Genomic DNA, 288,358 nt, shown 5'->3' with positions numbered 1-288,358 from the left:
CCTTGGAATTTGCCTGGCCTTTAACTTTTCTTCATGCAAATAATATCAACTTGCTTTTGTAGAGCCCCCTCTTTACTTCTGTTTTAATATCAGAAATAGAGTATCAAAAATACCTTGCCTTGCTTTTTTGTTTTAGTCCATGGCTTAAATTAAAGCCTATCAGGCAAAAAAAAAAATTCTCCATAATTTTCTTCTAATATGTAATACTAACTTGAAATATTTTAAGCTTTTGGGGTGAGGAATGATGAGTTGTAGCAGACCAATTTTTCATCTCCCAGCGGCACTTCGTTTTCTTTTATATGTTTTTTTAAAAAAAGCTATTTAAAAGAACATAAGGACCAGTGAGTAGAAGCTTTACAGCGAGAAATCCAACTTTGAACTAGAGAGGAATTTCTTGAAAGTAATTGAATAGTTTGTCTTCTGAAACTGTGGATACTCCATTACTGGAGGATTTCAAAAAAAAAAAAAAGTTTGGATAAGCCATTTGTCTGGGAGGGTCAGGAAAGAATTTGGACTAGAAAACTCCCAAATCTATGATTCTATATGCTTCGTCTCTGAATGTCTGCATTTTAAATTTAAAGTTAATAAGGGCTTTAAAATTCTATTTATCCATTATCTATATCTATATATTCATCATCTCGCTCTCCTTCTCCCTCTCTCCCCCTCTCATCTATCATTATCTATCTATCATCTATCTATCTATCTATCTCATTATCTATCTATCATCTATCTATCTATCTATCTATCTATCTATCTATCTATCTATCTATCTAGTTATCTTTGACTCAAAATTTCTTTGTCTCAAGTTTTATTTCTCTTTGTTTCACATTTTTAATGGAGAGAAGGAAGAGCTCCCTGTATCCCATCAGTGGTGGGATTCAATTTTTTTTACTACCAGTTCTGTGGGCATGGCTTGGTGGGCGTGGCTTGGTGGGTGTGGCAGGGGAAGGATACTGTAAAATCTCATTCTGTTGTGGTCCGCCGGCAGCAGGTGAGGACAGCTGAAGTCTTGGAGAGTGAGGACTCGGATGAGGGGCCTGCGTGTGATGCAGGGATGGGGCCAGGACCATCAGGGAGTGGAGTGCTGCCTTCAGAGATGGTGGAGGCTGGCAGCAGTGATGAGGAGGCCCCCGAGGAGTCTGTGCCCAGCATGTGCGTGCACAGGGCTGCTTGAAGGAAAGAGCAGCTGCAACAGCACGGGCGACTCAGGAGTAAGGCTGCAAGGTAATGGCTCCTCCCTGAGAAGATAAAAGCCAGTTGAGAAACTGCAGTTCTTTGCAGAAGGCAAAGAAGTTTGATACTCGAGGCTGGTGGACGTTAGAATATCTGAGATGGTGTTTGGAGACTCTTTGATTTATTGTTTAGGAACTTTATCTGTTGTTCTTGGCAGCCCTGCAAAAACTTGGCAAGGCTCTTTCTTGTTGGAGCTAATTAGTTGGGAGCAGCCTTTTATCTGTGAAGAAACAGGATTCGTTAATGAAACAGTAAAAGGACATGCTGTTGCCTTTGTCTTGTGTTTACTCTCTTGGAACCAGGTTTGGGTCAGAACACATTCCCTCCCCACCCCACTAACCTGCTTTCCAGCTCTGTTCTCCTGTGCAGGGCAACAAAAGAAGACCCAGCCAATCAGCTGGGGCTCGGGAGGCAGAGAATAGATGGGGGCGGGGCCAGTCAGAGGTGGTATTCTCTGAACTACAGATTTATCGGGCGTATAACACGCACTTTTTCCCCCTGAAAATAGGGGCAATGATGTATGCGTGTTATACGCCGATATAATGTTAAGAAGCCTTCGTGAATGCTGCTGGGATCGGGGATCAAGGACACAAATGAAAGAAGGGGAGGGAGGAAGCAACCGAAGCCTGTCCTTCTCTCTGGGTCAGCTCTCTCAGTCGCTCTCTCGCTCCTCCACCAGCACAGGAAGAAACTGCTTCAAAGAAGCGGGGGCTTTTCCTGTCGCCTTTCTCCCCACCCCGTCCGCCCGCCCGCCCGCCCGCAGTGCTCCGCTTCTGCCTGCCTGCCTGCCTTCGTTAATGGTTGAATCGGAACAGCTTCGGCTGAGTAAAAGAGGTGAATAGTTATTATTCTCAGCCGAAGCTGCTCCCAAACAACCAGAAACTAAGGCAGGCAGGCAGGCAGGCAGAATGGGACACTGTGGATTGAAGCGCGCGCGTGGGGTGGGAGTGGGGGTGAAATTTCCTCTTAAAATGAAGATGCGTGTTATACGCCTGTGCGTGTATACGCCGATAAATACGGTACTCAAAATTTCTACTATCGGTTGTCCAGAACTAGTCAGAACCTGTTGAACACCACCTGTGTATCCCATGCCTCCATGCTAAACACGTAGAGGTTTGGACTATTGAAATTATTATCGTTGGTCACATAATCATTCTGGGTTCAGATTGGATTTGGCATTTTTTTTATCCACCTATCAAGGGAAGGAAAGAATGATAGAAAGAAAAAAAAAGATTTACATAACACAAACACATCATTAGATCAATCCCATGCTGGTCTATGAATTAAAAAAAATATATTCAGCAATTCTTCAACATATGCAATCTGGACCACAGAGAAATATATAGTGTTTAGAATGCTTCTTATAAAATGGATTGTTAGTTTCACTTTGAACACAATGTCTCTTAAAACTCCTAATATTGCAGTAATCTCTGAAACTCCGGCGACATCCAGCCCACATTGTTTTGTCAAGATAAACTTTAATTGTATATATTGCCACGTACTTATTCCATAAGCATCGTTTTCTGGACAATAGTGCAGAAGTGGTTTGTCCGGACCTTGTTTTGGACGTTTTTAAAATTTCCAAATCTAACGTAACTCTCAGTTTCCCAGAACCTAGGCCCAACCTATATAGGGCTTGTAATAACACCAAGGTTGTTTAGCATCTAAGCCAGGTGGATTCAGTCAAGAACTGTCATTTTGTAAGGCCACGTTTAGTGTATCTTAAACGACAAAATCCTGCCACCACAATGGCCCAAATGCCACAATCCTGAAGAAAACATCAGCTCTGTCTTCTCAGAATAAACAAAGGAAACACAGACAGTATTTTATCACCCAACTAAATAGATTAGGGGTCACCAACCTTTTGGATCTCAGGGACCACCAAGCTCATAATTTTAAATCCTGTGGACCAGAGACCCTGGGAAAATCCCCCCAAAAATCTGCAGGAAAATTCCCCACCCCGTTTTCCTGCTGATCAATCATTCTTTATTTGGGATCACAGGATACCGTCTCCAGCTCCGTTCTCAGGGGGAGGGAGAGAGAGAGACTTTTGGCTTCATGCAAGGAAAACAGCAGCAGTCTTTCTTTCTCTCCCCCAAACTCTGCCAGAAATGAGTCTTTGCCGGCGTAGTCTCTTGGAGCAGGAGGCCTTGCAGGGTCCCAAAGACTCATTTCTGGTGGAGTTTGGGGGAGAGAAAGGAAGACTTTTGCTGCTTTCCTTGTGTGCAGCCAAAAGCAGAAGCAGAAAGAAGCAGAAAGAAGCAGCCCAGTGGCCAGGCCAGGCATGTGGGGCTCATGGGGCAAATTGCTTGCATTGCAAACAACGTGAGTAAGTGAGGGGAGGGGGGAAAGGATCCTTTCCCCCCTCCCCTCACTACCTCGTGTTGTGTGCAATGCAAGCAACGCAAGCTTTGTGTTCCCGCACAGCCTGCATTAATTGCTTTGGGGGTGACATTTCTCTGAGGACCACCAAAATTTTCTCGTGGACCACCAGTAGTCCCCGGCCCACTGGTTGGCGACCACTGAAATAGATGGTCTCTGAAATGAAATTTATGATAGGATTAATGCAACCACAGTAAATCAGGCTAAGTCTTTGTTTACAAACCAGAGACTAAGTTAATGCTAAATATTAAAAACCAAACCAAATAATCCCCATTATAGTTTAATCTATCAGGCAGACTAATCACTATGTTCGCACAGCATATGGAGTATATATATTTTACTCAAACCACGACACAAAGTTGTCATGAATCTTGAGATTCTGTTTTATTTTGCTATGCAGCTAATATCTACTGCAAATCCAGCCTGCTTGATTAGTTTCCAGCTCTGTGTATTCCCCAGAACCCAGAAAAAAGATTAATTCATTAACTAGATTAAGTATATTGGATGAATGTGTGAATGCAACGCATTTAATCGATGCTTCCATTTCACGTTGCAAGAAAAACTGCTGAAAATGGAATTGGACATTTTCAAAGCTTGGCGTACCCTTTTATATTACTATGCTGAAGGTGCCTTCTTTCGTTTATTAGTAGTTTGGAGTTTGATTTCAATCTTATACATGCAAAGCTCTATAATAGCATATTATTAGAAGTAGTACCAGTATTAGTATTGGCATTATCATCTTTTTAAATTGATTAATAATATATCAGTGCCAATCAGCTATTAACAAACCAGTCATTAAAACAAAACCAGGCACGTGTACGATTTCTGCTTCGTTGAATCTCAGATGGAAATCTTAAAAAGATTTTATGTATGTTTGATAGTTTGACATGTTTTTCTTTTCCAAAGCTTGCATGCATATTCTGAGAGTAAGGATCTCTGTTGTAGCTGGGAGACAGCACAATCAGTAGTTCAGAAAAGCCATTCTTCCCAGATGCAAAAACTTGCAAATTACCCTTTTCAAAGGCCTGTAATCTTATTTACAAGCTCTAATTAGAAGACTTTGTTTGTCAAAAGCACCGAAGCCATATTTGGGGAGGGAATCTGGTTCATCAGCTTCAGAGGGATTAAAAGTGCTGTTTTATTTACATTAGCTATCAAACCAAATTCAAAAGGACTTTATTAAGTTTGTTTTAATGTCAAAACGAGTATGAAGTTAAAGTGAAACTGTGTCTGCCTTTTGGTGAAATTATCACGGCAAATTAAACATAGTTAAAAGCACGTGTACACACTCAACAAACAAATGAGTAGACAAGCACAAGAAAGTTCTGTTTATTTCAATAGTTGGGAAATTTAAAAGCAGGTTATCAATTATTATTAGGGTTTGGTTTGTAATTTATTCCCCACAACAGGGACGTTGTTAGCCAAACATTTTTTTAAAGGTACACTGATGTTGTGGCTCGGAGGTTTGAGCCTGCTTTGTCAGAGGTCGAGGACTTGGACAATGAGGAAGAGGAGGATTTGGCTCTGAGGTTTGAGCCTTCTTTGCTAGAGGACAAAGACTTGGACAATGAGGAAGAGGAGGATTTGGCTCTGAGGTTTGAGCCTGCTTTGTTAGAGGATTTGGAGTTGCCTTCCTCCCCAGGACTTTCCTCTTCGGCAAGACCTTCCTCCCTGATTGTGCCTCAGGTGTCGGCAGATAATCAGGAGAACGTATCAGAGTCTCTGACTGAAGATCAAGCCGAGGAATGCTGGCTTGATGCGAGGCAACGGCGCAGGAAAAAGTGCGAGTTGCAATGCAGAAAGAAAGGACAAATCAGAGACTGAGATGAGGGACTGACACGCCCCACAGGGAATAAAAGTGGGTGTGTTCGCTCTGAGAACTTGTTCGGGACAATGTGTTAATTTGTGAGAGAAGCTTCGGAAGATCCTGTGTGTGGTGACAGCTTGTGATTTATATTCCTGCTTTATTGTCGGACTTGGCAGACAGCTTGTGTGAGACTGCCAAGAACTTTCTTGGCTCAAGGAATTTAACCCTGTCATTACTGGACTTGTTTGCTTGTTTATATTCATTTGGAAATTTGGACTTCTCACCTCGTTTGCACAGGTGAGACATAACACACTGATATGGGTGCTCCTGAGCAGAAATAGCTGTGAAACTCCAGAAGTGAACATTGAATGAAAATGGTCTGACATTAGTATCCACTGAACTCAGCAGTGGGATCCTACCTGTTCCATTACTGGTTTGGTGATCGCGCACACAGTGCATGTGCATCTAAAGAGTGCGCACCTAATGCATGCGCACCAGGGGTGGGATCCAACAGGGTTAACTACCAGTTCAGTCATTTACGAGGTTTGGTGATTTACGATGTGCTTCCCTGCACTCTGCCAGTGCACGCCTGTAAATCATCATCAGCATGCTGCATGCACAGAAGCAGCCTTTCAAAAAGCCCTTTTTTCCTGCTTTTTTTAACTGCAGCTGTGCCTCGCACGGCAGCTGAAGTTGAAAAAATCAGGAAATAAAGGTCAGGTAAAAGCCCAGGTGGGCGGGTGGGCAAAAACATCAGCAGACATAGAACCGGTTCTATGTCTGCTGCTCTTCAGAGCTACCGGTTCAACAGAGGTGGACAGAACCGGTAGAAACCCACCCCTGGTGCGCACAGTTTTCCCCACACCAGCTGAGGCCTGCAGCACCAATCAACTGAGAGGATAAAGAAGAGAAAAATGCAGGGGCAAGTGGGATCATTGGAGGGTTTTTTTTTACTACCAGTTCGGCTGAACCGGTCCAAACCGGTAGCATACCCCTACTGACTGAACTACATTATACAAATGGCATATTTTTAAGATGTTAAGAGTTTTTCCTTCATCTAGCTAGCTTCCTTTCTTTACTAGCTGAGAGTTATATATTGTAGAAAGTTAGTACCCACCCTTCTCCTAGAAGAATGAAATATTCTAGGAAATATTACAAAGGCAGAATATTATATTTTCCCTAAAGGAGAAACATGTTTCTAAAGACATAAACTCAGAGCCTCAGCTCCCTACAAGGAGTCTCGTGCTCCTCTACAAGACAAAAGGCTGGGCCAGCTTATCTACAAAATAAAAAACCCTCACCTTCAGGGTGATAGGATTAGCCCTTCCTCAAGATCCATACCAGGACAAAGCCATTAAGCCATAATAGGAATTGCCCAACACCCTTTCAGAACACAGCCCTCTTCATTACATCATCACCCAGCAAGATTCAACCAAGCCTGGGACTCAAGACAACCTACAAAGTTACTCTTGCATGGCCCCATGGGAGTCTGACAACAATACATGCCCTTTCCACAAGAACAGAAAGCAAGTTCAAAGCCCAGGAGAGGGTATAAATCTCTCTTTCTCTCTCACCCATGTGCTCTTTTTTGCCCAGGACCTAAAACCATGTCGTCCTGTCCACCATTAAACCATCTTTTCAATCAGCCTCCATGTTTCCAGTGTTTTTCTCCCCGCTTGGAACTGAATCCCAGATGGACACTTCTTCCAACAATGTGTAGCATCAGGGGTGGGATTCTACCAGTTCATACCTATTCGCTAGAACCGGTTGTTAACATTCTAAGCAGTTCGGAGAACCGGTTGTTAGAAGAAATTACTGGCCTAATCCTTTAAGGAAGGCAGGAAGGAAACATTCTGGTGTTGCTTACAGAAACTGCCTCTCCGTTAACTCTTATTACATTCTTGGTAGGACTAGATTTCCTGTCTCTGGAACTTCTCTGGAGTTTTTTTTTCCTCCTTTGCTGGTACTTTGCTTGTGGGGACTGACCATTCAAAGTTACAATGGCACTGAAAAAAGTGACTTATGACCCTTTTTCACACTTATGACTGTTGCAGCATCCCCACGGTCACGATAGGCCATGCGAGGAGATGCATGCCTCAATGTGAGCAATGTTGAGTTGGCCCTGCCCAACCAGTCACATGACCACCAAGCCATGTCCACCCAGTCACATGACCACTACTTAAGCCACCAACTAAGCTACGCCCACAGAACCGGTTGTTAAAAAATTTGAATCCCACCCCTGTGTAGTATATATATTATCTATGTTGTATAGTAAGCACAAGGTACATCATTGTTTCACCCACAATTTTAAAAAGCATTGTTTTTAAAAAAGGCTCTTAGTTGATTAGTGAAAGCTAATGAATTGTATAGCTGGAGGTAAGAAAAAGGAATGTATTCTCTTTATCTATCTATCTATCTATCTATCTATCTATCTATCTATCTATCTATCTATCTATCTTTTCTTTTTATGACCCATTAATCCCTTATTCAGGGTGGAGTCAGGGTGACTGAATGGAACTGAGCATTTACTGACCAGTTTCCTTTCCTGATGCCTATGTGGAGTTCGCAGCAGATATTTTCTCTTTGCGTCCTATTAGAGAAACATTTTTCTCTGTCTAGGATTGAACCCTTAACTTTCCAAGTGGGAAGTGAACGTCTTCACCTCTCAGCCACCACGCTGCTTGGGCTGAGAGAGAGAGAGAGAGTGAGTCACCTGGTTTTTCATGCCTGATGTGGGACTAGAAGTCATGGTCTCCTTGTTTTTAGGTAAGCACCTTAACCAATACCCCGAACGGATTCCCTAATTTTTAACCTGCGCCATCTTGCATTGTCAATTATCAATCATTGTGCTAGTATAGCAGTAAAGATAAACTTGTTAGAGTTTTTAAGAAATGACTTAGCACAGAAGGGATCTATCTGTGTTTGTTGTTCAAACCAGGCCCCCTACTGAATATTTTGATCATCTCAGAAAACTGAGGTTTCATTGCATGAAATGGATGGAGTCAGTGGTGGGATTCAAATATTTTTGCCACCGGTTCTGTGGGTGTGGCTTGGTGGGCGTGACAGGGGAAGGATACTGTCAAATCTCCAGTCAGAGGTAATATTCACTGGTTCTCCGAACTACTCAAAATTTCCACTACCGGTTCTCCAGAACTGCTGAATACCACCTCTGGATGGAGTGAGTGAGGATATGTGAATGTATCTTGCGAGAAAAAAAGAGTTAAGAGTTTAGTGCTATAATAGTCACTATTTTCTCCTTCTGCTTCCACTTCACCATTTGATGTATATGTGACATAGCATTGTTAACTTTATATCAGATGGATTTTGTTATTACTAAGTATCTTTACATTTATTTATTTTTATAAATAAATTTTATTTATTTTACAATTAAAACAACCAACAACACATACACAAATGAAATAAAAGAAAAGAAAAAAAAGGAGAAGAAAATAGAAAGAAAAAATACATTTATTACCTCTCGTTAAAGCTATAATTATTAGCATCAAACCATTAGATGGCTTAGCTAGCATCATTAGGTTCATAACAGATATGCTTTTATGTCCTTGCTAGCCTTACTTGGTTCTTAGTATATTTGCATTTTCACAAAACAGCCACTAACACATTACACAACTTTTTGTTGTTATTGGCCTCTCTCAGTCACACGATAACATGAACGATTGCTTTTTTCATGGATTATATTCTCACTGGAAATTCATTATCTCACCACTGTCTCATTAATCAATATAATTAATTCAGTTCTGGACTGACTCACTTCCACGTACAGTTGGGCTCCACGTGTTTTGTTCTTCCTGTGTCTTGGAACAACAGAGAATGTAATCCCAAGGAAGTGCTAGAAATGCTCTGGCTGCCTCTTCTGCCTTTTCCATTGATGGGAGGAAACATAAAGATAAAAGAAAGCACTATCTTGGTTCACTGGTGTGTTGAAGGATGTTTAAAAGAGTATTTTAGTGGGGAGGTTTAACTTTAGCTTTGGAACAAGTTAGAGCAGTGGTCGCCAACCAGTGGGCCGGGGACCACTGGTGGTCCATGAGAAAATTTTGGTGGTCCGCAGAGAAATGTCACCCCCAAAGCAATTAATCCAGGCTGCACAGGAACACAAGGCTATCCGCCTACATCAGGGGTCTCCAACCTTGAGCCCTTGAAGCCTGGTGGACTTCGACTCCCAGAATTCCCCAGCCAGCTTTGCTGGCTGGGGAATTCTGGGAGTCGAAGTCCGCCAGGCTTCAAGGGCCCAAGGTTGGATACCCCTGGCCTACATGATCCAAGGGAACACAAGGCTTGCATCACTTTCATTGCTAACAACACGAGGTCGTGAGGGGAGGGGGAAAGGGCAGAGGGAAGGAACTTGCCCCACTCACCCCACACGCCTGGCCTGGCCACCGGGCTGCTTCTTTCTGCTTCTTTCTTCTTCTGCTTTTGGCTGCACGCAAGGAAAGCAGCAAAAGTCTTTATTTCTCTCCCCCAAACTCCACCAGAAATGAGTCTTTGGGAGCCTGCAAGGCATCCTGCTCCAAGAGGCTGCACCGATGTGATAAGTTTCACAAAGACTAATTTCTGGTGGAGTTTGGGGGAGAGAAAGAAAGACTTCTGCTGCTTCTGTTGCTTTCCTTGCATGAAGCCAAAAGTCTCTCTTTCTCCCCCCCTGAGAACGGAGCTGGAAACGGTATCCCATGATCCCAAATAAAGAATGATCAATTGGTAGAAAAACGGGGTGGGGAATTTTCCTGCAGACTTTTTGGGGGGATTTTCCCAGGGTCTCTGCTGCTTTCTGTAGAGACTTTGGGAAAACATCAACAAACCACTGTCAGTCAAAATTCATATTAGTGGTCCGCAGGATTTAAAATTATGAGTTTGGTGGTCCCTGAGGTCCAAAAGGTTAGACCCCACCCCACTCCAGGGGAAGGATTCTGTAAAATCCCCATTCCCTCCCCACCCCACTAACCTGCTTTCCAGCTCTGTTCTCCTATGTAGGGCAACCAAAGAAGCCTCAGCCAATCAGCTGGGACTTGGGAGGCAGAGAATAGATGGGGGCGGGGCCAGTCAGAGGTGGTATTTGCTGGTTCTCTGAACTACTCAAAATTTCCACTTCCGGTTCTCCAGAACTGGTCAGAACCTGCTGAATACCACCTCTGATGTTCATCCATTGTATTCGAAGAGGACCTAGACATCTAACAGGTTGTGGACTGTCCATGCTATGTCCGCAGGTGGCTGGCAAGGTCTATGTGGGCACGGAATGTTCTGCCACATGTCGGGCAGACATGTGTGGGCACCAACGTTGCAGCATTTGCAGCTCTGGCTTTGCGGAGTGCTCTCTTCTTTTGTGCTGTAGTTGTTCTTTTGTCTTCACACATCTGGCAGCCTTGGCGAATCAACATCTTTGTGATAATATGGCGTCAAAAGTGGATACAGTATTCTACGTGTGGTTTTACTAAGGCTTTATAAAGCGGTACTATTACTTCACATGATCTTGATTCTATCCCTTGCATTGGCTTTTTTGGCTGCGGCCACATACTGCTGACTCATATTTAAATGATTGTCCATTAGGATTCCAATATCCCTCTCACAATTACGGCTATTGAGCCAGGTTTCACCTAATCTGTACCTGTACATTGGCTTTTTCTTGCCTAACATAATGGGTCTGAATAATTTCTTGCATAACATGGGTCTCAAGTAGGATTATTTGAGTCTGGACATGTATGCCTCCAGTGTGAACTCTGGGATGAAATACGCAATAGAGAGAAAAAGCAAACAGAAAAAAATATGTAAGCCAAATTAAGGCATATCTTTGATGCACTGAGGAGTTTAATTCCTCTCCTGATAAAAATAACACAGGGACGAGCCTTTTCTTGGAAGCAACACTGAAATTTTTTGCCATTGTCTTTTTCCAGATTATTTGTTGACTTCCCAGACTGAATGGTTAGGATGGCTGGTAGTCTCCCACCCAAGATTTTACAGCATATGACACCAGGGGTGGGATCCGACAGAGTTAACTACTGGTTCAGTGATTTACGAGGTTCGGTGATTTACAATGTGCTTTCCTGCATGCTACGTGCGCGCCTGTAAATCGTCATCAGCCTGATGCCCGGACAGCTGAGCAATGCTGCGTGCCAAGAAGCAGCCTTTGAAAAAGCCTTCTTTTCCTGCTTTTTTAACTGCAGCTGTGCCTCACACGCCAGCTGAAGTTGAAAAATTAGGAAATAAAGGACAGGTAAGAGCCTGGGCCAGCAGGTGGGCAAAAACATCAGCAGACATAGAACCGATTCTATGTCTGCTGCTCTTCAGAGCTACCGGTTCTACAGAAGTGGACAGAACCAGTAGAAACCCACCCCTGTATGACACTGTTTAGTTTTTAAGTTGAACAGCCAAGATTAGCTAGGTGCTGTTGTATCACTAATCACCATTCTGTTTAATATTATTGAGCACTGGCTAGAGATTCCTAAACTGAGCAGCTGGCTGTTAGGGATTTGTTGGGTAATATCAATAGCACTTAGACTTATATACCACTTCACAGTGTTTTATAGCACTCTCTATGTGGTTTACAGAGTCCACATATTTTCTCCAATAATCTGGGTCCTCATTTTAATGACCTCGGAAGGATGGAAGCAGGGGTGGGATTCTACCGGTTCGGACTGGTTCTATAGAACTGGTTGTTATGATTCTGCACAATTCGGAGAACTGGCAAATTGTGCCCCTGACTGGCCCCGCCCCTCTCCATCCACCCCTCCCTTCCCTGCTCAGTCAGTCCTTATTGCACATGTGCAACATTGCACGCATGTCCAACATCACTGACTGTGTTCTTCCCTGCCCAGTCACTCCTTAAGGTATTTCATTTTTTCCCCTCCCGACTATCAGCTGTTCCTATGATCAGCTGTTCCAGGATTCCCCTCGCTGTCTTACTGCTTTGCCCAGGAAGCTTCCTTGAGGCCCAGGAAGGCAAAAAATGGAGGAGGGCACGTGCAGCACTCCCCCACAGCGCTCCGGTTTTTTTCTTCCTGAGCCCCCCAGGAGGCTTTCCTGAGGCCCAAAAGGCCAAAAAATGGGGGAGGGGGTTTGCTGCAAAAGAAAAAAGAAGCCACGCCCACCCAGTCACATGGCCATGCCCACCTAGCCATGACCACAGAACCGGTTGTTAAAAAAAATTGCATCCCACCCCTGGATGGGAGGCTGAATCAAACTTTGAGGTGGTCAGGATCAAACTCCTGGCAATGAGCAGAGTTAGCCTGCAACACTGTGTTCTAACCATCATGACACCAGGGCTCTGGATGAAGAGGGTTATCACTTCCCAGGGTTATTATTCACCAATTCCAAGTCCTCTCCGGTGTTGGTGTGCAAAAGCAACAAATAAGGTGCAATCCAAGAACAGCTGAAGTCTACTGTAGCTGACAAAGTATTACATTAGGCTGATCTGTGGACCCTCGGCATCTCCAGGGCCTTCTGGAGTTGACTCACTTGAGCACATAGGGGCTTCGTAGTCAAGGTGTGAAGAATGCTCTTCAAAGGCAGCAAAGCCAAACTCCTTGGTAACAAAACATTTAGCCACCACAGTAACAATAAACAGGCTTATTTGCTCAGGGAACACGAAGGAAGCATGTGCTGGAGTTCAAGCCTAGGATTATGTCATCTCTTTTAAACTCAAGGTGAAGCATGAGGTTTAAGGGCTTTCCTGGAATGCAATTAGGCTGAAGTGCCTCAAAATGGGCTCTTAGCCTCTGCGTGATTTGTCTGATCTCTTGATCTCCTTGAGGGATTTGGGAAGGGCCATTTCCCTCCTGCTAGTTCTAGGATTTCTGAGGTCCAGAAAGGGGGAACAAATCTGGCAATTCACTATTTCCAATGCTTCCACCACTTTCTCTTATTGATGATGATGATGATTAGTTTGTTGTATTGCATGTATGCTAAGAGCTTCTGGAGACAAATTCCTTGTGTGTCTATCACACTTGACCAATAAAGTATTTATTCTATTCTATTTTGTGCTATTCTGTTCTATTCTATTCTGTTGTATTCTGTTCTGTTCTACTCTACTCTATTATTTTATTCTATTCTATTGAATCCGATCCTATCCTAGTCGTTATTCCTCCTACTCTACTCTACTCTACTCTACTGTTCTATTCCATTCTATTCTATTCTATTCTATTCTATTCTATTCTATTCTATTCTATTCTATTCTATGCTATGCTATGCTATGCTATGCTATTCTATTCTATTCTATTCTATTCTATTCTATTCTATTCTATTCTATTCTATTCTATTCTATTCTATTCTATCCTAGTCTTTATTCTTCCTACTCTACTCTACTTTACTCTACTCTACCCTACTCTATTATTCTATTCTATTCCATCCAATCCTATCCTAGTTTTCATTCCTCCTACTTTACCCTACTCTACTCTACTCTACTCTACTTTACTTTACTCTTCTCTTCTCTTCTCTTCTCTTCTCTTCTCTTCTATTCTATTCTATTCTATTCTATTCTATTCTATTCCATTCCATTCCATTCCATTCCATTCCATTCCATTCTATCCTATCCTATCCTATCCTATCCTATCCTATCCTATCCTATCCTATCCTAGTCTTTATTCTTCCTACTCTACTCTACTCTACTTTACTCTACTCTACCCTACTCTATTATTCTATTCTATTCTATCCAATCCTATCCTAGTCCTCATTCCTCCTACTTTACTCTACTCTACTCTACTGTTCTATTCTATTCTATTCTATTCTATTCTATTCTATGCTATGCTATGCTATGCTATGCTATGCTATGCTATGCTATGCTATGCTATGCTATTCTATTCTATTCTATTCTATTCTATTCTATTCTATTCTATTCTATTCTATTCTATGCTATGCTATGCTATGCTATGCTATTCTATTCTATTCTATTCTATTCTATTCTATTCTATTCTATTCTATTCTATTCCATTCCATTCCATTCCATTCCATTCCATTCCATTCCATTCTATCCTATCCTATCCTATCCTATCCTATCCTATCCTATCCTAGTCTTTATTCTTCCTACTCTACTCTACTCTACTTTACTCTACTCTACCCTACTCTATTATTCTATTCTATTCTATCCAATCCTATCCTAGTCCTCATTCCTCCTACTTTACTCTACTCTACTCTACTCTTCTATTCCTTTCCATTCCTTTCCATTTCATTCTGTCCCATCCCATCCCATCCCATCTCATCCCATCCCATCCCATCCCATCCCATCCTATCCTATCCTATCCTATCCTATCCTATCCTAGTCTTTATTCTTCCTACTCTACTCTACCCTACTCTATTATTCTATTCTATTCCATCCAATCCTATCCTAGTTTTCATTCCTCCTACTCTTCTATTCTCTTCTATTCTATTCTATTCTATTCTATTCTATTCTATTCTATTCTATTCTATTCTATTCTATTCTATTCTATTCCATTCCATTCCATTCCATTCCATTCCATTCCATTCCATTCCATTCCATTCCATTCCATTCTTCAGACTTATGAGCTTGGGACTAGCAGAAAATACTTTGGGTATTCAAGAGTTAGACAATGGAAGGCAGCACCTAATTAGAAAGGGTGGGCGGGCTCTGGGGTGGAATCCGAGTGGACTCTGTGGTGATCTGAAATGTCATTTGAACTGCAGACAAAATTGAATAATAAACAGTAGCTCAACAGTAGCTCAACCTTACAATTTTTTTTTTCTTACATTGAGAAGGTTGAAAAACCAAATTTGAGGACTTGGAAATGGTGGGAGTACAACTTCTGTGCCTGTTGCTAGAACTGTAAAAGTGTTCTATGCTGGCATAGAGACGTCTCCGTCTCTCATTCCCGATTCCTATGACGCATTCTCCAACCTGTCATTCTGGCACTATTTCTCTGGAGATAACATTTGTTTCTTTGCCTGCTTTTATGATGATTCCCCCTGAAGCCTTTTCCGCTTCCACGTGCTGCTGGAGAAAGTTCCCCCCCCCCCCAGTCTCTGGAATTTTAACTGCTTGGTAGGAACTGTTTCTCTGATGAACATGACTGGAGGGACAGAACTGGAGACACACAGGAGGGACAAAAGAAAGTTGACTGCCGAGAAGAGATTAACACAATGGAAAAAAAAATGGTTCTAGTGTGATTGGGGGACAAGAAGGGAAGGAGAGAGAAATGTGGGGGGGGGGGAAAGCACTTAAAATATGAAGAAGCTGAATTCAAATATATTCAAGCACGTAGATTATTTATCTGAAATATTTTAATTGCACAGAAATGACTGGATTGGAAACAAACACAGCTGCCAAATACAATGCAGCGTATCCTAATGCAAATACAACACAAAATATATAAATACAGCAGCCAAAACAAATACACAGAGAAAAAAAAAAACAGAATTGCTTTCCAAAAGATCATAAATTCCTATAATCTTTTTCTAGCATTTTCTGCTTCTTCCACAGTTGGGATGTGTCTGCCTAGAGATCATGTATGAAATACCACAGATGCAGTAGCTTTTTCTGTCTCAGGGAGAAGGTTGCTGCCGGATACCAGTAGCCGTTCTCTTTCTAGAACTCAAAACTTAAATGGATGTTCAAGTACTCAAGAATAAAGATAATTTATTTTTTTTGTTTAACATACAGTCCATATCACACATGGACTAGCAATATACATTAACACTTCATTGAGTAGAGAATATGGAGTACTGTAGATAAAAGCAACCTTGGAAAGATAAACAGCATCTCATGAATCTGTTTCTCTATATTGTACTATCGAAAGATTTAAGTCCTAAGATTCCTTTTCTGATGGCCTGATTGTAGTCCGGTTCTGTTCTGACCCATGCCCTTTCCCAACAAATCAAACACAATCCAAAAGGAATAGAAACCTTTTAATGCTTCTGCAAAATAATTAGCTGTGATAAGCACAAGCTTTGCCAAACTGCGCAAGACGGCCAAAAGATAACAGACAAGAAATAATTTGCAATGCAAGAATCTTCAAATACAAACTCAGGACACTGGAATGTCCACGAGGCCGAGTTTCAAAATGTCTTTGCCTTCTGCAAAGAAGGTTCGCTTCACATCTGGCTTTTATCTTCTTGAAGGAGGGTCCATTACCTTGCAGCCTTACTCCTGTGTCACCCATGCTATTGAAGCAGTTCTATCCTGCGAGCAACCCTGCATGCACACGTACTTGGCACAGGCTCCTCGGGAACCTCTTCATTGCTGCTGCCACCCCCCACAATCTCTGAAGGCAGCAATCAACTCCGTAATGGTCTGGCCCCTCATCTGAGTCCTCGCTCTCCTCAGCCGTCCGCACCTGCTGCCAGCTAACCACAACAGGTTCTCATGCTGCCTTTCTGTTGGCGTCTGGTTTGTATCTACACGCTGTCCTGCTTGATGGAATGGGGACAACTTGCCATGGCCAACTCACCATGGATAATTCAATAATTTACTTATTTAAAATAATTTAAAACTGATTTAAATTTTTGTCATTCACATTTTATTGTGTTCCTCCCTTTTCCTCCTTTCTTTAATGATTCTGTTCCATCATTCCTTTGATGTTAGTGTAACTCTTGTCCCATGGAGAGTTGTCCTGCATCAAGATGGCAGTGGCGAATTGTCCCATGGTGAGTTGGCCATGGCAAGTTGGCGGTGGTGAGTTAGCCATGGCAAGTTGGCCATGGCGAGTTGGCCATGGCAATTCAGCCATGGTGAGTTGGCCATGGTGAGTTGGCCATGGTGAGTTGGCCATGGCAAGTCAGCCATGGTGAGTTGGCAATGGTGAGTTAGCCATGGAAAGTTGGCCATGGCAAGTCGGCCATGGTGAGTTGGCCATGGTGAGTTGGCCATGGTGAGTTGGCCATGGCAAGTCAGCCATGGTGAGTTGGCAATGGTGAGTTAGCCATGGAAAGTTGGCCATGGCAAGTCGGCCATGGTGAGTTAGCCATGGCAAGTTGGCCATGGTGAGTTGGCCATGGCAAGTTGGCCATGGCAAGTCAGCCATGGTGAGTTGGCAATGGTGAGTTGGCCATGGAAAGTTGGCCATGGCAAGTCGGCCATGGTGAGTTGGCCATGGTGAGTTGGCCATGGCAAGTTGGCTATGGTGAGTTGGCCATGGCAAGCTGTCCTAGGTACCCTGCCTGATGCATGGTCACCTTCCACCTTGCAAGCTCCAGCTTCTCCAGAACTGAAGTTCTGTTCTTTTATGATATCGGGCCTTTAAAGGGGAAAAAAAGCTGCAAATGACGCAGTTGTAGAACAAGCATGCTGGTCCAGATGTAGTATAAAAATTGAGCCTTGAAAATTTTCAGAGGCATCAAAAGCAGTGGTATTGCTACTAAGCATTCATAAAGAAACCTCATTGAAGTTTTACTCTTTCCTGGAAAAATTTTGAGGGTGTTAATGACTCTCTGGGAACTGACATTGCATGAACAAAAGGACTGATTCAGTACAAGCTGTTTCTCATGTTCATTTTGTAGAGGGGTGGGAGGAAAGCTGCCTTTTGCAAATAAATCATGTGAAGTTTTCCAATTGAAGCGAAGGAGGGACACTATCCAAAAATGCCCAATAGCACGCATACATGAAATGTAGTGTGCAGATGTGTTTGTATCTGTTGTATTGACACACACTGTGATCTCAACCTAATTGCAGATTTTTCTTGGAAACATTCTTGGGGGGATCCCAATATCTGGGAATGGGGTACCATTCGCAGAGTTTACAGGGGGAAAGAAGAGTCAACATTTTCCTCCCAATGTAATTCATTCTTTTCTGCTCTCTAAACTCCTTCCTGAGACATTAAAAAGGTATGCTTTTTAACAAAAACAGGGCATTTTGGAAAGAAGAAGGGATCCTGTCAGCCTGTGATCTCCCTACCTCTCCATCTCTGCTATCATGCTGTGAAAAGGTAGAAGCCACAGAATAACAGAGTTGGAAGGACCCTTAGAGGTCTTCTAGTCCAGTGGTCGCCAAACAGTGGGCTGGGGACCACTGATGGTCCATGAGAAAATTTTGGTGGTCCACAGAGAAATGTCACCCCCAAAGCAATTAATCCAGGCTGTGTAGGAACACAAGGCTGCGCTGCTCACATAACCCGCAGGAACACAAGGCTTGCATTGCTTGCATTGCGAACAACACGAGGTAGTGAGAGGAGGGTGGAAAGGGTGGAGGGTGAGAACTTGCCCCACTCACCCCACGTGCCTCTCATGGCCACCCGGCTGCTTCTTTCCGCTTCTTTCTTCTTCTGCTTTTGGGTGTATGTAAGGAAAGCAGCAAAAGTCTCCCTTTCTCTCCCCCAAACTCTGCCAGGAATGAATCTTTGGGACCCTGCAAGGCATCCTGCTCCAAGAGGCTGCGCCATTCTGACTTGAGCTGCTTCTGCTGCTTTCCTTGCATGAAGCCAAAAGTCTCTCTCCCTCCCTCCCCCTGAGAACAGAGCTGGAGACGGTATCCTGCGATCCCAAATAAAGAATGATCTATTGGTAGGAAAACGGAGTGGGGAATTTTTCTGCAGACTTTTTTGGGGATTTTCCCAGGGTCTCTGGTCTGGGGGATTTAAAATTATGAGTTTGGTAGTCCCTGAGCTCCAAAAGGTTGGCGACCCCTGTTCTAGTCCAACCCCCCCAAAAGGAGACCCTTTACTATTTCAGACAAATCATTGTCCAATCTCTTCTTAAAAACTTCAGTGTTGGAGCATTCACAACTTCTAGAGGCAATCTGATTAATTGTTCTAACTGTCAGGAAATTTCTCCTTAGTTTTACTTTTCTTCTTTCCTTCATTAGTTTCCATCCATTGTTTCTTGTCCTGCCTTCAAGTGTTTTGGAGAATAGCTGGACTCCCTCTTCTTTGTGGCAGCCCTTGAGATATTGGAACACTGCTATCATGTCTCCCCTAGTCCTTCTTTTCATCAAAGTAGACATATCCAATTCCTGCAACCATTATTTATGTTTTAGCCTCCAGTCCCCAATCATCTTTGTTTCTCTTCTCTGCACTCTTTCTAGAGTCTCAACATTTTTTGTACATTGTGGTGACCAAAACTGGATGCAGTATTCCAAGTGTAGCCTTACCAAGACATTATAAAGTAGTATTAGCACTTCTCATGATCTTGAGTCTATCCCTCTCTTAATGCAGCCTAGAACTGTGTTGGCTTTTTTGGCAGCTGCGGCACACAACTGGCTCATATTTAAATGGTTGTCCACTAGGACTCCATAGCCCAGACAGAGAATCCCTATTAGCTGAATCCAGCTGGCAGCTATATGATAGGTCCTTCCTGCAATGTAGCTTCAAATGTTTAAGTTTGCATTGCTGCCATGTTTTCTTTTAAAATTTTTAAGGCACTTTTCTGCCTGCAAACTTGAATCATCTTCCTTGCCTATTTTAAGTAAGCTTCTTCTTCTTCTTCTTCTTCTTCTTCTTCTTCTTCTTCTTCTTCTTCTTCTTCTTCTTCTTCTTCTTCTTCTTCTTCTTCTTCTTCTTCTTCTTCTTCTTCTTCTTCTTCTTCTTCTTCTTCTTCTTCTTCTTCTTCTTCTTCTTCTTCTTCTTCTTCTTCTTCTTCTTCTTCTTCTTCTTCTTCTTCTTTCTTCTTCTTCTTCTTCTTCTTCTCCTCCTCCTCCTCCTCCTCCTCCTCCTCCTCCTCCTCCTCCTCCTCCTCCTCCTCCTTCTGTGCAAACCCCCAGCAGCCCAGCCCTGCTCAGAACCATGTAGCTAAGCTCAAGGAAAAATTGCCAATGCAGGAAAAGAGAAGTTTTAGACACAATATGTTTCCTTGCTTGGCTCTGCTTGAAATTATGAACAATTATAGAATCGTAATTCATGCTGAATGGAATAGAACCATTAATAATATGATTGTGATTATAATATGATTATGATCATAATGTATAATGTTCATAATTATAGAAATTATGAACAATTATAGAATCGTAATTCATACTGAATAGAATCGTAATTATAGAATCAATTATAGAATCGTAATTCATACTGAAAACAAGCATTATCGATGGCTGAGATTCATATTCCTGTCTGGAATATGAACTTTATTGACATGCCTGGTAAAAATTAATTTTTAAAAAATCCAAACTGGTTATTAATGCCCTGGTTGAAGTTACATATTAAAAATACAATGTAACAGTAAATAAATAATGGCTGAAAACCCTTTATGTATTTACTTGGAATTAGGTTAAGTTAAGTGTATTTGTTATTTTATATTTTCAGCTACATTTGGTGCTGAGAGAAGTACACAGGATTGTGCTGTATGTTTTGTGAATGAAAAAATATTGTGAAGTAGACAATGATTTTTTTTCTTTTTTAAGGAAAAAAAAAATAACCTGCCTTTTAGCTAGAAAACAAAACAAAACACAGATCCCCCTAGACAGCTTCTCATTTTTCACGATGAGGGCCAAGAAATAAATGGAGGGGAAAAAAACCAAGTCTGTCAGTGACAAATTAACCTCTGTTTTTGAAAAACCTGAACATGTCTATATATTCAAATATCTGAGAAACAAAATTATCAAAGATGAGAGATACAGAAGAGTATACAAGAAAAACAGCTACTGACCTGAGGGGAAGACGGGAAAGTTGAGCCATGAAAAACAAATCCATGCTAATGTATTTGTAACTGATATGCTTGTTTAGCATGAACAGGCATAGTAAAAGCAAGCAGATGCAAATGTCGCAGCTAGGAAAACATGCATGAGTTACTGAACATAAAAGAAAACCAATAATGAAAGTTGAGGCTGAGGAGACACCTGGAAAGAGGAGATTATCAAATATATAAAGCACTTTCCACTTCCCTGTGGACTAATTCAAGGCATGATGCACAGAGAGAAGAGGTAATGGATATATCTATATAGAATATTGTTCATTGGCCAAGTGTGATTGGACAGACAAGGAATTTATCTCTGGTGGATAAGGTCTCAATGCACATACAATCAACAAAGTAATATAATCATAACATACTAAGAGGAGAAAGGAGTTCTCCGGTAGCTGCACAGAGTGAAAATGTTTTACCTTAACAAAATAGTTAAAATACCATCTTTGAACTGCAGAGAGATTGTGACTTTCAATATAAAGCAATATGGCAATCCATTTTCCATTCCACTACTGAATAAGGTATGTTCCATGTCATGCACCTCACTTAAAGTTACAAGAGGCTGTTGGCATTAATTGGAATTATTATAGAGTATTATAGAATATTAATTAATACTCTATTTTACTCTACTCTACTCTACTCTACTCTACTCTACCCTACCCTACCCTACCCTACCCTACCCTACCCTATTCTATTCTATTCTATTCTATTCTATTCTATTCTATTCTATTCTATTCTATAAAAGTAAAGTTTTAAAAGCTGAAGTCAGGCATATAACAGACAAATAAAAGATATCTTTAATTTTTTCTACAGCAAATCTCAGAGAAACAGTAAAACATCAAACAAGTTAGATAAAATCATATATTTATCCAGGTGATATAATAGATTGCCTGGACTGCAGCTTCCAAATCTTGACACTTTTTAAATTATATGCAGCGTCAGATGGAGATCGGATAACTGCAAGCTAGTAACCTGGTTTGCATTTGTCAGGTATATGAAGGAGGCCAGGGAAATGAATGCCCAAAATCAAAATTAGAAACAGGAACGTGTTCCTTTTTTGTAAAATGAGCTCTACATTTTCAAGAGACAATGGATGCTTTCAAGTGAAGTGCCCTGAACGTATCAATCAAAGGATATTAGGGGAGCGATTCTTTTATTTGCATGTGTGTCTGTGCATCTGTAGTGTTGGTGTGTAAAATGACAAAAGCCAAAAGAAGCTATCAAAAGACATTGGAAAGAAAAGTTAACGATACAGCATATGCTTAAAACTTTGCACTCTGTAAAAATTTTTTTGAAAGCATCAGCAGGAGAATCACAAAATTAAAGCCTCATGTAAAAGCCCTCCCCAAATCTAACTTTGGCACACAAATTCCATTAGGAAAGTCTGAGATGGTGTCATCATTAAAACATAACCACAATTGCAAAGCAAAGTGACTAGATCTCAACTTACATAGGAGAAATCCCTTTGAAGATACAGCTGCTTTATTTATTTTTTTCTCCCTGGTTTGAATCCATCTTTTCCAGCTGTAAAGAAAACCACAGAGCCTTGGAATCTGCTGGAGGATATATAAAAAAAAATACAATAATTCATTTCCCTTTATTCAACCTGACATTTCCACCCCCCCCCCCCCACCTGGGTCATCCATCTCACAAAACAGAAGGCAAGAATCGTATGTATTCACAAAATACATCAACAATACCAAGCTATCTTTCCTTGATTGTATTCAGAAATGTGTTAATTCAACAGACTTCTATGTGCAGCTAGTTTTCATGTTTAATGACTGTTCAGAGTAACAATGGCACTGAAAAAAAAGTTACTTAGGACCATTTTTCTCAGTTATAACCTTTCCAGCATCCTCACTGGCACCTCTGTAGGGTTTGCCAATTGCACAGTGACAGATAGGACAGCACTCCAGAGGGTTAACATCATTGCCCAAAAGATCATTGCCCAAAAGATCATTAGTTGCCCTCTCCCCTCTTTGGAAGAGCTTTATAGCTCCTGCTGCCTTAAGAAAGTTCAAAACATTCTCAAAGATCCATCTTGTCTTGGGCACCTTTTTTTTTTGAACTACCACCATCTGGCAGACGGTACAGGATAATAAAAACAAGGACAAATAGGCTGAAAAACAGCTTCTATCCCAGGGCAGTAGCTCTTTTGAATTCTGCTGTATAGTGCAATATTAATGCAATATCAGGGGTCTTCAATTCAATGTATAGAATGTGAAGAATGTGTGTTTGTGTTTTATTTTCATAGTCCTAATGTACCTTGAAGATGGTATTTAATTTCGTTGTACGAGGTGCAATGACAATAAACTAAACTTAATGATCAAGTGATCAAAATTCAGATGCTGGGCAACTGATTCCTATTTACAACCATTGTGGTCGTAAAGTCGAGGACTATCAGTATTTAAGTTTTGTGTGAGACAAAAAAAACACAAAAAAACAAGGAAGAAATACAACAAGCGATGTTATAGTTACAAAATTAGAGTATTTTTCAGCAGTTAAGTCCAACAGTTAAAGAAACTGTTCTTTCAGTAGAAAAGGACAACACAGCCACTGTTTCAGTCAGTCAGAGATAATGAATTTCTAACTCATTTTGGATGGTCTAACAACCATGTCCCTTTGACTGAGGGACACATACACACAAAGACACACAGCTTTAAAGAGCGTGTTTAAAGGGTTATTTAAATCATGGGAGAAAAAAAATAACACTAAAAAAAATGAGAACACAGCCTTCTCTCTCTGCTTTGTAGTTTCATGAAGCACAAGGGCAAAGATTTCATTTTGGGGGGAAAAGAAGGAAGATCACAAGGGATGGCTTTCACCACGCTGGTTTACATGATTGGGATTTTCAGGGTGTTCTTGAATGGGTAAGCTTTCTCCATTGTTTTAAAAAAAATTTTTAAAGGGTAGCAGTAAAGATTCCCACAGGTTCCGCTTGATTACTGATGACTTCGTGATCACAACTTGTATTTTCAGTTAGTGACAATCATGGGTTCTTTTTTTAAAAAAAACTCATATCCAATTAGACTCAGGGGTGCCACAAAACCACTGAACCCTGGACAAGTAGATTTTCAAATATCTCCCTGTAAGGGATGGGGGTGGCGGCGATGATCAATTTTGAAAAAAAAAAAAAGATACAGAAGTGAAATGTAAAACTTCTATCATCTCCATCCTTTATTCTATTCTACAGGAAGTCCTCGACCTTCAACCACAATTGAGCCCAAAATTCCTGTTGTGAAGTGAGACACTTGTGGTGTGAGTTTTGCCCCATTTCTTGCCTCAGTTGTTAAATTGTTAATTCATAATTCAGTTTTGGAAGAAAAATCCAGTTCCAAGCCGAAAGAGAGAAAAAAACAACAACTCTGGAAATAAAATTGAGGCTGGCTACAAGGAAAGAAGGTCTCTGTTTATTTGGTTTTTCCATAAACTTCAGTGACAGCAGCATGTTTCTGGAGTAGCTGACAAAATGGCTGAGTGAGTGGATGGATTTTTATAGGGTTCTGGGGTTTTGTGTTAGAGGTGCTCCAGGGGGTTGTGCAATGTAGCGAGCCTTGTGTCTTTTACTATTCTAATGTTGATGAGTTAATCCTATTATGTCCTAAAGGTCCTGTCCTGTCCTGTCCTGTCCTTAGAATTTGTGTGAGGGAATGTAAATTCCTAATCCCATCAACTCCAGCCTGGGGGAGCTTGTGGCTGAAACTGTTTTGTTTGTGAATAGGCTGGCCTGGATTTATCTAAATGGATACTGAATGGAATATTCCAGGTTTCTCAATAGATAAAAAAGTATCTCATTCATAAAACTTAACTGTTGGAGGGACTGTCCACTTATCCAATTCTGATAACAATGCAGCATCCCAGAGCCTTTTCAACTAGGTAGGGCATCTTCCACTGGGAAGGTCTTGGGTTACCAGCTTTTAGGCTCAAGTTGTGAGGATACAACCGGGAAGGAGGACGAGTCATATCTAGGTTTTGGTGTGGGGGTATCTTTATATGCAATTAAAAGGAAGATGACTCAATCAAGAGAAAGGATTAACACTTGAAGTCTTTGAAATGTGATTGGTGGGTCTTTTGATTTTCCGGGCCAATAGGGCTGATTCTTTTCTACTAGACAGGTTTAAGTAATTGATAAGTCTATCTTTGTACACATTTCCTGAATCCACATTGTAGTGTTTTCACTGCATTTAGAACCGTCTGGTGAAATGAAAAGTAAACAAGCACTTCTGTAAAGCAGTTGCTGTTCTCTGGCTGCTGGATAAATGCACAAATAATCATTTAAGAGGGGCATAACGTAAATCTTTCATGTGGTTCTGGATATTAGATTGAATAAAATAATAGCCTTCAGCGCAAATGTTCAGACAGATGAATCCACAGTCAAATCCAGTCTTCTCCAGATGAGCTGTGAAGAGTATCCATTGTTTGGGGGGATGATGCTTCTGTCGCTCGTTTGATAGGCTGGGCTTTAATTGAGAAGACGCTCCTTCTTCTCCACGGGACTCCTCCCTAGCGTCCCCAGTTTTTGCTCAGCCTTCGTGGACATAGGCAGCTTAATTTCCTTTCCCTTGGCCGGAATAGCAAAGGCTTCAAAAGGAGTCAACAAAAAGGTTTGCTTTTAACCTCTAAACAACTCCTTTAAGGCTTTTAGTTTCAATGAGTCCAGCAGCTCCCTACGATATATAACTCGAGCCAAGGGAGTTCACCGTAGCTTCAGATAATGATCTCTCGCCCCCAGGACGATAGGAGGTGATAACACCTCAGCTGCATGGCTAACAACTCACATTACGATCTTTTCAAGCTGAGCTGCTACGATCGCCGCTGCCGCTACAATCGCCGCCGCCCGCACCCGACCGGAGAGGCTCTATTTTAAAAGGATCCGAGGCTTTTTTCTCTCCCCTGGGAACACCGTCTGGGGTGGGGGCATCAGCGCCCATCTGCCCCACCATGCCTTTTTATTCAAGGGGAAACTCCGCAGTATCAACTCCCCACAAGGCGTGGAAGTGCTGTTGAGCCGATTTAACTCATTACGTGCCTAAAGAGATAACGGCTGGTGCCATTGCAGACTCACTAACCATGCGGTAGTGATCTTCATTTTATTTCTGGAACTGTAAGAGGCTTTTCTTTCCCCAAGCAGGGGTCTCCTTCCTGGAACCCAAGAGAAATCACCCTAATACATATGTGTGTGTATGGATAGATGGATAGATGGATGGATGGATGGATAGATAGATAGATAGATAGATAGATAGATAGATAGATATTCAGATATAATTATTCTATTTTGGACCCTTATTCATTAAGGAGGAAACTGTTGGCTTATGCCCTCACAGAATTAAACAGCAGCACCACAGCGAGCACCAAGGCCCGTGTCCACCTGTGCAGGAAGCTGTCGCAGGCCTACATCTTATTTCAACAATTCCTCCTTTCTAGGCCTATGAGGTGTTCCTAATTTGGCTAATTCGGAAATAATAATATTAATAACAAAATAATAATAACGATAATAATAATAGGAACAAGAATAAGAATTCAGTATTCTTACATAAGCTTATACAAAACTGGGGAGCATTGTTTTAGGGTTCCCTGGCCATTGCTGGTTCAGGACCCTGGGCGTGCCAACCGCCCAACATTTCAGCCTCATTAACAGAAAAATTTAATAAGCGATCACAATGGCAAGCGGCAGTAGCTCAAGAGCCATGTCAAATTCTCAAAACAAATTGAAGCAGTGTATCTCCTAAGCAGCAGAAAAAGACGCTAACAAGCGCCATAAGGTACTAGAAAAACTAGAAAAACACATGAAGAAGTTCATGTGGGAGGATGAAGAAAATTCTCAAATCTCATCTCCTCCAGGCCTACTTCGGCTCCAATCCCCGTCTGCAACCACCCCTGCAAACTAAGGATGGTTAGTACTTTGGATGAGGATTGGTCTAGATTGCAGGAAGGAAGGAAGGCAGAAAGACAGACAGACAGACAGTCAGTCAGTCAGTCAGTCAGACAGACAGACTCAATAACTGCCAGCTCACCTATTTGAATACACTCAAGCTTCCTTTGAAACAGATTTTATTGTTATTTCTTCTATCATCAAATGGGGTAGAACTCATTAAGCATAACAGGAAAAAGAAGCATGCAAATGATGTGTTATTTGTTATGGTTTACTCTCTGAAACTTTAGACAGCAAGACTGGAAATAAGGGAGCCAAATATCAAGGAGGTGAGTTTCAGACACCTATTGGAGGGGGAAAAACATTCCTAACAGCACACACTGTTTAGGGATGCCAGGATGACGTGGAAGTTTAAAAAAAATAACTAATGTATTTAATACAGATAGTCCTCAACTTACAACTGTGGAAACTAGTGGCCTTTTGTTTGCTGGAGGGGTCACTAAACACAGAGCACATTTTCTATCTGAAGAGCCTTCCTTTTAAAAGGAAGTTTTGATTTCTGGCATACTTTTACTTATTTTAGTTATTTAGTCTATGGCTGTGATGGCAAATCTACAGGTGGCATGCAGAGCCATTTATGTGGACACGCGAGCCCCAGCCAAGCTTACCTGCACTGTGCTTGTGCGTGCCTCCCAGCTGATTTTCAGCCCATTTGAGGCCATTTTCGCCCTCCCGGAGGCTCGAGGGAAGCCTTTGCAGCCTCAGGAGGCTGAAAAACAGGCCTTCTGGAAATACCGGAAGTGCCGAAACAGGCCCGTTTTCAGCCTCCCAAGGCTCCAGAGGCCTCCCTCGAACCTCCGGGAGGGTGAAAACGGCCTCTCCCAGCCCCCAGAGGCCCTCCAGAGGCTGAAAGCGGGCACTTCCGGTATTTCTGGAAGGCCCGTTTTTCGACCTCCCGGGCTGCAGAGGCTTCCTTCGAGCCTCCAGGAGGGCGAAAACAGCCTCAAACAGGCCGAAAATCAGCTGGGAGGCATGTGCATTCGCAGTGCAGGTAAAGAGGCTGTGCAGGGGTGTTGCCCATGAACTCACAGAGGGGGCGCATTGCATTGTGGGTGCCAGCGCGCACGCGCTTTCAGAACACCACAACATAAAGGTTTGCCATCATTGGCCTATGGCATCTACAGAGGTCATGCAATCACTGATATGCAACATTAATAAAACACTTTATACACACAAATATAAATATGTGTGTGTATACATACACACACACACGTCTGTGTGTGTGTGTGTGTGTGTTTTCTTATGTTTTCGCAGGTATTTATATATATATGGTATTTAGGTTTCTTTGGGTATTTTCCCACGTCTTAATATTTGTGCTTTTACTATAGCGACGTTTTGGCAGAATCTCATCTGCCAGAAATATATATATATATTTAGGCAATAAGAAAGAAACCTTTTACTTTCCCACTTCCAACGTAAGGTTTTTATCCCACCCAATAATAAATGCATAAATGCATTTGTAGTAATTTTACTGCAGCTGAAACGTATCACAGAAGTGCAACAACAGATGACCACAGTCTATTTGTTTTTGGAGCACAATGCCACAGGTGACATCTTAACAGAAACTATGTGAGAAAGGAAAGGTTAAACAAAGACGCGTTATTAGCCTTTATTCAACTGTTGACAGGACCTAACTATATTTGCATAGCTGGCTTTGCAAACCGCGACATCCAACAGTATCCTGTTGTCTTTAAGCCCTACCTGACTTATGCAAATATGATCCAGCACAAACTGATCTCAAGACAACATTATCCACAATGCTTATTGTTATTTCTCCTGCCCTAAACCCGGAGCTTCTTAAATGAGGATAACTGTAAGAAAGGGAATGGCTGAAAACAAACACAAGGAGGGTCACATTTGAGGGGGACATTTGCTCCACGAAACTGGGTGACCACAAGGTCACTTTGCCAGCTTAATCGGGCAGATTAATCTCCTCGTTTTCACGCAGTTACAGCTTTCTCTGCACAACCTGTTGGCTGAGAAAGTTAGCATACCTGTGCGATTTCCCCCTTAACTGGCTCAGCATACAGGAGTTGCAAGGCGGAGTAACTCTTCTATGGGGAGAGAAGCCAGGTGGCCAATTGGAGTGGGAAGAGAAGGGTTACCTTCTTGTCACAGGCATAACGCATGAATATGTAAACTAGGCCTCTAAATAAGTTTCTAGTAATGCCACCCCAGCTTAGTCCGGTAACAGAGGTGAGTATTCAGCAGGTTCTGACAGGTTCTGGAGAACCGGTAGTGGAAATTTTGAGTAGTTCAGAGAACCAGCAAATGCCACCTCTGGTTGGCCCCGCCCCATCTATTCTCCGCCTCCCAAGTCCCAGCTGATTGGCTGGGTCTTCTTTTGTTGCCCTGCACAGGAGAACGGAGCTGGAAAGCAGGTTAGTGGGGTGGGGAGGGAATGGAGATTTTGCAGTAACCTTCCCCTGCCACACCCACCAAGCCATGGCCACCAAGCCACACCACGGCCACTAAGCGACACCCACAGAACCTGTAGTAAAAAAAAATTGAATCCCACCACTGTCCGGTAGCCATACAAAACTTAGAGCGTTTACACATTTTGTAGACGTGAAAGAGAGCAAAGGGTTCCAAGAAACAATTGCATTAACAGAGCAGAATAACAAAGTTGGAAGGGAACTTGGAGGCCTAGTCCACCCACTGCTCCAACAGGAAACTCTATACCATTCCAGATAAATGGGTATCCAATCTCTTGTTAAAAACTTCCAGTGTTGGAGCATTCACAGCTTCTGGAGGCAAGTTGTTCCACGAGTTAATTGTTCTCACTGTCAGGAAATTTCTCCTTAGTTCTAGGTTGCTTCTCTCCTTGATTAGTTTCCATCCATTGCTTCTTGTCCTGCCCTCAGGTGCTTTGGAGAATAGCCTGACTCCCTCTTCTTTGGGGCAACCTATATCAGGAGCACAGCAATACAAGGCAGCTGTGGACTGCAGCATCCTGGCAGAATCCTGGATTTTGGCTGAACTCCCTCTGGATGCCTGGAGTGTTCCTCCCTGGCTACTAGCTCCAGTTTGTTATTACTTGGATCGATGCAGTCTTGGTTCTACAATCCAGGCTGAGCCCCATGGTTCGATCTGAGATTTCAGATTTGAAATTGCAATAAGTCATAGGAAGCAAGCTTGCTTGAGTCTGAAAAAGGTCAGAGGAAGTAAATTTGCTTTCCTGGGCATCAGTGGTGGTATTCAAACAATTTTACTACCAGTTCTGTGGACGTGGCTTGGTGGGTAAGGTATGGCTTGGTGGGTGTGGCAAGGAAAGGCTACTGTAAAATACCCATTTCCACCCCACTATCCTGCTTTCCAGCTCCGTTCTCCTGTGCAGGGCAACAAAAGAAGACCCAGCTGATCAGCTGGGACTTGGGAGGCAGAGAATAGATGGGGGCCCGTCAGAGGTGATATTTGCCGGTTCCTTGAACTACTCAAAGTTTCTGCTACCGGTTCTCTGGAACCTGTCAGAATTGGCTGAATGCCACCTGTGCTGGTCATATTCTGAAAGCTCAGACTGGCATGCAGGCTGAATGGGTAAATGAAATCCTTATTGATGCAGTGGTGCCCAGGATATCTGGAGGAGTGGAGAAAGGGGGTTGGGGCTTGATCAAGCAGAATGGAAATGAATTTTGGGAGCAATTTAGCTTTGCATGCAGAACGGAGAACGATGGCTTGTTACTTGTAAAGTACAACTAATGGCTTTTACTTGCAAAGCTGGATTTCTGCCAGAATTGGGTTTTGCTTGCCTGAATAAGCTGTCAGTGGGTCTGAGTTAGGATATGGCTGCGCTCTGAATGTAGAAGAAAATAATGCATGGGATTAAAGAAAGCAAAATCATGCTAATTGGATAGCTGCCACATTCACTACTACCACTATGGAGCAACACATGAATTTTATGCATGGGAGGCATCACAGAAATTCATATATTGTTTTGGAGTCCTTGGGTCACAAAATTTGAGAGGCTTGTCTTAAAACAATCCCTTCAGTAGCTCATGGTTGATGAGGTAAAATCAGTGGTGGGATTCAAATAATTTAACAACCGGTTCTCTGCAGGGATGGGATACAACAGGGTTAAATACCGGTTCGGGATTTACGAGCTTCCCTGTAGGCTGTGAGCTGCGTGCCTGTAAATCGTCATCAGCATGCTGTGTGCAGAGAAGCAGCCTTTGAAACAGCCCTTTTTTCTTGCTTTTCTAACTGCAGCTGTGCCTTGCAGGGCAGCTGAAGTTGAAAAAAATCAGGAAATAAAGGACAGGTAAGAGCCTGGGCGGGCAGGTGGGCAAAAACATCAGCAGACATAGAACCGGTTCTATGTCTGCTGCTCTTCAGAGCTACTGGTTCTACAGAGGTGGACAGAACTGGTAGAAACCCAACCCTGGTTCTCTGCCCTAATGCATTCTTCCAACATCCAGACTGCCAAACTGCTCAGAAAGTTAACAACAGGTTCTCCTGAAGTGGTGCAAACTGGCTGGATCCCATCAGTGGATAAAATGTTTCTCTCCTCAACAGTTTTAAAGACTGATCAATCATGTTCCTGTTAGAATTTGACTCTGAGGGAGAGGAGGAACAGCTGACAGGGAGTGGGAGTGTGGCTCCGGAGATTGTAGAGGAAACTGGAGAAGGGCACAGGCCAGCTGGGCATTCAGAGGAAGACCCAGGCCTACCCCCTCTTCATCCTAGGGCATGCAGGGTGGAGCAGATAAGGAAGTATTGCGAATGGAATGGTCTATGGGGGAGGAAAGGGCCTTGATCCCCTTCATGAGCTGCAGCTGTGAGGACTGTTTAAAAGGACAAACTGCACATGGACCAGTGCTGGAAGCAAAGTGTGAAAATATTTGTCTAGTTTGTCTAGTTTGTCCATTCTTATCTGAGTTCTGGTGTCCTTCCCAGTATGTGTATTTCAATATCTGTGGATATCTTCAAGCCCTTGTCTCATTAATTCTTCAGTGTGGTTTGTGTTGTGTTTTCTATTTATAATTTATATGTATTTTGAGTTTGCATGGAAGTTCTTCCTTTTCGCAACTGTTTGTGGGGGAGTTTTTTTCTCCAGGCAATGATAATTGAACCTTTGAAGCCAAGTTGAAGGAATTAAAGGGACTTCACCTGTTTTTGTGACTTGGTTGCTTTTGTATCCCACCCTTGGTCGTCACACTGATCCATACATGTTCTGCAATCTGAAATGTTGTGGACATTTCGAACAGGATATGCTTTCTCTTTCAATAATTCTAAGGTGGTAACCTCGAAAGAGAAATCAAGAATTGGCTTCCTTTTAACAGGATTTTGTTTACCTTCTCTGCTATTCATGCAGAGCCAAAGCAGGTTGATTACACATAGCATGATGGCACAGAACAAGCGCTCCTCTGCTCCACATCCGCGTCATATTAAAATAGTTTTCACTTTTTCTTCCGAGACATTTTATCCCAGTGCAGTCTTGGAACTTCTCAAAAACATCCAATCAAACCATAACCAGACCCAACACTTTTCACAGTAACCAGGTCCGGCCATATGCAGAGATATCTGCATATGGCAGATATCTCACATATATATTTCACATTATCCCAGTTTGTGAACCAGAACTGTATGATACAGATATGGCTCCTAATTCAGAAGGCAGTTGTATCAGCACCGAACAGCCTGTGTGTGTGTGTGTGTGTATACACACACACACACTTTTTCTCTGGTAATATTACACTACTAACTAGAGCATACATAACATTTGCTAGACCAGTACTCGAATACAGCTCATCAGTCTGGAGCCACCATTACGTATCTGATATTAGTTGAGAAAGTCCAGAAATATTTCACAAGAAGAGTTCTCCACTCCTCTACTCGTAGAATACCTTATGCCACCAGACTCGAAATTCTATACCTAGACAACCTAGAACTTCGCCGCCTTCGGTCCGCTCTAAGTATAGTACATAAAATCATACATTGCAACGTCCTACCTGTCAATGAATACTTCAGCTTCAACCATAACAATACAAGAGCAAACAATAGATACAAACTCAAGGTTAATCACACCAAACTTGAAATACGACTTCAGCAACAGAGTGGTCAATGTCTGGAATACTCTACCTGACTCTGTGGTTTCTTCCCCAAACCCTAAAAACTTTAACCTTAGACTTTCTACTATTGACTTCACCCCTTTCCTAAGAGGTCTGTGTGCATAAGCGCACCAATGTGCCTACCATCTCTGTCCTATTGTTTCTTTTATTTTTCTTATATGTATCCATGTATTCATAACTATGTTTTTACTTATACCTATTATCTTGTAAGCAACTGACAAACCAAATAAAATAAATAAATACACACACACACACACACACACACACACACACACACTAGTGGATACCCGTGCCTGGTTTTTGGAGAGGAAAATAAGGAGGAAAAATTTCTGCCTCTGCCTACCAGCATTCATCGGTATTCATCTGGCTAGCGTCCTGTCAGTGTGTGAGAGTTGAGGGCTGTTTGGAAACTGAAACAGTATTTGCTGTGTGAGCAAGAAGGAGACAGCAAGGAGCCTGGGCGTGGCTTAGCTCAACTGTTCTGTATTAAAGCTGGTTGCTGCTGTGAAACTGAAACTCCTCTCCTCTGCTTGTGTTTTGCATTTGGAAGAGATTTCTTTTCAGGTGGGGAGGGGGAGTAGAACTCCTTAGCATCAGAGCATGTTAATAATAATAATGCAGAAAATACTAATGCTCTGATGGTCAGTTCAAAAAATCCTTTCTTAGTGAGCACCTAGAAGCCAAGAGGAACATACATGCCAAATTTAAAGTTTGTAGGCTTTACGGTTCTGGAGATTTTGTGATGATGCATGAGTGATATTTCACGTTTAAATATAGAAAGTTATACATATATATTTAGAGAGCCATCCCAACTTCACTTCAGGATTCGTGCTCGTTGCTATGAAGTATCTTGCCTCAAAGGAGATTAAATGCTATGTATTAGGAATCCTTGTATATACAGCTGGGCCAGTGGTTTATCCTGCTTAGTGCTTTCTCAGCCATGCTGAATAGCACGTTGTAACATAGGCTGAGGGTTACAGTAAGCACAGATTGGGAATATCTGCTCTAACATTACAGGGAAAGAATCATTTTATTTATAAGCTTCCCTTGTTTTAGAGACTAGATAAATACCACATCATCATGCCTAGGATAACAGGCAGTCTGCAATTTGTACAGTTACCGTAGAAATAGGATACAGTCACAGTCCATTGAGAATTTATTTGACAAGGAAGGGGACAAAAAACAATGGGGAAAAGTTTGCTTTTCTCATATGGGTTACATTTAAATTTGACTTGGATTGATTATGTGGCCTGGCAACAGTGGTGGGATTCAATTTTTTTAAATTACTGGTTCTGTGGGCATGGCGTAGTTTGGTGGGCGTGGCAGGGGAAGGATACTGCAAATTCTTCATTCCTATCCTGCTCCAGGGGGAAGAATGTACTGCAAAATCCCCATTCCCTCCCCACCCCACTAACCAGCTTTCCAGCTCCGTTCTCCTGTGCAGCGCAACCAAAGAAGACCCAGCCGGTTCTGTGGGCGTGGCTTGGGACTCAGGAGGCAGAGAATAGATGGGGGCGGGGCCAGTCAGAGGTGGGTATTTGCCCAGTTCTCCGAACTCCTCAAAATTTCTGCTACCGGTTCTCCAGAACTGGTCAGAACCTGCTGAATACCCACCTCTGCCTGGCAGACATTTGTTTCTTCAGAGCTTTTGATTACCTTTTGGTTCATACGCTAATGGACATAATTCCTCAATATTCGTAATTTTATATAAAAAGAACCGTAAGCTTTTGTAAATTTGTCAGTAATTGGAATAACGTGCATTCAGTATGATATCACAATCATACAGTATTAAAGCAGCTTGCCTAGAGGAATAAAAAATGATGCTATTTCCTTCTATGCTGAGGCTGGCTTTAAATTGATGAGGTTTTCCCCTATTAGGTTGTTTTCCCCTTGTCTACTTGGCTTGCCTTCTTTGGAAAAAAAATATTTGGAGATTAAAATTACAGTATGGAATGAAAAAGAGGTAACCATTTGACCTAGCATTCATTATTTTCCTGTGTATTAAGAACGTAGAATTAGCAAATCTTCTTTGACAGATCAAAGTTTAAGGCAGGCCAGTCTAATAAACCTTACATTATGGAGGTTTTGCTGAAAAATGAATTTAGTTAAAACGCACATATGTCCGAATAAAGCAGTTTATTTAATATGTGCATAAAGCATGTTAATAATTTGAATAACAACAAGAAATGGTCACAGTCAGCAGTAGAAGATTGGTTTTTTAGGATTTTTCCCCTTTTTATGTGTGTGTGTGTGTGTGTGTGTGTGTGTGTGTGTGTGTGTCCTGTCTCATATTCTGAAAGTTTCCAAGGAAAAATGGAGCAGTGAGGGGCAGGTTTATGATATTTAGCTGAATGCAATTGCTAAAAGGCCTTCCAATAAAGTTTGAGAACTTTTCTGGATGACTATTTCATGAAGTTATCCTTTTGAGTATTTCTCTGCTGTTTTTTTCCCTCAGAAAGCTACTCTTTCCCTTCATCATTGAGACAAATATTTCTGGATACCAAACAGGCCAAGCTGCAGCAGGTTTATCAGGAAGCAAAGAGATGTAGAAACCAGCCCTGTGAAGAATTTTTAAAGGGATGAGCCCGTTTAAGCTACTTAAAGAGTAGGTTGATCAAGTAGAGATTTACAGATTTATCTAAAAGGGCGTGGGTAAGATTCATTGACTTGTTCTCTGTTTAAACTAAAGATAATGCACTGGGATGAAACCAAAGATGATTGAGGCAGGAGTCTTTATACCCCTCCTGGACAAATGGTTATCAAATCTTTTCTGAAAACTGCACCCACAACTTCTGCAGACAAGCTGTTCCACTGATTGATTGTTTTCCCTGAGGGGAAATTTCTCCTTAGTTCTAAGTTGCTTCTCTCCTGGATTAGTTTCCGCCCATTGCTTCTTGTCCTGCCCTCAGGTGCTTTGGAGAATAAATCAACCCCCTCTTCTTCCAAGTATTGGAAGACAGCTATCATGTTATCCCCCTAATCCACCTCTTTGTTAGACTAAAACATGCCTAAGCTCCTTTCATCCTGCGAGTTAGCTTCCAATCCCCTTATTATCTTTGTCACTCTTCTTTAAAAAAAAATTATAATAAATTTTATTGAATAACATTAAAAACAATTGAACACAGTGCGACTTTCTTGGCCATTATTGTGGCCATACAAGCTATAGTATAGAGATACACATAACAGTTAATTTCCTTTTTCCCTTATGTTATTAGTATAGTGCTAGCTGCATATTATTTCTATTTATATACATTTATGTACAATTATATACAATTATACACATATTTACAACCGTCTTTTATACTCACGCGTTTGTACCATCTCGTATTTGTCCATTGTATTCCATTCTCATTGGTTTACAAAACTTCACCTTTCATTCCTATACAGCGTCAACCCTTTCTTTCTTTTTCCTTGACTCTAGCCATTGATACATTTTACTCCAGACTTCATAATACTGTCTCATCCTTATCTTTGATTTCTAAAATTAGTCTGTCCATCTCTGCACAGACTAATATTTTCCTTATTATTTCAATTTCTGTAGGGGTATCTTCATTCTTCCAGTTTTGGGCATACACCAATCTCACAGCTGTTATTATATGTATCATTAAATATATTGTTCCTTTACTGTATTTCTCATTAATAATTCCCAGTAAGAACGTTTCTGGTCTGAACTCTACTTTCTGGTTAACCATCTCTTTTATCCAAACCTTTATTTTCCACCAGTCTTTTTTTTTTTTTGCTTTATACATTTCCACCACGTATGATAATACATCCCTATCTCTATGATATATTTCCAACAATGTGGTGATATACCTTTACTAATTTTGGCCAATCTAGTTGGAGGAAGATGCCATCTGTAAAACATTTTATATTGGTTCTCTTTACATGAAGTTGCCAATGTTAATTTTCTATTTCTTTCCCATAACTTTTGCCAATTGTCTAACTCAATATTATAACTGAATTTTTGAGCCCATTTTATCATTACTTCTTTGACTTGCTCCTCCTCCATTTTATATTCTAGTAGATAGTTGTATATTATTTTGATTGTTTTTCCCTCTGTTCCTAATAGTATCTTATCCAATGCCATCAATTCTCTGTCTTTGTCGCTCTTCTCAGCAATCTTTATAGGGTCTCAACATCTTTTTAATAGGGGGGGTGTGTGATCAGAACTGGATGTAGCATTCCAAGTTTGGCCTCACTAATGCAGTTTAGAGTGGTACTATCACTTCCTATGATCTTGATGCTATCCCTCTGCTGATGCAGCCTAGGACTTCATTGGCTTTTTTGTGGCAACTGCAACACACTGCTGACTCATACTTCGGTGATGATCCATTAGGACACCAAGATCCCTCTAAGTCCTCTAGGTCTAGGACACACTAGATCCAACAGTGATTGCCTTCTTCTCAGTACAGATTTATCAATGGGGCCTGGATGGCACAATTCAGTTGTATATTAACTAGTTCATACAGGATTCCATGACTTCAAGAAGCTTAACTGGACAGTTTCCAAAGAGCTTGTGCCAAATTTATAAGACAGTGATGTCTTTGTGGATTGGCAGACTCCTCCCCCCAACGCCTCTGGAAACAGCCTGCCATTCCTGTGGATATAAGACAGTTTTATGAATTCCGAATAGCAAACAGGACATCTAAAAATTAATTGTTTTTTTCCCTTCCAAACTATGGAAATAGAATGAACTGGATATTTGGAAACTACCTGGATCTTAGGAAATGGGACCAGAAAATACAAGAACACCAGGATTCTAACTAAGATGGATGCCCCTCTCACTTCTCCATATGTTTTCAACCATTTTCTAGTAAAATATTTTCTATGTTATTAAAAATGAACTGAATAGATTGGGAGAAAATGTTCTATGGTAAATGAAGCAAGCATGAGCAAGATTTATTCATATGATCCACTGAGCATCCAAAGATAATGGAAGTCAGGTTATGCCTCCTTGGTTAATTTGCTTTTAGAACCAAATAGATTTTCTGAGAATACAACTTAGTTGGATAATTAGAATACAAATGAGAATACAACATGGTTGGGTAATGAAACATCTGCAAGTAAACAACCAAGCTCAGAGAGCACCAAGGACTCCACAATACAACATTATGTTATGAAACATTATTTTTAACATGCTTTATGCTTGGTATATTTGTGTTATATTTCTTACAGTGATAAGCAGGAAGCCACCTTGGAGAATTGAGTCATGGAAATATGGATTGCAATATGGACGGCAATTCCACAGGAATCGAAGATATTGTAGCAAACAAAGCAATCTTGCATCAAATTATATAATATCATGCCTAATGAAGAAAAAGACTATTAATGGCTAATAATGCCTCCATTTGGATTTTAGAGCAATTTCATTTATATGACTTCCTGTTATCTTATTAAAAACATCTGCTGACAACTAAAGTTTTAATTTTGAAGGCACTTATTATAATGTAGTTCAATAGTACACCAGAAGTGGACAGAAGGTAGTCCCAGAACCGTTGGGCAATTTGAGGAACCACCCATGGATTTATGCTTCCTAAGTGTGAAACAAGAACAGCAACAAAAGTAGCTGATAACAATGAACATTTGGGGAGCAATTAATGATGAATATTTTGTGAAGAGCAAGTGAAATAAAGTCTTGTACTAATTATATGCTCTGGAGTGAGAATGTCAGAGGTGGTATTCAGCAGGTTCTGACCAGTTCTGGAGAACTGGTAGCAGAAATTTTGAGTAGTTCGGAGAACCAGCAAATACCACTTCTGACTGTCCCAGTCCCTATCTATTCTCCACCTCCCAAGTCCCAGTTGATTGGCTGGGTCTGTCTTTGTTGGCCTGCACAGGAGAACGGAGCTGGAAAGCAGGTTAGTGGGGTGGGAAGGGAATGGGGATTTTGCAGTAACCTTCCCCCAGGAGTGGGGAGGGAATGCAGATCTTGCAGTATCCTTCCGCTGCCATGCCCACCAAGCCACACCCACCAAGCCATACCACGCCCACAGAACTGGTAATAAAATTTTTGAATCCCACCACTGGAGAATGTGCTCATAAATCCATTGACCTAGAAACCATGAACCTCACAATGGGACAATTCAGCATGGCCAAGTCACTGAGGCCAGCTTGCCATTGGCAAGTCACTTGAGAACAACACAACATGACCAATCAGCTGAAGGACAACTCACTGTGGGCAGCTGGAGGGAGATCCGGGTGGACAGGCAAGTGAGCAGATCACAGAGCAGTGGTGGCGGCCAGGGGGCTTCCCACTGGAAGGCGAGCTGGGCAGGTGGGTGAAAGAAAGGGGGGCAAAATGCAGAACTATGATGGTTGCCAAGGGGAGGCTCTCATTTCCTATTGGCCCTCTAAATTCAGGTAGCATGAATGCTGGGAGCTGTAGTTTAATATCATCCAGAGGGTCATACTTTGGAAAGTCATGCATCTCATATGGAAATAAAAAAGTAACTTTGATTTTTGCCCAGCATCATGAATGCCATTAATGTAATCACACTCACAATATGTAAGGTACAAAAAGGAAATCAAATATGCCCTAGAGATAATGCACCTGTGTCCTATTGGCTCAAGTGATACATACATTATTCCATTTGTTAATTATTTCAGAGCACAAAATGGCAGTTGGTGTTGGCTTTAAAACTTGATCAAAATGGGTACTAAATATGTGGCAGTTATATGGATTTTAAGGGAAAATATTGCAAATTTGATCTGGATCTAGACTCAGTACATATAATGCGTACACTTAAACAATCCTCCGGTGTTTAAGGAGAGGCAACAGGTTCTGGTTTTTCATCACCTATTTTTTTCCAAAGCTGATGTGTAATGTCCTAAAATTCACTACAACCTCCGATATTCTTTGTTTGTCTTTTTTTTTTAAGCTTGTTTTTGTTTGTCTGGGGACAAACCTAGTTCAGTGAAATGATCAACAATATTTTGAAATGTGCGCAATCTACATAGTTGCAATGTCTCTTATCAGTGATACTGGAACAAATGAATATTTCTGTACAATATTTGTTACCGTTATTCTGAAACAGAACAACTTCATATATAAGAAATGGGCAGAAATAATGAAAAGGGGCAGCCAAAATATTAAATTGAAAAGAGCAAAGCATTATTCACCTAAATCTTTTTTCAGGATCTTCACAATTTTTAGTACCCAGCTAAACTATACTCACTATGCAGATTTCACTAGAACATTCTGATCTCCACATCATTTTTGAATAAGAAAAATGTGGTTCTTAAATTGATATCTGTTTTGAAAAGCCCACATTTCTCTAATCTGTGTCAGTTGAAGAATATACTTAATATAATTTTCTTCTTTGGAACATTTTTTTCTCCACTGGTCTATGGATAGATGTGCCAGACAGAAAGATATCAAGCCAAGGAGGCATCACAACTAGGCTTTACACAAAAGTCTGTTCATGGAAAGTTGTGACCTCAAAGATCCATGGCAAGAAGAGTGATTGGTGCTTGCTTTCTTGACAAGTAGTAAGTGGAAAAATTCACAAATCCAAGGGCTGTCGTAAATGCCATCTGGACAGAAGTCCTGGTCAGCATTGCTTCCAAAGTTGAAGAATGTATTTCAAAGAGGACAGCAATCTCTTAAGCCAACTTCATTTTCAACCAATTTCAGTGCTACAGACAAGGAGCTTAAGGCTGCCATTTGGAAAAGTCCCTAGTTTTACTTTCCTGGTTTTTTTTTATGCTAATAAATTCAGAATACCTTCCAAGAAAGTGTTTGCATTTATATGCTAATCTTAATCTCCCCCCCCCCCACCAACATATTAGAGAAAAATAGCACCTCCAATAATACTCAACAAATGTAATCTTTAGCCAGTGGTTGTTGTTTTTTTTTTTTTTTGGTAAATTTTATTTGAGTTTTCACAAAAAGAAAAGAAACACAATTAAAACATCTTTTTTGAAAGCAGCATAATCCCGGGTTACATTTCTTCGTACAGACACAAATTCAGGTTCATGCTCATTTTTATATTCTATTCTATATCTTATTACTATTTTACATTTTCTGCATAGCTTCTCCCCTCTTTTAATTTTCTCAATTTTATTTTAATTATCTCATCTCAATTCAAATCATTGTATTTATATTTTTTGTCTGTCCTGTTTCAATTATCTATTATCTTTTCTCATTAAACAAAATTTCTCCTGTAGTTACTGATTGGAGTATGACGCCTTTATATCTTTTCCCTAAAGTTGTAACATTCAATATAATACATAACTTCCATTCGGATTCTGCTTGGTACATTCTTAAAATACACACTGTATTCTTAAAAAAAGAAAAAAAATTATAAATGTATAATATAATTAAAACAACATTCCATTCCAATTCAATTCTATCATTAATATTAATATTCATTAAAGTCTTAACATCTTTAACATTACTTTTCAATTAAATATCATACTTCTATGGGAACAATTATAAGCTTTCCATAGTTAATTCCCCCCCTCTTCACTTATATTTTATAAAACATTAACTAATTAAAATGTTCCTGTTCCTTCCTAATTCAATTTTCCCATTTATTTTATTTCATTTACTTTATCCACAAACATTTCACTAAGTTACACTAACCATTCTATCCCTCATTCTAATCATATGTTGTTTCCAATTTTCTAAAGTTATTTCTATTTCAAATATAACAACACAATCTCATGTACCTTTACAGAATCCCCCTTTCAGTTAAATTTTCACCCATTATCTCTAAATAGGTCCTGTTTTTCTATATCTTGCTCCGGATCTTTGTGACTTCTTTTCCTTTCCTTCTTCCCTCTCTTCTTCTCCCTCCCCTTTTTACCCCTTTGTCTCTCTACCTCTACTTCCCTCTTCTGTATTCCCCTTTTCTGTTGCTTTCCAGTATTATACTTATTTTTCGAATTATTTTTCTTTTCTTTGGTTGTTTTTTTAGGTCTTAAATTCTCCATTCTCTTTCCCCCCTTTCCTTTTTCTTCCCCACATAGAGTTATTTGTTCATTAAAGATGGCTTCTTCTTTGTCCCAGTCTTCTTGTTTTGCAGTCTTTTCTTGTTGTTGCTCATAGTTCCAAATCTCCATTTCTAAGAATTGAAAAATGAAGCCAAAGGAACCCTTCCCTTCTTGTGCATCTTCTTTATACTTTTTAAGTTCCATTTTCAATTCATCCAAAAGTAATGCCATTGTAGAAATTTTTAAACAACCACCCGATTGATTTTAGTCATTCAAATATAATAGCCAAAAATCTAAAAATACCAAGTAATCCAAATACACACAAACTGCTTCTTTTTGCTCTTTCTTCTTTTTTCCACTTTCTCTTCCTGGGGTTACTATTTAGTTGCAAAGTTTCAGTTAAAATGTATCTTTTAGAAGTTCTATTGAAATTTTACTTTAGATTCTTTTAAAGTCCAGGCAGTCTCCTCCCTCTTCCAGATCCTGCCCTTATTCTTTTTCTCTCCCTTTCTGCTTATAGAAGAAAAGGTTTTTAATGTCCAGAAATCTTTATTGTCCCTTTGGCATTTAGTTATATTTTCAGCTTAATTGCCTATTGATGCCAAAGTGGATTTTTCCAATTTCTTATTCTTAATTGTCAATATAAGGAAGGAAAGAGAAGGAAAAAAAAGTCAAACCTTTCCCTTTTCACTTTCTTTCGCTGCTTCCGACTCTTCTTTGGGAGCGATGTTATTTCTTGTAAAATTTAAATTCCAGGGTACCTTAGTTATTGCTTTTTCAACTTAGCCCAGTCAGCCAAAACTTTCACTTCTTATCTTCCTCCTGCACATTCTTTTCCAGTTGAGTACTTCTTTGAGGTGGCCATTTCTGACCACCGCTCCTACCGCCTTTGGGAAAGAGAGTTTGACCAGCTGAGGAGGAGAGATGCAGCTCTCCTCGACCCTTCTGGCAGTCTTCCCCTTCTTCACCACCTCTACGGGGTGGTTTAGCCCCGAAACCAGCTCGGGGCGCTCCAGCAGCGAGCCCAGGCAGAAACCGTGCACGATCGCGGATTCCTGTCTGTCGCCGAAACCCTTCAAACCGGAAGTCCAATCTTTAGCCAGTGTTATTTTTCATTCTTCTGTCAGATGGAGAAATTGAGAAAGAGAAGCTATATTTCATTTAACAGGCATCTAGTGAACTCATGACCAAACAAGATTCCAGCTGGACTTGCTATTCAGAAGTGAGTTTATTTTTATTTAGAATAGAATAGAATAGAATAGAATAGAATAGAATAGAATAGAATAGAATAGAATAGAATAGAATAGAATAGAAACAATGGATGGAAACTAATAATACGTTTAGCTTTTTTTCACCTCCAGAAAAGATAAACATAACAAATTTATTTTAGAAATGACGTGATGGGATTTTAAAAAAGATGTTAACAAGCAAACCAATCAATTGGTTGATCTCCACGAAATCACTCTACATTGCATTTTAATTACTTATTTATTTGCTAAATTTATATCCTGCCTTTCCTCAGACTTCCACAGATAGCCGTCCTCCATTTTTTTCCCTCCCCACCAATTAGGATGAGGTAAATGGGTTGAGAGATAATCACTGGTCCAAAATCACCTAGTAAACTTCCAAGGTGAAGAGTAAATTTGAGCCTGTCTACCTAGTCCTAAACCAACAGCTTTAACAACAACAATGTCTTAACAACTTTAGTTTCCACTGAAAGGACTGGTCATGAAGTTCCATTAAAAAAAAAAAAAGGACAGCCTTGGTCAGGTAAATATCTTCTTGAGCTCAGAAGTAAGATGATCTACCCTCACTTAGTATTTGTGTAAGGATCTTTTTTATTCCTTACATCATTCAAAGTAAACTAAGATCAGATAAACCTGCTTGTCCTTTCCAAGAGGTTTCTTTTAAGAAACTGGTTTTTTCCAGGTAAGTCAAAAGGACGAAATAAGACCATTTATTTTCCCTGAAGCCTCTGGGGTACTGGAACTGGATACAAATTTCTTAAACCAAAACAAAAGACACAATTGGAAGAACAGGATGGTTCCCTTCTGTCTACCATTAGTAGCAATTGTCAACAACACCTTGGGGTTGATGCTATCAAGGAAGAGAAGGTGATAGGTTCAAAGAAATGACACCATCTTACCTTGCCCTAAGGAACAAAACCAAAATAATGTCCATCGGAACTTTATTTAATATGCGTTGTTTGACCTCCGTCTCTAAATTAGCACAGTGCACCTTCCTTTTAAACACATTGTGTAAGAGCAGTATCTGGTTATTGTAACTTTGGATAAAATGTCTTGCTCTGTTTCTAATTTATTCAAAATCCACAGCAGGTAGAAAGTCTCTGCCTGATATCAGAAAATGTCTCGGTGTTATTCAAAACTTGCTTTCTGTGAAGTTGTTCTTTGTGTTTATTGCTATGGCTGCATCACTGTAGATGGACAGACAGACAGGCAAACCTAACAATCATTTTAGCAGATCTAATATTTGTTCCTGGGAAAACACAAAGAAACGCAGACTGGAAGAAGGAGGAGTAGGAAAAAAAACCAAGTAGTATTTTACATCGTTAAAGTCTGGCTTTTTCTCTGATTAATGTCTATCCTGAGTTTACCGATTACTCAGACATGACTGAGTAAATTCACTGGCCCAGCCCTTACATAAATATATAGAATGACTCTAAAAATGGCTGATACGCCCTTTTGCAAGCTGCTTTTAAATTCCAGATTACTGCAAGAGAACATGGTGTATGTGAAATATAAAAGTTGAACATTTAATATCACCAAAGTCAGGAAATTAAAAAAGTGATGTTTTCCAGTGTTGATCCATTCCCTCTACCTAATAAATAAGCACAGCTAATATTTACAAGCACATAAAATATAAAAATGAACCTAGCAGCTGTTGAAAGAAGCATACTGCTAAATTTTCTTGCAGTAATCTGATTTTGCAGTGCTCTATCTTAAGAGTTTGTGTTGTTTTCCTGTGCACGATCACACAGAGTGTTCTTTTACTTTAAAGGAATAAACTCTCTGGTGCTGTCTGGTTTGATTGGACACAGGAATTAGACACATCAGGATTTCTTAAAATGTTTTTAAACTGCTTCTTGGGATAATTAAAAAAGCCATTCAGTGTGGATGTCACACATAAGCAAAAATACTTATCTCCTTTGAACCTTTCAGTCTTAGCCATGAACTGCAAATTATTTCTGCTACTTAACCAAACCAAGCAATATGAAAATCTGCGAGCCATTTTGATATTAGCGATAAACATTTTTTTTTTATCACCAATGTATTTTGGTTTCCTCTCCTTAGATATTAATGAAATCTCCGTTCAATGTAGAGATAAGCATTTTACAGTATATTTGCTTTTTATGAGATCCCAGAGAATCATACAATTCAAATCATATTCTTGAATTAAGCTATTTGTAAAGCAACCTACTGATGGGCTCGCTGGCTGCTAAAATAAAGCCAGGTCATAGCACACACTTGAAAGTAAATCAGGAAGACTGTAATAGTGGAGAATCCATCTGGCAAGAACAAAGAATGCTTATCCACAGGAAATATGCATGTGTAAAGCTTGTAACAATTCCGGGTAGTTAGAAAGCTGATAAAAGTAATGAGAGTTAGGCAATTTGCAGACCTCAGCTAAAAGTTAGGAATATAGATGGCCTGCAGCAAATAAAATGTGTAGTAGATAACTCCTGAGGCATTCATGAGCCAAGGCTTAGGAACAGGACAGCTAGAGACCAACAGAACAAATTGTAGAATTATTGCTACCAAGCAGCACAAACCAAATTTGTTATACAATACAGTGAAAAGAACTAGGTAGCATTAAATTGACTGAATTTGACCAAAAAAGTTGATATAACACATGATGGTTATCTAATGAATCAAAGAGTTCCAGATTCTGGCTAATAGATTTTGCCGTGTTTTCTCCCTCTAGAATATCATATGTGGAATTGACAATAACTTGACCCATATGAGTCTTTCACATTTAATGTAGTTTTTAATTTTATTTGACTTCATTCACATACATTTAGTTAATGAAATCGCATATGAATCATCTATGTGGTGGACCCATCATGTTAGCCTTATAACTTGTGGTGGGGCAGTGGTTAGAATGCAATAGTGCAGGCTACTTCTACTGACTGCTGGCTGCCAGCAGTTCGAGTCTCACTGGCTCAAGGTTGACTCAGCCTTCCATCTATCCGAGGTCGGTAAAATGAGGAGCCAGATTGTTGGGGGGCAATATACTGACTCACTTAGAGAGGGCTATAAAGCACTGTGAAGCAGTATATAAGACTAAGTGCTATTGCTATAACAGATATATTTTTTTATACTGAGAACCAGCAAATCCCACCTCTGACTGGCCCCGCCCCCATTTATTCTCTGCCTCCCAAGTCACAGCTGATTGGCTGGGTTTTCTTTGGTTGCCCTGCACAGGAGAACGGAGCTGGAAAGCAGGTTAGTGAGGTGGGGAGGGAATGGGGATTTTGCAGTATCCTTCCCCTGCCATGCCCACCAAGCCATGCACGCCACGCTATGCCCACCAAGCCACACCCACAGAACCAATAGTAAACCGGGGCCAGTCAGAAGTGGAATTTGCCGGTTCTCCGAACTACTTAAAATTTCTGCTACCGGTTCTCCAGAACTGGTCAGAACCTGCTGAATACCACCTCTGCTAAAGATGTTCGTTTATGAATAGTTTGGCCCAGTCTTTCTTTCTCTTTTTTTTAAATAGAGTTTAATTTGGGTTTTCACACATACAAAATACAAATAAAACATCTTTTTTTAAAATAGCATGGACCGGGTTGAACTTCTTTATACAGACACAAAACTCCATTTCATGCTCCTTTTTGTGTTCTGTTCCATGTCTTATACTATTCTACATTTTCTATATAGTTTTTCCCCTCTTTTAATTTTCTCAATTTTATTTTGATTATCTCATCTCAATTCAAATCATTAAATTTATACTTTTGTCTGTTCTGTTTCTATTTCATATTGTCTTTTCTCATTAAACAAATTTTCTCCTGTAGTTACTAACTGGAGTATGACACCTTTATATCTTTTAATTACATCCTTTCAACTCTTATTTAAACTTCAATATATACCTTAAGGTTATGACCTTCAATATAATACATAATACATAACTTCCAATCGAATTCTGTTCGGTACATTCTTATAATACACACTATATTCTTTAAAAAAAAAAGATTATAAATATATGTAATTATAAACCCTTATTCATTCCAATTCAGTTCGATCATTAATAATCATTAAAATCTTAACATCTTTAACACTTCTTTTCAATTAAATATCATACTTCCTTAAAGACACATATAATCTCCATAATTAATTTTCCCTTATTTCTCTTCACATATGTTTTGTAAATCATTAAATATTCATTTTGTTACATTTATTTATTGACAAGCGTTCCACTGAATTATGATAGCTATTTTATCAAACATTTTAATCACACATTGTTTCATATTTTCTAAAATTATTTCTGTTTCTAATATAACAATACTATCTTATGTACCTTTGCAGAATCCCTTTTTCCATTAAATTTCCACCCATTATCTCTAAATAGGCCCTGTTTCTCTATATTTTGTTTCTGTCCTTTATAACTTCTTTTCCTTCCTTTCTTCCCTCTCATCTTCTCCCTCCCCTTTTTACCCCCTTGTCTCTCTATTTCTAATTCTCTCTTCTGCATTTCCCTCTTCTGTTGCTTTCTGATTTTATACTTATTTTTCACTCTATTTTTTTTGGAGTTGTTTTTCCCAATCTTAAACTTTCCATTCTCTTTCCCCCCTTTCCTTTTTTCCCCCACCTAAGATTACTTGTTCATTAAAGATGGCTTCTTCTTTGTCGCAATCTTCTTGTTCTGCAGGCATTTCTTGTTGTTTCTCATAATTCCAAATCTCCATTTCTAAAAACTGAAATATGAAGCCAAAAGAACCTCTCCCTTTTTGTGCATCTTCTTTGTACTTTTTAAGTTCCATTTTCAGTTCTTCTAAAAGTGGAGCCATTTTAAACAGTTTTAAAGAACCACCCAATTGATTTTAGTCATTCAAATACAATAACCAAAAATCCAGAAATCATCAAGTAATCCAAATAGTTCCAAGTCATTTCTTCTTATTTCTTTTTCCACTTTCTCATCCTGGGGTTTTTGTTGCGATACTTCAGTTAAAATGTATCTTTTGGAAGTCTTGTTGAGATTTTGCTGTAAGTTTGTTTTAATTCCAGGCAGTCTCCTCCCTTCCAGATCCCGCTCTTTTATTGTTTTTCTCTCCTTTCCTGTTTTCAAAAGCTTTTGATTATCCAGAAATCTTTATTATTCCTTTGACTTTTTATTTTCAGCATTAAATGCCTATTAATGTCAAAGTGGATTTTTTTCCAATTTCTTGCTTAAGTCTCTTAGCTGTCAGCTGTTAGGAAAAGGAGAAAAAAAAACCCAAATCTTTTCCCTTTTCTCTCTCCTTCGCAGCTTAAAAATCTTCTTAGGGAACAATGTTATTGGTTTTTTTTAATGGTTTCAATTCCAGGGTACCTTATTTGTTGCTTTTGCTGTTTGACCCGGTCAACCAAAACTTTCTCTTCTTATCTTCCTCCTGCACATTGTTTTCCGGTCGAGTTCTTCTTTGTGGTGGCCATTTCTGACCACCGCTACAACCGCCTTCGGGAAAGGGAGTAATGGCCAGCTGGGGAGGAGAGATGTGGCTCTCCTCAACCTTACAGGCAGTCTCCCCCTTCTTCACCACCTCTACGGGGTGGCTTAGCCCCGAAACCAGCCGGCTCGGGGCACTCCAGCGGCAAGCACGGATCGAAGCCTCGCAGAAACGAGGCTTCGGTCTGTCACTGAAGAAGCTCAAACTGGAAGTCCTCAGGCCCAGTCTTTCTGAATGGATATCAAATCTCCATTCCAAAAGACCAGGGCTGCTTTAAGAACATGTTTCTCTATTTCTCCTTTGGGGAAATATTTCATCCTGCCTCTTTCTAATATTACAAATAAATAATTTTTTAATCTGGGGGTGGGGTGCTTCCTACAGTTGTTTTCAGATTGCAGGACAGCTTGCAAACAAACAAGCACACACAAGTTTGTGTAGTCATCAAAGCTAGTCTGATGCATCTTTCCAGCTGAATAACAGTAGTTTTTCTTTTTAAAATTTTTTTTTTAAATTAAAATTTTTATTTTAGAAAAAACATTTATTTGACATACATTTAAAACAGACAACACACACACACACACATATACACATATACACATATACACATACATACATACATACATACATACATGTATACATTTTATGGCATACATTGAGCAATGGTTAAATTGTTAGAATCACTGCCTTGTTACAATAACTCCTTCGTTCTTTTAATGTTTTAATTTCTCTATATAGTTTATGATTAAATGCACGTCTTCTGTCATTTCCATAACTTATCCAAATATCAAACATTACCTTTTCTTTAACCAGTCATACGAAATGTTCCATATTTCATAATAGTCACTATCTTGTTTATTTTTTAACAATTTGGTTAGGCTATCCATCTCAGCGCATTCATGTATTTTTTTTAATTACCATATCCTCTGAAGGAATGGAAGACAGTTTCCAGTTTTGTGCGTAGGTTATTCTGGCCGCAGTTATGATGTGCAAAATTAAATATTGATATTTTTTCTCCATGTTTAAATCTATCATACTTAGCAGAAAGATTTTGGGTTCGAGTTTTAAATTTTGTTTTGTTATATTTAAAATCCAATTTCTAATATTTCTCCAAAACTTCTGAGCACATGGGCAAGTCCACCACATGTGAAAATATGTTCCTTGTGCGTAGTTACATTTCCAACAGTTGGGTGGTAGGTTGGGGAACATCTTAGCCAGTCTCGCAGAAGGTAGGTGCCAGCGATGAACCATTTTATATAAGTTTTCTTTCTACGAGACTGACATGGTTAATTTGTAATTTGTTTGCCAGACGTGTTCCCACTTATCTGATTCAATACTATGACCCACGTTTTTAGCCCAAATTATCAAAGATTCTGTGACTGTTTCTTCTTTTAATTTGTAGTCCAAAAGATATTTATATGTTTTACTAATTGTTTTATTTTCCTCTCCTAGCCATATTTTATCTAATTCTTGTGGGGTCATATTAAAGCCAAATTGTTCTCTATCTTTTTTATAATGGGTTTGTATTTGTGCAAAGGGCCACCATGCTATCTCCTTTCCTTGAATTTGTATTTGGTTCCTATTTTTAAGCTCTCCAGTATCATATAATAAATCTTTATACCTGACAATATTTTCATAGTCCAATACATTTTGATGTGTGACTGCTTCCAATGTAGATAGCTACAGTGGAACCTTTGGGTAGTGGTTTTTTTAAATATTTCCCCAGATATTGAACAACACATTTCTTACATGGTGCCTTTGGAAATATGATTTCCATCCCATATGAAGGCGTGCCAGCCAAGTTGGAGATCAAAACCTTCTAATACTGATAACCTTCTATTTTCTAATTTAACCCAATCCTTAAGCCAGTTTACTATAGCAGCATCATAATATAATTCAAAATCTGGAAGGACAGATTTTTTTCTTTCCTTTTTTTCTTGGCATCCTGTAATAATTTATATTTCACTCTGGGTTTTTTCCTCTGCCATATAAATTTAGATATACATTTGTTTAATTCTACAAAAAAATTATTTTCCAACTTGACTGGCACTGTCTGAAACAAGAACAACAATTTTGGCAAAATATTCATTTTTACTATCGAAATACGTCCCAATAGCGATAACTGCAATTTGGCCCAATTATCTAAATCTTTAACTATTTGTGTTATTAACTTATCATAGTTATCTTTTTTAATCGACGAACATCTAGCAGTCTACCAGATCCCTAGGTATTTTACTTTATTTACCACCTGCATACCTAATTTATTTGCTAGTTCTTCCTTCTGCTCCTTTGTACAGTTTTTTGTTAACACTTTTGTGGTTTTTTCTTTTTGTTAATTTTTAACCCTGCTACCTTTCCGTATTCTTCTATTTCTCTTAGTAGTATAGGGCTCGCTTCTAAGGGTTCTTCTAATATAAATGCCATATCATCGGCGAATGCCTGGAGTTTATATTCTTCTTTTTTAATTTTTAGTCCTCTAATATCTTGTTTTTGTCTAATTTGTACTAAGAGAGTCTCTTCTGCCAATATATACAATAGAGGAGCTAGGGGGCAGCCTTGTCTTACTCCGTTAGTTATCTTTATGGTATCTGTATTTTCCCCTTGTATTAATATTTTTGTGGTTTGCATGCTATAAATTGCCTTAATAAATCCTATAAAATTTTCACCAAATTTCATGCCTATCAGTTGTTTAATAAGGAAGTTCCAATTCAGGTTGTCAAATGCCTTCTGGGCATCTAAAAATATCAATGCCATTGTCTTGGTTGAGTATACTTCGTAATATTCTAATATATCCATAATGGTTCTTGTATTTGTTTTTATTTGCCTATGGGAGAGGAAGCCATTCTGATCAGTGTACGATAGTTATTCAATAGCACTTAGCAATAGCAATAGTACTTGGAATAGAATAGAATAGAATAGAATAGAATAGAATAGAATAGAATGGAATGGAATGGAATGGAATAGAATATAGAATGGAATGGAATGGAATAGAATATAGAATGGAATGGAATAGAATATAGAATGGAATGGAATGGAATAGAATAGAATAGAATAGAATGGAATGGAATGGAATGGAATGGAATGGAATGGAATAGAATATAGAATGGAATGGAATGGAATGGAATGGAATAGAATATAGAATGGAATAGAATATAGAATGGAATGGAATGGAATAGAATAGAATATAGAATGGACTGGACTGGACTGGACTGGACTGGAATGGAATAGAATAGAATAGAATAGAATAGAATAGAATAGAATACACTCAAATAGAATGGAATAGAATAGAATAGAATAGAATAGAATAGAATGGAATGGAATGGAATGGAATGGAATGGAATGGAATGGAATAGAATATAGAATGGAATAGAATATAGAATGGAATAGAATATAGAATGGAATGGAATGGAATAGAATAGAATATAGAATGGACTGGACTGGACTGGACTGGACTGACTGGACTGGACTGGAATAGAATAGAATAGAATAGAATAGAATAGAATAGAATAGAATATAGAATGGAGTGGAATGGAATGGAATGGAATATGGAATGGAATGGAATGGAATAGAATATGGAATGGAATGGAATGGAATGGAATGGAATGGAATGGAATGGAATAGAATGGAATGGAATAGAATAGAACAGAACAGAACAGAACAGAATAGAACAGAACAGAATAGAATAGAATAGAATATAGAATGGAATGGAATGGAATGGAATAGAATAGAATAGAATAGAATAGAATAGAATAGAATAGAATAGAATAGGAATAGGAATAGGAATAGGAATAGGAATAGGAATAGAATTCTTTATTGGTCAAGTGTGATTGGACACACAAGGAATTTGTCTTGGTACAAATGCTCTCAGTGTACATAAAAAGAAAAGATACATTCATTAAGAGTCAAGAATCATCGGGTACAACACTTAATAATAGTCCTAGGGTAGAATAATTTATTAGACTTATATACCACTCCATAATGCTTTATAGCACTCTCTGGGCTTTACAGCATTCTCTGAGTGTTTTTTTTTTAAATCAATTGTTCTGTGATTGTCCCTTCTATTTGCTTTAATTGATATTAGAACAGTGATGTTACTTCCTTGCAGTTGCCGTTACCATTGTGATTTAACGAAGCAAGTTAAGCTACCAAAAATTGTTTTTTACTCTTTTTCCTTCTGCTTACGAGGCAGCCCCGTTTTTACTTTTGTCTTCAAATTCCAAGAGAGCTATCGTGCTGATTTCACACTTAAAGCAGAAACAAGGGCAAAAGAATAGACTTGAGAATATTTTTCCCCATTTTTCCATTAGTGGTTACATCAGTGTAAAAAACAAAACGCACCACTTTGCTGAAACTCATTGCGGTTTTTCTGCTTGCAGTGGAGATATCCTACAATTTTCCCACGGGGATAGGATAATCTGTTTTAAAGTTTTGCTGAATATATGCCCAAATTTTGCCTGCTATGCAGAGAGCCCAGTTAGGTAGCAGAATTTGGTCTACTTTGACTGTTTTTAAAAACCTAAGCAGATTAATACATGGAAGAGAGGTCACCAGAAAGAAAACAAAAACAGAATTCTACACTGTGTTGGAAAAAAACAAGTTCAGAAGAAGTCAAACTTCTGTTTTCTTACCAAGAAAACTATATCAAAATGTCCAGGAAGTTACTAGAAATCCAATCTGTTTGGAAATTTCCTGTTTAGAGAAGAACTAGTAATTAGCTTCATGTACTCGTCTACATGTGAATGCCTTAAAATTTAATAGACACTGATACAAAACTTAACTCCAATCAAATTTATTACGGTCATAGACCACCATAAGGAAAATAGGAGGCAAACAATGGATAACTTTGAAAAAGCTAAAAGATTTAAAAGCAAAACGTCTTCAAAAGAAAAATCAAGAAAGTCCAGTTGCCTCCTGAAAAAGCACCTTTTGCGACAACCATGACCTTGCATGACTGAGAATCTCTACAGACTTTTAGCTATACATTTTTGGGATGAACACCCTTGGAATCTTGCAGGAGTAGAAGTGGATTTCCAGAGGAAAAAAAATTTGCAGACTACAGTGATTCTGAGGATACAGATAAACCTCCAAGTGGCCTCAACAACCCTCTAAAAAGATGCAAATGACCAGCTGTCTGCAAGGATTATAAATCCTTCCATTCCCCACTATCCTATCAGAGCTGTAGAAGCTTCTTGGGTGAGAAGTGAAACGTCTTCAAAAGAAAAAGCAAATAAGTCCAGTTGCCTCCTGAAAAAGCACCTTTGGGACAACTATGACATGGATGACTGAGAATCGCTACAGACTTTTACATAAAAGCAAAAGTTACACAAGGTTAAAAAGCATAAAAATACATTTTAGTGTGTGTGTGTGTGTGTATAGATAGATAGATAGATAGATAGATAGATAGATAGATAGATAGATAGATGATAGATAGATAGATAGATAGATAGATAGATAGATAGATAGAAAGATAATCGATAGGTAGATATATAGATAGATATAGATACACACACACACAAAAAAAAAAACCACGGAAATTGAATGACATGTTAAATGTGGTTGGCAGGATTAAAGAACAAACCAAAGTATACAATATCATCAAGAGAGTAAAAGAACTGAAATGGAAATAAGCTGGTCACATAGCAAAGAGAACTGACAGCAGGTGGACCAAGGCAATCATAAAATGGATTCCACTTGATAAAAAGCCTCCACGAAAGAGACCTGAAACAAAATTGATCAATGACATTAGCAAATATTGTGGGCCCAATTGGCAAAAAAAAGCCTGATCATCAACTGATGGAACAGAAATTACCTTCATAAGTTGTGGGGGTTTCATCACTGGAAGCTTTCAAGAAGAGATTTGATTGCCATTTGTCAGAAATGGTGTAGTGTCTCCTGCTCGGGCGGGGGCTTGGACTAGGTGACCTACAAGGTCCCTTCCAACTCTGATAATCTGTCATCTTGTGTCTGTTTCTTTGCTTATAATTCAGCAAAACCATGAATCATAAGGGAACAGTTTTTGAATTGAGGGAGTTCCAAAGGGCTCGCTTGCAGAATCCTATGGAAGGGAAATGTGGGAAAATTGTGACCACCTCAATGCTGCCCTATCGCTGCCCCTTCAGCACCACCACAGTGCCATGGCTCAGCCTCATTCACATGATTGCAATTTCCTATGTTCCCTGCCAGCTTCTTGTGCATCAGTGAGAAAACCGGCAGGAACTGTAAACTCAGTTGTTCAACAAAGTTGGTGCTTGGGAGAAGTGGGCAGAGAGTGTTGTTGATGGGGAGGCCGGCAGAGAAGGTCACCAGTTGTTTGAGTAAGTCTCCTGCACCAGAGGTGGCATTCAGCAGGTTCTGACCAGTTCTGGAGAATCGGTAGCGCAAATTTTGAGTAGTTCAGAAAACCGACAAATACCATCTCTGACTGAAGATTTTACAGTATCCTTTCCCTGCCACGCCCACCAAGCCAGACCCACAGAACCGGTAGTAAAAAATTTGAATCCCATCACTGTCCTGCACCCACACATTCCTCTCTCACATGTGCTGGTGATGCAACAACCGCTTGAGCATCCTGGTGGTGGGATTCAAATTTTTTTACTTCCGCCCCAAGGACCGGCCCATAGATTTCCACTGCTCTCCTCTCCTCTGCTTTCTGCACATCTGTGCATCAGGCACTGGACACAGTTGTTCCTCCTCTTCCTCATCAGCCACCTCCAGACTTGGGGCCTGTTGACTCTCCATCTGATGGCTGACGGATGGCTCAGGCCCCGTCTCTCTCTCTCTCTCTCTGCCAGCTCCATTCCCTCTTCCCCCTCGGAGCTTTCAGGTTGCCCTGATGCTGACTCTGACTCCCACCCCTCCTCTTCCTCCTCCTCTGATTCGGCTGCTGGAGGTCACAACACAACCCACTCTACATCCCTACGTACTTTCCTCATCAGACAGGGCAGGCAGGAGTGCACTGAGTTACAAGAGAAGCAAGGAGCTATGGAAGAAGAACAGTGTCGGCCGGAGAGGAAGCATGGAGGTGCCACGTAGACTGGGGAGGGTATGAAGAGTTGTGCAGAAGTCAGCAAGGATGCGAAGAAGCCACAGCAAACATTAGGGAAAGTGCGGGGGTAGGGAAATATCTCTGCAACGAAGGCCCAGTGGATCACAGGTCATCTAATTATACCTGAAATTACTAGACAGGTAAACTCTCGACTAACAGCCACGACTGAGCCCAAAATTTATGAACAATATTTGTATTAACTTACACTTTCTGTTTAAATGGCTTACTTAACTTGGACATCACATTGGTGTTAATTACCTTGCTCTTCACGGCCTTAAGTGATCCTACTCACTTTACTGCTCACTATTTAACTCACTAACTTAACTCACTACCCCCATACTACCCTACTCAGAGCTTCATCGGTCAAGCTGGATGCCTGGCGTTTCTCAAATATAGTGGCTGTAAAGCCAGGGGACAAGCCCACCCAATTCTCCCCCCCCCTCCACAAACATCCTGGCAGCAGTATATACTTTGCATTCCAGGTGTTTATTCATGCCACAGTGAGAGACAATAGAAGGGCTTCCAGGAGTTGCATTTTGTTTGGTTTTTTTAAACAAATTTTATTCAGTTTTTTACATTAAAAACAAAAATCTCTTTTTAGTGGACAACATATTTACGGGTCATCACTTTTACATACAAATGTGACAGGAATTATACATTCATATATGCATACTTAATTCTATTATTACCTTTTCCATTCCAAATTTTCAGTAAGGAGAGAAACATTAATTCTAGCCTCTTTCATTAATCTCAATCGAAACATCTTTTTGTTTCATTTCAATTATTTCAAATATAATCCTTTAATATTTATTTTAAAAATAAAGATAAACAATATGTGTTTGCCTAATAATAATAATAATAATAATAATAATAATAATAATAATAATAATAATAATAATAAAGTTACCAATGTCTCTCCTTGATTTTAATAGTCTATATTAACTTATTAATTTAGTTGGTTCCTTAGTCTGGGGAATTCTGGGAGTTGAAGTCCTCCAGGCTTAACGTTACCAAGGTTGGAGACCCCTGGCCTAGGGAACAAAGCTGCTACAGAATATGGTAGTCCTCCTAGACATACTTCGAAACCTCCTTCCAGAGGGGAGCAGCAGAAGTAGGCTGTAAAATGTGTGTATGTGTGTGTGGAGTGTCACAGATGCCACAACTTCTGCCATCTTGAAGGAAAAAGACTATAGACCTTTATATATCTTAACAGCTTCTAGGATTTCCTACGCACAATTTTGGAAGCAGGAAAATGTATCATCAGAGGATGTTGTTATAAAAAAAATTTTTTTTAGACTGTGCAGAGATGGACAGACTAACAATGAAATTAAGAGACAAAGAAGAGTCGATATATTATAATGTCTGGGATGCCTGGTATGAATGGTTTAAGAATAAAAAGAAATCAAAATGGCAATGAGGTAAAGAATAAGAAACTATGTAAATACTTATATCTCTCTATATTTATTTATATATTGAAATTATATAATGAAAGAAATGTGTCTATAGAAAGATGATAAAGAAATGTAAAAGATGTCTTGACGTTGATATAATGATGCATAAAGTTTTATTTTATGTTTTTAAATTTTGAAAACTAAATAAAATTTAACAATTGTTAAAAAAAAGAAAGACTATAGGCCAAGAGTGGGCCATCAGAAATTCTCAAGTTGACTTCATGTGGGCCTCCTTGATACAATTTTGAAACACCTTTTCAGGAAGCCAGCTCTCTCTTTAAAAGAGGATGTTAGAAAGAGGAAAAGGAATATGTCAGAGACAGATGATAAATGTTCTCATCAACTTTTGGAATCCGGTTTTAGGTTGGTCTATTTGCGTGACACCCCCCCTCAAAAGTTTACGCCTGAAGGCTTGCATTTATCCTCAGAACAAAGGTGGGCCCAGCCCTGATACGAGCCATGCTCTTCCACCTCTCCCAGTATTGGGGCCATCTGTTTTCTCATCCCTTCTTCCTCCTTACCAGCGGGCTGCTGTGGGAGTGACAGATTGTTCTTGTGAGAAAAGTGAACCATTCACACACTGACACAGTGTATAAAATTAGGCCCAGGGGCTTAGAATGCCCCCCCCCCAGCTTTTGAACCACATGGTGTGTCAGTTTGATGTGGCGTTGGGCTTTCCTTTCACTGAAAAGCGAACCTTAAAAACAGTGTGACTACACAACTCCTGCTGTACTGCACGTTACAAGGGGAAGATCAACAATCATGTCAGATAACCTGTCATATCTCCTCTGGTATTCCTACACATAACAGTTTAAAAACCACATTATTATTGTACTAGCTCGCTACCCATGCTTTGCTATGAAACTATGTGGTCGGGCTTAGTTTTTGGGGAGGAAAATAAGGAGAAAAAAATTCTGTCTCTGCCTACCAGCATCCATCGGTATTCACCTGGCTAGCATCCTGTCAGTGTATAAGAGAGTTGAGGGCTGTTTGGAAACTGAATCAGTGTTTGCTGTGTGAGCAAGGAGACAGTAAGGAGCCTGGGTGTGGCTTAGCTCAACTGTTCTGTACTAAAGCTGCTTGGTGCTGTGAAACTAAAACTGAAACTGTTTTGCATTTGGAAGAAATTTCTTTTCAGGTGGGGAGGGGGAGTAGAACTCCTTAGCATCAGAGGTGTTAATAATAATAATATATGAAATACTAATGCTCTGATGGTCATTTCAAAAAATCTTTTCTTAGTGAGAAAAGAAGCCAAAAGGAACATGCATGCCAAATTTCAAGTTTGTAGGCTTTACAGTTGTGGAGATTTTGTGATGATGCATGAGTGGTATTTTACTTTTACAGAGAGAAAGAGATTATGGCTGCAGCCCCCTAAGGCTTAATTCAGCTGGACCTACCGCTGTATAGAGCAGTTGGAGAGGAAAAAACCCAAGCATAAAATCTCATAGAATCACAGGGATGGTAAATGTAAAATTGTGCTGCCTATTTACCACACAAATCTATAACTTTAAAAAACCAGCTAACAATAAAAAGGTTTCATCCTCACTGCTTCTGTTACTCTTTCTCGAACTTATTTTTCATTCTTTTACTTTGGAAGTAAAGCTTGGAGCTCAAGGACGATGAAAGTGTAGCTTAAGGTGTCCACATTGAAATGATGATGGGCATTATGGAATTAGAATAGAATAGAATTCTTTATTGGCCAAGAAATTTGTCTTGGTGCAAATGCTCTCAGGGTGCATAAAAGAAAAGATACATTCGTCAAGAATCATGAGGTACAACACTTAATGATAGTCATAGGGTACAGTAAGCAATCAAATCATACTAGGAAAGTCAATATAAATCGTAAGGATACAAGCGACAGTTACAGTCATACAGTCACAAGTGGGAGGGGAGGGGTGATAAGGAGTGAGGAGAAGATTAATAGTAATAGTAGTCCAGACTTTGTAAATAGTTGGACAGTGTTGAGGGAATTATTTGTTTAGCAGAGTGATGACGTTCAGGAAAAAACTGTCCTTGTGTCTAGTTGTTCTGGTGTGCAGTGCCCTATAGCGTCGTTTTGAGGGAAGGAGTTGAAACAGTTTATGTCCGGGATGTGAGGGGTCTGTAGATATTTTCACAGCCCTCTTTTTGAATCGTGAAGTATACAGGTCCTGGATTAAAGGCAGGTTGGTAGTAATTTTTTTTCCTGCAGTCCTAATTATCCTCTGAAATCTGTGTCTGTCCTGTTGGGTTGCAGAATCAAACCATTATGTGGGGATACAATTAAGTAGACCATATTTAGGTGTTCAATAAGCCTTAATTGTCCACACTCAGATTTTTTTAAATTAATAAGCACTTCATATTATTATAAGTAAGTTTTCATATAGTCTTTAAGCTGAGTTTCCATACTCTGGGCATCAAGCCACAAATTAGCAAATTGCAATTTTAGTGCAATTCATGTTGGGTGAATCCTGCCAATGGAGCCAAATTAGGCTAATTTCATCAACAATGCTGCAAAAGGGAGCCATGGATTGTCTTGTTTTTCCTTGCTCAAACCGCTTGGGGGAGAGAAGGTGAGGTCAAATTTTGGTCTTGCTTGCATTTCTTTGGCAAGGAGGGAAAAAAAAAAAAGAACTCCAAGAGGAAAGCGGCAACACGCAACCACTTCCCTGCACAAAGCCAGCCAGATGCTCCCCATGATTTAGTGGCAAACAGACGTAGTAGTCACGTCACAGGTAGATTCCCCCCCCCAGTAAAAGGCTGTAATACAGTACAGGTAGTCCTTGACTTATGACTGCCCTTTCTGTTTCCATTGCTAAGGGAGACACTTGTTAAAGTGAGTTTTGCCCCATTTTACGACCTTTCTCGCTGAAATTGTTAAGTGAATCATCGCAGTTGCTAAGTTAGTAACATGATTGTTAAGGGAATCTGGATTCCCCCATTGATTTGGCTTTTTCAGAAGGTCGCAAAAGGGGATCAGGTGAGCCTGGGACATGGCAACCATCATAAATGTGGGTGTGATGACCCCGGGTGGGACACAAAAGCAACCAAGTCACAAAAACAGAAGAAGTCCCTTTAATTCCTTCAACTTGGCTTCAAAGGTCCAATTATCACTGACTGGAGAAAAAACTCCCCCACAAACAGTTGCGAAAAGGAAGGAATTCCATTCAAACTCAAAATACATATAAATTATAAATAGAAAAAACAACACAAACCACACTGAAGCAATTAAGGAGACAAGGCAGGATAAAGGCTTGAAGATGTCCAGATATTGAAATATACACGTTGGGAAGGATGCCAGAACTCAGATAAGAATGGACAAACTAGAAATATTTTCACGCTTTGCTTCCAGCACTGGCCCATGCGCAGTTTGTCCTTTTAAACAGTCCTCACAGCTGCAGCCCATGAAGGGGATCAGGGCCCTTTCCTCCCCTGTAGACCACCCCATTCACGTTTCTCCCTTATCCGCTCATCCCTGCGTGCCCTAGGATGAAGAGGGGATGGGCCTGGGTCCTCCTCTGACTACTCAGCCAGCCTCTGCCCTTCCTCAGTTTCCTTCACAACCTCCGGAGCCACACTCCCACTCCCTATCGGCTGTTCCTCCTCTCCCTCGGAGTCAGATTCTAACAGGGGCATGACAGTGAGTCAGTTGTGCCAAGTGTTCTGAATTTTGATTGTGGAGATGCTAAAGGGGTCGTAAGTGTGAAAAACCATCATAAATCACTGCCTTGCCACTTCGAATGGTCACTAAACAATCTGTTGTAAGCCGAGGACACCCTGTAGAAGCACTCGAACACAATTACTCTTTCAGCCTCCCCATTTAAAAACGGCTAGTGCAGCCAGTCCTCGACATACGACCACAATTGAGCCCAAAATTTAAGTGAGACGTATATTAGGAGAGCATTGCTCCCATTTCACGGCGTTTCTCGCCCCAGTCGCTAAGTGAAATCACTGCCATCGTTAAGTTAGCAGCACGATCATTCAGTGAACCCAGCTTCCCAATGGCCTATGCTTGTCAGAAGGTGGCGAAAGGGAGATCCCAGGACCCCGGGGCCCCCCAAAGGTCATAAATATGAGTCCAGATGCCAAGCACCTGAACTTTTTAAATATTTTTTTATTGAAAATAAACATTAAAAATATTGAACATGGTGGACTTTCTTTGACATACATTTCAGTCTTTACATTTGACACTAGAAAAGATCAAAAGAAAATATAAACATTTAAATACATACATACATATATATGTAGGTCTAGGTGTGTTCGGGTCTTTCCCCGTATAAGATTAAGAGTATCTTGGCGACATTTCAGCGAGGTCCCACTCGCCATCCTCAGGCTGGTGCTTTCGGCTTTGTGCCAGTGCACGCAGCTTGCACTGGCACGAAGCCGAAAGTACCAGCCTGAGGATGGCGAGTGGGACCTCGCCAAAACGTCACCAAGATACTCTTAATCTTACACGGGAAAAGACCCAAACACACCTAGACCTACATACCTGTACCCGTGAAAATCTACAAATATATACACACACATACATACATATTTACATTTAGGCTTTGTACCATTTTTAATCTTATTCTTATACCTCATTCCTATTTCACCTTCAATTCTAATTTCATGAACTTCCTTTCATGTCCTCTGTAGGTAGAATTTGTTCCATACTTTATAGTATTCTGATTAAATCTTGTTCTTTCAATTCTAGTGTCAAACTATCTAATTCAGCTCACTGAAAAACCTTATTAGGAATAATAAAAGAGAACCTTAGCAAAGCAGACATCTACATGGAATGACAGCAGCAAGAATACTATTTGCCCAAACTTGGAAAACAAAAGAAATTCCAAACGATGATGCTATGATAAAGAGATTTTCCAAGCACCTGAACTTTGATTTATTTATTTTTATTTATTTATTTATTAGAAATTTATTTTATTTATTTATTTATTTATTTGATTTGCCAATTGTTTACAAGATAATAAGTATAAGTATAAACATAGTTATGGATACATGAAATGGATACATATAAGAAAAATAAAAGAAACAATAGGACAGGGACGGTAGGCAAGATGGTGCGCTTATGCACGCCCCCTACAGGCCTCTTAGGAAAGGGGTGAGGTCAATAGTAGACAGTCTTAAGGTTAAAGTTTTTGGGGTTTGGGGAAAAAACCACAGAGTCAGGTAGAGTATTCCAGACATTGACCACTCTGTTGCTGAAGTCATATTTCCTGCAATCAAGTTTGGGGAGGTTTACCTTGTGTTTATATCTATTGCGTGCTCTTGTATTGTTGTGGTTGAAGCTGAAGTATTCATTGATGGGTAGGACATTGCAATAGATAATTTTATGTACTACACTTAGCTCGGACCGAAGGTGGAGTAGTTCTAGGTCCATGATGGCGAACCTATGGCATGTGTGCCAGAGGTGGCACACAGAGACCTCTCAGTAAGCATGCGCACCATCTCCAGCTGCTCTTCTGGTTTCTGGCACATGCATGCTGGCCAGATGGTCTTTGTGGGTATCAGAGTGCCATTAAACAGCTGGAAAAAAATTAAAAAACCGGACCATTTTTGGGGCCGTTTTTGGAAAACACCCCAAAAATGCCACAAAAACGGCCAAAGAACAGGCATGCGCGCACTGGCAAGCTGGTCTTCACTTTTACAGCACTCTGGCATGCGCACAGACATGCACACACACGCATGCACACATCTTCCGGTTTGAGCACTCGGTGCCGAAAAGGTTCAACATCACTGTTCTCGGTTGTTTAGTTTTAAAATTTCAAGTCTGGTGGCATAAGGTATTCTGCTACAAGTAGAGGAGTGGAGAACTCTTCTTGTGAAATATTTCTGGACTTTCTCAACTGTGTTAATATCAGATACATGATGTGGGTTCCAGACTGATGAGCTGTATTTGAGTATTGGTCTAGCAAATATTTTGTACGCTGCAGTTAGTAGTGCGATATTACCGGAGAAAAAGCTACGCAGGATTAGGTTAACAACTCTTAATGCCTTTTTGGCTATGTAGTTACAGTGGGCTCTAACACTTAGATCCGTGTTGGTGAACCTATACCACGCGTGCCGGAAGTGGCACGCAGAGCCATTTCCCCCGGCACGCGAAAGGTCGCCCGGAAGAGCCCCACTGCGCATGCACGCACGTGCTGCCTCCCGACAGCTGATTGTCGGGTATCTGGTTCACATGCACAGAGGGCAGAGAGGGTGCGTGGGAGACACGCGCACATGCGCAGGGATCTGCTGTGCGCAAGGGGATCAAGTGTGCATGTGCAGGGATGCACTGCATGCGAGGGGATCATGCACGCATGCGCAGACATGCTGCATGTGAGGGGCAAAGCGTGCGCATGTGCTGATGCACTGAGAGTGAGGGAGTCACGTGCACATGCACAAAGACGCACGGCACACGAGGGGGCAATCATGCGGACATATACAGATGCATGCGCAGATGCATGGTACGCGAGGGGGGCGCACGCACATGCGCAAGGGGCATGGGGGTGGCCAGCACGCATTGCCTTCTGGGTATTGGCATAGGAGTACGCACAATTATAGGCATGGGAGCTGAAAAAGGTTAGCCACCACTGACTGAGATCATTAGAGATGAGAACTCCAAAGTCCTTGACATAGTTGGGATCAACAAGGTCTTGACTATTCAGCTTGTATTTTATTTTCTGGTTTATTTTGGCAATATAAATAAGACAGAGCGGTTGTTTGTTGAGATTTGAAGCTGCCACTTGTTTGACCATTCTGAACACATAGTCGAAGTCATTTTTTTTTTGTTTTTTTCTGTGCATCAAATTCCTTTTCTTTTTAAAAATTTAGTAAATTTTATTTAGTTTTCAAAATTTCAAAACATAAAACTTTATGCATCAACACCAAGACATCTTTTACATTTCCTCCTCATCTTTCTTATAGACACATTTCTTTCATTATACAATTTCAACTTAATAGATCAATAAATATAGATATGAATACAGGTGTTAAGTATTTACATAGTTTCTTATTCCTTACTTCATGGCCATTTTGATTTCTTTTTATCCTTAAAACCATTCATGGCCAGGCATCCCAGGCATTATAATATAACGACTTTGTCTCTAAATTAAGAGACAAAGTCGTTATATTATAATGCCTGGGATGCCTGGCCATGAATGGTTTATTTATTAATTGGTTGATTTATTTATGAATGCTTTATTAATTAATTAATTAATTAATAGCCGATGTCATTTTGAAGGGTAACAGTCTCGTCAGAGGTCACCTACCCTTGAAGCTGCACCCTCAACTGTGGTTAAAAATAAAATAAAATAAAATAAAAAGGTGTGAAAAAAAAACGGCCAGAAGAAAGTCGTCCCCCCCACCAAGGGATGTGATAAGTAAGCATTACTTCCAACGGTCACTAAAATGAACTGTTGCTAAGTCGAGGAGCATGTGGGAATTATTAAACTCTTAGTTGTGGGTCAGGTGGTTTTTTTTTCCCCCTCACCCCCCCCCCAACGCCCCCCGGGGGAAAAAAAACGGATGAAAAAATCGCTTCCACCGCGCTTAAAGCGGCACCTCCGGCGTTCCCGGCAAACCCCGCCCACTCCTGCCCCCTCCCCAAGACCTCCCTCCCTCCCGCGCGCGCAAAGCCGCCCCCCCGCCCCCACCGTTTGGAACCTGGTCTGGCTGCCGGAGAGAGGGGGGGAGAGGCGTGGCCGGAGGAGGAGGAAGAGGAGGGGGTGGCGGGAGTGGGGACTCCTGGGCGCGCTGGGGGGGGGGGCTGAGGCGCGCGCGCGCGCGCGTGTGTTTTGTTGCGCCCGGCTCCTTTTTGAGGTGAGAGGCGGGAGGCTTCGCCTGAGCAGGTCCATCCCGGAGGGAGTCCCCGCTCTTAGGACGCCGCTATGGGAGGCCGCTGGGCGCTTCGACTGGCTTTGCTGGCGCTCCTGGGCGCATCAACAGGTGGGCGCCGAGCGGCGGTTTCTTCTTTCTCGGGCGGGCGGAGAACTCGCGGGCGGCGCTACTTTATACCTGGGAAAGCCCGCAGGGCGAGCCGAGCGGAGGAGAAAACCGCGCAAGGGGAGGAGGAGGAGGAGGAGGAACGGATAAGGGAGCCCGAGGAGCCGTGGAAATGCAATAAGCCCCCCATACCCCACGCTTCCTATCCGTCCCCCCCACGGCCCAGGTTAGACGGGGAAGCGGGGGGTGGCGGAGGGTAGAAGTGGATGCAGAAAAGACGCCGGCGGTTTCAGCTGGGAAAGCGGCGAATTTCCGCGCAAGTTTCACCTGGAAATCGGGCGGCTCTCCGGCGAGGTTTCGTGGGTTCGCAGTTTGGGTAGCTGATGGGATTCTTTCTTTCTCTCCCTCCCCACCTTTTCCCTTTCCCCCTCTTTCTCTCTCTCTCCTCTCTCTCTCCCTCCCTTTTTCCTTTTCTCCTTCCCTCTCTCTTTCCCTTTCCCCCTCTTTCTCTCTCTCTCCTCTCTCTCTCTCTCTCTCTCCCCATTTTTTCCTTCTCTCCTTCCCTCTCTCTTTCCCTTTCCCCCTTTCTTTTTCTCTCTCCTCTTTCTTTCTCCCCTTTCTCTCTCTCTCTGCCTCCCTCTCTTTCCCTCTTTCTTTCTCTCCCTCCTTCCCTCTTTTTCTCTATCCCCCCTCTCTTTCTCCCTCTCTTTCTCCCCCTTTTTCTTTCTCTCTTTCTCCCTCTTTCTTTCCCTCTCCCTCCCTCCCTCCCTCCCTCCTCCTCTCTCTTTCCCCCTTCTTCCCTTCCTCCCCTCCATTCACAAATGCTGTATTTCGGTCTCGACTAGGAGCGAAGGTCCCCCGATCCACGCGCGAGATGCGTGTTTTTGCTTCGCGTTCCGCTCCGCAAATCCCTTTAAAGGCAGCGATTGCGAGCCCAAAGGTGGAGGTTTGCTCCGCCGCTGTTGCGTTACTTTTAAAGTTAATTTCCATTCGACTTCGAGGGGGAGAATTGGATAAGCGCGGTGTTTGAAGGAATCAAACCGGCGCCTCCTTGAATCGCACCGGTGGGCTGTTTCCCAGTCATCTGAAAACGATTGTTTCAGGAACACACCCACAACTTACAGGGAAAATGTGTGGGGACTGCGTAGCTCCATCCTGTCCCTTCAATCTATGCGTGCCTACTAAGTTCCCGTTCCCTTCCTTGCATTGGAAGGCACTCCGAGATAAATGTGCACAGGACTGAAGCTTACATACAGCTGAATGTTGGGCTGTTTTCACCCAAATATAAAGTGCATAGCTTTACTGCTCTGGTAAAAAAACAAAAACCCTCTTTTAAAATACATAACCTATATCTTTACAGTCCTGTCCTGCTTTATTAGGGGAGTATGCTCCATGTAATTCAGTAAGACTCAATTCTCAGACTTGTACAGGATTGCTATGCTGCACAATTTAAACCCAGCGGAGGTGGCTTGAAATAAGCAGCAATGTTTTCAATGTCCGTGAATTGGGTACTCCCAGTTGGAAAATAGAGGTGGGGTGGCATTATTTAAGAGGGAATGGATGCAGAAAAACGTTGCTGTAAAGGTTCCAGAGAGGCCTCCATGAAAAATTGAGGTGGGCTATCATATCGCACAAGTTTTTTTTTTTGTACTAACCTTTGCAAAGTTATGCCAACACTGTCTTTAGTGAATTGAGGTAGTACTTTGAGAGGATTTACACTACCCTTCTGGCTGGTGCTTAAAAATCTTGTTTGCACCATGCACAATTAACCCTTGCATATTAACTGTTTCACGCGAGAACCAGCTTTCAGCGTGTCAATCTCGAAACTTATTTGCGGTGTAGGTTGGAAGGGAATCCATACATAGGACAATAGTTGTCTACTACTCACTGCTGGGGGTCAAAGCGCAGTGTGTTTCAATTGTTCTTATTGCGTCCTGGCTTGATAGATTATTGCACCAATCTTCCTCTGTTGTTATTATTTTTTAAATCATATTTGATAGATTGGTTATCTATGTTGCTCTTTAACCATATCCAATCTAACTTTTTTAAAAAACACCTTGCTGTACGTTGGCACAGGTCTGAAGTCTCACAAAGCACAATTATTTCACTTGCAGTGCAGTAAAATTATTGGGTTTCTTTTTCTCTCCAATCATTGACTTCCTTCAAGAATGACTGCAAACAAAATTCAGCGATAGAAATAAAAATAATAATATTTGGAATGACTTTGGGCGTTTATACAGCATTGCGAAAACTCCTAGGAGCATTCAGTGTAGTGTTGCACTTTGTGCTCCAAACACCATTATGTGCGCTGTGCCTGTCTTTTGCTTTCTAGGTAACCTGCCTAAAAGACAATTCTGCAATCACTTTGCAGACCTTAGTTGGTTTTATTTCCAAAATATTAATGTTGGGCTCCTTAAAATACTACACACACCCCTAGCACCTTTGCTAAGATATAGTATTTGATGGATGGTGAATGGGTTGTAGGATATGCAACTGCAGTTTCAGAATTTGCCACTGAGAGGAGATGTTAATCATAATTATTCTCATTTACTTCTCCTGTTCAGTTGTAAAGTTGCTTAGGTTAATAAGCCTGTGCAACTTCTATCTCCTTTTCCGCTCGGAGAGCTGATTTATGCTTCTTCGGAAGGTAGGAGTACCAATCTCTTTGCCCAGGGCTGTGCTTGTGGCCCACGTATCACTACATCAAGTGCAAAAACAATTTTAGCGGCCATGAAAACTCACGGAATGGAGGCTACAGAAATTGTAGCTGGTTTTCTTCATTCTGCATTTGCAATGTTAAAAGATACATGAATGGTTCTGGAATGAGGTTGGGAAGAGACACCAAAACTGATAGATATTATGAGTCACCACAATGCAAAAAAGATGTTGAGACTCTGGAAAAGAGTGCAGAGAAGAGCAACAAGGATGATTATGGTACGGGTCTGGAGACTAAAACATAGGAGAAATTGTTGCAGGAACTGGATATGTCTAGTGAAAAGAAGGAGTAGGGGTGACATGATACTGCTCCAATATTTGAGAGACTCCCACAAAGAAGAGGTGGGTCAATCTATTTTCCAAAGCATTAAGAGGGCAAGACAAGACGGAATGGATGGAAATTAATCAAGGAGAACCAACCTAGAATTAAAGAGACGCTTCCCAACAGAGAGAACAATTAACGGTAGAACGGCTTGCCTTCACCGATTGTGGGTGCTCCATCACTGGAGGCTTTTAAGAAGAGACTGGATAGCCATTTGTCTGAAATGGTAAAGGGTCTTCTGGTTAACCAAGGGGTTGGACTAAAAGACCTCTGAGGTTCATTCTAACTCTGTTACTATTGTATATTTATGAGTGTACATAATTTAAGAACAACTTTGAGTCAAAAATCAGACCTGTTTTTATGGAAACGTCATTTGTGTTCTAACTAGCCAAACATTGTTTCATTGTTTAGGTTAGAACTGTATATAACTTTATTATGGTCTTAGACCAGCAATAGACATCACTATTTACAATATACATAAAAAATACTGACACATTATAATACATTAATAGTGAATAAAAACATCTGTTAAGAAAATACATGTTCTCAAACAGTTAGGGGCACTCCCTGGTTTATATGAGTGGAGACCCAATCAGTATGTGTGTAAATACCATTTTCCAAAGTTTGTTCTATCTCCAAAAATGGTCACAAATTGACAGCTATAATTCTGTAACCAATTTTTTTCTAGTAGACATTGCAGCAACACAGAATTTTGCCACTGCACGCGTAATAGCTGGGTTTGAATCCTGGAGGAGAAAGTCTTCATAAAAATTGTCTGCCCTCCCTGGCAATCTCTCTAGTAAGGGGAGAATATACAATGACCTATTAACTTTATATAACTCACAGTACAATAAAACATGTGAGATATCTTCACCTTCTCCTTTACCACATATCCATATTTGTTCTGCTATTGGTATTTTCTTATATCTGCCCTGAAGAAGTGCTGATGGGAGAATATTAAATCTGGCTCTGAAGAAAGCTATTCTTTGTTTTGGGAAGGTCAGATCATTTAGATATCTTGCTGATTCCCACTCTCCCTGTTTGATTCTGTCCCTGCTGTGGCAAGCCAACCTATTTAATTCTTCTTGGAACTCCATGTCCTTCATTCTACTGATGACTACTTGCTTTGCATGGTCAAAGCCTAGGGACATGAGGAATACTGGGGAGAGTCCATAAGAGCCCAGCTTGTGGTCTATTGCCTGCTTCCAGGGGGAAGGGTAGTTATTAGTCAGTACTAGAGGGGTCAGTCCCTCTGGGAAGAAATGCATTTTTAGCCAATGAATGATCATCATTTTCCAAGCTCTTACCTGAATTTGAGGCATGCCTGTCTCGATTCTTACCTGGGCATTTGGAGTTCCTTTGGGTGCAGCTAAGATGGCTCACAGGAATTTGGTTTGTATAGGTTCTAGCAAGTCTTTTTTTTGCAAGGATTCCTGTTTGTGCCCCATGTAGAATTTGTGCCAATGTTTTGGCCCCAAAAAGTTTTAAGGCAGCAGGTACTAATTGCCCTCCGCCGGTGTAAAAAAAAAAAAGTGTTTAATTGCATTTGAGGACCTATAGGCTGCTTGCACTGTGTGATCCAGGTGTACTTTCAATGTCCCTTGTGAGTGGAAAACTACCCCAAGATATCTGAATGTCCTGACCTGTTCTAGACTATACCCTTCTGTTTTCCAGGAATATTGTTTAGGTCTTTTACCGTGTTTCTCACAAAATAAGGCCGGGCCTTATTTTTGTTTTTGACCCCCGAAAAAACGGGTAGGCCGTCTTTTCGGGGGTGACTTAATTTCTTCCCCCACCTAGAGCGGCCCATACGCACATACCTCGCCGCGAGGCCGCTTCTATCGGCTGACGAAAGCTCCCTGAAGGCAGAGTCCCCTGCTGCTTCGGGGCATGGCATGGCTGCCTGTGTCCCCTCGCCTTTAGGCAGTTTCTTTCGGGCGATGGAAGCTCCCCAAGTGCAGTCACCAGCCACTTCGATCGGCCGGTAGAAGCAGCCTCGGGGTGAGCACACACACACACTTCCCTCGCCGCGAGGCCGCTTCTACCGGCTGATAGAACTGGTTGGTGACTGCGCTTGGGGAACTTCCATCACCCGAAAGAGACTGCCTAAAGGCAAGGGGACACGGGCAGCCACGCCACGCCCCGAAGCAGCGGGGGACTCTGCCTTCGGGGAGCTTCTATCGGCCGATGTTCTATCAGTAGTAGATCAGGGTATTCTAGCCTAGGCTACCTGCAGGGCACTCCAAAAGGCAAGTTTTCTCCCCCCCCCACCGCCGCCCTCCCCCCCATTTCTCTTCACCTCGTGTAGTTCTAACGAACGATGTGAGAAATGGCGGGGAAATGCATGGTTTAAATAGGCCTAAATTTTGTGGGTGGGCCTTAATTTCACCTCATGCCTAGAAATCATGCTGGGCCTTCCTATTGGTGGAGGCCGTATTGTTGGAGAAACACAGTAGCAAAAACTAAAACTTTTGATTTATCAAAGTTAAGGACCAGCTTATTCTGTTTACAAAATTCAAATGTTGCCGTAATTGCTCTCTTCAGTCCTATTGGAGTTTGTGAGATTATAGCAGCATCGTCGGCATATAGGAGAATTGGGATTTTACGTTGTGCTACGTTTGGAGGATGTAAATCAGGGTTCTGTAAGAGGTTGACCAGAGGGTTAATGTAAAAGTTAAAAAGGGAGGGGGATAGGACGCAACCCTGTCGTACCCCTTTTTGTACCCTTACTGGGCCGGTTAAAGTCCCTTGAGGATTACAACTCACGTAGAATTATCATACAATTTTTGTATGAGGAAAAGGAGGCATTTATCGATGGTAGTGCGTTTTAATTTCTCCCAGAGAGTGTTCCTAGATATTGAATCAAAGGCCTGCTTAAAATCAAGAAAGGCCATGAAAAGAGAGGATTTTTTTTTTATTCATATATTTTTGAACCAGATGGTGAAGTACCAAAATATGATCCACCGTAGATCTTCCTTCTCTAAAACCAGCTTGCTCATCTTTAATTATCCTCCCAGAAATTAGCCAATCCTGAAATTTATGGTGTAGGTGTTTGGCATACAATTTACTAACAACACTCAGAAGGCTAACAGGTCTATAATTACCTGGGTCATTTCTATTATCTTTTTTATTGATTGGTATGATAATTGCTAGTCTCCAATCTCTTGGCATACGGCCTGTTTTATCTATAAATGTAAAATTAGTCAAGGAGAGGAGAACCAACCTAGAATTAAAGAGACGCTTCCCAACAGAGAGAACAAATAACTTGCCTTCACCGATTGTGGGTGCTCCGTCACTGGAGGCTTTTAAGAAGAGACTGGACAGCCATTTGTCTGAAATGGTAAAGGGTCTTCTGGTTAACCAAGGGGTTGGACTAAAAGACCTCTGAGGTTCATTCTAACTCTGTTATTGTTGTATATTTATGAGTGTACATAATTTAAGAACAACTTTGAGTCAAAAATCAAACCTGTTTTTATGGAAACGTCATTTGTGTTCTAACTAGCCAAACATTATTGTTTCATTATTTAGGCTAGAACTGATTCTTAGCACAAAAATGGATTGGCAGTATATTCTAGAACAGGCCTGTCCAGTCCACGGGCTTCAGATAACCCTGGATAGCTAGTAACGTGACCCCATAAAGTAATAAATATAAAAAGAATCAAGGAATTTTTTTTACATACATTAACTATATTATATATTTTATCTTTGTAAGGTGCCCGTAGTCACTGAGTGAGTTGGGTGGCCATATAAATTCTCTTCAATAAATAAAATAAATATGTAGCTCAAGACAATTCTTCATTCAGCGCGGCCCAGGAAGCCAAAAGGTTGGATAAGCATGTTCCAGAGCAGAGGTCTCCAAACTTGGCAACTTTAAGACTTGTGGACTTCAACTCCCAGAATTCTGGGAGTTAAAGTCCACAAGTCTTAAAGTTGCCAAGTTTGGAGATCTCTGCTTTAGAGTACAGTCAGAATTATGGGACATTAGTTTGAAAGTAATTTGTGACAGCTTTGGGTGCACAGATAGTTGCCCTAGTACAACACCACTGTTTGCATTAGTGCAAGCAGTTTCAAAGATCAATGCATCAATTAAATTATTCTGTGGAGATTCTCAGTCATGCAGTTTGCGGTTGTCCCAAACGTGCTTTTTCAAGAAGCAACTGGATGAGAAGCAAAACATTTTCTTTTTTCCAATGTACTTATTGTGTCAACATAGACATCTTTTATTTTATTTTTCATCAAAAAAGCACAACAAAGAATGCTCTTTCTGCGCCAACTCAGAAAGCTCAAACTGCTCAAGGAGCTGCTGATCCAGTTCTACAGAGGAATTATTGAGACTATCATCTGCACCTCTGTAACAGTCTGATTTGGTTCTACAACCCAACACAGACTTCAGAGAATAATTAGGACTGCAAAAAAACAATTGCTACCAACCTGCCTTCAATCCAGGACTTGTATACCGCACAAGTCAAAAAGAGGGCTGTGAAAATATTTACAGACCCCTCACATCCCGGACATAAACTGTTTCAACTCCTTCCCTCAAAACGACGCTATTAGAGCACTGCGCAACAGAACAGGTTTTTCCCGAAAGCCATCACTCTACTAAACAACTAATTCCCTCAACACCGTTCAACTATTTATAAAGTCTGCACTACTATTACTATTAATCTTCTCATCACTCCTTATCACCCATCCCCTCCCACTTGTGACTGTAGGACTGACTGTAACTTTGTTGCTTGTATCCTTACGATTTATATTGACTGTTTCCTAGTATGATTTGATTGCTTATTGTCCCCTATGACTATCATTAAGTGCTGTACCTGATGATTCTTGACTCTTGATGAATGTATCTTTTCTTTTATATATACTGAGAGTATTTGCACCAAGACAAATTCCTTGTGTGCCCAATCACACTTGGCCAATAAAAGTATTCTATTCAGTGCAAAGTTTGAACATTAAATAGATTAAGGTGAAATTATTAAAACAGAAGCAGTACATTATTTATTGCCTCCCCTTTGCAACAGTAACATCATTATTAGTTTAATTCACATAGGGCAGCATCCCCCAACCTTTTGGGCACCAGGGATCGATTCCGCAGAGAGAAGTTTTCCCACGGACCGGAGGGGGCATGGTTTTGTGTGGTGCCCGCTTCCCGTGAATGAGGCTTTTGTTTGTTTGCGCGGCCCGGTTTCCGGCATGCCAGGGGACCGATGCCACTCCACGGACCGTGGTTTGGGGACCCCTGATGTTAGGGGATCACACCAATTCATTTATCTTTTTAGGAATTGCGGTATCACACAGTTTGTGCTACAAAGAAGTGTCAAGATACTTGTTAAGACCGTGAACGTATTGATGTGCAGTAGGGTTGTGCAACGGTTTGCAGTCACAGGCTTTGGAGCAGTAGGATGTGGATATGCTAAACCTCTCCAGCTCTTTAAGCCAAATGCATCCTTTCCCAGGCTTATCAGAGGGAGGACAGGAATAGTTGCAGCTGCTTGAAGGAATTGCAGGCAGGTGCTTCCTGAGAACTCCACAGATGCTTTTTTCCCTTCAAATCTGAAGGGCTGCACTGGTGCTTCAGATTTGGAGGCAAAAGCGTTACTTGGGCCCTCAGTTGATGCAAAATTGAATCAAAAGACGCCTCCATAGGTGTAAATTATAGGCACATTGGGCCCACAGCAGGGAGAAAACCTTTGTCAAAAGCCTTGGTTCTTGTGCCTGGAGTGGAAATCCTTTCGGATTCGTGTAAGGCTATCTTGAGATTGATACTCGTTGCAGTCAAAGGTGTGCATTAAGCAGTGCTAGCCAGTGTTTGGATGGGGTCCAAATAACTTGATGAGCCCTTCTATCTCTGTGGGGCAGAAGACAAATCTCCATCATGCTCTGCTTATAAGCTTCCAGGGATAACCGAAGACAAACGTTATGCTCCCTTTTTTTTTTTTGGGGAAATGGCAACGAACAAAGTATCGGTGCAACCCAGAGGCAGCTGGAGGAATATGGGGTTAGCGATGGCGGAGTCCACAGATAAGGAGGCGGACATCCCTAATTTGCATCTTGAAAGTTTTTAGCCCAGTTCCCTCTCCCCCCAGTTAGGTGAGCTCTGAGAATCTTGTGTACTAGAGCAAGCTGCTGTTACTAGATTACAATTGACATCTGGTCTTTCAAAGGAGGCTGCTATAGCAACTGCTGGTGGAAGTCGAATCGAGAATAAGAACCTAGAGGAGTTAAACCTACGCAAGTCTAACTGAAGTCAGGGATTCATGAAAACATCACTCATCGTTTAGATATTTTAAAAGGCATTTGCACTTTTCTGGACGAGTGCAATGTTTTCCTTGCTTTGAATAATAGAAGCTCTGAAGACGTCCCTACTGTACATAATTCCTCTGTATGTCTCTGTGTATTTCTCTCTAGGTGTCCTTTTACACCTGCAGGTTCCTCAATGCACCAAGTTGCACCACACTTTGATTCAGTTCTCACACTAGCTGAGTGCACACAACACAGAACTAACTCAGAATGCATTTGTTTAGTAAGCCACGATAGTGGGGTTCATGTATTTGTGTTAAGACAGCATACCATGTTATGGTTTAAGATTATTTAAAAGCTTGGACATCGTTTGAGAGACATATGTGACATTGTATCCATTAGAACTTAATTTCCACTTCCCCGTTTTAAGCCTTTTGGGGTGTGTTGGGATGAAAATTTCTGGAATCCTTCCATGGCCTTCCTGGCGTTGACAGAATAACAAAACAGAATAATGGAGTTGGAAGGGTCTTTAGAGGTTTTCTAGTCCAACCCTCTTCACAAGCAGGAGACCCTATATAATTCCAGACAAGTGACTTTCCAATCTCTTCCTTAAAAACCTCAGTGAGTGGGCACCCACAATTTCTGAAGGCAAGCTGTTCCACTGGTTAACTGTTCTTACTGTATAAGACGGAGCATACAACACTGTATAGTATAGTATAGTGTATAGTATAGTATAGTATAGTATAGTATAGTATAGTATAGTATAGTATAGTATAGTATAGTATAGTATAGAATAGAATAAGGGACCTTGGGGGTCTTCTAGTCCAACCCCTGCTCAGGCTGGAAACCCTATACTATTTCAGACAAACGGCTGCCCAATCTCTTCTTAAAAACTTCCAGTGTTGGAGAATTCAGAACTTCTGGAGGCAAGTTGTTCAACTGGTTAATTATTCTCACTGTCTAGAAATTTCTCTTTAGTTCTAAGTTTCTTCTCTCCTTGATGAGTTTCCACCCATTGCTTCATGTCCTGCCTTCAGGTGCTTTGCAGAATAGATTGACTCCCTCTTCTTTATAAGAGCCCCTCAAATATTGGGACACTGCTGTCATGTCACCCCTAGTCCTTCTTTTCATCAGACTAGACATACCCAATTCCTCCAATCGTTCTTCATGTTTTAGCCTCTAGTTTCCTAATCATCTTTGTTGCTTTTCTCTGTACTCTTTCCAGAGTCTCAACATCCTTTTTATATTGTGGTGACCAAAACTGGGTGCAAGTTTGCTCTTACTAAGGATTATAAAGTGGTAGTAACATTTTACGTAATCTTGATTCTGGGGCTCTGTTGATGCAGCTTAGAATTGTGCTAGCTTTTGGGGGTGGGGCAGTGACCGCACACTGCTCGCTCATATTTAAGCGATTGTCCACTAGGACTCCAAAATCCCTTTCATAATTACTACTATTGAACCATGTTCTACCTATTCTATACCTATGCATTTGGTTTTTCTTGCCTCAGTGTAGAAGCTTACTTTGGAATTGAATTGAATTTCGTTTCCTTAGATAGGAGCCAGAGTTCAAGTCAACCGAGATCCATCTGGAGCTGGAGTCTGTCTTCTGGCTATTCTTGCCAACTTGTCCAAGCATTTATTTTGGGCACCAGTTTGGATAAGGCTGAAAGGAATACATCTCACAAAGTCCTTGAATGAGAAGGATGTTCATTTCTGTCTTTCCCATGCAAATTTGTGGGGCGTTTATCTCCCCCTCATATACACTAAGACTGCTATCCAAGAGGATATTCAGGTAGAATGCAGGAAAAAAATATTTCCTTAGACAATCATTGGGAAGATGTAGGACTGCCTGAGAAAGAATAGGAGGCTACGAAGCAAATGAGACTTCGTATATACTTGCAACATTTTGTGCCTACTCATGGAAGAAAATCTATATATATATAAAAGCGAAATACCACTGGCGCATCATCACAAAATCTCCAGAACCGTATAGCCTACAAACTTGAAATTTGGCACGTATTTTCCTCTTGGCTTTCTAGGTGCTCACTAAGAAAGGATTTTTCGAAATGACCATCAGAGCATTAGCATTTCCTATATTATTATTATTAACACGCTCTGATGCTAAGGAGTTTTCCCCCTCAACCACCTTGAAAGAAATCTGTTCTAAATGCAAAACGCAAGCAAAAGAGAGGAGTTTCAGTTTTGCTTTCCCACAGCACCAAGCAGCTTTAGTACAGAACAGTTGAGCTAAGCTCTTTGCTGTCTCCTTGCTCACACAGCAAATGCTGTTTCATTTTCCAAACAGCCCTCAACTCTCTCACACATTGACAGGACGATAGCCAGATGAATACCGATGGATGCTGGTAGGCAGAGGCAGAATTTTTTTCCCTTATTTTCCTCCCCAAAAACTACCCTGTTTCTCCAACAATACGGCGTCCCCCAATAGGAAGTCCCAGCATGTTTTATAGGCATGAAATGAAATTAAGCCCCTCCCCCCAAATTAAGGCCTATATTAAAACGTGAAATGGTGGGGAATGGTGGGGGGGGGCTTGCCGTTAGGAAGTACTCTTGTTGCACACCTGGATATGGTGCTGCCTGCGTTGACCCCGATATGAAGTGCCCCACCAATGCCGAGGTCAACATCCAAGCCATCGCTGCCTGCCCACCCGCCCGAAGATGCAAGGGGGGGAATTAAGTCACCCCCGAAAAGACGGCCTAGCCATTTTTTCGGGGCTCAAAAAATAAATAAGACCCGGCCTTATTATATGAGAAACACGGTAAGCCTGACCTCATAATTTTATAGCGAAGCACGGGTATCGAGCTAGTAAGATATATAGACGATTTTTTCAGTTTTGTCTTTCTTTCCCTACTCATGGTGAAAGCTCCAGAGGCTCTCCTGAAATCTATTTTTAATGCATTTCAGAATATTTTTTCCAAGAACATTATTACCACTGTGTCCACTGACAATAGCCTATTGGAAAGATGAAATCAAGTCTTTTAGTTTGGATGCATTAGAGATATCTGATTTATTTTCCAGAGAAAGATTAGCTGTCTTATAATTTCTTGATAGAATATTATCTAAGGAAAACTTGGGAAACCATGTCCAGACTTAATAGCTTCTTTGGAAGATCAAAACTCATTAATGTACTCATTATTGTACTATACTAGAGTTTATTGGAATGGTTATCCCTGCCTTCTATTCTTTGTTTACTTGCACACTGACATTGGATGACTTTTGAGTACCACTGTTTGTTTTTGCGGAGAGAGGCACATGGGATTAATTTATTAATACTGGGAAGCGCGAATTTGAAAGATGCACTGCTCTAATAGATCTCTATCTAAGCAAATATAAGACAGACATTTACACGAAGCTTAGTGTCATGCCCCTGGTGGAGGCTGACTCGGAGGAAGAGGAGGAACAGCCAACAGGGAGTGGAAGTGTGGCTCCAGAGGTGGTGGAGGAGGCTGGGGAAGGGCAGAGGCTGGCTGAGTAATCAGAGGAGGATCCAGGCCCATCCCCTCTCTATCCCAGGGCATGCAGGGAGGAGAGGATCAGGGTAAAATGTGGTCTACATGGGAGGAGAGGGCTATGATCCTCTTCATGGGTTGCAGGTGTGAGAGCTGCAAAAAAGGTTGGACCTGCATGCTAACAGATGCTGGAGACAAATTAGTGTTTTATTCCTAAAGAAGGTTTATCTTGGTTGGCGTTCTTCCCATGGACTGTCCCTGGTTATCTTCCTGAAGTTGGCCATTATCTATCCTGGTCTGTTGTGGAACTTTATTCAATGCAGTTTGTTTTTTGGTTTTTGCTTCGTTATCGGCTCTTTGAAATTGAACTGTGTTTCTTTCCTTGGAAATGTTATTTTGAAAATAGTTTACTCCTCCACTGTGAACCATTAAACAGTGAAGCCAAGTTGAAGGCATTAAAGGACTTTTAGTTACGTTTTGGGTTTTGTTATATTTCTGATATACTGTAGGTCATCACACTTAGGTTCTTAGTTTACTGTTTGGTTTCACTGTTTCTACCCTGTTTTCCCGAAAATATGACCTACCCTGAAAGTAAGTCCTAGCTTGATTTTTACACGTGCACCCAGTATAAGCCCTACCCCCCAAAATAAGCCCTAATTAAGATCCCACCTTCTCCAGAGTGGATGGGTAAAAATTAAGCTAGGGTGGAGATGGGAGGGGTGGAGCTGTCCTACTATTTACCTTTGGACAGCTGTAGCCAGGCCTCGCACACCCCGACACCTGCCTTGCCGGCCCATTTCTTCTGCAGCCAGCAAGGCTGGCAAGGCTTTCCTGAAGGCCTCTGTAGCTAATAACAAAGCTCCGGATTGATCCAGAGCTCTGTTATCGGCTGCAGGAAAGATTTTCTGGCCGCAGAAGTTCCCGAAGGCCTCTGACAGCGAAAAAGAGGCCGGGGGCGATGAGCAAGTGAGGTTAGTCAGTGGATGACACTCCCCGAAAATAAGACCTGGTGCCATTTTTGGTGGGGAAAAAATATAAGACAGGGTCTTACTTTCGGGGAAACATGGTAATAGAGGAGAATTGGCATCTGGTAGAACTTCAGATGGAGCCTTCCTGTGAAATACAGGGAATCCTCACAGACCATTCAAAGTTACAACGGCACTGGGAAAAAGTGACTTATGACCACTTTTTCACACTTATGACCATTGCGGCGTCTCCATGGTCATGGGATTAAAATTCAAATGCTTGGCAACTGATTCATACTTATGATGGTTGCAGTGTCCCGGGGTCACGCAGTCCCCTTTTGCGACCGTCTTACAAGTGAAGTCAAAGGGGAAATCAGATCCGCTTTTCAGCCGGGTTCCACATTTAACAGCTGCGATCATTCAGTTAACAACCGTGGCAAGAAAGGTCATAAAATGGGGACAAAATTCACTTAACAACCATCTTCATTTAGCCACATACATTTTGTGGCTCAATTGTGGTCATAGGTTGAGGATGACCTGTATGTATAGAGAATTCGAGCAAATAAAGTGCATGGCATGTTATAGAACAGGGGTCTCCAACCTTGGCAATTTTAAGACCTGTGGACTTCAACTCCCAGACTTCCTCAGCCAGTTTTGCTGTTATAAAATACAAGAGAAGAGTCTTGATCAAGAGGCTAACGATCTAAAATTCAGAACTGAGAGAAGGCAAGGTCTTCTTGGCAGAGAAACGATGGATGTGATTGTTTCAAGTCAGTGTGTTTTTCAAATGTGGTTACACCTCTAGTAAGCCTGTGTGAAGCCTCCAAAGGGACCTTGGCTTTCATCGATCGCTCCTTCAATGCAGCTCTGCAGAATAAAGGGCTACTGACTTTCAGGTGCATCTTAAACTCTCTAGGAAATTTGCAGCCTCATTGATCTTTAACAAGATGCTGCAGTGATGCCATGCCCAGCGATGCCTTTCGTTGTAGCTATGGCCTCAGAGTGGCTTCTCTGTTGGCTTCCATACCTATGAACCAAAGCGATTTCTGCTGATATGAAGCGGCTGAACAGATAAGATAAGATAAAATAACCTTTATTGTTATTTTTTACTGTGAGCACACTGGCACACATTAAAAATAAAATTATGTTGCCTGTTCTCAGAAGAAAGTATATATTCTACCCATACCCATACATGACACATATATACACATGCTATATCCATCCATCCATCCATTCATCCATCCATCCATCCATCCAATAGTCCTATTGATTTCAGAAAAACCCTCTTTCAAGTTAAATCCATCCATCCATCCATCCATCCATCCATCCATCCATAGTCCTATTGATTTCAGAAAAACCCTCTTTCAAGTTAAATCCATCCATCCACCCATCCAATAGTCCTATTGATTTAAGAAAAGCCCTCTTTCAAATTAAATCTCAAGAACCACTGAACACTAGAATAAGCAAATGTCTTAGAAGGCAGACCTGTCCATCCATCCCTCCGTCCATCCATCATCTATCTCTCCCTACACCCATACACATTTCTGCATCCTGACACTGCTACAGTTCAGTTATCAGAGTCAAAACATCTGTACATAAAAAAGCAGTGCGGTTTCACACAATCACAATGTATTGTTGTAAGAACACTATATAGGACAGCATTTGTAGGCATTTCCTATCATCATGTAACTTTTGGCACATTTGACAAAAGATGGTTGGCTTTCACTGATCTGTAAGAATCTGCTTTTCTTGTGAGTCCTATAAAAGGGCGCGCGCGCGCACACACACACACACTCCCTCCCCTGTTTGGGTATGTGTATGCGTATTAAGAGCTACTATTTTCATTATCTTGCCCAATTCAAAAGTCAGTGTTGCTGAATTTAGTGGGGTTTATTCAGGTATGTGCAGATGTGGAATCAGAAATCACAGCACAAATACACTCATAAATAAGTACCAAAAAACTTCAGCTGTATCAAAATACTTGGAATAATTTGAATCAAATCTGACCCTTTTCATCCTTTTTATTCAAAAGCGACTATTTAATACAAGTTTACATTCTTCTGTTCTGGCTTCCGGCTCTAAATCAAAGGGATTATATTCCGGGTAGTCTCATATTGGAATATTAATTTATGGATCAATGGACTATTCGTGGAAAACATTTTATAAATTGAAATATTCAAATCCCAGAGTGAAGAATGTGTCTACAAATTCAGAGCTCCTCTGAAATTTTATTTCAGATAACTGTGATTAATATTGCACAATAAACTACTTTAAAAGTAGATTTTTTCCCTTCTACTTCTGTAATTTTCAGTTCTCTGTGCCACGCACTCTTTCTATTTGCATCTTACAGATGTTGTTTTTCTTTATAATATAGTACAAACATCTTCCAGGACTTTGACTCACTTCCTCAAGTCTCTTTTAGCAATTCTAAAAGGACAAAAGGAAATTATCTCCAATATCCTGAAAGGAACTTTTCTTTAAAAAAAAAGAAAACACACACACATACAAAATATGCAGTTCATGGTTATTGAAATGCAGTTATTTACACACTATCTTCAGGGTTTTCTTTCCCTCTCAAAATAACGCTTCCCACTTCTTACTCTTCTGAATTCTATTCAGAGTTTACATTTCTGATTCTGCTGAGAATTGGATTAAAAAAACTGGTACCATTTGAAGAGAAAGAACATACAATCAGTTTTGATTCTAGGGCCATATTATGTTTGGGTGCTCTGTATAGAACTGAGGCACAAGTAAATTGCAGAGAAATCGTCCGTTTGATTTGTTTTATGTTGCATTGAAGTTGAATTACAATTATTTTAAAAAAACGTTTTCAATAAAATTGCTCCCTGTGTTTTTATTCCGCTATCTTAACAGAACAAAATTGAATGTGCGCTGGGGATAATTGTAGAACTGCAGTAGTGCTAGAATTATAACCAAAGAGTATGATCATTTACAACTTTCTAAATAGTTCATTATCATAAAATGATAGCAGTAGCAATAGTATTTAGACTTATGTACTGCTTCACAGTGCTTTACAGCCCTCTCTAAGCAGTTTACAGAGTCAGACTATTGCTCTCAACAATTCTGGGGCCTCATTTTATCGACCTCGGAAGGATGGAAGGCTGAGTCAACCTGGAGCCGGTGAGAATTGAACTGCTGGTAGTTGGCAGAATCAGCCTGCAATAGTGTATTCTAACCACTCTGCCACCGTGACTCTTATGACACACTAAGAGCTACCCAAATTCATGCTACTATTTGTATGTTGTATTTTTATTTTCTTCTAGATGGGGAGTGACACAAAATGGATACAAAATCATCATACGTGAATGACTGTGGGAAATCTCTGTACTCTGATTGATACATAGATATGACTTCAAAGCATTTTTCTTGACTGTTTCCTCAAGTGAGAGCAGTTTGAGTAGTTCGGAGAACCGGCAAACACCATCTCTGACTGGCCCCGCCCCCTTCTATTCTCCGCCTCCCGAGTCCCAGCTGATTGGCTGGACCTTCTTTTGTTGTCCTGCACAGGAGAATGGAGCTGGAAAGCAGGTTAGTGGGGTGGGGAGGGAATGGGGATTTTGCAGTAACCTTCCCCTGCCACACCGACCAAGCCATGCCCACAGAACCGGTCGTAAAAACCTTTGAATCCCACCACTGAGTGAAAGTTATGAACAACCTAGTTTTGTGGAGTCTAAAAAGTTTTATTCTTCTTCTTCTTGTTGTTTCTCTGAAATGGAAATCCTTGATATGAATCAATAGATTTAAATAGCTTTTTGAGATCCTGTCTCAAAAAGACAGGATCTTACACGCAATGCGTGTGAAAAATATTGATCCGTCTACATCAGTGTTGCCTATATATGTAATGGAATGTTCTGCAGATGTTTTATCCTAGAACTTCACAGTCCTCTGCTTTTAGGCTTGCCGATGTGAGATGACATGCAAAACAAGGGCACCAGATCAGTGGTGGGACTCAAAAAATTTTAAATACCACTTCTGTGGGTGTGGCTTGGTGGGCGTGGCAGAGGAAGGATACTGCAAAATCCCCATTCCCTCCCCACCCCACTAACCTGCTTTCCAGCTCCGTTCTCCTGTGCAGGACAACCAAAGGAGACCCAGCCGATCAGCTGGGACTCAGGAGGCGGAGAATAAATAGGGATGGGGCCAGTCAGAGGTGGTATTTGCCCCGGTTCTCTGAACAAAATTCCCGCTACTGGTTCTCCAGAACTGCTCAGAACCTGCTGAATACCCACCTCTGCACCAGATCATCTCTCTCTGTTCTACATGGGATGTTAGTCCTTCAGACAGGAACTGAACCATGTGCTCCTCCAATATGCTGTAGGTCTTCTCCATTCAATACAGCTTCTTGTCGTGCCAGGATGGTTTTGTTGTAATCCAGAACATAATAGGTCTGGAATGGAAAATACTTTTTTTTTTCAGGGTTGTAGAATTAGAACACCAAATCTAGGATACAGCTGTCATGTGAGCCTGTACCATATCCTCCGGCAAATTCTATGTTAAAAACTCTGCAGTTGGGTCAGTGATAACAAAGTTATCTGTATTATGCTTTCCTTTAACATAATCTGGCAGTAATAGTTATCTTTTGTGTACGATTTCTCAGAAGTAGCCAAATCACTTGACTATTGAGAATACTTGTGCATGGAATAGTCCTTTTGAAAGACTCGTCACGTCTGTCTAAAACACACCAGGAGGATTATTACAGACCGACAATATGAAAGAGTGATATTCATATTTAATAGGTAGCAGCATCTGTCCGGCTTTGGAAATAGGTTTGTATGATAGACCAGGAGTAAAACAAGCAAATATCCTGGAGGAAGGTGGTGGGAAACGTAAGAAAATGACACGGGATTGAAATTGCCAAGATTTGAGTTTAACTTGAAGAAATTACAGATGACACAAAGATGGGAGGTTCGGGTAGAACTTTAGAAAAAAGAAGATTCAGAAAAATTGGTCACTAAGCTGAAATGAATAGAATGGTATTTAGTCAGTAAAATGTAAAGTTCTGCACCTGAAAGACACAAGTGGAAGAAGAGAGAGACCGGGTTTAGCAGCAATGCCGATGAAGAAGGATCTGGGTAAGTTTGGTGATCACAAATGAAACATAATGAATTGACACATAACCTCAAAGCAAACCGGACCTCAGGGACTACTAAATTCACAATTTTAAATCCCGCGGACCACTAATATGATCTGCCTAATGACCAGCTGGGTGGGTGTGGCTAGGTGGCCATGTGACTGAGTGGGCATGGCCAATACGTTGAGGGGCGCCTCGCCCGCTTTTACTTACCCCTCCCCTCCCAGCCACTCCTTGGCTGCCCACCTGGGCTCCTTAGGGCCCCAACGGGAAGCAGTTGTTGGAGCTAAGCAGCCCCCAGGTGAAAGAGTTGGCAAAACAGCTGGCTCAGTTCAAATTGGATCTGACTGAGAAGGAGGCTCAGCAGAAGCGCACCTCACTGAGGACTGCGAGCATAGGCAGAGGGAAGCCCTGCAGGAGTGCAAGGCCAGGTACCGACGCCTAGAGGCTCAGCGGGATGAGATGGTCAGCCAGTTCCAGGCCATGATGCAGTCCCACTGGAACGAGGCCCTCCGGCTCTTCGCCACCAGCCTGTGCCTGAAGCCCTGCACCAGGAGGCTGAAGCAGACCCCAAGTTGGAATTTCTGCCCCCCTCTGACCTACACAAAAAGACCCCAAAGCGGGGAGACTCTCTGCAGCAACACAAACATTCATTGCACATATCCGGCCCAAGGGCCGTAGTTTGAGGACCCCTGATTTAGTGCAATAAAAAATGGAAATATTTCTGCGGACTAGCAGTGGTCCATGGGCCACCAGTTGGCAACCACTGTTTTAGTGTGTATCAGGAGTGGGATGCTACCGGTTCTGCCTGGCTCTATAGAACCGGTAGCTCTGAAGAGCAGCAGACAACAAACCGGTTCTGTGTCTGCTGCTGTTTGGCCCACCTGCCTGCCTGGGCGCTTACCTGTCCTTTATTTCCTGCTTTCTCAACCTCAGCTGCTTTGCACATCATGGCTAAGGTTGAAAAAGCAGGAAAAAAGAGGCTTTTCAAATGCTGCGCACCTGCGCGCAGGGCTTGTCAGCTGTCCGTGCAGCATAGCTTAAGGTTTTTTACAGCACATGCAACATAATCACTGACTGGGTAGTAACACCAGTTGAATCCCACTCCTGGTGTGTATGAACAGGAATATACATATCATAGGAATTAACTGTTTCATTCCAGTTTACCTTTACCAAACTCACTTAGAATATGGTGTCCATTTCTCAGTCCCAGAATCAGAGAGTCATCCAAGTCATGGTTGTCCCAAAGGTGCTTTTTCAGGAGGCAACTGGACTTCCTTGTTTTTTCTTTGAAGACATTTCGCTTCTCATCCCAGAAGCTTCTTCGGCTCTGATTGGATGGTGGGAAATGGAAGGATTTATATTCTTTGCAGACAGCTGGTCGTTTGCATCCTTTTTAGAGAGTCACTGAGACCACTTGGAGGTTTATCTGTGTCCTTAGGGGTCACCAGAGTAGTGCAAAGGGGTGTGGAGTCTTCTTGGTTGCAGGATGTTTTCTACCCTGTGTCCCTTCACTGTTGAAGATGGGTGCAGGCTGTTGGGGATGAGTCTGTGTTGTCTGCATCTCCAACTAAAGGGCAAACGGTTCCTTCTGGGCAGTGCAGTTCCAAAAAGATAGTGAAACAAACACAGGGCTACCAAAATGGCGAAGGGTCTCTGGAAACCAAGCCCTATGAGGCATGATTAAATTATCTAGGTGATTTTAGCCTCCATAAAGAACTAGAAGGGATGGCTACTTAGAAGAAGAAACGGTCAGTCTCTGTCGTCCCAGAGGCAGGAGCAGAACCATTGGCGTAAAACTACAACTCAGTTTGAGGATGAGGCTGGAGCTCATATGGAGTTTCCTGACTGTATGAACTGTCAGCCAGTGGATGAGATCTCTTTCACTAGAAGTCTTCAAACAAGGCTTAGATGGTCATTTGACAGGGATGTTCTGTTAGACTGAGTAGAAGTTAATTAAAGTCTCCTAGAGTTTACCCTGTGTGAGACAGCTGGCCAATAAAATGGATGGATGGATGCCCTTTAAGACACACCTAGCGTGCTGTGATTTTTGAGCTTTAACTTGAAAGAGAGCTTTTCTGAAATCAATAGGATTATTTTATAAATGTGGCAAGGATTTGAATCCAAGCCTTAAGAAAGATTGTGGGTTTATCTTTCCTGGTTACACAAAATATGGTTGCACGATAAACCCCAAGGAATTATTCCTCTTTTTCTAAAGTGATGTGGTGGTGAATCTTCGTAAGTGATAGGACGGATAAAAATATTTTGAGGGAACTTTTATTTAGATGTAAATAACAACAATCAATATGGCAATGTTATTGAATTACCAGCTCTATACCCATGCTTCTCTACGAAACTATGTGGTTGGGCTTAGTTTTTGGGGAGGAAAATAAGGGGGGAAAATTGTACCTCTGCCTACCAGGATCCATTGGCGTTCATCTGCCTATAGCGTCTTGTCAATGTGAGAGGGAGCTGAGGGCTGTTTGGAAACTGAAACATGGACACTGAAACAGTATTTGCTGAGTGAGCAAGAAGGAGACAGCAAGGAGCCTGAGCGTGGCTTAGCTCAACTGTTCTGTACTAAAGCTGCTTGATACTGTGAAACTAAAACTGAAACTGAAACTCCTCTCTTCTGCTTGTGTTTTGCATTTGGAAGAGATTTCTTTTCAGATGGGGAGGGGGAGTAGAACTCCTTAGCATCAGAGTGTGTATATTAATAATAATAATATAGGGAATACTAATGCTCTGATGGTCATTTTGAAAAATCCTTTCCTAGTGAACACCTAGAGGCCAAAAGGAACACACGTGCCAAATTTCAAGTTTGTAGGCTTTACGGTTTTGGAGATTTTGTGATGATGCATGAGTGGTATTTCACTTTTATATATATAGATTTTAGAAACAGAAATTGACTGTGAACATAACTGATTACATTTATTTCATTAACAACAAGGTTGGCATTTTCATCTCTGAATTGCAACACAATCAGTAGAGAGCAACAGGAACTGGTGCGTCCAGTCTATTCTGTTTCTTCACTTGAGCCTTTGTTTGAATTACTTGACAGTAGGAAAACCTCCTTCCGGTGATCTCATAGAAACATCTGAAGTTTACTTTTGAAGAATGAAGCAGTGATGATGAACACACTATTAATGGATCGTTTCTTTGTTGTGCTTAGTTTTACAATTTTATTAGGCATTTAGAGTTCTCTGATAAAATAATTTAGCTTTGCATCTTAATAGCTTCAGGGGGTATTTTTTCTTCTTCCTTTTTATTAAACATTTCTATTTGGAAACATGACAGATGATTTGTGCTGTTTGGAAGGAGAGATAACAAAGGTATTCGGATGTGCTGTGCCTTTTCTTTCCTGTGGGTAGTAATTGCAACTTGGCACTTCAACTTGTGACTGAGAACGGATGTTCCTCATAGCTTGCTTGATACTATTACAAACAAAGACTTGATGGAAATACGTAGCTGAAGGAATAAAAGCGAGTTTGACTGTCATATCTAAAAAGCACTTCGTTTTTGTTTTTTTTAAACAAACAGCCAGTTGGGTCTAGTGATTAAGGCACCAGGCTAGAAAGTAGAAAACCATGAGTTCAAATGCCGCCTTAAAAGCCAACTTGAGTGACTTTGTGCCAATCATTTTCTCTTGCTCCAACCTATCTCACAGAGGTATTGTGGGACAAAACTGAGAGGAAGTTCTACTGAATATCTTTGCCACCTTGAGTTATCTGTAAAAATAATAAAGACGGGATACAAATAAACAAAATAACACCCACCAGCTGAATAATAGTTGTTTTGGGCCCGTATTATTTTCATACTTATGTGAAAATAAGAACTGGGGAAGAAAAAAAAAAGTATATTGATGGAAAAAATTGCCGGTGTTTAAATTTTTTGATAGAATAGGTTGTTGTCGCTCTTGCATGATTGAAATGAAATTTTCAATCTTGGTATTGTTACATGTTTTGTCAAAAAAATCAATGCTTTTCTTGTAATAGCTCTCTCAGTCTCTTAAGGTTTCTGCTTTTGAACCTTCGGCGTATTAGTAACAGGTGGAATAAAGCTTTGCTTTTAATGTAACAAACAGATGATAGGTTCTGGGGTTTTCCATCCGTTCGGGCAGTATTTATGAATCAAAGAACAACTCCTCATGAAAAGTGCTGCCCATTACTCTCCTGCCTAAGTATGTAGTAGTTATTTCAGAATAAAATTACGAAAGGATGCTCATGAGGAACCCATGGGAGTGTAAATAATTACCATGAATGGTGCCAGTCACAACATGATTTGACTTTTTCTTCTTTAAAGCTAAAGGATAATTAAATAAGGCAATCATTTCCAAGTGATGAATCAGATTGATTGATTAGTCAGAGCAGTCCTGTAAATGGATATGTCAGATTACAGGTTGTGTATAGCTGTCAAAGATATTGCTCACAAATTGGAGAAGGGATGGCATTCAGATCAAGGGAATAGGATCAGCTAATTGCTGTCAACATTATGCTTTTCACTAAGGTAGAGAAGATCCAGATCAGTGTTTTTCAACCTTGGCAACTTTAAGAAATGTGAACTCTCAACTCCTGGAATTCCCCAGCCAGTGGAAATTTTAAGTGAATTGAACAATTCCAATTCCCACAGTTGTTCAGCCAGGCACGGTTAATTTGCCTGTAGGCAGTTTGGTGTAACGTTGTAGCATCCAGCTAGAACAGGGGTGTCAAACTGGATTTCATTGAGGGATGCATCAGGGGTGTGTTTGACCTTGGAGGACCGGGAGTGGGCGTGGCCATGGTGGGTGTGGCCAGCTCAACATCACTCATGTCGGGTGTACCTGTGGTGGCCAAGTGCTAAGACAGGACTTCCCACAGATCCTCCCTCTCATTATAACCTATCTTCCTTCCTTCCTTCCTTCCTTCCTTCCTTCCTTCCTTCCTTCCTTCCTTCCTTCCTTCCTTTTCCTTCCTTCTTCTCTCTTCATTCTCCTTTCTTCTTCCTTCCCCTCTTTCCTTATTTTTTTCTTCCTTGCTCTCTTCCCATCTCTCTTCCCTTCTTTTTCTTTCCTCTTTCCCTTTCTCTTTTCCCGTCCCTTCTTGCGTGCTCAAATGCAAAAGGGGAAACGTTTCTTCTTTTGTTTTGTTTTTAGTTTGTTTTGATAGCCCTCTGCCAGCAAAAATGAACTGGGCCGGGGGCTGCTCATGCCCTCCCCCCCCATGCCCTGTTCTTGCTGGCAGAGGCACCGCAGGCCGGTCCTTTGCTGTTTCCAGGCCGGCACCATGGGCCAGATCTAAGCTCCCCTTGGGCCAGATCCAGCCTGTGGGCCTTGAGTCTGACACCCCTGAGCTAGAAATGGAGAGACTGTGAATTCTGGTTGCATCTTGGCATGAAAACCAGCCTGGATAACTTTGGCCAATGGCTCTTTCTCACCCCAACTTATATCATAAGGTCATTGTAGTGGGAAAAAAATAGGAGAAAGGAGTATCAGATACGTTCATTACCTTAAGTTATAATAAGGAAGTCCACACATCCTACAGTCTGGTGTAAACCATATTGTACATATGCCACATGCAGCATTGCTTGCTGATAAACCCTCTGTTACTAGGTGAAGTCAAGGAAGCACAAAGGGGGGGGGGGGGGGGGGGGGGGGGGGGGGGGGGGGGGGGGGGGGGGGGGGGGGGGGGGGGGGGGGGGGGGGGGGGGGGGGGGGGGGGGGGGGGGGGGGGGGGGGGGGGGGGGGGGGGGGGGGGGGGGGGGGGGGGGGGGGGGGGGGGGGGGGGGGGGGGGGGGGGGGGGGGGGGGGGGGGGGGGGGGGGGGGGGGGGGGGGGGGGGGGGGGGGGGGGGGGGGGGGGGGGGGGGGGGGGGGGGGGGGGGGGGGGGGGGGGGGGGGGGGGGGGGGGGGGGGGGGGGGGGGGGGGGGGGGGGGGGGGGGGGGGGGGGGGGGGGGGGGGGGGGGGGGGGGGGGGGGGGGGGGGGGGGGGGGGGGGGGGGGGGGGGGGGGGGGGGGGGGGGGGGGGGGGGGGGGGGGGGGGGGGGGGGGGGGGGGGGGGGGGGGGGGGGGGGGGGGGGGGGGGGGGGGGGGGGGGGGGGGGGGGGGGGGGGGGGGGGGGGGGGGGGGGGGGGGGGGGCAAACGATACAGTTTTCATTAACGTTACTATTAGTTTCGGGTGAATGCAAACTTTTGAAAACTGTAATGGGAATTTCCCGACCTCATTTATAATGGATTGATCATGGCAGAATCTCTCTGAATGCTTTGAAAAGCTTCTCTTCCGCTTTCTTTTCACCTGTGTACTAAATTGCCATTTGTGAGATAAGCTGTCAACAGACTCGACCCCTTACCTCTTCGGCAGCTTGTGATTGTGTTCTGTTTATTTCCACACAATCTCTTGCAATTGCTTACACTGAGGACAGTTTGGGCACATTTGCTATATGTACAACTAGAGCCCAGTTTTACTCAAAGCGTGTTTGTTCTACTCTGCACAATTTAGGCCCTATAAGCTTAGGTTCTCTGCAAACTAACTTACTCTTGCCTGCATTTCATCAACTAGGTAGTAGATGCGATGTACAGACAAACAGGATCCATCTACTGGTGGGCTTGGTAAGAGTCCAGGACAACCATTCTTGGTTAGTTTTGACAGCACTGAACCAGATGGACCAGTGGTCAAATTAAGTAAAAGGCACTCTCTTCCTTTCTGACTACCATGAAATGATAATAGTCGAAATTAAAATTTGATGCCTTGTAAGTGACCTATATGTGGAGTGGCGAGTGGTTAGAATGCAGCATTTCAGGCTAACTCTGCTCATGGCCGGCAGTTCGATTCTGAGTGGCTCAAGGTTGACTCAGCCTTCCGTCCTTCCGAGATGGGTAAAATGAGGGCCCAGATTGTTGGGGGGTAAGAGCCTGATTCTGTAAACCGCTTTGAGAGGGCTGTAAAGCTCCCCAGCCTTTCCGGGTTGGTGGCCCAGAGCCGGGGGGGGGGAGAGAAGAGGAAAGAATGATGGGGTGCTTTTATGGGGGGAGCAGGCACATGTACACGTGAGTACTCATTAGTAACATGAGCGAGGCCTGAGCTCCCATCATGCTCTAGCAAGTGAGGTTCCAAATGCCTCTGATGCTGGTGTACATGAGGCCCTGAGCACTTGCTTGACCTGGCCCAGTTGGTCGTGGACCGATAATGGGCCGCAACTCACAGTTTGGGGATCTCTGCTGTAAAGCATTATGAAGTGTATATGACTAAGTGCTACTGATATACCGTGTTTCTCATATAATAAGGCCGGGTCTTATTTTTTTTTGAGCCCCGAAAAAATGGCTAGGCCGTCTTTTCGGGGGTGACTTAATTTCCCCCCCCCTTGCATCTTTGGGCAGGCGGCAACGGCTTGGATGTTGATCTCGGCATTGGTGGGGCACTTCGTATCGGGGTCAACGCAGGCAAGCACCATATCCGGGTGTGCAACAAAAGTACTTCCTAACGGCAAGGCCCCCCCCACCATTCCCCCCCATTTTGCATGTTTTAATATAGGCCTTAATTTGGGGGGAGGGGCTTAATTTCATTTCATGCCTATAAAACATGCTGGGACTTCCTATTGGGGGAGGCCATATTGTTGGAGAAAGAGGGTATTATGTTGCTAACTTTGCATTTAATGCTAACTTTTGTCTTCCTGCGTTCTTTCTGACTTAGTTGGTCAATTCTGGGCTTTTCTCATAAATGGCACCAAAGGTGAGAAGTTAGCTTGATTCAGCACTATGCCTTACCAATGCTGAGTCCCCACCTTGCCTATTGAGCTTCGAGGTTATGGCAATGAGAGATTGCTCCTAATGCACCCTGGACCTGAATGGTTGCGAGCACACGGCTAGTCTAGTGAAGAGAAGGATCAAGGGGGACATGATAGCAGTCTTCCAATATTGGAGGGGCTGCCACAGAGAGGAGGAGGGGTCAAGCTATTTTCCAAAGCACCTGAAGGCCAGGCAAGGAATAATGGATGGAAACTGAACAAGGAGAGATTTAACTTGGAAATAAGGAGAAACTTTCTGACAGTGAGAACAATCAACCCATGGAACAGAAGTTGCCTTCAGAAGTTGTGGGAGCTTCATCACTGGAGATTTTCAAGAAGAGACTGGACTGCCATTGGTCAGAAATGGTGTAGGGTCTCCCGCTTGGGTGGGGGGTTGGACTAGATGACCTACAAGGTCCCTTCCAACTCTGTTAATCTCTTAAAACAAACCTGTGAGGTGCAACTGTCCAAACAAAACAGGAAGTACTTCATGAAGCTTTTACTTTACAAAACAAGCTCTACAAAAAGAAATCTGCAGATTCCAGAATTCACGGCAGACTCTTGAACAGAACGATTCTGTTTCTGGCCAAGGTTTCTGAGAGGAAGAGAGGGCTGCTATTTATTCTTAATTGAGGTGGTTACATTAATGGAGGCGTCTGTCTTCACTGGAAGACAGAGAAGATAATTTGAGATTTCCATAAAAATACAAGCTTGGAAATGGCTTTTGGACGTTGCCATTCTGTCTCAAAGCCCATTTGATCCCGGTGCTTCAAGTAAAAGCTACTTATCTCTGGAGATCTGCAGATTTCATTCTAGTTTGTGTCTAGAAATGGCCCACAATATATATATATATATTGTATGAAGTAGTGGGAATGAGCTGTGAACTATCTTGGCTGTTTCCAGAAATAATGGCTTGTCAGTTTCCCAAAATAAGAGTAGAGCCTTTGTCTATGTAACAAAAGCAGATCAGATGAAGAGACCCCTCATGGGGAAATGTGTTCAGTGGTTGGCTGAAATGCTATTTCAAATAATTGTGTTTCCTTTGGTTGGTCTTCATAGACACGGAAAGTTTCCAGCTGTTACCATTCCAGGGAAAATAGGGCTGAAAAAAGTGTTCCTGTACATTTTTGCCAGTCTATAAAGCAAGTGCTTTATAAATTGACACAAAATCTACCACTTCGTTAGTTATGTCAGTGGGAAGAACAGTGAAAAACAGGTTATATTTATTCTGTAACTCAGACTATGAACTCAAAACTTTTTTTAAAATTTGATTGATTGACTTGCAATGGTCTATTTTTAAAAAAATGTTTTAAATTAGTCTTAAACTGTGTATAGATGCTTTCATATTGAAGGAGTCAAATTCGTCTTCAGCGTGCTTAATTCTCTGTAATTAGGCTTTCAAAACTTGAAACCTGCTATGCCAAGTTCCATGTTCCATGTAATTGTAAATATTACAATTTTTTTTCACAGAAGGCTGTTTCAAGATCTGCTAAAATAGATTGCATAAGAGCAGAAGAAAAGCATTATGCATTTTTAATGTGCTTCCCATTTGAATACAGGTCTCCGAAAAAAATAATGTTTTCTTAAGCTAAATAATAAACATGAAGCCATGTTAAACCAGTTCAGTTGCATGCATAACTTTAGGAATCCCTGCTTGGATTGTAAGTTTTGGTTAATCCCTAATGAAATTGAAGCCAACACTGTGTTGACCTTTCATAAAATAAAAGTACCAACCACTTGAATGCAGAAAGAACTGAAGTGGTTTGCTATTTCAGAAAGACAGTTGGAAACATACTTCTAAATCAACCATGAAATACATTTAGGAAAGAAAAATAAAACATTTTAAAAAAGGCTCTTTAAGTCCTCTGACTTAAATACTATTGAACGTCCATGGAGAATTCTTAAAACGTGCAAGGAAACCAAAAATATTTGTGAGTTAGGAACAGTCAAAGTTAAGAATATGTGTGTCAACTCGTAAATCGTTCCAATGCCTGTTTCCGAGTTGCCATAAGAAGGAGGGGAGAAAGGCCTGAGGGAGTAGTGTGGCAGATATGAAGCCCAGAAGCACATTCCACACTTAACCTTGTGAAGATTGTAGCCTAGGCTACTGGATCTTCTGCCTGCGAAAATCCTTCATTGGAGAGTGTGATTGATGACACAGAGCCCATGAATGTGTTTCATTGGAGGATCTGATAATATGACACACTCGGGGGCGGGGGGAAACAGGGTCATAGGTGATAGTAAATTACATGTCTCAGAGTTGGTTTCATACAGGCTAGTGCTGGACATGTTGCTCCTAATAAATCTTGATTCTTTTGAAGCTTGGCTCGAGGCTCATGATTTAATTAGGGCAATTGTCGGAACCCTAACGATGTGCTTCCAAGCGTGTGGCAGCATCAGCACAACACCTGTACACCTGTTTAGAACTTCTGTCTTTTCAGGATCTCATATGCTCCATTTTCCTGTGCTACAGACAAGTCTTAAGTTCACGGCCCCTCAAACTGTGTCAGGAATTGAATCTAAAGCCCCGTTCAGCCCTTAATAGCTCTTCCACTTCTGAATTTTTAGTGCCATGAAAGCCTGAGTGATACAGTGGCCAATTTTATTTGGGATCCAATATTTACGTTCTTTTGTCCCCAATTTAGCTGTGTAGATTATTTTAATCTGCATGTATTATTCATTGTCCCATTTTCCTCAAAATTAGATACTGCCATGGGAAGGGGAAAAAAATATCAAGAGATAGCAAAATAGCAACAGTAGAATAATTATGTAGTTATTGCTATTTTCCCTCCTTATAAAGGCTTTATCTAGGAAACTATCGGAATATCTTTAATGAAACTTCAATATCTCGATTAAACTGCTGCCAGCCCTTGAAATAATTAGCATTCATATTACCAAAAATGCTGCAGTTCATTTTGGTTCCATGTTTTTTTTTAAGGGGCTGGGATGCAAATGACAGCGTTGCTGGCAAAATGCTGTATGGATTCCAGGTTTCTTGTTGCCTTTCTTATAAAAATGTAAGGGATTTCACTTCATTTCCACCTGGTGCATTCATTGAAATAAATAAAAGCCAAATTCAAAAGAAAGGACTTTAAAAAGGGTAGGGAATAAAGAAAGGTTAATCAAAATGTCCAGTAAAGATTATAATAAACGGGGGGGGCTTATAAAACTTTTCATTAGTGTGCGGCCTGGCCTATTTTATTAGTTCTACTTTAATTAGTTGAGGCTTTCTATGTTTAAATATAGAATATAAAAATCACAGAATTATTTTTATATTATATATTTAAATTAAACATAGAAAACCTATATATAGATACTGCCTGCATAGAAGTATGGGCTGCTTTCTAAAAAAGATTTCTTTTAATTTTGCTGGAAGTGGGCATGTCTAGTTGAATGAAAAGAAGGGCTAGGGGAGACATGATAGCAGTGTTCCAATATCTCAGGGGTTGCCCCAAAGAAGAGGGAGTCAAGCTATTCTCCAAAGCACCTGAGGGCAGGGCAAGAAGCAATGGGTGGAAACTAACCAAGCAGAGAAGCAACCTAGAATTAAGGAGAAATGTCCTGACAGTGAGAACAATTAATCAGTGGAACAGCTTGCTCCAATCCATTTCTATTCCATTTCTCTATTCTACTCCACTCCACTCCACTCCATTCTTTTCTTCTATTCTGTTCTATTCTATTCTGTTCTATTCCATTCCATTCCATTCCAATCCATTCCATTCCATTCCATTCCATTCCATTCTTTTTCTCTCTTCTCTTCTCTTCTCTTCTCTTCTCTTCTCTTCTCTTCTCTTCTCTTCTCTTCCATTCCATTCCCATTCCCATTCCCATTCCCATTCCTATTCTATTCTATTCTATTCTATTCTATTCTATTCTATTCTATTCTATTCTTATTCTATTCTATTCCATTCAATCCATTCCATTCCATTCCATTCCATTCTTTTCTCTATTCTGTTCTGTTCTGTTCTGTTCTGTTCTCTTCTCTTCTCTTCTCTTCCATTCCATTCCCATTCTTTTTCTTCTATTCTATTCTATTCTATTCTATTCTATTCTATTCTATTCTATTCTATTCTATTCCATTCCATTCCATTCCATTCCATTCCATTCCCATTCTTTTTCTCTATTCTATTCTATTCTGTTCTATTCTGTTCTATCTATGAGCCTTTCCATCCTCCATCCTGGTCTCCTGAGGCTCTTGCTGTACAGTCAGATCCTCAGGATTTAAGCAGATCTGAACCTTATTTCCAACAGGCTTCTGTGCTCTATGCTCTTCCCCCTCCCTCCAGGCCTTGAACCTCTCCTCAATCTAGACCTGAAGCCACCTTCACTCCCACAGCAGTGGGCCTTCGGCTTTCTGTCTCTACCTTTGAGCATAGACCAAGGGATATCCAAGATGTAGTCTCATCAGCCATTAGTCAGGGATTGGCTGAAGGCTTCAAGCAAATCCTTCGACCTCTGGAAAGGGATCAGGCCCTTCTCCCTTCTCAATCTGTAAGTTCCTTGCCTCATCATCCTGATTTACACCGGCCCCAGGACCTCAGGGTCCATTCTTCTCTATCAGAATGGGAGGAGGTTGATGAGGAGGGAAGGCCTTCACCATCTGAACACAGTTACCCCTCTCGTTCAGAGCGTGAAGAGGGCGAGACCTTTGACCAAAATCTTTCAGTGGAAGAAGACTCTTGCCCAGAACAGACATCCTCTGCATTGGTCTTCAATCCTTCAGGCCATTGCTCAGCAAGGCCTTGGTCACTGCCAAGCTGTCACCGGAGGAAGTGGCTCCTGAGCCACGAGGAAATCCCTCTAGCCAAGGGGATTCACTCTTCTCCCAGCCTGTAGTTCATGCAGAGGTTTTGCCTTCTCCCACTTTGTTCCTGGACATGGTCAAGGAACAGTGCGCTTCCCCTTCAGCAGGTCCTCACCCATCTTCTCTGTATAAGCGTTTCTACAATGTCAGCGCAGCTCTGGACAATGCCCTGGCAGTGCCTTCTGTTGACATTCCAGTTCTGGCCTCGTTCTCATCTTCTGGCACTCCCACAGAGCCAAAAGATATCCTGAAACCGTTCCAAACAGACCCTCAAGCGCAATCACCAGGCTGCTGCTTGGGCTGTTCGGGCTTCTACAGCAGCATCCTTCTTCACCAGGGCATCCATACGGTGGCTGCGCCAACTCCAGAATAGATTGCCTGCTTCTGACTTTCGGTCTCACCAAGACCTTAATAAGATTATTGCAGCGGTGGAATTCACTGTGGATGCCACTCTCAATTCCGTCAAATTTGCATCCAAGGCCATGGCATCTTCTATAGCAGCAAGAAGACTTTTATGGCTCCGAAATTGGCAGGCGGAGTCACACCGAAAATGGAAGCTGGCTTCAGTTCCTTTTTGGCGATGCTCTGGAACCTTATCTCATTGAAACCAGAGATAAACGTAAAATTCTCTCTTCCTCTGGGAAGAAAGCCGACTATCACCCTGCTCCTTATCGCCCTCCTGCCTTCAGAGCGGAGATCTGCCTCATCTCGCTTCCCCCGCTCTCACAGGCCATACTCCCAACGCCAAGACCAACGGGCAGAAACATCTGGCAGGCAACAACCTTCTACTGGTAAACGGCCCTTTCGGGGGGGAGGGGGTCATTTCTTCCGTCGCTCTAAGTAATCCCTTGTTCTCCCCACCCATCGCAGGTCGCCTAGCCTTCTTTGCCTCCAAATGGGAGGAGTCAACGACGGACGCCTGGGTGCTCAGCACTATTAGATCAGGGTTACAATTGGGCTTCCTAACCCCACCCCACCCAAAAAATTTTGTGATCTGTCCTGTGTCTCGGGACATTTCCAGGCAAGCCCTCATGAATCAGGCCATTCAGCACCTTCTTGAAATCAGGGCTATTCAACCTGTTCTTCCGTCTCAACGGGGACGTGGGCTTTACTCTCGCCTTTTCATCATTCCCAAAGCCTCGGGGGGGGGGGTGGCAAGCCATCCTTGATCTAAAATTTCTCAACCAATTTGTAAAATACAGGCGATTTAAAATGCAGACTCTGCATTCTATTTTAGAGAGCGTTCGGGAGGGTGACCTCCTCTCTTCCATTGATCTAACTGAGGCTTACCTCCACATCCCAATTTGGCCTCATCATCGCCAGTTCCTCCGTTTCTGTTATCAGAATACCCATTACCAGTATCGAGCACTTCCCTTCAACCTCTCATCGGCTCCAAGGGTCTTCACAAAGGTTCTGGCAGCATTGGTGGCATCTCTGCGTTCTATTCCAGTGAGGATCCAATGCTACTTGGACGACATTTTGATTCTTTCCTTTTTCATCCTTGTGGCCTATCGGGATCTGCAAATTACCCTGTCATGTCTCCAGAGCCACGGATTTTCCATCAACACCAAAAAGAGCCAGCTGTCTCCTACAACCAAATTGCAACACTTGGGAGCAGTCATCGATACCATGTCATGCCAGGTTTTCCTGTCCCCAGCTCATGGAAAGAGCCTTGCAGAGATCATCAGCCAGATCCAGCAACATCAAATTGTCCCCCTGTCGCTGCTGTCCAAACTTCTGGGGAAAATGGTTTCCTGTATTGGCATCGTCCCATGGGCTCAGCTCCACTCCCGAGCCCTCCAATGGTTCCTGCTTCCCTACCAACGAGCAGGAACCAGCCACTCATCCATCAAGGTCCCACTCCCGCCACAAATCTGGAGATCTCTCAATTGGTGGCATTCCCCATCTATCTGGAGGGGACTCCTGTTCAGGGACCCAGACAGGCTAGTCATAACCACCGATGCCAGCCTCTTGGGTTGGGGTTCTCATATGCAGGACCGGATAGCTCAGGGCGTTTGGTCCAGATCGGAACAGACCCTTCTCATAAATTGGCTAGAGCTCAGAGCCATTTTTCTGGCTCTCAAGCATTTCAGGCAATCAGTGACCGGCTCTCATGTTCTAGTCCTTACGGACAACATGGCTGCAAAGGCTCATGTCAACCGGCAAGGGGGGACGAGGTCCAAAGCCCTCATGAGAGAGGCTCTACGGCTGGGGTTATGGGCAGATAAACACCTGTTATCGATCTTGGCGGACCACATCTCCAGGATCAACAACTCCCAGGCCGACTGGCTCAGCAGGAGCCTAGTTGACCAGGCAGAATGGTCCATTCCTCCATCTCTATTCAGGGATCTTTGCCTCAGATTTGGAATACCGGAGGTGGATCTTTTCTCCATTCCTCAGAATGCCCAAGTCACCAGATTCTTCACCAGGTTTCCTTGTCAGGGAGCAGAGGGGACCAATGCTCTTTGGTGCAGATGGCCCAAGGGTCTCCTCTACACCTTACCCCCGCTTCCCATCATCCCGGCAGTAATTCAGATGTTGGAGGAACATGCGGAGCACCTCGTCCTGGCACCCTATTGGCCAAGGAGGCCCTGGTTTGCAGACCTGGTCAACCTATTGGTGGCTTCTCCTTGGGGGATCCCTGCCCATCTAATCTCCCTTCACCAGGGGATTCTGCTCCACCCAGAGCCCCAGTGGTTCAAGCTGACTGTGTGCCACTTGAGCGGCAGTGGCTAGAGGAGGCTGATCTTCCAGAAGGGGTCATCCTCACTATCCTGGCTTCTCGCAAACCTTCTACAAGGCGCATCTATGATGCCACCTGGAAGGCTTTTTCCCGAGGGTGCCTCAGGGAGGGTCTTTCTCCTGCTTCAGCCCAGTTGGCAGAAGTTCTTAGCTTCCTTCAGCATGGGCTGGAGAAAGGTTTGACCCCCAACATCTTACGCAGGCAGGTTGCGGCCCTCTCCTCAGTCCTTTCATGGGGTTCGCTTCCTTCCTTATCCCATCACACTTCAGTCAGGAGGTTTTTGAAAGGGGCTTCCAATCTGCACCCTCTGGTGGTTCACAGGTATCCTTCCTGGGGCCTTCATTTGGTCCTTAATGTCCTTACAAAGCCCCCCTTTGAACCCCTTAGAACAGTGTCTCTCTGTTTCCTGACTCTGAAGGTAGTGTTCCTTGTTGCCATCACTTCTGCCAGGAGGGTTTCCGAGCTTGCTGCTCTTTCCATCAGACAGGACCTTTGTTCCTTTCATGATGATAGGGTTGTTCTCCATCTGGACCCCTCATTTATTCCAAAGGTTAACAGGACATTGTTTTGCCTGACTTCTGTCCTCTCCCGCACCATGACTTAGAGCGGCAGTGGCACACGCTAGACGTAAGAAGGGATCTTAGAATATACATTAAGCGCACTTCCTCCTTCAGGAAGTCAGAAGCCATGTTTGTTTCCTTTTTCCCTTCTCACTTGGGGCACAAGACCTCTTCTTCTACTATTAGCAGCTGAGTCAGGTCTTGCATTGAGCAGGCCTACAAAGCTGCGGCCCTTCCGGTTCCCCGAGGTCTGACGGCGCACTCTACCAGAAGCGCGGCCACTTCTGCTGCCTGGGCGACCCAAGCATCCTTGGAGGAGATTTGTCATGCGGCCACATGGACATCCCCATCTCCTTTCATCAGACACTACCGTCTGGATGCTTTTGCCTCGGCGACTGCAGCCTTCGGCAGACGGGTGCTTCAATGAGTGGTTCCACAGTTGGTGTGATGAGCCAGACGAGGACCTGCCCATGGACATGCAAGCTTTGGTATGTCCCATCCTGGGCTCTCGATGCAGCATGGAGGAGAATGGGCATTGGTAGAAGTTACCGTGAACGTCCTTTCTATCTATGCTGCGAGAGAACCCAGCCCTTCCCTTGATTCGTCCGGAGAGGGTAAGACATATTTCTGTATTTATTTTGGGCTTTCAGAGACACCTTTGAGTCTTTCAAGTATCTTTGCCAAAGCTGGGGTCTCTCCCAGGGGCTGGCTTTTATATCTTAGTACAGACTCAGCTATGACATCATAGGAAGGAGTCAACCCATCCTGGGCTCTCTCACAGCATAGATAGAAAGGGCATTCACGGTAACTTCTACCAACGCCCATTCCCAACTCCAGGGGGCGGTGCTCATTTTGTTATAAAGCCAAAAAGCCAGCGAATACATCTCCTTGGTCATGACTAAATGCCAAAGGCGCAGGGAACGCTTTTACCTTCCCACCAAAGTGGTCCCTATTTTTCTACTTGCATTTTTACATGCTTTTGAACTGCTACGTCGGCAGAAGCTGGGACCAGCAACAGGAGTTCACTCCGTTCCGCGGTGCTAGAGATTCGAACCTCCAAATTACCGACCTTTCTGTTCGACAAGCTCAGTGTCTAAGTCACTGAGCCACTGCGTTTGGTTAGTCCTGTGCAAAATGCAGCACAGATGCAACACTACAAGAAAGGAAAGGAGAAACGTGCCAACATGTGTCATTCCGGAGCTAGTTTAGTGGAAGTCCCCTTGTTATTTGATCGATAGATGACTATGTTTACATGGCAGGAGAGTGCATGCATTTATAACTCACTACCTTATCCTCATCAGAGATGGAGTGCTTTTTATTTCTATGATACAATAGAACATATAGCTTTAAAGGAATAAGGTCTCAATCAAAGTTGCCACAAATGTTACCGTGATTTTGCATATATTGTACTGTAGTTTTGTAGATTTCTAACCGTAGGGTGTAGTTATTCACTGTAGGCAACTTTTCTGCAGGTATTATGTAGTATGGGATCAGCTTTTTTTTTCTTTTAAGAAGAGCCAGAGTGTTGATGGCTTAATTTTTGGTCATGTCCAAGTCCTTGGATGTATGAGAACAATTGCTGGGCTCCACATAGTTCTTTTTGGAGTTGAGCCTAAATTTGAACATTATTTTCAGAAACGGTCAAGACCGTTCATAGCTCATTCCAAGCCTTACTATACCTTTGCAAGCTCTGATGTTCTTTCCTTTCTTCTTGCTGTCTGGAAGGACAACATTTGGAGTTTGTTGCGAGTGACAAAATGTATTCTAGATTTAGATATCATTGGTTTAGTAAGCCCACTCCTTCTAGTAGCATTATTGGGTAAATGAATTTTTCTCTGATACGTTTCTTGCTCAGTTGAACAAACTGGTTCACACCTCTCCCAACAGGCTTTAAAACTAGACCGTAGTCATTAGGGATGCACAGATTAACAGAGTAACAGAGTTGGAAGGAATCTTGGGAGGTCTACTGATCTACTACTAGTCCAACCCATTGCTCAGGCAGGACCTATATCATTTCAGACAATCTCTTCTTAAAAACTTTCTGTAGTAGAACACTGAACTTTTGGAGAAAAGTTGTTCCACTGATTAATTGTTCTAACTGTAAAGAAATTTCTCCTTAATTTTAGGTTGTTCCTCTCCTTGATTAGTTTCTATCCATGCCTTTTTGCCCTGTCTTCAAGTGCTTTGGAGAATAAGTTGATCCCTTCTTCTTTGTGGCAGTCCCTTAGATGTTGGAACATCGATGTTGGAACATCTATCATGCCACCCCTAGTCCTTCTTTTCATTAGACGAGACATACCCAATTCCAGCAACCATTCTTCGTATGCTTTAGCCTCCAATCCCCTAATCATCTTTGTTGCTCTTATCTGTACTCATTCTAGAATCTCAACATCTTCTTTAGCTTCTGGTGACCAAAAACTGAATGCTTCCAAGTGTGGTCTTGGCAAAGCTTTATAAAGTGGTATTAACACTTCACGTGATCTTGATTCTATCCCTCTGTTTATGCAGCCTGGGATTGTATTGGGTTTTTTTTGGCAGCTGCAGCACACTGCTGGTTCATAAAAGAGACTGTCCAATTTCCAAGATCCCTCTCACAGTTACTACTGTTGAGCCCGGTACCACCTATATTACACCTGTGCATTTGGTTCTTCTTGCCTAAATGTAGAAGTTTACTTTTTTTTCACCATTGACTAGATTGGCCCCAATTCAGATTATTGACTTGGCTTCACAAATCAGTTCAATTTAGATTTTGTTTCGGATGATTACAGTGATTAAATTCAGGTATGGTAAAATAAAAACATTTTGCAATGCACATAAGGCCATCTAACGATGGGGATATTTTAGAGACGATTTCATCCAAATTAAAAATTCAGAAAATCAATTTGATTCGGAGACTATCGAATCATCTTTAAATTGCGTCCAGTGAGCCAAAATGTGATTGTCAACATGCTACAGCAAGCATGATGTAGTCTTTTAAATCAATAGAAGTTGTTCATCCTTGCATCCTGGTGCTGGTTAGTCCTTAGTAGAAAGTTGAAAAATGCTTAAAAGGTGGAAAAAAGAGGGAAGTCTATATTTTGTGACCCAACTGCCAGCTGTGACATGTTGTAACAAATGTCAGATGAATCTGGATATCTACTCAACACTAGTACAGATAATTCTCCGGTTACGACCCCAATGGAGCCCCAAATTTCTGTTCCTACACGAGACATTTGTGGAGTGAATTTTGCCCCATTTTACAATCTCTCTTGCCACAGTTGTTAAATGGTTATTAAGTGGATCTGGTTTCCCACACTGGTTTTGCTTGTTGAAAGGGTTGCAAAAGATGATCACATGACCTTTGGGACACAGCAATGGTCATAAGTATGAGCCATCTGAATTTGTTCATGTGATTATGAGGATGCTACAAAGGTCATAAGTCACTTTTTTCAGTGCCGTTGTAACTTTGAACAGACACTTGTAAGGACTACCTGTGTAATACATTTCTGCTGTGGGCTGATCCTGCTAATTCAGAAGAGTATTAACAAGGAATTAATTAAGTTCTGATTTTTGGAGTTGCTCGAAGTGGCACATTGCATACCTAGCAAATAGGTTATTCCTGTTAAATCACAGATTGAAGAAATCTGTTTCAACTGGGCAATTTTCACAGTTATTTTAAGTAGTTTTTAAGTATTTATTTTGGCTCCCTACCCCAAGCGATATAAATGTACTAGCTGGAGACCCATGCTTCATGATGAAAATTTGTGATTGGGCTATGCAGGAGAAATTTGGTTCACAATCCGTCGGCTCAGTGGTGGTCGGTGATTGAAACACATAAGAGAATATCGTTCCTGCCGCCTTGAGTCCGGAAGCAGTTCCATAGGTGGAAGGCATTTTGGTAAGGTACCAATGTTTAGTACTGTAAGGAGCCCCAGACTGCTTCTGAGGGAATGTCTGCCAGTTTGAACTGAGGTATGTGAGGCAATTGGCAGTTGGAACAAAGTTCTTTTCAGGTGGGGAGGGGGAGTAGAATGTGTAACTCCTTAGCATCAGAGTGTGTTAATATAAGGCAACTGGCAGTTGGAACAGAGTTCTTTTCAGGTGGAGAGGGGGAGTAGAACTCCTTAGCATCAGAGCGTGTTAATTACTGTATAAGAAATAGTATATGTGATTGGGTTATGCAGGAGAAATTCGGTTCACAATCCATTGGCTCGGTGGTGGTCAGTGATTGAAACACATAAGGGAATATCGCTTCAGCCGCCTTGAGCCCAGAAGCTGTTCCATAGGTGGAAGGCGTAGACATTTTGGTGAGGTACCAACGTTTAGTATTGTAAGGAGCCCCAGGCTGCTGAGTGAAGCAAGATTGAAGAGCACCTGTACTTTTTTATAGACACACTAATGTTGATAATAAAAATTAGAATAATGGTATCTGTCATTGCTTTCCTTCAAGGTTCTTTTTTTTTTTTTACTTGCCTATCTAGCATACAGACTTAAATAACTATATTTCTATATTTTTTCTTATTCTATTATCTAATACTGCATGCATTAAATAACAACACCCTGCATTTCTTGACCATTGTCCAAGTACTAACCAGGTCTTACATTGCTTTGCTTACAGATACGGCGTTATTTGTGATCTGTCATTAACTTTTTCTGGCAGTGGGAATTTTTCCATTTGGACCTGATCCATTACGGGGTCTTGCATTTCATGTCTCTGCTGGAATTTAAATCCTGACCTTCTAACAAATTCAATCCATATTACGCTGCCATGCCTAATCGTTGATTTGAAAAGCTCTTCATTGATGAGGTTGATTAGATTTTTTTAAAATCTGATCCTCTCTCTTGAGTCTTACTGTAATTTAGCTTCATTGGATTTCCCATCATCCAAAATATTTACCTGACACCTTTTTAATACCTCTGTACATTTAAGACCTGCTAAGATGGTAAGCAAATGCATCCGAGACTGAGTTATTGTTTCTGCAATTCCATTTGTAGTCTTCGTCAGCTTTGGAAAGAAATAATGAATCAATGTGTTCTGTCTGTGTTGGAAAAACAAATTATTGGGCATGAGCTAAGATCCACTTATAAAGCTACTTGATCCCCCCAGTTGGTGATATCATACATGCCCATCATTGTAGGGAAATAAAAGCCCTGCATAGTGTTTCCTTTAATGTTGGGTTTGTTTACTTGAAATGGATGTGTTTGTCAATGAGAATCATACACTAGCTAGTAGTTAAGCCATTATCCATTGAGAAATATGTGTGTTCCCACTGGATGTCAGTAACTGGTAAGTGGTTATTGGATGCTGCTCCTCCTCTATTGTCTTCATTGTAACCAAAGGGGAATATGGTACATCTTGACTTCGAAAAATATTGGGTCACAGACAGCTGGAACAAAGAACGTTGGGATTTGCATAATTGAGTTTATGCTGATAGGTGGTTGGTGTTTGTAGGCAGTAACTACGAACACATCATATATCAGCTAGCTAAATGATGTTTGATGATATATAACCAGTTTTACATCACAAGCGTTGCTATTTGCATGGAAGGGAAAGTGTTAACTATGAATGAAGAAGCTATAATGTACATCAATAAGTATGAATTGGCATCATTTTGGTTCTTGGGGAAATCTATAGAAAGAAGAATTTCATAGATTAGTGAGAATTATATATTGTGCTCCAGCGAATGAGAAGAAAAACTGAGTTTGGGAATAATTGTACAGCCTTCTAAATGAATGAGATCCAGGGGGGAAAGTTATTTTGTTAGGTGTCTCCCATGCATATATACATGAATGAATGAATGAATGAATGAATGAATGAATGAATGAATGAATGAATTGATGGATGGAAATCAGAGGAGAGGTGTCATGCCACTGGTGGAGACTGACTCTGAGGGAGAGAAGGAACAGCCAACGGGGAGTGGAAGTGTGGCTCCAGAGGTGGTGGAGGAGGCTGGGGAAGGGCAGAGGCCGGCTGAGCAGTCAGAGGAGGACCCAGGCCCATCCCCTCTCCATCCTAGGGCACGCAGGGAGGAGAGGATAAGGGAGAGATGTGGTCTCCTCGGGAGGAGAGGGCTTTGATCCTCTTCATGGGCTGCAGCTGTGACAACTGAATAAGAGAACAGACATGCATACAGGTGAGCGCTGGAAACAAAGCATGGAAATATCTCTAGCTTATGGTTCCTCTCTGAGTTTGGCGTCCTTCCCAGTGTGTGTTCTGTTATCTGTGGACATCCTCCAGCCCTTATCTTGCCTGGTTTGTGTTGCTTTTTTTCCTCCTTCTTGTAACTGTATGAGGAGTTTTTTTGTCTTCAGTCAAGGATATTTGGAGCTTGGAAGCAAAGTGAAGGAATAAAAGGGGCTTCACCTGTTTTTTTATGACTGTGTTTATTTTGTATCCCACCCTGGGTCATCACAATAGGGTAGAGAAAAAGTGGTCCAGTTATTCAGAGACCTGACATTGCATCAGAATGGGGACTGTTTGGTGAGTGTTCAGTTAAAAGATAAAAGTATTTTTTTTTCTTTCAGATTTGTGGTTTAAGTGTCAATAAGTTCATGACAATTCAAAGTTATGATGACATTGGAAAAAATGACTTATTGCTATTGCTAAGAGTCACTTATTCCAATGTCTTGTAACTTTGAACACCTAGACTTCTATAACGTTTCATAGTGTTTCACAGCACTCTGTAAGACGTTTACAGGGTCAGCCTCTAACCATTTGGGTCCTCATTTTACTGTCCTCGGAAGGATTGAAGGCTTATGACCGTTTTTCACACTTAACAACCATTCCAGCATCCCCACGGTCACGCGATCACAATCAACGTTGTTTGGCGACTGTCTCATATTCATGACGATTGCAGAGTCCTGGGGTCATGTGGTAACCTTTGGCGACCTTCTGGCAAGCCAGATTGTTGTGGTTCGCCGGCAGCAGGTGTGGGATGGCTGAGGTCTCGGAGAACGAGGACTAGATAGTTAAGATGTATGTAAAAGTATGTATACCATCATGAAAGCATTTTAATGAATGGAAATGATGTTGTATATAAGAAAAATTGTTTAATAAACATTTTAAAAAACAGAGTTAAGAGGTTTAATGTACATAAGATTGCAAAGTAAAGAGATTTAACGTATATAAGACTGCCATCTTTTTTTAAAAAAACTTGGAGAATAATAAAACACTAACCATATCATTTATTTTTGGGCAGGTTGTGCACTATCCATTTCCCCATCAGGATCTCCTTTGGTTGTGAATAGCGGGCAAGAATTTAAGCTGACCTGTACAAATGATGACCCAGTGACCTGGGTCTTTTACAGCGCTGACCCATCCACGAGGTTAAAGAATTTCAAAACTAAAGAAGTGCATGTTACTCAAGCAAGACCCACAGACACAGGAACCTACCTATGCAAGAGCAAGAAAAACTCAAACAGCTCCGTTTATGTTTTTGTTAAAGGTAATTTCATTTTCCTTTCTTCACTTTCCCTTCATCGCAAAGAGGCATTTTCCAAAATGCACTGGGTAGGAAGGCTGGATTCGGTTTGCATTTATGGTCATCCGATTATATTTGCAGTGGTTCAGTGGTTAAGATGCTGGGCTTGTCGGCTGGAAAATTCGCAGCCTGGCTTCAATACCCGAACACCACATGATGAGTGAGCTCCCATTCCTTGCTCCAGCTCCTGCCAACCCAGCAGTTCAAAAGCACACAAATGCGAGTAGATAACAGATAATCAGAGTTGGAAGGGACCTTGTAGGTCATCTAGTCCAACCCCCCACCCAAGCGGGAGACCCTACACCATTTCTGACAATTGGCAGTCCAATTTCTTCTTGAAAGTCTCAAGTGCTCCCACAACTTCTGAGGGCAACTTCTGTTCCATTGGTTGATTGTTCTCACTGTCAGAAAGTTTCTCCTGATTTCCAAGTTGAATCTCTCCTTGTTCAGTTTCCATCCATTATTCCTTGTCTGCCCTTCGGGTGCTTTAGAACAGTGATCCCCAACCTTTTTTATGCCGCGGCCCGGTACCGGCATCAGCTGGGCGCCGCGGCCCGGTACTGGCATCAGCTGGGCGCCGCTCTTTGATGAAAAAGTGCTTCCGTGACCTCACCGGAAGCACTTTTCATCAAAAGATGGCGGCTGGCTTGAGCTTTTCCGGGTAGAAATGGCTTTCTACCTGGAAAAGCTCACGAGCGCACCGCTTCTTCCGGTGAGCTTTCTACCGGAAAAGCTCACCGGAAGCACTTTTTCATCAAGAAAAGATGGCGGCGCCCAGCAAACCAGCGGCCCGGTAGGACTTGTTCCACGGACCGGTACCGGTCCGCGGACCGGTGGTTGGGGACCCCTGCTTTAGAAAATAGCTTGACCCCTTCCTCCCTGTGGCAGCCCCTCAAATATTGGAAGACCGCTATCATATCTCCCCTGGTCCTTCTCTTTACTAGACTAGCCAAGCCCAGTTCCTGCAAATGTTTGTTGTATGTTTTAGCCTCCAGTCCCCTCATCATCCTGGTTGCTCTTCTCTGTACTTTTTCTAGAGTCTCAACATCTTTTTTTATAGTGTGGTGACCAAAACTGGATGCAGTACTCTAGGTGTGATAAATAGGTACCACTTCTGTGGGAAGGTAACAGCGCTCTGTGATGCTGGCCACGTGACGACGGAAAATGTCTTTGGACAGCGCTGTCTGAATAGTCTTGAAATGAGCACCACCGGCCTAGAGTCAGCAACAACCAGTGGAGTTAAATCCATCGGGACCCCTTTACCTTTATATATATATATTTCACACACACACCCCAAATCCTAGGAAAACAGCATGTCAAGTAAAACACTTTTGAACTACTGTGTGTAACTCATCCTCATAATTTAAACGATATCTGAATAAGTGTTTAGCTGTGCCACCGGGGGGAGGAAAGAGGGGGGCACAGGGTGTGCTCAAAAAATTCAAGTCATGGTCATGATCTGTTTCTCGTGTGTAATCTGTGAACATAAAAAAAAACAGGCAAAGTGATTGCACAGCTGCTCTAGTGGGTAATGCCATAGCAGTCCAATCCCTTTGGGCAGCGTTAAGTTGGGAAAGATAGAAAGCCATTACGTCCGGTGGAAGCTCCACCTTCTAAAAACACGATACGTGACTTCTTGCACAGCTGCAAGTCCCTGGCAAAATGTTGATCTGAGATGGTATCAGTTTCAAAATGCTGTTTGGAGGAAAGGGTTGGTTTTTTTTGTATGTGGTGTAATCACCAGACCTCTTTCTGGATATTAAAGACAGATAACACTGAAAATTATAGAGTGACACCTAAATATTTATTTCAAATATTCCGGCATTAATTTATGGAATGGAAGGGACCTTAGAGGTCTTCTAGTCCAACCCCCTGCTGAGGCAGGAAACCCTATACCATTTCAGACAAATGATTGTCCAATCTCTTCCAGTGTTGGAGCATTCACAACTTCTGGAGTCAAGTTGTTCCACTGATAATTGTTCTAACTGTAAGGAAATTTCTCCTTAATTCTGGTTGCTTCTCTCTTGGACTAGCTTCCATCCATTGCTTCCTCTGCCCTCAGGTGCTTTGGAGCAGGGTCCCCACCACCGTCTCCTACGGTGGTTTGCTCCATCTTTTGATGAAAAAGTGCTTCTTGGATGGCGGCGCTTAGGTGAGCTAGCTTTTCATCCATCCATTGCTTCCTGTTCTGCCCTCAGGTGCTTTGGAGAATAGCTTTTTTTTAAAAAAAAGTTTTTTATTTTATAACAAAAACAAAGACAAACAAATAAAACCATTTTCTGTTCTACAGTGTGTCAGTTGGGTACATATATCTTGTGCACATAGTAATATTATCATACATTTCTTACTTGTTTATGTTTATAACCATTCTAATCAATATTTTATATCACATTTATCAATTATTGTATTATTAACATATATTCAAAAATATGTTTCATTTTTACTTAAATTATATTCATTTTCTTATACAGTCTAACTCAATCGATTATGATATATTATACTATTATTACATATTTCAATTTCTAACTCTACTATCTAGCCATTCATAGAATAAATTCCAAATTTTATAATAATCTTTTTCTTCCTGTTCTCTAATTGCCATTGTCAATCTACTCATTTCTGCACATTCCATTATTTTCTTAATTATTTCCTCTTCTGTCAGAATTTTCTCATTTTTCCAATTTTGTGCAAATACAATTCTGGTGCTTTAGAGAATAGCTTGACTCCCTCTTCTTTGTGGCAGCCCCTGAGATATTGGAACACTGCTATCATGTCACCCCTAGTCCTTCTTTTCATTAAACTAGACATACCCAATTCCAGCAACCGTTCTTTATATGTTTATGTGTTCTAGTAGCCAAGAGTTCTCCTGGCTCCATTCAGGATCATGAGAAAAGTGAATTAATTATTCCCCCCCCACACACACACACACCCTAGCCCTAACTGAAAATATCTCTTTTTGAAACTGCCACTTTACACTAAGAGAGGGCCCGGGGATGTAAAAGGATGAGTCAGTTTGCAAATCTGAATCTGCCACCTCAGATAAGACTTTCCGTCTGCCTCACAAGTCAGCTTTGTTTTTAAATTTCAAAGATTCTTAGAAGAAAGATTACTATCCTTCAGGCAAGTTCATACCACAGATGAAACACCTTGCAAGCCATGATGATGTCAAAACAGACACGAGAGCAGCTCGATAGCATCATACAAGCCGTGTATTTTATCATTTTGCACAGTGTAAAGTGACACAGGTATAAACAATTTGTGTCCTCACTGATTCATCTCTGGCAGACAACTATACAAAAGACACTGGCGATGATTGATTGCATAAATTTATATAGCCACTCATCTTAATCAAAGGACCCCAGGCACCTAACGAAGCTATAAAAACAAAACCAGCCCTGCAGACAACTGAAAATAAAACATTCCAGTCAAAATGCTGAACTCCTCAATCAAAATGTGTAATCAAACCGTATTGCCCTGATATCCTGATTGTAAAGCCTGCATGGAAGAGCTGGATGTTTAAGGTGTTCCAAAATGCCAACAGAGTCAGGGTCATCCAAATTAGGACAGGTCTCCTGATATAGAAAGGACATCTACTGGAATAACATTATTTCGGAGGAGGGACGTGGAACCTATCTACCCTACCAAGTCTGTAGTAGTAGTATCTCAATTAATAACAAAATGGACTGATGCATTATGTAAGAAGAACATGAGCAAGATCTCATTTATTCTGAAATAAGGAGTCCTATTTTTTTCCAGGGCACATCCCTGCAAGGGAAATTAGTGGCAGGAAAACATATGTCTTCGTTTATAACTTGGGCTTCAAAAACCATAATCAAAGAGCACTTCTGGAAAGCAAACCTAAACACATTTATTAAGGTGTAAGCCTGATTGAATCCAGTAGGACTTCAGAATAAGCCTGCAGAAGACTTTGCCACCAGCTGTTCTGACCTAGGCTTTCCAAGATCACGAAGCAGACTCCTCATCCCGATAAAGCCCCTTTTATTTAGGTTAAAGTGAATTCCTCTCCAGCAAACAGTCTTTCATGAGATTTCACAACTACAGACCTTTATCAGGCTTGGAGAGTTGCCAGGTCAATATCTTCCAAATGCCATGCTGTAGCAGCAATTACCTGGCAAGAAGTCGGGAACAGATCTTCACCCTAATGAATTGAACTAATTGTCTCCTGAAAACACCACTCCCCTTTTGCTCCTCTTTATTCCCTATAGGAGGGGCCATTCACTGCCCACCTGAGCCTTTAGTCTCGAGTCAACCCTTGTTCCTTAACTGTTCCCTTCTCCTGGCAGCTCTGCGCATGTGCACATCAGGAACAGGCTCCAGCTGTTCTTCTGCCCCATTGATCTCCGTCTCTGAAGGCAGCTGATAACTGTCGGATGGCCCTGGCCCCATCTCTGCCTCCGATGCAGAGCCCTCATCAGAGCCTTCCCCAGACTCCCGGACTGGCCCATGTTCCTCCCCAACCTCCTCACTGTATGAGTCTGCCACCAGCTCTGCTGGCCGCTGGTGGGCCACAACACATGCGCAGGTTAATTATATTCTACCTATCCTCCTTCAAATCAACATGGCCACTGCTCCAGATTCTGTGTTCTACCCAAAATGGCAAGGGTTGATTGTCTTACAGCTTTTGACATGCCCGATAGATGATAAAGAAATGAGGGCATAAGATACGCTTGACTGGCATTCAGTGGTTTATCTAGACTAGCCAGGAAAATAAAAGCATAACTGGTCAGGCATTAGCTGGGTGACTTTCTGTTCTATTCTTGATTTAGTAAAAAAAATGGATGAGCGTAATTGGCCCTGTAGTTACTCGAATTAGACATGGGCAGGGCATCTTTGTCTTCCATTTTGAGTCCAGAGAACTCTGCTATGGCATTCCTTTTGATTAGGGCACATTATTCATTTCTGATCTGGTAGCTGTATAAAATAAGGCTGGATATGCTGTGCCATCTGGGATTAACGGGTCTAGTTTTTCTCATAGTATTAGTGAAGAAATATCTACTTTTTAAATTTTTTGGGAATATTTAGATAATGGATCAGTACTTGATTTCTCTACTCCTTTCAACGGGCAGCTATGTCTCCACAATTTCTCCCTAACCTTTTTTTGACATCAACACTGAAAGATGTTATTTGACCCAAGTTAAATTTTAGGATTGAATCCTGGGATCTTTCTTTCTTTCTTTCTTTCTTTCTTTCTTTCTTTCTTTCTTTCTTTCTTTCTTTCTTTCTTTCTTTCTTCATTCTTTCTTTCTTTCTTTCTTTCTTTCTTTCTTTCTTTCTTTCTTTCTTTCTTTCTTTCTTTCTTCTTCTTTCTTTTCCTTCCTTCCTTCCTTCCTTCCTTCCTTCCTTCCTTCCTTCCTTCCTTCCTTCCTTTCTAATATTTGTATGGCTGTCTATTTTAAAACCCAAGTCTTGGCAGCCCACAATAATAAACTCCCGTACTATAAAAACCACAAACCACAAATCTATAACACACAACCAAAAACTTCACCCCTTGGGAGCCTCAACAACCAAGCCCAAACTTCCTCACTCTGTTCCAGTCCCTGGGTAAAAAAACAGATTTTGATGGCCTCCTGGGAGGCTGAAAGGGTTTGGATTACCAGAGTAGGAGGGTGTTCCACAAGGTAAGGGGAAGCCATAGTAAAGTACCACAGGTGCCCACTGTCGCACGCCTTCCCTTTGCTACTACATGGCTTCCATTTGTTGTCATACACGTGAAAAACCAGATACAGCACCCACCAAGAATTAAGTCCATAGGTTTTTATTCAAAATTTGCCTTGAGCAGTGCAACTCCAAAAAGAACCTGTCGTCTTGTTGATATTCAGACCGTGCCTGTCTGTACAGGCAGATTCGAACAATGCCCCAGTGAAGCCAAAGGCTTTTGAGACTAGAATGAAATAAAAGATGAGAAGATCTGGATTATGGGTTTCTGATGAGTCCTCTGGGGCAGTGGGCAGCTGTTCTGTGGGCTTTTATAGTTCTAAAGAGATTTTTGGAAGCATCCACAAAAGTAAGTTCTGTGTTTTGCCAGAACATCCATAATCATCATCCATAATCAAACATCCATAATATTTTAAGGACTGGTCCACACATGTATACAGCTTTACATTTCTTCAACAGCCAGTAATTGGCATTTGAATGAATGGATGGATTGCCCTGAAAAAAAGTTGTTTTGCTGATATGAAATAATCTGGAACAACTATTAGGAGACTTCAATTAGTGATTCCACTCCCCCATAATTAAATACATCATTTAGAAGGGTCTAAGTATGGGAACCTGATGATATTTTGCTTGAAAAACCATATTTTCTGATGCTGTCTTTTTTTAAAACCACCATTGGAAACTGCCCTTTAGCGATACTTGGATATAGCATTCAGCTTGCTGAATAATTTAAAACCTAGGAAAAACCTTTTTCTGTGATGCTGAGCATATAGACTTTACCATCAAACAAATGTAGGAGTATAAAAATTTTGTTACCATTTTACATTATACATTTTTTATTTATTAACATTTCTACACTGCTTTTCCACAAATCCCATCAAGATACTGTGGAAATTAAATGGAAAAAAAAAATAAAGGAGCAGCAAACATACGTATATGTACCATCTCCTGGCAAATAAACCATCAGGCAAATAAGAAAGATATCTTAGCACTTTATTGAAAAGCTGAGGATATGGGTTGAGAAGAGAGCGGTTTGGCAAATAGAATACAACTTTGTTACCAATTAAGATCTATTAATGTTCTGCTCAATTAAGAAGGGATTAAACATCTTTGAAATGGAAAAAAAAATCTATTCATAGCAATCAACTGAAAGGTGAATTTTATTGTGTAAGGTCCATTTGTAACCAACGTCTAAACAAACAGGAGGAAATTGAACCTTGTTGGAAATGTTTCCCTTATTTTCCACCACTTACCAGACGGGTTAGGATGATATGAAAAATAGGAGCAAAATAATTAATTGTTGTGATTATGAGTGTGTATCAGAACGACACCATTTCATCTGTGATACTGTCCCCGCAGAAATTAAAAGCATTGATTTCTGGTAGAGAAAAGATCCAGCTTTAATCTTGCGTAGCATGAGCAGCAACGAAAGCCATTCTCTACTTAAAACCTTTATTTCTCTTGAAATCCAAAAGCTGAGATCATAATCGTTAATAGATTTATTTTTTTAGTAGGAATTCTCCCCAGAACCTGGACAAGTCGTCATTCAGTTCTTTCCATTTTGCTAAAAGCAAACAGATCTCTGGTTTGAGAAAGGAGAGCCCTCATCAGACCGCAAGGAAAAGAGAAAACCGAGGCATTCGATAGAGTTAATGCCATGATTTGGACCGCAGTGATAAGCCTAATCCTTGGAAACTCACACAGACGAGGTCTCACCTTCTAAGCCATCTTTCCTTTCAACTTCAGTAGCTGACCCAGGGAAGCCTTTGTGTGTAACACTGTGTGTGCAAAGGAATTGACGATGGGGGGTCTCTTGTGTGACGGACATCACTGCTGAAAGGAAGGATGCTTTTGATGATCAAAGATCACCAGCTCAACGTTTGTAGGACAGGGTTCATTTTCACTTGTCCCAGGTGGCTTTTAATCCCTTGTCTAATGTCTGAACAGAGTTTAAAATTGATTGTGACTGAAAGATTTGCATGGGACCTTTCATCATTACACTGACAGACTTAAGACTAGGGATCTGACTTATTTATAAGACAGTGCTCTCTAGTATTCTACTGAGTGCTTCTGTTTTATTAGAATGATGATAGCTGCTAGCATGGCAGCATCGTATTATAAGCAGCACCCTTTGGAGGTTGATGGAGACATTGGGGCATAGGTACAAAAGGGGTGAGATTTGCACCACAACATTTCAGTGCTGTTTGTATCATTCTCCCCTCCATGCTGGCATATCTGCATAGCGTATGTATGTGTTGTGGTTCGCCGGCAGCCTGTGCAGATGGCAGCGGAATCAGACAGTGGGGAGGAACAGGGACCAGTCCGGGAGTCTGGAGAGAACTCGGACAAGGGTCCTGTGTGCGATGCAGGGATGGGGCCAGAACCATCTGGGAGTGGGGTGCTGACTCCAGAGCCTCCGGAGTCTGGCAGCAGTGAGGCCGAGGACCCAGGGGAGTCTGTTCCCAGGGCGTGTGTGCACAGAACTGCTAGAAGGCAAGAGCAGCTGAGACAAAAGGGACAACTCGGGAGTAAGGCTTGGAAATGATGGCCCCTCTCATAAGGTATAAAGGACAGGCAAAGGTGAAGAAACCTTTGTAGGAAGCAAAGTCATTCGTTCTGTTCGGATGAATCCTTGAAGCTCTGTGTGGACTTTGTACTTCGGTTGGTTTTTTTTATAGTTCATTTGGCACTTTAGTTGTTGGCAGCAATTCAAAGGAGAGAAAGGTGGGTGCTTATCTCGAGGGACTGTTTGAGACTCATTACGGGCTGGGAATGAACATAATTCCCAGTATTGAAATAAAATGAGTTGTTTGAACTAAGCGTGTGTTTAATTACGGTCTCGGGAAGCCTTGGTCAGAACATGATGTATGGCTATCTGGTTATCCGAGGGACCGTCTTTTGCCAGTCACAGCTACCTAATCCACTAGAGCAGGGAGGCAAGGAATGTTGCAAGTTCCTTCTCCTAGGGAGATACATCTGACGGGACCCAGAAGAAGGGCCTTCTCCTTGGTGGCTCCCTCTCTCTTGAACATCATCCCCCCCGGAGATTAAACTGGCTCCCACTCTGAAGCTCTTTTGGAAGGCCCTGAAGACGTGGTTCTGTCAGCGGGCCTGGGGAACGTCTAGTGGGATGGAGCCCATTAAATGTCTAGTATGAATGTGTGTAGTCTTCAGGGTGGCTGGTTATTTTATTATTTTTCTTTTTATTCTTCTTATTTCTTTTATACGCTATTTGTATATCCTTGTAAGCCACCTCAAGTAAGCTGCAATATAAAATTTCTAAATAAATAAATAAATACACACATGAGCCCCTGTAACAAAACTTTCCAATCAGTAACACTGTATTAAGAACAAAATATTTTAGAATCAGACAAAGCCATAAAATTATCTAGTCCTGGGCAGAATATGAATCAGCAACAACAGTCTATCATTGAAGTCAGAGAACTAGAACATTATCACAGAGGTAGAATTGGAGTATCCTCACCTACAATTCCCATAATTCTCAGCCAACATGCTCATTGGTATTTGTGTTGTTAACTACCTATACAAGCAGGCATTGGGTTGGAGAAGATGTTCCGAGGCTTCTTCCAAAAGATCTTATCAACTTCTTGATCTTCTCCATTTAAGGCCTCCACTACAGGGCAACTTCCAATGAGTGTGCAATTATGGAAATTAGGGGAAATGCCCTTAAATATTTTGTAGATTTTCTCCCAAACACTACATTCTTACATTACACTTATTCTATATTGGTGACAGAATAAGGAAAAAAACCAACCATGTTATTTTTCTTTCTTACTAATTTTCCAAGTAGAAAAGAAAGGATTTTAACTGGGATTAAAAACTAGTTAAGGATTGTGCAACTGGTTAAATATGTGTGCAAAGATTTGAATTGCCTACATATTGTCTATGTAAAAACCCTTGCTGTAATAAACATGCCAAATGCATGTCCAATTAGCAATTGCTGGAACAAGTGGGGTTCACATTTGCATAGTGTATAAAAACTCTGGCATTTCAAAGTGCCAAAAGAGAATCACATCTAACCTCCAGGCAGCACCTGATAGACTATTACTTCTTTGAAATTGGAGAATGCTTGAAATGGTGCTTTGTGATAAATCAGAACATTCTATGCTTTGCTTTGCAGTGAAGATGCTAGAAAGACAGTGCCAGATGGTTCAAACTGTGAGCGGTAAAGCTGATAAGATAGCAATTATCATTAAACAATGATTTAGTTCACCTTGAGCTATTTTTTCCTTGTTTTATTGCCATTTCCCTCCATGATCACTCCAACTACCGTGTTTCTCACATAATAAGGCCAGGCCTTATTTTTTGACCCCAAAAAACCGGCTAGGACGTCTTTTGGGGTGACTTAATTTCCCCCTTGCATCCTCGGGTGGGCGGCGGCGACAGCTTGGATGTTGGGAGACCTTCGCCACCGTTAATTTCCCTTCTCCCTTGCTGCCGTGCGTTACAGCAACGCTGCGGCGTTTGGCGCAGCCACGTGCAGCCAGTCAGGGCTCCTCCCTGCAACCGGAGCCCTGAGGAGACATTTGGCTTCAGGCGCTCCTGTGGCGCCTTCCCTTTGCCTTCGATGGTAAAGTGAATTATTTTAAAAACCTCCGCTCATCCTATCAGGGCCGTGCGAGCTGAGCAGAGCCGGGAAAGCAAGCCGGGGTGTTTCCTGGTTCTGCCCAGCCCGTACGGCTCTGCCGCGGCCCTGGCGGGATGAGCGGAGGTTTTTAAATAATTCACTTTACCTTCGAAGCAAAGGGAAGGCGGCCACAGGAGCGCCTGAAGCTAAGTATACCAACAACAAAGGCAAATCCTCAAGGTGGGCTGGAGGGAGGTGGCTACGTGCCCCCGGGCTGCTTCAATGCAAGGTCCTGACTTGCAGCATCCTGCCGTGCCGCCGTCCTCCCTCTCCGACTGCGAAACTCGTGTGCTTCGCCAAACGCTCCGAGCGAGGCGAGCTCTTTCATACATAGAGAGAGAGGGAAAGACGCCGGCGTGCTCCGAGAGGCTGGCTCTTTTCTCTAGCCGATTCTGACTGAATCTCTATCCCGCTCCTTTATCCTCACGACGGGTCGGCAGTGACGCTCTCTGGTGTGCCACCTCAGCTTGCCAGCCTTGCCCCGCTATGAGACGATACTGTGACAGCCGCTGCTGCCGCACTCCCTTCTCTTTCTCGCCTCTCCTCCCTTCGCCGGCAGGAGTGTGCGCGCCTGCTGCCACTGCCGCCGCTCCTGAGGCCATCTGGGGCGGGCAGGTGGGAAAGCAAGCAAGGTGGCTGCGCTGTCTTCTTTTCCCTCAGCGAGCGCCGCCGCTTGCCACCGCCACCGCCACCTGCGATGGGCGAGGAGGCGGCGGAGGCACCGAAATGTCACCAAGGCAATGAGTGCCTCCCGCCGGGCCCTCCGCTCATCCCGCCAGGGCCGTGGCAGAGCCGCGCGCTGGGCAGAACCAGGAAACACCCGCGGCTTGCCTGCCACGGCCCTGGAGGCACTTCCTGTCAGCCTCGGCTAGAGAAAAGAGCCAGCCTCTCGGAGCACGCCGGCGTCTTTCCCTCTCTCTCTATGTATGAAAGAGCTCGCCTCGCTTGGAGCGTTTGGCGAAGCACACGAGTTTCGCAGTCGGAGAGGGAGGACGCGGCGGCAACGGCAGGATGCTGCAAGTCAGACCTTGCATTGAAGCAGCCCGGGGGCACGTAGCCACCTCCCTCCAGCCCACCTTGAGGATTTGCCTTTTGTTGTTGGTATACTTGGCTTCAGGCGCTCCTGTGGCCGCCTTCCCTTTGCCTTAGAAGGTAAAGTGAATTATTTTAAAAACCTCCGCTCATCCCGCCAGGGCAGCAGAGCCATACGGGCTGGGCAGAACCAGGAAACACCCGCGGCTTGCTTTCCGGCTCTGCTCAGCTCGCACGGCCCTGATAGGATGAGCGGAGGTTTTTAAAATAATTCACTTACCATCGAAGGCAAGGGAAGGCGGCCACAGGAGCGCCTGAAGCCAATCTCCTCAGGGCTCCGGTTGCAGGAGGAGCCTGACTGGCTGCACGTGGCTGCGCCAAATGCCGCGGCGTTGCTGTAACCTACGGCAGCAAGGGAGAAGGAAATTAACGGTGGCGGAAGGTCTCCTGATATGAAGTGCTCCACCAACGCAGGCAGCACCATATCCGGGCATGCAACAAAGTACTTCCTAACGGCAAGCCCCCGCCATTCCCCCCATTTCGCATGTTTAATATGGGCCTTAATTTGGGGAGGGGCTTAATTTGATTATATGCCAATAAATCATGCTGGGGCTTCCTATTGGTGGAGGCCGTATTGTTGGAGAAACACGGTAGAATATTTTGTTTTGGCCCCAGTTTGGTACAAACTCATTTTTTTTTTGTACAACTGTCCATTTTTCTTCAACATGATCACCAACGCAAGTCCCTGCCCCCTTTCTCCCTTTGTCCAGAACAGAAATGTCTTACAGAATGGAAATAGATGTGTCCAAGATTAAAAAAAAATCTTGTTGAGTGCAATGGGAAGTGGGGAGGACACATCAATTCTCAAATACCTCATTATCAATTGACTTGCTCCCTGTCCCCCAAATTCTCTTCTGTGTAGGGAATCCCAAATATGTTCCACCTTAAATTGTTCTCCTTGACCCCACAATAGAATCATACAATACTGGGGCTGGAAGGGACCTTGGACCTAGTCTGCCCAAGTCAGGAAACCTTATACCGTCACCAATGTCCAATCTATATATATATATATATAAACAAAATACCACTCACGCATCATCACAAAATCTCCAGAACCGTAACGCCTACAAACTTGAAATTCGGCATGTATCTTCTCTTCCTCTTGGCTTCTAGGTGCTCACTAAGAAAGGATTTTTTGAAATGACCATCATAACCATCCATTATTATTGTTGTTGTTGTCGTCGTCATCATCATCATCATTACACTCTGATGCTAAGGAGTTCTACTCCCTCTCCCCACCTGAAAAGTAATCTGTTCCAAGGAGTTTCAGTTTCAGTTTTAGAGCAGAGGTGTTTCAGTTTTAGTTTCACAGCACCAAGCAGCTTTAGTACAGAACAGTTGAGCTGAGCCACACCCAGGCTCCTTGCTATCTCTTCCTTGTCTCTTCCTTGCTCACACAGCAAATACTGCTTCACTTTCCATGTTTCAGTTTCCAAACAGCCCTCAACTCTCACACACTGACAGGACTAGCCAGATGAATACCAATGGATGCACAATTTGTACAATTTCCCTCCCTAATTTCCCTCCCCAAAAACTAAGCCCGATCACATAGTTTCATAGTGAAGCATGGGTATGGAGCTAGTGTTTTCATGAAAATCTCCAGTAATGGAGCTCCCACAAGGCAAGCTGTTCCAGTGATGTATTTTTCTCACTGTCAGAAAAGTTCTCCTTATTTCGAGGCTGGATCTTTCTTTTAAACAAGATTCCATCCATTGCTTCTTGCCCTTCCCTCAGATACTTTGGAGAATAAGTCAATCTTCTTCTTTGTGACAGCCCCTCACGTTCTATAAGCCAGCTATCATATCACCCCTCTTGTTGGGCTTGGCATAACTCTACCTAGTCCTCTCAATTGTTCCCCATAACAGTTTAAGCCTCCAGAGCCCTTATCATTGCTGCTGTCTGCACTCATTCTAGGGTCTCGGCCTCTTTTTTTTTTGTATTCTGGCAACTAGAATTGGACACAATACTCCAAGTGTGGCTTCACTAGCGTAGCCTAGAACGGCACTATCACTTCTTGTGATTTTGATCTTATCCCTTTGTTGATGCAGCCTGTGATGGCCTTTTTGGCAGCTGCGGCAGCCTGCTTATAAAAACAAACCAGACAATCAGAATAGAGCTGGAAGGGACCTTGGAGGTCTTCTAGTCCTACCCTCCTCAAGCAGGAGGCCCTATACCATTTCAGATAGTCTCCTTAAAAACCTCCAGTGATGAAGCCCTCACAACCTCTGAAGGCAAAGCCATTCCACTGGTTAATTGTTCTCACTGTCAATAAGTTTCTTCTTAATCCCAGCTCCCTCCTCTCCTTGGTTAGTTTCCATCCATTGTTTCTTGTCTTGCCTTCTGCTGCTTTGGAAAATAAGTTGACACCCCCCCCTTTCTTCTTTGTGGCAGCCCCTCAAATATTGGAATACTGTCATCATGTCATCCCCTAGAATTCTTTTATTGGCCAAGTGTGATTGAACACACAAGGAATTTGTCTTGGTGCAAATGCTCTCAGTATACATAAAAGAAAAGATACATTCATCAAGAGTCAAGAATCATCAGGTACAACACTTAATAATAATAGTCATAGGGTACAATAAGCAATCAAATCATACTAGGAAACAATATAAATTGTAAGGATACAAGCAACAAAGTTACAGTCATACAGTCACAAGTGGGAGGCGATGGGTGATCAGGACTGATGAGAAGATTAATAGTAACAGTAGTGCAGACTTTGTAAATAGTTGGACAGTGTTGAGGGAATTATTTGTTTAGCAGAGTGATGGAATTCGGAGGGAAACTATCCTTGTGTGTAGTTGTTCTGGTGTGCAGTGCTCTATAGTGTCGTTTTGAGGGTAGGAGTTGAAACAGTTTATGTCCAGGATGTGAGGGGTCTGTAGATATTTTCACAGCCCTCTTTTTGACTCGTGCAGTATACAGGTCCTCAATGGAAGGCAGGTTGGTAGCAATTGTTGGTAGTAATTGTTTTATTCCTCCTTTTCTCTAGATTAGCCAAACCCAATTCCTGCAACTGTTCTTCAAATGTCTTAATCTCCAGGACTATGGAGACTAAGACATATGAAGACTAAGACCAGGAAAATTCTGATGGATTCTAGAAATGAAATCTGCCCATGGAAGCAATTTAGTAAGAAATCACTCTTGTGACAATTTCACACATTCTTGGGATTCAACTCCAAGAATGTCCAGGCTGCCTGCCTAAGAGAAAGATGCAAGACTTGCCGGATGAAAGGAGTGGATAGTTGAATGGAGCAACATTAGCCATACTCTTTTAAATTTGAACAGCTATCTTTGTTAAAATACTGAAGAAATTCCTAGTTTTTCCTCATCTGCCAAAGGTAAACTTAGTTATCTCTTCCTTGGAATTATTTCCAGTTGGGAGAGCTTTTTAGCAAGACCAGAGTCAATGAAGTATTTCCAGAAAATCCTGACATTTCTTGGATGCTCCATATGGAGGAAACATTAAATATGTGCATATAAAACATTGCTTCTAATGCAACTGTCACTGCATGATGAAAAAAAAACATGAAAGTGTACTACAATTTGGGATCCAAGCTAGATGTTAGCCAAGATATCATAGGAATTTAAACACGGCTCATTCAGAGGGGGGTATTCAGCAGGTTCTGACCAGTTCTGGAGAACCAGTAGTGGAAATTTTGAGCAGTTTGGAGAACCGGCAAATACCACCTGAGACTGTCCCTGCCCCCATCTATTCTCTGCCTCCCGAGTCCCAGCTGATCGACTGGGTCTTCCTGCACAGGAGAACGGAGCTGGAAAGCAGGTTAATGGGGTGAGGAGGGAAGGGGATTTTGCAGTAACCTTCCCCCAGGAGTAGGGAGGGAATGGGGATTTTACAATATCCTTCCCCTGCCATGCCCACCTAGCCACACCCACAGAACTGGTAGTAACAAATTTTGAATCCCACCACTGGGCTCATTATACCTTTGTAGGAATTCCCCTGTTTTAATGTCTTTTCTTTTTAATTTTTATTACAGATCCAGCGGTTCTGTTCTTTCATAGACCCACAATCTTTGGAAGGGAGGACAGCGATGCTCTTATCATCTGCCCAGTGACAGATCCAGATGTTTCCAATTTCACCTTGAAAAGATGTCGTCCCAAACCTCTGCCTGAAAATATGACATTGGTTCCTGATCCTCAGAAGGGGATCACCATAAAACATGTACAGAGATCATTTCTAGGTTGTTACCGTTGTGTGGCGCAACAAGATGGAGTTGAGAAAAGCTCAAAAGATATAACACTTGTAGTGAGACCAGGTAAAAATGCATTTCGGCTGAATTCAGATATCTTACAGTCTTACCATTGTGTACAATCTCTTTTTTGTACAGTTTGGCAAAGAGTGTATCTAGTTTATAGATAATCTTCGACTTAACAATTTGTTTAGTGATTACTCGAGGTAATAAGAGCACTGAAAAAGGTGAGCTATGACAAGTTTTCACACAACCTTTGCAGTGCCCCCATGGTCATGTGATCAAACTTCAGACACTTGGCAACTGAATCCTATTTATGACAGTTGCAGTGTTCCAAGGTTAATGTGATCCCCTTTTGCGACCTGACAAGCAAAGTCAGTGGGGAAGCCAAGTTCACTGTTACTAATTAACATCTGTATTGATTCACTTAACAACTGTGGCAAGAAAGGTCACAAATTGGGGGGGGGGGGAACAGTGTCAAGCCCGAAATTGACATACGCGTAGCCATTTTATTTAGCTTTATTATATATTCCTTTTCTTTCTTTCTCTGCTGGTTATGGGGGGAAGGGTTGCCACATTCCTAAGGTGGGAGGAGTGCAGATACAGAGAGTTGTTTAGGCTAGGTGGTTCTCCTTTCCCGTGGAAACAAAAGCTGACCCTGCTGAGACCTGGAGGTGGAGATTGATGAGACCAGGCAACATTGATTCACTTCCATTGGGGAATGTGACTTTTGGGGGCTGTTTCTAATTTCCAATATTAATTCTGGGTTGTGTCAGATCCGGAATTACAACAGACTTTGCCAATTTGATGCTTTCCCAAATAAAGGAAATTGTTTTGGAAGATGGACTTTGCTCTTTTCTTTTTAAATTGATTTAATCACTTGGAAACCTGACAATCAGTTAACAAATGTCTAGCTTAGCAACAGAAATTTTGGGCTCAATTAGGGTCCTAAGTTAAGGACTGACTGTATATAAAGGTAAGATAATTAGGAAAATATCTCAAGCTAATAGATAGCCTCAGATCCCATCAATGGATTCAAGATTGTGAATCATAACCGTACGAAATGGTATTAGACGAGTTTCCTAACTGACCTTTAGACTTTTTGCAAATCTGTATTTGTTACATAGCGCCTATAAATGTTTTTACATTTTTAGTTGGATAAAAAGTACAACTGTGATATGTCCTGGTGTTTAAAATACATTTAGCAAATCTGAGACTTTATTGGAAGATTAAGAACTGTCAATTCCAAACCCCCTTTTCTGAAAGTTTTGCATATAATGACAACAATGTGCATCTGGATTGTTTTTTAGTTCACAAATCCTTACCATCCATCACCTTGTCCAAAACAAACCAGCTTCTCAAAGAAGGTGAAGAATTTGAAGTTACATGTACAATCAGGGATATAGATAGTTTTCTGCAAACTGATTGGATTTTTCAAGGCAATGCGGTGAGTTTATTATACCTAATCTGTAGCAATATACTTGAAAGAATAGTCTTTCTGAAAAATAAAAGTAAGAAAATGTCTGAGATATACATTATTAGCTGTGATAAAGTAATATTCATGGAAAGCAATGGATATATTAGCTGTGATAAAGTAATATTCATGGGCGGCATCATTGTTGGAATGATAACATTGACAAATCTTGAATAGAAGTGAAAGTAGAACATCTGCACAAAGAAAAGGCAATGGGAAGTAAGAAATTGGAAAAAGTTTTGATACAATGAGGAAATGAAAGAGGATATGGATGAGAAAAAGATGCATATTAGAAAACAATTGCTGCAATAAATGATGAGCAGAAAATATAATGGGTATAAGATCTCAAAGGTATACAAATAATGTAATCCAAGAAAGCAAGGAATAATCAAGACTAAAAGAGACAGAGAAAATGCAAAAAAAAAAAAACCAAAACCCTTGGAAATTAGTAACTATTTTGAAAGCAGGAATCTATGGCATAATAAGTGGAATTAAATGAAATTTACTTTTAAAGACTCAAAATGATTTTGAATGAAACAAATGAATTGGTGGAAAAAGTATGGTTGAAATTTTTTATGTAATGTCAGTGATATTTGATGTGAAAGAGTAGAACTGTAACAAATACTACAAATGTTAGCATTCAAGAGAAAAAGCCAATAAAAATTTAGTCCTAAATACTGTGAGAATGTTGAATAATAGCAAGGTTGCAGGTAGAGTTGATGCAACTGGAGAAGTGTTAATATCGTGTGTAGTTTATGTGGATTTGCTGTCAACATGCTTAATGCATGTGAAGATTGCAGCTGTGCCTGATGATTAGAAGAATGTTTTTGTTTCCCTGTATTGAGAAAAATAATGAGTGAACTCAAAAACGGCAGCAACATTTTTTTAAAAAAATATTAAGTTCCATGCCTAGAGATGGAGTTCTTGCCTCACAATCAGGAGGCTGTGAGTTTGATCCTAAGTAGCGGCAGATATTTCTTTGGGTGCAAAGAAAAAATATCTGCTGTGAGCTCCATGTAGGTGTCAGGAAGTGGATCCGGCTAGTAAACGCTCAGCTCCATTTCATTGTCCCAACTCCACCCCAATGCAAGTGATTACAGGGTCATTAAAAGAGAAAAAAATTAAGTTCTATGCTGACCACATGACTGATATGACTCAGGCCGTCTAAGAAAGGGTAACTTTCCTAACTGTTCCTAAGATAGCATTTGATAGAATTATGATTGAAAGAGTACAAGAAATGAGAATGAGCACAATTTGAGAATAGTATAGAATACTATTCTCAAATTGTCTAGTATAGAAAACAAATTTTTTGCTCATCACCAGGTCATTGGGAAGTGCATGAACATGGGAAAGGAAGTTTAACCGTGTATGTGTTACAGAAAGTATACATTAGAGATGTCTTGCTAAAAAGTAGAGCAGAAACATAAATTCTGACAAGGGTGTGGTCAGTTTCAAGGGTTGAATGTCAAATTAAACTAAAATAATAGAGGGCATTCTGCCCAGTTGTTGTTTAGAAGTGAGAGTTGAGTGTGTCAGGAGAAACAAACACAAGCTGTTCTGGATTATTGGATATCTGAAACAACCTTGGGAGTTGGTGACTGAAACATAATGTGTCTATATGTGTGTGTTCATAGCTCTTAATGAAAGGATTTGATTATCTAAGCCGCTCAAATCAAACCTGATTTACACACACTGTATATAAAATGAGTTCAGTTCCAATATGGGACCTATGAAAAGGCACACTTTCGAATGAATATTTTTAATAGCAGCCATTCTTGCTACTAAATTTTAACCACAACTTTCTTCTGTGGCCTCCACCTTCTGGAATATTCGATCATCGGGGGTTGAGATGTGCCCATAATTCCTGGCCTTCTGGAAAAATTTAAAAACTTGGCTCTCCTGTTTGGCCTGCTACATTGGAGGTCGTTGACAGGGTAGAGAAAGCTCTCACACCCAGGCTGTCCGTCATCTTGGTTGTTGATTTTTAAAAACTTTTTATTCTAATTTTAATTGTTTTTTTAACACTTCTAAACTATTTATTATATTATAAGTTACCCAAAATCGCTGTATTAGCGATATGGGCGCATAGAAATGATTTAATTTAAAAATTAGTTTATTTCTAATTTTCATAGAAATTAATTAAATATGAATAAGACTGGATTGAATTAGACTCAAGTCACCCATATAGCTTAAAAATATGTAAATAACTGTATAGGAAAACTTTCCCAAAGAGTCCAGCCAACCTTGCTGAGTACAGCCATTTTAGTCTTAATTGACAACTGTTAATGGCAGTGATTAAAATATGTAATCAGCAGCTCATGTAAATAGGAAGACTGTTGCAGTGTTGCAATGCTGGAGAAATTATACAGTCTCAAGAAAGTACAATTTGGATAACATGTCCCTGGTGTGCTACCAGCCATCCTCCATTAATCCTCTGGTGCTGGCATAATTCCTGTCTTTTAAGTGCTTATTTATTGACTGATCCTAACTCATCCATTCTGAAGTAAAGCAGACATAAAACGTATATGGTCCATACAGGGCCTACATCTTGGAGTTCTGAAACAGTTCCAATATCATTTTAAATATTGCATTCAAGTTTTTAGCTCCCTTTTAGCTTTGTTTGAAACTAAATTTGCTTTAGCACGTGTTAATAAACAGCTATCATAATATTTGGGCAGAGTTGAAATTTGCATTGTGTTTAATAAAAAAGTAGTATTACGTATGTTCAGCACTGTGTTGGTAACACTCAGATTCCTTGCTAAATGCAGTTAGGAAGTCAGATGCTTTGTTTGTAAATATATATTTTGACTCAATAGGATCTTTCCTTCCTTCTATAGAACATTTTTCTTTTGTTACCCCCACAGCAGGGGTCCAATGTCAACTTTAAAAAAAAACACAATCACAGTTGTTTGACAGCTGTGATTTCTTGCTCAGGCATCCCAAGAATCTGAAATTCTTTCAGTGTTACCTCAGGAACGCTGTAAGAGCTCCTGGACTTTTTCTCATATTATCACTTATTATCAATTATGAAAACTCACAAACCAGTTTTAAAATACAGACACACACACACATAGAGCTTACAATGAGTGCCATGATGCAAACTTAATTTGGAAAGCACTTCATGATAGTGAATGTTCTTAGGGCAAATTTCATTCTGAGTTTATTACCCAAAGAGGCCATCAAATACCAAAAATGCAAGATGTAGAACAGAGCAAAGACAGTAAGAACAATCCTAAGAAGTACTTCTTCATTTTTGTCATTTCATTTTTGTCCCCTCAAGACAAGCTTTAAGAATATAGATGTTTTCTATGGATAGATTCCAGTGACAGGTTTGTCATGATGGCTTATTATTCAAGTTTTAAGTTATGAATATTAATACGGTGAAGTTATAATTACATCTATTTTTAATTTATTTGAGAATGATGCTATGTACACTGTATCTTAGATGTTAATTTTCCCCCCCTCACCGACAGAGCCTTTCCAGGAAAAGCAAGAATGTGCGTGATTATGAATATGAACAAAAATTAAGGCTGAGCATCCGTTCAGTGGGAGTTAATGATTCTGGAGCTTTCACGTGCCAAGCAACCAATGCTTTTGGAACATCTAATGTCACTGTAACCTTGAATGTCATAGGTAAATATTAATTATTGCAGACATATATACATAATGCCAGGGTTAGAGCAGAAGCTACACACTGTACATTGTTGGAATATATGTTGAAATGTATGTTTCAATATGTTTTTAACGCTAACCCTCCCACTTCCTGTTTCGCAATACAGAGATAGTTCTTCGTAAAAACAAAGTCCATGTAAAAAGAACATTTCCTTGAGTTTGTGCTTGTATGTAGTCCTAGGGTAGTAATAGTCATATTTCCATGGTGCCATAATTATAAGTGGATCAAAACTCTTGTGATAGTGCCAATTACATATACATACTCTTGGGAAATTGAGAGTAATTTGATCATATTGGCCAGGATTATGGTTTTGACTGACATTGTCACTAATCTTTGCTGGGGACTAGTGGAAGTTCACATCCCAAATTTCTAAATATAGGTGACCTTACTTACCTTCTGATAGGATCAGTGTCAAATGCCAGTATTTCATTGATAAGTTGTCCTAAGTGATTTTCAAAGGGGATATAAATTATCTTAACTAAATAAATGCGTCCATGCTAGCTAAGTATTAGCTGTGTGCTTCTACTTATGCAATCATCTGAGTTACACGTAACCAGGAGTGGGATTCAATTTTTTTAACTGGCTTGGTGGTCATGTGACTGGGTAGACATGGCTTGGTGGTCATGTTACTGGCTGTGCGTGGCCAACTCAACATCACTCACATCGAGACACGCATCTACTCGCCTGGCCTCTCGTGACTGTGGGGATGCTGCAACAGTCGTAAGTGTGAAAAATGGTCATAAGTCACTTTTTTCAATGGTCACTCCACACAAGCAAACTACCAGCAAAGAAGGGGGAAAAAAACTCCAGAGAAGTTCCTGAGACAGGAAGTCTAGTCCTGCCAAGAATGCAATAAGGGTTAATGGAGAGGCAGCTTCTGTAAGCAACACCAGAATGTTTCCTTCCTGCCTTCCTTACAGGATTAGGCCAGTAATTTCTTCTAACAACCGGTTCTCCGAACTGCTTAGAATGTTAACAACTGGTTCTAGCGAATAGGTGCGAACCTGTAGAATCCCACCCCTGCATGTAACTATGTGCATCATAATTAAGAATGGAATTGCATAGTATGCATGTATGTAAAAAGTGTCCTGTTTAAATCATCTCAAAGTCAGGCTGATTTTTCAACATTTGGAATGCAATGATTTGTGGATGGTACAGTTTCAAAGGAAGCTTGGGTTAGTAGTTTTAGTTTATATTTTGATAATGGGATCCCGGCATAATTTAAATCTTTCAGATAAAATATGTTCTGACAGATGTAATGTATGAATTGGGATTGAAGATGTAATTGGACGCAAAAGTTGCCTGTATTCTTTTGTGACAATATTTCTACAGTCAGTGAAGAAGCCATAAACATGCTTTGTTAGAGTCAAATTGCTGCCATATTGCAGAAACGGACTAGGCCCAAACTTCATTAGGGAACTACCAGAGTATTGGAAAAGAGAATAGAATGGAATAGAATTCTTTATTGGTCAAGTGTGATTGGACACACAAGGAATTTGTCTTGGTGCAGATGCTCTCAGTGGAGATAAAAGATACATTCATCAAGAGTCAAGAATCATAGGGTACAACACTTAATAATAGTCATAGGGTACAATAAGCAATCAAATAATACTAGGAAACAGTCAATATAAATCATAAGGATACAAGCGACAAAGTTATAGTCATACAGTCATAAGTGGGAGGGGATGGGTGATAAGGAGAAGATTAATAGTAATAGTAGTTCAGACTTTGCAAATAGTTGGACAGTGTTGAGGGAATTATTTGTTTAGCAGGGTGATGGAATTTGGGGAAAAACTGTCCTTGTGTCTAGTTGTTCTGGTGTGCAGTGCTCTATAGCATCGTTTTGAGGGTGGGAGTTGAAACAGTTTATGTCCGGGATGTGGCGGGGTCTGTAAATATTTTCACAGCTCTCTTTTTGACTCGTGCAGTATATAGGTCTTCGATTGAAGGCAGGTTGATAGCTGATGTAATTTCTGTCTTAAGAAAAGAAAAAGAAAATGGATCCAGAAAACTACATACCAGTCAGCCTGATATCAATATCTGGGAAGATCCTGGAAAAAGATAATCAAGCAATGGCTCTGCGAACACCTAGAAACAAGCAAAGCTACTACTAGAAGCCAACATGGGTTTGTCGAAAACAGATCATGCCAGACAAACCTTACTTACTTTGCATTCTTTGACAAAAGTGACTAAATTAGTAGACCAGTAAAATGCTGTGGACATAGTATTTATACTTGGACTTCAGTAAGGCATACATATGGATTTGTAATTGTCTGACCAACTGCATCCAATATGTAGTACTCAATGGAACTATTAACTACATGGAGGGAAGTAAGCAGTGGGGTACCCCAAGGTTCTGTTAAAGGTCCAGTACTCTTCAAAATCTTCATAAATGATTCAGGTGAAGGGATGGAAGGGGAACTCATCAAATTTGCAGATGACAGCAAGCTGGGGAGAATAGGTAGCACTTTAGAAGAAAGGATCAAGATTCAGAAGATCTTGATAGACTTGAATACTATGTGATGACTTCCCCCGGATGCTTCCCCAGATGTCAACTCAGAGGAGAATGAACATGTTCCGGGTACATCAGGAGGGGAGTTGGTCAGTAGCACTCAGCAGCCATCTGAAAGTGATTTGACTGAAGCACATCTGTAGCAGGACAGCCCTGAGGCTTCAGATGGGGAAAGTACTCCGCTGCAACTGGTCAGCGATGAGGAGGAGAAGGAACTGCCTTCTGTATCTGATCCAAGAACATATAGGGCATAGAAAAGGCAGGAACAGAGAAGGTCAGCTTAATTACTCATGAGGAGGCAGCCTTGCCTCTCTTGTACCAGAAGCTGGCTGTCACGCCCCTGGTGGAGACTGACTCTGAGGGAGAGGAGGAACAGCCGACAGGGAGTGGAAGTGTAGCTCCAGAGGTTGTGGAGGAGGCTGGGGAAGGGCAGAGGCCAGCTGAGCAGTCAGAGGAGGACCCAGGCCCATCCCCTCTCCATCCTAGGGCACAAAGGGAGGAGAGGATAAGGGAGAGACGTGGTCTACTCGGGAGGAGAGGGCCTTGACCCTCTTCATGGGCTGCAGCTGTGACAACTGAATAAAAGGACGGACATGCATACGGGCAAACGCTGGAAACAAATTGTGGAAATATCTCTAGTTGATGGCTCCTCTCTGAGTTTGGTGTCCTTCCCAGTGTGTGTTCTGTTATCTGTCGATGTCCTCCAGCCCTTATCTTGCCTGGTTTGTGTTGCTTTTTCCCTTCTTCTTGTAACTGTTTTGGCTTCCGTTAAGAATATTTGGAGCTTGGAAGCAAAGAGAAGGAATAAAAGGGGCTTCACCTGTTTTCTGTGACTGTGTTTGTTTTGTATCCCACCCTGGGTCATCACACTGGCTATTTAGCACAGCAGACAGATGGAGATGTTTCTGGGAACGTGTTCGTTTCTTTGCTGTGTGTTCTTGCCTTGAATTTTGGATAGTTTCTCTTCAACTTGCCTTGCCTTTGCCTTTGACTGTGGACTTGCCTTTGTCTTGGAACTTGCTTTTGCCTGGTGGACAGGACTTGCCTTGACTTGATGACTAGGGTTGGCTTAATTTGAGTAGCCTGTAGAACTTAGTGAGGTCGAGCTGGTGCCAGCACAGGGAACCGCAGAAGAATACCAATTCAGGCTTGGAAACCTTAATAAAGACAACTTACACCCATGGTGTGTGTATGCATGTGTGCATGTGTGCATGAGTACGACAGCACACATTAGGCCCTGTCCAACACAATGCAATTCAGTGGTGGGAAAAATAAGGTTTTACATTTAGGCAAGAAAACTCTACTGCAAAGGGTTAGAATAGGTGGTACCTGGTTCAACAGCAGTAACTGTGAGAGGGAGCAAGGAGTCCTACTGGACACCAATTAAGAATGAGCCAGCAGTATGATGCAGATGCCAAAAAAAGCCAATGCACTCCTAGGCTGTATCAACAGAGGGGTAGTATCAAGATTACGTGAAGTGTTACTTCCAAGACCATGCTTGGAATACTCCATCCAATTTTAATTAACACAATACAAAAAAGATGTTGGGATTCCAGAAATAGTACTCAATGAGTAGTCCTTAATGGGTCTAAGTCTACATGGAGGGAAGTAAGCAGTGGGGTGCCACAAGGTTCCGTCTTAGGCCCAGTACTCTTCAATATCTTCATTAACGACTTAGATGAGGGAATAGAAGGGGAACTTACCAAATTTGCAGATGATACTAAGCTGGCAGGAACAGCTAACACCCAAGAAGATAGGCTCAAGATCCAGATGGATCTTGACAGACGAGAACACTGGGCCATATCTAACAAAATGAAATTCAATGTAGAGAAAAGTAAAGTCCTACACTTAGGCAAGACAAACCAAAAGTACAGATATAGATTGGGTGAAACCAGGCTTCTTAATAGCAGTAACTGTGAGAGGGATCTTGGAATCTTAGTGGACAACCGGCTAAATAGGAGCCAGCAGTGTGCAGCAGCAGCCAAAAAAGCCAATGCAACCCTAAATTGCATTAACAGAGGGATACAATCGAGATCAAGTGAGGTACTAATACCATTCTATAAAGCCTTAGTAAGACCACACCTAGAGTACTGCATCCAGTTTTGGTCACCACACTATAAAAAAGATGTTGAGACTCCAGAAAAAGTACAGAGAAAAGCAACCATGATGATTAGGGGACTGGAGACTAAAACATACAATGAATGGTTTCAGGAACTGGGCCTGGCCAGTCTAGTAAAGAGAAGGACCAGGGGAGAAATGATAGCAGTCTTCCAATATTTGAGGGGCTGCCACAGAGAGGAATGAGTCAAGCTATTTTCTAAAGCGCCTGTAGACCAGACAAGGAATAATGGATGGAAACTGAACAAGGAGAGATTCAACCTGGAAATAAGAAGACATTTTCTGACAATGAGAAAGAACACTTAACCAATGGAACAGAAGTTGCCCTTGGAAGTTGTGGAAGCGCCATCACTTGAGACCTTCAAGAAGAGATTGGACTGCCATTTGTCAGAAATGGTGTAGGGTCTCGCGCTTGGACGGGGGGTTGGACTAGATGACCTACAAGGGCCCTCCCAGTTCTGATTATCTGTTATCTGAGTGCAGAGAAGCGCAACAAAGATGATAAGGGCTCTAGAGGGTAAACCATATGATGAATGATTACGGGAACTAGGTATGTCTAGTCTAATAAAGAGAAGGACTATAGATTACATGAAAGCGGTTTTGTGGTGCTTGAGGGGTTGTTACAGAGAAGAAGCGTTTGACCAATTATCCCAAGCCCCCGAGGGCAGGACAAGAAGTAATGAATGGAAACTTATCAAGGAGAGATCTTACCTAAAACTAAGGAGAAGTTTCCCGATAGTGAAAGCAGTTGATCAGTGGCGTGGCTTGCCTCCAGAAGCTGTGCACGCTCCATGGCTGGAGGTTTTTAAGAAGAGATTGGGCAGCCCTTTGTGTGGAATGGTACAGGGTCTCCTGTTTGAGCAGGGGTTGGACTAGAGCACCTCTGAGGTCCCTTTCCATTCTTCGATTATTATGATGGGAAAGTGAGAAGTAGGAACGACATGCCCCCATTCATTGCAGATCTTCTGAGAGGTGCTCCTGGCTGTACCTAGTTGAAGAAATGGAAGTCCGTGAAGAAGTATTCCTTCAGCTGACGTCCCTTTGAAGGCCTAATCAATACTTCTAGAACGATGGGACTTTGGGCAATAGCCAGAGAACAGATAATCAGAGTGGGAAGGGACCTTGTAGGTTATCTAGTCCAACCCCCCGCCCAAGCGGGAGACCCTACACCATTTCTGGCAGATGGGAGTCTAATCTCTTCTGGAAAGTCTCAAGTGATGAGGCTCCCACAACTTCCAAGGGCAACATTGGTTGATGGTTCTCACTGTCAGAAAGTTTCTCCTTATTTCTGGGTTGAATCTCTCCTGGATCAGTTTCCCTCCATTGTTTCTCATGTGGCCTTCAGGTGCTTTGGAAAACAGCTTGACCCCCTCCTCTCTGTGGCAGCCCCTCAAATACTAGAAGACTGTTATCATGTCTCCCCTGGTCTTTCTCTTCACTAGACTAGCCAGGCCCAGTTCCTGTAACTGTTCCTGTTCTTCATATGGTTTAGTCTCCCGTCCCCTCATCATCCTGGTTGTTCTTCTCTGCACTCTTTCTAGAGTCTCAACATCTTTTTTATAGTGTGGTGACCAAAACTGGACGCAGTACTCTAGGTGTGGCCTTACTAAGGCTTTATAGAGTGGTATTGGTTCTCTGTTAATGCATCCTTTACCATGAAGCCTTTACCTTCATGCACTGTCTCATATTATTGCTAGTCTCATGAATATGGCAGACTTGACAGATCAAAAATAAAGAATCTGATTATAATCGATAAAAGTTTACCAGCAGAATAGGGCTCTGCGTGATGGGTCTCCAATATTGTACGATGTAAGCATGAAGATTCAACGCCTACTTTCCTCTGACAAAAAGAGAACCAGTCTTGAATGGAATACTGTAAACATACAATAAAATGTTGGTATAGACACAGAGATAGCACAAGGTTTATTTACTGTTTCAGACTTTGGCTTCCAATTTATATGATGTAAAGCAATACCTGTAATTATGTTAGAAACATACTGTGTCTTCTCTGAAATTATAAGTTTCCTGTTTATTTGGTCATGGGGTTACAATCAAGAAGGTTTTCATTTCAAACTCCCCTTAAGATGAATGTGAACAATGGGTTGTGTGAAGAAATGTCTCCTGGGTGTTTGTTTATCTCTTAATGTCTATGTTATTGTGTTTCCACAACAAAAGAAGATGTGTGACATAAGAAATAGGTTTTTAAAACTGAGGTTGATTTATTTTTTTAAAAAAATATTGGAGAATTCCCAGCTTCCTGTCCAAAATAGCATTAATTCCAGTAGGCCCTCAGTCTCTCTATAAAAGTTGTCATGATTTTTTAAATGTGTTAGAAGGGAAAATATATAAAGTAACTAAAGAGAAATCTTGCTAGCAATATTTAAATTTAAATAGAATATAAAATATAGAGTAGAGTAGAATAGAATAGAAGAATAGAGTAGAGTAGAACAAAACAGAACATAATAGAACAGAATATAGAATAGAACAGAGCAGGAAAGGAAATAATAGAATAGAACAGAACAGAACAGAATAGAGCTGGAAGAGACCTTGAAGGTCTTCTAGTCCAACCCCCTGCTCAAGCAGGAAACTCTATAACATTTCAGACAAGTGACTGTCTCTTCTTAAAAACCTCCAGTGATGAAGTACCCACAACTTCTGAAAGCCAGCTGTTCCACTGGTTAATTGTTCTCACCGTTAGGAGGTTTTAAACACTTCTGAATACTTAAATACTATATTAGGTTGTGCAAAGAATTAGATTTGAAAGGCAAAACGGGATTAGGAGCAGGCAGCATATCGCATTGTAGACCCAATAATAAATGCCTGAAACCAGCTTTTTCCTTTTCCTGGGCTCATGTGGGTTCCCTTCTGCAATGGACATGTGACTCCAGGAGAAGATAGGTTTGATCTAAGTATTCTCAACAGATGCTACATGTGCACTTAATCACATTTTGCCCTTCAAACCCAGACCTTGGCATACCCCTAGTAGTGCTTTTGTCCAGGTTCAACCTTGTCTTTAAAGCATATGAAATACAGCCTCGTCTGGTAATTGAGCAGAGAGAAACCTGCAAAAGCTGCTCCCTCAATAATACTGGATTATGCCCAAAGAGTCCATTTTAGTGTGAAAGGTTTGATTTCCAGAGCTCACTAAAAAGCTGGGCCCCATTGTGTGTTGCAATTGTATCTAACAAAATGAAACTCAATGTAGAGAAAAGTAAAGTCTTACACAGGCAAGAAAAACCAAAAGTTCACATATAGACTGGGTGAAACCAGGCTCAATAGCAGGAACTGTGAGGGGGATCTTGGAATCTTAGTGGATAACCAGCTAAATAGGAGCCAGCAGTGTGCAGCAGCAGCCAAAAAAGCTAATGCAATCCTAAATTGTATTAACAGAGGGATACAATCAAGATCAAGGGAGATACTAATGCCACTCCATAAAGCCTTAGTAAGACCACACCTAAGAGTATTGCATCCAGTTTTGGTCACCATAATATAAAAAAGATGTTGAGACTCTAGAAAGAGTACAGAGAAGAGCAACCAGGATGATTAGGGGACTGAAGACTAAAACATATGATGAACAGTTGCAGGAACTGGGCATGGCTAGTCTAGTGAAGAGAAGGACCAGGGGAGACATGATAGCAGCCTTCCAGTATCTGAGGGGCTGCCACAGAGAGAAGGAATGGGTCAAGTTATTTTCTGAAGCGCCTGTAGGCCAGACAAGGAATAATGGAAACTGAACAAGGAGAGATTCAACCTGGAAATAAGGATAAACTTTCTGACAGTGAGAATAATCAACCCACGGAATAGAAGTTGCCCTCGGAAGTTGTGACAGCTTCATCACTTGAGACTTTCAAGAAGAGATTGGACTGCCATTTGTCAGAAATGGTGTAGGGTCTCCCGCTTCAGTGGGGGTTGGACTAGATGACCTATAAGGTCCCTTCCAACTCTGATTATCTGTTATCTGCTACACCCTCTGCTAGAAGCCATCAAAAATGCTTATTACACTCTGCTGTTTATTAACATGCTTTCCTGAAAAGCCACCCTAGAGTGCTAGATTGCTGTGACACATAATACTTTTTAAATATTAAAATTACCATAAATGCTAAACTGATTAGGAGCATATTCATGTAGTGTAATTAGCAGGAGTATTCTGAACATGTCTTTATCTGTAATTGGCAAAAAGAAAGTTTTTTTTCACACCCCTACTTTCTCTGTTGCTTAAATGCTATTATTTTACATAGGAATAAATAAAACTTAGATGTCATATTGTAGAATTTCCCGATGATAATATTTGCCATTATCAGTGGTAAATAATGACAGGCACATTTCCAGAAATATGAAGAGATGCATCATTGTTAAAAAAAAAATCTTCCAATATAAGACTGGCAACTAAAACAAGGACATACTTACTGATCCAATTGTTATGATTTTCTTGTGAAGATTAATCAAGAGTCATTTGTTTCGAAATATCTGCTGTAGACATGTATTATTTTAGAAACAGTGGTGGACTTTCTGCTGTTCTGGAGCTAGTATGACTGATTGTTCTTGGATATTAATACAAAGGTATCTTTATAATTGATAACTAGTTTTTGCTGGTTTTTGTTTTATGTTTATTGTGGTTTTTTTTGCCCCACCAACTTCGTTGGGAGCTCATCTAGGCAAATAGTAGGCTGTATTTAATGAGATTAAAAAAATAAAGACATACACATTGATTAGAATTTATGTGTATTGATTTGATTTATGTGTATGGAAGTCAGAAGTGACCCTATAGGTATAGATGGTACATAAATATATGGTCTATGTACAAAGCATTATTTTGTTCCCTTCATTCAGTAAAATGTCATTAGCACTCATTAGCTATTAAGGCTTGCTTTTCTACAAGTTGCAATTTAGTTGGGCTTCTGTATTCATTGACCTTGGTTTTAGCATTTTATGAATGTCAATATACAAAGATTCTAAAGAGAGGTTTAAAATTTTTTTCCATCAGGTAAAGGATATATCAGTTTATCAACTTCAACAAATACAACACTCTATGTCAACGATGGGGAAAGTCTGGGCTTGGTAGTAATGTATGAAGCGTATCCGAAACCAGAAGAAGAAATGTGGCTATACATGAATGAAACACTGCAGAATTCATCTGATCATTATGTGAGAGTTACAAATATAGACAAAAACAGGTAAGGTATGGGACCAAAGTATCAATGTATGGAGGTGGAGGGCAAATACCACAGAACTGTTCCGTTAATTTTCTGTACGGATATGCTATACAGGTAATCGCAACTGGCTGGCTAACCGTACTCAATGAGTAGTCCTTAATGGGTCTAAGTCTACATGGAGGGAAGTAAGCAGTGGGGTGCCACAAGGTTCCGTCTTAGGCCCAGTACTCTTCAATATCTTCATTAATGACTTAGATGAGGGAATAGAAGGGGAACTTAACCTAATTTACAGATGATACTAAGCTGGCAGGAACAGCTAACACCCAAGAAGATCAGCTGAAGATCCAGATGGATCTTGACAGACGAGAACACTGGGACCTATCTAACAAAATGAAATTCAATGTAGAGAAAAGTAAAGTCCTACACTTAGGCAAGAAAAACCAAAAGTACACATATAGACTGGGTGAAACCAGGCTCAATAGCAGTAACTGTGAAAGGGATCTTGGAGTCTTAGTCAGTGGACAACCATCTAAATAGGAGCCAGCAGTGTGCAGCAGCCGCCAAAAAAGCCAATGCAATCCTAAGTTGCATTAACAGAGGGATACAATCGAGATCAAGTGAGGTACTAATACCACTCTATAAAGCCTTAGTAAGACCACACCTAAGAGTACTGCATCTAGTTTTGATCACCACATTATAAAAAAGATGTTGAGACTCTAGAAAAAGTACAGAGAAGAGCAACTGGAATGATTAGGGGACTGGAGACTAAAACATACGATGAATGGTTGCAGGAACTGGGCCTGGGTAGTCTAGTGAGGAGAAGGACCAGGGGAGACATGATAGCGGTCTTCCAATATTTGAGGGGCTGCCACAGAGAGGAGGAAGGGGTCAATCTATTTTCTAAAGCGCCTGTAGGCCAGACAAGGAATAATGGATGGAAACTAAACAAGGAGAGATTCAACCTGGAAATAACGAGATACTTTCTGACAGTGAGAACAATCAAGCAATGGAACAGAAGTTGCCTTCGGAAGTTGTGACAGCTTCATCACTTGAGACCTTCAAGAAGAGATTGGACTGCCATTTGTCAGAAATGGTGTAGGGTCTCCCGCTTGGGCGGGGGGTTGGACTAGATGACCTATAAGGTCCCTTCCAACTCTGATTATCTGTTATCTGTTACACCCTCTTTTTTTTGTTTAGTTTGAGTCCAAAATATAAAAAAAATTTATTTTATTTTTTTTTTTTTTTTTTTTTTATTTTTTTTTATTTAATTGGTGAAGTGTGAAAAATGGTCATAAGTCACTATTTTCAGTGCTACAGAAGCTGGGCAGAGAAGCTGTGAAGAGATCTTCCTGCTTTTCTTGGAATCTAATGATTGGCAATGTTCCCTTCCCTAAGTGAACCTCTGACTGTATCTGATTGTATAAACCTATAAGGTGTCTGTTTAATTTTAGTAGTACATTATAAAAAAGCATCCAGACAGTCTGCCATGAAGTGAGTAATGAAGGTTGCTGTTTTATTCCTCCTGTAGCTACTCCAGTGAGCTTCATCTTACCCGGCTAAAGGAAATGGAAGGAGGTCTTTATACATTTTTTGTCTCCAACTCAGACGCCAACTCCTCTATAACATTTAATGTCTATGTAAATAGTAAGTAACAACTACCTGTGACATTTCCTTGCCACAAAGCCCTTACATTTAACTAAAGCAAATTCACGTGGAGAGTCTATGGATTTAATGGCTGAAATGAAGGGCATATTCTATAAAGTAAGATTTTAGGGTGGCTCAGTGGTCAGAATGCAGTACTGCAGGCTAATTCTGCCAGCTGCCAGCATTTTGGCAGTTCGATTCTCATTGACTCAACATTGACTCAGCCTTCCGTACTTCCGAGGTCGGTAAAACGGGGACCCAGATTATTGGAAGCTATATGCTGACTCTGTAAACTGCTAAGAGAAGGCTGTAAAGCACTGTGAAGCAGTATATAAATCTAAATGTTATTGCTATTGAAGCCAGATTTGGAGATAGCTCCTCGTATCTGAATAGCAATAGCACTTAGACTTTATGTATCACTTCACAGTGCTTGATAGCTCTCTCTAAGCAGTTTACAGAGTCAGCCTATTGCCCCCAACAATCTGGGTCCTCGTTTTACCGACCGCGGGAGGATGGAAAGCTAAGTCTCCTTGAGCTGATGAGAACTGAACTGCTGGCAGTCAGCAGAATTAACCTGCATTATTGCATTCTAACCACTGAGCCAACATGGCTCCTTTGAGTGCAGGTGCCTTCAACATCATTCAAATGGATGGGACCCCCAGTTCCTTTCCTACAGTCCCTGAAATACCCCAATATTGTGCCGCTGAAATGTTACAGCAAGTAGGTGATTTATATATATATATATATATATATATATATATATATATATATATATATATATATATATATATAAATTTTATTAGTGAAACAAAATCAAGTAGGTGATTCTTGATGGTACAACCTTTTGTCCCTGGTCACTAATTATGAATACTAAAATAGCTGCCCACTTTTAATGCTATGTATTATTTCTCTCCATTTGATTGGTTTCTCTCCACTTTTGTCATTATTAGTCTTGTTTACGTTGTGACAATCTCGTGTTTCAACAAGGTGACCTGCAGTTAAATTGTTATTTCAAATATAACACACACACACCCCAAAAATCAGGAGTAAATAACAAAGTACATACATACCTTGGTTCGCAAATACTAAAGTTACTGTTAAATCTGCACTTGCTAAATTGAATTAAATAGTTGTTCAAATTTGATGTATAAAAAACATTTTTTCTATATAAGCTGTGTTGCACTGTAAGGTATACTGTATGTCCCACTTTGAAAAACAAGAGGGTGAGAGGCTAAGTCAATAAGCTGTTACTACTAGTACTACTTCCTAGGGCAGTGATGGCTAACCTTTTCCTCGTTGCATGACAAAAGTGGGTACATGCCTGCACCCATAATGCAATGCACATGTGACCCACACACACACTGCGCACCTCTGCGCATGCCTGTGCTACTTCCCTCGCTGGATGCGTGGGGCAGGAGCTAGAGTTGAGTGACAGGAGCTTGTCCCATCCCGTGGTATTACGAGTACTCGAACCACCTTCCAGCATTTAGACCATTTCTGTTCAGCAGCGTCCTTAAGCTGTTGCCCCACTGTGTTTCCTTCCAGAACTAGGTTATTCTGTTTATTCTGATTTAGGCTTGGCTAGGATAGACTTACTGATGTGTATAATGAGAGTCTGGAATGAGCGGTGTTTCAAATGGGAATGCTTCTAACCTGCTATTTCCTAGAACTTGTGGTTTCCCTGTTGACATCTTCATCTGTACTGTAGTCAAAGAAATGTGATACAACCTGATCCAGACAGTGTAAACAGAAGCTCTCAAACCCTCATCCTGGGAGCTACTTTGTAAGGGTGGGCTTGACACACTCCATTGTCTTTAATTATCTCTATTATGTAGAGAAAAAAAGAAATGCAAATGGCTATATATTGCACACTGCTTCAACTACAACAAAGTAATTGTTGAAGGTTTCATTAAGCTCTTTTGCATACTCTTATCAATAATTTGTCATTAAATGCTTTAAATTTTCTAATTTCATTAGTTTTATTAAAGGCTGCTGAGACAGATTCCAAGCATGGTTAAATGGAGGTTTAAAATAATTGCTTTAGCATTTCTCTGTCTTAGGAGTTGCAAGTTTAGTGTCACTGAGTTGATTTGCATTTAGTTTATTATCTAACTCTTCCTTTTTCTTGCTAATTAGTAGAACAAATAAGTATGGAGGCATTTTACCATCATTGCTTACCGGAGGGAATTTATTCCCATATTCATAAGCTACGAATAGAGAGAGCTAACTATATATATTGCACTACTTTGACCATGGAAAGAGTCATTCCACTCCAACAAGAACCACCACAACAACTCCAGTCTGGGTTTAAGAAAAAAAGGCTCTAACCTTCCCCAGCAGCCTTTGATTATGGAAATCCACTCTCTACTTAACTATTTTCAAAGTTGGCCATTAATGGTTGATAAAAAGGCTAATGGTTCTGACATGACTTCAGTTTGGGGGTATTGATCCAGAGGTACGAGCTGATGGTTGAAGGTGGCATTAAACAAAATTTCCATCCACCTCAACCTGAAATGTTTAGGCAGCTTGAACCATTGCATATGGAGTCAATATCTTTTCCAGCATATCATGGCTTGGCCAGTTACAGAAACATCCAGCAAGCTGTCTTGTCTTTGATGTTGCAATCTAAGAATGGTTGATTGTGTAAATATTATTGGCCAATAACAGTGCTAGCAGTTTACAAAATTGACTTTTAAATTTGTTCTGTGTCTGAGGCAGAGTTTACAAAGTCAGTTCCAAGCAAATATGTTGGATGTGCCATTTCTTTTAGACTTATTTTTCAATGACTGGAACTGCAGTGAGATAATAATGAGGTGTAGGAATGAGACCGCTGATCTGGCTCAGGATTTAATAGCAAATCATGTATATTTACTTTTGAAAAAGTTTTGATCCAACATTTAAGAGGTAGGCAAAACTAAGTAGGGTTTCAGCTTGCCCTGAATTTAAGCAAAAATGCTTGCAATATTTGCATTGTCAGAGGCCAGAATTATTAAGCTGGTATGTAAAAATATGATATGTTGTCCCTTGTCAGTTATTGTGCATGTTGTTAATGACCAGTTGGTCAGTTTAGGTAATAACAAAGAGTGTTTATCTATGAAACAGGCCTGGAGGCCAGAATAGAACTTGCTTGAAATACTTAAAATGCAGGAAAAGATTGAACAGAATATCCCAAATCTGTTTTTCCAAAAGGTAACTGGGCTTTCTTGGGGTTATTTTCCCCTTGAAAAGGTTTAGCTTCTTGGATTTTTCCCAGGGGGTGGGGTGGGGAATCAAGAAAGTTAGTTGCCTTTTGGAAAAGCACCTTTTGGGACAACCATGACCTGGATGATTGAGAATCTCCACAAACATTGATCATCCCATCATGACAGCAATAGAATCAGTTATGGCGGGCAGCATATTTTTGCAATGATTGTGGTCATGTTCACATCAAATAATTTTAGAGAATTTTGGCTTATCAACAAGCATGCAACCCATCACTCCTTTAGCATCTTATACATTATAACAGCTTCAGTGGCGCAGTGGTGAGAGTGCTGTACTGCAGGCCACTTCTGCTGACTATCGGCTGCCTGCAATTTGGCAGTTCAAATCCCACCAGGCTCAAAGGTTGACTCAGCCTTCCATCCTTCCGAGGTGGGTAAAATAAGGATCCAGATCGTTGGAGGCAAGATGTTCCCTCTGTAAAACCGCTTAGAGAGGGCTGTAAAGCACTATAAAGCAGTTTATTAGTCTAAGTGCTATTGCTATTATAGAATTCTGTTTTATAGAATAGGATTCTTTACTAGCCGAGTGTGATTGGACACACAAGGAATTTGTCTTGGTGCAAATACTCTCAGTGTACATCAAAGATACATTCATCAAGAGTCAAGAATCATAAGGTACAACATTTAATAATAGTCATAGGCTACAATAAGCAATCAAATCATACTAGGAAACAGTCAATATAAATCATTAGGATACAAGTGACAAAGTTATAATCATACAGTCACAAGTGGGAGGGGATGGGTGATAAGATTAATAGTAACAATAGTGCAGACTTATAATGCCATGATGAGCATGATCTATATAATCTTACTCTCAAAGTAGGAAAAAGTCTACAAAGATTCTCAGTCATCCAGGCCATGGTTGTCCCAAAGGTGCTTTTTCAGGAGGCAACAGGACTTCCTTGTTTTTTCTTTGAAGACGCTTCTCATCCAAGAAGCAAAACTTCTTCAAAGAAAAAACAACAAAGCCCAGTTGCTTCCTTAAAAAAGCACCTTTAGCATCTCAAAGTAGCATCAACACATTCATTAAGTGTTGTACCTGATGATTCTTGACTCTTGACGAATGTATCCTTTCTTTTATGTACCCTGAGAGCATTTGCACCAAGACAAATTCCTTGTGTGTCTCACCATACTTGGCCAATAAAAAAAATCTATTCTATTCTATTCTGTTCTGTTCTGTTCTATTCCGCTGCAAGAGTCACTTGACTGTCAAGAGTACAACTCTGGAATTATGGAGTTGGGGTGAGACTTGTTTTCGACTGTGATTGTTTGAGAGTGAAATAAAAAGATGTCAAACTTGCCCAGGGCAGTTTTACCTGAAGCTTCCTTATCCAGGATCTGTGTGACCTTTTCACTCAGTGAAGTCATGTTGCAAATCAGTCCTGGCGATTGGTTTGCAAAAGGTTGGATTGTAGGGTTGGATGCTTTGACAGAAATAAAGATACGGAAAGACAGAAATATTTTCCTCCCAGTTCCTACTAGATAAGCAGTCATGTCTGGTAAAGGAACAGAGAAGAGACACAGGATCTAGTTGCTTTGCTTCAGAAAACTCAAATATTAATTATCCAAGTACAATATTTGGATGTTTTCTGCTTAGAAATTTTGTCTAGTTAATGAGAGAAAACCTTCCACTACAACAGGGGTCCCTAAAAATTTTTCCCATCATGCCACACCCTTCAGTCTAAACTTAATGTACATCCCTTAAAAATCCACACACCAAAATGAACACAAATGAACAATGTAAACAAATCAATACAACTTTATTTTTTTAAATAAAGATATGTACAACTTCCAGTGGTTCTCAACTTACAACCACAACTGAGCCCAACATTTGGGTTGCTAAGTGAGAAATTTGTTAAGTGTGTTTCGCCCCATTTTAAGACCTTTCTTGCCACATTATCACTGCGGTTGTGAAGTTAATAACATGGTTAAGTGAATCTGGTTTCCCCATTGAGTTTGCTTGTCAGAAGGTTGCAAAATGGGATCCCATGACCCTGGCACATGGGATCATGCAACTGTCATAAATGTGAGTCAGTTGTCAAGTATACAATGTAAATCACTTGACCACAGGGATGCTGCAACTTCATAAGTGTGAAAAATGGTCATCAGTCACTTTTTCAATGCCATTGTAACTTTGAATGAACTTGTGATGACCCGGAGTGTAACACAAACATAACAAAATCCAAAACATAAATAAATGTTCTTTAATGCCTCCAACTTGGCCCCACTGTTCAATAATTCTCAGTTGGAGACAAAACGTATTCAAAAATAGTCTTCAAAAGAAAGCACTACAGTCTGAACTTAATGAGCAGATAGAGGTGAAATAAAAAACTAAAACAAACTACAATGAAGGAATTTCCACAATGGACCAGGGTAAGTAATTGCCAACTTCAAGACGATAACAAGGCACAGTCTGTTGGAAGGACGCCAACCAAGATAACATCAGCCCAAAATAACACACATTTTGCTTCTGGCAATGCTGTGTTGTAATCATCTCTCTTATATACTATTCTCCCCAGCTGCAACCAATGAGGGGGATCATAGCCGCTTCCTCTCTCATAAGCCAAGTTGTTTCCTTCTCCATTCCTCTCTGCATATCCTAGGATGCAGAGGGCATGGACCTGGTTCTTCCTCTGACTGCCCAGCCGGCCTCTGCCCTTCCCCAGCCTCCTCCCCAACCTCCGGAGCCACACCTCTACTCCCTGTCGGCTGTTCCTCGTCTTCCTCAAAGTCCGACTCTAACAAGGGCATGACATGAACTGTTGTAAGAACCTGTAAAAGGTTCTTTATAACTCCCCTGGACACCACTCTATACCTCCTCAAGGCAGTTACCCCTCACAGTTTGAGAAACCTTTCACTAGAGACTGTGGCCATATTATGTCTTAGGTTCCTGACAAGGCCAGCATTCTTGGCTTATTGCCCTGGGACAGCCGCAAGAAGTTGAAGCCTATTTTTCAGGCAAATAGCAGAACATTCATCTGAACTTCTGTGCAGGAATTACAGTTAAAAGCTTGTTTTTCTGTACCTGAGGAGATTTGGCAGAGAATATCAAGGCATAGCCGTAGATCCTTATAAATTATATTGGCCCTGCTCCCTGTTACAGCTGTCCAACTGCTCCATGAAATAAATCCTCACAGGATGTTATGGAAAAGTGTGTCAAAAGCCTTTCTTGCCATACCTGTTTCTTTTGAACACTGTTTCAAGACAGGTGATGTAAATGTCGGCAAATTCTATTTATTGCCTCTGTCTTCCCAGAGGCTTAGATAATAATCTTTTAAATGCAACAGTGTTGGGATTTCTTAAACCATAATACAGGAAAGTGTCATGTCTTGGGGCAGAAATAAAATATATTGCAAACATTAATAAATCCGGTTATATGTTTTAGCTATGTAACGGCATAATAAGTCATCAGTCTTCCTATCATTTAAAGGGAAACATCTTTTAAATAAAACAGCACGATGAATGATGGTCCTGGAATCTTTTAAGTAACCTTACACTAAAGTGTAAGCAGAGCTAGCAGGCTTAGATATCAACGTGATCCCAGATCCCTTTCGTGGGAGAACAAATAGCCAGCACAGTGGCTATTTGGGGAGCTTTGGGGGGCCCCAAAGCTCACCTGAACTTTGATCTGCACAGAAATCAACAGGTTGGTAGCTGAGGTTGCCCGAGTATTTGCCAGCTGCAACGGCATTACATTAAGTTCAGACATGGAAAGTTAACTTACTATTATTGTAAGGTCTCAAAAATTTTGAAATCGCCAAGTCTGTTTTAAGTTTTTGGGAGCCTTGAAAATTTTAATATTTTCGTGCAAGGTGTACTGCAGCCATTGAGTTTAGTAAACATCCAAGAAGTTGGATTTGGGGAAGGGGCCGTGAGAATGTTGCTATTCTATCTTAGAAAGATGGTTGTCTTTCGGCCACTCTAAAATGGGGGAAATAAAATCAGCCTGTTTTAGAGTTGGACTATATGTTTCATAAACACCTTGTGTTCACGATGCCCAGCATCTTCTGTGTTGGAAAGTAGTATCAAGAAGGGATGTTTTTTTTCGCAAGAAAAAGGCAATAAGGGAGCACTTCATTCGTCTGTCCATCCTGCAAATTCCCTTTTGCAAACCATATTTCCCTTAGTCGGGGTGCTAAGCGCCCTGAAAACTTGTGTATCTGGTCCCCAGCTGAGGTAAGAGCTTCAGATGCTGAGCAGGGAAAAGAGATTCAGTAGTTCTATGGAAGACTGCTATTTCTGTTCGCTGCCACACAATAGAGAGCAGCGTGCAAGATTTCAATGCCACAAGGTGACTTTGCACAGAATTAAGTTGCCATGTCTCTCAAGTACTATTAAGAAGGCTTTTGAGGGGAAAGGGTATCAAACACATTGAGTCCCTGGGAAAAATGTGAATATGATAAGCAAAAGATTAAGTCTCAGCTTGCATGCTTAGGCTAACATCAGCTCCTTAATTCTTTAATTATAATTTTTTTTAAAGTACATGTAATAACAATTAAGAACAAAGTTTATAGATTTAAATTTTACAAGAAAGCTATATCTTTAGCTAAATCATACAAATAGAAAATAAATGGGAATGCAAGAAAAAAACCACCTTATAGTAAACTTATAATTGCAATATGATTGAATATATGCCGTATTTGAAAAATAATTTCATTGTTTTCTACCATATCAATATAAAAATATATTTAGACAAATGACAATTCTGTGTTTAAACAATTTGCATATAATCTTTATAGAATCATATTATTTGATCTTTCAGCTGATTCAAAGACAGATCAAAAGCCAAGATCTCATGAGTTATTTTTAACTCCAAAATCCAGTAGGAACACGTCTTTCCAGGAATTTTGCAAATAAGTTATCCATGAGGATCAATGTGCCTTTTTACCTAAAAGATAGTTAAAGAATATTGTTAGAACTGTGTTGATATTTTGGAATATTTGGAACAATGTAACGAAGAACAAGCTGCATTGATTTTTTTTTTAGATGCATAGAAGGTTTTTGACAATTTGAACTGGACTTTCCTATTTACAGTTTTGGAAGATAGGGATTTTGGAGAGAATTTTAAAATGCGTAAAATTGACTTATACTTCACAGAAAGCATAAATAATTGTTAGTAGAGAACTAACAGAATCATGTGAAAAATAAAAAAGGACGAGAAAAGGCTGCCCCTCTCCTGATTATTTTGCTTCTTGAAACACTGGATAGAGACATAAAATGGGATGAAAGGATTGGGGAAGTAAAGATTTAAAAACAGATTTATAAACGGGGAGCTTTTGCAGGCATAGTTGAACAAAATAGAAATGACCTCCCATAAACTGTCCCCTTTATTTATTTCCTTTCTTTCTTTTTATTCGTTCTTTAGCCAAACCAGAGATTGTCACTTCGGAAAGACTGAGCAATGGAATGCTACTCTGTGTGGCAACTGGATATCCAGCTCCTACTATTAGCTGGTATGTTTGCCCAGCCACTGAACAAAGGTGAGATCTTTTAAACATTTATTTGGATTTTGGATTAAATGTAAAGGAGGAGAAGTGAATAGAATCAACTCTAATGTGTTCCAATGTGTGCTCTTTCCATGGCTTGAAACCTCATGAGAAAGTAAATTTCTTGGGTTTCCATTGGAAGTGAGATAAGAAGGAAGAGTCTTAATCCACCCTATACCACACAGTTGGCAAATTCTGTCCTCATAGAAATAATTTGCCCTGTATGGGATGAAAGAAACAGATTTGACAAATAGGAGGAGAGCAGTGCTGCCAACAACTAAAGTCCCAATTAGTCTTTCCAAAACCAGAGAACAAATTCACCACGGAACTTTCAGATTCCAAATCAATCAGAGCAAGCAATGTTGCTTCCTGCAAAGGTTTTCCTACCTTTGCACTTCCTTTATACCTTAGGGGAGGGACAATCACCTCCAAGCCTTACTCCCAAGTCACCCCTTTTGTCTCAGCGGTTCTTGCCTTCTAGCAGCTCTGCGCACACACGCACTGGGAACAGGCTCCCCTTGTTCCTCTGCCTCGCTGCTGTCAGATTCTGGGGGCTCCGGAGTCAGCACCCTACTCCCAGATGGTCCTGGTTCCATCTCTGCATTGGATGTAGGAACCTTGTCCAAGTCCTCTGAGCCCAAGACCTACGTTGTTAAGTGAGAAATTTGTTAAAGTGAGTTTTGTCCCGTTTTACGATTTTTCTTGTCGCATTTGTTTACAGAATCACTGCAGTTGTTAAATTAGTCACACACTTGTTAAGTGAATATGGTTTCCTCCATTGACTTGGCTTGTCAGAAAGTGTTGTGGTTAGCCGGCAGCAGGTGCGGACGGCTGAGGAGAGCGAGGACTCAGATGAGGGGCCAGGACCATTAGGGAGTGGACTGCTGCCTTCAGAGATTGTGGGGGCTGGCAGCAGCAATGAGGAGGTTCCCGAGGAGCCTGTGCCCAGTGCGCGTACACGCAGGATTGTTCGCAGGAAAGAGCAGCTGCAGCAGCATGGGCAACTCGGGAGTAAGGCTGCATGGTAATGGCCCCTCCTTCAAGAAGATAAAAGCCAGCTGTGAATGGGACGTTCTTTGCAGGAAGCAAAGATGTTTTGAAACTCAGCCTCGTGGACATTACAGTATCTTAGTTGGTATTGGAAGACTTGTGTTGTAAAATATTTCTAAGTAACCTTGTTGGTTATTCTTGGCAGCCTCGCACAGTTTAGGTGAGGCTCGTGCTTATCAAAGTTAATTAGTTTGCAGCAGCCTTTTAACCGGGGATTCGTAAGAATCATTAAAAGGTTTCTGTTCCCTTTGGTTCATGTTTGTTTTATTGGACAAGGGTTTGGGTCAGAGCAGGTCACAAAAGGGAATCAACCATCATAAATATGAGTCAGCTGTCAAGCATCTGAATATAAATCACGTGACCATGGGGGTGCTGAAATGGTCATAAGTGTGAAAAATCGTCACTTTTTTTCAGTGCCGTTCTAACTTTGAATGGTCACTAAATGAACTGTTGTAAGTTGAGGTGGGCTCGGCTGAGAGAGAGCGGCCCAAATTCCCCAGCCGGCTTTTCTGCCTAAAGTGGAACTAGAACTCACCGTCTCCTGGTTTCTAAGCTGGTGTCTTAACCACTAGATCAAACTGTAATAATCTATCTAACGTAACACAATTTTAGACAACACAGGGCAATTAGGTTTCCATCTGCACGTAGTAGATTATATAGCAAATGTGACTTGTAAGATTGGAAGAAAGAAAAAGAGTTAACGAGAGTAATTATCCATGTTTCTAACAAGATTGCCTGTATTTTCATTCCAGGTAATTCATTTGCAAGTGGGAATACAAATACTTGCTATTTTGAGGATGTTTTGAACGTTATTGCTAATTTATAATGTTTTTCCTATCCAAAACATTTTTCAGAAGTTATTTTAATGAAGTATTCTCTCTCCCCCCCCTAATTAAGAGCAGCAATCATGATATCTTAGATTAGTCGTAAAATATCTCTGGTTGTGATATCTTGACAGATATCAGAGGATGTTGACAGACTTGAACGTTGGGTGCTATCTAATAAAATGAAATTCAATGGTGAAAAAAAGTAAGGTTCTCCATTTAGGCAAGAAAAATAAAATTCACAGGTACAGTATATGTGGTATCTCGCTCAATAGTAGTAACTGTGAGAGGGATCTTGGAGTCCTAGTGGACAATCACTTAAATATGAGCCAGCAGTGTACCGCAGCTTCCAAAAAAGACAACACAGCTCTAGGCTGCAAAAAATAGAGGGAATAGAATCAAGATCATGTGAAGTGTTAATACCACCTTATAAGGCCTTTGTCAGGCCACAACCAGTTTTGGTCACCATGATGTAAACAAGATGTTGAGAGTCTAGAAAGAGTGCAGAGAAGAGCAACAAAGATGATGAGGGGACTGCAGACTAAAACATATAAAGAACGGTTGCAGGAACTGGGTATGTCTACTTTGATGAAAAGAAGGACTAGGGGAGACATGATAGCAGTCTTCCAATATCTCAGGGCTGCCCCAAAGAAGAGGGAGTCAAGCTATTCTCCAAAGCACCTGAAAGCAGGACAAGAAGCAATGAGTGGAAACTAATGAAGGAGAGAAGCAACCTAGAACTAAGCAGAAATTTCCTGACATAACAATTAATCCACAGAACAACTTGCCTCCAGAAGTGGTAAATGCTCCAAAACTGGAAGTTTTAAAGAAGAGATTGTATAACCATTTGTCTGAAGTGGTGTAGGGTTTCCTGCTTAGGCAGGGGTTGGACTAGATTAGAATACCTCCCATGCCTGTCCAGCTCTGTTGTTCTAATTTTCCTACATATGTTGACCAAAATTATGTTTATACCAGAAGCAACAGTTTTATTTAAGAAGATCCCAATTCTGTTCTTAATCATTGTACCAGTTATACAACTGTGATCTTTTGTCAGCTAGTTGCCTAACCCTGGGTCTTCTGCCTTTCGGCCCCACAATAGATTTTGCTGATGTATACTTTGGAGGTACCCGAACGTACATTTTGAAGGTCTCTAATCAGTGGAACAACTAATTAATCAACCCTAGCATTCTAATCTCCCTTTCACCAACATGCCTTAAGCAATTTCTGACGAGCATTGGACTTTTTCTTTATATTTTGAAAATTAATGAAAAGAAATTAGGTTAGGTTCACAAGAAATAAATGAAAAAACTAGCAGATTTGTTGACTTTTGAGGTATACCAAGTTGGATCCAGATCTAATTATAATTAGTGCAAACTCAATGAAATTAATCAGATTTAAGATTGCCATGATTAACATAAGACTATTTCAGTGAATCTGAATGAAAGCAACCAAATCTCCAGTGGCTGCATTAGGATAAGCATTAAATTAGAATCCCCAAGAATTTCTGAGCAAGAATATTGATGTATCCTAACCATGTCACTTTCATTCTCTTGTCTGTCAGCCAGAATGACTGGATAACTGGACATTTGTTAGGAGAAAAGGCTTGTTATAAATGCCAAATTATAACCCCTGGTATACCTGTCCATCAGTATTCCTTTTCTTGTTTTTTATTCAGATGATTTGTTTTTGTTTTTTTTAACAGGTGTCCAGATTCTCCAAATGTTTCTCCAGTGAATGTAAAAACCAAATATAAAGATTCAACATTTTCCTCCTTTGGAAAGATAATTGTGGAAAGTACTATTGATACCAGCATGCTCAAGAGCAATAGCACAATCACCTGTGAGGCTTCCAATACCATTGATAGGCGGTCAGCTTTCTTTAACTTTGCCATTAAAGGTAATTTTGTGAGTTATTTCAGAAACAGAATACAGTATTTATTCTGCAAGCTTTTGAAAACAAGGAATAGCACTCTGATCTTGTAAATTGCCAAGTTCCTTCATAATGCTGATAACCAAAGGCATATATTTTTGTCACAACTTTTTCCATAATACTTGGCTTTTTTTCCTTTGGATACTGGAGAGGGTCTTTTCTGGTTACCTCCAGACTATAGAATAGTGTTTTTTCAACCTGGGCAGTGTTAAGTTGCATGGATTCAGTTTCCAGAATTTATATACTGGCTGGGGAGTTGAAGTCAATGCATCTTAAAAATGCTCACATTGAGAATCCCTGCTACAGAACCCTTCAGTACATGTGTTTGATATCTGCTGCCTCAACATTTCTAAATCTGTAAAGAGCCATCTTTTTCACTAGCCTTTTAAAGTATTTGAATGTCAATTTTAGTGTAGGCTTTAATTAATATGACTAATGTTCATATTCTGCTTTTTTTTTTTTAAACTTTGCCAGCTGTCCTGTAAACTTGCCTGCATGAAAGCGATTTATAAATAAGTGTAAAAAAAACCAAGTTGGTAATAAGTTTTCATATTTTTACATGTGTCTCTCTAGAACAAGAAAATAGCCGCAGCCTTTTCACTCCATTGTTAATCGGCTTTGGTGTAGCAGCAGGACTGATGTGTGTTATAGTCATAATCCTTGTTTATAAATATATCCAGGTAAGAATTGTGTGTAATTGTGTCTTGTTAGAAGGCCATTTTTCCCCTGCCACTGCATTATCGGTTTAAGTACTTTAAAAAAAGTCATGTCTTATGTTCCAGAAACCCAAATATGAGGTACAGTGGAAAGTGGTTGATGAAATAAATGGAAACAACTATATCTACATAGATCCAACACAGCTTCCATATGATGAGAAATGGGAATTTCCAAGAAACTGCCTCAGTTTTGGTTAGTTTGCAGATATTTAATCTTGCTGGCAATCCAATAATCTTTCTAGAACCCTTGTATCAATAATGATGTAGTTTAAAAATATTTTCTTTTCCTAGCCTAATTTTTCTTGTTTTGATTTACCAGTTCATTCCAGAGAAGGGCATCCATACTATGGTATCTCATGATATACAAAGGCAGGATCAAGGGGGTAGAATAGAATAGAATAGAATTCTTTATTGGCCAAGTGTGATTGGACACACAAGAAATTTGTCTTGGTGAAAATGTTCTCAGTGTACATAAAAGAAAAAATACATTTGTCAAGAGTCAAGAATCATAAGGTACAACACTTAATAATAGTCATAGGGTACAATAAGCAATCAAATCATACTAGAAAACAGTCAATAAAATCATTAGGATACAAACAACAAAGTTACAGTCATACAGTCACAAGTGGGAGGAGATGTGTGAAAGGAAGAATTGGAGGATTAACAGTAATAGTAATGCAGACTTAGTAAATAGTTTGACAGTGTTGAGGGAATTATTTGTTTAGTGGAGTGATGGCATTTGGAGAAAAACTATCCTTGTGTCTAGTTGTTCTGATGTGCAGTGCTCTGTAGCTTCCTTTTGAGGGTGGGAGTTGAAACAGTTTATGTGAGGGGGTCTGTAAATATTTTCACAGCCCTCTTTGACTCATGCAGTATACAGGTCCTTGATTGAAGGCAGGTTGGTAGCCATTGTTTTTTCTGCAGTCCTAATTACTCTCTGGAGTCTTGTGTCTGTCGTTGGGTTGCAGAACGAAACCAGACAGTTGTAGAGGGTTTAGGATCAAGGGCACCATTGGGCCAACACAATGCCAGCTCCTGTCTTTCTGTAAATCTACCTTGAGTGTTATATGCACGTATGAAATCAGCAGAGGTGTTAGAGCGATACTGTCCTTTTGATGGAAGCCCTGGTATTCCTGCCCCTATCACAGTTGCTCGTAAGAGATAATTCTATTACAATAAGGGGTCATTTCTTTTCCAGACTCATGTAGCTATTGGAGTCCTCTCAATGTAGCTTCAATCCTGGAAAGAGATACAGCTTTTTAATGAATCATAGACAGCTTGTTTATACGTCTTGCAAGGTCCTAGATTCGAGCATATGAAACATTTCATAGAAATAAAGGATTCAGAGGAAAATTGCTCTAAATTTGCTATCCTTCTCCCCCCCCCCCCTTTATGGAATACATTAAATATGGCCCTATAAATATTCTGGGCACGTCCATGTATCCATGGCTGGCTGGGGAATTCTGGGAGTTGAAGTCCACAAGTCTTAAAGTTGCCAAGGTCGGACAACCCTTGCTTTAGGTAGTAACTATCGAAGTAAGGCACATGAATGGATCAATATAGTGAAAGCAGCACACACACCTGGATGATTTCTGGGTGCCTACTCTTTGTGTAATGTTTTTAAGTTGCCTAATCTGTCATGGTAGGATTGTATATATCTCGAGTTGTGAATACCAGTATTACCGCTCAATAGGAACAAAAAGAAGAGTTTTTGCATCTTGTATTTGGAATCTTGCTGTTTCCCGATCATAACAGTAACAATAATATTAAAAAACTTTTACGCTAATAGAAATAGTAGCGGAAGGGAAAGCATTGCTACTCCTCCTGCTTTCTCCTTTTCCATTGCTGCTTGCAAGTCAGAAACAATAACCCTTAGAAGTTTGGGGTGGAGGATGTCCCCAGAGACCACTACTAGCCCCCATGCTCCTGCTAATGAAAAAATGAGGAGAGGGGAATAGGATAGGTTCTGAGCTGTCAAAAAAAAACAACAACAGTTCTTCCTACTATTTAGTGGTTTCTGGCTCTTTTCTAGAACAGATATAGTGGGACTCTGTCTTTGCAATTTGCTTTGGAATCCAGTGAGCTCTCTGATTGCTTTCAGATCACCCAATTTTATACATGGTTAACTTTATTATAGACAATCTGTTTGGAGGAAGTTTTGTGCTGATCTTTCACATGTTTTGGTACACTTTTAGGCAAGATTCTAGGAGCTGGAGCTTTTGGGAAAGTCGTTGAAGCTACTGCCTATGGTCTCTTCAAACCTGATGGGACAACGAGAGTGGCCGTGAAAATGCTCAAATGTAAGTTCCTTGGAATTCCTTTGGTCTAATTTTTAAAATCTCTTCCCTTGGGCTTCCAAAGCTTCACATAACCCTGTATTCTTAGAGGGATTTGCCATCTGAATCAAATGCAGACATTAGCGCATATTATCAGAAGCTAAGCCAGATATCAACATGAGAGGTATGTCTATGGAGATTCTCAGTCATCCAGGTCATGGTTGTCCCAGAAGTGCTTTTTGGAAGGACAGCTGGATTTTCTCTGCTTTTCTTTGAAAACATTTTGCTTCTCATCCAAGAAGCTTCTTCAGTTCTGACTGCAGTCAGACTTGAAGCTTCCTGGATGAGAAGGGAAACGTCTTCAAGGAACAACAAAGAAAGTCCAGCTGCCTCTTGAAAAAAAAAAGCATCTTTGGGACAACTTCAGAGATAGATGTCAGGTTGTTGGCCGTAATACGGAAACCTTCATTCTAGAGGCCGAAGATGAACTTGGCAACCGTATGAAGAGGGGTATGTTGCTCTAGCTTGGATGGCAAGGAGAAGAATAGAGAAAAATAGGAAATCAGGAGAGCAGAATGAAAATGAGCCAGAGATAGGCCATACTGGACGAAGCTTGCTTAGTCTAAACGTTCTCATCTTGGACAGAAGAAGTTCAGAAATGGAATTCCCTGGGGAAATAGCTAGCCTGTTTTTGGATGAGAGTTCCTCAGCCAGCTTTGCTGGCTGAGGAATTCTGGAATGTTGTTTGTAGAATAAAATAGAATAGAATAAAATAAAATAAAATAAAATAAAATAAAATAAAATAAAATAAAATAAAATAAAATAAAATAAAATAAAAATAAAATAAAATAAAATAATAAATAAAATAAAATAAAATAAAATAAAATAAAATAAAATAAAATAAAATAATAAATAAAATAAAATAATAAATAAAATAAAATAAAATAAAAAAAAATAAAATAAAATAATAAAATAAAATAAAATAAAATAAAAATAAAATAAATAAAATAAAATAAAATAAAATAAAATAAAATAAAATAAAATAAAATAAATAATAAAATAAAATAAAATAAAATAAAATAAAATAAAATAATAAAATAAAATAAAATAAAATAAAATAAAATAAAATTAAATTAAATTAAATTAAAATAAAATAAAATAAAATAAAATAAAATAAAATAAAATAAATAAGATACTGTAGGTCCTAATTAATAGAATAGAATAAAATAAAAATAAAATAAAACCTGTTTCATTCCCTAAAGTGAGGAGTACTATGAAATGTGGCCATGTCTGGACACAGGTAACCAAACTGAAAGCATGAGTGAGCCAAAACTGGGTAGTCTGAATGTAAAGTGTTTAAGCTTCGGTGAAGAAGCAAAGAGAAGGAAGAAACTTAATTAAAACCTCTTAGTGTTCTTTTTATTTGTATGAGGAGGAAAGAGATAATCAGAATGTTTTCACGTTCCATTTCCTGTGGAAGGGAAAACAGTAAAGTCACCATCATCCCTCAACAGCTGATACTGTAAAATATCAACTGTTCTTGAAACACAAAAGTGATTTTTCAAGAGGCAACTGGACTTTCTGGTTTTTCTTTGAAGATGTTTCACTTCTTACTTCTCATCCAAGGAGCTTCTTCAGTCTTCAGTTCTTAAACCATCAGAAACTCAGATTTCTTTAAAAGCAACAACAACTGTGAAGCTTACCTTGAGTATCACGATTGTCTAGATTAATTTTCTGTAAAATCACAAAGTTGGAGCAGGAGACCTTCTTTGGAGAAGAATTTGCACAACCAAGTTGTTCCCTCAGAAAGGTCAATATACCCTAGTAACCCTGCCTTATTTTGGAGGACAATCGGAGTGAATTGGGTTTGTCCCTTAAGAGCTTCAAAATCAAAATATATAGTGAGACATTTTCAAAACCAGTAAACAACACGTGTTAACATATCAAAGTGAAGTTGCTTTTTGAAGTTGCGATGCTTCTCAAGGCACATAAATCAAGGCCAGTCTGCGGTGTTTTTAAGCCTCTATAAGAGGAGGCTGCAAGATTCTGTTACTGTAATTTTACAATAATAAAGGTAGTGTTAGTATTTGGATTTCTTGTCTGAACTGACTTGAAAACTCAATGTTAACCGCACCAAACTTGATTGCAGGAAATATGACTTCAGCAATAGAGTGGTCAATGTCTGGAATACTCTACCCGACTCTGTAGTTTCTTCCCCAAACCCCAAAAACTTTAACCTTAGACTGTCTACTATTGACCTCACCCCTTTCCTAAGAGGTCTGTAGGGGGCGTGCATAAAGCGCACCAACGTGCCTACCGTCCCTGTCCTATTGTTTCTCTTATTCTTTTTTTATTTTTCTTATATGTACCCATTTCATGTATTCACAACTATGTATACACTTATACTTATTATCTTGTAAACAATTGGCAAATCAAATAAATAAATAAATAAATAAAAATAAAAAGCAAACATAAATCTTGCAAGTCTCAAAGGACATCCGCCTTCCACTTGCCTTTGCTTTCCAGAGAAATAGGGAGGTTTCCTCCTGAGATGTTTGCATGTCCCCATTCCCTTTGCGGGCTGAGAGATCTCCTACCTAATCATCATCGCCCTGGCTGCAACTTTTCCTCTTCTTCTCTCTCTCTCTCTCTCTCTCTCTCTCTCTCTCTCTTAAGGACATTCCCACAGACCATCTGTATCATGCAAGGAAAGAATCTGATCTAATGCACCAGGAATCCCTACTGGCATTTATGGCTCTTTTAAGAGCTTGATATATACATATTTATTACATTACATAACCACCCAATTTGCAATTGGAATTCTGGACAGAGAACATAAGGATTCAAATCAACAGGATGAAAATAATAACAATAAACCACACTGGCCCATTAATAATGCATAAGGGCACATAATGGCACTCAAGTGTAATAAAAACCTCGACCCATCACCATCATGTCAACAAAGATCACAGCTCATCCAACTTACAGGCTCCATGTCCTTTGAAGACATAGGAAACAGCTGCGAGGCCAGGGCCAAACTAATCTGCAGGGGTTTGTTGTTCCAAAGGGCAGGCACAATAGGAATCTTAGAGCCATTCACAAAATACTCACTGGGGTGGTTGTAATTGGTTGCTTTCCCTCCCCCCACCTTCATACCAGAAGATCCATGAAATACTGCTAGACCCTCCATTTTATTTTTCAAGAATGTTCCCGGCCTCTATTTGCTTATGTATATTATGTACATTACGCATATTAACCTAGCTTCCCAATCATTTATTTAAATTATTATTTCAGATAACAGATAATCAGAGTTGGAAGGGACCTTGTAGGTCATCTAGTCCAATCCCCCGCCCAAGTGGGAGACCCTATACCATTTCTGACAAATGGCAGTCCAATCTCTTCTTGAAAGTTTCAACTGATAGCGCTCCCACAACTTCCAAAGGCAACTTCTGTATCATGTTCTCACTGTCAGAAAGTTTCTTCTTATTTCCAGGTTGAATCTCTCCTTGATCAGTTTCCATCCATTATTCCTTGTCTGGCCTTTGGGTGCTTTAGAAAACAGCTTGACCCCTTCCTCCTCCCTGTGGCAGCCCCTCAAATATTGGAAGACTGCTATCATGTCTCCCCTGGTCCTTCTCTTCACTAGACTAGCCAAGCCCAGTTCCTGTAACCATTATTCCTGTGTTTTAGCCTTCATCCCCCTAATCATCCTGGTTGCTCTTCTCTGCACTTTTTCTAGAGTCTCAACATCTTTTTTATAATGTGGTGATCAAAGCTGGATGCAGTACTCTAGATGTGGTCTTACTAAGGCTTTATAGGGTGGTATTAGTACCTCCCTTGATCTTGATTGTTTCCCTCTGTTAATACAATTTAGGATTGCATTAGCTTTTTTGGCTGCTGCTGCACACTGCTGGCTCATATTTAGGTGGTTGTCCACTAAGACTCCAAGATCCCTCTCACAGTTACTGCTATTGAGCCTGGTTTCACCCAGTCTATATGTGTCCTTTTGGTTTTTCTTGCCTAAGTGTAGGACTTTACTTTTCTCTACATTGAATTTCATCTTGTTAGATACAGCCCAGTGTTCTAGTCTGTCAAGATCCATCTGGATCATGAGCCATTTTTTTTAAAAAAAGCTAACATCATAACAGGTAGTCCTCGGGTTACAAGCACAATTGAGCCCAAAATGTATGTTGCTCAGGGAAACATTTGTTAAGTGAGTTTTGCCCCCCATTTTATGACCTTTCTTGCCAACGGCTGTTAAGTGAATCATTGCTTTTTGTTCAGCTAGTAACAGGGTTCTTAAGGGAATCTTCATTTCACTTGTCAGAAGATTGCAAAAGCGGATCTCATGAGCCCAGGACACTGCAACCAACATAAATATTAACTACTTGCAAAGCCTCTTTGTCAGAGTGTATTTATTAATTGGCAGAGACATGGTTAACAAAGTCAGCCAAGTTGAGAAAGCATGGCAACAAACCAGCCAATGGGAGCTGACAGCCTGGATGTGGTTGGGCTCTGTGTGCTTTGCTGAGAATTGAAACTGAAACTAGACTTCATTTCTGAGTCTGATATCTGCTCTGAGCTGCTGCTGCTGCTGCTTGTGTTTTTGCTTACGTTAGGTTGAAAGAATCTGCAAATGGTATTGTAAACTTTACTCATATTATTATGTTTATAAAGAAGTTAATGGTCCTGCTGAATCAGTCATCTGTGTGTTTTTTGGACTTGAATTTTTTCCGCAAACTCTTAACACATCTGAATTTTGATCATGTGACCATGGGGACGCTGCAACGGTTGTAAGTGTGAAAAACGGTCGTGAGTCACATTTTTCAGGGGCCTTGTAACTTTGAACAGTCACTAAATGAACCATTGTAAGTCGAGGACTACCTGTACAGATAGTAGTTTTGGCAGCTATCAGGCAATATGGGACCAGACTCATTCTTGGATATTGGAATACTTCACAATAGGGTTGGTTTTTATCCCATTTTTACTGTTTTTTTTATACTGTAAACTCAAAAAAGGGAAACATATCTAGTATTCCTTCTTCCTCCTTCCTTTTTTGATTCACTTCCATTTGCTGAGTTATATTTTTTCTTTTTTTAGCCAGTGCTCATTTCACCGAAAAAGAAGCCCTCATGTCAGAATTGAAGGTGCTGAGTTACCTTGGGAATCACATCAATATTGTGAACTTACTTGGAGCCTGTACTATTGGAGGTAAGATTCTGACAAGTGTTTGTTGAGCGCGGTCAGAAGAGAAGGAAGGATAGCCATTCACGCATCAAGAGTTTCTAAGAACAAGGGCCTAGCTGTGTATATTTGAGGCCAAGCAATGATGGAAAGCTGTTTTCATTTTTTCTGGGGTTGATTGCTGTGGCACCCCGAGGAATTCATAATGTCTATGTATCTCATCATAAATAAGTAATCCTTTCATTTTGAACCCAGTCGGCATACTTATGATTATTCTACTCCAAGACTGGGACGTCATAAAGACAGAAGGGCATAATCTAAATATAAAAGAGGCCATCAGCATGTTCAGGTAACACAAATGTTTGCAAAGCTTCAAATACTAATTGGAGCAAACTGTGGGAGAATGGTCCAAAGGTTCTCAGTAAACATATAATGCAGTCTTATCTTTTGTGGGTGGAGAAAAAAAAAAGGAGTATTGTCAGAGTGAATCCATTTGACTTACCAAAATACCAATCAGGAGCCTTCAGACTGCGTACTTTGATTATCTACTGTATTATATTGTACATATAAGACTTTATCCATGTCTTTTAACTGTGTTTTTCTGCACCCGCCAGTGGTTAAAAGTTTTTTTTATGATATCCATCTCAACATAAGCAAGTAGTAATTTTACTTTGACAAACCCTGTAGAACAGGGATCGCCAACCTTTTGGACCTCAGAGACCACCAAACTTATCATTTTAAAATCCTGCAGACCAGGGACCCTGGGAAAATCCCCAAAAAGGTTGCAGAAAAATTCCCCACCCCGTTTTCCTACCAATCGATCATTCTTTATTTGGGATCGCAGGATCCCATCTCCAGCTCCGTTCTCAGGGAGGAGAAAGAGAGACTTTTGGCTTCATGCAAGAAAAGCAGCAGAAGCATCAGAAGTCTTTCTTTCTCTTCCCCCAAACTCCACAAGAAATGAGTCTTTGCTGGGCGCAGCCTCTTGGAGCAGGATGCCTTGCAGGGTCCCAAAGACTCATTTCTGGCGGGGTTTGGGGGAGAGAAAGAAAGACTTTTACTGCTTTCCTTGCGTGCAGCCAAAAGCAGAAGAAGAAAGAAGTAGCTCAGTGGCCAGGCCAGGCGCGTGGGGTGAGTGAGGCAAGTTCCCCTCTCCGCCTTTTCTCCCCTCCCCTCACTACCTCGTGTTGTTTTCAATGCAAGCAATGCAAGCCTTGTGTTCCAGCGGGTCATGTGGGCGGTGCAGCCTTGTGTCCCCTCACAGCCTGGATTAATTGCTTTGGGGGTGCTTTGGGGGTGACATTTCCCTGCAGACGACCAAAATTTTCTCGCGGACCACCAGTGGTCCCCAGCCCACTGGTTGGTGACACTGCTCTAGAAGGATAGTTGCCGAAATATGCTTTAAGATAGTTAAGAGAATTATTATGATCTACTCGTATGAGCCAGCATTCAATAATTGAAATTCCAGACAATATTATTATATATTTCATTTTTTAAATTACCAGCCGGGCACTTGGAACACGCATTTTTGATATAAAAATATTTTGTACTACAGACAACCTGATTCTATCATGTTTTGATCTTTTAATATGTTTTCTAAAAGTCATAAGCATCTGGCTTTCAGTCTTAATAGCTGTTCTGTCCAAATGTGTGCTTTTTTTCTCTCTATTACACTGAGAACTATAATATTTAATGTTGTTTCTAACATTACTATATGAATAATAAATGGGGTAAATCAAAGGAATAAATGTTAAAAGCTTGTATTTGGAACGGAGATGTTTCTTCAGGAAGGAGTCTTTAAAATGAAACAGATGTATCTGGTTTGCGCCAATAACACAGAATTTACTTAGTGTGCGTGTGCATATGTGTGTTTCTGCACTGCAGTCCTATTGATGTGCGGGGATAATTAATTGGAAACGACAGCATTCTAATCGGGATGAAAACCCAGCTTCTGAATGAAGATGTTTGCTGATGTAATTCTGCTCTGACTTTTCAAGCCAAAACACTAATCTATAGTGCGGCTTTGAAAAGGTCCCATTTTTGTACGTGTAGACAAATAATCTTTTAAAAGAAATTTCTTTTTGTAAAGTCTCAGACAGAATGCAGAATTCACCCACGCTTCACACTTCCTTTGCATCTGCAGGTCCTACTCTGGTCATCACTGAATATTGCTGTTATGGCGACCTTTTGAATTTCCTAAGGAGGAAACGAGATTCCTTCATTTGCCAGAGGCCTGAAGAAACTGCTGTTTACAAGAACATCCTCTATCAGAAAGAACACATGTAGTAAGGCTGTGTCGCCAGAATTGGCAGTTATTCCCAGGAAATCATAGTGCATTTTTGTATGCTTTTTTGGCTTTTAGAAATTTGTGCCTGTTTTACAAGAGCTGTACAGGCACCGGGGGGGAGTGTGGGGTGTTGATTCTTTTTACAGTATTTATAAATTCACCATTCTTCAGAATTGTGTCCAGTACGGCAGGGGTCCCCAACCACCGGTCCACGGACCGGTACCGGTCCGTGGAACAAGTCCTACCGGGCAGCTGGTTTGCTGGGCGCCGCCATCTTGTTTTGATGAAAAAGTGCTTCCGGTGAGCTTTTCCGGGTAGAAAGCTCACCGGAAGCACTTTCATCAAAAAAGATGGCGGCGCCCGTCTGATGCCCGATACCGGGCCGCGCCATAAAAAAGGTTGGGGATCACTGCAGTACGGTATATACTCTGTGTGTCTTTCATGTAAGTTTTTTAAATAGTTTGGGTCCATATCCACCCAAGAAGCTGATTTCTGTGCAAGGATGCAAATTCTGGATTAACGGTGCAAGTCTTTAGCGCGTAGTCTTCTATTTAAGAGGGAGTTTCAATTCTTCTTCTGATGTTATAGTTACATTTTCTGTACATTCATCTGGGGCTGAGCAACATTTCATTGTCTACCTGCTATATATTTCAAAAAGAGAGGTAGAATGGTAGAGAGCCACAATGCCCAGCTAATGGCAGTAGGTCAAGATACTTGTATAATGGGTCCATCTGAATAGCTGGAATTGAGAGTGGGTCACATTGGGGGAATGTATTTTTGAGTAACTTCGATGTGTTAAGCTTGAATGGAAACCTACAACACCGGTTTTTGTCTTTTATTTTGTCATGACAAAATTGTATCACACAGCTTTGGAAACTTGAGTATTGTGATTTGGGGATCAGACAAAATGGCAACAGAGATGGCTGTGAAGGGAATATTCAGAATCTTATAGAGACAACATGTGCAGAAGCGTTCCTTAAGTTGAGAGAAAATAGGTAGAATTAAGAGAAATCGACTCCTCCCTGACTCAGTGGGATGGGATATAAGAGAGAGGGTAGGTAAAATACAGGCGCACTTGTAATTGTGTATTACTGTAACCCAGGGATGCTGTCTCAGGAATTCTGGGAGTTGAAGTCCACAGGATATAAAAACAGGGTGATAGTTGCCCACTCCTGCCGTATCCTATGGAGTTGGTTTTCTGATATGTCTGCATTATAGGACAAACAGAAGCTCTGGAGTAGAAAGTTAGCTTTCTAAGAAAGCATCAGTTTTAATACGAACTACTGATTAAGATTTTTGTAATCCAGAGAGGAAGTATTTATATCTTAAACACAATGGGCACAGCAATCTGAGTTTAATAACCAATACACAGGGCTTCTAAGGGCATTTAGCATCCTTAGGAATTCCAGGGAAACACTTTTTCAGACTGATTCTAGGAAGCAGTGACTCTGTCAAGTGCCAGGGAAATCAGGAAATCCAGGCAATTCAAATGGATATAAAGATTTATTGCAAGCATAAGTTCTCTACAAGAATCTGAGCTACTAATGAGCCCAAGCAAACTGGTGGTAGATAATGAGTCACAGGAATTCAAGGTGGGCTGGATGTAACATCTGTTGCGGGCGCGAAGAGACTCATGACTGATGAGGCATTTGACCCCTCCTCCCTTGGCCATTTGCTACAACAGTGGTCCCCACCCTTGGTCCGTGGACTGGCACTGGGCCGCGCTATGCCAGAAACCGGGCCGCGCCAACAAGCATAGCCCCATCCATGGGATACAGGCAACACACGAAACCATGCCCCCTCCAGTCCGTGGGAAAACCTCTCTCCATGGAACAGTCTCTGGTGCCCAAGAGGTTGGGGCCGCTGCCCTACAGATCCCTTCTAAGTGGACAAGAAGCCTCGGTGCTTTGCTTGAGAACAAGAACTTCTGGGTGTAGAGACCCCCAGTTGGCAAAATGAAATGGTCATTCAAGGAAGTTCAGCGGTGGTGTTTTGGAGATGTCAAGGTGCCTTGTATTAAAACAAAGCAGCTTGTATTGGTAAAAACAAAGCAGCTTGTTAAGGTGGATTGTTGTGACAAATCCGCTTAGTTTGAGACTTACAAATTTTTTTAGGAATCACAGTCCAGTTCATTTCCTTTGGACATTTATTCCAACTAACCCATTGGGTCACAAATATTGTTCCATTAATTAACCAAATTATTCAGGCCCCCAATAACTATAGTTACTATTACATGGTCTCTTACCAACGTGCTTAAGAAATTCATTTGTTAATACAATTTTATTTCATTTTTCACATTTTAAAAACATCTCTTTGTAGTGAACAACATGATTCCAGGTTTTCACACTCCCGTACAAACATGACTATATTACATACTCATCTTTCACATTTAGTTTCATATCTCATACCTTCATATTCATTATACTATTATACTTTTATCTCTCAGGTTTGCTGTTTCATCGCGTATTCTTATTTCATCAATTCACAAATTCTAATTCAATTTAAACATTTCAAAGAGATTTCCCCCCACAATTACTAATTTGAGTATGCCACCCCTATAACTTATATATTCTCTAATTAACCCCCCTTTAAATCCCAATATGCATTTAACTTTTAATTATTACCTAAAAAATTAATAATAATCTCCTAACAACTACATAACATATATACCTTTTAGGTCAGATTCTATTACATAGAAATTATTTATAATTTCAGAAAGAACAATCTATTCAATTAGTCATAAACACTGATATTAATCTTGCAACAATCCTCATAATTCATTTCAGCTATCTTCTATACATACATTAAACATAGATAATAAACTTATAATTTTTCTTTTTTCACATTTATTCTATTTATATCCATATATAGTTTAACAAGCAAACAGTCCAATAACAATAAAAAATACCAGTTCTAATCTTTCATTTTGATAATCTACCTTTCCCTATTTTCTAAATAGTTTATAACTTCAAATACATTTACATTCCCGCTTATCACCTTGCAGAATCCCCTTTCTTAATTCTTATTAAACCATTATCTCTGTGTCTTTTAGATAAACAAAGAAATTCATTTCTTCATAGTTTTTTGAGCTAGCCAAAGTTCACTTGGATCTGGCATCCAGTTAGAAAAAATGGAGATAACTAACGTCAGATGCTAATAGAGGTCCGAACCTTTTAATTTTTAAATAATTTTTGCCCAAAGTGTATATAATATGAAGTAGAAATTCTTTCAGGAGGTATAAATAATCAGATAAAAAACTTATCAGGTCAAGATTAACTATTCCTTCTAACAAGAAATTATCTGCATGCAAAAAGACCTCTTAACATTATGATCTGCTGCTTTCTTATTTAATTTGTGTTATTCAAACAAAATCAGTGATAAGTCATTTCTCAGGAGGTCCGTCAATTAATAAAGGGAATTTCCTACAATAAGATAGCTTTTGGAAAAGGAAAATTTTTTGGTTCTGTAAAGAAGATTAACCTTCTTCAGCCCAAACAACTTCTTATTTAAACTGCCTTTTCATTATTAATTCTAAGAGCCTTTCCTGTAAAATGTCAGAATTCAAATATAGCGCTCACAGTGGTATCTTCAGTCCCATAGCCAGGTGTCTTCACCTTTCATCAGGTTAATAATAGATTTTGGTTTCTTTTCAAGAAATGTGGTTTATTTAGCAATTGAAGATTTTACATGCTTCCTTTGTTCTTGTAAAAGGTATTCTTTATTTGAACGCCATGTATGAATTAATCTCATATTTCCTCTGCTTTCCACACAGTGATGCCACCAATGAGTACATGGACATGAAACCAGGAGTTTCTCAAGTTGTCCACGCCAAAACCACTAAAAGACTAGGTAATTGGAAAAAAGGGTGGGAACTTTTGTTCTGAAATTGTTGATATTTGCTTACACATGCCAGTTAAAATAAAATTTAGGTTAAAAGAAGTGAAAGCAATTTTACAATGTTAACGTTGGCTGGGGGAATTTATATTCTTTTTTTTAAAAGAAACTAAATAACATTAAATAGCATCAAATAAATAGAATTTATTTGAATAGCATTTCTGTAGGACCTTGGTGCCATGCTCTGTCGATAAAATGTCTGCTCTGTTTCCAAGTCACATCATTTCTCCCATTTATTGTTCCCACATGTTCTGCTTAGGGTCATTGGCTAATCAGGATGTCACGGTTGCCATTTTAGAAGATGATGAATTAGCTCTGGATGTTGAAGATCTGTTAAGTTTTTCTTACCAGGTAGCAAAGGGGATGAGCTTTCTTTCATCTAAAAATGTAAGTAGAGACTCAAGAAAATAGATTTTTTAAATATATGTATGGAATGATATTAGATTATCATACTTCCTCCCTTTCGTATAAGAATCACGATGTTCTCTGTACTTTCATTGTTAATAAATCTTTAGAGAAGTGCAATCTTGTACAATCTTGTATTATCTTGTAGAAACAATAGGAACTCTGGTCCCATTTTTTTCAGTCTTTGCCTATATATCAGATAGGCAGTGTCTAGCACCAATTTTTGGCAAGGCATCTCCAATTGCAGATAGGCATGAAATCTGCAAGTTCTTCAGTGCCCTGTTGTATAACTTCAAAAAAAAATATTACATTGCACGCTTGGCCTCAAGTGTACAATGTTTTGCTTAGAGAACCCCTGTGTTACTGGAAATAAATGAGATAATATTGCCAATATCAATAGCCTTTTGGATTGGCGCTATTTCTTCTATTCCTCCTCCTCTGACATCTGTGATAACCCTCTTGTTGGTTTCTGAAATGAGAATGCCAAAATCTAAACAAGATGCAGCCTTGTGGGCTGGTGTGAAAAGAAGGGGGAAATCAGATGCAACTCCTCTTAAGATCAAAATTCTCTCTCCAGACTCAAACCACCAATATTGTGACCCACAGATTCTGTCCCAGAAGCCATAAGATTATACTTTAATTTAGAAATAGTGACCAAATGCATTCTGAACCTGAAGTTTACATAGAAGCATTCGCCATTGGTTTCCACAGAATATTCTTCTGAAGCATGTTTTGAGCTATCAGGAAATTGTGATCTTAATGATATGACCTGTGAATGGATATTTGTACAAGGTTGAAATGTATATTTTTTGTGTTAATATAGGATCATCGTGCGTGTGTGTGTGTGTGTGTGTGTGTGTGTATTCATATTCTTAAGTTTTCGCCAGGACTTACATGTATGTTATTCAGCTTTGTTCGGGTATTTTCCCACGTCATTGTAGTTGTGCTTTTAAAGTTGTAGCAACGTTTCAGCAGAATCTCATCTACCATCATCAGGCTTCTGTATTGTGTTTGTCTGTGAGGCAGACTTTTACAGTTGTTTCAGTTTTAAATTTGGGGCTAGCCTACTCCTATTCTGGCAATATAAACCATTCTGGCACAGCAGTAGGCTAGCCTCAAATTTAAAACTGAAACAGCTGTAAAAGTCTGACTCACAGACAAACACAATACAGAAGCCTGATGATGGCAGATGAGATTCTGCCGAATGTTGCTGGTCTTTTTAAAGCACAACTACAATGACGTGGGAAAATACCCGAACAAAGCTGAATAACTAACATACATACATACATACATACATACATACATACATACATACATATATGCCATACATGTAAGTACCCGCGAAAACTTAAGAAAACATAGATATAGATATAGATATGGTATTCAGCTTTGTTCGGGTATTTTCCCACGTCATTATAGTTGTGCTTTTAAAGTTGTAGCAACGTTTCACCAGAATCTCATCTGCCATTATCAGGCTTCTGTATTGTGTTCATCTGTGAGTCAGACTTTCACAGCCATTTCTGTTTTAAATTTGGTGCTAGCCTACTGCTGTGCCAGAATGGTTTTTTCTTCATCCTGATTGGTTGGGAGTCTTGGTCTGTGTTTATTGGTCTTGGAGTTTGCTGTGTTCTGCTTGATTGGTGTTTCTAATATCTTCTGTCTGTTTTGTAGCTTTTTTTTGTCTTGATTGGCTGGCAACATTGTGTTTCCTGTATTGGAGGCTTTTAGTGCAGCTTGGCTCCGAGTAAACGGACAGCTATCATTTATTAGGAAGCTAGGTTTCATCTGGGTGCCTGGTTGGGGTGTGTTTGAGCTGGAGGTATCAGGGGGAGTCTGTTTGTGCCCAGGTGTTTGCCTGGCTTGTGGTGTGGAGATTTTGTTTGAGAGTTCAGGCTTCCAAATAATTGACAGTCTGGTGGAGTCATCTCTTCTATTCATGCTTTCAGGTCTTTTTTTCAATCTCTATGGCTTCTCTGATAATTCTGTAGCTGGGGTTTTCTATAGTGGCTAGGGTTTTGGTGCCATTGAAGTCGATGCTGTGACCTGTGGCTTTCATGTGTTGAACTAGTGAAGAAGTGTGTTCCAGCTTTTTTACTGCATTTTTGTGTTCATCCAGGTGGGTACTTATTCTTCTATTGGTCTGTCCAATGTATGTGGCAGGGCATGATAGACAGGGGACTTCTTATATGCCTTGGTTTTCCAGGTCAATTTTATCTTTGGGGTTTCTTAGGATGGCTGCTATTTTTCTGTCTGTTTTGAAGGCAGTCTTGATGTGATGCCTGTGTAGTATCTTACTGATTTTGTCTGTAGTACCTCTTATGTAGGGCAGGACAGCTGTTCCATAGGTCTGTTCATCTTCTAGGTCTCCATTATGTCTCAGTATGTTTTTGTGGATAAGGCCAGTGATTTTGCTTTTGTGGAAGCTGTTGGCTGTCAGTACTTTAGTCAGAATAGAATAGAATAGAATAGAATAGAATAGAATAGAATAGAATAGAATAGAATAGAATAGAATAGAATAGAATAATAGAATAGAATAGAATAGAATAGAATAGAATAGAATAGAATTCTTTATTGGCCAAGTGTGATTGGACACACAAGGAATTTGTCTTGGTGCAAATGCTCTCGGTGTACATAAAAGAAAAGATACATTCGTCAAGAGTCAAGAATCATCTGGTACAACATTTAATAATAGTCATAGAGTACAATAAGCAGTCAAATATACTAGGAAACAGTCAATGTAAATGCAAGCAACAAAGTTACAGTCACAAGTGGGATGGGATGGGCGATAAGGAGTGATGAGAAGATTAATAGTAACAGTAGTGCAGACTTTGTAAATAGTTGGACACTGTTGAGGGAATTATTTGTTTAGCAGAGTGATGGCTTTCGGGGGAAAACTGTCCTTGTCTCTAGTTGTTCTGGTGTGCAGTGCTCTATAGCAGGGGTCCTCAACCGCCGGTCCGCGGACCGGTACCGGTCAGCGGAACAAGCCTTACCGGGCCGCTGGTTGCTGGCGCCGCCATCTTTTTGGTAAAAAAGCAATTTTTCGTCAAAAAGATGGCGGCGCCAAGCGCTGGTGAGCTTTTCCGGGTAGAAAACCATTTCTACCCGAAAAAGCTCACCAGAAGCGCTAGCGCCGCATTTTTGAAAATCACTTCGTGACGTCACCGGAAGTGATTTTTCGTCAAAAAAGATGGCGGCGCCCAGCTGACGCCGAACCGGACGCGGCGCCAGCTGACGCCGAACCGGGCAGCGCGTCGAAAAGGTTGGGGATCCTGCTCTATAGCATTGTTTTGAGGGTAGGAGTTGAAACAATTTATGTCCAGGATGTGAGGGGTCTGTAAGTATTTTCACAGCCCTCTTTTTGATTCATGCAGTATACAGGTCCTCAATGGGGAAGGCAGGTTGGTATCAATTGTTTTTTCTGCAGTCCTAATTACTTGCCTTACATGTACATTCTGCAATTGTATTTCTTCAGTGCATTCACAGAGACCTGGCAGCAAGGAATATATTACTTACTCATGGACGGATAACAAAAATCTGTGACTTCGGCCTTGCAAGAGACATCAGGAATGACTCAAATTATGTGGTCAAAGGAAATGTAAGTATGTTTGGTCCAACCTATGTCTCTCGGTGGTAGCATCAAATTTTAGTTTATGACCATAAATCCCAGCAACTAGCTCTAGTAAGTGATTCTTCCCTCTAAGGGTAGAAAGCTTGGAGAGGGAACCCCCAGATTTGGCTGGTTTTCCAAACAAAAGGCACGCTTCCTTCTGCCTTTCATTAGCTCATTGCAAATGGTTTCCCCGATATAAACTTCTTCATCTCTTCTTTGAACTTTTTCACCAAACCACTGTTTGGTTTGGTGGCAGCAGTGCCTCAGATGGAAAGTCCATACAGAGAGTAGTAAGGACAACCGAGAAGCTTATAGGAAGCTCACTTCCCATTATTCAGGATACTGCTCCATAAGCGCTGGATGCTTAGAGCTCAAAGCATTGTTAGAGACCCCACACACCCACTTCATGGTCTGTTTCTGTTGCTCCCCTCTGGGAGGAAGTTTCGATGTACTTCTAGCAGGACTACCAGATTCTGTATCAGCTTTGTTCCCCATGCCATCCGTCTGGTAAACTCACAAGATTCGTTTTTCTCGCCATGTAGATGATCCAAACTAGACTATGTTGGTTCGCTATGTCATATAATATATGTGGGCATTTGCATAATTTTGCATTTATTTATTCTATCATGGCTATGTAGTCTATATTGGAGGTGGTGACCCTTTGAGAGCTGTATATGCAACGAAATTTCATTTTAATGTATGCCGATTAGTGTACATTCAAAGTGACAGTAAAGTTGTTATTCCAGTTTTTATTCTAAACTTGTAATCTGTCCCTGTGTATTGGTGATGTCGTTGAAGCAGTCTGTGATAATGAAGATTCAGTTCATCTGAGGTTGGAACACAAAAGCCCGTGTTTCTTCCTTTTAGCACAGATTTTTTTTTTTTACTGCTTTTCCTGTTAAATTCAAAGTGGGACGTAGGCATTTTACAGAGCTAATAAATATTATTACACAAGCAAGTCTGGAAGCCCCTTAATAGGGACAGTATTTGCTTGACCAAATGAATTGTGAGATCAGGTGTCCTTTCTAGCTTCTGGCTAATTATCCGCAACTTGGTTTTTCTAAATTGCGGGATAACAGTTTGCAGGTGGGCAACAAGTAAATTGCATTCCATTTGCCTGGATTAAAGAGCTTTTACTATCTTGAGTTGCCTGTTCTGTGGTCAGAATGATTTAGAAAAATGGATATTTGTAATTGGACCCAAGAAGGTAGAAGATGTTCCTTTACTGTATCTTAGCTAACCTAAAGCACATGTTAAGGAAATACTGATCTTGCTCTAAAGTGACAGGAGTCAGCATTTCATTTGGCTTTTAGCAATAATTCTAGTTTATTTTATTTTATTGCCATTGCACCTCGTACAATGAAATTAAGTACCACCTTCAGTGTACATTATGACCATGAAAATAAACACAAACACACATCCTTCACATTCCATACATTGAATTGAAAACCCCTGGTATTGCATTAATATTGCACTATACAGTAGAATGATTCCATTCATTCTTGATATAGAATTTACCACTCTCATTTAAAAGTTTTACTTCATACAATTAATTGAAATAGTAATGCAGATTACTTTCCTAAACTTCAAAATAAATGTATGATTCTTGTACCATGCAGTGGTTATCATTGGATGAAATGTATAATGAGTCTGATTTAAGTAACAAAGCCAAAATAATAATACTTTGCAATAGAAATTGTAACAAAGAATATGAATTGTATAGTAGCGATTAAAAACATAAACCCATGGGTCTATATATTGGACAAATCCAAATTCCAGATGGGCTTTTTTGAATGTAGTCGAATTTAAAGCTGAGTTTACATTATTTTGACTTGAAAGGAATTGCAAATGGACGAAGACATGAATTTTAAATTAACAAAGATACAGAATACATGGGAACAATAACCATAGGACACAGGAAAATTGTTGTCCTCAAAGTCTTTGGTCACTTCAAGTGGAAAATTGCGGCAAATTAAATCTAACGTGTACAAGGCCACACAATTGGGAATTGGCGCTCAGATACAACTGCAATTAAATTGAATCCGGCGAGATGAGATGGTCATCATATTGTCCATCTCAAAGGAAATTATTTACAAGAGCAGCCAGGAAAGGAATTCATTCATTCATTTCATTCACTCATCATTCATGAAAAGCAGATTGTTAGTCACTTCTAATAGACAGAATGAAGTTTCACAAAACCTTTAAAGTAACATTTCCTTCAGTATCTTGGTGGGATTGTTTAATATTATATGGCACAATCGGTGCCCATTTCTATTGTGTTTTCTTCTGTGTTAGGAATCAAATTACTACATAATTATTAAATAACTTTAATTATTCATCAATAAAAGCTTCAGATGACAAGCCAAGAAGCTAATTTTTAATTTACTGGGCTTGACGTTAACAGCATGTTTAACAGTATTTACACAGTTTTGACATTATCCTTAATTTACTAATTTACTGGCCCTTCTGCCCAGGATCATATGTGCTCATTCTGAAAGGGAGGGTAAAAGAGAGACAGTAATTTCCATTTCTTGTATGGCAACAGATGGTTTCAATCTGCTCTACCCATTGCTGATATTCCTCCCCAAAGGAAAAGAAGTACAAGTTCTCAGGGGCGCTTGGTCTCTTTAATTGTTGAAGGGGAACAACCACAAAAAAAAGTTTAATCTTTCGTATTCTTGCAGTGTTCTTCCAGCAACAAGGGACTGTTTTTATGATATATTTGATTACATGCAAATTCATAACAACAAGATTAATTAACAATTAATGTACTGAAAGCTAACTGAGGCATTCAATTAAATGTTTAATCCAGTGAAAGCTCTGTCAAATAACTGTTGACTTTCACTTTGCATAGGATAAGATCTTTTATTGATTATTATTATTTTTTGGTAACATGTTCTTCCTTTTTCTGCCCAGGCACGGCTTCCTGTGAAGTGGATGGCCCCTGAGAGTATCTTTGAATGTGTGTACACCTTTGAGAGCGATGTTTGGTCTTATGGAATTCTGCTTTGGGAACTCTTCTCTTTAGGTAACATACCCCTGGGGATTACATATGTTCTTTATACAGGTAGTGTTGTGGCCTGTCGGCTGCTGGCCCCCTCCAGCAGCCGAATCAGAGGAGGAGGAGGAGGAGGAGGAGGAGGCATGGGAGTCAGGGCAATCTGAGAGTTTCGAGGGGGAAGAGGGAATGGAGCTGTCAGAGATAGAGGCAGAGCCTGGACCATCCATCAGCCCTCAGATGGAAGGTCAACAGCCTCCAGATATGGAGTGGCTGATGAGGAAGAGATGGAACAGCTGGGTCCAGTGCCTGATGTGCAAAAGGCAGAGGAGAGGAGAGCAGTGGAAATCTGTGGGCTGATCCTTGGGAAGGAAGAGCCAGCACTGCTAGCAAAGGCCCTAGCTCTAGGGGTAGGAGATGACTAGATATGGCTAATTGTGATCCTAAGTCAAGAACTACCTGCATTTGTTTCCTGGATGTTTTACCACTCTCATTTTTGAAACAGAAATCCATTTAAAATAGAGTCCCCTGGTTAATCAATACAAATAAACCTGTAATTAAAATCATATACTAATAGATAGAATCTTCTTTAACAGGAAGCAGTCCCTACCCTGGAATGCCTGTGGATTCCAAGTTCTACAAAAACATCAAGGAAGGATACAGAATGTTTAGTCCAGAATATGCACCTCCAGAAATGTGAGTCTGAATTTATTTTAAAATGCCGATTATCCAGTTTTGATGGAAATACTAATTTTATTTTACGCTGTTTTTTTCTCTCGAAAAGTTTCAGTAGTAGACTAAATCATAGATCTCTTCTCGCATTTTCATATATTGGCCAGATTTGTAGAATTCAGTTTGAATAATGATCCCGGGGAAAAGAAACGGAGTTACAATTAGCCATGGCACTTTCTTTTCGTCCCATTGTGACCACAGGCCCTGGTCAGTTAATATCCCACATTTATTCCCACTTGCATGCATTGTCCAATACTTCCAAATCTTTTGAAATTAACCCATTGTGGTGTGACCTCATATGCACGGAAGGTACATAGTGGTTATTTGATTCCTGATGCAAACCTTACGCAATCTGGATAACAATAACCATCACCATCACAGTTAAACCAAATTTATGTCCTAAAGTTAGATCATTCACGATGGTCTGATGCCACCGGCTTTCGATTATGTATAGCCAATTCATCAATTTAGTCATTGATCCTGATCATTGGTTTTCCAATTATAACACATTGCCTTATTATAGGTTAGTGACAAAATGTCCTTTTTGCATTGAATAGGAATTTGGGGGGGGGGGGCGTTGCTCTGTGTCAATAGTTACTCTCCTAAAAATCAGCAAAAATGAATTTTCCTGCCTGGACTATAAGGTCCCTTCCAACTCTGTTTTTCTGTTAATTGAAGAGTAAATGAAAACATCACTGTTGGATCTATTTCCAGTAGAGCATGTGTGTCTATGTACGTATGCATATTTTAGCATGTAGATAAAATTAATAAGCTTGTCAATCAGTTTAATTTTTTCTCTCCTTTGGCAGCATTTTCTGGAATGCCCGTGAGATTGCAACATTGAATGAGGATCATGTGAGCATTCCAGGAAAAATAAGGAATGCTTGTCTCAGTACTTAATAAAATAAGTTCAGCTCTTCTAGAATTCCTCACAGTTTACTTCATATGAACCCTTGCAGACTGTTAGCAGCATTCATTCACATTGAGAATTAAAAAAAAAATGCATATACAATTCCAGCAAGCGCCATAGCAGAATTCTTTCAGTTTCCAAGGAGTATAATATAAAAGCACAACGATTATCCTTGATCTACTGCTGTATGACAGATGGGAGGCTGGGACCCTTAGACACACATTGCATTTTTCAGAATTGTTTTAAGAAAGCATTTTTACACTTTTGCTAATTAAACTAATGGTTGGCTTGGGCAAAACGAACCAAACTGCATGCCTATGAATTTTCTAAAAGTTTCTAAAAAAAACGTGCTCAAAATTACGATCGATGTTTTTCATTTTCTTCATTCTGACTGTACCCATAGCTTTAACATCATGAAGAGCTGCTGGGATGCTGACCCTGTGAAGCGGCCAACTTTTAAGCAAATTGTACAACTGATTGAACAGCAGATCTCCGACACCACAAGTCATGTAAGTGTTGAGTATTTCAGCATAGCTTCCGAAGGGAGACTGAGTGTTAACGCCGGGTGTTAGTTGTTCACAGATCTTGTTTTATGTGGCATTCTTTTTTAATTTTTTTTAAAATAATTTTGTTTATTCAAGATTTCAGGGAATTTTAAAAAAGAGAAAAAAGTTCTCACATTTTACAGCATTGTCATAACAGTGTGTATATCCTTTAGTGACAATTCGATTCATTTACTACAAATATAATCTATCGCTTGTTTACTGTCCTTATTTATTGTATTATTATTAAATTACCTTATTTATTTATTTATTTATTTATTTATTTATTTATTTATTTATTTATTTATTTATTTATTTATTTATATTACTTTACATATATATATATGGATCTTTGTTATTCGTTCCGTATATATTGCACGTGTGAGTCTTTCATCATCTTGGCTTCGTCTTCACTCTGTGCTTCTCAGAGTGATGTAGTGTATGTAATTCACTCTGAGAAGCACAGAGCTAAGACAGAAGCCTGAAGATGATGAATGAGACATCATCACGTTGTGATATAATCATACATCCACATCAAACATAGAATATATATATATATATATATATATATATATATATATATATATATATATATATATATATATATATATATATATATATATATATACATACATATATATACATATATATATACATACATACATACATACATACATACATACACATACATCATGTATCCTATTCTTCTTTAGAGTTTCTTTGGTCATTTTCACTAAACATCTTTACATTCTATTCATCTCGTCAAAAAAGATGATCAGATAAATTTCAGATAAAGCGTGGACCTGACTTTTGAGAAAGTTGGATTTTGAAGGAGGGGTGCACCTCAGTTTTATTCGGTATGCCCGCTGAATTTTTTGGGGAGAAGCTGAGTTTGAAGTATGGCTTTAGTAAACAGATAACAGATAATCAGAGTTGGAAGGGACCTTGTAGGTCATCTAGTCCAGCCCCCTGCCCAAGCAGGAGACCCTACACCATTTCTGACAGATGACAGTCCAATCTCTTCTTGAGAGTCTCAAGTGATGGCACTCCCACAACTTCCGAGGGCAACGTCTGTTCCCTTGGTTGATTGTTCTCACTGTCAGAAAGTTTCTCCTTATTTCCAGGATGAATCTCTCCTTGTCCAGTTTCCATCCATTATTCCTTGTCTGGCCTTCAGGTGCCTTGGAAGACCGCTTGACCCCCTTCCTCCTCTCTGTGGCAGCCCCTCAAATATTGGAAGACTGCTATTCTGTCTCCCCTGGTCCTTCTCTTCACTAGACTAGCCATGCCCAGTTCTTCCCATGTTTTAGCCTCCAGTCCCCTAATCATCCTGGTTGCTCTTCTCTGTACTTTTTCTAGAGTCTCAGTGTATTTTTTATAATGTGGTGACCAAAACTGGATGCAGTACTCTTGGTGGGGTCTTACTAAGGCTTTATAGAGTGGTATTAGTGCCTCCCTTGATCTCGATTGTATCCCTCTGTTAATGCAATTTAGGATTGCATTGGCTTTTGTGGCTGCTGCTGGACACACAAACCTTTAAAACACCACTAAATGGTGCATTTGGAGAATTGGAAAACGGACTCACTCTCTCTCTCTCTCTCTCCGGCTATACCAGACATAGTTAAACAGAAGGGTACATTATAGGTAGTCCTCAACTTACAATTACAATTGACCCCCAAATTTATGTTGTTAAGTGGGACATTTGTTAAGTGAGCTTCTCCCCCCCCCACCCCCTTTTACAACCGTTCCTACCACAGTCGTTAAAGAAATCGTTGCAGTTGATAAATTAGTAACGTGATAATTCCCACCGTATTTAGACAAATTCCAATAAGCTACATAGAACTTTACAAATTAAAAGGTGGAATTAAAAATGGAATAATTTATGCAAAATTCTAGCAAAACAACTGTGCACCTACAATTCTGGGCTTTTATCGCCTAGCGTACTTTCAGCACAGTGTGCATCACATAATAATCGAATGCTTGGTTGTCCTGTTGAAATTCCTTCATTGCCATCTTCCGTCACACACACAAAAAGCAATTGTTTAATGCACAACACAAGTAATAGTATAGAACAATGCATCATTTCTGCAATAAACTAATAGTCATCAAGGAAGTTAAAAAATAATGGTTAATTTCCCTCTGGACAGATCACATCATAAATCTCACTGCTTGTTTTTGCTTTTTAATTGCCCAAAGAATTCTGTATTCCAATCCTTTTGAAATTAATTGTTTCCACTTAAATTGCTTTTTGGATATTCCTTTGGTGCTTATTGTCTTCCAAGGCTAGGAATGTCATGGTTTCCCCAGTGTAGTAACACTTTATGCAGCATTCATCTACTCTATACATTTTTAAAAAAAAAATACATTGGGGTCTTATTGCATTTTGATATTCTACTAAACCTAGCCTTGATCATATTTCTTTTTAATCCTCTCTGTAAATATTTTGCAGTTGTTTATGGCAGATTTCGGTATTTTCCTGATGTGAGTTTGACTAGATATTTTGCCACTTGGTGGATTGTTCCAGTGAAATGGACAATTGACTGCAGACTTCTGGCTTGTCAATATTTGGCAGGTCATAGCGCAGTGATGGCTAACCTTTTCCAAGTTGCGTGTCAAAAGTGCACTCGCGTGCCTGCACCCATGATGCAATGTGCACGCAGCTCCCCCGCCCCAGGCATGCGCGCGGGTCCCCCTGTGCGTGTACTGCACGCCTCTGCATATGCACATGCAACCCCCCACATGCCACATGCCTCTGCGTATGCACGGCAGATACCCAACAATCAGCTGACTGGCGGGGGCGCATGCACAGTGGGGCTCTTCTGGGCGACCTCATGTGCCGGCAGAAGTGGCTCTGCGTGCCACTTCCAGCACGCGTACCTTGGGTTCGCCATCACGGCCCTAGCGGTATAGGGACTTAGTCATCCATGATTCTTACTGACTTTTCCCAATCAATTTTGTCCATGAGGAACTTTACTTCAGTCTTGGCGCTTGAATTTTTGGTGATGGCTTGAATGTCCCACCTGAATCCGGCATGAGATACATCCTATCTGTCGGAGGAACTGCTCTTGGGGCCCAGAAGGTGGCCATTCTCCACCATGTCATCCATTTTATGAAAAATTCTCCCCACCCCCTAAATGAGATCATTTCTATCCCTACTGATTTTCTAAAAGTACCTCAAAATCGGGCTATATCATCCCGCCTGTGGGGCAGGGGCAGTGATACCTTGAGGTGGCTCCCTTGTTGATCTAAACAGGCCACCCACTTTGTATGGGCAGCCATACAAAGTTAACACATACGAGTAGTCCTTGTCTTATGGCCAGAATTGAGCCCGACATTTCTGTCATGAAGCGAAACATTTGTTGAGTGAGTTTTGCCCCCCGTTTTACGATCTTTCTTGCCACCGTTGTTAAGTGAAATCACTGCAGCGGATCAGTTAGTAACCTGGTTGTTAAGTGAATCTGGCTTCCCCATTGACTTTGCTCGTCAGAAGGGTCGCAAGTGAGGATCCCCTGACCCCTTGGGACACAGCAATGGTCATAAGTATGAACCAGTTGCCAAGTGTCCGAATTTTGATCACATGACCATGGGGTTACTAACAAAGGTCGTAAGTGTGAAAAATGGGTCCTTTCACTTTATTTCAGTGCCATTGTAACTTTAAATGGTCACTAAATGAACTGTTGAAAGTCGAGGGCTACCGTTACATACATTTTTTTTAAACAATTTTATTTGAGTTTTCACAAAACAAAAATTAACATAGAACATCTTTTTTTAGTGAACAGCATGGTTCCAGGTTTTCACTTTTCCATACAGACATAATCTCGATTACATATTCATGTTTCATATTTAGTTTCATATTTTATCGCTACTTTATACATTCTCCATTAATTTTCCCTTAAGTATCTTCCTTAGGCTTACTTTATAGCTTTCTCATTCATTTTTAAATCTATTTCATATCATTTTCAAACTTTCCATATCTTCATAATCATTATGCTTATACTTTTATCTGTCCTGCTTAAAATTTCATTACATATTCTTGTATCGTCATTTCCCAACAAATTCCTCCACATTTCAAACTTTACAAAACAAGGTTTCCCTTATAATTACCAATTAGAATGTGTCACCTTCATATCCATAAACCTTTACATACATTTTAATGGATCCTATACTAGGTTGCCCATATTGGCATCATACTGTTCTTTGCCACGGATTATTTTTGGTCCTCTTTTGTTGTGATGCTGGTCGGATTCTCAGCTCAAGGCACAGATTTCAGCTGTTTTGTCTTGATGCATCCGTGATTTTTCACATTTCACATTTGAAAAGCCTTCTCTTTACTCAACAGGGAAGGAAGTGTGAAAGCTGGGCATTAAAACAAGAGAAGTGTGTGGGTATTAAGCTTCTGTCGTGACTATTTTGTTTGGGTTCAGTGTTAACAGTTCCTTTTGGTGTGTATGGGTCACATGGCTTTTTTAACATGACTGAAAACAGCCAGTGAAGTAGATTCCAATCAGGATAGGCCAATAGGTCTGTGGCCCAGTACCAGAGTGCAGTCCATACATACATACATCTATCCATCCATCCATCCAAATCTACCTACAATTTCAGCAACAGAGTGGTCAACGTCTGGAATACTCTACCTGACTCTGGTTTCTTCCCCAAAGCCCCAAAATTTTAACCTTAGACTGTCTACTGTTGACCTCACCCCTTTCCTAAGACGTCTGTAAGGGCATAAGTGCACCAACATGCTGGCCATCCCTGTCCTAATGTTCCTTTTTATTTGTATCCATTTCATCTATTCATAATCATGTTTATACTTATGCCTGTTATACTTCTACCTGTCTAATACTTGCTTGACAAAATAAATAAATAAATAAAATATCTATCTTATCTATTTATCTATCTATGGGTGAATGAATCAGTCAGTCAAATTTGCACGCCGCTCCATCTCAGCTAAGTGGTTTACAAACAAGACAATATGCATAATATGAAATCAAAAACTAAAAGCGCATTTTAAACACAAGGTTAAAATTTTCAAGGTAAAAATAAAAAAAATCAAAGTTAAACAAGTGCTTAACTGCTTTTCTTCTTCTTCTTAATCAGTTTCGATGTTCTGCAGCCTACGTTGCCTTCATTATTCAGGGTTTTTCTTTTTCTTCAAACAACTTTTAGCTGCAGGTGGTCATTACTTAACCACTTCTTCAGCAACCATTTAGGCTTAAAACAGTGCTGAGGAAGTAGTACTTATGACCGATCTTCAAAGTTTAGGCCACCTTAGCATTTCTCTGGTCAAATGATCCCAATACAGACATTGAAATCTAATCAAGTGTATTTAAAGGTGAAGACAAAACCGTTCCTTTAATATCTGCAGCCCTCAGCCCCTCCCTCCCTCCCTCTCTCTCCCTCTCTTCCACACTCTCTTTCCCACTCTCTCTCTCCCCCACTCTCTCTCTCACTCTCTATATATATATCTCATTTAATTGATGCTTGAATTAAACACTATTCATTTTATAGATGGAAACTACTTTCTGAAAACTGGGAGGACACATGGTTAAAGTAAAATTATTATCTCTAAAAAACAATGTTGAGATTATCGCAGTCAAAATGAATCAACACCACTTATTGATTAGCATTGCACACATCCATCGAAATAACTACATGAAAATATGTTGATTGCCTTTCGTGATATGGTAATTGAAATCTCCATAAAATGTAGATACGAAGCAAAGAAATCATAAACAGAATCAATATTCCATGCAAGCAAAAAGCAGTCACTAAAATTACAGTGCTCAAGCTTTTATAATGCACTTTTATCAGATTGTTGAAAGCTACACAGCGTTGGCTTTCGTGGATGAGATGCAAAAAGAAATACATTGGATGTTTGGTGTGGTGTCCAATAGACTGATTCTGATTTCTATCTTTTCCAGATTTACTCCAATGTTTCAAACAGCATTTGTAGTCAAGGAAATGCCGCAGATCACTCTGTAAGAATTAACTCGGTGGGTAGCAGCTCTTCGTCTACTCAGCCCTTACTCACGCACGAGGATGTTTGAAAATAGACTCAATCCATCTTGCTGGAGAATGTACTGTTTCAAAATGACGATCTGTCGTTCTAATGGTAGTAGAAGTATTGCAGGAGTTGCTCTGTGTTGCTTTCTTTTTAATCACATACAAAATTAGACTGCCCAGTCACACCACTGTTAACACTGCTTGCTAGGATATGCATAATTGCTATATTATAGGCAATGGCAATATAGAATCAGATTTGGGAGTGGGAAATAGCAGTTTCAAAAATAAGTATGGGGTGTTGTTGTTTTTTTAAAAGAAGAGCATCGTATGAAAGGCATCAGAACATCTGAGTCCAAAATGTTGATGTGTTGAGTGTGGAAGAGGAAATATTTGAGTAATTTCCATTATTTCCTAAATCTTAATGGGGTAGAACGAAAGCAAAAGAAAAAAAGAAAAAACTGACATTCCAAATCCAAGAACAAGGAGGTAACACTTGGTTGAGAAACAAATCTTGAATGAGCATCAAACAGAACTTATTTCTAGTAGAAAGTTGAGGAACTTATGGCTGTGAAGCAAGCTCGTAGTCATGGGTGTTAAAATTGTAACTTTTTGGAGAACCAGAGTCCCTAGCTTTGAGTTACTGCCAGTTCCACCTTGCTTATGCCTTTGTTCAGTATTTCCAAATGTTTCACTTTAGGCCGGTGTTTCTCAACCTTGGCAGTTTTAAGAGGTGTAGACTTTACTCCCCGAATTCTGGAAGTTGAAATCCACACCTCTCAAAGTTGCCACGGTTAAAGAAACTCTGCTCTAAGCAGAAAATATATAACATGAGAGGGACAAAAAATAATTTACCTGCCTCGTTTTTCTCCACAGGGTTTATATTCTAACAGACGTATTTTCTGTACTGTTTTCTCGCTGCCTTTTTGTCTACTACGTTCAGGGCTTCTGCATCTGGCCTACAACTATCAGATGAACCACTAGGTGAGAGCAGAGAGTTTTAAGAGTTTTCCATGTCTCTTTGCTGCCTTCTAGTGGTTGTTCAGAATTTGTAACTCAGATACAATAGTCCTGATGGTTTCCCACAGTATCTTCATTTGTAAGAGAGAGTTTTTAAAAAGTAATATCAAATATGGTGGATTTCCCAGTCTGGTGAAGACATACGTCTACTTGTGTTTCAAAACAGATAGTCATATATTCTTGGTGTAGCTCCTGTAGATTGAGTGAAAAGATGGCTCACTGGTTGAATTTGTGTATAGGGGTGACAGCGTGTATTTAAATCAGTCGAATTAGATTTGATAAAACTCCACCAATTTTATCAGGAGTGCATTTTTTTTATACTTTGAAAAATTATGAGAGGTAAACCATCCCTTAGTTACATCTGAGAACATCTTACTTACCTGTGTTGCTTCATATTTGGGTATGTCAGCATTGAGAAAAATAACTAATAACATGTTAAAATCAGAGCATTGGCAGGTAAACAGCAGTTAAGTGTATCCATTGTTTTTTTTTTTTTTCTGAACGTGCATCTTTTTCTTAAATGCAAAACATCCAGGGAAGTCTTCAGAATAAGTCTAACAAATTCTAAAATATTGATTTATTTAGAATGCACTAGGCCTCTCTCGTCCTGTTATTTACATTACCTGTATTGTTACATTTACATACATTTTTGATAAAAGCAATTATTTGCCCTATTGCAATGTTATTAAATACTTCTCCAAATGCAAGATAATTCAGATGCACTCCTAATGCCCTCCTTGGCTTAAATACCATTAGCCTTTGCTCTGTAATCTGATCTATAATTTGGTATTCTTCTATGTAGTTTAGGGTTATAGCTACAAAAAAAAACTGGGCCAGCCAGTTTTATGGATGCTTGCACTGTTATACTGTTGCACCTTTCCAAATTTTGCCAGGGTTTTACGGGGAATGGCTTAGTCTAAACTTCTTAAGTGTAGAGGATTCCCATTCTCTTCTGTGAAAGGAATAGACTTCACACGAGCACTAGCTTCTCCTTACAACATGCAGAATATCTTCGTATGCTGATCAAAGGGAAGGCTCTGCAAAGTATTTGTGTGTACTGTCAAAACCTTACCTGCTCAATGGAGCCATTGGACTGACGGTTTCAGCTGAGAGGCCTCAGAGAGCTAAAGGTCTACCTTATACCTAGATGACACCACTGGAGAAGGCTGCCGTTAGCCCTGTTTTCACGTTCAGTACCCGTAAAAGGCACAACAGCTGACACATTTGAATCTGTACAAGAGTGTGTGAAAGGGATCGTTCTCCTTCTGGCACTCAACCCTGGTAAGGCTTGGAAATGTAGGATTGGAAACCTTGCAAAATAGATTCCCAGTTGCATGGAAGAATCTACCTTTCCCCCTCAGTGAACCACAATAGAGGTCTCTCCATCCCTGCTCCTCACGCCGTAAGGCTGGGGAATGGTGCTGCAGGTGGAATTCTTCTGTCTTATTTCTCTGACTTTCGCCCATTCAACCAGATCTGAAGCGGAGGAGCCCTACGTAATTTGAATAGGATATAGCCCCATCTTGGGATTCCCAAATTGCAAGAGAGACCAAAATTCATGTTTATTCAAGATGTGAATGCATCGTTCCATTCCGTCCTCCCAGAAGTCAAAAAGGCTAGGCGCAGAACCATCTTTTATCCAGATATTAAAATTATCACATGTGAAAGCAAATCTCTCAAGAGAAAGTAGCATTTTTGTTGAATCTGTCAGAGTTAAGAGAGGTGATTAGGGAGCTTCCCAAATTCGATGTATATTTCTGTACAGAAGGTGAAAACAGGGCTTGAGTCATACACTTTTACCTTCCTAAAGCTTTTAAAGCTACCAGAAAAATGCTCTTTGGCATTTATAGCAGTTATTCGCAAAATTCTAATAATTATAGGCACAGCGGTACTTCATTGGCACTTCGATGATTTATTTTTTTTTCTTTTTAAGAGTCTCAAAAGCTATATTTTTATAATTTTGTTTTTTTGTTCAAATGTAGTTTATGCAGCAGCTTGAGATTTTCAGATGGGTTTTGTTCAGTTGTGTTCTCATGTCAATGCTAAACTGTAGCAATAAGGTCTTCTCCACTCTTAGGTTCTTGAGTTAAAAATATTTTTATATAAATATATATATATATAAATATAAATATATGCACAGTGCCTGTATGTATAAATACATGGATGTTTGAAAGATGTATTGTTGAAAAGTTTAAATAAAGGTGTAAATAAGATATATCCAGTGACAAGTTCTGTGAGATTTTTTAATATACATCGAACCCAACTACAGTTTCTACACAAATAAATAAATAAGGGAACTTCACCAACAGCGACTTATTGGCATAGATTGTGGTAACTTACAAGTTTCATGGTAACCTTCAGTTCTTTCAGAGTATCTGTTGGAGAGGGCTGAGGTTGATATATACCTGCCTTGAATTGTGAATATAGATAACATACAAATAATACACCAATGACATGAATTATACAATTTGTGGGATGTGTGAGAACAACAGGTGATAACCTAATGTTTCTACCAAACACTTGTAATTACAATTATGTCAGAAGAACTATATGCTCTGGAGACATCTTTCACCTTAGAGGACTTAATAATTTCTTTACTAAATAAAATACCAATAATAATCAAAGGAATGTTAGGCTTCACTAAAATTATGTGCAAGAATATAGGAAAGTGTGGAATAATGAATGCTTATACTTATATATACTTATGACACTGCCAATACTTAGCACAGCCAAGCTTCGCAATGAAATCTTGTTTTTCTACATGGCACATTACCAAAGGCCTACCAGAAGCTTGCACATATATAATAATAAACCCTGGTTCACAGCTAAGTTCAAGCAGTGACATCATGCCAAAGAAGAGGTCTACAGGAAACGAGAGGATTTCCTACAATCAGGCCAGAAATGTATTAGCAAGGGAGATCAGGGTAGCAAAGAGAAATTACTTTGAAAAGCTGAGGAATCAGTTCTCTGCTAATGAACTAGGAAATGTGTGGATAAGCCTGAAGATCATTGGCTACAGTAGACCCTCCCTCCCTTACTGAAGAGAATCGTCAACTGGAAGATGACTTGAATGTGTTTTGAGAGGAGATCACCGTCATCTGCTGCTACCTTCCCCATCTTGGATACATCCACAGTAGCCAACTTTACTACACCTATCTCCATCCTTCTGGGTGAGTCTCCCCCCTCTAGGGAGCTTAGCAAAAGATGTGGGAGGCCTAATCCAGTGGTTTCAAGTAACACTCCAGATCAGGGGTGTCAAACTCGATTTCATTGAGGGCTGCCTCAGGGTTGTGTTTGAACTCAGGGGGCTGGGGTGGGTGTGGTCCACTTGATGTCACTCGTGTCGGGAGCACCTGTGGGGGCCGGAGCTCTCTGCCAGTGAAAACGGTCTCTGGAGCTCCGTTTTCAGCTGGGATGGCCTCTTGCAAACCTCTGCCAACGAAAATGGAGCTGGGGGGGGCACACATGGCCTTCACAAGCTCCGTTTTTGGCTAGGATGGGCTCCTACAACCCTTTCCCAGTAAAAACTGAGCACAGAGCCCTCCCGTGCTCTGTTTTTTCTGGCAGAGGCACCACGGGCCGGTCCTTCGCTGTTTCCAGGGTGGCCCCACAGGCCAGCTTTAAGCACCCCACTGGCCAGATCTGGCCTTGACTTTGACACTCCTGTTCCAAATGAAGAAGAAGATTGGAAAAGCACCAGGTCCAGATGGAGTGACTTCTTGCTTGAAAGCCTGCGCTGAACAATTAGCCCCCAACTTCGCCCTCATCTTTAATAAAGCACTGGAGAGGTGTTATGTCTCTGCTTGCTTCAAACATTCTATTATCCTCTTCATTCCCCAAAAACCCTCCATCAGGGAGGCTGTAGCATATTGCATGACTGCCTTCTTTCACATCTACCTTCCTGACCATAAGGTCACCTGACGCATCTGTAGAGAATGTCCATGTTAAAGAAGGCTCTTCTCCACATTCCTACCTAGATGGAAGGCTCTGGTGCCTGGGCCAAGACTAGAGAAGGACAGGCGCGAGGGCAGTGATGGCGAACCTTTTTATTGTGGTGTGCCGAAAGCACGCCCATGCCGGCACCCACAACCCAATGTGCCCCGCCCCCCACATGCATGTGCAACACCCTGCCCCACCCCCTTACCTGCACTGCGCATTCGCACACATCCTGATTTGTGGCCTGTTTGAGGTCGTTTTTGCCTTCCTGAAGGCTCAAGGGAAACCTCTGCAGCCTGAGGAGGCTGTAAAACGGGCCTTCTGGAAATACAGAATGGGCCAGTTTCGGCACTTCCGGTATTTCCAGGAGGCCCATTTTTCGGCCTCCCAAGGCTGCAGAGGCTTCCCTCAATCCTCAGGGAGGATGAAAATGGTCCGAAAATGAGCTGGGAGGTGCACACATGCACAGTGCAGATAAGTTTGGGTGGCTCTGCATGCCACCTGTGGCTCTGCATGCCACCTGTGGCACGCTTGCCATAGGTTCGCCATCACAGTGCTAGGGGAAGTGCCATTCTCAGAAATTGTAGAACAAGTCTTCATAAAAAGTCACCATAAAATGTTTTTTTTTTTCATGACTAGGATAATACAAGTGAGACAGGTTGGCGTAATGATTAAGGCACTAGGCTAGGAAACTAGATGTCTGTGACTACTAGGTAGGAAGCCATGTGATTGACTTGTGGCCAGTCACTCTCAGCCCTAGGACAATGGCAAACTATTTCTGGGGGAAAAAACTACTACTGCCAAGAAAACTGCAGGGATTTGTCCAACTCAAGGCCTGCAGGCTGGATCCAGCCCACAGAGTGCTTAAATCCGGCCATGGGGGGCCAGCCTGGAACTATCAAAGGACCACCCTGCAGTGCCTTTGGTGGCTAAAACAGACTGCGTGGGGGGCACACACACCCCCGTGCCTTGTTTTCATCCTCCATGGCCTCCTGCAGCACTCTGCTGGCTGAAAATGCCCCCAAAATGCCCTAAAAAGGGGCTGGAAAATGGCTGGAAAACAGGCCCAAAACAGGCCAAAAAATGAGGCAGAAAACAGGTCCAAAACTGGCCGAAAAAACAGCTGAAAAACAGCCAAAAAACAGCCAGCAGAGTGTTGCAGGAGGCCATGGAGGGTGAAAATGAGACACGTGGACCCCCTGTACCCCATTTTGGACAGCGGGGTGCTGCAGGAGGCATCTGTCCTGTCCCCCCGCCACGCCCCCCCCCAGCCACAGAGTAGAACTACAATGCTGATCCAACCATCAAAGAAATCCAGTTTGACACCCCTGGTCCAGGCCATCTCCAGAAGTCAACAGTCACTTGGTAAAAAAAAAAAAAAAATGACCCAAAAAAATAAAATAAAAAGATGAAAGATGAGAAAAAGGTCTTCCGTATAGATCCTTCTGGGAGCAAATGTGGCTATTTCACTGTCACAAAGCCATGGTACAATATAAGGCAGGGGTGTCCAACCTTGGCAACTTTAAGACAAAGCTGGCTGAGGAATTCTGGGAGTTGAAGTCCACAAGTCTTAAAGTTGCCAAGGTTGGACACCCCTGATATAAGGTATTCAACAATGAAGTCCAACTAATGCTACGACGCATCCAGTTGTGGGGCTTTCCAAAAGCACAGCAGTTTTGCGTAGGCATAGCAGGGAGAATGGCACATTGGCGGGAGTTCAGGCAGCTCCTGCACTGAAATTTCATCTGGTGATTTTATGAGCTGCAAGTTCTTCATGGCAGATGTTATGCATTGCTGTGATAAGTTCTGGAAACAAAATGTAATAAACCTGATTCCAAATGGTTCACAAAGCGAAGGAGTTGCTATTGTCTGCTGCAAATTGCATTTTGCATTCTGTAACCAACACACAGGGTTTCCAGGTGGGTTCACATATCTAGTTCCTAACAAGTTTTTTTTAAAAAATAATAATATATTTTTTAAAAAGGGGAGAGGATTTAAAGATGAGAAGTAAGGATATTAAAAATGTTATTTCATAAACTTCCCAGAGTTGAACCAACAGATCTGCAAACACCTAGAAGCAAACATAAAGCATATGAAGAAAGGGTACGAATTGGGTATGTTTAGTATTGATTGATTGATTTGATTTGATTTGATTTGTCAGTCGCTTACAAGATAATAGGTAAAAATATAAACATGAGTAAGAATACAAAAAAATGGAGACAATAGGACAGGGACGGTAGGCATGATGGTGCACTTATGCACGCCCTTTACAGACCTCTTAGGAATGGGGTGAGGTCAATAGTGGATAGCTTGAGGTTAAAGGAGTGGGGGTTTGAGGATGTAATAACAGAGTCAGGTAGTGCATTCCAGGCATTGACCACTCTTGTTGAAATCATGGTTTCTTCAATCGAGCTTGGAGCAGTTTACATTGAGTTTGTATCTGTTGTGTGCTCTTGTATTGTTGTGGTTGAAGCCGAAGTAGTCACTGACTGGTAGGACATTGTAGCAGATAATTTTTTATTTATTTATTTATTTATTTATTTATTTATTTATTTATTTATTTGATTTGCCAATTGTTTACAAGATAATAAGTATAAGTGTATACATAGTTGTGAATACATGAAATGGGTACATATAAGAAAAATAAAAAGAATAAGAGAAACAATAGGACAGGGACGGTAGGCACGTTGGTGCGCTTATGCATCGCCCCCTACAGACCTCTTAGGAAAGGGGTGAGGTCAATAGTAGACAGTCTAAGGTTAAAGTTTTTGGGGTTTGGGGAAGAGACTACAGAGTCGGGTAGAGTATTCCAGACATTGACCACTCTATTGCTGAAGTCGTATTTCCTGCAATCAAGTTTGGTGCGGTTTACTTTGAGTTTGTATCTATTGTGTGCTCTTGTGTTGTTATGGTTGAAGCTGAAGTATTCATTGACAGGTAGGACATTGCAATGTATGATTTTATATACCATGCTTAAGTCAGACCGAAGACGGCGTAATTCAAGGTTTTCTAGTTCTAGAATTTCAAGTCTGGTGGCATAAGGTATTCTACAACGAGTAGAAGAGTGGAGAACTCTTCTTGTGAAATATTTCTGGACTTTCTCAATTGTGCTAATATCAGATACGTAATGAGGGTTCCAGACTGATGAACTGTATTCGAGTATTGGTCTAGCAAATGTTTTGTATGCTCTGGTTAGTAGTGTGATATTACCAGAGAAAAAGCTACATAGGATTAGGTTAACAACTCTTAATGCCTTTTTGGCTATGTAGTTGCAGTGGGCTCTAGCACTTAGATCATTAGAGGTGAGTATTCCAAGGTCCTTTACAGAGCTTGGGTCATCAACAAGATCTTGACTGTTCAGCTTGTATTTTATTTTCTGATTTTTTTTGCCAATATGTAAGACAGAGCATTTATTTGTTGAGATTTGAAGTTGCCATTTGTTTGACCATTCAGATACATAGTCAAGATCTTTTTGTAGGGTAGCAGTATTGTCTGTGGTATTGAACAGCTTTACATCATCAGTGAAGAGAACGCAATTGCTCTTAATATGATCACAGAGGTCGCTTATGTAGAGTATGAAGAGAGTTGGTCCTAGAACACTGCCCTGGGGACACCACTATTGACAGGTACTGGATTTGATAGGACGATCCCGATTTTGACCATTTGTTGTCTGTTTGACAGGAATGCTTCTATCCAGTTATTCAGTTGTCCAGAGATACCATAGGATTTTATTTTTAGGAGTAGTTTGTCGTGTACCACTGAATCAAAGGCTTTACAGAAGTCTATGTAGATTAGCGTCTATTGCTTTGCCCTGGTCGAGTTGTGTCGTCCATATGTTTTTGCAGTGTAAGAGTTACAGATTACAGGATAGTTTTTTTCTGAAACCAAATTGTTTATTGGAGAGTAGGTTGTTTGTCTCTAAGTGGAGGATGATGGATTGGTTAATAATTGATTCCATGACTTTACAGGTGACGCAGCATAAGGAGATTGGCCTGTAATTTTCAACTAGGCTTGGGTCTCCCTTTTTGAAGATGGGGATGACTGTGGCTTGTGACCATAGGTTAGGCAAGGAGCTGGTCCTGAAAGATTTTTCAAAGATTATGCTTAGAGGTTTGGCTATGGCAGTGGATAGCTTTCTTAAGAAGTAGGCACATATTCCATCCGGTCCAATAGATAGAGATGGTTTTAGATTGCGTAGTGATTTTTCAACATTGTCTTCTGTGAAATCGATATGTATTAGATCATTGTTGTTATCTGTGGTACGGCTAGGAAATACTGGGCATGATCCATTGCTGTTTACAAATACTGAGCCAAGAATGTGTTAAAGATGTTGGCTTTAATGGTGTCGTCGTTGCAGTCTTTACCATCAGGTCCTATCAAGGGAGGGATGGACCTTGAGTCTTTTAGTTTGTTGTTTACAAAATTGTAAAAAGCACGGGTGGAATTGGTGCTTAGAAGGTTTTCCTCTTGTTTGATGTGATAATTGGTGCATTCGGTCTTTATCTGGTGGCATAAATTTTTGTATCGGTTTTTGAAATTGGCCATGTGACCAGATTTGTTTTTCCGCCAGAGAGATCTCTTTTTGGATTGAAGTTTCCTTATTGATATGGGTAATCTGCTTTTTTGTTTTGTTTTGGGAGTTGTTGTTGGAACATATAGTTTGATGACTCTTTTGACTTCAAGTAAAAATATGTTGTAATTTTGTGTGCTACTCTTAAGTCTCACCATAGGCAGTGTAGTTCAAGGTTGTCCAAGCCCAAAATTTCAAGCTGGTGATACAGGGTGTTCCGTTGCGAGCAGAGGAGTGTAGTACTCTTCTCGTGAAATACTTCTGCACTTGCTTAATTGTATTAATGTCCGATATGCAGTGTGGATGCCAGACTGATGAGCTGTATTAGTCTCGTGAAAAGAAGGGCTAGGGGTGACAGAAGCACTAGAGTGATAGCAGAGTTCCAATATTTGAGGGGCTGCCACAAAGAAGAGGGGTTCAAGCTATTTTCCAAAGCACCTGAGGGCAGGACAAGAAGCAATGGGTGGAAACTAATCAAGGAGAGAAGCAACTTAGAACTAAGGATAAATTTCTCCTTGCACAGTCTTAACAGGAGACCACAAAAAGGTGCTATTGCCCAGAGGTGGGTATTCAGCAGGTTCTGACCAGTTCTGGAGAACCAGTAGCGGACATTTTGAATAGTTCGGAGAACCAGCAAATACCACCTCTGACTGGCCCCGCCCCCATCTCTTCTCTGCCTCCCATTGAGTCCCAGCTGATTGGCTGGGTCTTCTTTCGTTGCCCTGAACAGGAGGCTGGGGGAGGCAGTTTTCGCCCTCCCAGAGGCTCAAGGAAAGCCTTCGGAGCCTGGGGAAGGTGAAAATGCTCCCCCACCACCACCGTGGTGCAGGAGGCCGACTAGGCCAAACCCACCATAGCCACGCCCACCCAGCAACCAGGCAGAGAACCCATTGCTGAAAATTTTGAAGCCCACCCCTGTAGGAGCCCTTCAAATCTTGGAACAAGAAAAAAACAAGCAGCAGGTATGGAACCTTTCACTGCAAATCATGTTCATGCTTCTCCATTCCTTCCCTTATAATTTCTTCTTCTTCTCCTGTTTGCTTCTGGACTGCCTCTTGCTAAGGGCTGGCTTGGAAAGGCTTGGTTAATGAGAAGATCATTGGTTATATGGTCAACCCCCAGCCTCCAGCTCCTTCAAGGGAAAGTGACAGGCGCCAGGAAGGGACAGAAAATAGCTTTGGGAGATCAAAGTGCTACAGTCACAATCGTGCACATGACTATCCTATGAGGGGGGAAGCCGTATTGTTGCTGCAAAGGCTGAGAAACTGACATGAAAGAAATAATGATTGCAACAATAATGAAATATTGTTCTTCGGTGCTTTGCTTAAGCCATCAAACACAGGTTTGATTTCCCAGTGAAAAGTTCTTGGAGCTTTGTCTTTTTTTTTTTTTTTACTGATTCCTACTTGTATGAACCTTCCTTTCAACTCGTTCTTCCTTCTATTCCAACTGTTGTTGTGAGAAATGCCCTTTCTCACAACAACAGCACCTCAAATCTGGGAAAGCCTTCAATGCTCTCATGCACAGGTCCTTTATCTTTTCACGCAGAACGGTCTGAAAATAAAAGAAAGAAGAAGAAATGGCCACAGTGCTTGGATCAGCACATATACTACACTGAGATATGAATGACATCCTAAATTCTTGGGATGATGCAAAAAGGATGGACTGGAAGTTTCCTTCCAGCCTATGATCCTATGAACCTGATGCATATGAAGGCCAACACCAGCTAAAGAACTGGCAGCTATGGTTTCACATTTTTCTGTATATAATAATACTTCTTAGGTCATTGGTTAGGACATGAATTATTAAGTTTCCATCAGTCTTCGACTGTGATCTAATTATAGATTACCCCTATCATCATCATCTTCTTCTTCTTCTTCTTCTTCTTCTTCTTCTTCTTCTTCTTCTTCTTCTTCTTCTTCTTCTTCTTCTTCTTCTTCTTCTTCTTCTTCTTCTTCTTCTTCTTCTTCTTCTCCTCCTCCTCCTCCTCCTCCTCCTCCTCCTCCTCCTCCTCCTCCTCCTCCTCCTTCTGCTTCTCCTCCTCCTCCTGCTCCTCCTCCTCCTCCTCCTCCTTCTTCTCCTTCTCCTTCTCCTTCACGTTCTCCTCCTCTTCCTCCTCCTCTTCTTCTTTTTCTCCTCCTCCTCCTCCTCCTCTTCCTCCTCCTTCTCCCGCTCTCTCTCCTTCATTTGAAACCACTGCCATTGACAAAATTACCATCAATTGCAAAAGGAACCTGTATTTGCAAAGACTTACATCCTATGACAATACCTTTAACGCCATCAAACAACACATACCTATCCCAGATCCCTGGAAAAGATTTGGTAGGTGGATACAAATGCCAAATTTAGTCTAAATATCTGGTTGTATGACCAACCACAGTGATGATCATCATCATCATCTATGAAGGAAGTAAAGGTACATGAATATGCTTACAAATTTCCCACATTTCAGTGATTTTTAAATGATTCCCTGCTACCAGCAATAATATCTGACCATGTGTGCGGGCCCTTTCTTTTTCAGATCACACCAAATTATGCTCATTAATAATAAAAAAAAGTCCTTGGTGACCTGCTGCACAAAATCTCTACGGAGTTCATGACTGAGTGTTGCCATCGTGTTCCTTTTGTTTGCTGTCCAACACTTGCCATGGAGACAATATTTTGTTCCCCTCTGTGTGCTTATTGATATTTTCCCCCTTCTTTTAATATTTGTTCTGTGATTGTATTTGGTAGTGAAGTCAATTTTAACAGGTGACTGGAAAATAATTATCTGGTGATTATCTTCTGCCTCCCTTCTATCCTAATTGCTTCCCCCTCCCCCCTCTCTTTTTGCTTCTGTTGCTGTAATAATGGAGTTCTCCCATGCTTCTCATCAGCCTTGTTCAATCAATTAATTCCATTAGCCGGCGGCTCCATTCTATGAACTGTTGCACAAGCAGATAGGAAAAGTGCAAGAAGCAACTGCAGCTTGGCAGCTTCAAAGCTTGGGGGTGTTGTGTTAGAGTCATAAGCCTGTAGTGGTGTTGGTTTTGCTGGCAACCAGTGGAAATAGAAGATTGGAACAAGATAACCTTCTATGCCAGCTGGGCATACATTTTGGTTTCAAGGTAAAAGGCAATCCAGGACATCGGTGTGATGAAAGTATTGGAAAATCCCCTCATGGACATATTCTATGAGAAATAAATTGACTCTCTCTTCCCTGTGACACCCCTTTAAGAATTGGAAGACTGTTATCAGGTCTCCCCTAAACTTCCTGTTTGTTAGATTAAACATACCTAGATCTCTTAGTTCAGGGATCTCAAACTCCTAGTCCAGTGGTGGCTAACCTTTTTGGGCTTCCGTGCCCCAAATACCGGAAGTGCCAAAACAGGCCAATTTTTTGGCCTCCAAATGCTGCAGAGGCTTCCCTTGAACCCCTGGGAGGGTGAAAATGGCCTCCCCCAGGCCCCAGAGCCTCTGGAGGCTGAAAACGGGCACTTCTGGTATTTCCAGAAGGCCCGTTTTTTGGCCTCCCAATGCTGCAGAGGCTTCCCTCAAGCCTCAGGGAGGCCAAAAAAGGGCCTCAAACGGGCTGAAAATGAGCTGGGAGGTGCGCGCATGCTCAGTGCAGATAAGTTTGGCTGGGGCTCGCGTGCCCGCACAAATGGCTCCACGTGCCACCTGTGGCATGCATGCCATAGGTTCGCCATCATGGTCCTAGTCCATTGACTGGCGCCGGTGCGTGGCATACCAGAAACTGGGCTTCACAAACAAGTGAAGCCCCATTCGTGGTGTATGCAGGCAGCATGAAAAACCATGCCCCCTCCAGTCTGTGGAAAAACTTTTCTCCATGGAACCAGTCCCTGGTACCCAAAAGGTTGGGGGCCACTGCATTAGCTGATTAATTGTTCTACCACAGGGGTTTCAAACCCAGGTCTGGCCCGGAGGGTGCTTAAGTCTGGCCTGCAGGCCAGCCTGGAAATAGCAAAGGACTGGCCCACAGTGCCTCTGGCAGCCAAAACATTGGCGCAGGGAGCTGTGTCAGGCCCCTTGGAGCACCCCAGTAAATATCAAAATGCCTTCCTCTAACCCTCTCTTCCTGAAATGCTTCAGTATTTCAAAACAACATTTCAGTTGTGGTGCATCAATTTTCTTTCTTTTTTGACACATCTTATCTTTAGCCTGCAAACTTCAGCAATAATTCATTGCTTGTTTCTCTATCTACCTCCTCATTTCCAGCACATGTCCCTTTTTAGCAACAGACTTGAAACTATCCTTCATGAAACTCAATTGGCCACTTCCTGTAACTAACTTTTCTTTTACATCACCACCCCTCCCTCCACCCAGTTTCTGAATTTCATTACTACAGAGCTTTTATGCATCTTTAATTAGGCTTTTAATCTTCTACCCCTCACGGTCTTCGTTTTCTCAGCAGCCAAAAAGCAAAGAATTACTAGGTTTGAACAATGCTTGGGTGGCAAAATTGACAGCAATTCCTTTGTTCTTTTATTCGTAATCAGACATGACTTGAAGGGAGGCAAGGGTTGTGTGGATGTGTTTTGTGCGTGATTCAGGAGGTGGGGGAAAAGAAAGGAAAACATAGGCCTGGCTCCAGGCAAGTCCCACCACACCAGGCAGCTGATTTTAAAAAACTGAAGAAGGTGGTATGCCATTATTTATTGTCCCAAAGGTGCTTTTTCAAGAGGCAACTGGACTTTCTGGTTTTTGTTGTTTTTTCTTTGAAGACTGGATGGTGAGGAATGGAAGGAGAGAATCCAGTCAGAGCTGAAGAAGCTTCTTGGATGAGAAGTGAAACGTCTTCAAAGAAAAAAACTAGAAAGTCCAATTGCCTCTTGAAAAAAGCACCTTTGGAACCATAACCTGGGTGACTGAGACATCTCCACAGACATGCCATTATTCATTTATTGCTTATTGCCCAGCATAGTGGTTGGAGAATTTTGGAAGTTGAAGCTCATACATTTAAAAAAATTGCCATGTTTGAAAAACGCTGTGTTAGATTTTACCAATTTCTGAGGTAAAATGTCATGGAATATTCCACCAAAAGCTTTTACTGATCCAGATCAAGGTACCTTAATGAGAACTTTCTATAGAAAACTCTTCACTGCTGGGTTAGAAGGAGACACGTTCAGTAAACTCACATCTGATGGACTGCAAGGACTAAAGAAGCTCTTTATTCTACTTTGATGCTGCTGCTAAGAGAAAGGAGATAATAGAAACCAAAGGTCATAAGGCAACATGAATTGGACCAAAGGTGTTTTTTCAGGAGGCAACTGGACCTCCTTGTTTTTCTTTGAAGAGGTTTCACTTCTCATCCAAGAAGCTTCTTCAGCTCTGACTGGATGGTGGGGAATGGAAAGATGTATACTTCTCGCAGACAGCTGGTCATTTGCATCTTTTTAGAGAGTCGTTGAGGCCACTTGGAGGTTTATCTGTGTCTTCCGGGTCACTCGGGTGGGATTCTATCGGTTCGGACTGGTTTGGTAGAACCGGTTGTTACGATTCTGCGCAGTTCGGAGAACCGGCAAATTGTGCCCCTGGCTGGCCCCACCCCTCTCCACCCACCCCTCCACTCCCCGCCCAGTCAGTCTTTACAAGTATTTATTTTTATTTTTTTCCTCCCGACAATCAGCTGTTCCGATGATCAGCTGTGCTGGGATCCCTCTTGCTGTCTTACTGCTTCGCCCAGGAGGCTTCCTTGAGGCCCAGGAGGCAAAAAAAAACACGGGAGTATGGGCGGGGGGAGTGCTGCAAAAAAGCCACACCCACCCAATTACATGGCCACTCCCACCAAGCCACTCCCACCGAACTGGTAGTAAAAATATTTGCATCCCACCCCTGGAGTCACCTGAGTAGTGCAAATGGGTGTGAAGCCTTCTTGGCTGAAGGATGTTTTCTGTCTTGTATCCCTTCACAGTTGAAGACAGGCGAGGCTGTTGGGGATGAATCTGTGCTGTCTGCATACCAAACTGAAGCACAAATTAATATATATAAAAAATTCAGTTTTTTACATTTCTTTGCTGCCACATAGAAGATATTGATTTCAATAGACATCTGGTAGGCTCCACTAGAGCTGCTGATTATGAATTAATCTGGTTTAATGGATAGCTTGATTTCTGGATTAATATGGATTAATAGGGACACTGGATTAAGTTAGGAAATACAGCTCCCACATAGGATATTCCTTCAAGGCCTGCCTTCTTTTAACTAAACATGGATAGGGGAGAAGTTTACAATTTTGATGAACTTCTTCCTTCTTCTATACTAAATACAAACTTAATATGATTCCCAAAGAACTTCTGAAGGGAGGAAATTGGTTACTTTAGAAATTTCTCCCCTTTTTGATCCACATTATTCTTTAATGATAAGTAGAGGAAATTGTTCCATTCATCCATGAATGTTACATTATATAGATTTTCATCAAGTCGTATAAGACTATTCACACTGCTTATTTTTAAAGTAAAATTAAGTGCCTGGAAAGATTTAAAGTGACTCTGATTCAATTTAGTGTTGCTTTCTGGACCATTACAAATAGATGAGCATCTTCTTTTATTTCTCCAAGTCTTTACCCTTCAGATACGCCAAATTATGGTGACTAAAGCAGTCGCCATGCAGAAATCAAACATCACACAGAAATGATTCTTTTGGCTCCACAATCATGCAAGCAATTATTACATTATCTTCAAATTATAGTTATACATTATTAATATACATTCCTTGGGGAAGAGAGGCAAGTATCTTTGAGAGCATTTCCCCCCCTTGGCACGTATGATAAACCAGATTCAAATATGAATTTACATGAGAAAGATATGTTGCCCTATTTGGCCTTAAAATCCCCTTGGATGTGAGGGAAAGAAAGTGTGGGAGAAAGAACAGCTTTGAATTAAACCACAATGTATGATTTACATGCATTTACGGGCCAGCTTTACGTAGATTATGAATATTCCAGTTTGGAGCTTTTCACAAAGCATTATGTTTGCTGGGCAGGAAATATCAGTTTGTTATTCAGTTAGAGGCATATATCTCACAGAATCAGGCCCAGCTCCGCTGTGATCATAATTCATGGATCTTTCAATGATCTCTTTGAACTCCTCCATCCATTTTATCCTTCTCTTTTACTTCTGTTACTTTTCTCATCCTTGCCTAAGCTCAGTAACTTTATTTTCTAGTCCATCAGCACTCGCTTCACATTCCCAGGCTATGTGAGTTTCTATTTCCTGATTATTACCTCAAGAGAGCAGTCAGTTGGGCTGTTGGTTTGAGTTCCAAGCTTGGCAATTTGGCTGCAAAAGTTTTGTCACCATTCAAGGAGACCTCATCAGTGCATTTTGAGTTAGGCTCATCTGTCAGAACACAGGTCTTTAAATACCATTTTTTATGAGATGCAAATTGGTGAATGCTGCTTGTTCAGATACTTTTGAGTCGTGATCTGATTTTGGATACTTCTGTTGGGATACTATCCAAACAAACAACATTCATGCTAATTTGCATCACATAGAAAGTGCTTAAAGCCAAGGATTCAGCCCCAGCAACAATAGCCAGCCTAGCAAATAGTCCAAAATCAGACCATAATCAGACTCAGAAGTATCCGAACAAACAACACCGACACTAATTTGCATCACATTAAAAAAAAGATATTTAAAGGCCAGTGCTCTGACAGACGATGCACAATTCAAAGCACACTGACAATGTCGCCTCGAATGGTGATGAAATGTTTGCAATTGCCAAGCTTGGAGTTCAGACCAACAGCCCAGCTACCAACCCAAGGTACTAATATTCAAATACATTTCGGAGCAGTCAGTCTTTACTTAGCTTATCCAGATCAATTGCTTCTTCTTGAAGACTGTGGTTTTAATAAACATTCTCCAAATCCACAATTCAAAGAAAGCTCTTCCTCGCTTTTCTTAATGTCTTGCTTTTACAATCATATATAAAGGTAAAGGTAAAGGTTCCCCTCGCACATATGTGCTAGTTGTTTCCGGCTCTAGGGGGAGGTGCTCATATCTGTTACAAAGCCGAAGAGCCAGTGCTGTCCGAAGACGTCATGTGGCTGGCATGACTAAATGCCGAAGGCGTATGGAACGCTGTTCCTTCCCACCAAAGTGATCCTATTTTTCTACTTGCATTTTTTACGTGCTTTTGAACTGCTAGGTTGGCAGAAGCTGGGACAAGTAACGGGAGCTCACTCCGTTACGTAGTGCTAGGGATTCGAACCGCAGAACTGCTGACTTTTCTGATCAAGAAGCTCAGTGTCTTAGTCACTGAGCCACGACGTCCCCTATATAACGTTAGCCCTTGACTTATGACTGGTTGAAGTTCCAACTTCCTCTCCATGAAGTCCCCTGAACATGATTTATGATGGTTTTGCCGGAAACTGGCATTTACTTCTGGTTTCTGGCAAACACCACCCCATAGTGTCCAATGCTTAATGACCTTCATCCATTATGTTTGCTTTATGGTCCCCACAGTTGCTTTACAACCACTGTGTTCATCTAATGAGGGCCACGACAAGGGTTGTAAAATCAGGTCCAGTTGCGTGATGACTTTTAAGATTTATAACAGTAATTGTGAAGCTCAATTATGATCATTCAGTTTTTTTCTGAATGTTCAATGTATTCAGTCAATAAAATCATAACTGACTATTTGCCATTGTTGCCATGTTGGACTAGTGCAGTTTATGCTCAATTATGGTCATAACATGAGGACTTCTAGTGTTACTTTTGGAGTAGGAGACATCAATGTCCAGTAAGACAACACTACAACACTTCTGTGATGACCCAGGGTGGTATATAAAACAAACACAGTCATGGAAAACAGGTGAAGCCCCTTTTATTCCTTCACTTTGCTTCCAAGCTCCAAATATTCTTAATGGAAGACAAAATAACTCCCACACAAACAGTTACAAGAAGAAGGAAAAAAGCAACACAAACCAGGCAAGATAAGGGCTAGAGGACATCCACAGATAACACACACTGGGAAGGACGCCAAACTCAGAGAGGAACCATAAACTAGAGATATTTCCACACTTTCTTTCCAGCGTTTGCCCGTACTCAAGTCTGTACTCTTATTCATTTGTCACAGCTGCAGCCCATGAAGAGGATCAAGGCCCTCTCCCAAGTAGACCACGTGTCTCCCTTATCCTCTCCTTCCTGCATGCCCTAGGATGGAGAGGGGATGGGCCTGGGTCCTCCTCTGACTGCTCAGCTGGCCTCTGCCCTTCCCCAGCCTCCTACACAGCCCCCGGAGCCACACTTCCACTCCATGTCAGCTGTTCCTCCTCTCCCTCAGAGTCAGTCTCCACCAGGGACATGACAACTTCACTATTCACTGTGGCTGAGGGAGTATTTACACACTGTTCCCATCACCTTTTGCAAGCTGGCTTATTCGCATTAAAGCTCTACACACCAATGTATTGATACATTCATATGAAAATCTAGACCAAATGACTATGGAGATTCCCAGTCATCCAGGTCATGGTTGTCCCAAGACATTGCACTTCTCATCCAGCTGAAGGGCTGAAGGAGCTTTTTGGACAAGAAGCGAAACGATTTCAAAGAAGTTGTGGGAGCGCCATCACTTGAGACTTTCAAGAAGAGACTGGACTGCCATCTGTCAGAAATGGTGTAGGGTCTCCTGCTTGGGCAGAGGGGGTTTGGACTAGATCAGTGGTCACCAACTAGTGGGCTGGGAACCACTGGTGGTCCACGAGAAAATTTTGGTGGTCCTCAGAGAAATGTCCCCCCCCCTCAAAGCATTCCCCCCAAGCAATCAATCCAGGCTGTGTGGGAACATAAGGCTGCGCCCCCCACATGGCCGCCCACCTGCTGGCCCCCACCCTTCGGTGGAGTGCAAACCTTACCTTGAGCAGAGCCACGCGAGCTGGAACTGAAAGGTAAGACCAACAGCAGGGGAGGGAAATCCACCCCAGGGTGGCTTGTTGACATTGGTGGGAAAGTCAGTCCTATATTCCAGAGCTGCAGTAGTCACAGGACTGGCCCTTTGGTCATCCCGGAGCAGCTCCTCCAGTCCATGGCAGACTGATACACCTGGGTGGAGGAACAGCTGCTCCAGGATAACCAAAGGGCCAGTCCTGTGACTCCTGCAGCTCTGGAATATGGGACAGATTTTCCTAGTAACATCAGCAAGCCACTGTCAGTCAAAATTCATATTAGTGGTCTGTAGGATTTAAAATTATGAGTTTGGTGGTCCCTGAGGTCCAAAAGGTTGGCGACCCCCGGACTAGGTGAGCTAAAAGGTCCCTTCCAACTCTATTAATGTGAATATGAATAAAAACCAGAAAATCCAGTTGCCTCTTTAAAAAAGCACCTTTGGGTCTAGACCAAATGATTTTTAAAAAATTCTATGCCTTACTAGTTGAATTACTCTCCTTCTTGAACCAATAATCTGGTTTTCTTATAAATAGATTTTTTTTTATTGGCCAAGTGTGATTGGATATACAAGGAATTGAAAAGAAGATTCACCGAATATTCTCCCAGGTTTATAACTGAGGAGTAATCATATTTTAGAGCATTGTTTCTACATTATATTCATGGCTCAGTAGTTGGTTTAATGAGAAAGGAAATTTGACTTAAAAGTGCACATTTTAAATGCCCAAAATAATGCTTCAAGCATCTTTGTAGATGAATGCTACCTTTGATAGAACAAAAGAACTCTCTGTGTGTCTGTTTGTGTGTGTTTCTCTCTCTCTCACACACACATGCATACTAAAGGTCTCATGTAACCTACATTTCTCTTAAAAAATTATACTTAATGTTGTTTATTGTGGACAAGCATAAAGCAATTCATTATTTTATTGCTTTTTCTTGAGAGTTTATTTGGCACTGTCAGTCAAACTGGAAAAAAAACACCTTAAATATATTGTATAATGTATGAAATATGATCCATTCATTAAAACTTCTTTGAAGAAGGCCAAAATAACATTTCCCTAGATTGTCATTTCCCTTTGAAAAGCAGTTCTGGATTAATCTTTTAGTTTGGCTTGGGAGGAATATTTCTACAAAAAAATTAAAAAGTAATAACAAAAGACTATAACCTCAACCTTGGAACTATTCTGTCCAATCAATTTATAAGAAAGAAATTATTTTCTTCTTCTGAACAATATCAATAAAACCATACCTGGCAATTTGCCATTGTTGCCATGTTGTATTCTAATCTACTGCAAGGTTAGGATGGATTTTGTGCTTTATCTGAAAGCCACTTCTAAGTTTCTTCTACCAAAGGAGTTATTACTGTCCTTAGAAAGCAACAGAAACCCAGAACAACAGTGTACTGTAGATGTGGATTGCTTAGTAGCACACCCATCTCAAAACAGTGGGAAAAGGCCCTGCCATTGTCCATTGTAATCCACAATTAATTTCCCATTTTGTGGCTGACTGGTAATACAGCAGATATTATAGGAAACCTCACCTATTATGTTTGTGGCAAGGAAGAAGTGAAAGTGGTAATTCTTGCAAGGAAGTAGGCTGGCAAAGAAGATTATCAGAAATGTGTGTGTGTGTGTGATAGATAGATGATAGATAGATAGATAGATAGATAGATAGATAGATAGATAGATAGATAGATGATAGATAGATAGATAGATAGATAGATAGATAGATAGATAGATAGATAGATAGATAGATATAGATGTATACACTGTATAGATATATAGATATAGATATATAGGATAACTTGTGAGTTATACATGCCATGTACCATTGCTAGAGTCACTATTCATGGTGCCAATCTCTAATTATTATAGTGTTTTATTGCAGTAGACGCTCTTTTCTTTTTTACTGAGAATTGTTGTAGAAAGCATGTCCCACGAGGCTATATAAAATGTTCCTGCTTTTTCTAACTGCTCAAACTAATGCTCTACCCTAATATCATGTCTCCTCAGGATTGGATGATTATGCTACTTTGGCCTATTTCCCATTTTTTTGCATTTTTAAATTCAGCTTTTCTCATGACACAGAGCAGTTTAAAAGCATTGTTTGAAAAGATGCTTGCAGATAAAGCTAATGCAATCCTAAATTGCAGTAACAGAGACACCAGACCCGAAACAACACGGGACACCACTGCCAATCCCCCTCATCAGATCCAGGCCCAAGCCCATCCTATAAACGAAGGACAACCACCATCCAGAAAACAGACCACAGCTGCCTCACCAGCTGTCGCACCCCCCGACCCCAAAACCAAACAAGCTGACACACGGCAAGAACACAGACCCAGACCCCAAACTCAAAGCCAGACTAAAACCCAGAATGCTACATCACAGCCACCCGCTCAGGATATCACATCAGAAAACTCAGGAAATTACACCACAAGAACTCAAGAAGTTGCAACACAGCAAATGACCCAGGATATCACAGCACAAGACCAAGGATACCACAGCAATAAGTCTCACAAGGTCATCATACAACCCATTACCCAAGCCGTTACTACACAGGAGGCTAATGGAAAAGAGATCGAAACACAAAACAGGATATTACAACGCAGGACCCAGGATACCACAACAAAAGAACTCGCAAGCTCATCACACAACCCATTACCCAAGCCATTAAAACACAAGAGGCTAATGGAAAAAAGATCACTACAAAACAAACGACCCAGGAGATTACAGCACAAGATCCAGGATATCTCCACAACAAAACTCACAAGGCCATCACACAGCCCATTATACCAACATCAACTCCATCAACCAATCAAGAGGCAGCAGTGCAGCCAACCAGCCCAACACACCAGCCCCCACCACCAGTATTTATGGAGAGATGGCAGCTCTGATCACACCCAGCTTGCAGTGGCACGAAACCGAAAGCACCAGCCTGAGGATGGCGAGTGGGACCTCGCCGAAACGTTGCCAAGATACTTTTAATCTTACATGGGAAAAGACCCGAACACACCTAGACCTACATACCTGTACCCGTGAAAATCTACGAAAACAAACATATATATATGTTATATATATATATATATATATATATATATATATATATATATATATATATATATATATATATATATATATATATATATATATATATATATATATATGTGTGTGTGTGTGTGTGTGTGTGTGTGTGTGTGTGTGTGTGTGTGTGTATGTGTATGTATGTATGTTTTTAAGTTTTCGGGGTACTTACATGTATGGCATTCAGCTTTGTTCGGGTATTTTCCCACGTCATTATAGTTGTGCTTTTAAAGTTGTAGCAACATTTTGGCAGAATCTCATCTGCCATCATCAGGCTTCTGTATTGCATATATATATATGCAGGTCTTGGCGTGTTCGGGTCTTTTCCCGTGTAAGAATGAGAGTATCTTGGCGACGTTTTGACAAAGTCCCACTTGCCATCTTCAGGCTGATGCTTTTGGTTTCGAGCATGTGCGAGCAAAGCATGATCGGAGCTGCCGTCTCTCTATAAATACTGGTGGGGAGGTGTGGTGTCCTGGCACTGTTGTAAGCGGGCTGGTTGGCTGTGTTGTTATTTCTTGATTGGTTGATGGAGTTGATGTTTGCAGATTGGTTGGCTTTTTTGTAAGAATCTGTGTGGCTGAGGTACTGGCTGTGTGTCTATCAGCCTCCTGTGTTGTAATGTCATGGGTAATGGGCTGTGTGATGACCTTCTGAGTTCTATTGTTGTGATATCCTGAGTCTTGTGTTGTAATCTCTTGGGTCGTTGGCTGTGTTGTAGCATCCTAAGGTTTTGTGGTGTAACCTCCTGAGTTCCATGATGTGATATCCTGAATTTTGACAGCGTGACCATGGGGGAATGGGGCGATGGTCGTAAGAGTGAAAAATAGCCCTGTCGCCATTGGAACGCTGAACAGACTGTCACTAAACAGACTGTTGTAATTCAAGGACTAGCTGGAAGAGGGTGAAAAGCCCTCCGTTTGAGGCCAAGAGGCTGGACAGTCATTATTGTCTGAAATTGCCTAGGCCATGGGTCTCCTGCTTGAGCAGGGGGCCTGGACTAGAAAACCTCCGAGGTCCCTCCATCCGTCTATCCATCTGTCTGTCTGTCCTTCCATCTGTCTGTCCATCTGTCCATCTGTCTGTCCGTCTGTCCATCTGTTCATCCGTCTGTCCGTCCATTGATTCTAGTGATCTATTGATTTTATATTTCACCTTTCCTAGCACCTCAGTATAATATAATAGTATATAGTATAATATTATCTGTCCTAATTTTTGTATACAGCGTTTCTTTCATCCAGGAAAAAAGGGGATTAGTTTGAAAATCTGGTCAGATATTTCTCTCACTTCAGGGATGGCTCAAGAAGACCAAGATGACATGAGGTATCAGATTTCAAAAGACAGCTGGACTTTCTGGTTTTGCATATGCAGAACAATGCAGTGAGCCATGTCCAGATCTGTACATGGGGGAAACAAAACAACCACTTCATAAACGCATGGCACAACATAGGAGAACACACCCATCAGGACTACATTCAGCAGACCATCTGCATTTAAAAGACACAGGCCACTCTTTTGAAGACAACAAAGTCCACATTCTGGACAGAGAGGACCTCTGGTTTGAAAGAAGGGTCAAAGAGGCCCATCTATGTCAAAATTGAACAGCCATCTCTCAAGAGTGCGGGAGGGATATGATATCATCTATCTCCAGCCTACAACATGGTCCTTTCCACAGTTCCAACAAGGCTCCACACCCATTGGAACTATTCAGGTGACCCTGAGGAAACAGATGAACCTCCAGGTGGCCTCAATGACTCTCTAAAAAGAATGCAAATGACCAGCTATCTGTAAAGGAGTATAAATCCTTCCATTTCCCACCATCAGTCAGCACTGAAGAAGCTTCTTGGATGAGAAGTGAAACATCTTCAAAGAAAAGAAAGAAAGTCCAGTTGCCTCTTGAAAATGCACCTTTGAGACAACCATGACTTGGATGACTGGGAATCTCCATAGACCGTCCTTGACTCCAGCATTACTTGTTTCCCATCCTTCATTCTGTGGTGTGTGTTGATCTAGCGGCCATCCTGATCTGATTCATCCTACCAGCCTCATGACTGAATAATAATCTGAATCTGTTTATCATGTGCAGAAATGAAAAACAATTTGAAACCAAACATATTCGCATTTTCCAACCATGGGAAGAAGGTCACCAGTTTGAATGAGTCTGGGAAACTTCAGGAATGTCAATTCTAGCCTTTCATCATTTAACTGTGTAATTGCCTGATTGGTATATGACGTTATTGAGTTAATGGGCAGATGACTATATATGCCCACTTCAGGGCAACAAAATCAAATCCCAGCCAAACCACAGACTTTGATCTTTGAAGAACGCAAGCTGCATACATTGTTGGGCATTGTGGTGTCTAAGCATCATCTTCAAAGGGCACATAAATTTTCACACGCATTGTGACTTTCTGCCCAAGTTCTATTACATGATTGAATGGGAATCAGTTTTGTAATGTTGCCAACCAGCCATCTTAATTCTAGAAAGAAAAAAGGATAATAATAAAAGTTTTGGGTCAAAAAACAATTAAATCATGCTTTGAAGTGATTTCAGAAAGCCACATGAGTGATTTTATGTTGCTTCTTAATATCAATTTTTATTACAGTAGACAACATGGCTCTTTCAGTTCCAAAGCTTTTGAGAATCTAATGTTGTGTTTTTCTTAGATGAAAGCTTACAGCTGAGGAACTCTGTGTTGTTGAACTGCTCCAAAACATTATCCATTGATTCAGTGACATAGATAATGTTTTTGCATCAGGAATGAGTGGTCCAAACTCTCAAGACATCATGCAGCTTCACCTGTATGATGCTCTGGAGACCCTTCCAGCTATGACAGGCAGCAAATAATGGCATATGCATGATGAGATCATTGTACAAATGCCACAAATAAGGAATTGCATCACACATCAGGAACACCTACATAACTATTCCCATTTTTACAATGACATCACATGCATGTCATCATTTTCATTGTGATTTGTTACAGATGCTGCGAATTCCATCTTTAGTTACTAAAAACTGGTGTTTCTTTCCAAACTGGATGCACATGAAAGCTATTTTATAAAGCCTAAATAACCCTTAAAAGCTAACATACTTGAGTCAAGTTTCATTCCTGGTTTCCTGGATATTCTTGGCAACAGGGTGGAAATCAGGGCCCACTGTGTTCTTCCAATGTCCTTTTTCAACTTCTTACTCTAATCTACACCTTTGGAATTATCTAATGGTCTTCTGTCAAAGTACTAATCAAGTTGACCTTTTTTCAAGAGCGCATATGGTTGCTAATAAGTATTCCTATCTGCCATAGACCAAATAGTTTTGCCATGATTAAAAAAAAAGTTCAGTTTTATGCTTCCAAGCCCACACCCCAAAATTTTTCAGGGGAAAAAAAAAATACAGACTTACTTATTGTGCCAATATGTTGCCTACTGTGGCTGTCCTCCCAGCAAATAATCTTTGGTGACCAACAAACGTTTCTCTTTCCTGATTTAGATTATAGGTAGGAATTTATTATTTTCTAATTATTGGATTCCCACTGTGAGCATCCTCACATTATTGACCAATTTAGGGCTAGCCAAGGCTGATGGGAATGGAAATTCAATAATAATCCAACTTAAATTTTTAGGGGGAAAAGAGTTCTAGTAGGAACAGTTGCATTGCCATCCAATAGAAGCCACAATGATATCTTGCAGTTTGTCACATCATGGTGTATAGCATGGCTCTTGATCATTTTGCCCCCACAGCAGATGCCAACAGATTGCCCATACACTATGCCCCATGTTCTTCAGAGATGGACAATACTATTTGCTTTCATGCCCATGTCTTGCTTCATCTCCCACATCAAATATTTGCCAGTGTTTTTCTTTCACTGGAAAACCTGTTTCCAGAACAGCCTAAAAAAATTAACCCCTGCCAGACTGTTAATGCAATATGTTGCCTATTACCAGTGTCTCGTTTGTAAGGACATGGCTTTGAACATGTCAGAGACTTAAAGCCAAATGGAATTTGTCCTCTTGCTTTTACTTTGAAATTTTGCCTACGTGACACAAATGATTTTATAATAAATGAAGCTTCTTTTGAGAAAAATCATGCAACGCTAGAGTGCTCCTTTTGTATTTTGCATTTGTCTCTGAATTCTGAAAGTACATCTGTAATAAAAGCTCAAGTTATTAAAAAAACAGGCTAAAGAACATTGAATATCATGGGTACCACCTCATCCCCATCAGGAAGACTAAATGGATTCAGTTAACATTATTCCCTCAAGACCAGACTTATCCATACTGCAAAGAATCCGCTCCTGTGAACTCCGTGCAGAACTCAAAAACCGTCTAGACGATGGAGAAAAGGACCTATACATTGACTACAGAGCTGATTGCATCAAAAGAAAGTCACACAACCCACAACTCCACATCCAACCCCACCCCATCCAATCCAACATCACTCAAAACTAGGCACGCATGCCCCTAACTACCTCTATTCCAACCACAATTGGCCTTAAATGCAAGCTACTCAATGCAACAAGCCTTGTAAATAAAATACCTGAATTTCTCCTCTTACTAAATACGGCTAAATTCGACATTATATTTGTCTGTGAAACATGGCTCAATGCATCTCTCCCTGACTCCATTACCACAGTAAGAGATTATCATGTTTACCGATCAGATTGTGAAATCCGTAGAGGAGGTGGTGTTGCTATCTTCTATAAAAAGTCCCTACATCTAAAAAACATCCAAGTAACCCAGGAGCTTGCTATTCCTGAGACCATTGTCTGTGAACTGTCCTTAAATATCACATTTTGGTTCTTACTATGTTACAGAGCCCCTGATTATGACATTAAACATGCAAACAAGCTAAATACACTACTAACATGGGCAGCATCCTGCCCACACACTTTTATTTTTCTTGATGACTTCAATCTACCTCATATTAACTGGACCCTTAACGAATGTACAACTGAACCCACACATGCAACCTTCTACAATGCAGTAACAAATCTGGGACTAGAACAACTAGTAACCAACAACATTAGACTTAACAACTGCCTTGATCTCATCTTCTGCAATAATTTGAATTCAATTTACGGAATACAAATTAAAGAACCCTTTGGTCTCAACATACATCCACACAAAAATCATCACAACGACAGAATCCCCAATTATAACTTTAAAAAAGGCAACAATGATCTTATAAACAACGATCTCTCATCCCTTGATTGGCAATTTCTATTCTCTGGATGCAATACTGTAGAAGATCATTACAACATATTTTTACTTGAAGTCAAAAGAGTCATCAAACTATATGTACCAACAACAACTCCCAAAACCAGAAAAAACAGATTACCCAAAACAATAAGGAAGCTTCAATCCAAAAAGAAATCACTTTGGCGAAAAAACAAATCTGGTCACATTGCCAACTTCAAAAGCCGATACAAAAATTTATGCCACCAGATAAAAACTGAATGCACCAATTATCACATTAAACAAGAAGAAAACCTTCTATGCACCAATTCCACCCGCTTACAATTTTATAAACAACAAACTAAAAGACTCAAGGTCCATCCCACCCCTGAAAGGACCTAATGGTAAAGACTGCAACGATGACACCATTAAAGCCAACCTCTTTAACACATTCTTTGGCTCAGTATTTGTAAACAGCAATGGATCATGCCCAGTATTTCCTAGTCGAACCACAGACAACTACAATGATCTAATACATATTAATTTTACAGAAGACATTGTTGAAAAAGCACTGCGCAATCTAAAACCATCTCTATCTATTGGACCGGATGGAATATGTGCCTACTTCTTAAAAAAGCTACCCACTGCCATGGGTCGAACCTCTAAGCATAATCTTTGAAAAATCTTTCAGGACCAGCTCCTTGCCAAAACTATGGTCACAAGCCATGGTCATCCCCATCTTCAAAAAGGGAGACCCCAGCCTAGTTGAAAATTACAGACCAATCTCTTTATGCTGTGTCACCTATAGAGTCATGGAATCAATTATTAACCAATCCATCATCCTCTACTTAGAAACAAACAACCCACAATTTGGTTTTAGGAAAAAAACTATCCTGTAATCTGCAACTCTTACATTGCAAAAACATATGGACTACACAACTCGATCAGGGCAAAACAATAGACGCAATCTACATAGACTTTTGTAAAGCCTTTGATTCAGTGGTACATGACAAATACTCCTAAAACTAAAATTTTACGGTATCTCTGGACACCTGCATAATTGGATAGAAGCATTCCTGTCAAACAGACAACAAATGGTCAAAATTGGGAGTGTCCTATCAAATTCTGTACCTGTCAACAGTGGTGTCCCCCAAGGCAGTGTTCTAGGACCAACTCTCTTCATACTCTACATAAATGACCTCTGTGATCATATTAAGAGCAACTGCGTTCTCTTCGCTGACGATGTAAAGCTATTCAACACCACAGACAATACTGCTACCCTTCAAAAAGACCTCGACTATGTATCAGAATGGTCAAACAAATGGCAACTTCAAATCTCAACAAACAAATGCTCTGTCTTACATACTGGCAAAAAAAAAATCAGAAAATAAAATACAGGCTGAATAGTCAAGACCTTGTTGATGATCCAAACTCTGTCAAGGATATTGGTGTACTCATCTCAAATGACCTAAGTGCTAAAGCCTACTGTAATTACATAGCCAAAAAGGCGTTGGAAGAGTTGTTAACCTAATGTTACGCAGCTTTTTCTCTGGTAATATTACACTACTAACTAGAGCATACAAAACATTTGCTAGACCAATACTCGAATAGCAACTAAAAAAATTAATCCCTGCCAGACTGTTAATGCAATATGTTGCCTATTACCAGTGTCTCGTTTGTAAGGACATGGCTTTGAACATGTCAGAGACTTAAAGCCAAATGGAATTTGTCCTCTTGCTTTTACTTTGAAATTTTGCCTACGTGACACAAATGATTTTATAATAAATGAAGCTTCTTTTGAAGAAAAATCATGCAACGCTAGAGTGCTCCTTTTGTATTTTGCATTTGTCTCTGAATTCTGAAAGTACATCTGTAATAAAAGCTCAAGTTATTAAAAAAACAGGCTAAAGAACATTGGATATCATGGGTACCACCTCATCCCCATCAGGAAGACTAAATGGATTCAGTTAACATTATTCCCTCAAGAGCAGACTTATCCATACTGCAAAGAATCCACTCCCGTGAACTAAAAAACCGTCTAGACCAGGGGTCCCCAACCACCGGTCCGCGGAACAACTCCTACCGGGCCGCTGGCTTGCTGGGCGCCGCCATCTTTTTGATGAAAAGTGCTTCCGGTGAGCTTTTCCGGGTAGAAAGCTCACCGGAAGCACGCTTTTCATCAAAAAGATGGTGGCGCCAGTGCTTCGGTGAGCTTTTCCGGTAAAAGCTCACCGGAAGCACGTTTTCATCAAAAAGATGGCGGCGCCAGCGCTTCGGTGAGCTTTTCCGGGTAGAAAGCCATTTCTACCGGAAAAGCTCACCAGAAAGCGCGCCGCTATCTTTTGATAACGTGCTTCGTGAGTCACCGGAAGCACTTTTTCATCAAAAAAGATGGCGGCGCCCAGCTGATGCCGGTACCGGGCCGCGGCATAAAAAAGGTTGGGGATCACTGGTCTAGACAATGGAGAAAAGGACCTATACATTAACTACAGAGCTGATTGCATCAAAAGAAGTCACAGAACCCACAACTCCACATCAAACCCCACCCCATCCAATCCAACATCACTCAAAACTAGGCACGCATGCCCCTAACTACCTCTATTCCAACCACAACTGGCCTTAAATGCAAACTACCCAATGCAACAAGCCTTGTAAATAAAATACCTGAATTTCTCCTCTTACTAAATACGGCTAAATTCGACATTATATTTGTCTGTGAAACATGGCTCAATGCATCTCTCTCTGACTCCATTACCACAGTAAGAGATTATCATGTTTACCTATCAGATCATGAATAAACAACAAACTAAAAGACTCAAGGTCCATCTCACCCCTGAAAGGACTTAATGGTAAAGACTGCAACGACGACACTATTAAAGCCAACCTCTTTAACACATTCTTTGGCTCAGTATTTGAAAACAGCAATGGATCATGCCCAGTATTTCCTAGTCGAACCACAGACAACTACAATGATCTAATACATATTGATTTTACAGAAGACATTGTTGAAAAAGCACTGCACAGTCTAAAACCATCTCTATCTATTGGACCGGATGGAATATGTGCCTACTTCTTAAAAAAGCTACCCACTGCCATAGCCGAACCTCTAAGCATAATCTTTGAAAAATCTTTCAGGACCAGCTCCTTGCCAAAACTATGGTCACAAGCCATGGTCATCACCATCTTCAAAAAGGGAGACCCCAGCCTAGTTGAAAATTACAAACCAATCTCTTTATGCTGTGTCACCTATAGGGTCATGGAATCAATTATTAACCAATCCATCATCCTCCACTTAGAAACAAACAACCCACAATTTGGTTTTAGGAAAAAACTATCCTGTAATCTGCAACTCTTACATTGCAAAAACATATGGACTACACAACTCGATCAGGGCAAAACAATAGATGCAATCTACATAGACTTCTTTAAAGCTTTTGATTCAGTGGTACATGACAAATACTCCTAAAACTAAAATCTTACGGTATCTCTGGACACCTGCATAATTGGATAGAAGCATTCCTGTCAAACAGGCAACAAATGGTCAAAATTGGGAGTGTCCTATCAAATTCTGTACCTGTCAACAGTGGTGTCCCCCAAGGCAGTGTTCTAGGACCAACTCTCTTCATACTCTACATAAATGACCTCTGTGATCATATTAAGAGCATCTGCATTCTCTTCGCTGACGATGTAAAGCTATTTAACACCACAGACATTACTGCTACCCTTCAAAAAGATCTCGACTATGTATCAGAATGGTAAAACAAATGGCAACTTCAAATCTCAACAAACAAATGATCTGTCTTACATATTGGCAAAAAAAAATCAGAAAATAAAATACAGGCTGAATAGTCAAGACCTTGTTGATGATCCAAACTCTGTCAAGAATCTTGGAGTACTCATCTCAAATGACCTAAGTGCTAGAGCCCTCTGTAATTACACAGCCAAAAAGGCGTTAAGAGTTGTTAACCTAATGTTATGTAGCTTTTTCTCTGGTAATATTACATTACTAACTAGAGCATACAAAACATTTGCTAGACCAATACTCGAATACAGCTCATCAGTCTGGAACCCACGTTATGTATCTGATATTAACACAGTTGAGAAAGTCCAGAAATATTTCACAAGAAGAGTTCTCCGCTCCTCTACTCGTTGCAGAATACTCGAAATTCTAGACCTAGAAAACCTAGAACTACGCCACCTTCGGTCCGATCTAAGTATAGTATATAAAATCATACATTGCAATATCCTACCTGTCAATGAAGACGTCAGCTTCAACAATGTATCCATGTATTCATAACTATGTTTTTACTTATACCTATTATCTTGTAAGCAATTGACAAATAAAAATAAATAAATAAAAATAAATAAATAAAATAAATTCACATGACAAAGATACATTTAATAAGCAGGCCTAGTGAGAAATCAGGAATGTGGCACTGGACTTTGCTTCTGTGACCCTACATTAATACATCTAGAGCCACTGCCTAGAATGCTGCAAAACCATGATCCTAAGAATACTGTGCAGTTGGTAGATAAGGAAGACTTGGATGGAAATATGATGGAATGGACCAACTCGCCACAGCCAACTCGCTGCAGAACAACTTGTCATGGCCAACCTGACCTGGGACAACTCACTGTGGAACAATTCAATAAATCATTGTACTTATTTAAAATAATTAAACCATTATTTTAAATTTGTCATTCACATTTTGTTTTGTCTCTCCTTTGGCATCCTTTCTTGAATGATTCTATTCCACTATTTCTTCAATATTAGTGTAACTCTTGTCCCAAGGTGAGTTGGCTGTGGTGAGTTGTAGTAGACCTGAAAACTAAGTAGTCACAACTAGATTGGGTTGTTCATTTTATGTGCGCTTTATAAGGCAATAAAGAACACAGTAAATTAGAAAAGAGTAGGTAATGCCCCAATATGATGTTATGAAGGGCACAGAAAGTTACAAAGCCATGCTTTTCCAACTACAATTCTTAGTTAGTGGGATACTGGAAAATTTTGAGCAGCGGGGATCATAATGTCAAGTGTGCATGCAGACTATGTTAAAAATACAGTATCCGGCAACTTAAGACCCTTTGTGAGGCTGTGGTCCTATGCATAGTTAGATGGAAGTAAACTCGACTGAATTCAGTGGCGCTCCTTTCATAGCTGTACTGGCTATACTTTTAAAAACAGTGAGTGTTATCTGGTTTGAACAAACAGCTGATTGAAATGCAGTCTTTAACTCTGAGAATCACAATCTTACAGAAGTGATACCAATTGAACTGCTAGAAAGAAACAGGAACTTCACCACAAAAATCCCAGACCGAAAGCCACTTCTGTTTTGAGAACACTACTGTATATTCCTAAGGGCTTCTATAATACATGCAAGAACTGTCATCCTTCGCTCACACCTGTGCTTTGCTAGATGCCAATCTGTCATAGGCCATGGGTGATGGAGCTGTGGGGAGAGTAAGGAGAAATTGAAAGTGTGATGACCCAGGGTAAGATACAAAACAAACACAGACACAGAAAACAGGTGAAGCCCTTTTTATTCCTTCACTTTGCTTCCAAGCTCTGAATATCCTTGATGAAAGACAAAAAACTCCCACACAAACAGTTACAAGAAGGAGGAAAAAGCAACACAAAACAGGTAAGATAAGGGCTGGAGGACGTCCACAGATAACAGAACACACAATGGAAAGGACGCCAAACTCAGAGATGAACCATAAACTAGAGTTATTTCCATGCTTTGTTTCCAGCTCTTGCTTGTACGCATGTCCATTCTCTTATCCTGTCAGCCCCCATGAAGAGGATCAAGGCCCTCTCCTCCCGAGTAGACCACATCTCTCCCTTATCCTCTCCTCCCTGCGTGCCCTAGGATGGAGAGGGGATGGGCCTGGGTCCTCCTCTGACTGCCCAGCTGACCTCTGCCCTTCCCCAGTTTCCTCCACCACCTCCGGAGCCACACTCCCACTCCCTGTTGGCTGTTCCTCCTCTCCCTCAGAGTCAGTCTCCACCAGGGGCATGACAGAAAGCGATTCTTCATGCCATCTTGGGCTGCCCCAAGGCCGAGGATCTGGGAATGGAATACAATGCCTATCCATCTATCCAACCGTTGCAAGGACAGTTACCAAAACATCTTCTTTGAATATGACTGGAAAATGGGGAGATAACAGACAGGGGGAACAGAGAAGGGAAAGTTAACTAGATAATTTTTGTGCACAAACATTTAGATTTGGCCTTGTTTCTGACTTTTAGTAAAAGTAACTTTTTTGCTACAGAATGGAGTTGAGAATGTTTCTTTCCTAAGATACCAACCTGGGCCTGGTCTGACAATACAGATCAAAAATGTCCCAAAGGTGCTTTTTGAAGAGGCAACTGGACTTTCTTGTTTTCCTTTGAAGACGTTTTGCTTCTCATCCAAGAAGCTTCTTCAGCTCTGACTGGATGGTGGGGAATGGAAGGATTTATACTCCTTGCAGACAGCTGGTCATTTGCATTCTTTTTAGAGAGTCAGTTGAGGCCACGGAGGTTTATCTGTGTCCCCAGGATCACCTGAATAGTGCAAATGGATGTGGACACAGACAAACCTCCAAGTGGCCTCAACTGACTCTCTAAAAAGAATGCAAATGACCAGCTGTCTGCAAGGAGTATAAATCCTTCCATTCCCCACCATCCAGTCAGAGATGAAGAAGCTTCCTGGAGGAGAAGCGAAAAGTCTTCAGAGAAGAACAAAAAAGTCCAGTTGCCTCTTGGAAAAAAAAAAGCACTTATGGGACAACCATGACTTGGATGACTGAGAATCGGCATAGATATTTATGGACCAAAAACTGTTGTCCACAAGTCACTCAGTGATCAGTTGGCTTAGCTATGAGTTAAACATGCTAGAATAATCTATCCATCAGATGATACTGTAATCAGGCTCAAAAGAACTTCTTATGTTTACTTTAAAGAAGATGGGCAGGAAGGTGTCTGTTCCAGTTGCAACTTCTTGGACTTTGCTGAATGACACATGGGAGGATTCCTTGAATGTTTCAGAAATAGCCTTTCAATAGCCTATTAAAAATGCCACATTGGGTGTGAGACATTTCTCTGTAAATCCTAACTTGTACCTGCCACAGAATTCATGTAAGTTAACAATGCATGAAAGTAAGGATAAAATGCATTGACTGGCAGTAATTTCTTTTTTTTATTCAATATTTATAAAATTAAAAACATATGTGTACATTTTACAGCTTTATTTGAGCAATAGATACACTTGTACTTTCCTTCTGATAGCGTGTTATACATAGTTATAATAACTCCTTCGTCCTTTTAAGCTCTCTATTTATACATACATATAATTTATTTACAGTTGTTTACACATCATCCTTATTTTCCAAATATTACCAAGTCATCAGACATCACCTTTTCTTTAGCCAGTCATACCAGATATCCCATGTTTTGTAATATTCACTGTCTTGATTATCTTTTAGCAATTTGGTTAATCTGTCCATCTCAGCACATTCATGTATTTTATTAATTATTATGTTTTCTGGGGGGGGGTTGTAGCCAATTTCCAATTCTGAGCAAAACTTATTCTAGCTGCAGTTATAATATGCAAGATCAAGTATTGGTACTTCTTTTCCATATTTGGTTCTAAGATGCCGAGCAGAAAAAATTCTGGTTTGAATTTTACTTTCTGTTTTGTTATGTCCTCTATCCAAATTCTGATTTTTTGCCAATTTTTTGTACATGCGGGCACGTCCACCACATGTGGAAATAGGTTCCCTGGTTGTAATTGCATTTCCAACAATTGGGTGTCATGTTAGGGAACATTTTGGTTAACCTCGCCGGCAGTAGGTGCCAGCGATAAAACATTGGCAGTAATTTCTTAATCCAATTCTGTCGGTATTCTCTATCACACTGGAGGGCAACTACCTGACTTGCTGTGGGGTTGCAGACAACACACACACACACCTGGTCTTCAATATCCCAGGGCAATTGATCAATTGATTTAATGATAGGGCTGCTTCTGCACTTAATTGAAGGCATCTCTTTTATTTTATTTATTTGTGTATTTATTTCTTTTCCATCCGTATTATTTTTACACATAACTCAAGGCAGCAAACGGATCCAACACACCTTCCTCCTCCTATTTACACCGCAACAACAACCCTGTGAAGGAAGTTGAGCTTAGAGAGAGTGCTTGAGAACACCAAGGTCACCCCTGACTCTGATGGGACTTGAACTCACAATCTCCTGTTTTCAAGCTCGGCGCCTTAACAACTAGACCAAAGTGGCTGTATTGCCCATTATTTAATCATAGATTAAATCATAGATTATTGCCCGAGCTGCATGAGGTGGTACTAACACCAATGTCCCTCCTATAGCATCATCACCAACTAACATTTTGAATGTTAGTTGTTTACCTCAAGATGAAATGCAGTCCAACTGAAGCAACCATCCAGTTTCACACTGGGCCTTTGCGGTGTTGCACAACTTAAGACATTTTCTAGGTTTTTAATTGACAAGAGAGGAAGCCAGAGGCCTTCACAAGGAAATCCAGGAGGTTTGGAGGTGTCACGAAGCACAGATGCTCAGGAAATGTGGCACATGTGTGGGTTACTTATACGGAACTTCTGAACTAATATATTGTCCTCTCAGCAAAGGAGGGTGGGTTGTTTCACTACTCATGTGCCTCACAACAACCATAGCCCAGCAAAATTCCAGTTTATCTCAGGCATCGCCTGGTTTCCTCGTGCCCTCATGCGACATGTGGCAAGTTGACTTTTCGTTGCATAACAAACCACTTACCTCAGAGGATCTTAAGAAAGGATAAAATAATTAACTGTGCGTAACTGCCTCTCCGTGTCAGAGGTGCAGTTAGAGAAGTTCAGCTCTTGTAAACAGTTTTTCCCCCCCTCCCTTAATGAGGAAAGTGACAGGGACAACGTCATTCCTCAAATCGTCCATGACTGATTTAAACATTTTGCCTAACGTATTCAAATCCCATGGCCTTCACACCAAAAGAACCATAATTATAAGAGACCAAATGTAGCTAAATTCTGGTCAACGATGTACTTTTAGCAGTTGTTTGATTTAATTAGGAGGTATGCCTTACAAAGCTGAAAAGAAGATATTAATGCTTAGAAATAAAAAATTTTATGCAAATGAACATCTTCATGAGATTCCAGATCTGATTTTTTTTTAAAAAAAAATTGAAAACACCATACCTTCTACTCCAATATCCTTGTAAATAATAATCATTCAACAGGAAGTAGAATAATCTTCTGTACAATCCTCTACTTATACAAAGCTACATTTTAGCACAACCCTTCCTCAACATGGAAACTTTGCTGATTTTGGAATTGTGGTAGAAAATGTTGATTCCCAACTGGAGGTTTCTTTCAGATATCATTTATCAACCAAGCAACCAATCAATCAAGCAATCATCCATTCATCTATCTATCTACCTAAAATACTTATATACTATTTCATAAGCAGTTCGCAGCAAAATTACAATCGGCATTTGCTGTATGTTGTATTAAGCTTATATTGATTACAATCTAATAAGCATAAAAATACCGGTGCTTCATAGAGCTGCACACAGGTACTAGATTCAACACCTCCACCTGACTATAAGTTACGCTTTATTTGCCAGGCTTTTTAGGTAAATGTAAATTAAGTTTTGTTTTTAATTTTTATTTGGTCCCATCTGGATTTGTTATATCTGCCATCTCTGCTGTTTCCTGTTTTGTGCTGGTTTCTTGTTTTTTAAAAAAATACTTTTAATAATTTGTAACCTGCCTACTGGGAGTCAGGCAGCATGCAGGTTTAATTTATCGCACAATTAGCCAGATATTTAGACTGGATTTAGCACCTGTATCCATTTATTCTTCCCAAGGACCTGGGATAGGCAGGTGTTGTTGCTTGATGGCTGCTACTGTTGCAGGAGGTAGCTTGTTCCAAATAAAGTTGCCTTTTGCAATTGACTGGTGATTTTTTTCAATGCCGACATTGTTCAAAAGTGGTGCTCCAAATATTTTGGAATTATGCCTAAAATGCCTGTGGTACTGTCATTGCTATTTTTTTTTTTTTTTTTGCCACAATTGTTCTGCTTCTATTTGTAAGTCTTTGTAATTTATAATTTTCACTAGTTCTTTCTCTTCTTGTGCATTTTCTGGGCACGACAAATGTACACTAGCATATTATCTTTTTTATTGACACTTGTTTCGTCTGGGGTATAAGAACTACGGTGGCACAGTGGTTGGAATGCAGTACTGCAGGCTAACTCACTGCTGACTCCAGGAGTTCGATTCTAACCGGCTCAAGGTTGATTCAGAGGTGGGTAAAAGGAGGACCCAGATTGTTGGGGGCAAGATGGTGACTCTGCAAACTGCTTAGAGAGGGTTGTAAAGCACTCCGAAGCAGTATATAAATCTAAGTGCTATTGCTATTATGTAGCAGGTAGCTTGTCTGTTTGAATCCCAGAGCATTTTAGATTCTTCATTTTCTGTGTGTCTGGATTTAGGCACTTACCTTATAAATCCAAAAAAGAATGCATGGCTGTCCTATCTTTCTCAGTATAATCTTCTTTGCTCCCACTTGTGGTCTTCAGACTCCAAGGATCCATCCAGAAAATCTCAGGGAAAGCAACCTTCCTTTGCCTAAAGCATCGAAGAGATGCACAATGGAAGAAGAACCAACCATCCCCTCACATTCACAAGGTAAGTTCAGAAATAATTCCTTAAAAAAAAAACCTTCAAAAAATTTCTGAAACATCTAAGAAATGACCCCCAAAACAAAAAGAGGGCAGGAGGAGCTCATTTCTTAAATGCATATTTATTCGGTCACATCGAAATATTTTTCAAAGTTTGCTTATGAATAAAAGCATTCAAACATAAAGCAAAAAAAACAAAACATAACAGACCATAAAACAGAAACCTGGTGGAGCAAAGATTAAAATAGCAGCAGATAAAAATCAAACTCGGGAAGCTCATAAAGCTTTGACACCACAACGCTGTGGTTGTGAAGAGTTTAGAGGAATGGAATCATTTTATCTGGCTGATTAAATTCAATGAATGATAAGCAAAGTGGTTGACTCAGAGGGCACGAAGTTGGAGCAAACACCCAACTCGCCATGATGAACATTCTGTTATTGTCAGTAGATGAGACAGTCTTCTTCTTCTTTGGGAGGAGAAAACACCTCTGAGGTTATCCTTGAAGCGCTGCTCAATTAAAATCCAGATTAAGACTAAAATGACAAGAGAGAGAATAAAGACCTTTTCGTCAATATCAATTAGACAAAATAAGGGGATTACTGAGTTGCTATGTAATTTTAGCATAGTAGACTATATTACATCTACCTGGTGTTCTTTGCTTTTTTGGGTGGGGCGTTGTTGTGGTTCACCGGCAGCCTGTACAGACAGCAGCGGAATCGGACAGTGGGGAAGAACGGGGACCAGTCCTGGAGTCTGTGGAGGACTCGGATGAGGGTCCTGCATCCGATGAAGAGATGGGGCCAGGACCATCTGGGAGTGGGGTGTTTCCTCTGGAGCCTCCAGAGTCTGACAGCAGCGAGGCAGAGGAACAAGGGGAGTCTGTTCCCAGTGCACATGTGCCCAGAGCTTGTAGAAGGTAAGAGCAGCTGAGACAAAAGGGGCGACTCGGGAGTAAGGCTTGGAGGTGATTGCCCCTCCCCTAAGGTATAAAGGAGGTGCAAAGGTAAAGAAACCTTTGCAGGAAGCAAAGTTGTTCATTCTGTTTGGATTAATTCTTGAAGCTCTGTGTGGACTTTGTACTTCAGTTGGTTTTTTTTATAGTTCATTTGGCACTAGTTATTGGCAGCAATTCAAAGGAGAGAAAGGTGGGTGCTTATCTCAAGGAACTGTTTGGGACTCATTATGGGCTGGGAATGAACATAATTCCCAGCATTGAAATAAAACAAGTTATTTGAACTAAGCGTGTGCTTAATTACGGTCTCAGGAAGCCTTGGTCAGAACATGATGTATGGCTATCTGGTTATCTGAGGGACCGTCTTTTGCCAGTCACAGCTACCCAACCCACTAGAGCAGGGAGGCAAGGAATGTTGCAAGTTCCTTCTCCTAAGGAGATACATCTGACGGGACCCAGAAGAAGGGCCTTCTCCATGGTGGCTCCCTCTCTCTTGAACATCATCCCCCTTTTTTGACAGCTGCAACACACTGCTGGCTCATATTTAAGTGATTGTCCACTAGGACTCCAAGATCTCTGTCATGGTTACTACTATTGAGCAAGTTACCACATATACCATATCTGTGCATTTTGTTTTTCTTGCCTAAATGTAGAACCTTACTTTTTCTTGCATAAGCGCACCAATGTGCTTACAGTCCCTGTCCTATTGTTTCTTTTATTTTTTGATTTTTCTTATATGTATCCATGTATTCACAACTATGTTTTTACTTATGCCTATTATCTTGTAAGCAATTGACAAAAATAAATAAATAATAAATAAATAAAATGTAGAATCTTAGTTAATAGCCATTAGTTGGATTCACTGTTAAAATTAAGCCATCATGTGGCTTGTCTCGCTTGCCTTGGCTTGCCTTAGTTTTGCAAAATTTATGCGGATTTGACCACAATGGCTTACAACTAGTGCAATCTGTGAACCCAGCCTCTGTAAATGTAGGTCCTATTGATTACGAACTCATCCAATCAAAGATACGGTTGTGAAGCCATTGGAGCCAATGAAACAACTGCTAAGCCATTGGAAGAAGGTCTCGGATTTGCATCAAATTAGTAGCGGCAGTACAGTGGTGGGAATTCAATTTTTTTTTACTATCGGTTCTGTGGGCATGGCTTGGTGGGTGTGGCATGGCTTGGTGGGCGGGGCTTGGTGGGCATGGCAGGGGAAGGATACCGCAAAATCTCCATTCCCATCCTGCTCCCGGGGGAAGGTTATCACCGGTTCTCCAAAGTACTCAAAATTTCCACTACCAGTTCTCCAGAACTAGTCAGAACCTACTGAATACCACCTCCGCAGCAGCATCACAAGAAGTAATGGGCTATGCAATTATGGATCAATTTTAAGGAAACTGGTGATAGCTAATTAAGAACATACTCAAATCCTTCTCTGATCTTTGGAGCCCTTTGGGACAAGTAAGAAAAGATAGAGTGGTGCTACTTTGGTAAATACTGAACCTCTCCATCTTTTTTGTAAATGAATGGATTTATTCAAAGTGATAGCAGCTCTGAGGGACCATGCAGACATATTTTCTCCAAGGTGATTGGAAATGCATATTCAGACTATTTCCAAATCCAGCCTCCCAATGAGTGCAATAATGGGAAAGAAAAGCCCACCATAAATTAAGCTTTGCTCTATACCAGGGGCAGGGAACTATGGCCTCTTTATGACGTACAGATAACAGATAATCAGAGTTGGAGGGGGCCTTGTAGGTCATCTAGTCCAACCCCCTGCCTAAGCAGGAGACCCTACACCATTTCTGACAGATGACAGTCCAATCTCTTCTTGAAAGTCTCAAGTGATGAAGCTGTCACAACTTCCAAGGGCAACTTCTGTTCCATGGGTTGGTTGTTCTCACTGTCAGAAAGTTTCTCCTTATTTCCAAGTTAAATCTCTCCTTGTTCAGTTTCCATCCATTATTCTTTGTCTGGCCTATAGGAGCTTTAGAAAATAGCTTGACCCCTTCCTCCTCCCTGTGGCAGCCCCTTGTGTACTTCAACTTGTGTACTTCAACTCCTAGAATTCCTGAGCCAGTCAGTCATAAAGGGGCTGTATAGTTTCCCACCTCTACCTAACCAGCATAGCGGTCATTGGGCAATAGGAAGTTGTTCTCTCCTTCTTTTTAGCTCGGAGTGTTAGGACCAGAGATGGCAGCTTTCACTGATCAGGTACTTGGAGAAGCTGCAAATTAAAAATGGGACCTTCTGCTTACAAAATAAAACGTGTTCCCTCCCACAGAACAATCCTCTCTACCTATCATAGTTCCAGATCTCCATAAAGATTTTTTTAAAGACTTTCCGCTATTCATAAGAACACACATTTTTTTTTCTTTAAAGAGGGGGAAATTGTTTCTTGCTTTTCTCCATTTTTAAATCCTGGTCTGAGATATCAGGGGGACTTGTAAAATCCAAGGCTGATTTTAAACAGCCATGAACCAGAAAACCTGGAATGCATCATTCACAAACTCAGCGAGAAGGCCTCAAGAATGACAGGGTTGGAATTTACAAATTGCTCTTGGAGAAGACAATTGCCCAATTCCTCCTGTCACTTTTGAAAGAATTTGGCTTTCTTTGCCTTCTCTACGGATACTAATTTTAGCATAAAATATAACCGTCTGTGGACCTTCATTCTAATATTCAAGAAGTTTGGAAGAAATCATAGCTGTTAGAAAAGAAGGGCAAAAATTATTTTTTAAATGGTATTTTAATTACTTAGTGACAGGAATTCAAATGGAATCTGGATCCTTGTTTTAAAAAAATTAGACTCTTTGTTTTACCTTTGGCAGACCTGTGCAAATTTTTAATGCTTTCCCACCGTATTTATTTTTCCTATATTCTTCTGCTTTTAAGTGTTAAGTAGAAACCAGCTTCTACATTCACATTTTTAACAAGATGTTAGGCTGTTGAGACTGCTTTTGGTGCTCAGGGTATGGAAACCAAGAATGTCTTTTCACTTGTATCCAATTCGAAAACTCAGGGCAATTTTTGATAAAGAATTATTGGGCCCATATTGGAAAAGTGTATTGATTTCATGCGATTTTCTAAATGTATTTTTATTGCAACCACGGCTCCAACATTAATCCCAATAATGTTCCATAGTCATTATTCTTGGCTAGAGGGAGAGCAAATTGAATCATTTACCTGGGCAATTAAGCAATCTCATTTTTTTCCCTTGTGGGTTATTTAGGTTCGTTTCATTTAGGGGCACCTAAGCATTCGCCATCTTGTTTCATGTTTTTAATTCCAATTGTATACTTGGTATTTTGTTCTTCTGCTGAGAGCCAGCAGAGTTGATTTTAGAGTCCTGCAGTGCCTATGTCAAATTAATCGATGAAATAACCTCATCCCGCTCACACATACACCCCAGTGGTGGGATTCAAATATTTTTTACTACCAGTTCTGTGGGCGTGGCTTGATGGGCGTGGCAGGGGAAGGTTACTGCAAAATCCCCATTCCCTCCCCACCCTTGGGGACCCCCACCTCCCCAACCTGCTTTCCAGCTCCCTTCTCCTGTGCAGGGGAACAAAAGGAGACCCAGCTGATCAGCTGGGACTTGGGCGGCAGAGAATAGATGGGGGTGGAGCCAGTCAGAGGTGGTATTTGCCAGTTCTCCAAACTACCCAAAATTTCCTCTACCGGTTCTCCAGACCTAGTCAATATGCTGAATACCACCTCTGACAAACCCCCGATTTTCAAGACACGTATGAACTTCAAACTGATCACAGTCAACGGTGACAAATGTTGCCATCAGCGAAAGAAACTGCGGAGAGCCAAAAACTTGTCTTTTCGAAAAAGGACTGTTTGTGCCGAAAAGACCAGATTTCAGAGCATATGGCAGGCCTGCCAATTTGGGGACGCTGTGTCACATGTCAGTCAGTTTCAATCACATGGCGAGGCAGCATTCAGCAGCCAAAATGCTCCCTCCCCACCTTCCTTGCCTTTCAACTCTCCCAAGAGCATTTCGAGCTCCAAAAACCTTCCTTGCTGGAGCCAGATAAATATTCCTCTTTGCAACAAGCTCTTGGATGGAGACAGCATTTTAAAAAGAGAGCTAGAGAGGAGCGGGGAGCGCAGGATATCCCGAGCCTGTCCAAAAGCTGTAAAAATCCAGGCACTGATAGAAGGTAGCAAAGGTGTTGCCACCATTTATTATCTGAAAAGGCCTGAGAAAATGATGAAATCATCCCTTGGCCTTTTTCTCCATCCTAACTCCAGCCTTGAGAGGTGATCCAGAAAAGGAGAGAGCTGGCTCTCTATCTTTATTGTTGATTACACAAACAGAATCTTGCAAATTCGAGAGAGAGATAAAAATGCCAAATCCAAGCTAAACATCTGGCCAGCTGTGCGACCAACCATAGCAATCATTTAAACCTGAACTCTCAAACAGCTCTAGATTACTCACAACAAATTAGGGACCTTTAAATATCTGCATATTTCAGGGTTGTTGTTTTTTTTTACACGTGCATGTGTTAATACCTGTTTCTTCCAACAATATGGCCTCCCCAATAGGAAGTCCTAGCATGTTTTATAGGCATGAAATGAAATTAAGCCCTCCCCCAAATTAAGGCCTATATTAAAACATAAATGGGGGAAATGGTGGGGGCTTGGCCGTTAGGAAGTACTTTGTTGTACACCGGATATGCTGCTGCCTGCGTTGACCCCGACACAGTGCCTCACCAACGCCCGAGGTCAACATCCAAGCTGTCGCTGCCCGCCCGCCCAAAGATGCAAGGGGGGAATTAAGTCACCCCGCGAAAAGACAGCCTAGCCATTTTTCGGCTCAAAAAAATAAGCATCCGGCTTATTATATGAGAAACACGGTAGCAGTGGTGGGATTCAAATAATTTAACAACCGGTTCTCTGCCCTAATGATTTCTTCCAACAACCAGTTCACCAAACTGCTCAGAAAGTTAACAATCGGTTCTCCCGAAGTGGTGCAAACAGGCTGAATCCCACCGCTGGTTAATAGACTGGATACTTTTGTTGTGTTACCTGCAGTAGGAAAATCAGCAGACTGATCTACCGGAACAGGGATTTTCAAACAGAACCCTAGGGTTCAGTGAGAACTTGATGGATGTCATGAAATCCTAAGGACAATTTAAAAAAAAAATCATTTGAATGCAGTTGGGGCACCTAATATTTCCCCCCAAAATAGAACAGAAAGGGGGGGCTGGTCAATGGATATTCAAAAGTCATCTCCCCTCCCCCACCCTGTAGGGCAAGGGTCTTCCAACTTGACAGCTTGAAGATTTGTGGACTTCAACTCCCAGAATTTCTCCTCTGGTCATGTTAGCCTCAGGAATTCTGGGAGTTGAAGTCCACAAGTCTTAAACTTGCCAAGTTTGAAGACCCTTGCCCTTGGCCAAGGCATACAGTCCTTCTTAAAACCCAAACGCATCTTTGTCCAATCTTTTCTTGAGAACCTGCAGCGATGGAGCATGTACAACTCTGGGAGGCAAACTGTTCTCACTGTTGGTAAATTCCTCCTAATTTCCAAATTGGATCTTCTGATGAGCGTCCATCCATTGCTTCAGGTTCTGTCCTCAGGTGCTACAGGAAATACACTGATGCCTTCTTCCCTGTGACGACCTTCAAGTATTGGAAGACTACTATCAGGTTCCCACCCCCAATCTTCTCTTCTTCATTAAACTAAACTTACCTAGTTCCTTTAGCTGTTCTTCATAGGATTTTAGTCTCTGGCTGTCTTATCTTTGTTGCTCTTCTCTTCACTCTTTCTAGGGTCTCTTCAACTTTTTTGTGTTGTGATGACCAGAACCAGACAAAGTATTCCAAGGGTGGTCTCACTGGTGCAGTATAAAGCGATACTCTCCCTTCTTGTGATCTTGATGCTATCCTACTGTTTGTGCAACCTAGCATCATGTTGGCATTTTGGGTAGCTGCAGCACACTGCTCACTCATATGTAAGGTGTCTAGGTGTCCTTGTTGTGCAGCACACCACAAGGACACAAAGATTCCCCCTCACAGGTACTACTGAGTCAGGTACTACTGATTCTGTACTAGTGTATCAGAGTGCAGTTGGTCAATGAACTGTAAATCCATCTGGTAGGGATACTGTCAACCCCAAATTGTTCTATTTTACCAAGGATAAGCTGTGATTTACTCTATCAAATACCTTACTGCTGAAGTCCAAGTATACTCTGGCTGTAGCATTTCCTTGATCCAGTAATTTAGTTACTTTATCAAAGAAGGCAATATGGTTTGTTTGGCATGATACTTTTTTTAAACAAGCCCATTCTGACTTCTACCAGTAGTAATCACTTTTTATTTCTAGGTACTCAGGAATCCAACGCTTGCTTATCTTTTACAGGATTTCCACAGGTATTGATAACAAGCTGATTAGTCAATAGTTTCCATCATCTTCTTCTTCTTCTTCTTCTTCTTCTTCTTCTTCTTCTTCTTCTTCTTCTTCTTCTTCTTCTTCTTCTTCTTCTTCTTCTTCTTCTTCTTCTTCTTCTTCTTCTTCTTCTTCTTCTTCTTCTTCTTCTTCTTCTTCTCCTTCTCCTCCTCCTCCTCCTCCTCCTCCTCCTCCTCCTCCTCCTTCTTTCTCCTTCCTCCTCCTCCTCCTCCTTCTTCTCCTTCTCCTTCACTTTCTCCTCCTCTTCCTCCTCCTCCTCCTCCTCTTCTTTTTCTTCTCGTCCTCCTCCTCCTCCTCCTGCTTCTCCTTCTCCTTCTTTCTCCTTCCTCCTCCTCCTCCTCCTCCTCCTGCTTCTCCTCCTCCTCCTCCTCCTCCTCCTCCTCCTCCTCCTCCTCCTCCTCCACCACCACCACTCTTTTTCAGTTCTCTGGCAGTTCCACTATGCAATAAAAGATTTCATTCTGTGGTTTCAAGATCATATCTGCCACCTCCATCAGAACACAGAGATGTAAACCATCTTGTCCTGGAGATTGAACTTGTCCAATGCAGATACTAATTACTTGACTATCTTCACCTGCATTCCTGTTCTGCTTCTTATGATAGGTTGTACTATTTTTTTTTCCTTTTGCCAGCCCGAATGGTCTCCAAAATGCCCAGATTTCCTAATCAGCATATCCACAACCTTTTACTAGTTCAAACTATTGGTCAACTTATTTTAGTATTACACAACAAGAAAGAACTTTTACCTACTTCATTTGTGCTTTTGCATTTATTTTGGGGGTGCAAGGATTCCATGATGTTGCAAAAGGAAAGGAAAGCCAAGTTTTGAAACAGAATCTGAGCATCAGTTATCAGATTTGCAGATACCAGCAAGTTCATTAAATGTTTGAGACATTGGGATGTCCTGATTGTTTCAATCTTTATCTGTTTGTGAAAAACTCTTCAAAGTCCATGATAGGTATCAGCAAAATGCTATAAGCCTAAGACAAAAGAATCAAATTTCTGATTATGGAGACCTATATCTAACACTTCATGCTCCTGATTCTTGCCAACTCAGGACTGGCTGCTGACCAAGCAAATAAGTGGCTGTCTCAAGAAGAGGTTAATTGGTTTTCATTCTTGCTGTGGCCCTTTGGCAATGCACCACAAAGACTTGGCTGAATTGGAGACCATTATGGCGCACTCATGCATTGCTTAGTTCCAGGCACTCGTAGAAGGAAGCAGGTCATCCATTCAAAAGAGCAGCACATGAACCATTATATCTGTGATGATCTGGGGCATGGCACAAAGGAACACAGTCAGATAAGCAATAAGAGTGCCTTTATTATCTCCAACTTTGCCCCCAATGTCCAGGTTACTTTCGGGCTGGAGAAAAACTCTCCTAGGAACAGCCGTTGACTGTAGAAAATTCAGTCCCAAAGCAAGGTTCACACAAACTGTAACTTAAAGTCCAAACAAGCCAAACTAAAGTAATTAGTTTGGCAGGGCAGGAGCAGGAATTTCAAACCTGAAAGCACAGCAAAACTCACACAGTTGGGAAGATGCCTGGAACACAGATAAGCCATGATGATACAAGATAAAGTCACGTTTGCTCCCAACAGCTTGCTGCACGCAACTTGCCTTTTTTATACACTGTATTCCCAGCTGCAGCTAATGAAGGTAATCAGGGCTCTTTCCTCCCCCGTAAGCCACGCAACCCACGTTGCTCTTTTCTCCGTTCCTCCCTCCATGCCCTAGGATGAAGAGGGGTGGGTCTGGGTCTTCCTCTGAATTCCCTCTCCCTTTTGTTCTACCTCCCCTGCTCTTCCCAGCTGGACTTTGCCCTTCCCCAGTTTCTTCCACAGCCAACTGAGCCACACTCCTACTCCCTGTCAGTTTTCAGCTTCCTCCTTCAGGTCAGATTCTGATAGGGGCATGACACTATCTTATTTTCAGCTGTGTGGAGAGGCAAGCCTACCAAGTAAGACCTGCAAAAGATTGGGCAACCTCCAGATGGCAGGAAGACATTTGTGGTTTCTGTTTCTCTCTGCTGCCCCCTAATGACGATCTCTAATTTTTGCAGCCCAAATAAGACCCATCAAGACACAGAGGCAAGGAGTCATTCGGTACTTCTCCACCGTTCATCTCTCCGTGACTTTCTTCCATTTACTTCCAATGAATTCAGAACAGGGGGAGGGGAAGAAGAAACAGACTTAATCACCCAGGGAAGTAAGAGGCCTCATTTGATGTGGTAGGAAGAGGCATGACAGAGTTTCTAAGCGGGTGAATGAGCAAATGGGCTTTTGTCCTAAGCCAGCGTGGCGGAACAAGAAAATGGTGAAGCTGATTAAAATAATAATAATAATGGGTAGAAAGCAACTAAATTGCAAAGTGGCTAATTTCTCCCAAAGGATAAGAACGTTCCGCCAAGTTTACTATTGTGCTGTTGGTTCAAACATGAAACCCTTTGCTCTTAATTTTACTCCATGGAGATTGACTTTCCTGGGTATGATTGCTTTGAGCCAAGAGTTCTCAGACTCTTATTTTTGCATCTTAAAACTAAATTGGCTTTAAACCTCCAGTGTGTGAAAAAAAGTAAGAATAACCAGGACCTCGGCAAGGATCGAAAAAGTTGAGTTGAGGGGATCTCAGCCAGTCCTTGAGTATTGAAGATTTGTCCTGAAATGAATACAAACTGCAGCTCCTCTGTAGTGCAATGATGGTTTATTCATTAGCTCAGCAAACAACAGATACTCTTCTCTGACAAGAAAGGCTAAAGCCAGGTTAGAGTTGGGTTAGCTAGGTTAGAAAGGCTAAAAGAAAGGTTAGAGTTGGGTTTGAGTTTGCTCCCTTTCCTTTTATCACCATTATCATGAGACACACCCCACCACACCCAGGCCTACACACAGTTCTAATTCTGGCCACGTCTAACCCATTATCCTCAAATGCTATTAACTCTATAACATGTCTACATCCCTAGCCTATCCAGACCCTCACTAACGGATCCCCACCTTGTGCCACCTTCACCATGTCTTAAATTAAGTCTAAACTATCACCCATATGTGCCCCAACTCTCTCTAACACCATGCGCCGCATCAACCCTTCAAAGGAGCCATTGATTAATCTCCAGCCCTACAGTTGCTCTAGCATATGTCCAGCAGCTGACAGGAGTGTGTCGCACTGACATCATCATAACGCGACCCTCGACACCATTGGCCGGCACCTAGGAGGAAAAACAGATCCAGCGGCAGCTGAGGTGAGTTGATGGGCTCTGCGGTGAGCCGACGGGCTCCGCAGCGAACTCGGACCCCGACAGGGGGGACATTGCTATCATTTTGACTTTTTAGCTTGTTCTGAGGACTACCCTGAACCTGTAGCTTTGAAGGTCTTATGGAGGCAAGAGAAGGCTCAAATGAGAAGTGAAAAGGAAACCCATGTTACTTTCCTCTACTTTGGCTACATGCAACAGCCAAAATGGAACTCCTGTATGCAAAGTGCAACTATGCTGGTTCTTGTCCAAAATACACATGAAAATAGTACAGGGAAAGACCCACTGGGTTTGTGGATATGAGCAAGAGGTTTACTTAAAAGTAATAGTACTAAAAAAAACACTATTTGGGGAAATCGATACTACTGTAGTTGGACACTTGTTGCTACTGTGGAGGGAAGGAACTGCTAAGCCCAATTGCATATATACAAATGTTTATACATTCAAGTAATAGATATTTCATTTTGTCTCTTTAGTAATTTAAAACGTTTTTTCTGCTCACCAGACCATCTTGTTCCCTACCCAGTCTTTTCCTTTGTCAGGTTGCTTACTTTTTAGTCCAGAGGTCCCCAACCAGAGGTGGGTATTCAGCAGGTTCTGACCAGTTCTGGAGAACCGGTAGCGGAGAATTTTGAATAGTTCAGAGAACTGGCAAATATCACCTCTGACTGGCCCCGCCAACCCCATCTATTCCCTGCCTCCCATTGAGTCCCAGATGATCAGCTAGGTCTTCTTTGGTTGCCCTGCACAGGAGAATGGAGCTGGAAAGTAGGTTAGTGGCGTGGGGAGGGAAGGGAATTTTGCAGTATCCTTCCCCTGCCACATCTACTAAGCCACACCCACCAAGCCACGCCCACAGAACTGGTAGTAAAAAAAAAATTGAATCCCACCACTGTCCCCAACCCGTGGTCCATGGACTGGCGCCAGTCAGTGACATGCGAGAAATTGAGCTGCACAAACAAGTGAAGCCCTATCCACGGGATGCAGGCAGCACACAAAACCACCCCCACGCTCCAGTCCACGGAAAAAATTATCTCCACAAAACTGATCCCTGGTACTCAAAAGATTGAAGGCCGCTGTTCTAGTCTATCAGTTATTCCATATTTACTGTCCTTTGGTCATTTTCTGAATGCTTATAGAAAATTTAAAGCTGGGGTTTTGATACATTTGTCAGATGGTAGGTTTAGAGCAGTAGTCGGCATCCTGCAGCTCTGGAGCCACAGGTGGCTCTTTCATCCTTCTGCTGCGGCACCCTGTCGCCAGTTGGCTCCACAAATTGATAGGGCTTTCAGTTTAGAACAAGCAGAGGAAAAGGGATGCCACACTGGGAGGAGAGGCTATGGTGGGGGAACCAGACTTCCGGTCGGCTCCAGAATTGAATGGGGGCCTTCCGAAAGGGCCTTTGTGGCTCTTTTGTGTGCTTAAGGTTGCTGACCAGAGGTGGAATTCAGCAGGTTCTGATCAGTTCTGGAGAACCGTTAGCGGAAATTTTGAGTAGTTTGGAGAACTGGCAAATCCCACCTCTGACTGGCCCCGCCCCCATCTATTCCCTGCCTCCCGAGTCCCAGCTGATTGGCTGGGTCTTCTTTGGTTGCCCTGCACAGGAAGACAGAGCTGGAAGGCAGGTTAGTGGGGCGGGAAGGGAATGGGGATTGTGCAGTATCCTTCCCCTGCCACGCCCACCAAGCCATGCCCACAGAACTGGTAGTAAAAAAGATTTGAATCGCACCACTGTTGCTGACCCCTGATTTAGAACTATCTAGAGTAGCCTAAAGGATGCATCATGGTTGCAACCAATATCTTTGGTTCCTTTGTATTTGGTTCCATGTATTACATGGAGTGTCTCAAATTCACGGGCAAACCAGCTATTATCAGAAATACGTGGCAAGTGCCAGGAAGATCTTCAGCACGATGAAGCTAATTTCATCATTTGAATCCCATAGTTATTTAGCTTTAGGAAGTGACAAATTCTTCTCCCCTCCATTCATAACCGAGGTGATGGACAGGAGATGATGAATGCTGTACAGCCACTTAGCAGAAGCATGAGCCCATAATGTGACTTTCACTCATTGTTTTTTACTAGATGATCCCCAACTGGGCCTTTATTCACAGCAAATCTCCCTACATTACTTACTATCATGAATTTTTTGCTCTATGCTGTATTTGGCAGAAAAATACTAATGTGCCTTTGTTTTAGCTAAAATATTAGATTACTAATTACTGAACCCAAGAGACATCCACACAGGGGAAAACAATGTCAAAAAAAATGAATAAAGATAAATCATGTAACCCCACGATTGAAGCCACACCCTTTTTTGTCTACATGAGATACACGTAAAATGGAGAGAACTTCAATTGGAGCGGCCATCTTTATTTTATTTTTTTAACCAGATCCCGTGAACATCCTTGCTGGTGTCAATTTTCAAGGTAGTCCAGGCAAGAAGCACAGCCACATATACTAACTCTATTTTATTGAAGACATTTCGCTTTATTGAAGGAGCTTCTTGGTTGAGAAGCAAAACGTGCTTCAAGAAAAACAAATAAAGCCCAGTTGCCTCTTGAAACAGCACCTTTGGGACAACCATGACTTGAATGACTGAGAATCTCCATAGACATCTATCTTTATTATATGGTTACATAAATAGAATCTTGCAAGACTGAAAATATTCCTGCCCTCCTTTTTTTTTTTTTTACTCTCTGAGGAACTGGGAAAGGTCCCTCCTGAAACATTTCCCACACCCTTCCTCTTGGTGATGACCCAGGACATGGCACCAAGGCAACACAGTCAAATAAGCAAGAGAGTCCCTTTATTATCTCCAACTTTGCCCCCAATGTCCAGGTTACCTTCGGCTGGAGAAAAACTCTCCCAGGAACATCCTTTAAGTGGAGAAAATTCAGTCCAAAAACAAAGAACATAAACTGTAACTAAAAATGCAAACAAACCACGCTGCAGTAATTAACTTGACAGGGCAGGAGAAGGAATTGCAGACTTGAAAGCACAGCAAAACACACACAGTTTGGAAGATGCCAGGAACACAGATAAACCTTGACGATTCCAGATAATTCACGATTTGTTCCCAACAGTTTGCTGCACGCAGCTTCCCTTTTTGAACACTGTGTCCCAGCTGCAGCTAATAAAGGGAATCAGGGCCCTTTCCTCCCCCGTAAGCCACTCAACTCATGTTGCTCCCTTCTCTGTTCCTCCCTACATGCCCTAGGATGAAGAGGGGATGGGCCTGGGTCTTCCTCTGAATTCCCTCTTCCCTGCTCTGCCCAGCCAGACTTTGCCCTTCCCCAGTTTCTTCCACAGCCAATGGCCACTCCCTGTCAGCTGTTCGGCCTCCCCCTCCAAATTAGATTCCAAAAGGGGCATGACACTCTTTCTGTAGAAATCTTGTTCATGCTTGTTGTCCACTGTGTCCCAAGGTCATTCACACAAACTTTTACAACAGGACCCATTTAGAATTGTTGAAGAATATATCAAATTTGCCTGGAGTATATGTCTCCTAATTTCTTAAAACTTTTTTTATTGTGAAATCATAATTTCAGGCAAAGAGTTTCTTCCATTAAAATAAAAGCCTCTGACAAATTAAAATAACCTGCGTAGTTATCCAAATTACGAAATTGCATAGCACTCTGCTGATCGTATCTCGAACACAATTTTACATCAAGGCTTATAAAAATAACTGCTTAACCAGATCTACGTGAGCTACACAAAAAAGAGGGAAATTGAGCTTTCGTTTTTCAGGTAGATAGAATGGTTTCTCTTTTATCCTTTTCCTAAATCTAATTATTTCCTTAATAATTCATGTCTCAGTTTGACAGCCATAGGCAGATAGACTGAAGTAATATTATTTTTTCCCCTCAAATCAAACTATAATATTCTCGTGTCAAACATTTTTATTAACCTGTATATTTTTAAGGTAGATTAATATTTTTTAAATCATACTTCCGAATTTTGAGATCTGATTATTTTCTTTTTCTTTTTACACCATTAACTCTCATTTTGAAGGTCTGCTGTCTAGGAACCACACATAAATTAATAACTTAGATATTATACATTTCGACTTCCTTGTTTTGGGCTGGTTGACAATTACCAGATGTCAGGCAAAGAAATGTAGGATGTTGTGTTTGTTATAACTTTGTCATCAGATGTCTTTCCTATCTTTCAACTCATATACATGGCCAAATGCTCTTGGAGAATATACCGTAAGTATTTGATCCACCAACTTCTTGTACCACATCATATTATGAACACTGTGAAATTATCTATCACATTGGACCAGACCATTTGAATATACTTCAGCTCCAACATGGAGATTGTAGCACATACAAGCATTTGCTCATACTTTGAGGATCTTGGTGTATCAGTAGTGCCCCACCATATTTTGTACTGCATTTCCCATCATTCTTCCTCATTTCCTGTTAGCAAGGCTTGATGAGAGCTTAAGTCAACTATACACGGAAAATATAGCTCATCTATCTCTGTTGTAGATTTGAGAGGTGTGCGTGTATGTTGCGGGGGAGTGAGTGAGTCTTAGGATGTATAATGCTGAACATATCTATATAATTTCATTACAATTGTCTAGACTTGTATAATCTTATTATAGAATAGAATATTTTATTGGCCAAACGACATCAGGATATTTCTTAGTAGATTTGCTCATTAGTTTTTTTATGACAAGAACTTTACCCAACTTAGGGTTAATTAATTAGGAAAAATTCAGTGTCCCCAGTTTCTCTTTTTGTAATATTATACTCAAAATACATTTAGACAATCATTTTGTACATCCATCTTACTTTATTGTGCACTTCTAAGTACTGGTGGATTAAAAGATGCGAATGAACAACCTATCCATTTCATACAGTGTTCCTTTTTCCTGACTCCTGCATATGACTGAAGTATCAGAAAACTTTGATCAAAATCCAAAGATATTTTTGCCAGACATCAATCCCACAACCTTAAAAGCATCACCACTCTCACCAGTGGGATTACTGCATGCTTTTTCAGAATGACGTCCTGATAAGACACTTTCCATGGCTCTTCTTACAAAAATTAAACTACATCCTGAATGAAATAAAAAGAAGGTTAGGAGAGAAGAAAAAACTTAAAAAGGAACACAGACAATAAAAACATGGTGCACATAAGGGCATTGCATGCCCAAAGAACCAGACGCAAATAGTTTTTTCCCTCATGCCATCACCCTACTGAACACCTAACTACCACATCAGTGTCTTATGTCTAAGGATATTTACTAGTGTAGTATGGCTATATTACTTCTCATCTTTACTACTACCTTCTCCTATTGGTATCTTAGAATTATATTACTTGTTATTTATATGTACACTGAGAGCTTATGCACCAGAGACAAATTCCATGTGTGTCCAATCACATTTGGCCAATAAAATATTCTATTCTATAATAAGATTATACAAGTCTAGACAATTTAGAATTCTGGGAGTTGAAGTCCACAAGTCTTAAAGTTGCTAAGGTTGGAGACCCCTGATCTATCTATCTATCTATCTATCTATCTATCTATCTATCTATCTATCTATCTAAATAAATAAATTTAATTATAAGAATACAACATGGTGCAGCCAATCTGGCATTACAATTATTATACATATATACATTTTACTTCATCATTTACAATCTCCTTGTTTGCTATATTGTTTACTAATTATTCTAATCATCATAGCTACTTATGTTCCGACCCTGCCTTCTTCTATGCAACCACCGATAGAATTTATTTCACGTTTCATAGTACTCAGATTCTCCCTTGTTTTTTTAATTCTATAGTTAACTTGTCTGATTCTGCAGAGGCCATAATTTTCCTTATTATCCCTGTTTCTGGCGGTACGCTTTCCTTTTTCCAGTATTGTGCATGTATTATTCTAGCTGCCATCAACACATGTACTGTTAGATAAATTAAATCCTTCCTAAATCCTTCTAGTATTATTCCTAGAAGAAAAAATTCTGGCTTAAATGGAATACACTCTCCCACCATTTGTTCCACCCATGTCTGGATTAGTCTCCAATACTTTTTTTTTTGCAGCATTGCAAGTCCACCACAGGTGAAAAAATGTGCCTGATACATCTTTGCACTTCCAACAATTTGGAGATAGACTTTTGAACATTTTGGAAAACTTCTGTCTTACTTGTCAGTGCTACTGTGATTCCATATTCCCATTAATATTTTACCATGCTTTATTATGCCAAATGATGTATGACAGTTAATTTCTTTTGTTCAAACATTTCGCCCACAGTGGGCAGCAATTACAGCTTACTTCCATATCTGAACATAAATGTAATTTTATAGTCTTAAGTGTGCTGGCGTTCACTTGCCACTGTGGAGAGAAGCTATTCCTTGAGGCATACGCGTTACTACAGAATTGTCCTCTAATACTGACAGCAGGTATTTGTTTCCTAGTCTGTCTGAACTTGGCATGAAAAACCCTCTTTGGTGCCCAATGATAATCATTCAGTTCAGGTCCAATCCAAATCATACTAAATGCCTTGGAAAGATTCCTAATGGCTTTAGTGGGAGTTCCATTTGTTGTTTTTTTTATATTACCAGAAATGGGTGACTACTTTGGAAGAGGGGGAAAATTTTGTTCCAATTGTACCATGTGAAAAATGTTCAGTAAAGGAACAGTTTAATTTAGTTTAGAATGGAATAGGATAGAATAGAATAGAATAGAATAGAATAGAATAGAATAGAATAGAATAGAATAGAATAGAATAGAATAGAATAGAATTCTTTATTGGCCAAGTGTGATTGGACACACAAGGAATTTGTCCTGGTGCAAATGTTCTCAGTGTACATAAAAGAAAAGATACATTCATCAAGAGTCAAGAATCAAGAATCATAAGGTACAACACTTAATAATAGTCATAGAGTACAATAAGCAAGTTTAGTTTAGTTTATTGTCATTGCACCTTGTACAATGAAATTAAATGCCAACTTCAGTGTACATTACAACTACAAAAAGTAAAACACAAACACACAATCTTCATTAATATTGCACTATACAGCAGAATTCAACAGAGCTACTGCCCTGGGATAGAAGTTGTTTTTCAGCTTATTTGTCCTTGTTTTTATTATCCTGTACCGTCTGCCAGATGGTAATAGTTCAAAAAAAGGTGCCCAGGATGAGATGGATCTTTGAGAATGTTTTGAACTTTCTTAAGGCAGCGGGAGCTATAAAACTCTTCCAAAGAGGGGAGAGGGCAACCAATGATCCTCTGGGCAATGACGTTAACCCTCTGGAGTGCTGTCCTATCTGCCACTGTGCAATTGGCAAACTAGAGAGCTGAAGCTCTCACCAAGTCTAGAGGTTATATAGCCTAGTGACTAATATGGGATCAACTGAGATGGAATTACATTCTCAAATACAAGTCTGAAGGAGGCACATACTTTCCTCTCTCTGGAGATAATTAAACATCCATACACATTGTAGAAAAGTGAAAAAATCATTAGGAAAATATTCCAGAAGTGCTGTGTATTAAAAGCAAGTCCTATTTATATGAATAATTGGTTAACTTTGTGTGCCCCTTTCCCCTGTTCGAGCTTTGCAATGGTCTCTTGAGGTGTGAGAGGCTTAAGTCCCATCTGGTTCTTCTTTTTGCCACAGACAAATCCAATGTTGAACTGTTTTCTTATAACTTAGTGAAAACTCTCACATAAGATGTACCAGGTATTATTTTCTCTCCAAGCTACAGTGTGCAAGGAGTGACTTTACTGATGTTTCCTGATGATGGTTCCTAATTTTCTTAGGAAAATTCATCATTGGCCATGCCTCCCTGACTAATGGAAAATATGAAATGTAATTCAGCACTGTTTGTGAATGGAGCCTTTCCCTAAATGGTTTTATATGCCCTTCCTCACATCTTCCAGATGTGTGAACTTCAGTTCCTAAAATTCCCAGCCATTATGGAAGTTGGCAGCTAGAAATCGCCAATATTGGGGAAAACAGGCCCCAAAATGATCATTTTCTTCTCAACTGTTCTCTACTTCCATTACCTATTTATTAAGAAATGTAATTGTATTATTTAAAGATGAAGACAAATTTGAATTGTTTTAATAATCATTTTAAATGTATAATTGTTGTTTCAAGCTCTTAAAGACTCTGAGAAAAATGTCAAAATGTGGGTCCTAATCTAAGTTCTAGCAATTTGGCTGACTTCTAAACATAAAACAGAATAAATATCATAGACTGGAAGTCTTGATCAAAACAGGGCAGCAAATGTTAATCCAAACGCACTTCCCATTATTTACACAGGGAGGTTGTTTTAAACCAAATCAGATTCTGGGTTTACATAATCCAATGTTGTCTATTCAGCTCTGCTGTCTGGAATCCACACTATTTATCTGACATAAATACAATTGAGCGAGTCCAGAAGTATTTTACCAGAAGAGTACTACACTCCTCTGTTCACAACAGAATACCCTACAGCACCAGACTTCAGATTCTAGGCTTAGACAACCTTGAACTATGCCGACTAAGATTGGACTTAAGCATAGTACATAAAATTATATGTTACCACATCTTACCAGTTAATGAATATTTCAGCTGTAACCACAACAACACAAGAGCACACAACAGATATAAACTAAATGTAAACCACTCCAAACTCGATTGCAGGAAGTACGATTTCAGCAACAGAGTGGTCAATGTCTGGAACTCACTACCTGATTCTGTTGTCACCTGCTCAAACCCCCACACTCCTTTACCCTCAAACTAACCTCTATTGACCTCACCCCGTTCCTAAGAGGTCTGTAAGGGGCGTCCATAAATGCACAATTGTGCCTACCGTCCCTGTCCTATTGTCCCCAATTATTAGTTCCTATTTCTTGTACTTAAACTTACGTTTATTCTTGTTTCTGTTATATTGCAAGCGTTTGACAAATAAATATATAAAAATAAATATTCCACCTAGCAATATTCCTCCAGGATCCCACACAGAGAACTTTCATGTCAGCAGTGAGGGATTGCCCCCCCCCCTGCAAACAAAACATCAGGTCCACCATCTCTGAATTATACCCTCCACCATTCATCTAGGTTTCTCTCATCCCCAAGAGATGCACACAAATCTGTCTTTGTGTTGCCTACAGGACAACTAATGAATGAATACTTTCACAGCTGCAGCCCTCAAGATGCTTCTCTCAAACCCTGGCTGACACATTTTTTATTTTTCAGAGGCAGTTAATATAGTGGGTAGATAATACCCCCAAATGGAAATACTGGGAAAAGAAGATTTTGGAACTTGTTCCTGGCAAGGGAGTAGAATAGACAAAGCTTAAACACAAACAAGTTTGCCCCTGTGATGTTTTTTTTCTAATTACATCCTTTGTCTTCTTTTCTTCTTCCATTCTCCCTTTTTTCTCCCCTCCTTTTTCTACTAAGTGAATGGCATGTAGGGGTGGAGGAGATATGAAAAGGTGTGTTTTGTGTAATTTGTATTGGTTTCCAGAGAACAAAGCAAGGCTGTGCCATATATAACATGCTTGGTATTTTCGGGAAGAGTGTTCTGTTGTCCTAAATGCCAACTAAAAGTGCTGCATATTGCTGGAAATCTACTTCTTTCTGAGGTACGTGATGGGAATTCAGCAAAAGAGACTTAGTTGCTAATTAAGCTAGTGGAATTTGCAGAGTATGTTTCTCAGAAGTAAAGCCCACTGTTTTCACAGGGATATATATACTCCCAGGAACAGCATGCAGAGGACAGGAGAGTTAATTGCAATTAATATTTTCAATATTGTAGTTTTGCATTTTTGTGTATTATTATCTGAACCTGTAAAATCAGCAAGATGACAAGGACTCTCAGATTCAACTTCTAGGAGAAAATGCTTCCCAGATACAGATATAGATACAGGCATATATACTGTATATATAGAGAGAGATACAGAGACATATAGATATAGTTATACAGATATAGATATACATATACATATAGAAAGATATAGAGATATAGATAGATGATAGATGATAGATAGATAGATAGATAGATAGAGATAGATAGATAAACAGATTAACAGATTAACAGAGTTGGAAGGGACGTTGTAGGTCATCTAGTCCAACCCCCTGCCCGAGCAAATGGCTGTCCAATCTCTTCTTGAAAGCTTTCAGTGATGAAGCTTCCACAACTTCTGAAAGGAACTTCTGTTCCACTGGTTGATTGTTCTCACTGTCAGAAAATTTCTCCTTATTTCCAGGTTGAATCTCTCCTTGTTCAGTTTCCATCCATTATTCCTTGTCTAGCCTACAAGCCCTTTAGAAAATACCTTGACCCCTTCCTCTCTGTGGCAGCCCCTCAAATATTGGAAGACTGCAATCGTGTCTCCCCTGGTCCTTCTCTTCACTAGACTAGCCAGGCCCACTTCCTGCAACCATTCATTGTATGTTTTAGCCTCCAGTCCCCTAATCATCTTGGTTGCTCTTCTCTGCACTCTTTCTAGAGTCTCAACATCTTTTTTATATTATGGTGACCAAAACTGGATGCAGTGTTCTTGGTGTGGTGTTACAAATGCTTTATACAGTGGTATTAGTACCTCATTTGATCTCATTTGATTGTATCCCTCTGTTTATGCAATTTAGGGTTGTGTTGCTGCACACTGCTGGCTCTAATAGATGGATGGATGGATGGATGGATGGATGGATGGATAGATATACAGCTATAGATATACATTTAGATACAGATATACAGATATATAGATATAGATATATAATGTATGGTATTCAGCTTTGTTCAGGTATTTTCCCACGTCATTATAGTTGTGCTTTTAAAGACGGACACAATACAGAAGCCTGATGATGGCAGATGAGATTCTGCCGAAACGTTGCTACAACTTTAAAAGCACAACTACAATGACGTGGGAAAATACCCGAACAAAGCTGAATGCCCTACATGTAAGTACCCGTGAAAACTTAAGAAAACATAGATATATAAATATATAGCTACATAGTTACAGTTACACATATACATATACATGGCTAGTCGTTGTTTCAAGGGCAGAGTCACATTTCCAGTCTTTTTGAATCAATTCAATGTGGTAGTGAAGCATTTCATATTCCAGGTATTCTGGAAACATCCATTCAAAAAGTGGTCAGTTAGAAAAAAGAAACTGAAAGGCAGAGAGGAAAACTGGTTTTAATTCTGCCCAAGTAAGCATTAATAAAATCAAATTGAATTAGATGAAGTTGATAGGATTTTTTTTATTTTTACAGATAATAATTTACCCTTCATTTGACATTATGAAGTACAATTCAGCATGAGCTTTGGTCCTTTAGAGGCAAGAATGAAGACTTTTTGAGATCACAGATTGCAATATATCCCTCGTATAGGAGCTTGTCATGAAATATATATACTGTATAGATAGATAGATAGATAGATGGATAGATAGATAGATAGATAGATAGATAGATATAGAGATATAGAGATATAGGTTTGGTATAGATATAGATATAGATATAGATATAGATATAGATATAGATATAGATATAGATATAGATAGATAGATAGATAGATAGATAGATAGATAGATAGATAGATAGATAGATAGATAGATAGATAGATAGATAGATAGATGATTGGCCATTAAATGGAAATGCCACATCATGTTTTGAAGCTTTAAGGAAGCTTTAAAATGTTCTTCCATTGTAGGTAAAAACAATAGTTTCAAAGCAATCTCAGCTGGAAAGAAGAGAAGATTAAAGCTGAGAAACTCTTCAAACACTGAACTAATCTTTATATATATATATATATGGATCTTTGGTTATTCAGGTTTTCTCCCGCGTAAAATTGGAAGTATCTAGGCGACGTTTCGATGAAGTCTCATTCGTCATCTTCAGGCTTGTCTTCGGCTTTGTGCTTCTTGGAGTAATGTGGGCTTACAGCTGCTTCTTCCTTTTAACTGCTAGTGGGGGTGTGACTTGATTGGGTGGGGGCTTGGCTGTGTTCTGATTGGCTGGGGGTGTGTTATCATTGGTTGGGTGTTTTGCTGTGTTCTGCTTGGCTGGGGGTGTGTTCTGTTCAGGTGGGGGCTTGGTTGTGCTCAGGTTAGTCTTAGTTGCCGGGGGATTTGAGCTGGTGAGCTGTGATCCTGTTGTTTGGCTTCACGTTCGTGGTCGTGCCACATCTTCATGGTGGGCGTCAGTTCGCTTCATGTATGGGTCGGAGGGGTTTGAAGCAGGTAGTGATGCAGCTGCGGTACGGCTTCTGAAGATGATGAATGAGACTTCATCGAAATGTCGCCTAGATACTTCCAATTTTACGCGGAGAAACCGAATAACCAAAGATCCACATACAAATACCCTTGAATAACAATCACATACAAATACCCTTAAAACCTCAGTATATATATATATTTTTTTCTTAAGTTTTCGCGGGTACTTACATGTATGGCATTCAGCTTTGTTCGGGTATTTTCCCACGTCATTGTAGTTGTGCTTTTAAAGTTGTAGCAACGTTTCGGCAGAATCTCATCTGCCATCATCAGGCTTCTGTATAGTGTTCATCTATCACAGATATATATATCCCTGTGAAATTCTCCGTTCAACGCAACAATGAGTGTGGGATAAATGTGTGTGTGTGTGTGTGTGTGTGTGTGTGTGTGTGTGTGTGTGTGTGTATATATATATATATATATATATATATATATATATATATATATATATATATATATATATATATATATATATATATTGAAATTCAATACAGTTTTGCTTGCATCTTTTACCCAAATGGCCTGTTAAAGCCAAATAAAGTGAAATACAGTGGCAGCCCATTGGCCTTAATATCTAAAAGCCAATGGTGGGATTGATTTTTTTTTTACTACCGGTTCTGTGGGCGAGCTTGGTGGGCGTGGCATGGCTTGGTGGATGTGGCTTGGTGGGCGTGGCAGGGGAAGATTACTGCAAAAACCCCATTCCCTCCCCGCTCCACTAACCTGCTTTCCAGCTCCGTTCTCCTGTGCAGGGCAACCAAAGAAGACCCAGCCAATCAGCTGGGACTCAGGAGGCAGAGAAGAGATGGGGGAGGGCCCAGTCAGAGGTGGCATTTGCCGGATATCCGAACTACTCAAAATTTCCACTACCGGTTCTCCAGAACTGGTCAGAACCTGCTGAATACCACCTCTGGTACAAGCTTTCAAATCCCTTTCTGCAGACCGATACCCTTTTCCTAAAGGCTGCTACCAGGGGTTAACTGACCAGATGCTCAGAAATGTAGGATCTTAATCCCTTCCCTATGCAAAGAGGAAGCAACCCCTACCAGAAGCATAAACTGATCTATCTGTAAAATAAACTTTCAGCCATTCATTGACATCTGCGGCAGTAAACATTTTATAATAATACACTGAAGTTTTTCCAAAGCCTCAGTAATGTAATCATTTTAAGAAAAGTTTTCAAGGTTTTTTGTTTTTTTTAAAAGAGAACAAAAAATATGGTTATATTTTCAGGCTTTGTTATCTCAGCTACAAAACACTGATTCATTTTTATCCGGGAAATCAGCTGACTGACCCTCCAGCAAGGAAACCTTTAGCATATGTCGATCAGAAAGTTTGTATAAAATACTGAACGTTCTTTTTTTTTTCTAAAAAAAAAAAATATCTAAAGTTTCCCAACAAGTTATGATTAAAAACACAATTGCACCACAAGGATAAACTGGTTTAACTTTCCCAGTTCTCAAGAAATCATGGAACTTGTCTTTGCCCTATTTAGAGAGGAGAAACATCTGGTCTGCCACCAATCTCATATCCCATCAGCCCCGGAACTGGCTACAACACCAGATCTGGATCCTGGGATTCAACATTAACTGGAGAACCATTAGTTTCTTTCTTCCGTAGTGAAAGCCAAGCAACTTTATTAATGAATTCTTAAACAATCAATGTCCAGGATTCTTTGCAGTGCGATATAAAACAGCTGCAGATCAGATGTGCATTTGTATCATAGCTATGAAACATCTAGGATTCAAATTCACTTTTCTTGACAGCTAAATTCTTTGTTGAGTTTATCTCAGTTCAATAGGTGTTGTGACTCAGAGGATCGAGCCTGCTCTGTCAGAAGACATAGGCTTGAGCGATGAGGAAGACCTGGCATTAAGGTTTGAGCCTGCCTTGTTAAGTGACATAAATGGGAGTCAGGAGGAGGAGGAAGATAAGGCATTGGGGTTTGAACCTGCTTTGCTGGAGGTTTCGGAGCCCTCATCCTCTCCTGTACCTTCCTCGTTAATTACACCTGTGTCAGCAGAGAATCAGGAGAACGTGCCAGAGACCTTAGATGAAGATCAAAGCAAAGAATCTTGATTTGATGCAAGGAACAGACGTAAGCAGAAACATCAAGCTCAAACTGGAAGGAGACGACGAATCAGAGATTGATTAAGAGACTGACACGCCCCTTCAGGAAATATAAGGAGGCGTGTTAACTCTGGAGCCTTGTCCGGATCAACTTGTTAATTACCTCACAGCGTGGAAGAAGTCTTCTGTTTGCCCTTTTGGCTCTGAATCATCCAGTGACTCATTATCTTGGTTCAAAGACAGTTTCTGGGAGAGCTGCCAATGAAGATTACAGAGAGGAGTTAACTCTGTGGTGTCTGATACTCATTTGTTCGTGTTTGTTGCTGTGGGACATTTGGACTCTCACTTGTGGTTACAGGTGAGACATAACAAATAGGTAAGGGGATTTTGCTACCAGAGTAAGCCAATCTTTGGTAGTATATAATAACATGACTCAAGCCCTGTAAACTACTTTTGAAGTTTGTACAGTGCACAATAATTCCTCATAAAGCCTTAGTAAGGCCAAACCTAGAATGCTGAATCCAGTTTTGGTCATCACATTACAAAAAAAAAAGATGTTGAAACTTTGGGAAAAGTGCAAAGGAGAGCAACTAAGAAGATTAAAGGCCTGGGAATAAAACATACGAAGAATGATTGCAGGATTTGGGTTTGGTTAGTCTAGAGAAAAGAAAGACTTGGTGGGACATGATAGCAGTATTCCAGGATTTGAGAGGTTGCCACAAAGAAGAGGGGGTTAAATTTTTCTTCAAAGCACCAGAGAAGACAAGAAACAATGGATAGAAACTAATCAAGGAGAGAAGGAACCTGGAATTAAGGAGAAACATCCTAACACTGGGGACAATGAACTAGTAGAACAGCTTGCCATCAGAAGTTGTGGGTGCTTCATCACTGGAGGTTTTTAAGAAGAGGCTGAACAGCCACGTCTGAAATGGTATAGAGTAGGGGGTCTACAAACTTGGCAACTTTAAGACTTGTGGACTTCAACTCCCAGAATTCCCCAGACAGCATGGCTGGCTAAGTATTCTGGAAGTTGAAGTCCACAAGTCCTAAAGTTGCCAAGTTTGGAGACCCCTGGTATAGGGTCTCTTGGACCAGAAGACCTCCAATGTTCCTTTCAGCTCTCATCTGATTGATGTTAGTAGAGAGTGCTCAACAGCCAAGGGCATCCACTGGTCTGAAAGATTTTGTTAAAGCATTGCAAGAAGCATCATTCGGTCATAATGAAAGTGCTCTGGCCTGCAATGTTATGACGTGCATATAAAAGGAGCAGACATTATATCACAATGGTGCAATGCTACTTTTATCATTTCCTCTCCTCCCCGGGCTCTGCCAACAGCCAGAAGGAGATAAGAGTTAAAAGATGTCCACTTAAGCCCACAGACTCATAATCTTTCATTTACCTCTGTCACCCCAAACTGCCTGGAGTCTCATATTATCAGAATGTTCAACCAACAGTTATCCCGTCTTCAAGATTGAACTTCAGCTCATTCCTTTTTTGGCCCTTCCAAAACCATCCCAGATCTTGGTATCACAACTTGGTTTCACAACTTCTACTGCTTCCTGTTACCTGCTGACTTTTGTAGACTAAATTATTATTTTTTTAAAGGCACAAGGCCGAAGCAAAACATGCCGGCCACTTGCATCTCTTCTCTGTCAGGACTCCAACAAATCCACCCCCCATTCAAATCATAAATCTCTAGCCACATCTCAGAGAAAAGATATTCCTTTGGTCATTTTAGCTGCCATTTGATAGGAGAGTTGGTGCAGCGGAAGCATGCTGGGTCCATAACCTAGAGGTTGATGGATCAAAACCACCCTCTGCTACCAAATGGCAGCTAAAAAGACCAAAGGAGTATCTTTTTAGTTGACATTCTCTCTAGTTAGAATTTTGCTCCAATGTCACGATGTCTATGCGCGCTGCAAAAGTTTGGTTCTTTTTGTTGTCCTCTTTCAAGGGCCTGCCAGTTGAGTCCCCTCTCTCACACACACAAACGTCAATACGTTTTGAAATGTTGAAGATTGTGTGTGTGTGTGTGTGTGTGTGTGTGTGTTATTGTGAATGGATCTCAGAGAGACCAGATGTTGGCATTATAAAGAGAGGGGTCAACTTCACACCATTGTTTCGTCTCCTTTGTTTTCCTGCGCAGTCCTTTCCTGTCAAAGCTGGCTAGTGTGGTTGCAGCCGCACAACACAGCTCCTTAAGAGGCTTCAACTGGATCTACACAGCACATCAGTGTGAGATGGCAAACAGTTTTCCCTTTCCTGTGCAGCTGCTGTTTGCTGAGAGAGATCATTTGTATGCGGGTTTATTTACCTAACTCCTTTTCTTTCTTTCTTTTTAATCAGTGGACATCAACAGGCTAACTCTGTTCCTTGCAGATTCTGAAACAATGAATAACCTTAATTGGCAAATGTGTGTAGATAGGAGGAGGGGGGGGGGGGGGGAAGAGAATCCTTGATCTGCAGGTGGAAGTCTTGTGAATTCCTTTCCTTGTGAATGGCCCAGGGTGACTCATCGGTTCAGTCATTAAAAGAATAAACTCAGAGAGACAAGAAAAATAATCCACTATTTTTCCACATTCTGAAGTAAAAAAATAAAAAAATTACCCTCTGATTTTTACTGCTAAGCTCTGAGAAAAGTCTGCATGGGGAATAACTTCCTGGCTTGTTTGATCCACTGACCTAACGATGATTTTGCTTCAAGGCGGCTCCATTCGTCTCAGAGTTTCTACAGTGAAGCCACAGAAGAGTCAGTAGCAGCTTGTCTGAATAAACTTATGACCACAATTGAACCCAAAATTCATGTTACTAATGAGACATTTGTTAAGTGAGTTTTGCCCATTTTATGACCTTTCTTGCCAGAGTTATTAGAATAGAATAGAATAGAATAGAATAGAATAGAATAGAATAGAATAGAATAGAATAGAATAGAAATAGAATAGAATAGAATAGAATAGGGGAGGGAGAGGAGAGGGAGAGGAGAAGGGAAGGGAAGGGAAGGGAAGGGGGAGGGAAGGGAGAGGGAGAGGAGAGGAGAGGAGAGGAGAGGAGAGGAGAGGAGAGAAGAGGGAATGGGAATGGAATAGAATAGAAATAGGAATAGGAATAGAATAGAATAGAGAACAGAAGAGAATATAGAAGAGAAGAGAAGAGAATAGGGAATGGAATGGAATAGAGAATGAGAATGGAATGGAATGGAATATAAATAGAAGAGAAGAGAATATAAAATAGAATATAGAATATAATATAGAATAGAATAGAAGAGAAGAAATAGAACAGAACAGAACAGAAAGAACAGAACAGAACAGAACAGAATAGAATAGAATAGAATAGAACAGAATAGAATAGAATCTTTATTGGCCAAGTGTGATTGGACACACAAGGAATTTGTCTTGGTGCAAATGCTCTCAGTGTACATAAAAGAAAAGATACATTTGTCAAGAATCATAAGGTGCAACACTTAATAATAGTCATAGGGTACAATAAGCACTATTAGCAACAGCACTAGCAATTACACTTACATACTGCCTCACACTGCTTTACATCCCTGTCTAAGCGGTTTTACAGAGTCAGCCTATTGCCCCCAACAATCTGGGTCCTCATTTTACTGACCATGGAAAGATAAAAGGCTGAGTCAACCTTTGAGGTGGTCAGAATTGAACTGCTGGCAGTTGACAGAATTAACCTATAATACTGAATTCTAACCACTGCGCCACCATGACTCATATATGTTAAGTGTAGTTGTTAACAAGTTAACAATTGTTGTTAAGTGGATATGGATTCCCCTTTGACTTTGTCAGAAGGTCACAAAAGCTGATCACATGACCCCAGGACACTGCAACCATCATAAATATGAACCAGGCCAGACAAGGAACAATGGAGGAAAGCTGATCAAGGAGAGATTCAACCTAGAAACAAGGAGAAATTTTCTGAAAGTTAGAACAATCAACCCATGGAACAGAAGTTGCATTCAGAAGTTGTGGGAGCTTCGTCACTGGAGGCTTTCAAGAAGAGATTGGATTGCCATCTGTCAGAAATGGTGTAGCGTCTCCTGCTTGGGTGGGGGGTTGGACTAGATGACCTACAAGCTCCCATCCAACTCTGTGAATCTGAAATTGAAATCAGTCGCCAAGCGTTTGAATTTTGATCGCATGACCATGGGGATATTGCAATGATCAAAAATGGTCATAAGTCACTTTTTTTCAGTGTTGCTGAAACTTGAACTAAAAGAACTGTTGTAAGTTGAGGTCGACCTGTATTATAAGAAGTGTTTTGACAATGGAAAGCAGGTTCTCCTTTTCTGGAAGTCTTTTAGCAGAAACTGAACAGCCACCTGCTAATAAGGCTAATAGCTCTGAACCTCCTATTTTAAGCAAAATGGAAGGACTAAATTACCTACAAGAATTCTCTAACCCTAGGACTCATTTGAGGAGTCCCATGAGTGCTGAAAGTTGAAATCCTCCAAATCCTGCCCGTTTCATCGAGAAAATTCTGAGAAATTAAAATCAAATGCTTGGAAGATACCCAGGATGGGAGAGGCTGTGTTGGCCTTGAAAGCTAAGACTGCCAACTGTTGAACAACCTGCAGATGTTCTTTTAGTAGCAATTTGTTCCGCTGCAATTAGCAGAGAATAATGTTCTCTGCTCACTGCTATGAAAAGCTTCACCTGCTGATGTCTGAAAAGCAAAGTTTTGAAAGGCCAAGAGGAAGCTTTCTACAAGATGCCCTTGTTACAGCTGATTAACTTAACTCCAAACTGTTTTCTTTTTTTAAAGTTATGCCTGCTTTCTGAGGGATGTATTTGGCTTAACCAGATTGTAACCTTACTCTTCTGATTCACCAAAGAGTGCCCATCACTAGGGTTTCTTCCAATTATCTCCTTTTGAGGGGGCGAGGGGGCAAAGGAAAGACATGAGGTAGGCAGTGGTGGTATTCTACTGGTTCGGCCAGGTTCTCCCGAGCCGGTAGCGCCGATGAGCAGCGGAGACCGAATCGATTCTCTCCAACACTCTGCTGTTGGGCCTGCCCGCCCGCCAGGCTCCCATACTCACCTTTGTCCTCTGAATTTGAAGCGCAGCTGCTTTGCGCGGCACAGAAGAGTGCCGCGCGGCTGCTGCTGAAGCGACCGTGAGAGAGCAGGCTTGCAGGAGGCGAGTTGGAACGCTTCTGTGCCTGTGCAAACACCTCTGCGCCTACGCAAAGTGTGCGTTTGGCACACGCATGCACGCAAAGTGTGTGCACTTGCGCAAAGCACGCCCACCAAGCCACGCCCGCGGAACCAGTGGTAAATATCTTTGAATCCCACCAGTGGAGGTAGAGAATATACATTGTCTTGGATACAGTTTCCCCTGCAACCGCCTGGTGAATTGAAAATTTCTTTTCCAAAAGTGGAGACAAGTCTTGGTTAAGCCACTTTCCAGTGATGAGATTCCTCAAAACTTCCTCCACGGTTTAAAATGGCTCCTCCTGTTATAAGACGGAGGATGACCATAAAACAAAACGAGCTAAGAAATAGCGGCTTGATCCTGGAAACTGTCATATTTTCTTTATTTTATTACTTTACTTTATTGTCGTTGCACCTCGTACAATGAAATCCAACACCGTCTTCAGTGCACATCATGACCATGAAAATAAACACAAACACACATCCTTCACACTCCACACATTGAATTGAAAACCCCCGACACCACACCAACACTGCACTATACAGCAGAATTCAAAAGAGCTACTGCCCTGGGACAGAAGCTGTTTTTCAGCCTATTTGTCCTTGTTTTTATTATTCTGTACCGTCTGCCAGATGGTAATAGTTCAAAAAAAGGTGCCCAGGATGAGATGGATCTTTGAGAATGTTTTGAACTTTCTTAAGGCAGTGGGAGCTATAAAGCTCTTCCAAAGAGGGGAGAGGGCAACCCATGATCCTCTGGGCAATGACGTTAACCCTCTGGAGTGCTTTCCTATCTGCCCCTGTGCAATTGGCAAACCATACAGAGGTGCAGTATGTTAAAATGTTTTATATGATGCAGTGGTAGAAGGTCACCAGCAGTTTTTCATTCAGTTGTTGTTCCTCTTTTAGGGTAACACCCAGAAACTTAAAACTGGCCACTTGCTCCACTCGGTCTCCATTGATAAGCAAGGGCTGGATGTCTGATCATCTTCTTCTTCTTCTTCTTCTTCTTCTTCTTCTTCTTCTTCTTCTTATTATTATTATTATTATTATTATTATTATTATTATTATTATTATTATTATTATTAATTTTGTGTCCTGGAGTTCTGGCAACTGTATGGACTAGTCCCTTCCAGTTTTTCTGGCAAGTTTTTTTTCAGAAGTAGTTTGTCACTGCCTCCTTCCTTGGGTCTGAGAGACAGTGACTGGCCCAAGGTCATCCAGCTGGCTTTGTGCCTAAGACAGACTGGTCTTTAGCCTGGTGCAGAGGTGGCATTCAGCAGGTTCTGACCAGTTCTGAAGAACCGGGATCTGAAATACCATCTCTGACTGGCCCTGCCCCCATCTATTCTCTGCCTCCCGAGTCCCAGCTGATCGGCTGGGTCTTCTCTTTTGTTGCCCTGCAGAGGAGAACGGAACTGGAAAGCAGGTTAGTGGGGTGAGGAGGGAATGGGGGTTTTGCAGTAACCTTCTCCTGCCATGGCCACTAAGCCACACCATGTCACCAAGCGACGCCCACAGAACCAGTAGTAAAAAAATAAAATTGAATCCCATCATTGGCCTGCTGCCTTCTGGTCTTTAGCCTGGTGCCTTAACCATTACACAGACTGGCTCTCAAATTATCTTTAGCCCTACTGCAAACTAGAAACTAAAATGAAATGAGATTTTTTTTTTCAACTGGGTACTAGTTCCACCCACCCACATGCCCCCCCCTCCATCCTTCCCTCTCCACACACATGCTCAGATGAGGCAGATTTGCTGGAGATCTGGCAGATTTATTCACTTCGCTTCCACAAAGCTGGGGATTAATGCTTATAAACTGGGGGAAGTTTATTTCAAACAACTTAAGTAACCTAACAGTTATTTTGAAATATATTATTGTGAGATGTGAAGGTTGCTGGTGCTATTGCTAGTTGGGTATGATGGGTTAATACATCTTTCCCCTTGCCCTACAGCAGGGGTATCCAACCTTGGCAACTTTAAGACTTGTGGAATTCTGGGAGTTGAAGTCCACAAGTCTTAAAGTTGCCAAGGTTGGACACCCCTGCCCTACAGCCTCCCTGTGCCTTCTGATCTAAATAGCATCTATTGAAGTTTATTTAGATATATAAATTTAGGGACTGCCCATCTCACTCAGAAAATTCCTTCATAATGCTTCAAGCATAACAACACAAGAGCACACAGTAGATACAAACTCAAGGTTAATCGCACCAAACTTGATTGCAGGAAATACGACTTCAGCAACAGAGTGGTCAATGTCTGGCATACTCTACCTGTCTCTGTGGTTTCTTCCCCAAACCCCAAAAACTTTAACCTTAGACTGTCTACTATTGACCTCACCCCTTTCCTAAGAGGTCTGTAGGGGGCGTGCATAAGCGCACCAATGTGCCTACCATCCCTGTCCTATTGTTTCTTTTATTTATTTTTCTTATATGTACCCATGTATTCATAACTATGTTTTTACTTATACCTATTATCTTGTAAGCAATTCACAAAAATAAATAAATAAATAAAATAAAATAAATAAAATGCTAAGATATAGATCATGGTGGGCTGCAGAATTCTGGGAATTGAAGTCCACTTGTCTTAAGGTTACCAAGGTTGAAAAACACTGATAGACCGAAGCTAGGGAGAATTTGCAGAAAGATTATTCTACATAGAAAAAAGAATATTACCCACATTTCTCCATGACCTTGTAACTAAATCTAAAGAGTTTCTCTTGCATCACACAATCACAATATCAAACAAGAAATATCTAGGAGATATATGCTACCCAGCACTATTTTTTAACACTCTGGCAGGAACTTGCATTACAACCCCCCCAACTCTTGTTGTTTGTAATAGAACAATTCCAATATCCCATAGATAAGAAAAATGGATTTTGCAGATAAGGAAGTGAACAAAATCAGTATAGAAATGACAAAACTTTTCAATTTGTCAGCAACGAAGCGGACCACAGAATAAAAAAAAATACACCGAAAGCAAGAAATAAGACATAAATAGCTAAAAATAATTATCAGTTCCTGAGCTAGGGGAGTGTAAAATACTTCGCTTAGGATTGATCCAATAGTTTTTAAAAAATGTTGTACATTCAGGTACAATTTGCAGTTAATTCAAGACCGACAATTAGCCTCACTGTCAAACCTGCCACAACGTAAACCACTAAATAGAAATGATCCTTGGCTCCATTTGTTGAGAAACATATAATTTTATTAGAAGTCAAGTGTATTGCAGTATTGCATAGCCAGAACTGAGAATTGTGTGCCAAAACCCCTAAGTTTTACCTCCCCTCCCCTTAACTGCCCCTTGCTACCCACCCCACTATAATTAATCAAGTCCATGCAAGATGTTTTCTTAACGGTCAGTCCAAGAGCGCAGTTTGGTATGTGGCTCCTTCCTTCTTCCAGCTGGATGACCTTGGAGCAGCATCCCAAGGCGGCAGAGTCTTTACTTTCATTTCCCCAAGCAGGCCCTTCCCCTCATTTCCCCTCCCCACAATTCATGGCAGTCTGTCCCTAAATAATAATGAAGCCACAGCAGAGAGATGATCATGGTCTCATCATTTCTTTGACCTACTCCTGGGCAGGAGAACACATTAAGAAAATCCATGCATCATTTTCTAAAAAATTTCTATGGGTCTATCACATAAAAAGGATTTCCAGTGAGAAAAGGTAGAATGCAACTTTGCAATGGGTAAGCTTCCCACTTATTTATTGGAATAATCCAAGGAGAAAAAAAATTAGGACAAGAAGCTTGGCACATTTCTTACATGGCTGTAAGAAAATTGATACCAGCAATCTCTTTTTTTGTCAACCATGAATATACTATGCTACATACCGGCCTATTTAAGACTTAAGGAAAGGTAAAATTTATCTTTTATCTCTTCTAATGAATTTCTATGAGTTTAGGGAATATGATTAGAACAACTAATAGCAACTCAAAACAAATATACTGTACTTAATTGTAGACCAATGAATTCAAGGCTTATGATTCTAACTTGGATTCCTGATGGAACATGAGATTCAGTTTTGAGACCATAAGAATCACTTTGAATGAAAAAGATCTTAGGTATGTCCTTCTTTAGTTGAAGAAAATCAATTATTAATTAATTATCATTGTGATTGTTGTTGTGATTAAAGTAACAAGTATTTGAGGGCTAATTGGGAGTATGGGTAACAAGTATTTGAGGGCTAATTGGGAGTATGGGTTTTGGTAGGAAAGTTGTAGCCATGAAAGTTTCCACAATCTCTAGGATAAATTCAGAAGGTCCTTAAATTACCAATTTAATCTTTCCAGCAAATGCCAATTTATCCAATATTGGTTCAATCCCTGTAACCAATCTGGATTTTTCCATACCCAAAGAACTGCTCCCTTCTATTAACCATGCTTCAGATTTTTCTACCTTCATTCATTCCAGACTGAGAATGGAGATTCTAGAGCTACATTTGGATATATAGAAAGAGCTTCAGATACTTTACATTCTTCCAGGTTCAGGAAGTTTTTAAAAGCTTGAGTCATCATATTCCTTGATCATCCAAGGTTTAAACAAGGATAAGTTTGATCAGCTCAAGAATGGGAAAAATGTAATTTTATAAAATAAAGTTATACATGTGATGAGAAAACTATATCATATGATTTACATTGCTGGCTTATTGAATATCCTATGACTATCGCCGAGTGTTGTATCATGATTTATGATGAATGTATTTTATGATTATGATTTATCACTCATTGCTTGTATGTGCACTGAGAGCTTATGCACCAGAGAAAAATTCCTTGTGTGTTCAATCACACTTGGCTAATAAAAATTATAATTCTAATCTAAACTTATTCTGCAAAATAATTAATCAACACCCCCCCCAATGCAATTCAACTTAGTTTCATATCAAACAATCCCTTCCCAAATTCATGAAATCTTGTCAACCAAGATCATTAACAACATTTAAGGATATAACCCAGAGGTGGTATTCAGCAGGTTCTGACCAGTTCTGGAGAACCGGTAGAGGAAATTTTGAGTAGTTCAGAGAACCAGCAAATCCCACCTCTGACTGGCCCCGCCCCCATCTATTCTCTGCCTCCCACTGAATCCCAGCTGATCCTCTGGGTGTTCTTTGATTGCCCTGCACAGGAGAACGGAGCTGGAAAGCAGGTCAATGGGGTGGAAGGGAATGGGGATTTTGCAGTATCCTTCCCCTGTCATGCCCACCAAGCCACGCCCAAAGAACCGGTAGTAAAAAAATTTGAATCCCACCACTGATATAACCACATCATTTAGAAATAAGAATGCCTTCAAAATTATACAAATCCACCCCAGTACAAAGTAAAACTGTTTCTCTTGAAAGCTTTTTAGAAGTATGAGGAAAAAATCTTGGGATATGAATATACTTAGTCAGCTGGAACTCTTTAGGATATAAAATTCACTTAAAAACTACTCTGGCAAGTCAAAAATTGAGAATAAAGATAAATGGCACTGCTGTGCCTTACAATTACAATTTATTAATATCAATCTAGATTTGGGTAGGAGTTGTAAGATCGATTCACGTTGCCATTTCCGGGGCAGTCCCCATGTAGCTAATCATTTTGGATGAAAGATTTTGAGATAGATGGAAAACTCTGCAACAGCCTTCAATAGCTAATTGTAGGGCCCTTCCAAATAACTGCTTTGCACCAATCTAAGCTGGCATTGTTTTTATTCTATCATCTCTTTCCTTGCAGCTGAATTGATGACCTTCCAAATCAGCTAAAACTCAAGAGGAAATGCTGGGGACAAAAAATAGTTTCACCACTTTAACATCAGAGTTGAAAAAGGACAGTCTAAAGCAGGGATGTCAAACTCAAGGGCCCGGGGCCAGATCCAGCCTGTGAGGTGCTTAGATCTAGCCCACGGGGTCACCATGGAAACAGCGAAGGACTGGCTCGCGGTGCCTCTGCCAGTTGAAACGGAGCTCGGGCGGGCCATACGCTGGCAGAGGGGTGCAGAAGGCCACCTGATCTGAAAATGGAGCTCGGGAGGGCCACCTGTGCTGCTCCTGAGCTTTTTGCTGGCAGAGGGTTGCAGGAGGCCGTCACAGCCAAAAACAGAGCTCAGGAGCCCATTTTCACTGGCAGAGTGCACAGGCCACCACAGGCACCCCCCCAACATGAGTGATGTCATGCTGGCCAGGCCCAGCCTGGCCTTCCGAGGTCAAACACAACCCGGATGCAGCCCTCAATGAAACTGAGTTTGACACCCCTGGTCTAAAGGATTGCTTTGTTCTGTCTTCTTGGCTATTACCTCTCAGTGGACCTTCAATATTTGTTTTCAATATTTGTACTAGATTTGTAATAGATTTTCAGTGTTTGTAATCTGTCATTTGTTCAATCAAGGCTGTTTCCCATAGTATTTCGTAGTATTGACCATGCCATTCTCCCAGACCCATGATGGCGAACCTATGGCAGCAGGGGTGGGATTCAATTTTTTTAAACAACCGGATCTATGGGCGTGGCTTAGTTGGTGGGCGTGGCTGGATGGTCATGTGACTGGGTGGACATGGCTTGGTGGTCATGTTATTGAATGGGCATGGCCAACTCAATATCACATCGAGGCACGCATTTCCTCGCCTGGCCTCTCATGACTGTAGGAATGCTGCAACAGTCATAAGTGTGAAAAATGGTCATAAGTCACTTTCTTCAGTGCCATTGTAACTTTGAATGGTCACTCACTCCACACAAGCAAAGTACCAGGAAAGGTGGGGGGGGGGAACTCCAGAGAAGTTCCTGAGACAGGAAGTCTAGTCCTGCCAAGAATGTAATAAGGGTTAACAGAGAGGCAGTTTCTGTAAGCAACACCAGAATGTTTCCTTCCTTCCTTACAGGATTAGGCCAGTAATTTCTTCTAACAACCGGTTCTCCGAACTGCTTAGAATGTTAACAACCGGTTCTAGCGAATAGGTGCGAACTGGTAGAATCCCACTCCTGGATGGCAGGCATACTGGAAGTTGCACGCACAGCCATCTTTGCCGGCACGCGAGCCATCGGAGCAGGTCCACTGTGCATGCGCGCACGCTGCCCACCCGCCAGCAGATCGCTGGGTAGCTGCCGCGCATGTGCGGGGGGTTGGGGCGTGCAGGTGAGATGCATGCACATGCACAAAAAGGAACTGGATGCACAGGGTGGGTCACACACGCATGTGCAGAAATGCACGGTGCGTGTGGAGGTTGTGTGTGCATGTGCAGTGGGTATGGCGGGCACGTGCATTGCCTTATGGGTGTTGGCACGCGTGGGCATGCTTTTGGCATGCGAGGCCGGAAAGGTTAGCCAATACTGTCCCAGACCTATCACCATTTTCCAAAATTTCTTGAAAAGCCACCATAGAACAACTGAAGAATGAAGTTAGAAGGCAGGGTGCTTTCTTGAGCAAGCTTTGGTTCAGTTTATCTTGAGATCTTTGTATTTTGGGGAGGATAATCAAGAAAAGCCAGTGTAAAACCAATTCCCTTCAAAGCTGGAGTGGTGGTGAAAAAAGTAGCTATGTGAAAGTGACAGGGGCACAGTTTCATTGCTCATTCTTTTATTCAGGAGAAAGAAAAATGTGCGATACAAAAAATCAGTTCAATAGTTATTACAGGAGACAAGAGTTACCATAGCAAAACACTGAAAAATTAAAATACATCTTTAGGGCACTGGCTTTTAAAAAGAAGGGGAACAGGCTTGACTGAACAAATAACAGATTAGCAGAAAATTCAAATGACTTTTATTTATTTATTTGATTTGTCAATTGCTTACAAGATAATAGGTATAAGTATATACATAGTTGTGAATACATGAAATGGGTACATATAAGAGAAATATAAAAGAAACAATAGGACAGGGACGGTAGGCACGTTGGTGCGTTTATGCACGCCCCCTACAGGCCTCTTAGGAAAGGGGTGAGGTCAATAGTAGACAGTCTAAGGTTAAAGTTTTGGGGGTTTGGGGAAGAAACCACAGAGACAGGTAGAGTATTCCAGACATTGACCACTCTGTTGCTGAAGGCGTATTTCCTGCAATCAAGTTTGGTGTGGAATTAAAATATCTTTTACTCGTATTGGTTCTCTATATTTGTGGTTAGCTCCATCAGCACAAATGTCTTTCTGGATGAAAATATTGACTATGGGTGTTTAAACATTTGAGCCTTTCGTTAAGATTACAAAGCTATATTATGTGCCTTTTGTTCTTGCTCTGTTTTGGCTCTATGTACTTCTGCTTTCTATTTCTTTATTTTATTTGGTTTTTTTCACTTTCAATATGTTGATCTTTTTTTTTTTAAATAACAGGAACAAGAAATTTTCAATTTCATTTCCTGCGATCCGCCTCTCAAATAAAACTCAACATGCCCTTTAAAGTCCAACTTACCCAGAAAGTTAACCTGGGCACAGTCACTAGTGGCCTTAAAAAGCCACTGAGAACTAACAAGGTTATATTTCTGTTTCCTGGCTTAAGATATTCATCATTGACAACCCAAAAGCCAACTTTGTCTGAATTGAAGCAGGAGCAGATAATACTGGTACTACTGATAATACTGGTATAATACTGGTATTACTACTGGTAATACTGGTACTACTACTGGTACTATTATCTGGTATACCAGATAATACTGGTATTACTACTGGTAATACTGGTACTACTACTGGTACTACAATCTGGATCGGTCACTGGGACAAGAGATTTAGTCTTCCAAGACTAAAGATTTGTGCTGGATCCCATCCAGAGGTGGATATTCAGCAGGTACTGACCAGTTCTGGAGAACTGGTAGCAGAAATTTTGAGTAGTTCGGAGAACCAGCAAATACCACTTCTGACTGGCCCCGCCCCCATCTATTCTCCACCTCCCGAGTCCCAGCTGATTGGCTGGGTCTTCTTTGGTTGCCCTGCACAGGAGAACGGAGCTGGAAAGCAGGTTACTGGGGTGGGGAGGGAATGGGGATTTTGGAGTAACTTTCCCCTGCTTCTCCCATCAAGCCATACCAGGCCCACCAAGCCACGCCCACAGAACTGGTAGTAAAAAGATATGAATCCCACCACTGATCCCATCCTCAGGGAACTTCTGTCTCACCAGAATGTGGTGAGAGAAGTTAAATCGAATCCATCTTTGGATGTTAAAGAAATGTAGCCATCCTTCCAAGAATCCAACATAAGGGTTCCTCTGTAGAATAGAATTCATTAAGTCCTTCACTGATGAACAACCAGTTTGGATCCTGCAACATTATCCTGGCACATGTAGATTTACCTTCATTTGCCAGATAAAGGTAAAGTTTCCCCTTGCACATACATGCTAGTCGTTCCCAGCTCTAGGGGGCGGTGCTCATCTCTGTTACAAAGCCGAAGAGCCAGCACTGTCTGAAGATGTCTGCATGGTCATGTGGCTGGCATGACTAAAGGCCAAAGGCGCACGGAATGCTGTTACTTTCCCACCAAAGTGGTCCCTATTTTTCTACTTGCTTTCAAACTGCTAGGTTGGCAGAAGCTGGGCCAAGTAACAAGGATTCACTCCGTTACACGGCACTAGGGATTTGAACCGCTGAACTGCCAACCTTTCTGATCGACAAGCTCAGCATCTTAGCCACTGAGCCAGATAATACCCTCCAATTAATAATGAAATCAAATCGTTTCTGTTTATTGGCTCAAATAATGTTTGAAAAGAAACGTATGGATGTATTAAAGAGCGGTGATGTAAGAAACTTGAAGGTTCCTCAACTGATTTAATTTGGTTTTGCACAGCAATAGCTTTGTTTGGGTTTTAAATTCCACATACATCAGTATAATTCAGGGGAAGAATTGTGATATTTGAGAATGTGGTGTTCAAGTATGTTCCTAAAACATGGGATTTCTCATCTTGTGAAGCGTTATGAAGACAGGTGTGGCCAAAAAAAAAATGACTTTATGCAACTAGGAAGAAACAACCTTTGCCTGATTTTAAGGATTTGTATTAGTTATTTTTTGTGAAAAATCACTGCATTTTAAAGACGAGAAGGTTATGCAAAAAGTTTCTACATTGTCTAGATTTAATGAGAAGCTTAAGGAAGGAATTAACTGAAGATAATCATCTATACTTTTATTGTATGATTTTTTTTCCTTTTAGTTTTTCTTTTCTCACATTTAGTTTATTTTATTTATAACCCTCCCATACTACCACCTCTTACAATACTAGACAACACAGTATCATCAGTGGAGACCTTCAAATTTCTAGGTTCTATTATATCACATGACCTAAAATGGACACCTAACATCAAAAATGTCATCAAAAAAGCACAACAAAGAATGTTCTTTCTGTGACAACTCAGAAAGCTCAAACTGCCCAAGGAGCTGCTGATCCAGTTCTTCAGAGGAATTATTGACTCTGTCATCTGCACCTCTATAACTGTCTGGTTTGGTTCTGCAACCCAACAGGACAGACACAGACTCCAGAGAGTAATTAGGACTGCAGAAAAAAACAATTACTATCAACCTGCCTTCCATTAAGGACGAGTCAAAAAGAGGGCTGTGAAAATAGACCCTTCACATCCTGGACATAAACTGTTTCAACTCCTTCCCTCAAAAAGACGCTATAGAGCACTGCACACCAGAACAACTAGACACAAGGATAGTTTTTCCCCAAACGCCATCACTCTGCTAAACAAATAATTCCCTCAACACTGTTCAACTATTTACAAAGTCTGCACTACTATTAATCTTCTCACCACTCCTTATCACCCATCCCCTCCCACTTGTGACTGTATGACTGTAGCTTTGTCGCTTGTATCCTTACGATTTATATTGACTGTTTCCTGGTATGATTTGATTGCTTATTGTACCCTATGACTATTATTAAGTGTTGTACCTGATGATTCTTGACTCTTGATGAATGTATCTTTTCTCTTATGTACACTGAGAGCATTTGCACCAAGACAAATTCCTTGTGTGTCCAATCACACTTGCCCAATAAAGTATTCTAATTGTCGGGCTCCGAGTTCACCCAGAGCCCGTCAGCTCCGAATATGCCTCGCTGGCCATGTCACCTTATCTCTGCTGCTGCCAGATCTGTATTTCTGCTTGTGTACTGGCCGATGGCTTTGGAATGACTCAGCAGAGCTGAGGATGGATTCTGCAACAACTGCGGGGCTGCAGCATGGATTCTGCAACAACTACAGGGCTGCTGGAACTGGCTCTTTATTGATGTGGTGCATATTGTTAAAGTGGGTTGGGGCACATATAGGTGGTAATTAGGACTTAGGTTAAAACATGGTGAAGGTGGCACCAGGTGGGGATCAGTTAGTGAGGGTCGGAATAGGGTAGGGATGTAGACATGTTATAGGGTTAATAGCATTTAGAGATAATGGGTTAGGCGTGGCCAGAATTAGAACTGTGTGTAGGCCTGGGTGTGGTGGGGTGTGTCTCATAATAATGGTAATAAAAGGAAAGGGAGCAAACTCAAACCCAACTCTAGCCTTGCCTGGCTTTTAGCCATTCTTGCCTGATTAGAGTATTTGTTGTTTGACGGTATATTGAATAAACCATCATTGTCCTAAAGAGGAGCTGGAGTTTGGATTCATTTAAAGACAAATCTTCAATACTCAAGGACTGGCTGAGGCTAATTCTGATTTTAATCACTGTAATATATCTTGGACTTTTGTCTTCACTGCCTATTCAACTGATCATTTTTGCCTGAGTGCTTGTCTATGAGTTGTCTATGAATAACTATTGCAGCATCTCCATGGTCACGTGATCAAAATTCAGACTCAGAGTTATGACTGTTGCAGTGTCCCGGGGTCATGTGAGCCCCTTTTGCCTCCTTCTGACCAGCAACGTCACTGAGCAAGCCATATTCACTTAACGACCGAGTGACTAACTTAACAACTGCAGTGATTCACTTAAGAACAGTGGTAAGGCAGGTCGTAAATTGGGGCAAAATTCACTTAACAAACGTCTTGCTTAGCAGTGGAAATGCTGGCTTCAATTGTGATCGTAAATTGAGGACTACTTGTAATTGCAACTTATTGGGAAAATGAGATTTAGATAGGTAAGAATTGCCAAGTTTGGGATCTGTTATACTTCCTGCTAAGTCTTAAAATCAATATAATTTTTAGAGGACCAAGTTAGATGATGATTTAGAAATAATCAGATAAATATTTGCATATATAGCACATTTTTCTATAGATAATATTCCCTTTATTTTCCCAACTACAAAGCAATTCTTTTTAACTGAATGAAAAATAAGCTTTGGGTCCTGGCAGCATTATATATATGGCATTATGCTTCTTTCTAGCAATCTTTTAAGCTTCCACTCTGATGCTAAAGAAATAAATTGGATTATTGTTCATTAGACAAAGTTACAAATATCCTTATGATTTATATTGACTGTTTCCTAGTATGATTCGATTGCTTATTGTACCCTATGACTATATTTATTTACTGCATACCCTATGACTATCATTAAGTGTTGTACCTTATGATTCTTGACGAATGTATTTTTTTTCTTTTTATGTACACTGAGAGCATTTGCACCAAGACAAATTCCTTGTGTGTCCAATCACACTTGGCCAATAAAGAATTCTATTCTATTCTATTCTATTCTATTCTATTCTATTCTATTCTATTCTATTCTATTCTAAACAAGCAAAAACAAAAATACAGATACCTAGGAATTTAGAGTTAACTGAATGAACTCCCTTAATGGCGATAGAGAGTGCTCATTATTCCTTCCGTATCAGTACTCAATTCAAACTTCTGTTACATTAAAAACACATCTCAACATCTACTAAACATGCATTTATTATACAAATTATTGTGCTAGGAATTTAGAAAACAAAAACAAAAATGGGAACTAAGAGTTAATATGTATGAATTCCCTTAACAGGGTAGAGAAGAGAGCGTTCAATTATTCCCTTTGTGTTCGTATTCAATTCAAAATCCTATTACATTGAAACATATCTCAGTATCTACTAAATATACATTTGTTATATAGATTTCTCAGTTCTTAACATGCTTTTAAAAGAAGGCATGCTTTTAGAAATCCCACTACGATCTGAGCTGACGGGTCAGCAGGTTAATTAATATTTATTTCTTTGCAATATTTTGAGGTTACTTTTCAGGATTAAGTCTCCCAAGGCAGTTAAGAGCTTATTAACAAATGAAACGTGACTATATCCAACACTCCGCAAATCCACAATCTAAAAATACAAAATGAGAGAAGCAGTTTGACATTCCAGCAGCAGAAAATAAGGGAAAGGCCAATGAAATGTGTGTGTGTGTGTGTGTGTGTGTGTGTGTGTATTTGTTTGTTTTCTTAAGTTTTCGTGGGTACTTACATGTATGGCATTCGGCTTTGTTCGGGTATTTCCCCACGTCATTGTAGTTGTTCTTTTAAAGTTGTAGCGATGTTTCGGCAGAATCTCATCTGCCATCATCAGGCTTCTATATTGTGTCCGTCTGTGGGTCAGACTTTCACAGCCGTTTCTGTTTTAAATTTGGTGCTAGCCTACTGCTGTGTTAGAATGGTTTTTTCTTCATCCTGATTGGTTGGGAGTCTTGGTCTGTGTTTATTGGTCTTGGAGTTTGCTGTGTTCTGCTTGATTGGTGTTTCTAATATCTTCTGTCTGTTTTGTAGCTTTTTTTGTCTTGATTGGCTGGCAACATTGTGTTTCCTGTATTGGAGGCTTTTAGTGCGGCTTGGCTCCGAGTAAACGGGCGGCTATCATTTATTAGGAAGCTAGGTTTCATCTGGGTGCCTGGTTGGGGTGTGTTTGAGCTGGAGGTATCAGGGGGAGTCTGTTTGTGCCCAGGTGTTTGCCTGGCTTGTGGTATGGAGATTTGTTTGTTTGTGAGTGCAGGCTTCCAGATAATTGACAGTCTAGTGGAGTCATCTCTTCTATTCATGCTTTCAGGTCTTTTTTCAATCTCTATGGCTTCTCTGATAATTCTGTAGCTGGGGTTTTCTACAGTGGCTAGGGTTTTGGTGCCATTGAAGTTGATGCTATGACCTGTGGCTTTCATGTGTTGAACTAGTGAGGAAGTGTGTTCCAGCTTTTATACTGCATTTTTGTGTTCATCTAGGCGGGTACTTATTCTTCTATTGGTCTGTCCAATGTATGTGGCACGGCATGATGCACAGGGGACTTCATATATGCCTTGGTTTTCCAGGTCAATTTTATCTTTGGGGTATCTTAGGATGGCTGCTATTTTTCTGTCTGTTTTGAAGGCAGTCTTGATGTGATGCCTGTGTAGTATCTTACTGATTTTGTCTGTAGTACCTCTTATGTAGGGCAGGGCAGCTGTTCCATAGGTCTGTTCATCTTCTAGGTCTCCATTATGTTTCAGTGTGTTTTTGTGGATCAAGCCGGTGATTTTGCTTTTGTGGAAGCTGTTGGCTGTCAGTACTTTAGTCAGGGTGCATAGTTCAGTCTTAATGTGTGTCCTGTCTGCCAGGCGTTTGGTTCTAGCAATTAGTGTTTTGGCCACGGAGTTTATCTGTGCTGGGTGGTGGTGGGATTGGGCGTTGAGGTAGCAGTTGGTGTGTGTTTTCTTCTGGTATATGGTGTGTCCCAGTGTGCCCAGTGTTTTTTTTTTTTTGGTTTTTTTTTGGTAGATTAGTACATCTAGGAATGGTAGTTGTTTGTTTGTTTCTGTTTCCATGGTGAACTTGATTTTGGGGTGTGTGCTGTTTAGGTGTGTTAGGAAATTGTTTAGGTTTTCTTTTCCATGGGGCCAAATCACAAATGTGTCATCAATGTATCTTAACCATAGTTTGGGTTTGTGGGTGGCATTAGCCAGGGCTCTGGATTCGAATTCTTCCATGAACAGGTTTGCAATGACGGGTGACAGTGGTGATCCCATAGGGGCTCCTTCAATTTGCTTGTATCTTTGTCATTTGTATATGAAATATGTGTTGGTTAAGCAGTGTTCTGTTAGTTCCATGAGGTGTTTAGCTGGTTGGTATTTATTTTTGATGATTTCAAGAGTTTCTTTTATCGGGACTTGAGTGAATAGTGAAACCACGTCGAAACTTGCAAGCAGATCTTCTTGTTCCACGTGTAGATCTTTGATCATTTCCAAGAAGTGGTATGAGTTTTGTACATGTGAAGCTGCTGTTTCAGCAAGGGGCTGTAGCTGTTTTGCTAAGTGTTTAGCTAGGTTTTGTAGTGGTGCTCCTCTGGAGTTGACTATGGGTCTCAGAGGTATGCCTTCTTTGTGTATTTTTGGGAGGCCGTATAGTTTGGGGCATCTGGAAGATTTTTCTCTTGGGATGATCGTCTGTTGGATCTCTTTGGTCATGTGGCTGGTTGAAATCATCAAATACACACACACACACACACACACACACACACACACACACACACACATATATATACACAAGACAAATTCCTTGTGTGTCCAACCACACTTGACCAATAAAGAATTCTATTCTATTCTATTCTATTCTATTCTGTTCTGTTCTGTTCTATTCTATTCTATTCTATTCTATTCTATTCTATTCTATTCTATTCTATTCTATTCTATTCTATTCTACAGGGACAGGACCAGGGGTGTTTTAGCAATTTTAGCAAAGGGTTCTCTGCCTGGTTGCTAGATGGGTGTTGCCATGGTGGACGTGGCCTAGTCAGCTTCCTGCACCACGGCGGGGGGGGGGGCACATTTTTGTCTTCACCGTGCTCCGGAGGCTTTCCTCGAGCCTCCGGAAGGGCGAAAATGGCCTCCCTGGGCTCTGGAGGCTCTCTGGAAGGTGGAAACGGGCACATTTCCGGCCTTCCTGAACTTCCAGGAGGCCCGTTTTTTGCCCTCCTCAAGCTTCCGTGCATGCCCTGCCCTTACCTGCATCCAAAACAGGCCACATGGGGACTCCTGGTAGGGGAGGGGCGGGTGGGGCAGGGCCAGCCAGGAGTGGGATTTGGGGGTTCTCCAAACTGCACAGAATCTTAGCTAGGGGCTCCCCCAAACCCCTGCAAAACCCTCACCAGCCCACCTCTGGAAGGGACCCAAGTGTCTTTCTGTTGTACAAACCTTGAAAGGGGCTAACAAAAATGGCTTTAAGTGGATTTGGAGTAAACATCCAACGTTATTTCATTTTTGATTGCTTTATTTCCATATACAGTTAAAGGACAGCATGATAACACAGGAAAATGTGGTTATTTATCTTTTTGCCTTTGGACAATGGCTAAATGAGGGATGTTTTCACAGGTTCTCCCAAGCCTCCAAAAACCATTTTCCTGGAAATAAGACTCGGTTAAATGGAATTTAATTGCAGGGAACTTCCCCAGGATCGGGGTGGTTGAATGTTGATTTCTTTATAACAGTTCTACCACCAGAGTCGGCCTGGCAAATACAGATATAAGTATCTGAGACAGATTAGAGACATTTGGGTAAACAAACGTACGGAATCTGTTTTACTTTTAACAGAAATTTCTCATTGATGGAGAGTTTTCTCCTCCTGCCATAAAGCGAACCTTTGTGCCCTTTGTTTTCAACCTGGTAGAGACTGCCTTCTTGTGGCAGAATCTTCCCTGGAACATGTGTCACCATCAAAATGTGCCTCCTTCATTTCTTTTCATCATGTCTGAATCAAGATTGGCGAAACAATTATAGATTTGAGTGCAAAATTCACAGTGACAAAATTTTCATTAGTAGGTCTCAATTAAAAATATCCACATGGATTTTTTTTTTAATGGACTAATCCAAAGGTGGTGTTTTTTTTTCAAGAGGCAACTGGACTTTCTCGTTTTTCTTTGAAGACATTTTGTTTCTCATCCAAGAAGCTTCTTCGGCTCTGATTGGATGGTGGGGAGTGGAAGGCAAATTTTTGCACTGCTCAGGTGACCCTGAGGACACAGACAATCCTCCAAGTGGCCTCAATGATTCTCTAAAAGAATGCAAATAACCAGCTGTCTGCAAGGAATATAAATCCTTCCATTCCCCACCATCCACTCAGAGCTGAAGAAGCTTCTTGGATGAGAAGCAAAATGTCTTCAAAGAAAAACAAGAAAGTCCAGTTGCCTCTTGAAAAAAAAAAAAAGAACTTTTGGGACTATCATGACCGGGATGGCTGAGATTCTTCATAGACTTTTTAGTGGACTAAATATGATTGCTTTTTTATTATCTATTCTGTTCTTCATTCTATTCTATTCTATTCTATTCTATTCTATTCTATTCTATTCTATTCTATTCTATTCTATTCTATTCTATTCTATTCTATTCTATTCTTCATTCCATTATTCTATTTTATCCTGTTCTATCCTACTCTATCGTATCCTATCGTATCCTATTCTATTCTACGAAGTGAAATGACAACTGTGGTTAAGATCTTAGCTTTCCTTTACAGACCTGCAAAGGATGTAAATGTGAGGATTGGTCGTAAAGTTACTTTTTCAGCACCATCATAACTACAAATATTACCTAAATGAAGCAGTTGCTAAAGGAGGACTGCCTCCTTATAATTTACGATACACAAATTACTTCAGAAAATCAGCTAATAATTCCATTTCTTGCTCTACCTAAATCACAATAAAAGGAAATCGGCACTGTTTGATAAGCTCGTGTGTGTCAGGTTTCTCAGACATTTCTTAAAGGTATGCAAAACAGGATTTACTAGAAATGCAAATGAGTAAATTTGTTTGCTATCTGGCTATAACTTAAGACTAGCGTTTTGTTGGCATTATGTCTTGCTAGTTCTTTTGTTCAGAGGAGAAGCCTGGATAAATGACAGCTATGACAATCTGGAGAAAAGATGCCTTTGAAACATGGATTTGCAGAAGATTATTTTAAATATCCCTAGGCTGGATGGATGTGAAATAAAAGAATTCTCCCAACAACGGACTACAATAAAGAAACTTTCAACACAATCAAGAAAGGAAACGTTAATATTTAGGACACATGCTATTCAGCAAGGAATATCAACTGCTGCAAGGAAAATGGAAAGGAAACATGGATCTGGAATACATGCATTTAAGTAAAAAAAATAATGTGCATGGTTGGGCATAAATACAATGCCTTCCTTGTATGGGCTGCTGATTAATATCAGAGATCTTCTAAAACAGATTAAAAAGAATATTTCAATGCAAACAAAAGCCAGAAAACATATCACCATGTGTGGTGAACATGCCCTGTAGCGAGAAAATATTGGATAAGGACAAAAAATGGATAGAAGAAATAATTAAATAGCAAATTGAATGAAGACTGGAAACTTTTCTATTAGGTATAATAATGGGAAAATACGGTAAGAAAATAGAGTATTTAATGCTACATTTATTAATGGCAGCAAGAACAAGTTATGCACAGAATTGGAAAAATGATAGTATGCCACCAGAGGAAAATGTGATAAGAAAAATAGTAGAGTGTGCCAAGATGGATAAGTTGACCATGGAGATAAAGGAAAGAGATGAAACGGATTATTATTTGATGTGGAATGCATTGTATGATTTGCTAAATAATAGGTATAAAGTTGAATAGAGAAGAAGACAATAAGGTAATAAGATAAAAGATATAGTGGATAAAGATAGATTAAGCAACATAGACAAGTGTATAGATAGTTAAAATTTATGTAAAAGTCACAAAAGCATTGTAATGAATGGAAATGATGTTGTATATAAGAAAAATTGTTTTATAAACATTATTTTTTAAAAACAAAAACAAAAATAAAAAGAATGTTTTAAATGTACCATAGAAGTTTCATAATAACGACCTTTATTTTTTCTAGAATGTTTCCCCCCGTTTCTTAATCTAGTGTCATGCCCTTGTTGGAGTCCAGTTCTGAGGGGGAGATTGAGCGGCTGATAGAGAGTGGGAGTGTAGCTCCGGTGGTTGTGAAAGAAATGGGGGAAGGGTCTGGCTGGGCATTCAGAGGAAGACCCAGGGCCATCCTCTCTTCATCCTAGGGTACACAGGGAGGAATGGAGAAGGGAGCAATGTGGCTTACGGGAAAGGAAAGGGGCCTGATCACCTTCATGGGCTGCAGCTGGGAAGACTGTTTAAAAAGGGCAAAATGTGCAAGGCAAAGTTGCTGGAAGCCAAGCGTGCATTATCTTTGTCAAGGCTTATCTGGGTTTTGATGTCCTCCCAACTGCGGGTGTTGCTGTTATCTTTTGGAAGTCTGCAATTTATCATCCTGGCCTGTTGTGTTAATTACTTCGGCGTGGTTTGTGTTGGTTTTTAAAATTTCTAATTATCTTTACTTTGGGTTCGGACTGCATTTCTTCCCTTCGTAGACTGTTTTTGGAAGAATTTGATCTTCAGCCGAGGATAAACTGGACATGGGGGGCCAAGTTGGAGGCATTAAAGGGAATTTATCTATTTTGGGGACTTTGTTATTTTTGTGCCACGCCCCGGGTCATCACATCTAGTTTAATACCCTGAAATGCTATAATAGTTTGCCAGCCACATATTAACCACACTTCATCCTGCTTAATTTTTTTTAAAAAAAATTGATGGGGTTGTTAGTTATTCCTACCTTCTGTAACTTGCAAATTAAATCTAAAAATTTGTACAGGAATCTTAAGTTTGGAGGAGAAATTCACCCCACCCCCCCCTCATGAAATTGGTTTCTACGGGGCTTCTATATTTGCATGGCAAAATAAAATCTAGCAGGCGAAGCCGTTCTGGCCTTGAAATGCAATACAGAGTTTTTAGCAGCTAACTTCGAATTGTTCTTCCCTTCTTCTAGTGTCACTGGCCATTAAAATGTACAATCTAATAGCGGAGGACAGTTGGCACAGCTTCTAAGCCATTCACTAATATCTCCAGGAGAAAATTAAAAGGAAATGGCGGGAATATAAATAGCTATAATTATATGCCTATGCATTGGGAGCTGAAGATTTGATAAAAACAACAACACTGTGCAATTCTACTTCATAACGACTTTAATTAGCTAATTGGTGATGTAATCACTGACATTCCTCCTGCTATCTCTTTCTAATGTGCTTCATTTCTAATATAAAAAACTGGCTCAAATGTGCTTGGAAATCCATCATCAAAGGAAATGGAGCAGGCTTTGTGGATCAATGAAAAGGCACTCTGCTTATGTTTGGCTCTTCTTTGTTATCTTCAGGTGCCCTAACAACAAAACAGTTGCCAACAGTCTCAAAAATTATCCCAAATAAGGTTCGTAAGAAAGTTATTTGTTCAATAAATAAGAGAATATCAGAGTTGGAAGGGACCTTGGAGGTCTTCTAGTCCAATCCCCAGCCTAGGCAGGAAACCCTACACCACTTCAGACAAATGGTTATCCAATCTCTTTTTAAAAACTTCCAGTGTTGGAGCATTTACCACTTCTGGAGGCAAGTTGTTCCACTGGTTAATTGTTCTAACTGTCAGGAAATTTCTGCTTAGTTCTAGGTTGCTTCTCTGCTTGGTTAGTTTCCATCCATTGCTTCTTGTCCTTCCTTCAGGGGCTTTGGAGAATAGCTTGACTCCCTCTTCTTTGTGGCAACATCTCAAATATCATGTCACCCCTAGCCTTTCTTTTCATTAAAATGAATGGGTATTATTCAGTGGTGGGATTCAATTTTTTTTTTTTTACTACCAGTGCTATGGGCATGGCTTGGTGGGCATGGCTTAGCTTGGTAGGTGTGGTGTGGCTTGGTGGGCATGGCTTGGTAGGCAGGAGAAGGATACTGCAAAATCCCTATTCCCTCCCCACCCCACTAACCTGCTTTCCAGCTCCGTTCTCCTGTGCAGGGCAACCAAAGAAGACCCAGCCGATCAACTGGGACTCGGGAAGCAGAGAATAGATGGGGTTGGCGGGGCCAGTCAGAGGTGGTATTTGCCAGTTCTCTGAACTACTCCAAATTTCCGCTACTGGTTCTCCAGAACTGGTCAGAACCTACTGAATACCCACTCTGGTGTTGTTTGACTTCATATGTACATTATCGATTGCTGATCCCAAAAATCAAGAATTCTGTTTCTTGATAGTTGATCTCTTCTTACTCTGGGATTTTTTTAAGTCCAGACAGGAAAAGGCTGTGGTTGACTTGTTGGCAGGAAGACTGGAAAATAAGATATTTAATAAAAGCAAGAGGAGGCTGGAAGTTCTACAATCGGTGACCAAGCTGCAGATCATCTATGTTGCTAACCATTCCTAAGTCATTTAATGCTCCCTTTCTATTATTTTTATTTAAACTTAGCTCTCTGGTGGAATATGAGCAAGTTAACTTGGATGTTACAGGTTGACCAGCTGGAGGGTTTAGAGTGGTGGGTTTTGTTTTGTTTTTGGCTTTTTATGACAAATGGAGCCCTCCAGTGGACACTGCAGCTTGTTGTAAATTGCTAATTAGTGATCTGGTAAGCGGTGGCTCAGTGGCTAAGACGCTGAGCTTGTCGATCAGACAGGTTGGCAGTTCGGCGGTTTGAATCCCTAGCACCGCGTAACAGAGGGAGCTCCGGTTACTTGTCCCAGCTTCTGCCAACCTAGCAGTTTGAAAGCATGTAAAAATGCAAGTAGAAAAATAGGGACCGCTTTGGGGGGAAGGTAACAGCGTTCTGTGCACCTTTGGCGTTTAGTCATGATGGCCACATGACCATAGAGATGTCTTCAGAAAACACTGGCTTTTTGGCTTTGTAATGGAGATGAGCACCAACCCCTAGAGCCGGGAATGACTAGCACGTATGTGCGAGGGGAACCTTTACCTTTAAGCTTAATAAAGCTTACAATCCATTTGCTCGCTTTTACACATGTATAGGGTTCATGGCTACACATAGTCAGATAACAGATAACAGATAATCAGAGTTGGAAGGGACCTTGTAGGTCATCTAGTCCAACCCCCTGCCCAAGCGGGAGACCCTACACCATTTCTGACAAATGGCAATCCAATCTCTCCTTGAAAGTCTCAAGTGGTGGCGCTCCCACAACTTCCGAGGGCAACTTCTGTTCCATTGGTTGATTGTTCTCACTGTCAGAAAGTTTCTCCTTATTTTCGGGTTGAATCTCTCCTTGTTCAGTTTCCATCCATTATTCCTTGTCTGGCCTACAGGCTCTTTAGAAAATAGCTTGACCCCTTCCTTTCTGTGGCAGCCCCTCAAATATTGGAAGACCGCTATCATGTCTCCCCTGGTCCTTCTCTTTACTAGACTAGCCAAGCCCAGTTCCTGTAACTGTTCATCATATGTTTTAGCCTTCAGTCCCCTAATCATCCTGGTTGCTCTTCTCTGTACTATTTCTAGAGTCTCAACATCTTTTTTATAGTGTGGTGACCAAAACTGGATGCAGTACTCTAGGTGTGGTCTTACTAAGGCTTTATAGAGTAGTATTAGTACCTCACTTGATCTTGATTGTATCCCCGTTAATGCAACTTAGGATTGCATCGACTTTTTTAGCTGCTGCTGCACACTGCTGGCTCATATTAGCTGGCTGTCCCACTAAGACTCCGAGATCCCTCTCACAGTTACTGCTATTGAGCCTGGTTTCACCCAATCTATATGTGAACTTTTGGTTTTTCTTGCCTAAGTGTAGGACTTTACTTTTCTCTACAATGAATTTCATTCAATATATAGAAGTCCTTGACTTATGACCACAATTGAGCCCAACATTTCTGTTGCTCAGGGAGACATTGGTTAAGTCGGTTTTAACCCATGTTGTGATTTTTCTTGCCACAGTTGTTATAAGTGAATCTGGCTTCCCCATTGACTTTTCTTGTCAAAATGTCGCAGAAGAGGATGACATGACCTCAGGATACCCCAACCGTCATAAATATGAGTCGGTTACCAAGCCTCTGAGTTTTGATCACATGACCATGGGGATGCTACGGTCGTAAGTATGAAGAATGGTCATATCACTTTTTTCAGTGTAACTGGAAACCAAATGAAATTCTGTAAGTCAAGGACTATGTGTCCACTTCAGATTCAATCCCCAACCTTTTTGGTTAAAGAATCAGGTTCTGTATTATGTGAAACCGCCTTCTACTCCTACTATAAGGGGAATAGCAATAGAGACAATGGATGCCACATTACGTCCTATCCACAAACCTGAGATTTTCCAGGCCTTCATTTAGGAAACCTTCATTCCACTGAAGATCCATCATAATAGACTTAGCAACAAAAATGTTGAGCTCAACTTGTACATCCAAATGTTTGTAAAATGGGAAGCGTTGCGAGATATAATGACATTTTAAATGAAAAGGGTGAGCTCAAAACAAAACAAGAATTGAATGAACAAGGATTAGAGGTACATTGGTACTCGTATACACAAATACAACCAAGGTATGAAAAAGACATTAAAGATGAAGGGATTAATAAAGAGTTGACAGAGTTGGACAAAATATTAACAGAAACAGAGGATAGATTGATTAAAAGAGTATACTGTTATTTACGAGGTGTTAAGTTGGAAGATGAACAAGCTAAAGAAACAATGGTAGCATAGGCATTTTTGGGGGGATATGCTATAGAACTAGATAAATGGCAGAAGCTATGGGACAGGAATTATAAATTAACAATATTGACAGCATATAAAGAAAATTTGTGTAAGATGTTTTATAGATGGCACTTAGCACCAGAAAAATTAGCGAAAATGTTCAAAGATAAATCAACCAAATGCTGGAAGTGCCATCAAACACCAGGAACATATTACCATATGCGGTGGACTTGTATAGAAACTAAAAGATATTGGATTAAAATACACACATGGTTGGAAAAAATGATTAAACAACATATGGATTTGAAACCTGAAATATTTTTATTAGGAATGGTACCTGAAGGTTACAGTAAAGAAAAAAACATAATTATACTATTAACAGCAGCTAGAATTGTATTTGCTCAGAATTGAAAAAATGACAAGATAGAGGGAAAAGTAATTGAAAAAATATTTGAATGTGCAAAAATGAATAGATTAACACTAGACGTTAAAGAAAAAGAAGAATCTGAATATTATATGGTACGGGATTTGTTTTATCAATGGTTAGAAAATAAAACAAACTAAAACGGACTAGATGTATTTATAATGCAATAAGAGAAGTTTGTGAAACAGATATATTGGATATTACTTACAGGGGAATGTGACTATTGTTATATTGATAAGAAGGGTATTATTAATAATTGTAAGCATATGAAATATGTATCCAATCGACACACAATTGAAATGGATTTATTGTATGTAAAAATAAAAATAATAATAATTAAAAAATGGTGAGCTCTATTGTGGTTGTAAGTTGAACACTATCTGTGCAGTATTACCTCAGTATTCATTGTTTATTGGTTCCGTGAGGCACAATGAGTACCAAAAATGATAAGTAGCAAACAATTTATCCTCCAATTCGAATAGTGTAGTGCAGGGATCTCCAACCTTGGCCACTTTAAGCCTGGAGGACTTCAACTCCCAGAATTCCCCAGCCAGCTGGCTGGGGAATTCTGGGAGTTGAAGTCCTCCAGGCTTAAAGTGGCCAAGGTTGGAGATCCCTGGTGTAGTGAGTCAGAAGGCAGCCGAAAAACAAGTTCTGCCTTGTGTGTTGAGTACCAAACAAACAATGAGTACCGGGCCAACATTTTCACATCAAAATGCGTTGAGTATCAAATTTGATGAGTTTCAAAACAGTCACGTGCCAAGGTACCACTTTATTAGCAATAAAAAAATTCACACACAAAACGTTCACAGCATTTGCTCAAACACTAGATGTCTCTATCATCACAGTATTGGCTCTCACAGCTTCAGTTCTTATACTCGTATAATGTGTACTAGTGCTATTTACTACTACTTTCCTTGAACTTTCCTTTGGAAGCGGGAATAACACCCCTCCATTCAACTATGAAACGTCTCCTTATTTTTCTTCTTCTTCTTCTTCTTAACTCATGCATTCAATCCATTTTTTAAAAAATCTGTAAGCTGCCTAGAGTTGCTGTTGGCAAGTAGGCGGTTATACGAATTATCTAAAAAAAAATTAAAAAAGAATAAATAAATAAACTGGCCTCCTAAAGATACTTCTGAATATGTTATAAGTTGTCAGTTTCCTAGCTCTCTAAGCAAACCCAGGATATATTTTTTTAAAATGCCAACTTTCCTGCTGCTTCTTCAGCCTGCCTCTTTCCAGGGTTCATCCGTTCTGTCCTATCCTTTCCTCTTTTACTGTGTCATCCATCTTTACCTGATGGACAGTCTACAGGCTTGAAGAATTTCGGCAAATTCAGTGCCACTCAAATTTTCACAGCTTCCAGGAATTGTGATGCCAATAAATCAGTGGCTAATTGAATTGAAGAACGTTTTCTGGAATGGGGTACGTCTAGTCCAGTGAAAAGAAGGACTAGGAGAGACGTGATAGTGGTGTTCTAATATTGGAGGGGCTGCCACAAAGCAGAGGGAGTCAAGCTATTCTCCAAAGCACCAGAAGGTACAACAAGAAGCAATGAATGGAAACTAATCAAGGAGAGAAGCAACCTAAAAGTTAAGGAGAAATCCTAACAGTGAGAACAATTAACTGGTGGAATGGCTTGCCTTCAGAAGTTGTGGGTGCTTCATTACTGGAGGCTTTTAAGAAGACAGCCACTTGTCTGAAATGGTATAGAGTCTCCAGCTCAAGCAGGGGGCTGGACTAGAAGACCTCCAAGGTCCCTTCTAATGTTGTTATCTCATAAACTCCCATTCTGGGTATAAATGCAAAAGGTTAAGCCGAAGGAACAGCTTATTTCCTGAGTATGAAGGGAGAGAGAGGGAGGGGGAGAGGGAAGGGGGCTAGGAAAAGGAGGGAAGGAAGGAAGGAAGGAAGGAAGGAAGGAAGGAAGGAAGGAAGGAAGGAAGGAAGGGAAGGAAGGAAGGAAGAAATAAATAAAGGAAAAAAGAAAGAGGAAGGAAGGAAGATAAAGGAGAAGGGAAGAGAGAAGTAGGGGAGGAGGAAGGAAGGAAGGAAGAAGGAAGGAAGGAAAGAAAAGGGGAGGGGGAAATGGAGATGGAGGGAGAGGGGGAGGGGAAGAAGGATGGGGAAGGAAGGAAGGAAGGAAGGTAAAGGAGAGGGGAAGGGCGAAGTAGGGGAAGGGGAAGGAAGGAAGAAGGAAGAAGAAAGGAAGGAAAATGGGAAGGGAGAGGGGGGAGAGGGGGAGGGGAAGGAAGGAAGGAAGGAAGGAAGGAAGGAAGGAAGGAAGGAAGGAAGGAAGGAAGGAAGGATTATGGTTCACCCATAGAGTGGTCCTTTTCTTGAAAAGCTTTCCTGGAAATCTTAATATGTAAATATTTGCAGCAGGAGCCACAAATAGCTTTAACCTGCATTGATCTCGTCTTTTATTTCTCATCAGTCATGGTTACTTGCCTCTCATGACTGAATGGGGAAATATTCCAGTTATGATACATGTAATTAATTATTGTCAGAAGCTCTGCCCTGGCAGAACTGCTTTCTGCTTTAGTTCAACTACCTCTTACAGTTAAGTAGGGAGCAATTTAATTAAAAAAGAGAGAGAGAGGCTTTGATGTTATGCACCAGAGTGAGGTGGAGTAGAAAAATGCAATTACAGCAGGCGCTTGTGACAAAAGGGAAAGGCAGGTAGGGGGTCTTCATGGGGTATTGCATAAAGAGAGGGGGATGGGGGAGGGGATATATGTCGCAAATACCTTAAGAATTGATTTATGGAGGATGGCAAAACTTACAGCCAGCTACTGCTTTGACAACACCAATTCGCCATATGTCTAGAAAGGTGGCTAACCTTTTTGGACTTCTGTGCCAAAAATTGTTCTCTCGCTTGTGTGCCAGCACCCAGAAGGCAATGTGTGCCCCCCCCATGCATGTGCAATCCCCCCCCGCTGCCCCCTTACCTGCACTGAGTCTCCCAGCTGATTTTTGGCCTGTTTGAGGCCTTTTTTTTGACCTCCCAGAAGCTTGAGGAAAACTTCTGCAGGCTTTGCAGACCGAAAAATGGGCCCGTTTTTAGCACTTCCGGTATTTCCAGAAATACAGGAAGTGATGAAACGGGCCTATTTTTTGTCCTGCAAAGGCTTTCCTCAAGCCTCTGGGAGGCCGAAAATCAGCTGAGAGGCGCATGCATGTGCAGTGAGGTAAGTTTGCCTGTGGCTCGCGTGCCAGCACAAATAAGCTCTGCATGCCACCTGTGGCACGCGTGCCATAGGTTCGCCATCATGGGTCTAGATTCTCCCCTGAGATTTTGCGCTCAGTTAAGCAGCTACTATATTTGGAACGATACTCCTGGGGAGGGGAGCTTGCATTATGAACAGAGAACCCTCCCCATTTGGAGTGGTGAGATGCCGTGTGTGAGTGACCCACTTCTTCATGGGTCATGTCTTTGTTGTGGCCTGCTGGCGGCTAGCAGAGCTGGCAGCAGAGTTGGACAGTGAGGAACCTGGGCCAGTCCTGGAGGCTGAGGATGGCTCGGATGAGGGCTCTGTGTCAGAGGCAGAGATGGGGCCAGGGCAGGCTGGCAGTTGTCAGCTGCCTTCGGGCTCAGACAGCAGTGAGGTGGGGGAGCAGCTGGAGCCTGTTCCCAGTGTGCGCATGTGCAGAGCTGCCAGAAGAAGGGAACAGCTAAGGAACAAGGCTTGACTTGGGAGTAAGGCCACAGGTGGACAGTGAATGGCCCCTCCCGTAGGGATTAAAAGAGGAGCAAAGGGGGAGGGGGCTTTTGCAGGAAACAATTTGTTCATTGCAGCAGTGTGAAGGTCTGTCTGTGCATCTCAGAGCCTCTGTGCTGAGTCCTTCCTTGTCAGCACTGCGTTTGAAAATATTTACTTGGCATCTCTCCAGGCTAGATAAGATCTGTGCTCCTAATTAGGACCCCTGGAAGACTGTTTGCCAGGCCTTTGGCTGAAGGTGAATGCAGGAAATTCACCTTTGTTTAATAAAAGGGGTTTTGCCAGGACAAAAAGTCTGCTTGCTGCTTTTTGGGGAAACCTAGGTCAGAACAATCTTGCTCTCCTTCTCTGCTGTAAAGCCCAGAGGAACTGACAGACTCGAAGAACCATCATCTGAAAAATAATTATCTATAAACATGGAGGATGTGCTTCTTGGGTTCTATCACCCTGTCTATCCCTGTAGCAGAGTTGAAATAACAGGAGCTCCATGTGGCGATGCCTCCAGTGATATAATTCTTTGTCCCACTGAAACTACCAGTGGGTGGAAGACTTAACAGCTTTCATAGCTCATTTCCTTCTCTCAATATTTCGGGCACAGCTGGCTGCATGAATCCTTCGCTGTGTCCCAATGCAATTAGGTATTAGACCCAGAGTGTCTAGGAGCTCCCAGCTGCTGGGAAAGGTCACGGGAATACTATTTGCCCCAGCAGTTATCACCTCTAGAGGAATACCTGGCTTTCAAGTACAAGAAAAAGCCACCTGTTGGGCCCAAAGCACAATCTACAGCTCTGTTCTTTTACATGAGCACCCTTGAGATAGAAACAATAAGGATGAAGGATGTCACAAGAGTCAGAACGTCATTAGACCTGCTTGTGATATTGCTGTGATGACTTCATAACATCTGTACAGAATACAGAATAAGAGAGTTGGAAGGGACTTGAAGATCTTCTAGTCCAATCTCTCCCTCCCTCCCTCTCTCCCTCCCTCTCCCTCTCCCTCTCTCTCCTGCCCTCTCTCTATCCACCATCCATATCTGTCTGTCTGTCTGTCTGTCTGTCTATCTATCTATCTATCTATCTATCTATCTATCTATCTATCTATCTATCTATCTATCTATCTATCTATCTCTCCTCTCCAATGTTTCTCTTGATCTCTGTTTCTTTATCTTCTCCAATACCTACCTGCCTGCCTGCCTGCCTGCCTGCCTCTCTCTCTCTCTCTCTCTCTAATGTCTAACTCTCTATATTGCTCTCTCTCTCTCTGTCTTTCTCTCTCTCTGTCTCTCTCTCATATATGTGTCTGGGTATGTATGTGTGATATGTATGACCTCATCAGGGAAAAAAAATCCCTTTCGTTTATTCTTCAAATATATTCAATATATTTCATTATTCTGCTTCTACTTTTCTTGATACACAGGACGTTGATTATCTTAATACACTTCTATTTAGAAAACTAAAGTCATTACTTAATGTTTAAAACTATTATACCAGTTTCTATGACGGCTTCAAGAACTCAACACATAGTTTTTTCTTGGTTTGTAAGATTACAAGGTTAGGATAATACTCCATGAAATCAATTGCCATGGCCCTGCCCACTTAGTTTAGACAAACACTGGCTAAAGAGATTTATAAGTTAGCTTTGTTTACCTATAGAAAGATGATCTTTCAAGTAATTTTAGTAAGAGCAGAACAACTCTAAAGGCAAACAACAATCTCCTTTTAAAAAGAATCTGTCAACAAGTTGAGGGTAAAGGACCTGATCTTGAAAAGTTTGTAGCTTAATTTTGGAGGACAATCGTTTGTCATTGCCATGAATTCAGCTTTTCCCCCCCCAGTCAAAATATTTTCTGAAAAAATATTATTAGAAACATAAGCTGATGTCAAAAGAATACAATATGTTGTTTGTGTTAAAGGTGTACGCTGTGGGTATGGTGTAAGTATCTGTGCATTATACTGTTTGCTTTTGAAGCTCTGAAGATGAAAGGCTAAACTTAAGTCATATTCTATCCGAGATGGATTGCAGGAGAAAAAAAAATAGGAAACAAATTAAATAAAACAAAAAGCAATGGATCTAAAGTGGCTAGAAAGGTTAAAGTGATATAATTAAGCAGATTTTTTTTTCCCAAACATGGAAACCTCTGAATTAGAGAAAGCTGAATTAATGACTTGCTCACTGTGAAATGAAAGTTGGCAGGGAGTAGAGAAGGGTTCCACCCATATCAGCCGGCCCTGGTAACATTACTCTTGGATAGATAATAATAACATGGATTCCAGCTCATCATTTAACTTCCCTGTGAAAATTCACAATCAGAGTCAAAATAGAATCACAATGGACCTTGGAGATCTTCTACTCCAACCTGCTCAAGGAGAAGACTCTATACCAGTGGTCCCCAACCACCGGGCCCCGGACCGGTACCAGTCCGTGGATCATTTTGTACCGGGCCGCCTATTTTGCTTGGGCGCCGCCATCTTGTTTCGACGGCACTTGAGAAAGTGCTTCCGGGTGAGCTTGTGGGTCGTCGGTTGTTGGAAAGTGGCGTTTTGGTGCTGAAGGAATCCTCGCGCCTTAGTTTCGTCGAGGGGGGGGGCGGCTTCGAACGAAGAGCCGTCCCGATGGCAGTGGAGTCTCGTGTTACTCAGGAGGAGATTAAGAAAGAGCCCGAAAAGCCCATCGACCGCGAGAAGGTACAAAGGAGGAGTTGAAGGTGGCAGGGAGAAGTGGGGGACGGCTGGCTGGCCGGTCGCTCGGCTCGCCTTGCCTTGGTCATGCGTGCTGATGCCAGGTACCGGTCCATGGATCATTTTGTGATGCCGGTACCAGGCCGTGGTACAAAAAAGGTTGGGGGCCACTGCTCTATACCATTTCAGACAAGTGACTTGCCAGTTTCTTCTTAAAACCTCCAGTGTTGGAGCCCTTACAAGCTGTTCCACTGGTTAATTGTCCTCACTTATTAGGAAGTTTCTCCTTAGTTCCAGGTTGCTTTGATCAGTTTCTCTTTGATCAGTTTCAAACTATTATTTCTTCTCTTGCTCTCTGGTGCTTTGGAGAATAGCTTGACCACCTCTTCTTTGGGGCAGCCCCTCAAATATTGGAAGACTGATATCATCTTACCTCTAGTCCTCATTTTCACTAGGGTAGAAATACCCAATTCCAATTGGTTGTAATCTATTTTCTTAAACTGGCTTCAGTTCAGTCCCAAAAGGTCATTTTAAAATGATAGCAACTGGAGAGGAAAATTTTAATCAGCTCCTTCTACCTCAACCACCAAGCTGTTGGGAGAATAATTGATATTAAGTTCAATTGTTCAATCCCTATAATAGGTTGCAGCATCTGGTCAGCCTTCCCTGATTTTGAAAGGACTAGGGGAGACATGATAGCAGTCTTCCAATATCTCAGGGGCTGCCACAAAGAAGAGGGAGTCAAGCTATTCCCCAAAGCACCTGAAGGAAGGCAGGACAAGAAGCAATGGATGAAAACTAATCAAGGAGAAAAGCAACCTAGAATTAAGGAGAAATTTCCTGACAGTTAGAACAATTAATCGGTGGAACAACTTGCCTCCAGAAGTTGTGAATGTTCCAACACTGCAAGTTTTTAAGAAGAGATTGGACAACCATTTGTCTGAAATGGCTTCCTAACTGAGCAGGGGGGTTGGACTAGAATGGGTGTCAGCAACCTGCAGCTCTGGAGCCACATGCGGCTCTTTGGGCCCTCTGCTGTGGCTCCCTGTTGAATGATCCCAACACTGGCTGTTCCTGCCCCTCACCCTCCCCTTCCAGTCACTCCTCGCCTGGCCTGAGAAGGTAAAACACACAAAAAAAAACAGAAATGAGAAGGAGGGAGGGAGGGAGGAAGGGAAGGAGAGGGGGAGGGGGAGAGAGAGAGAGAGACCCATTTCCCACAGAAAACACCAGGAGCCACAAAACCAGGGTAGGCATGGTGGGGTCATGTGACTAGGTGGGGAGTGATGCTGAGTTGGCCATGCTCACCCAGGTTTTGTGTTAAGTCTGGGCGGTGGGTCCCAAGGAGAGACGAGACTCAAAATAGTAACAACAGCTCTTTATTAGGAAATCAGATACTGAGACGACAACCCTAGCCGCGGCAGCTCCTTTTATAGAGCTGGCTGCGGCTAGGCAGCCTATGACAGGCTTTTGAGTTTGCCGCGCTTGGTTTTACCCAATCGCGGCAACCCGTATACGAACCAATCAGGATTGCTATATATCGTCCAATCGCGGCCCGGCTTTTCCGGACCAATCAGAATGCAGGTCTACAAGCCTGCTAGTATGGAACATTTTGAGTCTTCCCAGTGTTTTCTTTTCTTTGGGAAACTGCTCCAAATGGCTCTTCGAATGTTTAAGGTTGCAGATCCCTGGACCAGAAGACCTCTAAGATCATATCCAGCTCTCTTATTCTGGAGGGGAGACCACTAATAAAACCCCAGCTGGAGGCTAGATCAGGATTTTAAAAAAAAAATTACATCCAGAAGAACGCAGCATTCAAAGTACTTCCACACTGTTGCCTAGTAAGTGACATAAAGACTTAGAATAACTTTATTGTCACTTTGAATATACACAAATCAGCATACATTAAAATGAAATTTCGTTGCATTGCAGCTCTCAAAGAATCTCCACCTCAAATTAGGAGTTCAATCCACCTGGAAGAAGATGTTACCATTTGGGGCAGCGTCAGCCTCACTTAGCCAAGGAAGTGTTAATCTCACTTGACAGACAGATATATACAGAAAAGGGAAAAGATAAGCTGTGAGGTGAAAAAAAAAAAAAGAATGAAATGCAAACATACTGTGATAGTTAACTTAAAGCTGAATTGTGTAAGATAATATGGATTGACCCCACAAGTGATAGCACAAGCGCCAGCTATTTGTAAGCTAATCACCCCTTTAGGTAGATTATAGCTTGGTATTTTCATTTGAGTCATGGATGATAGAACTAAGCAGTACAAATTTAATCCTCATCCATTTGTCGGCATACTATAATGGAGAGGGGAATAAGAGCAGAAAGATAAGGGTTTGACTCTGGGTCAAACTTTTGCCTTAAGAAAAAAATATAAATTTCAAAAGAAAGAAGTTTACATAGGTATAAGTGTATTGTAGTGAGTGATTGGTTGCATGTGAGAAAAAGACAGGAAACAACATAAGAAGTGTACTTTTTTTTTTAATTTAACTATTATAAAATCTTAAAGTGAAGATGGTGTTTTCCTGCATAAAGCAATGGCAGCTGTACAAAACGTTGAGACTTTCTGTTCAGGTTCAAATTCAGTCATGTAAAACAAAGAAAATTATCTTTGGCACAACAGAACTTCGTTAGCTAGCATACGAGGCAGGTTGTTAGAAAAAAGGACACTGAGGGACTGTACAGACCGATTTCCTTCCCATTACAAGAGCAAATTTGCATTGGAAAAGAGGTTTTACTTGGTTATTATACTTCCTTCCAATATGGCAAAGGGCAAAAAGGTCAAAGGGAGCCAAAGGTAATGTGTTGAAATTAGTCCTTCAAGGCAAAGCAAACTAGGCAGTGGTGGGATTCAAAAAATTTTTACTACCGGTTCTGTGGGCGTGGTGGGCGTGGTGTGGCTTGGTGGGCGTGGCAGGGGAAGGATATTGTACAATCTCCATTCCCTCCCCACTCCAGGGGAAGGATACTGCAAAATCCCCATTCCCTCCCCACCCCATTTAACCTGCTTTCCAGCTCCGTTCTCCTGTGCAGGGCAACAAAAGAAGACCCAGCCGATCAGCTGGGACTCAATGGGAAGCAGAGAATAGATGGGGGCGGGGCCAGTCAGAGGTGGGATTGGCCGGTTCTCTGAACTACTCCAAATTTCCGCTACTGGTTCTCCAGAACTGGTCAGAACCTGCTGAATCCCACCTCTGGTATGAAAGTACCCTAACATAGATTATTCTAGATCCTAGATTGTCCTAGGAAGAAGAAAAATCAAGATCCTGAGAGGCGGGAAATCTCTGGAAAGATGAAGCTTAAGCCCAAAATACAGCTGCCATAAGAATGTGTCCATTTTTTTTCCTGACTAGCATGGAGATGCCCCTTCATCACCCACCCAACCATTTTACCTGCAGAATTACAGGGACACAATTGGTAGGCCATGCCTTCCCCAGCAGTGGCATCTGGAGCAACTCATCAAATGCATTTGAACATGGCCTCTGTGTTGTCCAGACAGTTTATGGTTAATTGGGAATTGGGATAGTTAGTTAGGAATTGGGAGCTGTCCCCTTAAGGGAATGCATCATGGTAAATGTAATTAACGTATCCTGGGAAATGTAGTCCATGTCATGTGGCCACATCTGTAACCCCGATTGGTCGCTGAATTGACCCTTGGTGGGCTGAGGGAGGTTCCTTTACTCTTGCTTGGACCCAGCATCATGCTGCTGCCTCACCCCCTCGCTCCACCATTATTGCAATGAAAAGAGAACGGTCCTTTTACACCAGAAAGTCAGCTATGCAAAGAGTTGGACATTGAGATGAATCTCGACGTAACCGTGAGTTATCTTGAGGATGCCTGATGAACCAATAAAAAGACATTGTACGGATGCTTTGTGGAGTTATCTGTCTGCTTTATAATCAGCTAATGGTTTTAAGGTCCAGAACAGCCTCAAGTAACACCAGGTAGCACGCTCATTTGGGCTATAATATCAAGTGACTGTGTAATCCACGGCTCTCTTCTCCTAGCTTGGCTGGCCATTTTGTTTTCAAAACAAACAGTCGGAGGGCACGATTCAAAATTCCAGCACTCCCTCTCCAAAAAAAATTCAAGTCTCTTGAGGATTTTGCAGGACTGAGGCTGAAATCCTACAAATAAACCAAAGAGTTACTGAAAAAGTTCTGGCAGGATCATCCTATTGCAGAAGGGGGCAATTGTCGGCAAGATCAAAATTCTATCTCAGACAGGAGAAAAATCCTGCAGCAAGGAGTATGGAGGATAAACAAATCTTTTTTTTTTTTAAAGAACCATTTCACCAGCTGTTTTTAAAGGTAATTTTGTATCTCTGCCTCACAGCCTATACAGTATATTATCTAAAGGCTGGTCATGATCAGTCAGTGCAGTCTACCTGAAAGAGTTACCTGTAAGACCACAGTAACTGATCTAATGGGCAATTCTTCAGCATTTTTGTTTCCAAGTAAACCTTTAATGAAAAGAAGGCCTAGGGGTGACATGATAGCAGTGTTCCAATATCTCAGGGGCTGCCACAAAGAAGAGGGAGTCAAGCTATTCTCCAAAGCACCTGAGGGCAGGACAAGAAGCAATGGGTGGAAGCTAATCAAGAAGAAAAGCAACCTAGAACTAAGGAGAAATTTTCTGACAGTCAGAACAATTAACCAGTGGAACAACTTGCCTCCAGAAGTTCTGAATGCTCCAACACTGGAAGTTTTTAAGAAGAGATTGGACAACCATTTGTTTGAATTGGTATAGGGTTTCCTATACTTATTTTTAAAGTGCTGTTGACTAGCAGCACTAAAAACTGTTCCACTGAACTTCGATATAGAGAAGTTGGTAATGTCCTGGAATTAAAGAATTGTAGAGATAGATGATATCAGAAGGATTGTCTAATCGAACTTTCTGAATAGAATAGATAGAATAGAATAGAATAGAATAGAATAGAATAGAATAGAATAGAATCGGGGGTTTGAATGGAATGGAATGGGATGGGATAGATAGGATAGGATAGGGATAGGGATGGGATAGGATAGGATAGGATAGGATAGGATAGAAATAGAAATAGAAATAGAAATAGAAATAGAAATAGAAATAGAAATAGAAATAGAAAAGAATGGAGAGTATAGAGTATAAAAAATTTATTGTCACTTTAAATGTACACTAATTAGCATACATTAAGATGAAATTTTGTTGCATTCAGCTCTCAAAAGGTAACCATTATGCATATACCATTGCCCACACACACACACACACACATGACAGAGAGAAACATCACAGTCTAGATGACCTACAAGGTCCCTTCCAACTCTGTTAATGTGTAATCTGACCCCTCATGTCAACCTTGGGCTACAAATATTCTCCTTTATTAGTAGCATGCACAAGTGTCAGAGCCTTTACTTCGTTTGGGAATAAAAGTTCGTTTTTACAAAAGAAATGTACATTTCTGATCAGCAGGAATAATATCCATACTGCAAAGCACAAAGGGATGTGTTAATATTTCTTATGCCTAAAACTTACAAATAAACAGGATAAATAGCAGTGCGATTTCTCTACAGACTTTGATTAATAATTTTTGAGGTTTTTCTTTCCTCTTCCTTTCCCCTTCAAGAATAGATAACATTACCATTACAATAGACATGGACAGGATATCTATAATTAGAATGATGGCTTTTTTTTTTTTCATCTTGTTGAGAAGGCGTGGGAAACTTATTTAGCTGGTTCCTAAATCCGTAGTAGATTTCCTTTTACATCATTCGTGGAAAGTGGCTAGTGATTCCTTTCTTGCCTCTTTGAAATATCAAGACTGCATTATTTATTAGCAATTCTAATGCAGTGCAGGTAGTTCTCGATTTACAACCTTTAATTTAGTGACAGTTTGAAGAGTGGTGCGGTGGCCAAAGATAGAGCTCTCACCTCACAATCAATCCTAGGTAGCGGCAGATATTTCTCTCTCTGGGCACACTGGCAATATATCTGCTGAACAAAACTCCACACTGGCAACAGGAAAGGCATCCAGGCAGTAAACACTTAGTTCCATTCAGTTGCCCAGATTCCACCCCATGAGGGATTAGGTGGCCATTAAACGATAATGATGATTTAGTGACCATTTGAAATTATAACAGCACTAAGAAAAGATGACTAGTGGTCCACACATTTATCACCACTGCAGTATGCCGATGTGATCAAAATGTGGGCACTGGCCAGCCGATATGCACAGGCAGTCCTTGATTTACAACAGTTCATTTAGTGACCGAAATTGCAAGAGGAGTGAAAAAAGTGACTCATGACCAGTTTTCATACTTACGACCGTTGCAACATCCCGATGATCACGTGAACAAAATTCAAAATACTTGGGAACTGACCAGTGGTGGGATTCAAATTTTTTTAACTACCAGTTCCGTGGGCGTGGCTTGGTGGGCATGGCAGGGGAAGGATACTGTAAAATCTCCAGTCAAAGGTGGCATTTGCCGGTTCTCCGAACTACTCAAAATTTCCACTACCGGTTCTCCAGAACTGATCAGAACCTGCTGAATACCCACCTCTGGAACTGACTTATATTGTGATGACCCAGGGTGGGATACAAAATAAACACAGTCACAAAAACAGGTGAAGCCCCTTTTATTCCTTCACTTTGCTTCATCGAACTGAGTGTTTACTGCCTGGATGCCTTTCCTGTTGCCAATGTGGAGTTTTGTTCAGCAGATATATTGCCAGTGTGCCCAGAGAGAAATATCTGCCGCTACCTAGGATTGATTGTGAGGTGAGAGAGCTCTATCTTTGGCCACCGCACCACTCTTCAAACAGTCACTAAATTAACGGTTGTAAATTGAGAACGACCTGCACTGCATTAGAATTGCTAATAAATATCCTTGACTGGAGACAAAAAATTCCCCCACAAACAATTGCAAAAAGGAGGAAATCCCATTTAAACTAAAAATGCCTATAAATTATAAAGAGTAGAAACAACACAAACCTCACTGAAGCAATTAAGGGAACCAGGCAAGATAAGGGATTGAAGATTTCCACAGATATCGGAACACACACACTGGGAAGGACGCCAAACTCAGAGAGGAACGACAGACTAGAGATATTTCCACGCTTTCTTTCCAGCGCTCGCCTGTACGCATGTCTATTCTCTTATTCAGTTGTCACAGCTGCAGCCCATGAAGAGGATCAAAGCCCTCTCCTCCAGAGTAGACCACGTCTCTCCCTTATCCTCTCCTCCCTGCGTGCCCTAGGATGGAGAAGGGATGGGCCTGGGTCCTCCTCTGACTGCTCAGCCGGCCTCTGCCCTTCCCCAGCCTCCTACACAACCTCCAGAGCCACACTTCCACTCCCTGTCGGCTGTTTCTCCTCTCCCTCAGGGTCAGATTCTAACAGGGGCATGATACATATTTATGACGATTGCAGTGTCCTGGGGTCATGTGATCTCCTTTTGTGACATTCCAATAAGCAAAGTCAGTGGGGAAGTCGGTTAAGATTCACTTAACAACCATGTTACTAACTTAACAACCGCAGGGAATTCACTTAACAAATGTGATGAATAAAATGGAGCAAAACTCATTCTCACCTAGCCACATAAATTCTGTGCTCAGTGGTGGTTCGAGGCTGAGGCCTACCTGTATTTACAATGATTGGAGCATTTTGAGATCCCGTAATCACCATTTGTGATCTGCCCAATCGGCTTTCGAGAAGCCAAGTCCATTGGGGAAGCCAGGTTGGCTTCATTGAGAGGCCATTCACTCCCCTGCAGTGATTGGCTTAATAACCGTGGCATAAAATTGGGCACCATGCACTTAACCATCCCCTTCCCTAGGAACAGAAATTCTTGGCCCAGTTGTGGTTGTGAATCAAGGAAACCTGTGGCCAGGATTGACTCGCTACGCAGCCCCGCTCGCAACCAGATGGCATTAACGGGAGGGAGAGAAGGTATGTACTGTAAGGGAGACTTGGAAGGGAAATTTGGAAGGCAAGTGTGCCAGCTGGAAGCCTGAGATAGACCCAACACCCCAAGGTCACCAGCTGGGAACATCCGAGGCAGACAAACCAGTCCCAAAATAAAGTGAGTGCAAATGATTGGTGGACAGTTTTCCTAGAATTAGGTTTTCTACTTCTGAACCCATATGGAAGTTTCAGTAAAGATATAAAGGTAAAGGTTCCCCTTGCACATATGTGCTAGTTGTTTCCAGCTTTAGGGGGAGGTGCTAATCTCTGTTACAAAGCTGAAGAGCCAGCGCTGTCCGAAGACGTCTCCATGGTCATGTGGCCGGCATGACTAAATGCCGAAGGTGCATGGAACGCTCTTACCTTCTCACCAAAGTGGTCCCTATTTTTCTAT

The 288,358-nt window shown here is 41.0% G+C and overlaps 1 protein-coding gene across 1 annotated transcript; it reads left to right on the top strand.

Annotated features, from left to right (window-relative positions):
* The first annotated feature begins 64,773 nt into the window (after positions 1–64,773).
* On the top strand, positions 64,774–181,857 carry KIT (KIT proto-oncogene, receptor tyrosine kinase). Its single transcript, XM_026683893.2, has 21 exons — positions 64,774–64,988; positions 106,830–107,075; positions 122,523–122,801; positions 124,046–124,182; positions 127,683–127,842; positions 137,497–137,686; positions 139,194–139,309; positions 147,935–148,049; positions 151,632–151,825; positions 152,432–152,538; positions 152,641–152,767; positions 154,770–154,874; positions 159,951–160,061; positions 162,178–162,319; positions 166,094–166,170; positions 166,475–166,602; positions 170,096–170,218; positions 173,150–173,261; positions 173,828–173,927; positions 175,277–175,382; positions 181,337–181,857. The coding sequence occupies exons 1-21, from the start codon at positions 64,931–64,933 to the stop codon at positions 181,460–181,462; spliced, it is 2,859 nt and encodes a 952-aa protein (XP_026539678.1). The 5' UTR covers positions 64,774–64,930; the 3' UTR covers positions 181,463–181,857.
* The last annotated feature ends 106,501 nt before the right edge of the window (positions 181,858–288,358 follow it).

Source organism: Notechis scutatus, chromosome 4, assembly GCF_049901735.1.
Source record: "Notechis scutatus isolate UNSWTSFEM ecotype Mainland chromosome 4, rNotScu1.2, whole genome shotgun sequence".
In the NCBI taxonomy this organism is placed as follows: domain Eukaryota; kingdom Metazoa; phylum Chordata; class Lepidosauria; order Squamata; family Elapidae; genus Notechis; species Notechis scutatus.
This window is presented reverse-complemented; position numbering and strand designations above follow the sequence as displayed.

What these genes read in the sequence shown, in the direction of transcription:
- KIT (XM_026683893.2), top strand. Translation starts at nt 64,931, where the DNA reads ATGGGAGGCCGCTGGGCGCTTCGACTGGCTTTGCTGGCGCTCCTGGGC. An exon ending in TGTAACCTTGAATGTCATAG is followed by an intron (nt 127,843 to 137,496) that starts GTAAATATTAAT and finishes TTTTTCCATCAG; the next exon opens with GTAAAGGATATATCAGTTTA. An exon ending in TGCCCAGCCACTGAACAAAG is followed by an intron (nt 148,050 to 151,631) that starts GTGAGATCTTTT and finishes TTTTTTTAACAG; the next exon opens with GTGTCCAGATTCTCCAAATG.